This window comes from Ammospiza caudacuta, chromosome 2 (genome assembly GCF_027887145.1).
Source record: "Ammospiza caudacuta isolate bAmmCau1 chromosome 2, bAmmCau1.pri, whole genome shotgun sequence".
Lineage (NCBI taxonomy): Eukaryota > Metazoa > Chordata > Aves > Passeriformes > Passerellidae > Ammospiza > Ammospiza caudacuta.
In genome coordinates, this window is record NC_080594.1 from 15,040,700 (window position 1) to 15,301,779 (window position 261,080).

A 261,080-nucleotide genomic window follows, 5' to 3' on the forward strand; every position below is an offset into this window, starting at 1 on the left:
CACACTCATATGGCTTCTCCCCAGTGTGGGTCACCTGGTGCCTGATCAGATGGGTGCTCAACCTGAACCTCTTCCCACACTCCCCACACTCATAGGGCTTCTCCCCAGTGTGGATCATCTGATGCTTGATCAGGTCGGAGCTCCACCTGAAGCTCCTCCCACACTCCCCACACTCATAGGGCTTCTCCCCCGTGTGGACCAACTGATGCTGGATCAGGTGGCAGTTCCGGCTGAAGCTCTTCCCACACTTCCCACACATGTAGGGCCGTTCCCCCGTGTGGGTCCTCTGGTGCTTGATCAGGTCGCAGTTCCACCTGAAGCTCTTCCCACACTCCACGCACGTGTGGGGCTTCTCCCTATCATGGAGCTGCTCATGGAGCACCAGCTCCGAGCTCTGGCTCGATCTTTGGCTGCCTTCCCGGCCCAGGCTGGCTCTTTCCCCCTCACATCCCCGCGATCTGCGTTTGCAGCCCCTCCTCGTGTGGGATCCCCGGGGCTTTTCCTCCCCGTTGGCTTCCTGCGCCGTGGAGCCGCTCGAAACGGCCTCTTCCACCAGGTCCTGCCGCGGGCATTTGTCCTCCCTGCTCTCCATGCTCAGCTCCTGCTCTAGGGGAGGAAAGACAAGGACAGGATGGGATTTGCCTCCGTGCCACAGGCAAGGGCAAGGAGATCCCCTCAGGGCGTCCCCGCAGGACGGCACCGGCACCCCTCGATGTCCCCCCAAGGGGCCTTTTCCGCTCAGCCTTGGACTTCTTCATTCTTCCATCGCTCCCCCTCCCCACTCACCTGCGCGATGGGGGGAGCGATGACGATGATCCCACAGGTGGGGGCTTCGACCGCGCCGCCGCTGGAGCTCAGCGTCGATCCGCCTTTGTCCCTCCTTTTCCTCTTCCTCCCGCTCCTCCTCTTCCACCGCCCTTTCCGCTCCTCTGTGTTATCTCCACCTCCTTCTCCTCTTCCATCCCTCCCCTTTCATCCCTTCTCCTCCTCCCTAACCCCACCTCTTTCTCCTCCCATCGCTGCTCTCTCTCCGCCTTCATCCCTCCTCTTCCTTCTCCCCCTGCTCTTCCCCCCTAACCGGCTGGAATGGCGAGGGGAAAGGGGGCAGGGAAAGGGCGGAACCGTGAGGGGAAAGGGGGCAGGGAAAGGGCGGAACCGTGAGGGGAAAGGGGGCAGGGAAAGGGCGGAACCGTGAGGGGAAAGGGGGCAGGGAAAGGGCGGAACCGTGAGGGGACATTCTGGGAGGCGGCACTCTGCAAACAGAACTGCAACGGACTGAACATGAACGGGAAAGAAATCACTAAGTCTGAGAGTTTTATTTACTATCAAATACATCTCACACACCCAGCCCCACACAATCCCCATCCCACGGGTCGAAATTGGGATCCCACTTCTCCCAATCTCCTCCCAACCGCATCTCACTCCATTGGCTGTGGAATCGAGTGAGTTTGTCACAAGCTAGAGTTTTTTTTGAGTGGGGAAAAAGCCACTTTGATGTGGAGCTGAACTCTTTTCCTTTAAGACTGAGCTGTTTTCACTGGTGTTTGAGTGGTTTTGAGGTGACAGATCCATCCATCTAGGCTTCTGGAGTGCAGAGAGAGGGAGAAAATAAAAAAATTAGGGCCAAACCAAAAGGAGAAGCAGCCAGGTGTGTTTCCAACATGGATCACAAGGAATGTGGTTCCTCCAGTGGGGGATGGAGCTGGAGCAGCACACGAAGCTCTTCCCACACTTGGGGCACTCGCAGGGCTTCCCTTACCGATGGCTGCATTGGTGTCGGGTCAAGTGAGAGCTCTGTGAGAAGCTCTTCCCACATTCCCCACACTCGTAGGGCCTCTCTCCGGTGTGGATTCGCTGGTGGACAACGAGCTGGGAGTTGTACTTGAATCCCTTCCCACAGTCGGGGCAGAAGAAGGGCTTCTCCTCTGTGTGACTCAGATTGTGCAGGACGAGATGAGAGTTGAACCGAAAACTATTCCCACACTCGAAACACTTGTAAGGCCTCTCCTTAGTGTGGATCTTTCGGTGTCTGATCAAGGTGTCATGGTCCCTGAAGCTCTTCCCACACTCCCCACACTCATAGGGCCGTTCCCCAGTGTGGATTCTCTGGTGCTTGATCAGGTCAGAGCTTGACCTGAAGCTCTTCCCACACTCCCCACATTTGTAGGGCCGTTCCCCAGTGTGGATCCTCTGGTGCTTGATCAGGTCAGAGCTCTGGCTGAAGCTCTTCCCACACTCCCCACAGTCATAGGGCTGTTCCCCAGTGTGGGTCCTCTGGTGCTTTACCAGGCTGGAGCTGCAGCTGAATCTCTTCCTACATTCCCCACACTCATAGGGCCTTTCCCCAGTGTGGGTCCTCTGGTGGCTGGTCAGGTGGGAGCTGCAGCTGAAGCTCTTCCCACATTCCCCACACTCGTGGGGCCTCTCACCAGTGTGGATCATCTGGTGCTTGACTAGGTCGGAGCTCCACCTGAAGCTCTTCCCACACTCCCCACACTGGTAGGGCTTCTCCCCCGTGTGGATCACCTGGTGTCGCATCAGGTTGGACTTGCGGCTGAAGCTCTGTCCACACTCTCCACACTTGTAGGGTCTCTCACCAGTGTGGGTCATCCGGTGGCTGATCAGGTGAGTGCTCGTCCTGAAAGTCTTCCCACACTCCCCACACTCATGGGGCCGTTCCCCAGTGTGGATTTTCCGGTGCTTGATCAGGCTGGAACTGAAGCTGAAGCTCTTCCCACACTCCCCACACCCGTAGGGCCGTTCTTCAGTGTGAATCATCTTATGCTCGATGAGCTTGGAGTTCCACCTGAAGCTCTTCCCACACTCCACGCACGTGTGGGGCTTCTCCCTATCATGGAGCTGCTCATGGAGCACCAGCTCCGAGCTCTGGCTCGATCTTTGGCTGCCTTCCCGGCCCAGGCTGGCTCTTTCCCCCTCACATCCCCGCGATCTGCGTTTGCAGCCCCTCCTCGTGTGGGATCTCCGGGGCTTTTCCTCCCCGTTGGCTTCCTGCGCCGTGGAGCCGCTCGAAACGGCCTCTTCCACCAGGTCCTGCCGCGGGCATTTGTCCTCCCTGCTCTCCATGCTCAGCTCCTGCTCTGGGGGAGGAAGGACAAGGATAAAACGGGATTTGCCTCCGTGCCATAGGCAAGGGCAAGGAGATCCCCTCAGGGCGTCCCCGGGGACGCGCTCCCCCCTCTTCGCTCTCCCCATTTCGGGATGCCGGGGCTTTTTGGGCTCCCGGGCTCCTTCTCCCCTCATTCTCTGCTTTGGGCTGCAGGGGCTCCAAGGAGTCCCCCCTGCCCAGGTTCTCGAGGTCCCGCCAATGGCAGCGCTCCCCGGCACCCCCCGATGTCCACCCAAGGGGCCTTTTCCGCTCAACTTTAGACTTCTTCATTCTCCAAACATCCCCCTCCCCCAAAAAAACCCCAACCCAGACCCCCTCGGGGATATCTGGGCCGAGCTCCCTCCCCGCTCACCTGCGCGACGTGGGGGCGATGATCCCACAGGCAGGGCTCGAAAGCGTGGTTCCCTCAAGTCAGCCTCGATCCGCCTTTGTCCCTCCTTTTCCTCTTCCTCCCGCTCCTCCTCTTCCATCCCCCCTCGTCCTCCTCCTCCTACCCAACCACACCTCCTCCTCTTCCATCCCTTCCTTTCCCTCCCTCCTCCTCTCTTTCCCCACCTCCTTCTCTTCCCTCCCTCCTCCTCTTCAATCCCTCCCCAAGGAAAGGGATGGAACCCCGAAAACCCCCAGGACTCCCCCAAACCCCGAAGGACTCCCTCAAATTCCCCCCAGGACATCCCAACCTCCCCACAGGATGCCCCCAAGGCCCCCCAGGACTCCCCCAAATTCCCTCCAGGACATCCCAGCTCCCCCGCAGGATGCTCCAAACTCCCCCAGGACTGCCCAAATTCCCCCAAGACATCTCAAAACCCACCCAGGATGTCCCCAAGCCCCCCTAGGACTCCCCAAAATCTCCCCAGGACATCCCAGCTCCCCCCCAGGAAGCCCCAAACCCCTCCTGGTCTGCTCAAAACCTCCCCCAGGACTCCTCAAAATCCCCCAGGCCAGTTTTGGGGTACAGCGAGTGCTTTATTACATTTGTACAATGGCGGCACTGGCCCCCCCCCGGTTTTCTATGGTTTGTGCTGGGGGAAAGGGGGAAGCGGGACCTCAAAATTTGGGTTTTGGGGGAGCCAGGACCCCAAACTCAGATTCTGAGGGGACCAGGACCCCAAAATTAAGGTTTTGGGGGTGGCCAGGACTACAAAACCAAGGTTCAGAGGGTGCTGGGACCCCCAGATTAGAGTTTGGGGAGGCCTGGACCCCAAAATGGGGCTTGGGACCCCACCCAGGGCTCATGGTTTTGGGGGGTTCATTTCCATCGGGGTCACACCGGGGGAGGAGGTGGTGACAAGGCCCTGCTGCCACCGGACCAGCTCGGTGTGCTCCTGAGCGCTGGTGCCAGTGCCCGCAGCCAGCCCTATATGTCCTCCTGGAGGGCAGAAACGGGGTCAGGGACCCTGAAAATGGGGTTAGGGACACCAAAAATGGTGTTAGGGACACCGAAAATGGGGTCAGGAACACCAAAAATGGGGTCAGGGACAATGAAAATGGGGTTGGAGAAACCAAAAATGGTGTTGGGGACAACAAAAGTGGGGTTAGGGACAACAAAATGGGGTTAGGGACACCAAAAAATGGTGTTAGGAACACCAAAAATGGGGTCAGGGACAATGAAAATGGGGTTGGAGAAACCAAAAATGTTGTTAGGGACAACAAAAGTGGGGTTAGGGACAACGAAATGGGGTTAGGGACACCAAAAATGGGGTTAAGGAAGGTTATTGGAAGCTGCGAAATGCACCCAAGTATGACCTTCAAATGGAAAGTTTCAATGCTCTACATAGAGCCAATGATGTGAATTGAAATGGTGCTATACTGAACTTAGAACAGAGGTGAAGTGCTGTGCTCCTGTGCTAATGCAAAACTACCTTTGTGAAGTATCTGTTAAGCTGAACATCAAAACCAAAATAGAAATGTTTACCAAAACCAAAATAGAAATGTTTACCTGTGGTTGTTTCTTCATGCAGGAATACACTGAAGAGATTGAGCATCTGAAGTGAGACCTTGCTGCTGCTCGAGAGAAAAGTGGAGTCTGTCTTTCTGTTGAAACCTCTGAGTATGTCTGTAAAATTTCTATAAAATAATTAACAACAAATCTCAGGTACTGATACCTATACTTATACAGAAATACTTTCAGATATATTTTTAATCCAGGAAGTTCAAGATAGTTAGGAAAATTTAACCGTTTGCTCAACTTGTTCTTTCAAAATTAATGATTATACAGATAAAATCTAATAGGCTTGCACTGAGAAATTTTTGTATGTCTGGAACTTACCATAAGCATTAGCCAGCATGCAGATTCACACATGCAGCCTTTTTTTTTCTTTCAGTGGAAGCTAATACAGGAAAGTAAACTTGATATACTTAACTTCACTTTTAATAGGGCTGGTTTGCACAGAAAGTTTACAATGGAAAATGCTTTAAATCTTCTCTGCCTTAAGTGAAAATCCCTTGCTATTCATATAGAATCTTCCAAAATTACTGGGAATGTAGTGTAAATCTTAAAACTACCTCTTACTTGACTAATTTGTTCATTTATTTTAATCCTTGCTTGAGAGCCCTTAGCGGAAAGCTGACAGTCCAGGAAGAACAAATTACAGAGTATAGTCACAAAAATCGGTGTCATGGAGGAAGAAGTGAAAAGGGTAAGTGATGTTTTTCAACTGTGGCTTAAATCTGCCAAAAAATGGAAGAAATTCATTCCTCCTGTCAAAAGGAAGAAAAAAGTTTGAAGAAAGAACAGTCAGAAGATTGTTTTTGTTGGTGGTGGTTTTAAAGTTCCCCAATTAATCAAGAATGGAAACTTCCTAATCCTTGAAGTCAGGAATTTGAAATAATGTATGTGAAATTGCATGTTGCAGTACTTATTTTTAAAGCTGTTTTCATGTCTGCTATTATATTTTTTTGCTGATTTTTCAGCACAGAATCTGCTTGTAAAATGATATCATCTCAGCTGACAGGTATCTATCTGCTTAGGAACAAAGAATGAGAGAGGTGATGAGCTTCCTTTTAACAAATGACACAAAAATTGGAGCTCCTTGTTGAAGAGAAATGTAGATATTAATTTACTGGTACAGGTAACTCCTCTATTACTGGCTCTTCTCAGTCTATCTGGTTTTGTTTGTTCAGTGGGATTCTTTTCCTTGTGCTGTAATGGTGTTTGCTCTTATCTTTTGAGAGGAGAAGCAAGCAATTATTACAGTGAGAATGGTGTTGGCTTGATATTTGCAGTTGTTACAAAGACTATACAAACCTGTAGTTTAGGTTTAAGACCAGTAAAAATGAACAGTGTAAAACAGATTTGCAGATGAAGGAGAAAGAACTGGAAGAAACACAGAAAGATCTGCAGGAAACCAAGGTTCAGCTGGCTGAAGAAGAATATGTGGTTTCAGTTTTGGAAAATACTGAAGCAGAGCTTCATGGCACAGCTAAGCCAGGTTGTCACAGTTCTTGTACCTAATGTAAAGCATTCCTATTTTTGGGAATTTGATGGGCTATTGTTGCTAAAGCATGATGTGAGTGGGACTGGAGGGACGGGAACCGGAGAGGGGGCGGAGCCCCGGGATGTGACCGAGCCCCGAGCACGCCCCTTCCCTGCCCGTGCCGTCACAGGGGAGCGGACCCGCCTCCGACCGCGCTCAGCCGCTCGGGAACGCCTCCTGCCTCCCCTAGACTGACGTCACTGTCTCCTTCCCGTTCCGCCTCCGATGTTTCCCCCCCCGGTTTGATCCGTTCCTGAATCCCCTCCTCTTCCCCCGGCACTGTATCCGCATCCCCACCGGCGCGCGCAATTCCCGCTGGGCTTCTGCCCGCGCTGCGATTCGGGCAGATCTCCGCGTCCCGAATCCGGGTACGGCGTCATCACCGCGCGCCTGCCTACGGGTGCCGGCTGGGACTGTGCAGCTGTCCCGCCGGGCTCGTCCCTCGCGTCTGACGCTGTGGGCCCGGCCTGGGAGCCCCCCCGGGTGTCTCGCGAGTTCCGCGCCTCGCCCGCGCTTTTGGCACCGCGCCGCCTGAAATCGCCGCTGCTGTACCGGCGCCGCGCCCGCGCAAACCGCGGCAGCTCCCGAGTCTCCCACCGGGTCCTTCCCCCCCCCCCTCGCCGCTGCCCCGCCGCCGCCTGAGGCCGCCGCCCGCGGGACCGCGCCCGCCGCCAGAGAGCTTTGCCCCCTCTGGTCCCACTTCGGCCCCCCGGCCCGACTCTGCTGTTTTCCCTACCCTGTGTCCCTTTGGCTCCTGCGAATCGGGAGGACGCGCCCCGATAATGGCGCAGTCCCGATTCCTTGATTTCGCTTGGGGAAGTTTCAGCCCTGAGCTCTCCCGGGAGTGAGAGGGTGTCTGAGTCGGAGCCCGATAACCCTGAAATATCTGGGGATTCTGGGCGTTTTGGAGGGTCCCGTGGGCTTCCGGGGTAATGAGGGAATCGGAGGTGATGGAGTTCCCTCCTGCTCCCCTTCTATGGGAGCTGTTTCTGTTTCCTTGGGACAATTGGAACAAGAGACAACAACCTCCGTTTCAGTCTTTGCTCCCCTCCCTCTGCCCCTGTGGGAGTTTTAACAAGCTGCTGTTTGGCAACCCTTCTAGATTTTGCTGAGGGTACCTCCAACATCACCCGTGCAAGTGGTAAAAGTTTCGTGGCCGTTTCATCGTTTCTAGTAGCTGAATGATAAAGATGCCTGTTAATTTATTGCCAGAATCCTACTTCAAACAACAGTTCCGAGTACGGATAATTACAGCGTACCCATAACAAAAGATCTCTAAGTTCTTTCTTTGAAATTGCAATGGGATGTGCCTCTGCCACGCCCTGTAAGGCGGACAAAATCCTTAACTGTTCTTGGGAATATGTGCCCCCCATGTTCTTAATTTTGACCTTCTTACCAAATCTGAGTCGTCAGGGCAGTCCAAAGATTCCTGGTCACCGGCCAGCAGTTCTCAGGAGAGAGGATCCAGGGCACCTTCTGGCTCCGCTCCGGACTGTTCTGCTACGAGTCCCTTCGGCAGCAGCTCTCTGGATGGCCTTGAGAGTGGCTGCTGCTTCTTTGGGCTGTTCTGGCTGCTTCCCAAGGGGTTTATCAGTGCCCTCCTGGGAGCAATCCCAGCCTGGGAGCTGCCTGCCTGGAGCCCACCCAGGTCAGCTGTCTGTTCTCAGCCCCGAGATATGTGGGATGGTTCTGCAGCAGCCCGCACTCTGAAGAATGAGTCTGGACTCTTCGCTTTTTCGGTCTTCAGGTTGTTTATTATTTCTTATCTACAAAATTTTCTTTTTGCAAGGCAGCCACAGGCACTCTGACCACCCCCGAGGCAGTGTCGTCCTTTTATACTACAAATTACGTATATCATATTTACTTTTAATTTCCAATACCTATCACCTATGTTGGACAGTGCACTTCTATTCTAAACCAATCCCCAAGTGCCAACATCACAGCAGAAAATGGAGAACAAGAAGAAGAAAGAAGGACTGGACACGCCCTGATTCCTCCATCTTGTCCCCATAACCCCTATACCAAAAATCCTAAAATCTACATTTTCACCCTGTGAATACTTTATTAATGCACCATTCAAACCTGTGTGTCTTTCACATCCCCATGCCAGGCTGGCAATTCATTGGAAGGCTCAAATCAAATCCCCAGGTGTTCCGGGCAGAATGCCAGGGTCTCCAAGCCCCCCGACGGGGTTCTCAGCAACTCTGGACATCCAGAGGGATCTGAGTTCCCACAAAATCCCAGCACAAAAGAAGTCTTAAAAGGTGTAAAGAGAACACATCTGCAGCTCCAGTGGAGAAAAAATGGAGGATATGACAGAAGAGCTTCTTCAGAAATCTAAGCATCCTTTAAGATTGCTGAAATAAGATATATCCTCTGCAGATCCCTCTTTCTAGATATTTCCGTCTTACTGAGCCACAACTTTTTTTAGTATTCTCAGTGTCTCTATGTAGTGTTATAATGATGCAAAGTTGAATAAAAAGATTTACCTGATCAATCTCATGCCTTGGTTCCATTTTTATATGTTGCAGCTTGCAAAGTTTTGAAAAAAAAAAAAAAAGGCAGATTATGGTGCTGTTATTATATATATATATATATATATATATATATATATATATATATATATATATATATATATATATATATATGTGGTCAAGTAAGAAATTATCTGTTTCTCAGTAGATCTAAAATTCCAGAAAGGGATGTGGAAATATGCTTTGTCAGCATTATGAGTTAGCATTTTATGTATTAATTAGCTATAAATAAGTGTTCTGGTTTTACACCTTCATTTTATTGCAGTTCCTCTGTTTGTACTGTAATACTTCAGCTAAATTAATACGTGGAAAACAAATGTACAAGCGCCTTGCTCAGAGTAAAACTTACCTAATTTTCTTATGGTGCCAGGTCTAATTTAGCTAAAACATCAGCTATGTCATCAGTCTTGTGCTGTCAGAAGAGGAAGGTTCTCTCCCTTGTTTCACAAAAGACAATAGTTTTATTTCAGTGCCTCTTCATTCTGTGAAGTCTTACTGCTGGTCTTGGGCTTTTTGTTTGTTTGAACCCCACTGTTCTTCCTCTTAACTTGCAGATGCAAATTCTGGCACCCAAAACTTAATGGGCTTAATTCTCCAATCTCTAGGTTCCATTTTCTTGCACTCTATGCCTGTGAACACTGACTAGGTATTAGCATAATCTTCCACAGTGGTTCAATAAATCCTTGATTAACTAAAAGTCAACCCCAAAAGTTGATCCCGTCGCTGTATTGAGCAGCCTAAGCCAAGTGGGAGAGGTTTGCACAAGCCTTTCACCCTACTACATTTTCCTAGTGGAGTTGACAGGATTAGTATGAGCAAACAAACTGGAATAGCCTGTGACAGCAGGCTTGCATCCACAAAATCATGCCATATTTTGTGTTCCCTGTCTTGATCCTCTTTGAAACTCTCTGCCTTGACTGTTTGGTTCCTGCTGCATGGGGACAGCCTGCTTTCCTCAGCGGCTGCTTCACATTTTCTCTTTTTCTAAAGTAGCCCTCAGTCGTGTTGTCCTTTGTTTGCAATGCTGGCAGTGATCTGCTGCTCATTGTTCCATTGGCCCAGGTATCTGGCGGCCACACCAAAGCTGAATAGGATGAAAAATCCGGGTGCAGAGCGTGTCCTGGCCTCCCTGTCCGTGCCTCCTCTCCCACTAGATGGCCCCAGCACTAAGGGTTGCTCTGAGCTCAGGTGCTGGCTGCTAAACAGGACTTGGAAACACAGCTTTTGCCAACCTTTTCCTCAAGCATCTGGCAAAAAAAAAAAAAAAAGTCTCAAAATCTAATATTGAACTGATGCTTCCATATGGAGAATTCTATACTCAAGCTTCAGTAGGGGCTTGCTTTATGAGGAGCTCCATTTGTGTAAAAGATGATCTAGTGCATGTCTGCATTACTGCAGGGCCACTAGACTGTCCTGGTGACCAAATTCTTGTCCTGGCCTGCTCTCTGTTCCCCACCACATGGGCATTGCCCAGAGCAGAAAGCAGCAATAATTTGCTTTGGTGTATTGTATGGTGTATGACAAGGAGAAAAGAAGGGGAAGAAAAACAAAGCAACACTTGTTTTTGGTGTGCATTCATTGTAATCACAGATCTTACCCAAAGGGAAGAAATGGCACCGTCCAGACTAACTTACTGGTATTTTGATTTTATTCTGTGTAAGGCCTCCTTTACAAGAAGGGCACAAAGCCATTTCCACAGAACAATTTGCAGGTCACACCCACACTGACTCAAGCCAGCTGAGCACGAGGGAGAGTTGTAGTGACTGGGGCTCTGGCGGATGGCCACGTTCTAATTAATCTAATGAGTACTGTTTGCATTCTAGACTAATGGTTAAGTGAGACAGCTCTTGATTTAACAACAAACTTAGATGCAATGTGGGGAAGTGAAATAAGGAGAAATAAGTTTAAATGCATGTGAAATACAGGCACTGTCTGTGACTGATGCTGCTGTGTTTTGCCAGTTTATTCTGGGCTAAGCAGTTTCCCTTACAGGGAGACCTCAGGGGCAGCAGCAAGAAGGAGAGACATCTGACTTAGGGAAAAATTATTCTTCCTTTCCTTTCTGCTGTTTAATATTGTACTTGATGAGATATTTTCATGTGCAACCATCAAGGCAGATTTTCTCAGTCTGTTACGAAAAATTAATGATTTGCCTATGAAAATCATCAGCTTCAATGGACTCCAAATCCACTGCAGGAGTTCTGAATGTGTCTCTAAGGTAATTCCTCCAGCTTTCTAGAGCCAATTCCACCCAAGTATTTTGGCTTCTACCTGTGAAAATGAAACCTTTTGAAGAGTTTGTTCCCCTGAGAGTCTAACAATCCATTTTTCACATGAAGACAGATTTAAGATCCATCCTTCTAAGCCCACTGTTAAACAACCATTAATAGTTAGCTAGATAGTTATTGTAAGCTTCTGTATTTGACTGTTAACTGCAACTGCATGTGTGTGTCTGCTCCATATAGAACAAACCTATCTAGGGATTGAGTTGATGATGCCAAAATGATCAAGTTTGCTAAAAAATGTAGAGTGAATGTGTGAGGTCTGGAAAACATTAACAAAAATAACTAAGTAACACTCCCTATTCATACTTAATTCCTACTGACATCAAATTTAGCTCTGTGTGCTTTGGACTCATTGGAACTGTTAACGTGAAAAATCTTGCTGCACAAGTCCTCTTTGAAACATATATTATTTGTGTTCCGATTGTGCTATTGAAAAACAAAAATGGTCATCACTGCAGTTTAGGCAGATTCTCCATTGTCTGGTGTCTTGTTATAGTCATTTATATCAGCACAGAGTTGGTGTACAGTAGCCACAGTCTGTGTTAGCAGCATTTTAGATTCAGTTTGCACTTCCATAAATGATTGTGCAAGATGTGAGAGGCAGTGGAGCCCCTGGGAATGATAGATGGGTTTGGGTGTAATCTCTATGTGTGTAGCCAACACATAAAAATATAGAGAAGTTTTAACATGTTACTGTTGCCATCACCCCAAATCAATAGAATTAAACAAGCAGCTTTCAGTTGCACTTCTAGGCAGGATCCAGAATAGCTCATGTTGTTGGTGTCAGATCTACAGGAAATATGAGCCTACAAGGAACAATACATTGCTTTGTTTTCATGGCATTGTTCACCACATTCTCATAATGGTCAGATAAGAAAGTTTTCAGACCAAGGAAGGGTTAGAAAAGTGCATTTCAAAAAGTATTACAATTTATGTAGTTTAATAGGATGCCTCTTTGCAGTTCAGAAAAAAGGTTAAAATAAACTGCTGTCTTTTTTCCATAAAGCAGGTTGAGGGACAAGGCTGTTGAAAAGAAAAGAAACCCCACTTCCCCAGTATTTATTTGGTTTAGGTTTGTGAGAAACAAAGCCTACTAGTCTGTTAAAATTTAAAGAAAATTTAATAAGGGACAAGAGGGTACAAAGTCAATAAAGGAAAAAGAACAGTGCTGGGTGCTTAGCCACAGCCAGAGGCACTCCTATATACCCTGGGCATTGCATCAGCAACTACATATTCATAAAATGGTCACATATATTCAAACATTTTAACATGGTTCCTCCTCTGTCCTGCCTTTTTGGAGCATGTGCAGTGGCCTTAGTCAGGGTCATTTGTTATTTTTGATACATTCAACAGGTTTCGATTGCTTCCGTGGTTAAATGTTAACATTTCAACAACGCTTCACCAACATTGGTATTACAATACAACATTCACATTAAAAGAACTCTAAACTTTAGCAAAACTTCTCTTCCAAAAGTCAGCACTGTAAAACACATAGTATTCACTCTAACAATTGTGAAAGCCAACACTGTAAGATATTCATCACAGGTTTGGGTTTTTTTCTTCTCAAGGGACTCTAAAAGTCAAATGAAGACTCCAGTGCTCAGCTGCAGCTGCTTGAGTTTGCTCTCATCCCTGTGCAGGAGCTGGAGGGATGCAGACCTTCCTTCATAAAACCTTCTTAGAGGAACAACATTTGAGGTAAATAGCATTTTGCCTTTTTCTTCCAAGCCCTCTCACCCTAATGAAATGGAAAAAAGATCCTGTGCTTGAAACACACCCAGAGCTACAGTCTGAAGTAGTGTTTAGACACAGTTAGATGGACGTGGTGTGGGACTCAACCATAATTACCACAACCTGTTTTGGACCAGCTGCAATGTCACAGCTATTTCAAGTGTCTGCTTCCTGCAGGTGCTGGTCAGCCCCTGCTGAGGTGTGTCTGCCCTGTTCCAACTAGTTTTCTTCCTCTGTCTCTCTCTTTCATTTATTTATTAATTAGCAACATTTTAAAAGACCAATTGTCTTGGTTTTGGAGACAAGTTTCTGGAGAAAAGTCCCTGGAATGAGCATTGTCTCTGAAAAGAGCTTCAATAACTCCCTCTCTTTTCTTCTGCAAATGAGAGAAATTGATACCAGTGGGTATCAAAGTGAAAAACTCCCAAATAAGTTTATTAACCAAAAAAAAAAAGGGGGGGGGCAAGGGGCATGTGCACAGAAAAGGATGCACAGAATGCACAGAAAAGGATTGAATAAATGCTAGATATGAGCTCCCAGAACTTCTTACTCTCCACCCACCCACACATCTCCACATCAGAACAACAACAAAAAAACCTCAAAAAAACAAACAAAAAATGTTCAGGGAAGAAAATTACTTGGACTGACCATGTGGCCTGGAAAACAAAATGACGACTGGTCCTTTTTGTCTCCAGGAAGGGGAAGAGGAGTTCATGTAGCAGCCCAGAGCGAAGCAAATGGGAAATCTCTTGAATTTCTGGTGTGGGTCCCCTCCTCACAGCAGCCCAAGTTGGTGGATTTTAATGTTTTTCTCCTGTTGCTTCAGGTCCTCCTAGGTCTTGGGTTTGGGGCTGTCCTGCTGGCTCCCCAGGGAGGCCCAAAAGGAAAACAAGCCAAGCAAAAAAGAGTTCAAGGGAACAAAAAAACCCAGAATCTGCTGGGAGGATTCCCAGTACAGCCTCCAGGCTAGGGGAAGGGTAGGGGGAAAGCTTCTTGCTTTAAGCAAGCAAAAAGCCCAATCCAACAGAAGTAACAATGCAGCGTCCCTGGTCCGGAGAGATTGAACACAGCCAGGCTCCATCTTAAAGATACCCCAGCCATTTCTGGGCATAAAGCAGATGATTAGGGAATGAAGTACCATCATAAAATCACCCCAAGACACCAATCACCCTTTGACCTAGGTGGTATCCTATCTGAAACTGCTGTGGATGCTTTTCTTGAACAATCTTCCTTAGAGAAACTAGGTTACACAGAACCATGGAACTGTCAGGGTTGGAAGGGACCTCTGGAGATCATCCAGTCCAACCTCCCTGCTCAGGCAGGGTCACATGGAGCAGATGACAGAAATATGTCCAGGTGGGTTTGGAATGTTTCCAGAGAGGGAGAACCCAGGATCTCCCTGAGTAGCCTCTTCCAGTGCTCTGCCACATTCCATGGAAAGAAGTTCCTCCTCATGTTGTTGTGTTTTAGTTTATAACCATTACTCCTCATCCTGTCACGGAGTGCCACTGAAAAATCTGCCATGGTCTTCCTAAAAACCTACTTTGAGGTATTTTTATGTACTGGTGAGATCCCCTCTCATCTTCTCCAGACTAAACAAGCCCAGCTCCCATGTGGTCTCCTCACAACTGATGCTGAAGACTATACATGGGAGGCACTAGTTAGGGAGACTTGCTTTCTAATTCAGTGTCCAATTTCAGCTTTAACTAAGAATCCTATTAAAGTCAGAATATTTAATTACTTAAATATAAATCTCAATACTTCTATTTGGAACCTTGAAAGATTTTGCTGTATAGTCAGCCAAATAAATTTCCCAGGACTGTAGAAAGCTGTGGGGAATATTCAGTGCTTGCTTCTTGTAGGAAGGAGGAGGAATAGATAATTGCTGGAAAGCAATGAGAGAGAAGAGCCATTGTAGCCTGACTTAATTGAGCCACTCATTTTCAAGTGATGGAAAGAGTGCAGAGAAATAGAAGCAGTGTTGTTTGTAACCTGTTCTTATGTGTCATTAGGGTGTTTTCATGCACGCTGCCTGGAGGCACTTGAACAGCAGCTTGCCTGCTGCCCACAAAATCCATTCATTTAAACAATAAAAATGAGCCATCTGGGCACACAGTGAAGGCCCTCAAAAAGTGCAGACACAATGAAGATGGAGACTTTGGAGCTGTGCAAAGACCACAAGAGACCTAGAGGAAAATACAGCTGCTGTGAGGTGCTGTCTGCAAAGGCAACACAAAGCCTTGTTTGCCTTTCCTAGATAACCTTGTAGTCAGAGAAACCCAGCGTCATCAAGGTTGGAAAGACACCCTCAGGATCATTTGTACAACTGTGAACTCAGCACCACCACAGTCACTCCTAAACCCTGTCCCCAAGTGTTGGTTCTCCAGTCTGATTTGGAGGCAGACACTGAATGCAGAGCATGGCACATTTTATGGTGGCTCCACCACCATGTGCCTGAAAATGCCTGAAGCTTCACCTTGCACCTGGGACTCATTACCCTGAGCAAGCCAACACAAGCCAGCCAAAGCCAGACCTCCAGCACACCCCAGGGGCAGAGCAGGCTTGGGATGGCTCATCCCTGCTGGCACCACTCTGGCTTGACAGGGATCACCACCCTCACCAGCTCTGCTGATGAACCTGCAGTGCAAACACTCTCTAACCAAGTTCTGTTGGAATGGACAGCTAGAAAACTTCTGCCATGTAATAGATCAACTCAACAGACAGGGATATTTTTATTTATTTATTCCCCCACCCCTCCAAGAGTAATTTCCTCAGGGCTGGAGAATAGCATTTTGTTTCCAGCCCATGGCTGCATGCAGTGGCCCTGCCTGGTTTATTGCTGAGGAGGGTGATGCCAAATCAATTCCACACTTAGAAACAAGGCATTCAGCTACTGTCCTCGGTGAGCTTTTCTACTTTGTGTTCGTTCATACCTAATATAATCTTTCCACCATAAGGAGCTTGCATGGCTAGAGATAGGCAGGATGCTGCCACTTTCAGCTGGGAACATCAGCTTCCAGCGTTGGAGCAGTTGTGAGAGTGTTTCTCTTGAAATTTTGGGTACTTTGTTCACACCTTGTGCTTTCTGTGCATGGCCTGGTGTGCATTTATTGCCTTTCTTTCAGGAGAGAGTGTGTGGAGGGAATCATAAAACCTGATCACTTAATCAGTGCATAAAACAGCAATTTATTAACAGCTCATGCACAAGGAGCAAGAGCAGCACCAGCATCTCACTGGACACATAACTCCACACCAGGAGGCTTGATTGTCTGGGAATTGGTGTTCAAAGCAATTGCATTTTTCTATAACTGGGATTGCATGGGATTATGGTATTATAAATGAAATTTGCTCTAAAGGCCAGTGGTTCTCTGTATCTTATGGATTACTCCAGCTTCCTCTCAAAGGAATTTTGATAATCCCTCTTTAATGAGACTGGGCTAAATTGAATTACATCCTGCCTTCCCCCTGAAGTGGGATCATCTTCCATGACACTGGACATGTGCACAGAACAGTCTTATGTATTCCTCTCGAGGCGGTACATGTGACCTATATTACAAGACCTACACAAATAGACACAAGCTTAAACCTAAATAGTTGTAGAAGAATTATTTTCTTTTAAGCAGCTTGGGGCCTGAAAGCCTCTGCTTATCATCACACATTATTCTGGCCCAGCCAGTTCAGTTTTATAACTGGAGAAGGTAAATCCTCTGAGGGTATTTTGTAAGTTTTTTGTAACACACTGGCACTCCAAGGTCTGCAAATAACACCAACCACTTCCAGTGTTCTGATCCCTTGAGATTAATTCCCTTGACACAGTAGAGATGGAAAAGCAAAGGGAGTAAACACTTGCTTGGTAATAGGCAATGGGAAGCTCTGAAGTTTTTCCCACTGCTGGTTCAGAGTAGTAGGTGCCACCTCATCATCCTGAATCTCCACAGATGGCTTCTGAAACTCCCTGACCTGGCTGTTCCCTCACTGACTGAACATCCCTCCTGGCCAGTCTGACAGCATGGCCAGGTGAATTACCTGAACAGGTGAGGTTTTGTGTAAGACCATGGATGGGGAAGGACTAGTGAGCAATGGACTGGAAACTATTATCTTCTCCTAGTTGAAGTTGGGAGTGACTCAGCCATTTGCCTGAGCTGTGCAGCCCCACTGCAGCCAAGCCTCATCTTGCTTGCTGACACAAAAGCTGCCAGTGATGCTGAACAAGAGGCTGCCATGGCTTGCACACAAACTGAGTTACAAGAGGCTTTCCCTGAAGACATCATGCTGTCTTTATTCTGCTCCTAGTTCTTCCTTCAGTCCTGCTTTATCTAACCCACTCACTGTAGAGAAACAGTAATTCACTTTCTTTCTCACAAACACACTCCTCCAGTTTTATTCCAGAACCTATTTCCAAGTTTGAACAGAGAAGTCCTTATTTTGGACTGGGTATAAAAGCTCTCTTGAAGATCCCCAGGTTCACTCACCCACTGTGGTCTCATCTCTCTTGGCAGGAGAGATGAGTAACTCACTCACCCTGTGGTGCGTTACTGTGCTCTCCCTGTGCCACAGGAGTGCTCCTGGAGGGCCAGGAGCTGAAGGAAGCTCTCAGGCAATGGAGAGAACATGCTGGGCTGGGAGTTATGTATCCCAGCTCACCAATGGCTTTGCCTTCTTCCTGCAGAAAAAAATTCCTGGTGCTGCTGTTCCACCCTCCTGGGTATTTGCTGTGAGGCAGCAGAACCAAGCTGGGTGCAGTCTGGGAGGCTCCTCCTCACCTTCTCCAGTATATAGCACATTGCAAGGCACAGCTCTTTCCAGAAAGCCAGCAGAGGTGTGGGGAGGAGGGAAGAACTTGCTGGTAAATCACACCAGGGGATGGCCAGGAAAGTGGGAGCTGGGTTAGGCATCCATGCCATGCTCCTCTGCATGAGCAAGGGTGGCTGGTTGGCACACAAACGCACTACCACAACAGGACTCCTCCAGGAATGTATTTATTTACATTAAAACACTGTTATACAAACTGAAAGTAAAAGAAAAGGAAAAAAAGGAAAAGACATCTCAGAGGGTAGCTGTGCCAAAGATGGCACTTCCCACTTCCTGCCCTGTCTCACTGCTGCCTTCCTTCTGCTCCAGTCCAATGCCGGTGCCGCAATCTCTGTAGGATCCCAGCTCTCTCTCAAGGTGAACACCCTTGAATTCTGTTTAAATGGCTTTCAGAACACTTGTTTTCTGCGTCCAAAGAAAACTCTTGCCCACACATTCTTTTCTTAATTTATTTATGTAACACAGTGTAGAAAGCTATCAATTCATAAGCAATGGCTCTGTACAATCATCCTGCAGAGGACCCCTGTTAACTTTTGGCCAGCAGGCACTTCGTCCCCCAGAAGTGCTCACAATTAACAGGGACTCTTTTTAATAATTTTTTTAAGATCAAAAAGATACATGGAAAAGAAAATAAAGTTTACCTTTCAATGCCTAAAGTGTGCACATAAAACAGGCACAACAAAACAAATGTGTATTTTCATGATTTCTACATCACTAATACAGCAGGAGCAACAATCCGTACAATAAAATGCAGTTGCAGAGAAAAAGAATTTCAATAATTCGTCTGAAATACTTTTAAAAAATGTTGGTTTACTTTAAAATGCATAGTGATCAGAAAAAAATGCTCAGCAAAGAGAAGCAGCTAAACCCCACAGACACAGAAAGCATCCCCCATCAATTCTTAAAGCATGTTTCAACTAGGACCTAATTTTTGTCACAAATCACAAGAATAATATACAACTGGCTAAGGAGCTACATGATAAATAATTGGGAAAGAGAATCTATCCATGCACTAGTTAAATACAGCTAACCTCTTTACAGTACACAAAAAACATTCATTAATAATGTAGTGTAAAGACTGAAATGTAAAGAGAAAGAGAGAGAAAATACATTACCGATTTTATTAATTCAAGTTCAGGCATCTACTTGTGTTACAGCACAGCTGTCAAAAGGCGAGAATGAGTAAATAATAAAGCAGAGTGTTTTTCTTTCTTTCCACATTATAACTGAACACCAATGGGCAGTGAAGCAATTACTCTTCCATTCAACTCATGAGGCTGCTATGATGTCCTAGTTCTGCATCTGTTCAAAGAACTTGTATGTGGGATTTTCGTAGCCATTCTGCTGCATCTTGGAAAGGTGGCGCTCCTCTGGTGTCACTGCAGCATCAACCTGCCAGGAGAGGGGACAACCAGGGTCACAATCCTGCTCAATTCACAGCATACCCTGTGTCTTTTAATTTTCTATTAAGTTGTAGTTTGTTGTTGTTGATTTTTTAAAATTTATACATACTAACAAAGAACTGTTATTCCTATCCTCATATCTTTGCCTGAGAGCCCCTTAATTTCAAAATTATAGTAATTCAGAGGGAGTAGGTTTACATTTTCCTTTCTGTCTTCCTTAGCAGAAACCTGTCTTTCAAACCAAGACATCCTGCAATAATGGTATGTCTACATTCAACATCTGGGGTTTGGCCTAACAAGGCTCCTGTTTTTTCCATTATTACTAAATTCACTCAAAGCAGAGTCTCTGGTGGCACAGCTGTTGGCAGCAGATATCCAGATATCTACCAGCTTGGTGGATTAATACTAAAATCTGCTTCAATTTTTTACAAAATGGGTTGAAAGCTGTCACATCAAAAGCTGAAGTTGAGATTCCTGTTTGCTGTTTTCTGCCTCTTGGTCCAAAATTCTGCACAGGTTGCTATCTGTGCAAATCACCCCACACTGTTGGTGATCTCCTGACCAAGTCTCTTTGGAAAGTTTCAAACCATATGGATAACCAGTGTGGACTCAAGGATGCACAAGCATAGGCTTAAGACAAAGGTTTACACAAATAATTCTTAAGACCCTTTGTAATCCCAGAGAGTGGAATAAATCATGTTTGTCTCCAGCAAGAACAAAGCAAGGTTCATTTGACTCAAGATTAAACCAGCATAAACTATGGACTCGATCAAGACTTCGGTTTCAATCAAAAATGTAAAATACCAATTCTAAAAAGGCAAAAATAAACAAGTATCTCAAGTGCTTACTAACACAAGTACTGTCTGCAAACCAGACACTCACACAGCAAACTAAATAGGAAGGAAAAGTTACATGAACTTCTTCCAGTTCTCATAATGAAGCCTTTCTAGTTACAGAGATCTTATCTTAAAGCCATTAAATAGAGAAAATATTTTAAATTACTGTAACTTGACCACAAACCTCCTAGGCAGACTGAGACAAAGATTTTCATCTTGAAAGTTCTATATAAGAGTCTTACATACTATTTGTTTCTCAAAATGATGAGTTTCAGATTAGTCATAAATCCAAAGCAGTTTGTGGCAACAAAAAATCTTGTTTAGAGAAAAGAGAACAACAAAATCCTCAAGGGAAAATCCTTGCAGTGCACAGCACAAGCTATGGGAGGGCCAGTCTCAAACATTACAGCTAAATAAAAAAACTGGTGTATGATTCCCCAACATAAAACCAGATTTTTCCTCTTGTGCAGTATCTTCTCATTGGCTGCTGTCAAATTTCTTATAAAATGAACTTTCACATTATCAAGTGATTGGTCTGGAATAGTTGCAGAAGAAAGTTTTGTGGTTTGACACCCACTTTAACATGGTTTACATTGTGCTTGCATTTACTAAATAAAGCAAATTGATTCCACACTGCTGGATGTAACAATGCCAACATAGCCAAAACCACAGCTTCTTCCTTCATAAATGAATATTTATACAGCAGTGTGTTGACTGTGCTGCACAGGTAACACCAGTTGTGCTTGGAAGTCTTTTCTTACCTCCACAACCCCATGATGAATAGATGTGTACTGCTTCTTCTTCAGCATCACCAAAGTAATGACAATCACTGTTGCTATGACAACACCTCCCACCATTAGTCCAATGACAGCACCTTTATTTGAGCCCACATCTTCAGCAAAGAACACCTACAAAAGAAATATAAAGGAAGATGGCTAATAAAAAGCTCACTGAACATTTGACTAACCTGCCAAGCTGCCACAGCAGTATAAAGGCTGTTGAAGCATCAGTAATTAAATGGCACTGCATGTCTTGGGAATTACTGCAACCTGGATTGCTGTGCCACAAAGCTCTGAAAGCTGGGGAGGAGCAATGTGGGACATGTATGGCCCGTGGTGCAGCAGTGCTGTGCTAAAGGGGACTCAGCTCCATGTTCAGCTTCACACAGGTCTCAGACAGTAGCTCCCTTTTTTCCTTGAGTAAGCAAGTCAAGCTGATTGCACAGTGATAGGCTTGAGTGGAGTAACCCAGGAGCAGACACATTTCTTTATTTTCAGAATGCTTATCATGAGTGTGGTCATACATTTACATCTGTGTGGCCTGTCTGGACTATGATGCATTTTTTCTATGAAAGAGTCATGAAGGACCTGTGAACTACAGTGAAACCTGCACACACCCAGCTGGGAGAGAATTCTCACACCAAAGGAGGTGAGCCAACAAAAGCTATCACTGATTTAAGTGACCACAAAGGAGTGCTTCAAGATATTGCAGGGTAAAAAGAATAAGCTGTATCTGCATGATGTACTTCTGTGAGACCTAGGAGGTTATAGCTGTGTGAAAACCAGAGAAAATTCACTTGAATTTTATGCACTGATAAGGCAAAACAGAGGACAGCAAGATGCTTTACTATGCATATAAAAAATCTGGCTTTTATAAGCAGGAGCAGGTATGAAAAATGGGTGATTGCCTTCATTGCCTTGTTCCATATTCAAAGAATACACAGGATTACTTCACATCTGAGCATACATTACAATTCTTTTGTCTGCATGCCAATAGCAGGTAATTTATTATTATTATTTCTATTATTAATAATATTATTGTTGTTATTGTTTTAAAATATTATTGTTTAATAATATCGTTATTATTGTTATTATTATTTTAAACCAAAATGGGCAAAAAAAAAAAAGCAGAATAAATTACATTCACAGAATTGTATGACTATCTCAAGCTGACAAGTATTTAACAAAAAATGTAGAGGGAAGCAAGAAACCAGCTGAGAATTATACTGAGCTGTGTAACATTTGCACTCTTTAATAAACACAACCTTTGTCAGAAAGGTATTAAAGCATGCAGCATAAATATTTATGTTGTTCCTAGTCACAAGCAAGAAGCCTGTCATAGCAAAGTTAAAAATTTACAAGAAAGTACAAACAATAGTGTTGGCATGAACCAGTGCAAAGCAGTAATTTCGTCCATGAATTTTACCTGCCTAGGACTGAAATTCTGTTACTGTACTATTTCAGGAGCACTGAAAATGCCCCAGCTAATATATATGGGCAAGAGAGGAAGGCCTTAAGCACTCCAAGCCATGAAAATCAACCTAATGTACAGTTCAAACATGAACCTCCATAAAGGAGAAAATAAATGCAATTTCAACCCAATTCAGAGGTGTGCATGTAAAATACAATGTGCAGCTGAATTCAAAGGAATATTCTTAGGAGACTGTTTCAGGAAATTCTACCATGGCATAGAATGGATGCACAGATCCAAGTGTTTTCTGCTCCCTGCTTTTGAATTAATGCCAAATGTAGAGGGGCACTGGACAGGACATGGTGTGTGGCAGGGAAGCAAGGCCTGGTCAGCATCAGTCCAGTGTTTGCTCAGCAGTACCAGAATCCCTGCTCAGCCTCAACTGAAAAGATAACCTAGAAGACAGCTCACTAATTTTTTAACAGTGGTTGTACCTATCAGTAAAAAGTATGGCAAAAACCACTGTGAAAAGCTAGAAAGGTCCCATTTTAAGCATGACAGAGATTACCATGTGCAGGGACTGCAATGCCCATCAGCCACCATGCTATGGGGAGTTCCCAGCTAACCATATAACCAATTCTTTGGGGTGGTATCAAACCACTTCCACACTAAAGGGTACTGCTGAAAACTACGACAACCAGTAACTACTGTGCCCAGCACATGTTCCTGCAAATCCCTTCCCTCTACACCCTGCACAGGTTTGCTCTGTTGGCATGTTTAACCCATCTGAGCTAAGCACATCAGACTTTCCCAAATTAGTGCTAATGCATTTCGGATTAACTCATCAAATTGGCAATTCTCAGTTCCTGGCATCAAAGAGATGGCAGAATATCCTTTCACAGAGTGACTGTCTAGTTCAAATGCAAATTTGAGTCCCATGTTAATTTTGGTTTTCAGCACTACTTAGCTTTAAAAATATATTAAGGAAAAGAAGCTTTTAAGTATAATATCAGGATATTAAAAGCTATGGAACTGAAACCTCATCACATAATATACCCTTACAAAGAAGAAACTGAACAGGTTTATATTCAACATTGCTGTCTGGGTTCTTCATTGCTTATTAAGCAACCAAAAAAAGCTTTTAGAAGATGCTTTTCTTACCTACAGTGCTTTTGGTTGTCATTCTTATGCTCACAAGAAGCACAGTTCAAATGGGGAACAATATTTTGCTCCTACCTGCCTTTCCTCTGTTAATAATAATTTCATATACCTTAAGGAACAAAACACACAGATACAAGCCAAACACAAACTAAAATTAAGGCCAGTGGGGAATCTTCTTTCATCCCAAGCAGCCATTCCTATGAAAGGTTATGCTCCATGCACACACCACTGCCATCTGTTTTGATGGGAAAGGACTATACTCCTGAAATGGTGTCATTCTATTTCTTGCTGCACCGTGCTATGTGTCTCAAACTCTTTTTCTTTTTTTTAAACTCAGCATTTCCCATCCTCTGTATCCCTTGTATGATACAGAGAGTCTATGAGACAGATGGGCTGTGGGACAAGTATTCTCCATATAAGCACATCCAGTGACATGGCAGTGTGTCACTGTCATATCTTCTGGAAAAATCCCTTCACCAGGATTTCTTCTCCCAGGAAGCTGAGAAGCCTCAGAGAAAAATGAAAGCAATGATTATCTGATTGCTTCTCCTGTGTTTTGCTGCTTTGTAATGTGGTTGGAGATTGTTTATCCAACAGGTGCTTGTTTGATTGGTTTCATGTGAATTGTTTTCACTTAATCACCAATCACCATCAGGTTGTGCTGGACTCTAAGGAGTGAGTCATGAGTTTTTAGTTAGTATCTTGTTAAGCCTTCTGTCTGTATCCTTTCTCTATTTAGTATAGCTTTAGTATAGTATTCTTTAATATAATATAGTAACATAAAATAATAAATTAGCCTTCTAAGAACATGGAGTCAGATTCATCAATTCCTCCTTCGTCCTGGGGACCCCAAAAATACCATGGTAGTGCAAGGACAGGAACTGTGGGACTTTCCTCTCACGTGAGGCTCAATGACTTTCCATCCTCTCTGCTGACATTGTTCCAGGTTTACTCTCATTGGAGAGAGAACCAGAAAAATCATAATCTTTTCATGTGCTAACTTTCTGTTGTCCACATCAGTCGAGCAAAACATGGCCATAAGTGACTCAGTAGCTCAGGATTGAATCAGCATCTCAAAATGCAGGCATGGAAAGCACTGCCTGGTCACTCACCAGCTTTTGATGATGAACTTCGTATCCCGAGTCATGCCGGAACTCCGCATCCATCTTCACCTCAGAGATCTCTTCTGTCTTAACATTGGTCAACCCAGAACCTGCATTGCACCACAAAGACAATTCATTACATTCAGGATTCAGATTCAGGAAGATTCTGCTTAACCCCATTGCTGGAGAGCAGAAGGCAGCAGTGCCATTCACACGGAGGAGGTGTGATGCAATGTGAAAAGGAACAGGGAGGAAAGTGAGGTACATCTGGTGTTTCAGTTCCACTGAGGTGACACACAATGAGCTAGTGAAGTTTCTCCTCTGTTAAAGGATCCTTAGTCCTCAGCAGCTATATTAGTACAGGCATTAAAGGCTTCCAGCATGAAACATTGCAGGAACAAAGCTGTGAGGGACCAACAGAGGCGACCTGAATTGGCTCACAGGCTGCATACAGATCTGCTCTGACAGCCTCTTTAGCAATGTCAAGAAAATTTGTTGTTTGGGCCAAAATCCTCCTCCTCCCTCAGCTCAGGCTGCTGTGAGGAAAAAACAAAATACTCATGGTGTGAATAACAGAATGCCAGATATCTTATTTTCTTGCTTCCTGCGAGTCTGTACCTTTTCCACAAACATGCACAAGTTACTAAAATGTTTGTGGAGTTTCCAGAGTTTTCAGATTTTATACTGCTCAGAATTAATGACTGTTCTTGTCTTTTCTCTGAAAGATGATAACTGTCTCTCTGTTAGAAACATACAGAAAAGTAAGTGACTACACCTTGCAACATTTATTATCATACACAGTTTACAGTCCTGTTCTCTTAGGGGTGTGAAGGGGAGGTGCTGCACTCGTCTACCTGGAAAGAAGGGCAAAATTTCCTCCTGGAAAATAGCCTTAGGAGAATGAGAGGTGAATCCTGTATATGTCTATGACTCCTGAAGAGCTGGCTCTGGCTTAGAGAGACTGTATGGATATTCATGGAGCTGATTGTTTTCCTTCTCAGTACCAATGTACCCGACATTTGTATTTCCTGGAGATAAAACACTGCAGAAGAATGGTGTTTATAAGATGTAATTTCCTCCCTCTTCTGAATACGGTAAGAACAAACCAGTTCCTATTCCTTGTTTATTTCAGCATTTTCTCACTCCCAACTCCTCTCTCCAAGGCTAAATTCTTAGAATCTTGCACTGAACTTCAGTTTTGATTAAGACGAAGAACCTCTTAAAATTCTCTGACTGCTGACTGCTCCTGTGCTCCATTGTCTTGCTGGACTCTCAACAATAATTCCTTAAGAACTCCATGTGCCAGTGAGCTCCACAGCCTAAAATAGCACTCAATCCAATAATTTTTGTTATTGCCTTCGAATGTGCAATTTCTTTTTTCATTAAGTGGCGGTTTATTTTTGAATTATGAACCAGCAAGAATAGATCTTCCTTCTCTGGACTGTACAGATAACCCACTCTAAATTTCTCATCTTTATTTTCATAGGAAAACATGCAAAGGAGAGAACAAGAATCATCCTCATGCTATAAAGAATTTATGGTTATTTTTTTGAAGAGTCTGACTGCCCCATAAATTCTACCTTACTTTTTTTTTTTAAGGAATCAAGCACTTCAACCCCTCAAATCTATTAAGTTCCTGACTTTTGATGCTACATAACAGTACTGACACAAATATAATATGACATTTATGGGAGACCATTTTAAAATGCAAGAACTGTAAAGTACCTAAGGAATTACAGTCTGAAAACAAGCAATGATATTCCGTCAAAGAAATGCAGGAGGAAGTGGAGCTGCAGGAAATAAAGCCCACATGGTACCTGAAAACAGGTTTAACTTTCTATCCTTGAAGTAGCTGTGGCTAGTTTTCCAAATTAAGAGCACAATTTATTCTCTTTTGTGCATCATCTCAAAGTACCCCCTACACCTGCATCAATGGGAAATGAGGAAAAGTAGGTTGGAGACTGAAATGTTACAGTTTATGGCTTGAATATTTTTACAAAGGACTACTGCCTATCTTAGCAAAACCATATAACAAAAACTGCACCAAAGAGTTCTGACTGAGGCCCTGGGCTGTAAATTGCTTTGGGGTAAGAGAAAGTGACACTGTTCTCAGGTTTGGTTTGGGAAGAATACTTTCACAGGAAGATTAAGCCCAGCACCTTCAGGGGTGGAGGCTACAGCCCCAGGCTTTTCTGCTGCCAGGCTTGTGCAGACCCCTACACCAAAGGGAGGATGAGGAGGGGTTTCCTGTGTATGGTGAAAAAGCCTCTGCTCTGAGGCAGTGAACACCCACCCTCCACTGGGCAGAGTGGCCCACACTTCTTCCGTATTGGAAGTTCAACTATGACTTCCATTTATGGGGCCTCTCTCCCCTGGAAAGCCACATCCATGAGACATTCCCATGGGACACAGCTGAGGGGGTGTCATGGCCCATCAAAGGCCCCCAAAGGGGTCCCCAGACCCTGCACCAGAGCAATGCACAGGATCCTGCATGATGCAACAGATCCACAGTCCTACAAGTGTCAAATGGCCCCCCCCAGGGAGGTACCTGTGTGTTCCCACCTGCCCAAAAGTACACTAATTCACTGGATTCTATCCTTTTTGGCAGGGGACCCTCACCAGCAGGAAGACCAGATGGAGGGAAACAAGGAGACATCACTGGGACCCATGGAGGGGTGATCTGCCTCTACTTAATCTGTCTCTGCCATTCTCCCTGTCCTCCCTCCCCCCATGACCCATTTCTACTTCCTTCTCTCTTTTCCCACTCTTTCTCTTTGCCTCTCTTACTATTAAATAAAAGATATAATTTTTTTTTGTATCAACATCTAACCCCTTTTGGTTTTAATTGCATTTTGGGGATTATTCAAACATCCAGGTTGGTTCCACTTTATTCGGAGAGTTTGCTCTTTGCTCCTCTGTGATTAGAGCAGATCACAACAAAGGAGAACAAGGAAGATCAACCTGTCAACCCCTCATGCCTTTTTGGTTTTAGGATTAAAAGGGAAGGGAGAAAATTACAGTAGTGGAGTACCAGTGCAGCAGCTGGGGGGAAAGGGCTTTCCCAGGACTTGTTTTACTGTCCTTGGCTGCAGAGCTGAAGAGGTGGCTGCTCCCAGCTGCTCCCCACTGTCCATGGCCACACTCACTGCCCTTGCAGATACCCTGGCAAAAGCACCACATGGAAATTCCACCAAGGCAAAGGCCTGAGGAACTGTACAACCTGACTGCTGCAGCTGGCAAATCCCCTGAAGCCATAAAGATTGATTAGAACATATCCACACACATATAAGATAAATCAGTGAAGAATCTGCTTGTCTTTTGTTGAGGGAAGTCCTACCTCCCAAACTCTTAGAGGTCACTGGAAGATTTAGGAATCACATGGGAAACAGGGATTCTGCTTGGAGTGAATCTGGATTTCCAAAAAGCTTTTGAGAAGGTCCCTGATCAAAGCTCTGGCAGAAGCTAAGAGCCAAGGATTAGAAGGGAAAGTCCTACATTACTTTCTATAACTAAGAGAAAGGAAATGAAGTGCAAATACACATCTGTTTTTACAATGGAGGAATATTACCAGTGGGTCCCAAAAGGATCTGTGCTGTGCTGTTTGCAAAGTGATCTGGATAGGAGAGTGAATAGGGAAATGACAAAGTTTACTGACAAAAAATTCAAGGAAAAAAGAGGATAGTCAAAGTAAAATCAGGCGCAAAGAACTGCAGAAGGATCTTACAAATTCCAAGAGCACAATAAAAGGGAAATTATATTTAGTGTTGATATAATGCAAAGTGGTGCTTGTGGGGCTACACAGCCCTAACTACACATATAAAGACTCTAATTTAGCTTTGTTCCACCTGGGACAGAGACCTTGCAGTCACCGAGGGTAACTCTGTGGCACTTGGTTCAGTAGCAGTCAAAAAGGCAAAGAGAAAGGTAGGAGCAATTTAGAGAAAATAGAAAAAATTGTTACACCACTGTATATAGGATGCATCCTCATGTTAAATCTGTCTATTTGCTCTGGTCCCATTACCTCACACAAAGGCAGAAGAATTAAAAAGATATAATGCAGGGAGACACAGATGATCACAGGTATGGAATGGCTTTTGTACCTGAAGGACTGAAATTGTGAGTCTTCAGACTAGAGGAGGCAAATGAGGTGAAACACAACAGAATGTGAGACTGTGAATGACAAGGGGAAAGTCTACAGGAAATGGTCATTCATTATTTCTCCTAAGAAATACAGGACACTAACATGGCTATGATACAGCAGATTGAAAATTAACACAAGAAAAATGTGTGTGTGTGTATATATATATATATAAATTCAGTAAAATGCAAAATTGGACTCACTGGCACAAAACGTGAGGATATTCAAAATACAAATAAACAAATGCAAAGAAGAAAAGTTCCTTCAGAGTCATTAAACACAATGGTGAAAATACAGTTTTCAGTCCTGGAAGCTATCAAATGCTAGCTTGATAGGCCAAATGCTCAATGGATGTGCTGGGGTATAAGGCAGAGGTGAAATCTGTACATACTCTGTTTGTACCACTGCTAGAGGTAGCAAAATGGACATGAGCACTTCTGCTTTTGACAATTCCAATCAAACAGCAGCATGGGAGCCATGCTTTCAGCACAGAGCAGGTTAAACAATGGGGTTTTGCTGTGGGATTAGGCAGAAATCTTTTTGTTTGGGCCAAGTGACCAAGGGCCCACAAAAATGCCATGGAATCTGAACACAAGGTAGGATCTGATATTAGGAATTTAATGATGTTAAGACTTACTGAAACTTGTTTTTGGCAATTTGCAGCAGGAAAAGGACAGAAACGGAGAAATCTCTTTTTTTAAGCTGTTGTACTAACAAACCCGATAGCAAATTTTTCCTTCCCTCTACTTCCTTCCTTCTACCTCCCTTACAAATGAGGAAAAAGACTTCAACTAGGTTAAACTGCTCATCTTCTGCAAATAACTGATTATCTAGTAAGGAGAAGTATGACATTGCACTGGAATCAATTAAATACCTGGTATGAGATAAAAATATACATGGGGTTACACACACCTTTGCACAATGATAGAATTGGGAATTTTTGTTGAAGAGATTCTAATACCAGTTCATTCACTTTGCTGTCCTAGTGACCACACATTTAGACTGGCAAGCTAAAATCAAAGATATACTTTTCAAGGGTGGTAACTGCAGCAGGAAAAACTTCAGGGTCTTTCTAAAACTTTGATCAGAGGTGAGATGCAAGCAGACAAGGGATTCCTAACACCTCTTCACTCTTGCACTGAAGACAAGCACACAAAGAACAGTTCTCTCTCTGACAAGAACTTTAATCCTGATCTTGGACAAAATTATGTTTTTTCCATTACCAATTCTAAAACACACAACCCAAACACAAAAGCCAATATACAACATGAAAAGTGAGAGCAACAGCCTCATTGCAAATTCACAAATAATGATCAATGCTACCAGTTTTCTTTTGAATTACTTACCACCTTTAGGGAGCTGCAATCCTAATCACTTCAATTTAAAAATGTTTCAATACAGCTGAAAAATACATTAACTCACAGCTCCTTAAAAAAACTGACAAAATTCTTTTGTTATAAAAACCATGGGCTTTTTTAAAAGCTTCTAGTGAAATGCAACAAAATGAGCTAACTATGATGGGCTTTTTATTGATATTGCTTTTAATTAAATGCTTTTATATGAACATGTGTATACATGCATGTGTGAACGCATACATTTCCAAACATCAAAAAATTGAGAGTATGAAACCCCCAAGTTTTCCTTGCCCAAATGGGAAAAAAATCATATGGGGTGAAAAACTACTCATATGAAATAAAAACCAAGTAGCTGCTTTGGGGAACACTCGATACTAACACTGATGAGCTTCTGTGTTTGTGTAAATATATTTATGCTTTCAGAAGTCTAAAAAAAGAGGTTACAGTGAATGCCACCAAGGATAATTAGATGCACATTACCTATCAAACTGCTTGCAATTACTTTGTCTACTGGTTACATGAACAGCTACAAAGGTTTTGTGATATTGTTCTGCACAGATAGAAGAGTGCTAGCTGTGCCTGAGGTTACATCCAGAGTTAAAAATTAAATCTGCAAGTGAAGCACTGTTGAAACAACTAGACCTGGGTGTTCTCAACACAGAGAAAATCAAAGCAGCAGTTTGAGTGACTGCAGTACCGACTGCATTCAGGAAAACATTCAGCTCCATGTCCATGAACTGTGCTTCAGTCATGGCAAGAACAAGAAAACAGTTGTTGAATCAAAGCCTGTTACACATGTGGCAAACAGCTTTATCTGGGTTAATCTGCACCAAAGATAAAAAGGGTGGAAGGGAAGGAATGCAGTCTTGGAACAAACCCCTGGAGCAGAGAGCTGCCTGTTGTAATTAGAAGTTCAACTATTGCTTCCATATGACTGTTTGCAAACTCATTTTGATGAGTTTTCATATTGTAAACTCATAAAGATGAAAATGAAAACTATATACCCTTTTTTGTAAGGTTAACTCAAATATCTTTGAGGGATATGCACTTTTAAGACTGCATGGAGATAAAACTTTCTGGTCTCTCCTAAGATGTCAGTGAACTGCTGGTTGATAATGGGGCTCTCAAATTGAAAAAAACAGAAAATAAGTGCAATAAAAGTGTTAACTTTTTTACAAAAGAATCTTATTGGAATGAAGTATAAAATAATTATTTCTCAGAATGCATGTGTGTAGAAATGAATAATCAAAACAAGTAAAATCTGGTTTGATAATCTTTCTGGCATGTCAATCCAGATGCTGTGCCTGTGCACCTAAAATTGCATTCACAGTTAGCAACAATCTCATAAAACAAACCATAATAATCTAAGGGAAAAAAACCCCACTATTTTTACTTTGTTTAAAGCAATTGTATTGAACTACCATCACAAAAACAGGAAAAAAAAATGTTGGCAGTTTCTGACACGAAAATCATAAATAACTAAGCTGCTCTATGCCCTCACCTCATACAGACTGCAGCATAAAACCATCAAGTCCAAACTGTAATACATGGAAAAAAGTAACACACTTAATAGCAAAAATCCTTGCATTGTGAACTATGGGCATCCTGTAAGTGATGTACTTACATGTGAGTGTACAATTACAACTGTAACTGTGTAACAGATGAAAATATTATCTGCCCTGAACAGAGCATTTGTTGTTTATCACCTTGAATTACAGAAAATATGCTAATACTAAGCAACGTCCCTTCTGATGGCACATTTTCTAATCTTCACTCAATTTGCACCAATCAGAGCTGCTGAATTAATGTAAGTAAAAGGAGCTTGCTCATGAGCATCTAGAGATGCTTTTATATGTATTTTTATGTGTATATAAATATTTCTATATGTACATGTGCACACATACACAAAGGAAAAATTACTAATAAACAGATACCCAAAATTCAGTTGCAAGAAATTAAGTGCTCATCATGAAAAAGTGACTGCTGGAGCACAGGAGAGAAGGAAACACTACTGAATAAGTTGTTACAGTGAGGTTATCAAGAAAAGAGGTACTTATTCCATCTGAAGTTCTTCATATGGAAGTTCTCAGGCTGGACTGGAGCCTTCTAACATCTAACATCTCCTTCTATAAATCAATTTATAAATAGCAAGAAATATGTAATAAATATGTTATAAAATATATATATATTAAATATATATATATATTAAAAAATAGTGCATTGATGACTACTTAGTATATCTAGATAGTTTTCTTCCCTTTGACGTTTGACCATCTCATTTACTTCCTTTTTTAGGAAGAAGATGATGAGAAACAGCCTTAGGCATAATTTTTATGTTTGTTTGCCCATTTGTGAATTAGGAAGGGGAACAACAGTATGCTAATGCAGTAGAGTCCTTGTTTAATGCCCATGTGAATTACACAGATGTTTTATCCATACTAGAAAATGGGATTCATCCAGATAATATCATTTTCCTAGGACTGATGTAGATCAGATTCCAATTCAAGCTTTAATTGTAGACAATCAAGGTGGAGCACAACAGAGGTGGGGGTTTAGACAACTGGCAAAAATTTCAACAAATGCTTTAAACTTGGTCCTTACTCATAAACTTTTCTCCCCTATGAACTGAACAACTCCTGACTTTTTCTGGCTTGACTCGCAGACTTCATCTTTTGAAAGAGAATGATGTAGTGAAGGAAAAGGACCCCAGGTATCACAAATACTGCTACCATCTAAATACTTGTTTGACCAGATGGTTGTAGAGGTCCCCTTTCAACCCAGTATATTTTGTGAGTCTGTGACTCTGTTCTGTACTGTGACCAAACTATCTCTCTTGTAAGAAAGTGACAAAGATGATCTGCATTATTTTCATCTGCCTGTAAGAAAAACATACTGATCATTATAAGAATGATGTGTGAGCAAGAAGTAAGTAAAATGGAAAAGAGAAAAAAGGGCACATGAATAATAGATTTTAATATTATAAGAAAACCGCAAGACTGAAATTGCATTACAAAACTTGGATTAACCATATGCACGTTTCATCTGTGATATTTCTACTGCTCCTGGGGAAGAAGGTAGATAATGCAATACTGAAGGGATTTTTTCCTGATCCCGGGATTTTTGGCATTGTAGCTCTGTACCAGTTACCAGGATCTCTTTCATGGACTGAATTAAGTCTCTAAACATAAGTAAAGATGTCAGACTCCTGAAACAGTGCTAGAAGCACACTACCTTCTGACACATATCCCAGTTGCTGCAACATATGAGCTTATTTTAGCTCCCACTGTAGCAATTTGTGTAGTTGCTAAACATGGGTGAGTTAAGATTTAAAAACAATTAGGAAGATGATGTCCACAATGCTATCTAATGAACATTTGGTTGACAAGATAAAGGGGAAAAGGATACAGATCAATCAGTTTAATATGACCTGAGGAAGAAAACACAATTATGATGTGACACTGAAATAATCCGGACCCTAAAATATATTCTCACTACATCAAAGAGTCAGAGTAGCCTCTTCTGAAATAAAAGACTGTTTCCTCTCAATGGCTTTAATAGTTTCAGATAATTCTGAACAAAAACCAGGGGAAAATAACCCCAAAAGCAAAAAAAAAGTATGAAAAGCTAAAATGATTTTTTCCTTTTGGAAACTGGAATTGTCCCATTTCAATTTTTCCAAACATTTGCAGCCTGACTCAACCTAGTGATCTGTGATTGTTCTGAAATCAATACAAAGACAGAGGTACCTACAGAGTAGAAACAATCACCCTGCTCTGTCCTAGAATGGAATTAATAGTTGTGTCCTCAGGAATCCTCAGGGAATCCAGAGGGATAATACCAATTTTTAGGTATCCGGAGGTAAGTAAGATAAGCACCACAGCAAAAAATATCAGTGCCCCCTGCAGTTCTGAAACCGTACACATTAATTCTTCATTAGCCCTGCTCACTCTACATAAAGGATTTGACATTTCTATCATATGTTTCCAAAGTAGTGTCTGTACAGGGTACCAAGTTTACCGTGTCCTGCACCTGCCAAAGTGTTATTTCTGGAAAGGATGAGACCTTTGATACAAAACAATTCTGGATCTGGGACACAGTCCTGCTGCAAGCACACATCCCAAACACCCTCAATACGGACAACACTCATATGGGATTTAATGTGAGGGAATGATGCTTCCATCATTCAGGGAACAGAATTACATTTTGTGAGCAGGGTACAACAAAGCAAAGGTAAATCATTTCAGCACCAGCAGACCATATGCATGCCAGAAAAAAACACAGGTGAGGTAAAAGCCATGCAAGTCATATACCTGGTCGTGTGGTGAGTCCTCTGTCTGCAGCTGGGCGGGCATCAACGGGCTCAACTAGGCACGTGCAGAAAAGAAACAAAAAAGCAAACAAAAATAAACAAAATCCCCAGAAATCACAAAGTCAAGGGCTCTTCTGTTGGGACAGTGCAGGAGAGACATACTGCATTAATAGTTACCAAAGCATCAACTAGAAAATATCCGCCTTCAGTTAATCCTGAAAGTAAAAGGAAGGGATGGGTAAGACTTCACAAGGAAAGCTTCAGCCTTGAGGCAGCATCATTTTTACATCATATTACTGCTTCAAGTCAGAAACCAGTAAGACTAAATAATTTCTGTCAATAGAACAAAACCATAGTCATTACATGCAAACTTTTCCCCATTGTCTGATCAGAACTGGCAGCCGGAATGGACGTGATGAATTCTTCCTGCAGCTGCTCTTTATCAATATTGACTTAAAAGCCTCCTGAATCCCTCATTTTTCCTTTCCATAGGGATTCTTTACAGCACTATCTATAATGTTAAAAAAAATAAAGTGGATTTTGAAAATACAATCAATATTCCTGTACGTTCTGATTTGTGAACAGCATATTTATCTTCCAGTTTTTGGAAGGGAAAGGAAAAAGAAACACAAATTTCTGTCCAAATGTATGTCATATGCAATTCTACAAAACTCTTTTATTAGCCTACTAAGGTTTTATCAGCTGAAATCTAAGTTGAACTAGCTCACTTGCACTAACAGAAAAACAGCATTTGCAAAACTTAGAGCTATTTGAGTCACTGCCAACTGCCTCAGTAAGTTCAAACATACTGGAAATGTTTATTAAAAGATTCAGATTTTTTTTGGTTGCTTCTCTCTTCTGTTACAATTGTGTTGCTTTCCTTATCTACTCAGTCTTTGACAGTGTCAAAAGAACCTAAATTCAGAAATGAAGTGTTACATTGTTCCTTAGAATTCAGAATTTTGCACATATATTCTTATTCATTTGAATGTTTGCATTCAGCTATGAGCCTTTATCAGCAGTAAGTGAGATGCAGTAACACAGGAAATCTGACAGACCCACAGTTTTCAATCAAGAAGAACTGCTCATCAGAAAATCACACAAGTCTGATGATACTGTTGATATGAGCAATGGAACTGCCCATCTTCTCAGGACGCCTGTGTCACTGGCTTAGTGCTCCTGTGGGTAGGACAAACAACCATGCTTGTCAGTGAGAGCCCAAGTGGCTCCCATGTCCTTTGCCCATGAGATGACTGCATGAGCTCCTGCCTCTGAATAAAACCCAGTAACTCAGCTTCACACTAGCTGCAAACTAAAGGCACATCAGCACATCTGGCTCACTTGTGTCTCCAGAAAGGCAGACTTTCACAGACCTTGCAAGTCTGGTGCTGCAGAGGCACCTTCCTTCACAGCAGTTCAGAGAGGCACTAGCACAGCATTGTTTTCCTTACAAGGCACTTCCTGTGGGAAGGACTCCATAGCATAGCAGGGGAGACTCCCCTCCCACAATGAACTGAAGAAAGATTCTTTTTAGAAATGATAAAGTGACTGAGAATCCTAGGTTTTGTCTCTTTGCATTGTCAGTGGGAAGGAAAGAGGGGATGGGGGGAGGAAAGTGTTCTAAAGGTTTATTTTAGTTCTTACCATTCCTTTACTGGTTTTAATAAAGTTTTCTTTATACCTTTTGAAGTTTTAAGCCTGTCTTGCCCTAAATTCTCTTCTCCTAAAGCTTATCTCAACCCCACAAGCTTTATTTTACCTGATTTTTTTTCTCCTCCTCTGCTCAGTTATAGCAGAGGAAGATGAGTAAATGATTTTTGTGAGTGCACTGGTGTTTGGCCTGTGGTCAAACCACTACACCTCACCAGACCACATCACCACAACAGCTAATGAAGAGGGGAAAGATTTAAACCTACCACAGCATTTATCAATAATCAAAACTCAAATATGTATTGTATGTTATTATAATAAGTGCATTCATTTTGGAGCTCCAGAATTGTATTTCTCTTGAATACACTTCCATGTGCACAGAAGTAAGACTGAAAATGCATTGTCCAAATAGACTCATGAAACTAAACTGGTACATATTTATTTACACTGACTGCTCAGGCTTCATGGAGGCCACACATTCCCACCTTTATCTAACAGATCTCGGAAGAGCAAGAGAGAATGTGTTTACTTCTCTTTTCAAAAGTAAAAGTACATCAAAAGCTGGTACAGACCAGCAGGAGAGGAGTGCTACGTGATGCTCACCTATCAAGAATATTGTTGAAGGGAGTAACTGAACACATCATAAGGATAACACAGTACATTTACAGGAATTTCACTTTAGAGAAATACTAGGTACAGACATTAAGGCTCCCTGTAACCTGCAAGCTAAAACACAAAGAGTAAACCACAAACCCCAGTTAGTCACTGGCAAAACGCCCAGAGGGCTTGGCAGTGTCAGAGCTTCACAGCTGTCGGGGGTTTGTTTGGGGACACCTCTGAAGATGCATTTTGCACTGCTGAAGTGCAGTTTCCTGACATTTTTCATGGTCCCTCTGTACAGTTCTCAGAAAGTGTTTTCTTTGTTAACCTAATTTGTGTTGCATGCTGGACCTCTATACAGTATATTATGTGCTGCTTCAGATCAACTCCTGTCAACATTTCCAGGGAAACTGCTTCAGGGGAAAACAAGTGAGAACAGGGGAAAATACTGAGTAATGTTAGACTTTCAAGGTCTATTTATTTTTAGACTGTTTTTCACTTACCAGTCAGTAAAAGCAATTCTAGGAAAATAAACTATTTGTATAAAACCTGTTCTTAAAAACATGCAGTTTACATTGGGAAAATTTCATACGGAGTTATGAAACCTTAAGATTACATGGCAAGATATTAATCCAATACATTGTTAATATCTGTGGGTGAAACCTGGGATTAGATCATGGCCATGGAAGGAAACAGGCATGGGAACTAATAATAACAAGAAATGTTAGGGGGAAGGGTTGTGGTACTTTAACTTCATCAGTTCATCAGAGGGAGAAAAAAAGGAGGAGAAAAGTATGTAAATTGTTATCAACTTTTTGCTACTTCCAAACCATTTTATAAGAAGACAGAAACATATTTTTGGAAGCAAGGTAGACAAAGCCTGAAGTAACACCACCATCAAAGAAGAAAACGGGCATGGAAAGTGAAGACAAACGGCACAGTCAGTCCTGGGGTTCTGGAACAACAACATGGGAGACAAACACAAAGGAAATAAACAAAGCTGTGAAATTCCTCTTTGATGCTATGGGCAAAGGTACAGAAATGGTGTCTAAAGAAAGAAGGTATTCTTAGCATGTTCACATTAAGAACATTGTGGGTTGGGTAGAGGACAGAGAATTATAAGGGGAAACAGGAAGGACTTGAAGAGGTTTAAGTCACCAAATGATTTCCACTTCTAACTGTGCATACTTGAAGAATTATAATGGTTGGCCTAACTGAACAGACTGTTGCAGTAAGTTCATGACAAGTACACTATAACCCTGGTATAAAAAACCAGAACTAAACCCCAACAACTTGGAGGCATGAAAGAATAAGTGCTGCAACAAATCACATATGGCACTAAAACACACAGGCCTAGTAATTAAGAATGGTGTTCAAGGCAGGAGAGTTTTATTTCTTATTTGCTGCCATACATTTTAAAAGGAGAACAATGCTCAGTATAGTTGCCTGTGGGAATTCAGTGTCACTCTGAAGTACCTTTCATTATTAGATCCTGAGCCTAGACAGGTTTCTGAAGGAAAAATACACTTCTGTGAATAAACTATGGGTATGTCTGGGGGTACCTGTCTACCTAATAACTTCTAAACCTGGTGACTGAAATCAATATATTTTGGAAGCCAGGAGGAAAGACATAAAAAACAATTAATCCCCACCATGTTTTACGAAAGCAGGCAAAAGGTATAGAAATTGATGCCTGGATGCCTCAGCTATGGAAAAAACTGGAGCAAGAGCTGCAATTGAACATTCCTGCAGGACAGACGTGAGCTAGACTGTGACCTGCTCCTGGCAGACAGCCTTGATACGTGCACCAGGGTTAGAGCAAGCTGCAGCTCCTTCCCCAGGAAAATGAGGTTCAGCCTGGCAGCCTTTGAGCCATCTGTACCCCTTGCCAGTGCCTAACATGCTCCAGCCAGCTGCTCTCACTGCCTGGCATTGCCACTTGGCTGCAAGTGCCCTTCAGACACAGCTGGAGTCCTTGTCACAATCTCCTACCTTCTGGTTCTTCCTGCCAGCGGGTCTGTTGAGTTTGCTGTGGCTCTGCTCTTTACTTGGCACCTAACTTGCAGGGCTGACTCACTGGTACTCTGATTTTAGCCCTGTTCCTGACCAGCCTCTCCCCTTCCTCTCAGATCTGCTAAGTATCTGCCTCACTGACCTTTGTGCAGGTCTTTCTTTTGCCTGATGCTAGGCTTCTCTGACTCCTTGGGACAAACTCTGATTGCAAATCTATTTCTGATTCCACTCATTTCACCTGGCACCAACTCCAGACCTGGCAAATCCATGTCCCACACACCCAGTTGCTCAGTTACTCACATACCATGCTGGAATGAGACTAGCTGCATAAGGATGATCTCAGAACTCATTCTGAGGGCAGGAACAGCCTAAGCCAGTCGTTTCAAAAGACTTGAGGAGGATGTTAATGTCTGTGCAGTTCAGCTACAAATCACAGATTTGCCTGAGAAGACTTCTGCAGTTCCAGGCTCTGTATGTACTGTGGCTTGGCAGTATCAAACTTTTACTGATGTGATTAACTTAGCACTAGAAACAGTGCAGTTAGAGAAAGGACAAAAAAGGCAAGAGGAGGAACTTGAATCACATGACTGAAGTCCCTCAGGTTTCTGATTTATTGGCTCCAACACCTAAGTGAACCACCAATTCCAGATGCTACACGGATTATTTAAGTAGCATGCAGTCACTTCATTGAAGTAGTCCATGAACAACATATAATACTCCTTAGGAAAAACATTTTCACTAGCCATGTTGTACTGACGTGCATGTAGGAGCATTTCTGCAGTACATTCCAGACAACCAGTGTAGGGAGTGAAGTAACATTATCTGTCTGCTAGGATTATGCTGGAACTGTAATAATTTTCATGCCAGCAAATAAAAAGCTCTACCTTAAATAAAACATTCATTTCATCATGGCACAAATCTAACAGCTTATCTATCTCCCCACAGTCATTGTCATGTATCTTATAAGACTGTTACTCATAATCTCCTAGACTGTATTATGGTTTGTTTCTGAAGGCAAGTACACTCAACTCTGAAATTTATTGTGTCTAAATTACAGATTTTAGTCAGAACTTTCTATTCCATCAAAGAGACATAACTGACACAGCAGACCAGTTCCAAAGGTACATTTCAGAACCTCTATCCCACTTACTTATAAGAAAAATATTAATTATCAGGGAATAATGTGAACAGAAACCACAAAGCTCAGCTCAGAAAGTTCTGTGGTTTCTCCCCCTATTGTACTTACCTTCATTTTCAGTATTGGCTGGAACAGAATCAACTCCAAAGGGATGCCATGGCTGAAGGTCATCTAGGCTGAAGTCTCCATCCACTGGAAGCAGCTCAACTGTGGTCTTTGTTTCCGTCAATGAAGGCATCAGAGCATCATTTCCGTAGCTGATTCTGGGTTCGCTGATCATATTGGCCAAAACATCATCAGAGTAGTTTTGTTCTTTCTGAAGTAATTCATCTGCAAGGAAATTTCAATGCAGAAACCATATGAAAGAGGCAGCATATCTAAGGACCTATTTTCAATGCTACTCAAGTAAGAATTCACTGTTGTGAGATTCTGTTTTCCTACAATAAATAAAAATAGCAAGGCTTGGAATAGTCAAAACCCCATGATAAGCACTGCAGCTAAGGCAGTTTTTGAAACATCAACCACAATTGCTCAATACTGTTTCCTACCCACATTTCCACTACATAACAGATCACTGGTCTGTGCTATATACATTCCTTGGCTCTTCCCAACCACTTTGAAAGGAAGCACAAAACAATTCCCTTCATCTCAACATGCTTCTGTAAGTCAACTGGTGAGAGCTCCACAGGAAGGAATGTCTTTGTAATTTATCCTTCCTCTAAAATGCTCACTGCCAAAGCTCATCACAACTCTTAAATCCTAAATCTCCACAACAGTCACTGTATTAAATTGGGTTTACTATAATACATCAAATCTGAAGAAACATTTGATTTTTTAACATATATGACTTCATCATAACTGAAGTAGTTCTTTGTTAAAAGCAGTAGTAGACATCTGGTACTAGTAGTAGTAGTAGCAGGCAAATTATTTTACAAGCTACCAGCACCTAAAGCTCTGCTATCTAAGCTGTGGAGTTTTTTTTCTTGAAGCAAGGTGAGAAAAATCAAAGCACTTTTCAGTTCCATCAGGTGTATAGGACAGACTTCAACTCCGTGTTAAAAATAAGCTCAGACGTTGTGTGTGTTGCATTTTCCCTACTCCCTTCTCACATCAAAGTTCCTCTGCTCTCAGCACAGAAAGGACATGGACTGGTTGGGGTGAGTCCAGAGGGCCACAGAGATGATCAGAAGGCAGAAGTACCTCTGCTATGAAGACAGGCTGAGGCACCTGAGGCTGTTCAGCCTGAAGAAGAGAAAGATCCTAGAAGACCTTACTGTGGTCTTTCAGTACTTAGAGGGGGCCTATAAGAAAGAAGGGCCAAACTTGTTATCAGGGCCTTTAGCAATGAACATGGGGTTTTGACCTGAAGGAGAGCAAATGTATGTAAGATATAAGAAAGAAATTTTTTCCAAGGAGAATGGTGGTAGATGCCCTGTACCTGGCAGCATTCAAGGCCAGGCTGGACAGAGCCCTGACCAAGCTGATCTAGTTGAAGATGTCCTTGCTCATTGCAGAGAGGGCTGGACTAGATAATCTTTAAAGGTCCCTTCCAACCAAAACTATTGTGTAATTCCACTTTTGATCCACCCTGCTTCACTGACATCTGTTTTTGTAGGAAAAATATACTATTTGCAAGTATTTTGAGGGAACCTGCTGCAAAGAGCACATTCAAGTCAGAACTTGCAATGCAGACCAATAATTGCTAATAAGGCACCAATAGTGAGCAAGTGCCACAGAGTTAAATAGTTCATAAGAGGAGACTGTAGTAGTGAGCAAGTGACCACATGAGAACACACATGGCAGCTGGTGATACAACAGCTTCCATTAGGACTGCACTTCTCTGCACTTCATCAAGGACCCCCTGACTGTCACTACTTCACACCCACATCTCTACCACGTACCAAGTCAGGGACATGAATCACCAACCACTCTGCTGCTAAACTCTTTGTGCCACTCCATAGGGGCTCACCCATTTCCTAGTAACATCAGTGATGAAGGGCATCTAAGTTTCTATACACACCACAGCTTTAGAAAACCTCAGCAAAATGTTTCTCCCAGCTTTACACACAAAGCTTCATACCACGGAAGTACAATGGAACCATGCAGCACCCTCAGAAAGACCCTTCCCACCTCAGAGGTGCCACTGCTTCAGTGCCTCTGTCAGTGAAGATGCAGTAGGGCTCTGCTCTGTAATTCATCTCTCAAAGGCCACCTTGAGATAGCTGACAAAATTCTCTGCCACCCTATTCCCATAACATGGAATTCAGATCATCAAAAATAAAAACAATGCTGCAACCTCAGCTCTGGGGCAAACGTGGGTTCTGAATCTTACAGAACAACATTTTAAAATAAATTTTCCAGTTTAAACAGTAATTACTTGAGCAGATGGTAAGACTAATAGAAATACAAAATTTAATTCTGTGATTGAATTTGCCCATTAAAATGACTTACTAGGACAGTATAGAAAGCCTATGTCAATTACACTGAAATGTTTTTTGTTTCATGTTCATTTTATTGAAACCAGTACTATTTTATGACACCTACTAAATATTCAGCATAAAAGTTAAATCTGGTTTTGTCTCCAAACTGCACTTACACTACTCCTTTTTCAAATTAAACCACGTCCTTTCATCAGAAGAGACAGGTGAAGTACCTTGATATTCTGTGCAGACACTATCACATGACATGTTAATTTTCATTGGATATGGATGAAAAGACTTTACAAAAAAGAGCTGGATTTTAGTGGCCTGAGGGAGCAGTCTGGTGTCCATGTACCTTGCAGGGTGCCACAGATGAGAACACTACTACCATATCATCATGCACCACACAAGAGAGTGTTACAGCGCTGAGCATCTTTGTGACCACAGACCTTTCAAAACCTGGGCATTGGAATGGTATTGGGGCACAGCTCCCCTTGTTCCTGCTGTTCTCCCCATCCCCAGAGGATGGTGTGGGGCAGCTGTAGAGATCTGGAGCTCAGGCAGCAGAGGCAGGGGATGGTGGAGCTGTGCTGGAGGAGCAGGAGGAGCTGTGCTCCAGCCACTCCTTTGCCCTGGGCAGCGCCTGTCCTGTACAACTGTCCATGCTCTGCTGCCGACATACTCAGTGTCACCTGCAGACAGCTCCTGCCCTTGGAAAGGGACAAATGGTGCACGGAGGGGAAGGAAGGACCTGAGCTCTGGCAGTGCAGGAGCAGCACCAGGATGGGTACAGAACTCAGGAGAGGCCACAGTGCACACATGGCTGTGCAGAGAGGGATTCCAAACTCCCATCATGATACCATGATTACAGCAAAATTTCTGAGGGCTGGGAGTGATCGCACACAAAGTCTCTCTCAAGGCTACCCAAGAGGGAGCACATTGTTGCCAGCTCCATTGTTTTCCACCCAGCTGGGGCAGACAGCATGGAAAGGAACTGACCTGCACAATAGCTCAAGTGAGGCAGACAGATATTACAACCAGCAGATTATGATCACATTCATTTTACAAACAGGGAGACAATGGCTACATGAGTCAAGCCCATCTGACAGGATGAATCAGACACTGAATGACAGTGAGAAATTGGAAGTGCCTGGCATAGAAACTGCTGGAATCCATCACACTGAGGCAGCTGTGTCTGCACTGAGTAAATGATTCACAAACAATTACTTCAATCGTTAAACTGCTAAAAAAAGTTTGCCTTAGGATTTCCAGTTATTGATACTACTGGCAAAGTCCAAGATCAATTTTTCAGGGCTGATTTTGTTCCAAGTATCGATGGCCACTTGAACCATCAGTTACCCTAATGGAAAGCCATACATCTATTCATTGACACAGTATTTCCTCCATCTGCAACTGCCAACTCAACTCCCCCACTGTGCAAAAGACAAATCCCCAAATAAGCAGGGAGTACAGACACAGCTAGAGGCTAGGATGTGCATTCCAGACTGTTTCAGGGGATTTATTTGTACTATGAATATCTTATCATTAGGTGCTGAATATAGAGAGATCCTCTAGGTTGCTCATCAAAATTTCATCTCACATCAAACCAACAGGACAAAAACACTCTGAGGATCTTCCTATAATAAATGTTTTTTGCTTGGGTTATTATCTCCTTGTAGCATTCTGCTAAGCCTTGCCATTGAGGAAAAAAAAAGAGGATGGCGAATCTTTCTGTCCCTCTGAAAGCATGTGCTCAAAAGCAACCATGACCTTAGGAAGAGACTACACTCAGTTGGGACCCCAGACCTCTGAATTTGGTTTGAGGGCACACAACTGCTGCTTCTCCTCCACACACTCAACATTCTCCTTCAGGCACCTCAGGATGAGAGACAGGCTCACTTCTAGTATTTTAATAAGATGCTTCTTGGACTTCTCATAGCACCTAAGCAAGTTTCACTAATTTTTGGACTCACTGCAGGCATCCTCATGGTCAACAGTCCTCAACAACCGCAACTAGAAAAACTGAAGTGAAATGTGTTTGGGGAACTGGATAAGAGTGTAACACCAACCCAAATTACTTTCAAGACTATTCTCTTATCCCACAAAGAGGCAAACAGAGCCAAAAGCAAAGAAAGAACTGAAGAAAAGAAATAAAATTTACTACAAAATCTTCTGGTAGATACGGTATTGTTAGAAGCTATTTGTTTACAATGCCCCAAAACCACAGTTCTATTTGCAAATCTTTACAGATAGCACTGTGCTAGAAAAGATATCATGACAAATCCCAACAAAAGTTGGTGGAGTCTCTGAGTGGCAAACCCATGTTCTGTTAGAACTTTATCTAATTTTACTGTCACACAACACTGTTTCCAATGCTGAACTCTGGGACATACTTCCCCAGCCTTTAATTGGCACAGCTATAATGACAAGAATTTAATATGGAACAGCTTCTCTTGCTGTCCTGGAGTGCCAACAACCCATTAGCTATCTTTCAAACCATAACTTTTATTTAGTTCACAGTTGTTTAAAATTTCAAAAAATAATTATACCATTTGTTGTGTTTTCAAGGAGCCCACCTACTAGAGGAAAAGCTCTGCAATCACTATTATGTGCCAAAATTATTGAATTTAGTTGAAAAGCATCCTTAAAATCAGCAATTGTAATTGTGGAGTTCTAGGAAACAACTTCTTAAACCAGATTAGAAATGAAGTGTACACAAAACACCTCTAATTAGGACTAGTTAAAATATCACCAAATTATATGCCATAGTTTTGACCCAACATCTAACTTCCTTTGTAAAATGCCATTTACATGGTAGAACATGTATTTGATCCAACAGAGATGGGCTTGGAATCAGCTCAGATAAACTCATACATGTGCAGAGTCTTATTGCCTCACTTATCATCAGTGATATTTGAGTCTGAACGGAACATGTGTTTTCCCCAAAGTTACTTGCTTTTGAGCATGTGCTTTCAAAATGACAAAACTAAAAAGTGTCAGCAACCTCCCTTGTTCTTAACAGCAGAAATTGCAGAGCAATTGAGTCACAGCAACAGCTTCATTTGCACTGGCACACATAACTGCCTTAATCCAGTCTGAAGGCAATTTAAATCATGCACATGTTGGATGTCATAATTAGGATTCACTAAGAACACCAACACAATAATTTATTACAGCACATGTAGCAAGAGGTAACCATGTTTAGCTGCAGATTTCAATTGTATGCTTACTTTATGGGCTAATTCAACGTTATTTTCTAAAGCAGTTGCACTGATGTAATGCAGTCAGGTTTGAACTAACTTTGAGTGTCTGTATCTTGTCAGCTGCATGAATCAAAACTCTGCCAAACTGGTAAATATGAAAACAAGACCTCCTGTGCCTTACCAAAAAGAGTGAAGCTCTACTGAATTTCAAGTATTTTGTTATTTTTAGATGTTTTGCTGAATCAAACACTGCATGATCATGATGTTGCATACTGCCATGAGTCATAATTATAACATTATCAAGCTACAAAACACAATTCTGTGGTATTCAGTGCTGAACTAATTCATTTGTATAGTACAAATCAACTATAATGCAGAGAGACTGATGAGAATGTTACTGAAAGTGAGCTGCCTGCTGGAGGCTGGAGAAGTGCCTTTGTTGCCTGCATGCTTTGAGGATGATGGAAGAGGAGTGATGTGGTAGATCACTCCTGTGAAATACTGGGAATGAGCCCAACCTTCAGTGCTCACATCCACACTGACAGAGAAATGTGACCACACCAGCAGATCTAAGTTTTCTTCTCACCTCCTCGACAGCCTGTGAAATTATCCCACAGGTCTTTTTGTCTGGACTCTTTCAGTGCAATGTGTCTCTCCCACATGGCTGAAGGGAGACAGAAAGAGCAAGAACCATGGAAAAAAGCATTTCATAGTTCTAATTTTCTGTCCTTCAGAGATATCGCCACTAGGTAAGAGCAAATAGCAGCCAAAATCCTCCACTTTTCAGAAATTTCCTATGTGTATGAAAACCTTGTTCAATAAGTTGAAAAGTTTGCCCTTTTTAAATTCTCAGAAAATGAACATTTAAGGGATCATGAAACAGTTGACCTAAAATATTTTTTCTGTAAGTTAATAAGAGAATAAGCATCCCATAGCTTTAGACAACACCTTGATGGCTAAGAAAACCTAACTTTAGAAAAAAAGAAAACCTAACTTCAGAAAAATTACACATTTGAACTTGAGAATAGCTGCAATAATTAGATCCATGCTATAAAGAACATGCTTCTACTAAATTTTCAAAAAAATCACAACTGTAGCACTTCCATGTCTTTCCCATTTCTTGCTCCTTCTATTTCACCACATGTAGGTTTTGCTGTTTCCTGAATCACATCATAAAAACAACCCAAGTGAGTTTCCTCCTGTCAGCTGGCACATGGAATAATGTTTCAGTTAAATCTACCTTGCAGACATTTTGTCTTGTATCATTAAAACCTCCAAAGATATTTAACTAATACACAGAGACAGAGACACTGTCCTTGTGCAGGCACATCACAGGTTTTCTGGTATGGAAGAGTCTTTAAAGCTTGGGTAATCCAATTCAGGAAAATTCAGTCTTTAAAGCTTAGGATAGAAAGTTATCACCAAATAATTGATTGATGTCAAAATGACCTCAGTGTCTTTTCCTTAGGGATGGACTTCAATGAAAATTTAGTTTTGTGCGCAATTACTGAGCACTCTGAGCAAAAGTTCATGACAATTTTCACACCACTTAATGAGCCTGCTATGAAACTCATGGTCTGAAATTTTGTCTAATTTTCCTAGAAGCCTGGTATGACATTCTTTGCCTTCAGTGACAGAAGCTTTAATTACTACAGACCCATAATTATCTGACAACTACACAAACTATCTATTAACTAAAATTAAATCTCAACATATGGCTATAGCAAAGTGGACATCAATAATTTTTTTGGTATTTAACAGCCAGCCATCTGATTAATAACTGCATTTCCTCCTCGCTTCAAAGCAGAGAGTATTGAAGCTTGTGTCATCTCTGGGAGTTATTTAACAGAAATGAAAGACCCTGCTCTTCCCTTTCACAACATGCCTTTTTGTCAATTCCTGTTGTCTCTTTCCCTTCCTCTCATCCCCTCCTCATTCAATTTGGTTAAATTAGAGAGGTCCTCTCCAAGTAAGACATGGAAATAATCCAGTATGAAGGTAGACAAGATAATATTAAAAAGCACTTGTGGAAATAATTTAATTTATACCATAATCCAGAACATATATTGTATATCATCATCCTGATCCAGAGAACGCACTGTGACAAACTCTCCAAGTTTAAATTCAACTCCACATTTAATTCCAAATTAAGATATTATTAAGTGCTATAAAATAGGCTGAAGAGTCTAAATTAAAACAAATAAACAGCCTGACCAATTGTCACTGACATTACAGTCAGATGAATCAGCAATCATTATTCCTGCTCAGGCTTGTGTAAAGTAGAAAAAGTCAAGTCCCTTTCCCTCTTAAGTACCTGATAAGGCTTCTAAGTGAAACTACTCTGCAAAAAACATTTATATGAAATGTTACTACAGAATTTTATTGTCTACTTTTCTGAAAAAAATTATTTACTTTATTTATAAATTATTTTTTGGTCTTATTTACTGATAAAAATAATTATATTCACTTGCCAAACTTACAAAACCTTAAAACTGCAATAGGACCTAAAACTACCACTTTCTGACACCTGAAGTCAGTTAGCTATCATTTTCTACAAACACTTCTCAAGGTCAGATTGTGAATATCACAACAATTTTTGATGTGCCATCTTGGAAGCACTCAATAATCCATTAAAAATATAAAAATCTGAACATTAACTTGTTGCACTGATGCTTTAAGATTTTAGCTTTTGTATTTTCCATATCCTGTACTGCATTAGTGTATAACTCTGAACTCCATATAGAGTGTTAGTTAATTCTCTTCATGTTTTGGTCAGACCAAACAATCCTTCTAGGCTTGAGATCCAAGGACACTGTCTGCCTCAAGCCCCAAAAAGTATAAACAAAAGTGAATTGGGGGAGAGGGGAGCAAACTGGAGGAATATGACTTCATTACCTGAAGCTGTAATTGGAGGATTAACACCTGATATGCTAAAAGACCAAACTTGTATCCATCTGAAAAACTTGTGACTATTGTCCATTTTGGGTGCAGTCCCTTGGGGAGGCTGCATCTGTCCTTAATGTACCTGAAGGCCCTTCATTAAATATATGTTTTATTCCTTTTAACTTTGTCTGGCCTCTGTTTCTAGGTAAGCCCAAAATAGGCATCAGCAGTTGATACCCTTGGTCAAAAGGGAATACATTTAAATTTAAATCCAAACTTACAGAACTGAACTGTGCAGTGCTTGCTCCAGATAATAAGTATTTTGCCTATTTATTAACTGCAGTTTTAGTGTTTGATAGGTCAGATATATCCTAGGTTGCCAGAGTAATCTAAAGAGATGCATTTATTAAATTTACCAAATATATCTCTGAAGTGGGATGTGGCCAGTTCTGATGCCTTTTATGCTCTTTTTCATACACATGATCTAAAAGTAGGAAGCAGAACAGACCAAGAACTGGAACCCTGCCCAGGCACCACTATTCAGAAAAATGCATTTTTCAGTGAAGTTGGGTATATGAGAATCACAGGCAGGAGAAAGCTGCATTGATGACAGATCATTTGTAATCCCATGTGCATGGGAACTGACAGAACATTACTGCAACATCTCCATCAAGCCAGCAATTCTGTTAAATCACATATCCTCTGTAATTTTTTCCTTTTTTATCCCAACAGTAACAAAGAAGAACAGCACAGTACTCTTGACCATAATAAACAGCTGTGAATTTTCCCTCTGCACTTCTGGAAAGCAAGCTATGCTTCAAAACAAAATTTTGTACACCATTGGCATCAGAGGCTTCTTTTACATCCCCCTCAGGGTACTCTGCCCACAGTGATGCAGTTCAGACTTTAATGTTTAAATCCCTTTGGATAACAATTCCAGAGACTGACACACTAGCCCTGGAATATTATATATAAAACTTTATTACCTTGTGCTAATATAACCAGTCTGTAACTGGTTGTCAGTGGAGACTTGCAATTTTCCAGCAGGTAAGAATTAGGATGATTCCTTTGTTTCTTTCACAGTCCAAGACCTCCTACTAGGAATCTGATCTTAGAGTGAATCACACAGAATGACACAATTGTGTTTCCAAAACATGTTAACTGGGAAAAGAAAATCCATCATTCAACAGCACAAATAAAGCAGAAGAAGTTGGAGTGTTTGTGATCCCACAATTTTGGGCTGCTTCAGTAGTCGTGGACATTACGAACTTGATTTAGGATGACATATTTATGAAAAAAAATACACATCTATTCAGTGTATCAAAAAAATCTCCAATAGTTCAGTATAATGAGATTCCTGTAAGCAGGCAACATTTTATAAAGCCAGAGCCTCCCCTCTGACTGGAGCTATGCATTTGGAAAGTCACCTGCTCTCAGATCATATCTGAAAGTTGGACAACTGGAAGACATTTTCAGACTTTGGTTATTTATCAAAACCCCCCCCCCAAAAAACGACATCTTAAATTTGCCATGTAATGAACTAACATATGACCTCGTTAAAGCATAACCCTAGAAGCAATTATCAGGAAATACTAATGAGAAAGGCTGAGAAGCCACAGCTTCATAAGTCAAAGCAGACTTAAAAAAAGTCTTTAAAAAGAACATGTTGGTTCAGGCTTTAAAGAGAACATGTTGGTATCACCACATATTTTATCTGCATCATCTCAAAACTGAGTGCTTGGCTTTAGACTTTCACTGAAGACACAAAAGAACAGGAAATAATTCAACTGGATGTTTATGAGAAAATCTGTAGCTATAAGGTAATCCTGGCCTATAATGCTTTTTAAAATCAAATATATCCAGTATGCCAATTTAAAATATTATACACAGTCCTTTAAATGCAACATTTTCATAAAATTGTAACCCTACTCCTTGCAGAAACAAGGCTCTCCAAGACAGAATTTCCCAGTCTATTGTATTCATGACACCAGAAAATGTCTGGTGATTAAGAAGAAAATCCTGATCAAATCCACATGTATCCAATAAAATAAGAAAAAATAGGAAAGAATACAACCAACAACGGGACAGTTATTCAAAATCTAATGCATTTTTGCCATTGTGCACAAGGTGACTGTAGATTCTTCCAGAGGGGTATCAAAAGAACTTGTTAAGTGGACACTGTCTCAGCCTCAGCCTGCTGCCACTATGAGCCCAGAGTGGTCTCATGATCATGAACTCCCTGTGGGATCTGTAGTGGGGATGGCAACTTTCTATTAAAAGAGAAACGTCTTCAGGCTAAACTAATGGAAAGGTCACAGAACAAGGTAATCAAGAAGGATCTATCAATCTAGGGCAGAGTGCTCTCACCATCCTGAAAAAAGCCAAGGCAACACCTTTAAACTCTCCTGAAAACAGATGAATTATTTAGAGTGAAAGATTTAAATACTCACTGAAATATCAGATGCTCAGAAAATTTAAAAATTTGTTTATTATTTACAGGTCCACAATTATTATCAGTTTTCAGTTCTAACATGTGGATCATGAGACCAGATTTTGTAAAGGTGCAACTGAAACAGAACAGCATTATTCAAACCAAAGGAAAATATTCTCTCAATAAACTTAGTCACTTCTATTAACTTTTTATTCTGACTATATTTCTGAATTGGAAAACAAGATGTACCATATCTTTCCTTTAAGAAAAAGCCACCTTAACCCAAAGCCATCTGAAGTAATTTATCCTTTTCCTAGTTTCTGTGCACCCTGGAGGACACCGGCTCTTTTACTCACTGAAGTCATGCTCACAATATTTATGAGATGGAAAGAGGGCTTGTGCACACAAAAATCAGGATTCATGTCTTTTCTGCAGAACATCAGTGCCCATGAGAGCACACAATAGCCCATTTAGCTATAAAAAGATGGGGAGGAATAGTACACTGCTAATGAAAGCACTTCAGAACATCAGCGTCAGTGATGTGCATTTATATCTATTTGAATCATCTACAATTCTCCACCATTTCTTTGACAGTTAAATAAATTTGACAAAAAATAAGAGATGCTTAGAGAAAGAAAATGTTGGATTTATTTCCAGGACTTTTTTTCCTTCTCTCCTACGCTGAAGCAAAGGTCATATCTTACTAGCAAACAGAACTGAGCCTCTTAAAAATGCTTTTTCACTGTGAGGGTGACCAAATACTGGCAATTGGCTCTGGGTGGCATTGTTTTAGCAGAGGGAATGGAGCAGATGTCCTCCATCCTCCAGAGGTTCTGTCCAACCTCAGGCATTCTGTGCATCTGTGACATTGGCTGATTCCCTACATAAATGTCCTTGCTCCAAAAAATGGCATCTTATTATTTATGTTATTTAAATAATTGTAAGAATATTTTATAGAGATAACAAAGTGGCAAAATGGATAGCTTAGTCAAGGCCATAAGCTTGTGATGACTGAAGAAAAAAACACCACTTGGGAAAAAGAAAAACTTCAGTGTGTGTAAATATATGTATATGAATTAGTCAAATGCTTTAAAAACAAATGTCCTTGGGTGGAAAAGGTCTTAATTGCTCACCAGGCTCTCCACCTGAGCCATATGTCAATATCTAAGCATACAAAATCTATCTCAATGTTGCTGTGGAAAGTTTAACACAGAATGCATTTGCTTTTGTGGAAGGACTGCTATTTTGTGGAAGAACTAATGTATTTTTAACCACTGATGCAACAATATATATTTTGCTAGAATCCTAACAAACCATCTTTTTGACTGAATGCTATAGGCCTTCAAGGGAGAATATTAAAGGTAAATAACCACTTCATAGAAAATTCAAGTTTTTCTTTGAAAAGCTGAGGTTACTGGATACACAAAAATATGTCAAATCAATTATGGGGAGAAAACACAGGTGTAGCTAGTGCTGGAAGTCACTTCAGCATACCTGTGCAAATACACATTCTCCAAAGGCTGCTTTTGACTGCTTGTTCCAGTTGCATTACACTTATGGCACAAAGGGCAGAGCAGGAGGGCAGGAGCATGGGCTTGTATGATACAGCCCAGACACATCAAACAGGCTATTTAAAACTAGAAGGTAGGTTTTACAGAACCTTTGGTAAGACCTACATGCTATTGTCCTACTTCCACAAAGTGTTTAAACTTTGCTGAGAAGTTTCTCTGTGGTGTAGATATCAACAAATCTCAACGGAATACTTGCTGTCACAGAAAAATGTGCTGGTTTTCAAGAGATGAGGGTGGAAATTCAATACTTCTGCTTTGGCAAAGATCATGTTTTGTTGTACCCAATATTGAACACTCCCCTACACAGTTCTAGCCAAGTGCCTGGGGCAATTTAAAAATGACAATTCCACTGATCTCCAGAATGGCAGGAAGTATAAAACTGAAGAGAAATTGTCCAACTTTCCCCAGCTATGGGTTTTTGAAACTACTGCAAATGCTCACTCTATTTACAGCCTGGATGAAGCACATTAGTCAACTAATGCAAAACCCAACTGCCCTGATGATAAGCACCACTGGTGACTATTCTTTATTTTTCTCTATGCCAGTTCACTGAACATGTTATGTCTCAGTGCAGATAAATTGTGGAGTGCTAATGCATTTACCCATATCTCAACAACATTGTTTTACTTTACCAGAAAAAAAAATTAAGGCATTATAAGTACTCTAATGCATGACATTATAGCATCAATCAGATGCAACCAGTATTTTTGCCTCTAGTTTTAGAGGAAGACTGGAACTGGTTCCTATTAAGCAGCCTAGAGCTGCCACCTCTACAAACAAAAAGCAATTTCAAGAATTTTCTAGTCTAACACACTCAAATGGAATTACAAGGTAATTACTGATCTTACTTGATATGAACTGCACCATCCTGTATGATCCCCATTACAATACTCTGGTAAACCTTTAAACAAGCTTTTGACACAAGTCAGTGCAAGTCAACTACCATTTATTATTCTGATACCTTGAAAGCACAACCCAAGTTCAAATAAAGGTTCAGAAATCCTAAGTATTGCTTCAACATCTTTAACATTTTTGAAGGTGGAATTCTTCCCATCAGATAAATTTTAAGACAGAATGACAAGGAAGAGTTACAGAAAAAAAAGACACTGAGAAGTCCCATTGCAGTCTGGCAGACATTACTAATTCAAAACAGCATTTTAAGGGAGAAGAAGAAGAAAGCAATCACGAAAGCAACGCCACCAAACAAGACAAGACACAGAATTTGCTTGTGCAAAGCCTCCAAGAGCATGTTTTGGTTTTGCAGTATCAGTGCCCAGACCACTCTGGTTGTGGTTTTGAACTGTCAGCCTGTGGCAAGAAACTAATACCATCAAACCTCTTAAGAAGGATACCACAGAATGACTGGAAACAGCATCCTAATTCAACTCATGGCAAGAAATGCAAAAAGGCTGTGGACTAACTACAGGTCAGAATTACAAGCTAGAAACAGAGTCAAAAAATTAGTCTAATAAATGCTGAAAGACCAGGACCAGCTGAGGAAGTGCTAACTTTGCCCTCCACTCAGATAGGTATTGGGCATGATGATTAAAGAGGAAGTGTTAAAGGAAGTCTTCAGACATCTTGAGTCTGCAGCTGCTTCTAGAAACACAAAAACCTTCAAAGGAACTTGCAAGGCAAATGTCAAGGGGCAAATGTCTCTTGTTTCAAATTTTGTCATGCTAAGTTGGAGCACACAAGTGTTTAAAATAGCACCTGACCCCCAGTACACTATATATATCTGAAAGCAGGCACTGATTTGGGGTCAGCCTGGGTTTGCCTTCTCCTCTAGACAAGTAATGTGCGTGTGGCATCCAGAAAATGCAGCAGAACAACAGGACAGGCAGAGTGGAACAGAATAATAAAATAACAACAGTTTGATTTTATTTGTCAAGGGACAGTTGAAATAATATTCTTTTACTTATTACTCATAACTGAATGCTTCTGAGCTTAGGTACAATACTGCTGTGGTATTACTACAATGCTTAATATTTCCTCAGTGGTGGGCTAGAAAAGTTCAATCTGAGGACATCAATTTGGAAACAAGAATTAAAAATTCAGATCACTGCCTACCCACATGACTGATGCACAAAGCTCTGACGTAGTTTCTGATTCAGAAGCCATGCCTGTTGTGCCACTCTCTGCAATAAATTGCTTTTACATAGATGGATAAGCAATCTAATCAAATAAGGATTTAAAGCAGGACGTGCTCGAAGGAACTGCTGATTTTGCTTAAAGCCTACGATTGCTTTTTCTGGATTTCCATACATGTTAAATAGTATCTGAGATTTATCAGAGAGAAAAGGTGAGTATAAACACCTAGGCAGCCAAATAATGTGCTCAGATTTCTTTGTGTGCCATGCTCCTATTCATGGGGCATACTCCTGCTCATAAGAAACTCAATTTATCACCAAGAATTACATCAATTGCCAAGAGTGACCTCTTTTTTAACACATTTGCATCACTGTACCTTGTGAAATCATTTGCAGCCAGAATGCCAGTCTCCTACCCAAATGACCTGCTTATTCTTTCCAAGCTTTTCAGAGCCACCATGGTGACCTCTTGGTGCAACTCTCAGACTGGCTCCTTTTCCCTTTGCCCCAACATGAACAAGAGACCAGCAATATCCTTTCTCACACATTTGATGCTACATTACAGTGCCTGAAACCCTTATGGGACATTTGCACATCACACATTGGTCAAATGCTTAGGATGAAAGCCCTCACTTAAATTAAGTGCTGTTTTCTACCCTCTCGAGTGCTGTGAGTTTTCCAACTATCTATATGCTCCTATAACACCCACTGTTAAACCTACATCAGTTGGTGATGGACACCTGCAGGTAAGGACTAAAATTCTGTTGAATTTTACCCCAAATTCCTACCACCATCTTTCCTGGACTTACAAAAATAACAAGAAAAGGCTGCAGCTGGATTTTTTCATTTTGGATTTTGCACATTATAACAATGGCTGTAAGCCTGCCTTTTAAGGTAGGAACTTCAAACATGACCTGTATTTTAAGGAAACTCCAAATGTCCAAGAGCTAGACTGCGATTTATCAGATTAACTGTGCAAAAACAGGGCATAATATTTTTAGCAATAGGAAAAATAGAGTGAAAAACAGCACCACATTATCTTTAAGAAGAATTAAACCCATGGGACAAATTCATGGCAAACTGGATTGCATTTGTATTGTTGCTTATAGAGTTACTTGTTTGATTCAGGGAAGAACTACCTTTGTCAGAGCTCTGTTATCTAAAGCAAAGATTAGCCATTCCTCAAGGTAAAAACTTTTCATGAAGAACTCTACAGCAGAGTGGAACAAGAAACTAAAACTATAATCAAGTAAGAAAATTAACTAAAACTATTTTCAACTATGTCTCCTTAGATGGAATTTATTAGTTAGACACTCTGTGTGAGATGCTCTTACCTCGTTTATTTTTCAAATTTTCTTCTGACTCAGACTTTCTAAGTCAATGGTTCCAACAAAAGGTATTTAATCAAACATCTTTTTACTGAGAATTGTAGTATTTCTTGGGAATGCTACAAAGTTAAGCTTTATTAGAAGTTTACTTTCCCACAGATTTTGCAGCTGCAAAAGATGTCCTTTTCACATGGGTTTAGGAAGAGTACAGAGACTAAAAAATTCAGTAATTTCAGAAGAGAATTTGAAACAGGCTGATCAGAGTGAGAAGGCCCAAAGCTAGAAGGATACTGTCTTCTTCAACTCATGGGAATGAGCTCTCCAAACTTCATTAAAACCAACACGTAAAACAAAGTTTAGGGACAATATTATCAACAAGAAGAACATTGATACTGAAAGACATTGCATCTGGAATTCTTGTTCCACTTCAGTACATAGAAAGGAGAACAAAATTGACAAGAACATCCTCAGCAACAAGCATTAACATTACCAAGAACAGAAAGAAGAAATTGAAGTTTGAAGCAAAAACCCCAAGGGAATGATAGCAGTGCAAAAAGAAAACCAACTGAGCATCTCAAAGACCTCACAGTACTGACATCTTCTTTCTACAGAAATGACATGCTTTCAAATTATCAATAAGATGTTGTCCCTCCCTGAATCACTCTACATCCACAGACTGAGATTGCTGATTGTGCCTTATAATTGTGGAGCACAGAAACACACAGTTAAGGACAATTACTAACCAGATATCTTCTGGCTGCCTCCCAATTCCTTCCACTATTTCTTGATCTCATCTCCAGCCCTCTCAAGCAGAAGCATATCTCTGTCATAACTCATACTTTGGGCAAATGAATCCACCACTATTCCCTGTCCATCCCTCCCTGTCTTAAATGCATCCTAATCCTTACTGCAGTGCCACACCTCCCTCCCTCATGTTTTGAAGAAATCAATGACTTATTTATTCAGCTGAACCTGGTTACTAGTGAAATTAATATATTAACTGCCACTTACTGCCACAACTTGTGCAAAAATGACTGTCCCATCTCTGACCTTTACATTTAACCATGTGTTATTTTTCTTAAAGACAAACACTAGCAACATGATGTCCAAAACTGAGTGCAGTTGCCTTGCTGCAATAGCAGCAAATGGCAAAGTGTGAGTGCTGTACTGGAGATCTCTGTGCTGCAGCAAAGCCACAGCCAAGGGCAGGAATCTGGATGGAAGGAAAGGCCATTCTCCCTCACAGCTATCTGCCATTACAGCTCTCAGGAAAGAGGCAAACATAGGTCTGTTGCTGCCGGATTCATCCACAGTCCAGCCTGTATGCTGGAAAAAATGGGAGGAGCAGAGACATCAATTTGATAACTAACCAAGAACTAAAATGCATGACCACCAGGATACTGCCAAGTTGATACCTACACTTTTCTCAGATCCTTGGCTCTGCAATCAATATTTAGCTGTGGGATTTCCAAATGGTCTATATCATGTATAAATACTTACCAGGTAAACTAAATATCCAAAGGATAGGGTTTGCCTAAATCTCATTGTCAACTGCTGCATCTCTATAGCATGGAAGGCTCCAAATGTCAATTGACATATTTCAGGGAAGACATTTACAGCAGTATGATGTTGCCACTGCATAGGTTGTACAGGATTTGTCTTCCAAGGGTTAATTATAATTTAATTCAACATTTAAGAATGCTGCCAGGTTTACTCTTCTATTTTTCAGCTGAGGAGTATATCATTAGGAAAAGTGAGATAATGTGTTTTTGCTTTTGGTGGTAATTTCTCATCACAGAAATATATGTATTTTTCTACATGAGTAGTTTGCATACCAACTTCATCCTGGATCTCCTCTGCCACAGCAGGCACGTTGTAGAGGAAGGAGAGAGACTGGTTCATGCGTTCATATATCACACGTAGATGTGTCATGACCTATGGAGACAAAAGCATTTGAAGGAGGGGGATGCTATGGATAATCTGACATTACCACAAATTTCACAGATTATAGGAAGCAAGACCATTTTCACTTGTGCACGTATAAGATTTCAATATGCTCTATGTATCAAAACTGTCAAACCTACTACAAAACTCACCTCTCTCCTACAGCTGCTGAAAAATACCAATCTAGATGCTGCTCCATAGCCACCTGAGATCTCATGGAAATGCAGTAATTTAAAGTAGGAGTTTACATTTGCTGTGGGGCAGAACATGCACACAAGCAGCTATTGTGGCAGAAATCCACAGCTTCATTCTTCTTTCAGCAAACTTTACATTTGCCCCTACCCGTAAGTTTTCACATAACATGTAAACCAAGTGAAGCACAGTGATTGCTGCATCAAAATATTTCAGGTGTTTGGATTTATTTATTTATTTATTTACTTCCTAATCCAAATACTGTGAAAAGAAACAGCTCTCCAAAGAAAAAGAAAAAAGAAAGGCAGCATTTACAAATTGCAAATATTTCAGCTGCAAACAAAAATATTTTCCCCCAGAAGCATTACTGCATCCTCTCATTTGATTACAGCTCTATTGCCTCAAGTGCTCTCACATTGTTATGGGCTGAGTTATGACATCATATGATATGTGATGTGATCATATGATATGCTATGTGCTCCCCCAGACTGCTATCACCTTTCTTCAGTAGAAGGAGAAATTGAAGTGCATCTTAAAAGACTGACAAGATAATTAGGCCTAACAAGTAAAATGAGTTGCAGACAGCAATTTTAGTGAAATGACAGCATGATTTCTTCAAATCTAAATACTTAAGCTATTGAATAAAATATTTTGACTTTTTCACTGAAAAACATTTCACAAACAGAACTCCCAGGCCACACTTCTCCAACCATCTGACCAATTCTAGACACAAAGATGCTATATCAATACTCATTCCTACAATGACACGTTAGACAATACACTGCACTTCTTGTATTTGTACATCAGTTTCTATTCTTCACTAGTGCTGCCACACAACCTGCACTCTGCAAAATTTCATTGATTTTTGTCATTAAATAATCCAATGAGACTTGGAAAAAAAAAAGTTATAATAGCTGCTTAAGACAAGGCAAAGACACTAGTCATTGCAGAAGACTTTTAGAAGCACGCATTCCTCATTCCAGCAATTTCAAGACAGCACAATATCAATGTACACATCTGGCTGAAACAGATGTTTGAAAATCTAATCTGCCATCCAGGGAGGTACATGGTTTTGATTTTTCTTTTAGTGATGTCAGTCAATTTAAAAATTGTGGCTGGAATGGTGCCTGCTACTGAATCCTACAGAGGGAACAGCAGCAGATTCCACAGATTCCACCACACTGTTTTTACAGCTTATCCATTGTGACTCCAATTTTAATTGCTGTTTTGAAAGCCAAATACATCTTCAATCTTGGGTGTTTTCTTTCTGCTTTCTTGCCCTCTATGACTTATGAAGACAAGATAAAAGATGTTCCAAAACATACACATTGAGGACCATAGTAACATTCAGCAGTTAAATGCCATGAAGGACAAGGTCTGTTTTAAAAGAACACATTAAACTTGAGTGCATCACAGTAATCACATTTATAGACATTACAAGTGCCTCTGCAATGACTATAGAAAGGTTGGTCACAGTCAGATGGCTACACCACTTCTGATTCTGCCACTTCAGCTGAGAGAAGCACAACCATGTGCTGATGCTAAATCTAATATTGATGTTTTTCCAGAGGTATTATTTACCAAAGCACTAACAAAGGCTCTCAGCATTAATGCTCTGTAAGGGTCCTCAGAGCATGCCCATGACTGACTCATGGTCCAGATAAACAAAAAACCTGTACTCAGTTCTTCTCAGAAGAAAAATCATACTCACATTACTCTATCACTTTGCCTTAATCTTCTGGTGGAAAACAGATGAGTTCTGATTGCATTTAAAGCTGTCCATGGAAAGGAGCTGGGTGTTTTATAGGAAATAGGTTGACAGAAATTTCCCAATAGTTATGAACTAACACAACCTCACTAACCATCAGTGGGCATTACCTGAGATCTGATTTGGGCAGCTTTCTTTGGGTCCACCATGCGGACGTGTTCGAAGTGTTTGAGAGTGTGCTGTCTGTCCTTCTGCTCAGCACGCACATACTTCTTCAGCATGTTGAATACATGACGAGGCTGCAGGGAAAGGAAAAAGAACAAAAAAATCCATTTAGAATGACATATGTTTTCATTTCTTACACTGGAGATGTATCCCAAGCCAAAAGCCCTTGGTGCTATCTTCTGAAGGCAACTCTGACTGCTATAAGGAAGATCTTCTCAAATGAACACCATCAGGATGCACCATTAAATAGTAGATAATGTTCCTGAGAAGGGTGTTCATATTTCTATGTTTCTATGAATAATCAATCCCCAGACTTGACTGCAAAACTTAAGGAAAAAAAACCCAACACAATGTTCCTGCCCTGTCACTATTGCTATACCACCAGAGGAGAAAATAGAGGAAAAGAACTACAGAGCTGAGGTACAGAATATAGATATCCAGAACACACTGATCCAAAACACACAACTGACTGAAAACCCATAAGAAAAGAGACATCTTCCCAGTTTTCTGAAGTTTCTCAGCTTACATGCCAGATTTTGCAAAACTATGAAGTCTATTGCAAATAATATTAATTAGTAAAACCTAATCGACATATATGCATTCAGGCAGGTAATTGAATACAAAGAATGGAAAATAAGGAACAGGAAAGGGAAAAGGAAAGGAAAAAGGAAAGAAGGAGAAGGAGAAGGAAAAAAGGAAAAGGAAAAGGAAAAGGAAAAGGAAAAGGAAAAGGAAAAGGAAAAGGAAAAGGAAAAGGAAAAGGAAAAGGAAAAGGAAAAGGAAAAGGAAAAGGAAAAGGAAAAGGAAAAGGAAAAGGAAAAGGAAGCAGCTGAAGGGAACTTGAAAATATACACAGTGATGGCAGAGCACTGAAGGCTAAGACATGTATTCCTATGTACTTTCCTGCTCTGCACAATAACACAGTGCCAAAACAGGAAGTGATCTCCAGCATCCAGCTAGGACATCCATCTTTAACTCTGAGATTATATGGATTCTGGAAATGCAGTCCCCCTTCTCTCCATTCCCACTTGTGGTGCTGTGCTTGTGCATCCTACCTGAAGCTGCTGAGCAGTGGGAGGGAACAGAAAGATGACCTTACCGTGTGGCAGATTAAAGAATGAACAGAAGTGATAAAGAGCCTGTCTAGGCACTGACAGTGACAGAGTGAAGAAGGTATGGAAGTGATAAAAAAAGTGTGAGAAGCTCTGTGCACAGCTTTCCAAAGCAGGAAGAGCTGTGGGTGAAAGTGAAGTTTTAAGAAGATTTAGATTCATGGACAAATATAGAGCTTAAACTGATTTAACATTTACACAAGAGATGAATACTAAGATATGGAGTCCAAAGATTTCAGAATTTCTTCAGTTTAAGAGAAGCAACAGATTAAAAAATGTCTGAGGAAAGCAAACCAAAGGTTATTTGAGGAAGAGATGTCAGACAGAAATAGAGATAGGAAGCCATATCTTGCCAGAGAATTGAACTTAGTGTCTCCATTGCATGAGAGAAATAACTGAAAGTCCCCAAAGCCAAGGACTCTCAGATGAAGTTGCAAGAAACTGCGGACAAATGCTGGAAAGTGAGTAATCCTCACAACCTTGTGGGAATGGCCAGACAACTGAAATGTCAAGTGTAAAGCTCTATTGAAATGAAGGCTAAAATACCAGAAAGTTCAATAACAAGAAGAAAATTTTGAAGACAGAAAATTTAGCTACCTTTCCTCACAATTCAACTTTTCTTGTCCCCAAGACATGTCCAGGTAACAGGCCAGGGCATGCTGATTAGTTAGGAATAATATGGGTACTGTGTACTCCAGAACTCTGGACTGGCTGGCAAGAAGCTTAAATCCCCAGTGTCATGGCACACACTATTCAGGCAAATGCAGCAAAAAAGATACACCTAATAAGATGTGAACACACCAATTATTTTAAGCACATACTGTAACGTCATTTGCTCCCATCAAACTCATTCCAAAGCTCCCCCGTCTCAGGTTCAAACACCTGTTTTTATCTACAACTAAGAACAACTGAGATTGGTTGTAGTCCTTCTTACAAGCTATTGTAACTGTCCAGCAGATGTGCTCATGCCTTTGGGTATTTTTTAGTTGTCAGTTTAAAATCCCATTTATGCTGGAGAATGTTGTTGAAATACTATTTTATATAGCTTTCCTGAGTACTTGGGGACTTGCATGCATTCAATACCTGTGGACAGGTTCACAGACAATGTATCTGGGCTACACAGGCTACCTAGGGTGACAATGCACCTTTAAGAACTAATGTTCTACCTAGAACTGTAGAGAATATGCCTTGCCTCATATTTGAAAGATGAGTCATTCTGTGGTCTTGTATATGAGATCTAAAATGCCCATAATCCAGTTTCTAGCAAGTTATAAATAAACAGGCAGATGTCCCTATAATGATCCTAATTGGCTATTTCAGATTTTAAGTAATAATAATAAAATATAAGTATTAAGTAATAATAATAAAATATTAAGTAATAATAATAAAACAGTGCTGTTTCATTGAGCTCGGAAAATGGAAACATCACATGTAGTTTGAATGGCTAAAATCTCTCCTCATGGAAAAAAAAATCTCTTCTTGTGGAAATCCAAAATATTTACTACAAAGAAACCACACTAAAACCATTAGAAAGCAGGTCTGTGTATTGAAAATGCAAGTTCCTGGCTTTGTGCCACGGAACTTGCAAGGGAAATTCTAAGCTGGCTTGTCATTTTGATCAAATTTCACTCTAAATCACAGAGGAAACTTTCACAACCCTATTTAACCTTGTCTTTAGAGAAAAATCAATCATCACTCCCTTCCAATTACTGCTCTTGCAATGTGTAACAATTGCTTCTTTTCATCCACTATTCTGAATACCTTGTGTATCATATTCAGTACATATTTCACTTGCTACATTATTAACTTGCCGGTCATGTTTCATCAGGGAGAAGTAGCTCATTTTGGAAACATTCAAGAAAAGCTGAACTGGATGAGTGCAAACACTCATGGGCAAGACAAATAAATCCCCATCCAGATATCTATTCTTTGGAGTTAAAGATGCCTTCTCATAATTTCTACTAATTTGCAACAAAACATGTTATCTCACACATCAAAATCACATTGCTGTAATGGTGTCCAAAACTTACATTTGCCTCCCCTCTCAAGGACTCCTCTGGTGAACAAATAAAATGAAAACCATTTGATTCAATCTCATTATTTGTTTTTCACTATTTCAACTTACTGAACTTTGACAAATTAAGACAAATTTTGTTTCTGCTCACTATTTTAAAACTCTTAATTCTAGATACAACAAACCTGCCAGGGTTTAAAACGACACTCTGGAAAATGGCATTAGCTGTCCACCTTTCTTGAAACTGAAAAAACAGAGCTGAAATCCATGCTATTTCACAAAAAACCTACAGAATTAAGTATATGTGAAGAATTCCACGGCTGGAAATTAATAGGTTTGGAGAAGCAGAGCTGAAGGGTGGAGTATTAGAGCCGGACTGCTGTTTCCTGCTGCACAGGAGGATTTTTATCACCAATTCAGCAGCAACACTTTGGCCTGCCTCCAGCTGCATATTTCCACAGCAACCTCCTTCCACTCAGGAAATGCTTTGAGCTCCCCAAACTCTGAGACACTGAGCATGGGCCCCCCTGCACATTCCTCTTTCCTGCCCAAACAGCCAAACCACACTAGTTTCAAACTGCCCTGCACTCTCTCTGTGAACAGGCACTGCTCCCAAGAATAACAGGTACCAGAGTAAGTTCTGAAGAAAAGAAAACATGGAAAAAAATCAGATGGATTAATCTACATTACAGGGTTGATGTTAATGATCCTGCTCTTCTAAGCAAGAATTTCTATTTCAGTAAAATAGTGCTGAATTAGAGAAGAAGCATTTAAAACTGATTTTAAGGATTATATGCTCACTTTAATTTATGTGCAAAGTAAAGAGGTTAATTAATTACCTTTCAAAGTTTTCCTGTATGTTTCCCTCATCTGAAACCCTTTATTTCATCAATTTTCTTTTCTGCTTGTCTTTGTCACCCACCACCACCACCTTCCCACAGATAATGTGCCTCTCTTACCATCAAAGATTAGAAAGGAATACGGAAATCCACAAAAATTTGACATGCACATGAAAGAGGGAATAGAAGCAAATTAAAGAATCAATCTGCTCACAGAGAATGATGGATTTGAATTCACCTATTTAATGTACAAAATTAAGGGGAAAATTTTCAGAAGTTTTAAAAACTAGAGGCATATTGCTTCCAGCTGCCACTAATCCTCCTTTCCTGTAGTAAGCCCACCAAAGTTGATGAAACAATATACTATTTTGACACTGCATACTGAACAGCTGCACCCCATTTTCAAAGAAGAGCAAAGGACAGCAGCACAGCTAAGCTGCATCAGGAATCAAGAATGAGGATCAAATTTTGAGTTTCCAGGGAGCCTGCATTACATGCTTCTGAGTATAAATATTTGGTTTTGCTTAATTTTATTTTCTTGTATGCCTTGAAACTATCCAATTTCATCTCTGTGTGCTCCCTCTCTCCCTTGCTGCCCTGAGTGGTACTCAGAGGCACACCTCTGACACTGTACTGGGCAATCATCCATGTAACACATGAAAAAAACCTGCAGTTAGTTTTGGATCTGATACAGGAGCTATTCACAAAGGATTCATGGACTTTTTAACCCTCCTAACTGCATGCAGCACTTCCATAAAAATCTCTATTTCTTTTTAACATTTAAATCCAAATTCTTCCTCACAACTTTAGAGAAAGAGACTCCATCACTTAAAATATATAGAATCTATTTTTATAGTAAATATACCAATAGCAAACCATGTAACTTGAAGCAGGCAATGGAGAATTGAGGATGTTCTTACCCTTTCTTTTGCTGTTAATATATCTGTAAAAACATCTTTTATTATCTTTCACAAAGTTGCCAAATTAAGTTCTAACTGTGCCTTGGTCTAATTTTTTTTTTTCTACATGCCTGTCCTGGAGTGACTTTATGATGCTGAATTACAATTCATCCCCATTCATCTGTTTAGCTCAGAAATAAGTTTTGCACCTTTAAGACTGGTTCTGAGAGTGAAGAGACAAGGGGAGGGAAGAGATGCACAGTTTGTTTTCAGTACCTGCACTCACTCCTACACATTCCTGCTCCTGGACTGTGGTGTCTGCGGACAGACAGTGGGACAGAGCTTTCCTTTGCTTTTGGTTAGTTTTTAGCTAGCTGAGGCAGAGGAGTTCCCTGGATTGGGTTTTTTTCTTCTTCTTGGACCTGTTTAAACCTGCTCTGGATTGAACACCAGCAGAGCACCAGCAGCTCACACCTGTGGCCCACTGGGCTGGGCCTGGGCTGCAGCATTTCCAGCACCAGAGGGACTGATCAGAGACTGAGTGAGCTGAGCCACAGCCCACAAAGGGACTGCCTGAGTTTATAACCTCTTTTGGAGCAGCAATAGTTTTTATTGTTTAGTATTGTCCATTTTTTGTGTGAGTGAACGCTTTGCCTGTTGAATAAACAAATTTATTCTACTTTTCTCCAGGGAAATATTTTCCTGAACCAGTTGGGGAGGGGCTGCTTGAATCTGCTTTCTAGAGGAACCCCTTTGGAGGTTTTCTCCCAAATTTGTCCTAAACCAGGACAAATACAAATTTTAGTGCCCAACACGTGGCTTGATAAAGTGGAAAAAACTCTGTACTGATTGCATTTTGGTTCTACTTATTCTGAATTGGGATAAAGTAGTCAGTAGCCATGTTGCTTGAATTCACAATGTCTCTCTGGGTGGAGGCCTTCATGTGTTTCTGGTTTCTAGGCATTTTTGAGGTTTTTGTACCTTTCTGGTCCCGAGGCTTATTGTCTTATCCAGAGATAGCTCCGGTATTGTCCCTAAGATGTAGTTTTTGCAGAAGAGGGGCATGGATTACAATAGCTATTGTTCTGGGCTTGGTGATAATGATTTATAGGGAGTTTTCAAAGGTACTGGACTCTGTTCTAGATATATATGGTTTATGGTTTCTTCACCCTACCCTGTGTCCTACTTCCAGTTCCTAGTAGTTTTGGGGATTTATTAGTAATTGCACCCAGCTTGTTAGAGAAGGAACAGGGAATAAGGCTTTTCAGCCTTTCCTTTCCTTCTTCTCCTTTGAATCTCTAAAGTCAGTTTTTGAGAATGTTCAGTTTCCCCTGAATGTTAAAGATACCACTATCCTGGTACTTAATCTGGTAAGCTTTCTTTATATGGTCTGCAGTTTGTCTAGAATGAGGGCTGAGATGCCCAAAGGAGTGGATGAGACCCCTGACCCAGAAATAGACCCAGGTGTGGAAAATCCTGAGTGGTGCAGGAAATGGGAGGATATGGGCCAAAACCTGAAGGAATTTTTTGACCATATAGCCTGGCACTTGCCATGTGAAAAAATTCAGAACCCAGCTGAGGTGGGGAAATACTTGAAAGAGAAGTGCCATGATGACTCTAAGGAGAAAAGGATCACTGCAGTAAGCTGGGCACTGGCCTATGCTTATCACACACTGCTAGATACTGTAGGGTAGCAGATAGAGGCAGGGGCCAGGGAGACAAATCAGCAGCTGCCCCAGTCACTCAGACTGCACCTAACACCCCAGCTACTCAGGCTGTAGCTAAACCAGACAGTAAACCTAAGCCCATAGCTAAACCAGGCAGTGAGCCTCAAGCAATGGCTGTTGCTGCTAACACAAGAAGCAAGGAACATAAAACCAAAGCCAATTGGCCAGTGGGTGATGATGATCCAAGGGAAGGACTCTCAACACCAATTACTGACACAAAATCAGAAGTCACTATTGAGTCCTCTTCTCTTAAGGCCCTTTGTGGCCTGAAAAAATGCCCTAGGAACCTGTCGTGGACATATTTTATGAAAAATCCTTTTGCTAGGATTTTTTTCTCCTGAGAACCTGAGAGGCCTCAGAAATGAAACATAAACAATGGTTATCTGCTGCTGTGGAATGCAACAGGTGCATCTTTGATTGGTCTGATGTGGTTGTTTTTTAATTAATGGCCAATCACAGTCCAGCTGTCTCGGACTCTCTGGTCAGCCACAAGATTTTATTATCATTCTTTTCCATTCCTTTCTAATCCTTACAAGCCTTCTGATGAAATCCTTTCTTCTGTTCTTTTAGTATAGTTTTAATATATCATTTTCTTTTAATATAATATATACCCTAAAATAATAAATCAGCCTTCTGAAACATAAAGTCAAGATTCTCATCTCTTCCCTCGTCCTGGCACCCCTGCGAGCAACACCACAGGAACCCCCTTAAATATTTCCTGGGATACCCGACCCTCCTTCCAAAGATGATACATCCTCTTTTTATTCCTAAGTTCCTTCAAAACCTCCTCCTCTCTTTCAATACAACTAGACAATCATCCTGCTGAATTCAAGGTCAGTGTTTTCAAGTGCTTTGGCATGCACCTGATCAGCAGTTCAACACCTCAACTGTCATCAGCTACAGAGCACACAACCAAGAAATGCTGAGGCAAGGACAAGACCATCTACAAGAATGAACAAGGACTTAATTTAAGGACATTATTATTTAAACTGTTCACCCCTGTTATTTTTAAGATCAGTCCCTGTCTGGTAGCACTTTCAGCTAATGTTACCACCATGCTTGCTGCCTGCTCCTTTCAGAATTATTAGCTTTTGTAGGACATCTATAGGACATATACTCAATATAGGATGCACTTCTGTCTTTCAAACAGTACCTTCAAAACTTATTTTTACTGGACTAATGTCACCTTTCAGGCCTGGTTCTCTCCCCCTGACACAGGAAATGTATCAGTAATTTAAATGTCCTGGGAGATGACTACAAGCTACACAAGCACAAAATGCAAGTTTTTTCTGGTCCCAGAGTCACTTAACATTTTTTCCCCTTGCAGCTGAAGTTCACTTTGTGTCCTCTGCATTCCACATTTTGTCAGCTGTAGAGACCTTTCTGCTGTTATGTGTGGTCCCCATCATACCCTTCAACAACCACAGATACCTGAAGAACCAAGCTTCCAGCCTGACACACACAGAGCTTGAAATCAAATAATTTTACTGGAGGATTTTTCGGACAGGATTACATTGGTACAAGGCTGAACTTCAGAGCAGGAAAGCTTGGCTCCAAAGCCAAATGTGGAAGCCTACCTTTGGTGAACGACCCAAACCCACGGTGCAAGAAGGCAAACACGACCTGCAGCCAGTCCATGCACTTACCTCAGCTCTGAGCCAGACTCCAGCTACTTAAAAGAAGCCACATCCTAGCTTATAACTCACTAATCCATCTCCTAATGAGTTCAAGCCTTTCACTACTCTCACTGTGGTAAAAGGTTATAACATGCAACTCACACTCAGACCAAGTAACATCCTCTACCAATTTAACATCAACTAGGTTCATTTTCCACAAATTACTACTGCAAAATACATGGAAACTCTTCACACAACTATCCTGAAGTTACCCCTCAACACTTTTACCTAAGTGAAATATTTTAATTTTTTTAATTTAATTTTTACTTGGTGGACATGATAAAAGCATGAGAGTTTTGTACCACAGGATGGAGAACAAAAGTTCAATTATGATAACAATGATAAAGAACTAAGAGAATGATCACTTTTCCAAATAAACAGGTTTCTCCTCAGAAGGAAAGTTACTGAAAATATGTAATGTAATCATGTTAGTCATATTGGTATAACTCCCTTTAAGGTCAAATTCACTAAAAGATTCACAGTGTAACAATGTTTTTTCCATCCAGAAAGTGTTCAAGAGGCCAGAGATACATAAAACTGCTTTCCCCCAGTCTTTTTGCAAATTCTCTTCCTCTGGAGGTCACTGACCAGCTGTTGTGGTACTGAAACAAGTATCAGAGATATAAAGTCATTAAATTCCACTCAATCTGCATTCAGAATGTACATGTTTACACCCATCAAAAGCAGGCAACTTCGAATTGCTAGTGTGCTAACTTCATGCCATCCAACAATCCTCACAAGACCCTTCACCAAACACTTCAACAGTTCAACAAACAAAACAAAAACTCACAACCATCCTATCTTTATGCTCCTTGTTGTCATGGTGAAGTATCCTAATGTGCATCACTTGGAGGGACACCATCCTACTGCAGGATCTGTGAACTGCTACAATTTCTGACAACCAAATCACTTCCAGGTTATTTGCTGAAGTGTCTTTACTATGCATCTATCCATCAACAGGTATTCAGATGGGGAGCTTGTGTATGCACTTAGGCAAACCGTGTGACTGCTGTCACAGCCCTTGCACAGTGAGCTCCAGGCTCCAGAGCTGGACTGCCCCTGGGCACATCTACATTCCCCCCAGGACAACTGCAGTGGTTTAGACACAGCTGGCAGAGCCTGTGGTGTCCCACTCACCCTGGGTGGGACAGTCTGCAGGGCTGTGATGTAGTTCTCCAGAGCAATGCGCCGGCGGTCGTTCAGCATGGCTTCCACCCGTGCCATGTGAGTCTCCACAAGCTGCTGTCTTTCATTTGCTGCTTCCTGCTCCAGTGATTCCACTTTCTCCTGGAAATGCTGAAAAAAACATCAGTCCCAACAGAAACAGAGAAGACATCAGCATAGATGGGGAAAAAAAGGGCAGAGAATAACATGAAATCTCCATAAAGTAGATTATTAAATTTCATCACACCCAGCACCCCCTGTATCTTAACTGGGGCTCCAGATGGTAAGGTTGTGGTTGGATTTTCCTTTACCTGGATGACAGCTTTCTTGTCGGCCTTTGGCAAGCTCTTTGCTTGGCGTTCTGCCTCTTCCCACTCCCTCATGACCTAATGAAGAATATAAAAAGTGTGACTTTGCTATTTTCCTCCCTTGTCCCATAGCTTAGCAGCAGCCAAGCACTGCAGCTCCAAGAGTCGTATTTTTACATTCCTCTCCTCCTTTTATCCCTAAATAAAAAGGCAGTTACAACATTTTATGAAGGTAGGACCCTGTTATTAAATTAAAAAAAGACAGCACTTGTGTGTCTGAACACTGTGTCAAGCTATCACAGCTCCCTGTGAAGGAACACATTAACCAGCCCTCAAGGAAGGGAAGTGGAGATCTCCATGGTAAACACACCAACCTTTTTCACCTCAGCCAGAAAGAAAACTGATTCCACTCTTTTTGTCCAAGGGTGTAAATTTCACACCTTGAACTCATTCCAATTGAATCATGCCACCTTTATTGACACCGTGAAACTTTTAATTTATTCAGACTGCATCATTGGCCTGAGTAGGGCAGATCAAAAATTACACATAATTTGTGCTAGTCCAGCTATTTGTCCAGAAACAGAGGCTGTAGAAACACTTCCAAGAACCGAATATGTATCTAAAGTACAACACTGTCAGAAAAATAATGTAGGAGATCTTTCAGTGTCATTTCTTTCAGCATGTATGAAGCCTCCTCTTTCAGTAGTATTTCAATAGTCAGGGAGTGGGTTAACTTGTTGTCCATGAGATCTGAAACCCTTCTGTCCTCTGTAGGCATCACTCATTTCACACCTAGACAGCAATCTCCTCAGTAAATACATTTTATATAGGAACAATTGTTCCCACTGAATGAAGTGCACACAAATATGTGACTATTTATGTGCAGGATTAGCATAAGAAACCTATAAGCAATTACTCACAATGTGCATTTCCTTTCCTTCTCAATAAAACACACACTTTCACACCATTTAATAAAAATTGTCTAGATAATTTTGAAAAAAGCTCAGGGTCCACATGGACAACTGAAATTTTACCAAGACCAATAGCAAAGGCTTAAGAAGTAACACCTGCTGTGTCTCATGTTTGCAAATTGAGCCTCCAGCACTCACCTCCTATCTCAGGCTTCCCAGCTTTTCCACACACACCAGACACTGCTAATCAGGCTCTTTGATTAGCAGACTGGAAAGTGCTGGTGGTGCCTAAGGGTACCTGGCCGAACCTGTGCCTTTAAAAAGAACAACCCACAGAGACCTGAGCTCAAAGGAGACTTCTGCAAGTCCCAGGCCTTAAAATGTAATACCTCTCAGTTCTATACAGGGTTGTAGGATTACCCATGCCCAGCAGGCTGAAATCTGCACTCCAAAACAACTCACTGTATGGGATTTTGTTGCCAGTTTTAATCTTCCTTTTAACCCCAAACCCTAGAGTGTATCTCAAGACAGCAATATATCAGTTATGGTAAAACCAGATCATCTCATGGTCAGCAAAATGATTTATCTGTAAGAGATTCAGGCCTCAAGAACAGCCCAAAAGAATGGAGACTTATCTTTTGGGAAGCTAATGGGGTGCTATAAACTTTAAATTTTTTTTGGTGAAATCTGAGAAATTGTTTTGCCTGCTTTTTGGCTTCACCAGGGGCATGGTTAGGTAGCAGTTAAAAGCAGAAACCGGAAACTAAATAGTTAGAATCACGGGTCTTTATCTCACCCCTCTCTTTTACTGAAAACTAAGCTGAAATTTAAGTCCCAAGAACTGTACTCCAACTGCCTCTTCAGGTTATATTATCTTCTCATCAGACAATACCCATTGATGTTTAAATTGAAACCAAGCTCTAAGGCAGCAGGAAAACAAAATTTACAAGTAGCTGTAGCATGGAACATGGGAACATGATGGGCAGGGAACATGATGGGCAGAGCACTGAAGTTATAGGTCACCCCTCACCTGCTACTATTGCAATACTTTGGCACAGGAGATTTCACAGATTCTCTGACAAAACAGAACTAGATGACAATAACTGACATCACAATTTAGAGCACAGTGATGTGTTCTGGAAAAAAACATGTTAATTCTCAGAGTGCTGCTGTGTATTCAGTGTGCATTAAGCATTCAGCTCTTAATTGTGCTGAGGCCATATGACTGGGGGGGCTGAGAAAATAATTCATGCACATAGGCAGCATCTTTCCAGAGACCTGAGATGCCACTGATGGCAGGATGTGTCAGAGACTGAGATTTTATGCTTTTGTCTATTATAGCAAGAGCACATAACAAAAGCAGCACAGAAGACCATCCTGAATGGGCCTCCTGACTGAAACCCTGAACTGTGAGTTAAACCTCCTAAGGAACAGAGATAAGAAAAGTGACACTGTTGTTCAAAGCATCTGGAAGAGCATCCAGTGAGGGCCCAGCCCAGCACCTTCAGGGGTGCGGCCACAGCCCCAGGCTCATCTGCTGCCAGGCTTGCACAGACCTCCACCAAAGCGGGGAGGAGAAGGGGTTTGGGTGTATGTAGAAAAAGTCTCTGGTGAGAGGCAGTGAATGCCCATCCTCCACTGGGCAGAGGAGCCTGGGGTCCCTTCACTCCAGGAAAAGCCACATCCATGTGAAGGACAGCTGAGGGGGCGTCATGGCCCATCAATGGCACCCCAAAAGGGTCCCCAGAGCCTGCATCACAGCACTGCAACATGATGCAACAGGTCCACAGTGTTGCAAGGGACAGTGTCAAAGCTAGCACCCTCAGGGCAGGCACCTGGACGTTCCTACCTGGCCCAAATGTATATTAATCCATGGGATTCTATACTTTTTGTCACCGCCAGGGTGGGGGACCCTCACCACCAAAAAGATGTGATGGAGGAGAAGAATGAGATGTCATTGGGACCTTCAGAAGGGTGATATGTTTCTACCTAACCCCTGTCACTCTCTCCCAGTTCCCCACTCCCCATGCACAACTGTTCTTCTAGTTCTTTCTTTTGTCTTTCTCTTTGCCTCTTTTACTATTAAATAAAATATATCAAGTTTTTCTGGCAACAACATCTAACCTTGTTTGGTTTTAATCACATTTTTTGGGTATATTTAAAACTGTCTTGGGTCTGATCCATTTTATTCACAGAAGCTTAGTTTGCTTTGGTTTTCTGTGTTATGCCAGATCATGACAACCCCCAAAGGAGTCCCAAGACCCTGCACCAGAGCACTGCACGCGATCCTACATGATGCAACAGATCCACAGTCTTGCAAGGGACAGTGTCAAACTGGCCCCCCTCAGGGAGGTACCTGTGTGTTCCCCACTGCCCAAATGTGTATTAATCCATGGGATTCTATGCTTTTCAGCAGGGGACCATCACATCCAAGAAGATCAGATAGAGGGGACCAATGATATCATTGGGACCCATGGAGGGTGATATGCTTCTACTTCATTTCTGTCACTCTCCCTGTCCCCTTCTTTTCTTTTTCTTTTCCTTTTCCTTTCCTTTCCACCTCTTTCAAATAAAATACATCCAATTTTTGGTATCAACATATAACCACTTCTGGGTTTAATCCCATTCTGGGGAATATTTGAATGAATATTCAGGGTTCTTTCTGCTTTATTCACAGAGTTAGTTCTCTTTGCTCCTCTGTGATTAGAGAGGATAGCAGCAGGATGTGAACTTACAGAAGGCCCAGAAATTATGGCATTAAGCCAAGTCATTAACTACAATGATGTGCTCAAGCTTGAATATTGGCCTAGATTAGCAACTTCATGATTTTCTTCTTCATCTTCTTCCTTTCTGTCTTAAAATCACATCTCTGATATTTGCCTAATTTTTCTACTCTGAAAGAGCAGCTATGGATTTTCAGAAAAACAGTTGCCTTGCCATCTTTACCCCTCAAACTAATCCTCATGGCAAAAATAAGCACTGTGGATAATGTGATTAAGAGGACCTTTGGCTACACTAGGTCTGTGTCTGTCCATTTTATTTCATTAAATCTTTTAAGGCATGGAAGGCAGCGTGATAAACTGACAGCCTATACAGCTAGTTGGGAGGAATGTAAATTAGTTCCTCAGAGTTCAGCTCTGGTGCCACAAAACTGGAAGGTTTTGGAAAAAAACAGAATTACACGACTGTGTGCAGAACCAATATTCCTGTAAAGACTGCTGTGACCTGAGTGATGGATTTTTGTAACTGAGAAGACTTCAATACTTGAGAGCATCTGTGTGTGTGTGCTAACCAACTGAAAGTACAGCTATCCATGGGCCATGCTACCACCCACAAGGAACTGCTGCTCCCACCAAAGGTCATCACTTCAGGGATTTGTGAGTGAGAAATAAGCCACAGTGCTATAGAGGGCCCCAAAGAGCAAGGAGGAGAAAAAATTCTCCAGTTACACAGGTGCAAAAGAAAGCTGAACTTGGCCTCTGCACTTACAAACCTATTCTCCTCTGTTGATAGCACAGACCTATGAAAAATGTACAGATTTAAGGCTCTTCAAGGGTTGGAGGCTTTGTACAGGGAAAATAACAGCTTCTGTTTGAGATATAGGCAGCAAGCCATTTCAAAGTCAAACTTCTTCAAAACTCAGGCCTTAGAGCCTGGCAGATGCTTTTTGAAATTGGGCTTCAAGGGACAGTAAGAGGGAAAGAGGCGGTATGGAAATGTCATTCATTATTAAGAGATGCTAAGTACAAAAATTTAATTATGCATTGAAGCAGCAGAATTCATTCACTCCCATTTTTTACACTAGGGCACAAAAGCATATCTGCAAGAGAAGAATTTATGGCAGGCATTTGGGTTAGCACAATCAGGCCAGCAGAGGTACTTGCCTGAAGGTTGACTTCGTAAGAATGGTCACAGTTGTGCCAAAAGGGGGTCCTGTCTTTGTCAAGGGCTGTTTTTCCACACTTAAGTCTTGACCTTTTTTCTGGTAATATCATTAAACTTCTCCAAAGATTCCTCACTACAACTGAGGGGGGTAATCCTATTAACTGGACAGTTTTAAGGAAGGAAACAGGCTTCCCACACACTGCAGTAGAGATGGTGGAATCTAAGGAATACATGAACTGGTATTATTTAACATCTTTGTTGAGGACATGGACAGCAGGAATGAGAGCAATCTCAGTTAGGTGACACCAAGGTCAGTGGTGTGATTGATACTCTACAGGGCAGGGATGTCATCCAGAGGGACCTGGACAGGGTGAGAGGCAGGCTTGGTAAACCACAGGTTCAAGTTCAACAGGACTATGTGTGGGCTCCTGCACTGGGGCAATCCCAAAATCAGTAGAGGCTGAGAGTGGACTGAGAGAAGCCCTGGGAAAAGAACTTGAGTGTCCTTGTGGATGACAAACCAACTATGAGCTAGCCATGTGTGCTCAGAGCCCAGGAAGTTCAGTGTATCCTGTATCCAAAACACCATGGACATCAGGTTCAGCATTCTGTCCCCCTCTCTACTCTGGGGATGAGACCCCACCTGCAGTGCTGCATCCAGCTCTGGGGCCCAACACAAGATGCACATCAATCTGCTTGAGCAGGTCTAGAAGAGGACCATAAAGATGATAAAGGATTGGAGCACCTCCTCTGAGGCCAGGGTGAGAGATCTGGGGTTCTTGAGTCTGGAGACCTTCAGGGAGACCTTACAGCCCTCCCTTGTCTAAAGGGAGCCTTCATGAAGGCAGGAGAGGGGACTTCTCAAATCATGTAGTGATATGGAGAAATGGTTTTAAACTGAAAGAAAGTAAGTTTCAATTCAATATTAGAAAGAAATTCTTTACTGTGAGGGTGGTGAGGCCCTGGCACAGGTTACCCAGAGAAGCTGTGGATGCTCCATCCCTGGAAATGTTCAAGGGCAGGCTAGATGGGATTTTAAGCAACCTGATGTATTGCAAGATGCCCCTGCCCATGGCAGGGTGGCGGAACTAAATGATCTTTAAGGTCCCTCCAAGTCAAACCATTCTGTGATTTTACAGTGTCACTGGGACTAAAAATCATCTGAAGATGTATCCAGGATGTTAGGGCAACTAGCATTCAATGATCAAAAAAAACTCCCAAAAACCTTGAACGAACACCAGACCTGTTCAGGCTGGTTGAGAACTGCAGTATTTTTAGATGTTTGCTTTGGAAATAAACTTCCAAGAAGCAAAACTATTCTAGGACACAAGGTGTCATTAAGTTCCTACCATAAGTATTCTACATGCTACAATTCCAAAAATATCGTAGACAGCCAAAGGAAGAGCAAATTTAAGACATGAGGACGTCACAGGATGTCTTAGGAGAGAAGTGTATAAATATACTGCTCTCTTGAGTAAGGTTTGGTATCTGGTTCATCAGGCTATTTAGCAGCAACTAATTAAGTAAGGGAGCTGTAGAGCCATTAACAAAATGAAAAGAGAAAGAGAAAAAGGGGAATGGTTCCAAAACAAGAAACAAGAACCATGACATCTTGGAATCAGTTAACACAACCTTTCCCTGTTATCTTTTGGAGAACAGCAAACATTTAAAGGTTACACATGCATCAGTGATTGGCCACCCCTGTTTGCATGGGAATGCAGTTTTCCTGCTATTGAGGCTGCATTATTAATTCTTGGGAAAGGCTTAAAATTTGTATTAATATAATTCTCCTTACTATAAAATATGAACATTTATAAGCCTTGTTGCCACAGGTGTGGTGCAGAAACCTTCAGGATCTGTAGTCTAAAGAGATGGACACTTTAGAGCACAAGAGACTGAAAGAGTCTGAACAAGAGGTGCATCACAGAGTCAAACTTCCCTACTAAAAGTCATTCATGAGCTGTGAACTATGATGTGACATAAGCACTGACAGAATCTTGGTCTCTGCTTGTGTGAGCATCTTTATACAAGAGCAAAAAAACCACATGTTGTCAGAATTTCAGGATAAATTAAGGGAAATCTCAGAAAAAGGATATGCAGAATATTTACATTTTCCCTGATGACATGTTTTAAAATATTTCACTTCAAGTTTAGTGATAAACTTCCCTACTTCTTAGATAATTACATTTTTCATGTCAACTAGAATGCATCTGATTTTTTTCTTAGTTAACTGACTGTTGCAAAATAAGGTGTGCACCAAACCCATTACTATTTTAACACTAGACTTCTTATTAAATGAAATAAATTATCTGTGTTTTGTGAACAAACCAATCTATTTCAAATTATGACATTTACCAGGATTAAAGAATTACTCGATCAGTTTTTCTCTTTTTATTAGAAGAAAAATCGGCATTTCTGCTGCTTTCTAAGACTGCATCTTCCAGCTTTGAAAGAATGGGACTTTGAATAAAAAAAAAGTTTGGTGCAGCTGGAGGACTTGGCCAGTGACTCTCATTTGTTACCTTTTCTTTTTACCAGGAAAATCATTGACGGCAAAGGTATGAAAACAAAATTAACTCATTCAGCATTATTTTTAACATAACAAGTAAGAGTTCCCCATAAATTTTCAGCTACATATATATTTGAATTTTATATTAAGAACATACCTGATTTTAAATAAAATGCAAAAAGTAATTTTAAAATAAATTGCCAGAAAAGGAAACCAGTGGTATTGGACCTTGATGTTTATGTCAGGAAACACAGAATGGTGAACTCGCTGGCTTTTCTACTAGCATCTACAATCTTTTAAACATTTGACAAGTTAACATGGAGAGGATAGTTCAATACTTTACAAATCATAACTTAAGTTTCTAAAAATTACCTTTCCCTTCTAGATCTTCCATGAAGATCTTTCTGTAAAGCTCTGCAGGGGATCTGTGTACTTCAAAACGCATGTCCTTTAACATGTGGTTTCATAAGCAGCTTAGGCAACTTAAGCCTAAGTTATATTTTTGTATTTTTTTACAATTTTTTTAATGTATTGATCATGCTGTTTTTTACCAGGGCTGACTTAGGTTGCTGAACTGGTCAGAGCTGGTTATTTGACTTGTTTTTGGAGGACTGACATTGCAGGAGGGGGCAGCTGAATGGCCTCACCCCCTGTGTGCCCAGTGCTGACAGGAAGAATGGCTGGAAATGTGCTAATGAGGGCACCAGCTCCGGTTTCAGTCAAACCTCTGAATCACACCCTGCAGTTGACAGGGTCCTCCAGATGCTCAAATACACAGTTCACCCAAATACTGCCTCTAATTATGCAGCTTAACCTTTACATACTGGGATTTTGAAGAAAAATGTGGAAGCACATTTTCCTCCAGAATCTAAAGACTATGCCAAGGAAATCTGCACTGACTATCCTTTGCTTTCAAGAAACCCACCTCAACAGCATTTTTTACAAAAAGGTTGTTTCAAGGGGAAGGAAAGATGGGGTGGTGGCTGTATTATTCACCAACCCTCTGCAGACCTAGCCAAAGCAGGGTCTCTCCTCTGCTAGGCAGGCTATGCAACCTTTTTTGATTCTCCGGATTCCCTGTCCATTAAATTGGCTCTGTTTTCTCTTTTTAAACAGGAGACAGACTGTTTGTGCTTCAACACTTCCCAAGCAGATGAGGAGCACCTATCTTCCTACCTATGACATGTCATATTCCATATTTTCAGTATGTGGCTTGCACCAATTGGATGAGTGCTTCAGGTAAGATGAGCTGCCCAATTTATCAGAGAAGTGCCAGGCACAGCTACAGTACCAATAGGCATGGATGTACAATAAGAGCTTAATTTTCTTTTCATTCAAAACATTTTATTTTCATTTTTGGAATAATATTTTAGCACAGAACTAAAGGCTAGTAATGTATCAGTAACAGACAGACACACTGAAATCCCATCAAGGGAACAAGTTATAATGAAAAAATATAGTAAATTAGCTGCACAGGTATATAAAGTGCATCTGAATTATACTACATTCATTTGTTGTGCTTTTTCATTCTCAAAATATATGCTTTCCTTTAAACCTCTAATATTTTTCTTTTTTGCTGTTAAAAAATAGCTGTGACCATTTTTATTGGCATTGCTATTATAAGCCCTGTTTCTGAGAGAGTGGGTAGCTCATCTCTCACTGGATTAGAACATGGGTACAGTTTCACAGCAACACAAATATCTTTGGTTAAAGGGAAAGAAATGGGTTGACTCAGTTTGGATTTTTAGTTCAAAAGCACCAGTTTTTCCTCTTTTCTTTGACTTTGGATGTGTATCATGTTACTTTGAGGCTTAATACCACTAGATGAACAAATGTGATCTTACACTACCCCCAGGGCACACACAGAAAATGCCCAACACAAACTATCTTCCCTCAGCTGCTCCAAGGGAAGGACAATTAATAGAGAGGCCAAGTTCTTTACTTTAAAACATGAATAATCTCTGAAGACAAACATTCTCCCACAAAGATGAGAGACCTTTTTTACAGTTTTTTTTTTCTTTTAACCCTTCTAGTAACTGTAGCAACTTATGGTGACAGAACCATAAATGTGTCAGACAGCTGAATTCTTAGACAAGAGTCAGAAAGGCAGTAAATGATGTTTTTACAGCATTGCAAACTGGCAGGGCACCTGGATTAAGCCTTGGGAAATAGGAAGATGAAGGATCACTTATTACTTGACAGACAAACTCACACACTCAGGAATAAAGAAATCTCCCCCTTACCTGAGACATTCTTTCACGATGCTTAGCTTCAAGCCTCTCCTTGGCCTTCTGGAAATGGGCATGTTCATTCTCATCTCCAGGTGTCTCCAAGTATTTGTCAACAGCATCAGGAGTGCTAGCAGCTGTGGTAGGGACTAATGTAAAATTTGAAGGTGGAGAGAGGGAGGGGAGGGAGAAGAAAAGAAGAATTTCTACTTTAGTATGGGAAAAATTTAGATGGATTAATAAAGAAGCATCCATTCTAATTTCCACTGGAATACAGCCATCTATTTAGGCTCAGAGGAAGACACAGAAACAGGGTTTAGATAAACAGGTTACACAGAGCAAGTACATAAAAATACATCAGGATTTCTTCTCCCTTTCTTACCCCATTTTATAAACCAGAAGAAGTTCTGCAGAGTAAACAAAACAATGTTCTTGAAACAGGTTAGAAACTGCTGGCAAAAGAAAAATTCCAAGTATGAAAAAAAGCCTGGCAATGAATAAAGTCTGTTAGCCACCAAAATGCCCTTTGCAAAGTTACATGCTTTGTACATAAGTTTATTTTTAAAAGATAAATTGTAACATATAAATGTGAATGCAAAACCCTTTTAAAGCACTTATGGACCTCACAGTACCTAATGAAATACCTCAAATCCTTCCCTTAGCAACAGTGTGGCTTCACAGATAGTTACTTCATTTGCAGTAACTTTGATTTAAAAAAAAACTCACAAAGGCTGGAAATAATCAGCGAGCTTGCACTAACAGCCAGCCTTCCTGTTGGGTAACTAGGAGGCAGCTGTGACAGGCAGTGGAAAGGTTTGCATTTAGGGTAATTCAAGCAAAGTAAGCAATAGTCCCCTCACTATGCAGTATATCCAACCCCTACTTTGCAAAGACTGATTCTGTTTTCCTTTAATATGTTAGAATTTAAGTAGTTGGTATGGCATCAAACAACAGGCACCTTGAAAGAGTTTAGTGAAATTCCTCAGAGACTCCTTGGAGAGGAAAAAAATCCACCCAACAAAACATATCATACTCTTATTGTTCCCAATTCATTATTTTAATTAAAGGTGCTACTTGCCATCTAAACTATGTTTAAGTTGAATTTTCTCATATAAAAAGCCTCCTGAGTAAGAACTTCAAGATACATTTCCTACCCATGCCCAGCTAGAACTTGGCAATCAAACCTTCCATGAATAACCCCCTTTTCACCAACCCTGACAAATACAATTTTGCCTTGCTGATATCCATTCAACATTCATCCATTAATGGCTCAGATCACACCTCTCCAAGTTCTTTGATGCACTTCTTGACTGGGAGGAGGTCCCCAAAGCAAAAGTTCCTTAAGCATCTTTGTGATACTCCTACTGCAAAGACATTCTCTTTCAACTTATCATGAGTTTAAATATTTATGAGAGGAAAAAAAAACATTAAATTCTTCACATGTGGTTGAAATGAGAACAAATACAAGACAAAAGTATTTTCCTGTACATGACTTCTGCCAAGGTTGTAAACAAGAGCCATCAAGTTCCACAGAGGAAAAAGAACCAAAACAAAAAATGCTTTGACTAGACCCAGTAAAATAAGTTACAGTAAATATTGCCCACAGCAATACCTTATATTAATTACATTATTTGTGTTTGAAATTAATAGTAGTCTAACTTTTGGATATGAAAACATTTGCATTATTTCCTTTTTGAATCCTAAACTTCACCCACTTACTTATTAAAAGGTCTAGTACAACATGTGGTTCAAAGGTGAAATAAAAGTGAAAATTTATATAGAAGACACTGTGGAAACAGAAATGAATCACTTGCATCCACTAAAGGTTGTAGTCAAAATTTACAATTTACAATATTACAAGCCACAGTTTGTTAATGCCTTAGACACTAGAAGTTGGCATGCAACTTTAGCTGCCAAAACATTTCACTTCTTACTAACCAGGGAGATATCAACATCCCAAACAAACAAACAATGGATAAAGGAAAAGACTGATAACAGGAGTATTTTCTTGTAAGCTGCTGCTAGTAAAAGGTACAGATCTCTATTTGCAATGCACCTATGAAGAAAAATTAAAGAGGACAGCATCTGCCCCTTAAAAATCACTGAGAGATTTAGCAGTTTGGACTTCTCAGTATTTAGTCTAGAGAATAAATACTATTTTTACCTAAATTCACCCAAAAACCTTTGATACTGCTCTAAATGATCAAAAATAAAACCACACGTGTCATCATTTAAACTTCCTACTAAGTTTCAGGGTTTATGTAAGGAAGGAGGGAACTGACAACACTGAACCCTGTTGGCGCTCTCTGCTGTGAGCCACAGAAATCCAGTACTGTCATAAAATTTAAAAACCTCATTTATAAAAAGTCATTTTAATGATAAAAATTTTCAAAAACTGACTGTGCCACCAGAGTTCAACTGACTCCCACTTTGAATGAGGAAGAAATGAAAAAACAGTGAATTCACTGACATCAGGCTCTGACAGCTGCTGCAGCTGCTGGGAGAGCTGTCTGAGAAATGAAGTACATTTAAGAAAATGTATTTTCCCAGCTTTTAAGTTCCCAAGTTAAAAATTAAACATTAACATAATATCAAGATAGCACTCATTTAAAAAAATAGACTTCCTGTAACTTTAAGAATTTTTAATATGCAACAATTAACAGACAATTAAAAAAATCTGTACAATAGATTATTTTTTAGTAGAAGACTGAAATATTTCCTTTGGTAACAGCAATATGTTTGCTTATTCTTGTAATATATACTCATTCTAAGGCTATTAAATCCAAATTAAACACCTGACAGATTCTATGACTTCAAAGAAGCCACTGTGGACAGCCACACAGTAGAAGTTTGAATCATTATATTGAATGGAAACCACAGACAGTACTGAACATTCTTATTAAGAATCAGCAGAGACTGAGCAGGTAATCTGACAGGCTGAAGGAATTGATAACATCAGCCTCACAGCCTTCTATTTCTAAGGCAATTATGTATCAATTTCCATGGAGTTGAATGATAAATGAAAAAAAATATGACACCAGTAGCTCCTATCCTACAGATAAATCATTTCCATCAGACCTCAGAGCACCAGTCAAATTCACTCAACATGGAGGGAGTTTAGGGCTTTGCAGGACAGGACAGACCCACCTTTCCAGATCAAGGCAAAGAGACTTAGCAAGAAGGCAATAAAACATGCTCTTTTAAACCTTTTTTTTTAAAGAGAAAGTGTGCAGGATATTAGTATTGAGATTTCACAGTGTATGGGTATTTGTGACAACAGAACATCCTCACATTTTGGTTCAGTCCAATTCCAATTCATTACCAGAAAATCTGACTCACATTCCACACTTCCACCCTTTGCCCACTATACAAGAGAAACCCAATGTTATTCACTATTTCATATTACTCTGTAAAATCTAACTAGTTTATCCTGAAAAGCAAACTATAGCTAGACAAAGTTTAGCTTTAGCATCCATCTTTCCTCCTAAGAGAGGCTTGATTTTTCTTTTGTTTTAATAGGACACAAAGGAGCAAGAACAATCTGAACTTCGGAGAGAAAGGAATAAATAATTAATAATAATGAAGTGGCATAAAAATCAAATACAAAGACTAAATTAAGGGTGATGGTGGGAGGAAAAAAAAGACAGGAGAGAACAGGAGTGGCCTTGATGGAAACTATTCTCCACTGTTTTACTTTTCTTCTTTGAGATTTGGGTGAAAAATGGTGTCTGTTCTACCTCCTTCAGCAACATTAGAGTAGTACTAAACACAAGGCATCATTTCAGTGATGAAGCTTATTATATTCAGCATTTCTAATTATTTTCATTACAATTTCTATTCAGCAAAAACATGAAGAATAAGGAGAAACAGCATGGTGAGACAGAAACAGTACATGAAATGAAAATAAAAAGTTACTTCAGGAACAGAAAATACAGGTGTATAGATGAGGGTATAGAACACACCGATGTAACATTAAAAACGTGAATAAAAATATAACTGAAATAGCTTAGAAAGTGTATCCTCATAGACTCAACTGTTGTTTGAGAAACTACTGAAAGAAAAAAAAAGGCAGAAAAAACCCCTGTGTGGGAGATAAAAATTCAGTTTGAGTTGTGCAAATAAAGTCAAAGAAGCTCAAGTACTCAACCAAACTCCATTGTCCTTAAAGAGAAAATGACTTAGACCAAAAGTTTTAACTTCCAGAATAAACCAAGAAAATAATGGAAATGATAATAGTCTAGTCATTGTTTTATTGAAATGAATCTGAGGAAACAACCACTCAGCCAGACAACAACTTCCATGAGACAAAGCAGAATCTCCTGAGAAGACGACAAGATAATTTACCTTCCCAAAGAGAGGCTGCAATCAGAGATAAATCATGTTTTGCATCTCTGGAAACACCTTACCTAACACAGGAACTTAATGGTTCAAAATGTTCCTCTGTCAGTAAATGCATTAGACCTCACTCCAACCTCCTGCACAGATCTCTCCCTTCACTACATCTTCTGTCTGGTTGCAGGAGCTGATCACAGTTCATGAAGTATCCTCCTCACTCCCACCATGGCAGATTCCTCCACGGCCCTTCCCTGAAGCTTTGCCACGAACAGCTCTATAAGACCCTAAAATAAAATGCTGCTGGAGCACCAGTTCAGCAATCCTGGCTCCAGTACTGCTCTTGCTTCTGCTCCAATAAAATAGAGGTCAGCTCCTCTGCTCCATGACACACATAGTACCCCTTCATTCGTTTGTGTACATTTTTAACCCTTCTACTTACTGGAAATGCACCTGAAATGGCCAGGTTTGGAAAACCTTTTACTAAAAGGAGCCCTGAGATGTTGTTTGTGTTCTGCTCCTCCATGTCCTGTGAGCAGACAGGGCAGTGAGACATGTACTCACTCTTTAATGTCTCAGTGTAAATGTCAGGTGATGCTCTCCCAGGAATGCGTGCTTGCAAAGCAGATTGGGAGGAGAGTGTACAAGAGGCTCTCAGAACCCATCTGATAAAACTACACCGAATTTATCAGCTTTAATGGTGTGTACTGGAGAATGCCACCACTCTCAAACAGTGCAAACACCATTTTTTTCAGCAAAAACAGCCATTACAACATATGGTTGACTTAAAGTTTTAAGTGGGAGGTGACTCACATCCATGTGCACCACAGCCCTTAGGGAAACAAAAAAAAACCAAATACCACTTCTCCCCTTTTCATTGCAAACACACACAAAGAATTCAACCAAACAAATCTGGAAATACACATTTGGGGAAAAAAAAGGTAAGAAATACTTGAGAACACACGGTTAAAAATAGGAGCTACTTTTAGACTTACCTGATGCTGCCCTAAAGTTAGTGTTTTTTCCTGCACATGCATTGTAGGTGCAGACAGACACATGAAACATCAGTACATTCTGACAGAGAACAGAGAGAAGATAGGTGCAAAGACCTCACCCCAGGAGGTGTTAAAGCTCTCAGCCCCCAACTCAGAGCGCACCTACAGTGCCAAGAAGTCACCCACTACCACGCCAGGTTAGCGAGAGGCCGAGGAGGAGCGAGTGGTGAGCAGAGGTGTGGACAGAGCGCGGCCGGGGTTGGTTAGTGCGAGCCCAGCGCCGCGGAGGGCACTTACTGATGCTGCCACAGACCGCCATGCAGTATTCCTCCGAGTCAAAGTTGTTCCGGTTCCCGCCGCAGCCGCCGTAAAAGAAGGGCGCGCACTTTCCTTCGGCCAGGTCAAAGTACCAGCGGGAGATCATCGCGCGGCACGGCCCGGTCTCCGCTTGCTCAGAGCACACCTCTATTCACAGGAGACCCGGAGGAACCAAGTTTAGCATGGAAATGGTATTGTCTTGGCTTCTTCATTAGGTGTCTCTCTGTGTCCACGCACTCAAGGACACATGCACCAAGGAGACGCACCAAGGTGGTGTTGTGAGGGATAGGAAACCTTTCCCCAGAGATAATGAAGGTAAATTTTGAACTGACATGGATTCCTGCCACCAAGTTTCCTTATCCTGCCTATATCTTATGTTTCTAGCAAGTTTATCTGCATATTAAGAGATGCTGCCCTGAAAGAAATGTGGAATTTCATCTGCTTCCAGGCCAGAGGGTACAACCACCAGCTGACTGGGGGTTTTGCCAATAGCCCTGGGCAGATTCTTGCCCAAGCAGCTTACTTGGCACCTGAAAGGAAACATCTGAAAGAATTGTTGTTCTTGTTGTTCATCTTGTTCTTTTTTAGCTCCATATACCCTCCCTGACCAAATTATACAAAACAAACCAACCAACAAACAATTGTTAATACATTATAGTGGAAAACAAATTCACTTCAGCCACCTATTTAAATGTAGCCAGTGATGAAGAAACTCCCTTTTGCAAGCCACCCAGCACAGGATTTTTAATTCACAGTTCAAGGGCTAACATATCTAAAATTACTGCTGTAGCTTGAACCATCCATGGGAGGAAATCTCACCCCCAGTGAATATACCTACAGGAAAAAAATTAAAATAATTTGTGCTTGTGTTCACTGTGAGCTGCTATAGTCTCTGCCTACATTCTGCAACACAGAGAAATGTGAGGGAAGAACCAAACCACACAAATGAAAGGAAGACAAAGCAAATTCTGCCTGCAATTTGGAGTTCAGCCAATTACACATGTAAACATATAGCCTTTCAGCAATAATGTTCCAAACAGACAAAAACAGTTTTACTTTTCAATGTGCTGCACAAGTAATTTCAAATACACATTATATTAAACCAATAAACCCCTCATTTACTTTCATCCCACACATTACCTGGCAAACAAACTGCTACATTCAACTAGAGCCTTTTAAATTCTCTGCATAAATTTGAATTTTGTGGAAATCACACTCCTAAGGTAAGAAAAAAATATCACTGCTCTAGCACTGAAAATCCTCTGCATGTTCATCACCTCCCAAAATGTTGGCTGCAAAGAATCCTGCTTTTCAGTGTCTCTCCTAATCCATCAATTCACTATCCTCAGAAGCACCACTGTTTACAAACAGGTTTTTACTGTCCAATTGTCACTGGCAATACAACCTACATTTCTTTAAATATACAATACAGGTACAATTTTACATGCATTTAACTTATTCACGTATTCTAACTATAAATAATGTCAAGAATCAATTTCAGGAAACATACATTTAGTGTGAGAGAAACAGATCCAAGAGTGTGCAACCATCAGGGATGTACTAAAAATGCTGCACTTTTCAGTATGAAGAAATTAGGGGGAAAAGAATACTGAGTTTTTTACTTGAAGAAAAAAACAAAATAAGTATCATTAATTGCACAGCACATTAACTACAATTAATTGTATATTACCATATGACTAATTATAGATAATTTTTAGCATACAAGTAGTTCTCCGGATTTATTTTAAAACCAAATCCAGCCCCACCACCTAACTATACAGTCAAATCTTGACCAAAAGCTAGTTTTGCACAGTCTTGGAAAAGCTGGCACATGTAAACTACAAATTAATAGCGACTTTTGATATAAACCATAATGTATAATCAAAAGAATTTTTACTGACAGGAAATGTAATTTCCGAAAATACAAAGGGCTCAGAAATTTAGCCTTTCTTATTTAATGCTGACTGTGGGCTAGCCTGTAGCCACACAGTAAGCCCCTTCTAGGTTTCCCTCAAAATATTTGTTTTGCTATACAGACAGATTTATTTTGTGCTGTTTTCAGGTTGGAAACTGTTTACAGATTTAATCTGAAATTTCCTACAGGTACCTCTCCCACAGAAATAGCAACAGAGATTTGAATGTGCAAAAGCAAAGGTGTCCATCAGATCGGACATTGGAATCATCTCATTGGTGAACTAAGTCATTTATACACACGAAGATGCACTTGAACAAGTGTTCAGTAAACACTTGTTTATATAATATAAATACTGAGTATAAATAAATACTGAGTAACATATTATTTATAAATACTGAGTAACATATTAAAAAGAGCAAGCCAGAAGCTTTGCAGCCCACTGTTGTGGCTGTTGACAGGCCCCCTGCCTGACCTGTCACCTCCCATCAGGGGAGGGACATCCCTCCCTCCAGCCTGCACTGCCAACCCTACTGCCCTTGGTGAGACCTGCATGGTACTGAGGTCACCACAGAGAGAAATGTTCTATTGTCTTCTAATGTGTATGACCTAAATCGAGAATAAACAAGAGAGGGGGAAGTGCTCTGGTTTACTGTTTCATGACTGCTCTTTTTGAGGGAAGTGTGGTGCCAGTTCAGTCTAGGAAACGTGTCACTGCTGTCATTCATCCCTTTCCCAATGTTACCATACCTGTCTGCCATTTTCTGTAGAGAGCTCAAAGTAGCATTCCTTCACCTCTGCTTTGGGGCAAAGGTACATTTTTTAAAGCAGCTTCTATGACTGGGCAATGGTCCCATCACTCCTGTTTGTGGGCCAGATATCCTGTGCCTCTCTACATCCCCATCCATCATTTGTCCTTACATGAAAAAGCCACTGCATTTGGTTCTCAGCTGCAACACCTCAGCTGAGAAGATAGGGAAATGAAGATGAGAAATTTAACAGGTTTTCTTGGGCTATTAATCCAAACACCACTTCCCCTTCCTTCTGCTGTGGCCAAGTATAGCAATTAATGTCTACAGGGGGCGAACTACACTATTTTAGCAGATATTAGGAGCAGGTAGGCAGCAAGCACTGCTGTAGTGGGTGGGTTACACTAAATGATTTATCAAAAAATTAAAAGCTGTCTTTGCTTCATATTTTAATTCTGTTGCTGAAAACTGAGGCCAAGATGAGTTACTCTTTGCAAACATGCAATTCAGTTTTACTTGATACCACGAATAGTTTGTATGCAGTACAGCATCAACAATGAACTTTGCTTTCTTTAAGGAACTTACTCACTCTTCCTGTTACATACAGGTAGAGGTATAATAAAAGAAAGGCCTTATGAAATCAGGCCTTCCTCTGCTGAATTACCAGCTGGCCTGTTACTTCTTCTAAGTGCAGCTAGCTAAGTTCCCATGTGAAGAAATCTTAAGAATGCATTCACATAAAAACCTATACTTATAGAAAAAAAAATTGCACCTGCAATAAACAAGAAATCTGTCCCCTGAGAATCAGATAAGAAGATATGTAAACAATCCAAAATTAGGGAGATTTGACAGGCAGAATGCCAGTTACTAACCAATGAATTGAGTAGCAAGAAAACTACTAGCCAATTGGAGTAAAACATGAGGTCTGTAAAAAACTGTATGAAAATGAGTTATGTGAATAAAGAACAGACTTTTCTGCATAAAGAAACTGAGCCCCATCTGCTTACTAATGCAATGCCTCCCCCCTCCAAAGACAAACTTTTGCCTTTAGCTTCAAGAAATTGGATACAATTAAAGAGGACAAGCCTTTGCAACAACTCAGGTTCATGAATAGTTGCTTTTAGAGTTTTCAAACCATTCTACTCCAACAGTCAAATTTCTGTCATCCTGTGTCCTAAACCATAGATGTCAATATCTCCATTCTCTAAAACCTTAGACATGACAAATAACTTTTGAGATAATCAAGAAAACGTAAGGCAACTTTCCCCATTCCAAGCTTCTTGTATTTATTACAGCATGTCAGGGCAAACCCAGTTGTTTCTAACCATGCAAGCACCACTCCCTGAAGGACAGGGCTATGGCAAAGCTTGTTGATTTGCTTTTAAATTAAGTAGTTGAATACTGAAAATGAATCAGTTACATTAAACATTGGCACAGACTGTCTTATTTTTTCTTTGAAAAGCACAGACTTCAGCACCCTAGGAAATACAGTCTTTAAGTATGTGGACATTGATTTATACTGACTTTGTACAAAGTACTTCCATAAGCACTCATTTACCAAAATGCTGTAAGTAGAGCTCATTAGAATTTATGCGCAAACATTTTAGATATTTTTGATGAACACTTTTTACAGAGGGAAATATAAAATATGGTTCTGAATGTCAGTTTAAAATTTTCATTACCATTTATTTCTACTGCTACTTGAAGAAAACCAATTTGAAATCAAAGTGAAATTATAATTTCTGTATCTCAAAATCTCAACTCCATGCTTTTTTTTCCCTTATGGGACTTAAATTCTTAACAAAATTTTCAATTGAGAAATTGGAAATAAAACATGGGCTTCTAACAGGGAGAATAATTAAAGTTACATTTACATATTTCTATTACTGTAAATATCAAGTTTATTCAATATTTTTTCAGGATTTAAATTTATTTACATCATCATGAGAACTAAGTTCATTTAATACTGGCAGTCAGCCCCAAATCTTACATCAGAAATTAAATTTGAAGAGATCAAAGAAAAAAGGGACCAACAGGAAGAGTTAAATTACTAACTCTGACCTGTCTTGGAAGTTGGTTTCCCATGTATAGTTTACACCTCTGAGAAACCTATTTACCCTAATGCTACAGAAGAAAGGGACCATCATGCTGACTTATAAATACTGCAAGGTCTTGATAAATATAAATATAGCCATGGTAATGGAAAATATATTGTATTGATGAGCCTTTCTGTACTACAGTCCTGCAAGTTTGAAGCTGATATAATCAAGTACACACAACAAAATCATACTGAGGGTCTGAACAAGCCCATTAGCACTGGTGTGTGTTTGCTGTCCATTCAAACTGTGTCCTGTACACCCCTTAAATGAGGACCTCAAACAGCTGTTGAAGTATATAGGATCAAATCTTTAATTTTGCCATTTATATCTCTCTAAAGAACAGAGTAAGTAACCAATAAATGCAAGAGAGGCCAAAGAGTAACCTCTGAAATGTATATGATGAGGTATATGCTCCCTTCTTCAGGCATTAGAATATAAAACATCACAATTGGAGTAATTTTGGCTTTCATATCTTCAGGAATTGAGCTATAGTTTGAGGATATTAATATATATGCCCCTATATTAGTCTTTGTTTTTCAAACTAGCTGAGAAATATTAGGCAAGAGCACATGCACTGTTTTTCTTTCAGTTGTACTCTTTGTGTTCTAAATAGGCACAATTGTTTTTACTCAATGAATCAATCAAAAGGGAATATTTGAAGATAATTTCACTGAAACAAAACTTCCTCATTCTGAATATATGGTTGGAAGAGGCAACCAAATTTTAATTTGAGTATTCAAAGACAAGAGCTAATTTCAGAAGAGGCTTTTGGAATCAGGAGAAGACAGCTGTGAAGCTGGCACATGCACTGGGACTAAAGTTGGTGCACAAGCCACACAATTGCTAAAATGCTTTTTTACAGAGAGAAGTTTAAAAAGCCAAATTAGGACTTCTTAATGCAATACTGAGGACAGTTCCTCTAAAGCTCTTTAATACCCTTAATTGTAATTTCCATCCTGTGTAATCAAGATGAAATTCTCTCTATAATGTTTATTCTTAAGCTACTGCAAGGGCATATTTAGAATAGTAAAAAAAAATTAATGGTATACTTGGCTAGAATACAAAGCCTTATAGTTCTGAAGCGGAACAAATATGTGAAAATATATTTTTTATTTCTTGTGTACAACAGAACTATATTTGGAACTAAAGTGCCATAAAGCTAACACTGATGGCCAGAAAGCAAACAAAAAACCCAGCTTGATTTTAAATCCAGGGTAATACAGTTTAATGAATTCATGTGTTTTAGAAAAGGTAATCTTTCCACATAACATCACAATTCTGCTAACATGGCATGACAGTGAGTATGAGGATTAGCCTGGAAGTGCATTCCAGTCTTTTTACACAGCAAAATCTTCAGCAAAAAATTTGCAATTAATTACTGCTTCAGTATAATAACATGACATCTTCTCTAGGGAAACAGATTCTTGGTAATTTTTTTCTGGCAGGATGTATTTCAAATGAAACTACTCTCCACCTTCCAATTTACATAAAATAACACTATTAGTGTGTTTAGTATTTCAGTACTTTTGCTCTCGACCCAAAAAGGTAGTACTGTATTGCATCTCCATCAACAAGATCACCATATTACAAAAAATATTTCCTTCAATTACAACATATAATAAAGTATTATATTATGGGAGAATAGCTGTGCTTTAAATTAAAATGTCTAATTAAAAGCAATAAATGCAAATCCATTAGGTTGATTTTATCAGCTCTCATTCATAAATTACAGTAGATGATGATTCTGAATGAAGATCTCATAGCAAAAAACCCCAGTGGATTTATATGAATGTGTACTATTTATATAGCAACCAATCATGTTTTCTAGACATGAAATGCAATCAATCACACATAATCCCTCCCCAAATAAAGCACACTGCATAGCCCTGAAGGCAAGGAAGAAGAGCAGGGAACTACTACTGCAGTACAAAGATGGTAACTTTCCAAAGATGAAAAGTTGCCCTGGTAAGCTGTGGATGCCCCATCCCTCTAAGTGTTCAAGGGCAGGATGGGAAAGCCTTGGAGAAACCTGGTCTAGAGTGAGGCATCTCTGCCCACGGCAGGGAGTTGGAACTGGGTTCCAAATATTTAAGGTTCCTTCTAAACCAGGCCATTCTATGATTCTATGGAAGTGAGGCAAAGCTATGGAGTGCAGAAAAAACCCCCAATTAATGTAGCATACGCTACTAATATTGTCCCAAAATTCCCAGCTGACAAGTCTGGCAATCAGGGTTAATCTCTCTTGATTTACAATATATAGTAGGAGTCACTGAACAGATTTTAAGTCTTTCAGTTAAAAATCTCCAGCAGAAAACCACTCATGATGGATCAATGACACTAAGACCTACCATACCAACATCAGGCTAGTTTTCTCTTGCTAGGAAACCAGCATATGGTCTCTCACTTGTAACTCCAGACAGTAAACACAGTCAAAATGTCACATGAAGCAGCACTGCATAGGTTGTTTCCTAACTTCCTAAAGAAATCCAGCTGAATTAGAGAAAGCAAACCCAACTGATAAAGGGCAATATTACACTGCTGGAGGAGGCAGGTGAGGCTCATGCTGCTGATTCCCCCATGTCTGTTGGCAAGTTTGCAGAGAAGCTGCCACGTGTTTTGTTCCAGGCTGCTGGGCTGACCCCACTGCTCTCCTCTAATGGGATCTGATTGACTATGATGACAGGCCTTTAACACTGTGTCCCACAGCACAGCCCTGGAAAAGCTGCAGCCCAGGGCTTGGACAGGAGCACTCTGTGTTGGGTTCAGAACTGGCTGCATGGCCGGGCCCAGAGAGTGCTGGTGAGGGTGCTGCATCCAGCTGGGGGCAGCCACCAGGGGTGTCCTCAGGGCTCTGTGTGGGGCCTGCTCTGTTCAATATCTTTATTGATGACATGGATGAGAGGATTGTGTCTTCCATTGATAAATTTGCAGATGACACAAAGCTGGGAACATGTGTCAATCTGTTGGAAGGAAGGAGGGCTCTGCAGAGACCTGGAATGGTTGGATGGATGGGCAGAGTTCAATAAGATGAAGTTTAATAAGCCCAAGTGCTGAGTCCTGCATTTTGACCACAATAACCTCCTGCAACGTTACAGGCTGGGGACGGTGTGGCTGGACAGTGCCCAGGCAGAAAGGGCCCTGGGGGCACTGGCTGACATGAACATGAGCCAGCAGTGTGCCCAGGTGGCCAAGAAGGCCAAAGGCTCCTGGCCTGTGTCAGGAACAGTGTGGCCAGCAGGAGCAGGGAGGTCATTCTGCCCCTGCCCTGGGCACTGGTGAGGCCACACCTTGAGTGCTGTGTCCAGTTCTGGCCCCTCAGTTTGGGAAGGACCTTGAGATGCTTGAGCGCGTCCAGAGGAGGCAACGAAGCTGGAGAGGGGCTGGGAACACAAACCCTGTGAGGAACCACTGAGGGAGCTGGGGGTGTTTAGCCTGGAGAAAAGGAGACTCAGAGGTGACCTTATTGCTCTCTACAACTTACTGAAAGGTGTTTGTAGTCAGGTGGGGTTGGTCTCTTTCTCCAGGCAACAACTGACAAAATGAGAGGACACAGCCTCAAGCTGCATCAAGAGAAATATAGATTAGATATTAGGAAAAAGCTTTTCATAGAAAGACTGATAAAGTACTGGAATGGTCTGCCCAGGGAGATGGTGGAGTCACCATCCCTGGATGTGTTTTTCAACAAAGCTTGGATGGGGCATTGGGTGCCGTGGTTTAGTTGAGGTGTTGGGGCATGAGTTGGACTCGATGATCTTGAAGGTCTCTTCCAACCTCGTGATTCTATGACTCTGATGGGAAGCACTAAGCCAAAACTGCTTATTCTTTGTTGTATGCCAAGAGAGATTGTTGTATGCCAAGACTAATTTTTCTTGTTTCCTCCTGTGTCCTTCTGCTGTCCTGTGCAGAAGAAACAAAATCCCAAACAACTGCACATGATGGGGGAAGCAGTGCTCCTGCTTCCCTCCATCACATGCTGGAAAAATCACCAGGAGCCTGGATCCTTGGGAGCAGCTCTGCAACACCCATAACACCATGGCAATGACTGCAGAAATTAAACCACTCCCTTACCTAAATCCTGGCCATCAGAATCACTTCCCTTACTCCACATAGAGACAAAAATCAAGAGCAGGGCTTCATAAATGAGCCATATTTTCTTCAGCACAAATTCAGTGCTAACATCTCCCCATGACCAGAGGTGAAAAATGTGTATTGCACACTAATTTCACCAACTGAATCACTGTAATCTCAGACCCACAATCGTCTGGATTTAACATCTGAAACCCAGCAAGAGCATATCCAAAAGTTTAAACTGGGTCTGCTGCTATACACCATATGAATTCAGAGTAAAGATCATCTCTCACAAAAGGTAGGAAAGTGAATAGTGGCAAATACTGCCCTATGGAAAGTTTATTAACATTTTTAAAGAAACACATAGAAATGTGGTTGCTGCAGAATGAAAATACTATCCTCCTGCCAATGGACCTTTTCCATTCTCTAGGAAAGATTAATTTCCTTTTCACTGAAAATAAGTTTGTAAGTGGTTCTATTATTACTATTTTGGTCACAATTTATTAAAATATGCACAGAAAGAAAACTGCCTGAAAAATTTATTCTACAATAGCTCAAGTATCTTTAAAGTATAGCACTGCATTTATGCTTTTCACTTATTTTTGGCTGATGGCAGCCATTCCACTGATTTGGCAGAGAAAGGGCTCAATAACTTATGGCTTTGTCCATTTGAAAAGCAGCTCCTCTTAAACTGGATAAATCCACTCTCTCTGTTTTTTATTGCTGGAGACATAATATTAGTTACAGCTTCATAAAACCGGGTGTAAAGGGTTGTGAAGAGCATCCTAGGATGTTTTATAACTAGTGCTTGGGCATGGCAGCCTGGAACAGAGCTCAGTCCACACCAATGAAGCTCTGACACTTCAATCCTTTTAGAGAGGCTTTCAGGGTGTCTCCATAGTAAAGACCACTTTTTAATACATAAGTTCTCAACAAGGTCCCTCAGCCTCTTTCATTTACAATGACACTTGCATCAGCAAGATGCTCACCACACAAGTTCCTATGCTGGATCTGCTGCCTGCACCAGGAGGACAAGAACCCTGTAGGAATCTTTCTCTTGTGGGTAAGAAGGGAAGCAAAAGCAAGAATCAAGGCTATATCATTTGGACACTTCTACCTGAATAAATAAGCAAGCACTTTGCACAGTGCAGCTCTGTCAGACAGCACTCACTCTCTCCAGGACAGTCCCTACACCATGTGTGCCCCAGCAAGGCTGAAGGTCAGGAAACCCAAAGGCTTGTGGCAGAACTGTGCTGAAAACTTGTACTGGTAACAGATTGTCCTCATCACACTTGAACCAAAGCATATTTTCCTCACAGTCACCCAAGGTGGGAAATATTAGACTTGGGAAAAACAACATGCGGTCATTTCATGATCAGCCAACATATACATTTCTAAAGGGCTTCTGAAAGGTTGTGTCAATAGCTTCCCTCATCTTTTATATGTTATGTTTTATATTCAGGTGATTGTATGCTACTTTCCTGAAAGCTATAAATATTAACCTCTTTGACACATCACCCTCAGTAAAGAAACATTGCTACCAAATTTGTCCTCATTTCCACTCATCCAAAATCTCATTAAAGTCAAGTGTCTTTTTCTTTTTCTTTTTTTTCCCCTTTCAATATTCATTTGCCAGTGAAAACAGGGCATTTTATCCCCAGGGGGTAAAAGCTCACATATGGAAATATGTTTAATTGGTTTAAAGATATAAACTCCTTCTACCCCCTCCTCACTGAAAGGGCTCTCCAAAAACTGAGCAAAACACTCAACAGCTATATAAGACAGAAACACACAAGACTGAGTTGCCAGCCTTAGAAAGAAACATTTGCTGGTGATTTTAGCAAAGCTTTAGTGCTCCGTGTAGATTGAACAGAGAAATATAAGCAAGTAACTCTGCTTTTCCCAAAGCATCCTCTGGGCATGTTTCTGCATCCTGGTGTGATAAATTGCAGGCAGCACCCTCTCCTCTGACAAACACTGGAACCAAGGCTCAAGAGGAAGGGCCACTGCCACATGCAAAATGTGGGACTCCACTACCACTGGAGTCCCAAGAATACCCAGAGGCAGGAGATAGGGAAGCATGGGGAGACGGCAGATATTTTCTCCCTCATTTCACAATGGCCCCAATTTCCATCATTTTCCCTCTGCCTCCTCCATGTCACAACTCCTTTCTTTTCAAATGTAGTCTTTAATCCCATTTTTTAATACCATCTCCAACATTTATCAGCAAAGATATAAGCATTGTAGAAGAACTGGGATCTATTTTACTTAGATTTGCACCACACTGAACTATTAAAATAGAAAAATAAGGATAACTAATTCCAATATGCATTGTAGGAGAAATGAGGCATTTTAAAAAACTATGTTGCTATGCTGACCATGAACTAGTGTAAAATTCAAATTCTAAAATGCAGTTCTATTAAGAACTAAAACATATAACAAAAATTAAATTTTAGAAAAGAAGAGCTCTTTCTCACTCGACGTATTCTATTTTTTCATATTTCTTTCTTTCCCACACATTAAAACTCATTAGTTATTTTAAATTTGTCTAACTTTACTGACTTACTAATTCATGAAGAAACATAACAACTATCTAACAGAATCAAACAAAATGATCCATCACTACTGTTAATACGAGGGACCAAACCAGCTCACGATACCTCCTGCTTGGAACTGATACTTCATATCCTTCTGTAACTCATGTGTATGATAAATCATACACACTTTCCAATTTGCTACATAGGACAGTTGGATTTTATTTAATGCTACTTTAAAATAAAATCAACCCTTCTGTTTCTGAACAAGAAATGTTGTGAACAACACACACAACAAACACAGTTCAAGGACAGACAGTCCCTGCAGCATCTGTGGACCAGGAGGACTGGAGGTCAGAAAATCCCAAGGGTTGTGGCAGAACTAACCCCACAGAATATTTGTAATGGGAAAGGGAAAGGTGAGGGGATTAAACACGTAAATTACAGGAGCCAAAAAGCACAACAACACTGCAGCTTTGGGTATTTTGCTGTTTGGAACATTTCTTTCGTTGTAAAGTGCAAATATGCAAAGCAGCCCCAAGCCTGATGAACTTACCTCTGACAACCTCTTCCACAGACTCTGTAGTTGTGGTGGTAGTGGTTGCAATACTGGTGGTTCTTTCAGTTGCCTCCTCATACTCTTCTCCTGTGTCTTCAATTTCATCACCATCATCATCGTCGTCGTCAGCATCTTCATCTTCCACAACAGTTAGCTCCTCCTCTTCCTCTGCTTCTACCGCCTTATCATCGCTAAATGAAAAAAATTATGATGATGTGTCAGCAACAAAATTACTTCAAGGTAATAGGAGAGAACATTTTATTTGAAATCTCTGTAAGGAAAACAATTACCTGTTTCTTAATCTCCCTCTCTTCCCTTTAAATAGAAAAGAAAGAACCTGGGACTCTGGAATGTCCCAAATAGTAAAGAGAAAAAAAAGGTCAACATTAGAATCCCATATTTTGACAGCTGAACACTACTGTAAACATGTTTGCTTCATGATACCATTAACCAAATCTAATTTTGAAAAATCAACTTGGCACAAAATGCACTCAGTTTATATGAAAGAAGCAAGAAAGTTCCTCAGGAACTTTTCTGCTGCTCTCAGGAGACAGCTTATCTAGAGGTTCCCTGCATGCCTTCCATAGAGGACTACCAAGTGTTGAACTGACCTCAAATTACCAACTGCAGAGTTTCTCCTTCTGCTGTTACAAGTGCTATGTGAAAGGAAAGGACACTTCCACAGGACAACAGAAGGAAATACTGAAGTTGACTAGTCAATGCATTTGGTGGATTAAACGTCAAGAATCTTCTGGGATAATTTTTAGTTCTGTTCTGAGTGATACAGACAACAAGTCAAAAATATATGTTCAGCCACTGCTACTGTTGCCTTCAAAATATTTCTTGAACTTAATGCTCTGTTGTCACAAGATTTCAGGTTTGTTTCTGATCTTCTGCTTGAAATTTACTACTAATGAATAAACGATCTTTAAATATGTAAACACGTAGTGACTTTCTGTCAACTTTGAGCACAAGTGGGTGTGAATCTTTCTCATGGCATCACATATGGTTGAACAGCCTTCTAGGTGAAGTTAACAACTTCTCCAACTCATTTCAGGGACCAAGCCTTTAATATTTCATTTTATATTATGTTGCCTACTACAACTTTGAAAGCAACCTTGGCAAAACAGAAGACAGTATGATTCCTTTTTAACAGGGCATTACGAAGTTAAAACATGCTGATAAAATTTTCATATGCCACAAACCTGACTCTACTAGGAGTTAAGCCTCTATACAAACAAGAATGATTTCCCTGTTCCCTTCTCCCCAAAATACCTGGCCTCCAGAAACACAAGAAACACTTCAAATACTACATACTGCAGCTTTCCCCTGGGGGAAACCCAGCTATGTTTTATGAATAGATGTGGTTAAAGCCACCTTGCAGAAGAGTCTGCATGAAAGATGACTTGTTTCCATTTACACAGGAGAAAAGGTTAAAAAGGGGTACAAACCCACTTGGTCCCTCTTTAAATTTTTCTTGATTGCTAAAAACTGGCTCGGAAATTTCACCATCTCCACTGTACCATTCATCGGCAATGATATCATTGTGTGGAGGAACACAGCAATGGAAGTATTTGAGAAATGAGAGAGAATCATCCAGATTCTGCTGGAAGCTAGCTTTGCCATTGAGAAGAGCAAAGTCAGGGGACCTGCCTGAAAAATCCAGTTCCTGGGAGTAAAGTGGCAAGATGGATGGCGTCAGATTCCCAATGACATTATAAATAAGATCACCACAATGTCTCCACCAACCAGCAAGAACGAAACACAAGCTTTCCTAGGCACCATAGGTTTTTCGGGAATGCACATTCCTGAGTGTGGCCAAATCACGAGCCCTCTCAACCTGGTTACCCACAAGAGAAATGATTTCCACTGAACAGCAGGGGCCCTGAACAGCAACAAGCCTTCACCAAGATCAAGCAAGAGACTGTTCATGCGGCTGCCCTTGGCCCAGTTAGGATGACACCAGAAGTGAGGAATGTCCTTTACTCTGCAGACGAGATAATGGTTTGTCCTGGAGCCTTTGGCAGAAGGTGCCTAGGGAGACTCAAGGCTGACCACTGGGATTCTGAAGCCAAAGTTACAGAGGGTCTGAAGCCAACTCCAGTTCTACAGAGAAGAAAATCTTGGCTGCCTGTGAAGGAGTTCAAGCTGCCTCAGAGCTGACTGGCATGGAAGCACAACTCCTCCTGGCACCCCGACTACCGGTGCTGGGGTGGATGTTTATTAAAGGAAAAGGTGCCCTCTACCCACCACACCACCAATGCCACATGGAGCAAATGGATTGCTCTCATCACACAGCGTGCCCATACTAGAAACCCAAATTGCCCTGGGGTTTTGGAGATAATTACAAACTGGCCAGAAGGTGAAAACTTTGGTCTCACTCTATCAGTGAGAGAAGAGAGAGAAGAGGAGAAACGAGTGACATGTGCTGAAAATGCTCTACTGTACAACCAGCTACCAGGAGAGGAAACGCACTACGCTCTTTTCACTGACAGTTCCTGTTGCACCATAGGGATGAACCAGAAGTGAAGAGCAGCCATATGGAACCCCACAGGACAGGGTGCAGAAGCTACTGAAGGAGAAGATAGATAAAGTTAACTTGCTGAACTCAAAGCCGTTCAGTTGGCCCTGGACATTGCCTTAAAGAAAGCAGCCAAAGCTCTACCTTTATACCGATCCGTGGATGGTAGCCAATGCTCTGAGGAGTTGGCTGGAAAGGTGGAAAAAATCCACTACTGGCAGCATAGAAGAAAACCAGTCTGGGCTGCTGATGAGTAAAAAGACATTGCCACTTGGATAGACTTGCCACTTTCACTGGCCACCTGTGAAAGTCTATCATGTAGATGCCCATGTCCCCAGGAGCTGGGCTAATAAAGAATATTGAAACAACAAGCAGACAGACCAGGCTGTGAAAATAAAGGTGTCAAAGATAGATTTAGATTTGCAACACAAAGAAGAATTATTCCTAGCTCAATGGGCCCATGATGCCTCAGGTCATCAGGGCAGAAATGTAATAAAATAAGTAGGCATGAGACAAAAGACCTAACCATAGACAGTATTTCTTAGGTTATCCATGACTGTAAGACATGTGCTATGATCAAACAGGCCAAGTGGGTAAAGCCCCTATGGTATGGTGGGCAGTGGTGCAAATGTAAGTATAGGAAGGCCTTGCAGATTGACTGTATCACACTGCCTCAAACTTGCCAAAGCAAGCACTATGTGCTCACAACAGCAGAAACCACCACTGGAAGGTTGGAAACCTACCCTGTGCCTCACGCCACTGCCTGGAGCACCATCCTGGGCCCTAAAAAGCAAATCCTTTGGAAGCATGGTACCCTCAAGAGAATTGAGTCTGACAACAGGACTTATATCAAGAATAGCCCTATAAACACCTAGAGAACACAGCATTAAGTGGGCGTATTCTACTCCATATCATGCACCAGTGGCTGGGAAAGCTGAACAATGAAATGAACTTATTAAAACCACCTTGAAGGCACTGAGTAAGAGGAGTCTCAAGGACTGGGAGATTAATTTAGCAAAGGCCACATGGTTAGTGAACACCTGAAGTTCCAATAACCAAATAGGCCCTGCCCAATCTGAGCCCTTGCAAACAACAGATGGAGATAAAGTTCCAATGGCAGACAAGGAGTACACTGAAAACAACTGTTTGGGTTAATTCTGCCTCCAGCAAGGACAATCCCATCCATGGAGCTGTCTTCGCTCATGGACCAAGTTGCACCTGGTGGGTGATGCAGAAGAATGGAGAGACCCGATGCACACCTTAAGAGGACCTAATTTTAGGATGAACTAGCCATGACACTGTGCCTGTATCCATATCTATATATAGATACATATACAACTAAGGTAGTGCATGTATGTATATAATTTAAAGCTTAAATTTAATGTACCATGTTGGTATGGGAAAAAAATTTGGGGTGGATAATGTTGGGGGTTAGGTTTCTTTCCTTTTATAAGTATAGATTTTTTCCCTATAAATTGCTAAGAAACACTAACAACAGAATACTTAAAAAACCAAAAGAAGTGGCCAAACTCAGGAGAAGGTATCTGATTGCACTTCTCTTATCTGAGAGTTTCTCTCTGAGAGACAGAAGATGGGGCCAGGACAACTGCTAGTTTTCTCTCTTGGCTTTAGAGGAGGCCAGTTGTAGCTGCTGCTTGAAAAAGCAATTTGCTGCTGCCACCAGAGCCCAGCCTGGAGCTGCTTCTTCTGTTGTGGGGTGAGCTTCTGCTCCTGAGAGCAGCCACTGAACTGAGACCTTATTGTCACCTACCTCACTAAAAGAGGGATCTATCACCATCTGCTCAGGTGCCAGAGATCCTGAGCTCGCCTCTCCCTGCCCTGCTGGGAGCCCAGCTGCCACCACCACACCCCTGCTGCTTCTTCAGCACTGCTCTGACTTTTATGCTGGTCTGCAGCCCCCCACCCCCTGCCTGACATCCTGCCAGCCCTGCTTGGTGCTTCCAGGTGTCCTGCTGAGGCACCAGGATCAATGCCCCAGGGAGTTTGTGAGGCAAAAGCTTCTCTTCCACAGCAGCTGTGGGGGAATCATCCCACCCGCCCTGCCCACCAGGAGCCCCCAGCACCCCTGCCAGCTCTGACCATCACTGCACCAAAGAGCAAAGTGACTGCAGCTGAGAAGGCTGCTATTGGGTTTCTGGTTATGTTTCTTGTTAATGCTGGAGTTGGCATTGTTGTTTATTTGCTTTATTGTACATACAAATAAAAACTGTTATTCCTATTCTCATACCTTTGCTTGAGAGCCTCCTTTATTTCAAAAATTGTAATAATTTAGAGAGAAAAGGTTTATATTTTCCATTTCAAGAGAGGCTCCTGCCTTCCTTAGCAGGTACCTGCCTTTCAAACTAAGACAATAGAGAAAACCTGGAAGTTTCCAGCTTGGCCATCAGTCCTAAAGATGTTCAGCTTTGGACATCAAGGACATCAAAGCTCCCAGCTAGTTCCCACACACAGGCAGGAGGGCCACCAGGCTGTGCTGAGTTGCAAGAGCAGCCAGAGCTTGTAGGTCACTTGACTGAGCTGCAATTATACTGAAAGTCAGCACCTACATCTGACTGTCCCTCAGGCAGACTTCAAGGTAAATTTTAATTAAAGGTGATTATAGCAACAAGGAGCTCCACTGCTTAAGAATGCTTGTGACCTCTTTGTCAGAGTTAAAAACTATTTCAGGATGAGCATGACAAGACAATTTCGAAAGCACATGTGGATCCTGCCTCTTGGCCTCATGAATAAAACAGGTACATATATCACCAAAATACACCCTCCCACCTTCCTCCAAGTACTGTCAACAAGTCACAATAAGCAAGTCACATCCTTTTACATCCAGACCCAGGTGGTGGTCAGATATTGGGTGGAAAGGACACCCAACTGTGAGGCACTGCAGCCCAAGCTACCTCCACATCCCCTCTAATAGTGTGGCTACAACATGCAGCTGAGCTTTTCTTCCCCCTGTGGAGAAAACACCCTTGACAAAGCAAAAAAAATAAAATGCAGTGCCTAAGGGACAACTGTTGGAGGTGAAAACCCAACAGTCTGAAAAAGGGCATTTATTAACTGATTGGCTGCAATATGCTTTCCCCTACACATTGAGAACTACAAATGCAAGTATTTTAAAATTTAAATCTGATAACTTGAGATATAAAGTTATCTCAAAATAGATCACCCACATTTGATGGATTCTGCTCTGTCATAGTTTTAAGAAACAAGAATATAATAATCTCCTTTTCAGTTTGTCACCTCCACCTCAAACATGTCACCTTCACTTTGACTTGAGTACCCATGTGAGGTGACAAATGCAGACTTGAGTAAGCACTTTAAACAGATGTGCTTTAATAGCAGAGAACATTGGCAATTGAGCTTTAGCAAAGTGTTTTCCTACCTTACATTTCCCTTCTCCTTCACAATGAGTTTAGGACTAAGGCATATATGCATTGATAGCCACACAAACATAAGCTCAGATATTAATAAATATACACATACAAGATATTTGAATTACCACGTACTGCCATGTAAGAATTTTTTAAAATGTGTACATATATATAACTAAAATTCAAGAGTATTTCTAGCTGCAATACACACAGCTTAAATGTACTGGGCTTAAGAGGCAGCAAGAAATGGGTGAGTCATTCTAAAAGAACTACCAATTACTTGGCTCTTCATATGCAGATAAAGGACAAGTACCCCATAGAAAAGCACTTTCATTTTCCTTTTGCAAGCACTTCTGAGGGAGGGGAGGGTAAAAAAGTCAGTATTTGCTTGGAATTTCAGAAATGGATTGAAATGCAATTACAGCTCCCATTCCTAGAGAAGACAAAGTTCATGAAATTATTCTTGAACTCATCTCATCAGATATTAAACTGCCTGATGAGGAAGAAATTGACTACAATAGTAAATTAAATGTTCAGTGAAAAACAAAAAAGACAGAAATTCAGCAGATATTTGTCTTAGAACAAGTACTCTATAGCCCTGTAAGCTCTTTTATTTAAAATATTTTGGCATCTTTGATCTTGTATGTATAAGACATGTACTTTATATATAGGTGTATAAATATAATAAATATGTTACCTATATATTTAATAGATATTTAAGATAGATGGATAGATCTATCTTGTGTGAATATATTTTTATATAATGAAAAAACCAAACATTTCCATTAGAACATGGTCTGCGCTCATTTCTTAGAATGAGAGAACATTTAAACACCCAATCAAAATCTAAATTAAATATACAGAAATGACACAGCAAAAGCCCAAAAGTAGCTTTACAAATCTTACTGAAAAGGTTATAAATAGCGACACTGACAGTTGTTAGACGTACAAATCAGAAGAAAGTCCAAAGATATCAATATGGAATATGCAAAGTTCTTTGATGTAGGCTTTTGCATCAACAGTCTGACCATTCACTCCTGTTTATGACAGAAAACTGGAAATTACCATTGGGAAGTATTTATTTTAAACTTATTGCATTATTCACAAAGGACTCTACCTTGCAGCACTTACCAATGCTTTGTCAGGAAAGATTTAGTTGCCCACCATTATATATGTTCTCATTATTCTAGGTCTTAATGACACCTAGAATTGCATCAAATTACAGCAATTCAGTGTCTGTCCTTCATCTTTGCACTGTTCTTTGAATTGTTTCCATCTAGATTATTAGCAAGTCCAAACATAGCACAATTCAGACCTATTAGCTTTCTGCATTATTCACATAATTTGGTCCCCATTTTCTGGTTATTTCTTGAAACCACTTGCAATCAGCCCCAAGTTTAAGATTTTGTGCATTATTTGTACAAAAAAAAAAAAAAAGTAGAAACACTGCATTAGCACAGTATAAACTGATGAAAGCCTGGGGAGCACAAACAGAATTTGAACACTGATCTTAGTTTATGAAGAAAGCCATCTTTGCAACTTGCTGGCATCCCGTTGCAAGGACATGACATGGTACTCTGCTCTTCCAATTGCTCTCTGACATGCTCAGGAGAGTGATATGAAAAGGCTTTAACAGCACCAGACCACTCAGTTACCACAGGGTGTTACAACACAGTTATAACCCATATCTGGCTCAAAATTAACCTATGTGCACAGGGGATGGGAAGGGTAAGGACAGGGATGGTATCTTCTCACCCATCACTGCCTTGTAAAGGAAACCTCCAGGTTCCTTCCCAACAGCAGCAAATTAACAAATCTGTCAAAGGCTAGATAATAAAGCCCATTTTCTTTTAGATCATGTTTAGAAACTAATTGTCAGCAGAAAAATGTTCTTACATCAATAACAATAGAAATAATATAATAGAAATAATATAATAGAAATAATGTAATGTAATGTAATATAATATAATATAATAATTAGCACACAGCTAATGCCTGTTACAAATGATGCATTTCAAGAACTCCACTGGTTATGTTGGCTGATACCTGCTGCAATACCCCAGACTGCAGATGAAGCATCTTAGGAGTACACCATTTGTCATTTATTTGTCAAAAAACATGAATTTAGGCATTTTTGTTATAAATAGGCCAACAATTCTCACTGAAAAAATTATAAAGGCACTAAAAAGTGTGCCTTAAAAGTGTATTTTTTAACAATAAACTTTACTGTAAAAAGTTAAAAATAAAAGGAGTAGAACACTGATGTTTCAACAACTGTAAATGCAAGTTCATGTATAAGGTGCAATGACTCCTCTATGCCAAGGTCTTTTAGACAGATTTTTGGCATCTTAATAACAAGTTGAAGAGTACAAAGTCACTGTACCTTCCATCTGCATAGTCTGCATCTGCACCTCCCCACCAGACATCTGAATCATCATCTTCAGCATCAGCTGAATCAAGATTGTCGCTTTCCTCTGCTAAGGGGCAGCAGACAAACTCCACACCACGGAACTTGTCAATTCCACAGGGCAGCAGCATGCCATAGTCGTGCAGATTCATGCTCTTCTCACTACAGGACTGCAGAAAAGAGGGGGAAAAAAAGCAGCAACAATATTGGCACAGAGGAAGACTAAAAAAATCTCACAGACCCTTAGAAAATATGAAGGGACTACATACTGCCTTGAGAAGTTAAAGCTGGTGAACTGCATCATCTCTGAAATTTGAAGCACAATTTACAAAGATCACACTTGCGTTCACTACTTTACTGTAAGCAGCTCCCTACTGGTGTCCACTGCAAGCAACAAGCTCTCCTATCAGTCTTTCTCAGAACAAAGGATTGTCTTCTCCTACATACATGATAACTCCTAATCTTCCTGTCTAAAATCCTCACAGGCTTTGTCTCATAACAGAAAACATGATGACAGAATAATTATTTGATGTGTTAATCCCAATTCTGATGCATTATGCTATTGAAAACTTCGCCTCAAGAGAAAGCAACATTTGAAATACCTCTTACACTGGAAACACACTGTGTCTGGTCTGACATCACTGCCAGTACAGTACCTCCTAGCTTTGTTTGAAAAACAGTCAGTTGGGAATAATTATACCTTAAAGATACAGTGATGTGTGACAGATGAAAAAAGGAAAATGCACAGTGTTGCACAGTGATGATGTCCTTCCAGGCCATTGCCATTTCAAGTATGCAAGTAGTCAAAATGAACCACAATTCCTTTGTGTGAAGGTTGGTGCCTTACATGTTTCATTTAAGTATAAGACAAACAAGAACTAAAAATTTGAAAAGCTGCTGATCCCATTTCAAATTTCATCTCAAGAAGGTGGAACAATGTACAAGCTAAGAGGGTCCAAACAAACCAGCAACCAGAAATCCTGGAAACTCATCTTAGTTTTTATTCCTAAATCTCTCTGTGTAAGGAAAAAACTCCAGAACAGATTAGCAATTGTAACACTAAGTTTATTTCTATTTTCAGTAAAGCACTGTTAAATTGTAAAAACTCTGTGCCTGCAAAATGCCTTTGGCCAGTCCTTGTTTGATCAGCTCTCCTACCCTTTTCTGCTGAATTTCACATAGTGCACTCCTTGAGGCCTGTTTGATCTCTGAGGGTATGTGGCATACCAGTATCCATGACAATTACTGGATAATATCCACCCAGGATAATGATTCAAGGTAAATCCTAGGCATTTAGTTCCAGTGCTAACACAGGAAAGTGGAGGAAGCAGAAAACACAGTGAGTTTGTGAGTGATTGTGAAGAAAAAAATAATGCTATGAAAGAGGGTCAGTGTTCAAAGGTCAATGGTAAGTATTCAGTCATGGTCTCTATTGTCCTCTGACTCCCATTTCCTACCTTACAAAAAATCCCAAAATGTTTCTCACTCAAACATTTGAAAGTATTGCTATTTGTTTTCCATGTTGCTGCTATATTTTAAATAATCCTCAGAAGAGTGACACAGCTTTAAAGAAGGAAGGCAGGAAATTTTAAGACAGATGAATGTACCTCTTTAGCAACAGTATGCCAATGCAGGTGAGTTTCACACACATCCATTCTTTCCTGGTGAAGGAACTTGCACTTGTCTGGCACCAGAAGAGCGTCACTCACAAACTCGCCCACTGAAAGGGAAAAGAAAAGAAATTAACACCCAAGAAATATTACTTTTACTTCCAACATCTCATCCTGTTAAACCTCTAGCTACTCCTAGCAGCTTTTGTGAATGAGTGGCAGGTTTGCAGAGAATGGAACAGTTTCTAGATGGTGCTTCAAATCATGACCATCTTTCAACTTGTCATTGGAAAGGAGCTCCAGCCTTTGATTTCATATATATTTGTTTATGAAAACCTCAGCATAATAAAACTGCAGGACCCATTGCAGATATATGTGGTGCAACATGAAGTCAGGAGTTGGCAGGTCTAATTCCAGGAAGGGGACTACAGGGGCAGGGAGGGACAACTATGTTTTGTATCTTAATAGCAGTAGGGAAAGGGTATGAAGTGTTCTACATAAAACAAATGACACCATCACCTTGTTTCAAAGCATTTGAGAATATTTCCATTGATACAGTGCTAACAGCAACACAGTCAACTCAGTTATTTTTGCTGCTTCAGCCTCTTCATTGCACCCTCATTTCATCAGCCAGATGAATTCATGTTAGCCCAGAAGGTTGATAAGCAATAGAGCTTATCAGCCAGGAAACAAGATGATTCATGATCACCAGAATACCTGGTCAGATCAAACTGGGTGAAGAGTCTTTTTTTCCCAAGGACATAACTGACCAAAGAGATTGTGCCATCTTTAACAGAAGAACAGAAATTTACATGCTTACAAAATGAACACTGCTCACAGCATCAGTACTCAGAAACTCAGGTGCTAAGTAACATGATTTATTAGACTAAACTCATTGTAATTCTGTACAATTCCGATGTTGCAAATTAATAACCCCAAACCTTCTCAAAGATATTTTTTAAAGGGAAAATTACACTTCAGAGAAGTGTATATACTGAACATACACTGAATTGTGAAAGCACATGACTCAGCTGGTATAGATCAGCTCCCTAAAGCCCACTTGTCTGTAGCCTACAAAAAACTACAGTTTGTTACCTGAAAGAATCAAGATGGTCCAGTGGCTATTAGGATGCAGTAATAGGTTAATTGATCAAAATTAAATGCCTACAAGCTTACTGTTGAGTAGAGTCATCTCAGGAAGCTGATGAAGTGGCCCTTAAGACTTACAATTAAAAAGTCAGTTTTAAAAATAACCAACAACCAATGCATAGGAAAAAGGCAGAATTCAACAAACAAACCTTTGCTATATACCACACCAAGATGTGTATATCACACTAAATTCCTCACTGTATTTCAGTGCCTTTGATCTGAAGCCCTTAAATAGGAAATATTAACTAGTTGCTGTAACTTAGTTAACTAGGGGGGAAAAAAGTTATTTTTATGCTTCCCTAGCACACCCTAATGCCTGCAAATTAACAGAAGCATTTTCTAGAGGTGTCCAAAATTACCTTGCAAAAATGAGTTAGTACACTTTCTGGTTACCCTAAATACAAAATTTGCATTTTCATTTAACAAAGTCTCAGTTCCCAGTGGTGTCACACACCAATCCTGCAGTGAAAGTCACATAAATTTGCAGCTTTTTGCAGACCAGCCTGGCAGATACCTGAACTTTCTCAGGACATAAGTAATTGGCAACTATTAATGCTTTAATTTAGTCAAGTGCCTGAGCAGTGGACAAGCACACAGAGGCTTTGCTGAAGACTCAAGAGTATGAAGATTTCATGCAGAACTGCAGTGTCCTGCAACTGGGGAGGAATAACCCTGGCCACCATCACAGGCTGGGGGCCAACCTGCTGAAGAGCAGCTCTGCAGAGAAGCACCTGGAGTCCTGGTGGCCAACAAGCTGTCCCTGAGACAACAGTGCCCTGGGGACCAAGGAGGCCAGTGTGATCCTGGGGTGCAATGGGAAGAACATTGCCAGCAGGTGAAAGGAGCTGATCCTGCTCCTCTACTCAGCCCCGCTGAGGCACATGTGGAGTGCTGGGTCCAGTTTTGGGCTACTCAAGACAAGAGAGACAGGGAGCTCCTGCAGTGGGTCCTGTGGAGGTTACAGAGATGATGAAGGGATGGAGTTTCTCTCTTATGAGGAAAGGCTGAGGGAGCTGGGGCTGTTCAGCCTTGAGAAGAGACTGAGAGGGAACTTCATCAGTGTCTGTCAGTGCCTGCAGGGAGGGGTCAGAGCAGGGACCAGGCTCTGCTCAGTGGGGCCCAGCAATGGGACAAGAGGCCACAGGAAGAAACGGATGCACAGGAAGTTCCACCTGAACAGGAGGAAGAGCTTCTTTCCCAGGCACTGGAACAGATCACACAGAGAGGGTGTGCAGTCTCCCTCACTAGAGATATTCCAGAACCACATGGATGCAATCCTGTGCCATGTGCTCTGGGATGATTCTGCTTGAGCAGGGATGTTGAACCAGATGGCCCACTGTGGTCCATTCTAAACTGACCCAATCTATGATTTGGTGAAAAGTAACACAATTGGATGTACCACTGAGTTACATCCACCAAATGGAAGATGGAAAGCTGTCACAGACATGTTTTATGAAAAATCCTTTCCTTAGGATTTTTCCTCCTGAGAAGCTGAGAGGCCTCAGGAACAAAATACAAACAATGATAATCTGCTGCTGTGGAATGCAACAGGTGCATCTGTGATTGGTCTCATGTGGTTGTTTCTAATTAATGGCCAATCACAGTGAGCTCGGACTGTCTGGGTCAGTCACAGGATTTTGTTATCATTCTTGTCCTATTCCTAGCTAACCTTCTGATGAAATCCTTTCTTCTATTCTTTTAGTATAGTTTTAATATAATATATGTCATAAAATAATAAATCAGCCTTCTGAAACACGGAGTCAACATTCTCGTCTCTTCCCTCTTCCTGGGACCCCTGCGAACACCACCACAGAAAGCTGTATGTCCAAAGTTCTGGGTAAGGCAGTTTGGGCTTCAGTGTCATTAAAAGTATGCATGAGTATGCAATAATTTAAAATAAAGCACATTAATTTTTGAGCATCTAATTATATCAACCAACTCATAACAATACACTACAGAAATAGCAGATGTTCAGATGTCAGTGAAGATACTGTGTTAGATCTGATTAGCACACAGAAAATATGCGTTGCTTTATAGAATCACATCGCTTCAAAATAAGGCAACAGCATCTTCACAGTAACCCAAATTCTCGTTTCAGATGAGGCTCCATGTTGCAAACAATGGCTGAATTTCACAGCATTTATTGGAACAAGACCTCCTCTGTCTTTTGGAAGGAACAGAGGACCTGGGGAGAAGGATGGCTGCTCATGGTAATACTCCTTCAATATACAGAATTATAGCAAATTAGGTGTGCAAAAATCTAGGCAATAGCAATCACTTGCAACTTCACATGTGATTTCTATTGCCGTCAATTCTATTTTTATTAAAATTAAATTTAACTTTATCCATTATTTAGACATACACAGAGCTAATGTTCTAGAAACCTTTTTCATTCCTTTCACAATAATTACTACCAAAGTTTAAATGCAAAGCTTTAAACTTCTGTTCTATTTTTTTTGTTTCTTTTTAAAATAAATTTATGTTCAAGTGTGACAAACTCAATTGAAGTTATTTGACAACTGGATTGTTTAATTTGCTTACAATAATCTAACAGAAACACAAATCAATCAGAAAGAAGCACTTCTAGCACTTTAGGCTTGCAGGCAAGCTTCTGCCTGTATTGTTCCTGTACTTGTTTAACTTTCAATTATGCTGAGTCATAAGATTTCTAGGATTCTTTGCTTTTTTGAGTGAGTAACCCACAGATTGCTCTGGGAAAACAAGCACATATGAAGGGAGAGCATCCAATGAGAGGCTCTAAAAATAAGAAAAAACTGAAATACTACTTTTCTTTGCCAGTGCATACCATGACAGAGAGAGCTATGCATTACTACATTTCTTTGACTGATGGAGCAACCCAGAGCAGTGCTGGTTATAATTTCTACTGATGGGATTGCCAAGTTCAACTCCAATATTATTTTTAATTCCAACACAGCAATATACTGACTTTGCATCATATTGGGCTGGTCCTCAACACCCTGCCTGTGTTTTGCTTAAGCAGCATCAGCACTTCCCTAGGTGGCAGCACTGCCTTAAAAGCCTCCCTGGCCCCAAGCTGTCCCCTTGTCCTTACCAGCACCTTGTCCCTGATCTCCCAGCAAGTCAGGGTAAACCCTGGCCAGACCATGGATGGAGGGCTTGCAAAATTTGTACCAACCACAAAGCATTGGTATCATTACCACCAACAACACTACCTCTGTCTGCCTTATATTTATCACTATTTCACAGTGCTTTTCTGCCTTATTCAGCATCTCCAGTATTTTGATTACAGCTAGAAGTATGTCCTGTGCAGAGGTACTCTAATAATAAACCATGATGGCACCGTTTTTCTCTTGATGAGTTTATAAATCCATATATCTTCTCAGGTTATCCAACACACCAGTGTTACAGCTACTTCTGTTCTAGTAGCTCCTCACCCACTTTTGCAGGGAAGGGCTGGTTAAAACCAGACCCTGCTGGCTAACGGGTATCTGGCCATCTGGAGAAAATAGCTCTAAAGGGGAATTCTGAGTAGAGGTTGTGTGACCACATTAAAACTCACCATCATGTGCCCATCATTCATCTAGCTGAAGGCTGCCAACATTCTGCTCAACATCCTGCAAATTGCTTCTTGCTTAACTTTCCATTTTTAACTACACATCACCACAACATGTATTGTGTCAACATAGTAAGTCACATTTGAATTTAATTTTAGAAATATCATCTTTGCCCCCATAACGCCAGTAACCCCCCTCCTGATGTCCAGTTGTCCACTGTGTTTGTAGCAGACTTCTTTTATTGCCCCATCCTGGTATATCACAACAGGTTACTAGCTCACACTGTTCAAAAACAGTTTTGCTGGATGTTATAATGCTACATTTTAATATTAAGTAACTTCATTTCAGTCAAGGACTTTCTATAATTTGAAAAATTCTCTTGAAACAACAACGGATTTTTTTGCTTTAAGACCAGAAGTTCTGGTCCAGAAATTTCATTTTTCAACACAGCAAATACTAAGAATATCATTAAGAATCAATCTCTAACAAAAGAATTGGAATTATAGTAAAGGCTACCATTCACACAACCTTTAAAATCCTCTGTCTTGGTTTAAAAGACGGGTGTCTGCCAAGAAAGGCAGGAACCTTCCTGGGATGGAAAAGATGAACCCCTTCCCTCCAAATTATTATAACTTTGAAATTACAGGGCTATCAGGCAAAGATATGGGAAAAGGAATAACAGTTTGTTACTAGTGTATATAAGTATAACAAGACAAACAAACAGCAGCAATGGCAGGAACAAGAAACAAACCCAGAAACCCAATAAACAATAAAACAATAAACAATAAAACCCCTTCACTCAGCCATCGAGCGCTTCCCCTTGGGTGCAGTTCTGGTCACGGCCAGCAGGGGCGCTGCTGGCTCCCGGCCAGGCAGGGCAGGTGCGATGATTCCCCTGGGCCTGCAGGGGGCGCTGTGGGGCGCGCTCGGCCGTCCCTGTGCATGGCAATGTAAGCTCCAGCAGAGGGAGGGCAAGGAAAGGGCCTTCCTTTCCAGAGAAAGGGCCTTCCTTTCCAAGGAAAAGGGCTTCCTTTCCAAGGAAAGGCACTTCCTTCACAAACTCTCAGGCACCAGCCAGTCTCATGGCTACTCCAGGTGACAAATGGGCTATAGCAGAACCTCAGAGCAGCAGGCTGGAACAGCAGAGGGGAGCGCACCCAGGATGGCAAAACAAAGTGCAGCAAAGACTCCAAAGCTGTGACAGGAGCTGCAGGGCTCTGGGAGGACATGGAGGACATGGAGGTAAAGCGTAGCAAAAAGCCCAAAGCAGCAGCAGGAACAGCAGAGCTGGGCAATGGCAGACAGGCTTCTGCAAGCAGCTGGGAGACGCTCCCTCCACAGAGGGGGAAGGAGTCAGGGTCCTGTTCCCCGTGAGGCCAGGTGCTGAAAAGGTCCCAGTTCAGCCGCTGCTCCTGCAAGCAAAGGCTCACCCAGAAGAAGCAGTGAAGGACAAGAACTCTGCAGTGGCAGTGAATGCCCTGGGCAGCAGCAGTCTGTCACCAAAACCACAACAAGCTCCACTCCGATCCAGAGAGCCAAACAGGGAGAGGGGACTGAGCCCAACCCCTGACCAAAATCTCATGGTATCTCTGCACTTTCCCAAGGGAAAGTCCCCCAGCTACCAAGCTCACTCCTCAGCTAAGAGACTGCAACCAACTGCACCTTCTCCCGTGGCCACATCTTTTTTTCTCTTAAGTACTCATTGTTGCAACCTCTTAGGCAACAAATGGGAGAAAATTTCCGAGCGAAACAAAAGGAAAAAATCCTAACCTCCAACATCTTCTCTAGGAAGAAAAAGGCTCAGTAAGTCTGCATGCTCCTAACAAGATGATTGCCCTATCTGTGTAATGGAAGGTATCAAAGCAAAGTAGTACAAAATAAAAGCACTGTGTGAGATATGGTCCTGATCAGCAGACTTTCCAGCCACTCCATAAACTAGATGAAATGTGAAGATCCCACCAACACTGAAGAGAAAAAAAAGCAAGGATAAGATGATAAAGGTAATAAAAGAAAACCCATTACAAAACCAAACACCTTCTAGCAGATGGCTGGGCTCCAAACCAAAAAGTAATCATGTTCAGAGAAGTACTTTCAAACAAAGCCTGTGTTAAATTTTGTATGAAGAGGCAGTGCACATGCTGAGGGTCTGGGGCTCAAGGCTTCATTTTCATGTCACCAATGAGAACAAAGGCCTTGCTAAAACATATTTACAAGCTCAAGTGCCTGCACAGTATATATTTGGGAGCATTCAGAGAAATGTGTCACTTCCCTGTGACTTTGTATAGATTATTCAGAACCATCCCACACTCAGCAAGATGCCAACCAAGGAACAGAACAACCCCTTTCCTGTGCTGCTGTCCTTGCTCTGCCCTGCTCCCCAGCTCCAACACCTCTGTCACCTCTTGTGCTCACACAGCCACATTTCTTCAGTATGTACTATGTTATGCATACAGTATTACATCTATTTAAATAGACACATAGCTTTAGGATTTTTAATTAAATGTCATGTTTACCTAAATCTTTATGTTTTCTCATTTATAACATTGGTAATTAAAAGTAAGCTGCAATCTGCGTGAGAGAGCAAGCCAAATGCACTGGCCTGAAGTTCAAGGAAACAATGCTTTCTTGAAAATGTTTTTTCTTTTCTTCAGAAGTCCAGAAAAGAAGAGACGATGCAAAGCACCTAGATACTTGTAAAATTTTTCAGCAAAATGGTTTAGTAAGCACAATTATCTAGCAATAAAATGAACCAGCCATAGTGCTCTTCCCTGTATTATACTTGGTACCTACAGATGAAGAGAAGAGGCTGTGCCAGTGAAAATGTGATTTGAAGGAGTTTTCTGCTGTGCCCAGTCCCTGGCATGGCTGTCCTCTGAACTTGGGCATGACACATGTTAAGCCATATAGTTAAAGGTCTTCATTCTAGTTTGAAGGATTTAAACACCCTGTAGTAAACAAGGGATTTGTAGAGTTCTTCAATTTCAAATTTAATTTTAAATAGAAGTTACAGGCCTCTCCATAAACTCATCCATCAGCCAACATGAATGCAAGGTAGTGCTGATAAAGTGTGTCTGTGCCCCAGCAGCCTGAAACATTTTTCTGACAAGAAGAGGCTTAACTCCTGCCCATAACGCTGCCTCCAAAACCAGCTCTGTAGCAAAACTGTTCCCACTCCCTCATTTTATCTGTTGCCTGTGACATGAATTTCAGTTAGAGACCCACAGCAATGCAGACCTGCAGACAGAATTTGAAGGGCAGGAGTAGAAGTGACAGCGTGACCTGCACATCCACCTCTGGTGCACAGAGTGGGAATATCTGCAACTCTTCTGTCTTCCAGAGGCTTGGCCAAAACTGTGCTGGTGAAACAGCAAGACCAAAGGCCTACAAACTGAATCCTGACTTGAGCTGACAGAAGCCATGAGAAAGCTCTTTGTGAGAAGAGAGTTCTGCAGCAGTGAAAAACAACTTCTTTTCCTTGAGAAGAACTTTAAGACCATGAAAAACAACCTGCTTTCCCTGAGAAAGAACTCTAGGACTGTGATAAACACTAGCCACCTGTATAAACTGCTTCTACACCGTTAGATAGAAAATGAAAACTATCTCTCACAAACAACTTTTTTTGCACATAAACACTGAACAATTGAGTGAACAATTAATACAGGGTAACAATTTGTTACTGACTAGTTGGGGATAGACAGGGGATGTTCTTTAAAAACCTTATAAATAGACACGTGTGAAATAAATCAGGATCAATATTTTTCTTCTTTGCACCATAAAAGCGTGTCCTGCATCTTTCAGTATTGAGTGCCACAGTGACACAAAACCAACACTGATCTCAATATTTACCCTTCATCCTTAAAGTACAAGAATTTTTTTTCCCATAACTTATAGTTGGAGGGTGGAGGGGAGAGGACTGCTATTGTTCTGTTCCTTAGCAGGCATGGTACCAACCCATCACACATAGCAAAAAATACACTCTGATACAATGACTCTCAAGCAAAAAACCTCCACTGTTCTAGGCTACAAAAGGCAATTATTTGGGATTAGTAAAGCCCTCCTATTAGATTAAGAACTGACTGATAATTCTAGTTGTACTATTTGGTATCATCTTGATGCTCTTGCAATGGTGCTATGAAATCATGACATTTAAGGTACTTTCCACAAACACAGATGGCACGCAACATGCTTAGGACACAACATCAAGGTAAAGAGAACCCTTCTGGAATGGACTCATTGACATCTAAATATCTACATGTGCACCACAAGGAGCTTCAGTGTTGATGTATCACATGATCTACTGTGATTTCTGGCAGCTCCAAATACCTCACATAGAACTCTAGAGCCAAAGGGCAAAAATCCTTTAGGTACAATCCATCAAAGTACACTTGACTGGACCAAAACAATTAACTATATATGTAGAAATATACATATAATTAATTTGTGGGGCATACTATGTCTTCATTTCCATTGGGTACCATAGATTAAAAAGTTTATTTCTCAAACCTTCTTCCTCCTTCCTCTATAGTTCTTCCATCAGAGACATAAATAGAATTTCAGCTCACTTTGCTATTTTGTTGCCTGACTGAATTATCTGATATAATTGTCTTACTTCCCAGATAGAGCACAAGATCAGATTTGATGCATTATGCCACAAGCAGATAAATGTGTTTACATGCAAGAAGATTCAAATGCACATCACCACACACTGGCATCTTTAGAAACAAAGCAAATAAACATTCTTCAAAAGTCCACAGCACCTCAACAGTTTATTACAACTTTAAGTTCATTTACGTCTCTCATGTTTTTTACTTGTTTTCCAAATCTTCGAGGAAAAATTTTGCTGTGAGTTCAGTAAGATGCCTTTTCTGTCCCTTTCTTGCTCAGTAATGCAACATCAAAGAGCTGTGATAAAGCCCATTACCACAGCATCATGCCACATGGATTCCTGCTCCTGTCCCACCTTCCTTCTAGGCCTACAAAGTAAAAAACACCATCCCAGAAGTTATCAGTGTGATCAGCAGCAAAGGTCACCTCAAAAAAGGTTTCCTGAGGAATTTTCCCTTCAGTTTTCTTCCTCCAGGTGCCTACCACTCATGCTAGCAAACTTGCTTGCCCTGCACCACAAATCAAGAGTTTGCCTCTCAAACACAATTTACCAAGAAACAGGCTGCAGAATTCACCTTGGGAAGATGACAAATTTCTGGACTGAGTTGTTCTCCCTTCTAATTCCTTGGCACACGTTATATCTGCAATGCTTGGCCCACAAATGAGAATTTGTTGCAAGCACAACCCCTTCCCTCACAATTACATAATCCTGCCTAATTTATTGGAATTCTTGAGTTAAAAAACAGCAGGAGTAATGAAGTCTGGATAGCCTGACTCCATCCTGCCTCAGTGACAGAGCTTTTATGTGATTCTGCCCAAGTAAATTCTCCTCCCACACTGCACTTAATCACTTAATGCTTATTCCCCTCTCTTTCTACAGCCCCAGCAGACTCTTTAGTCCACTTTTTCCTTTCCACTCCATTCTGGCAGTAATTCTGCCTAACAAATCTGTAAGAGAACATGCTCAGCTGCTCTGGAAGGCTGCTAAACACATTGGTGACTGAAGCATTGCTGCTTACAGCGGTAAAAAAGATTATAAAGTGAAGGATGCTGTGAGTCAATGCTTGCTGCAGAGTAATAGGTGGCAAGTTTTGGTGTGTTTTCAAGTAGGGAGGTTGGTTTTTTGAGATTCCAGGTCCCACCCTAAACTGACAGCAGCATGTCTGGCTAAAACAGGTTTACTGCAGTGCTATAAATAAAGGCAGCCATAAGAAGTTGGAAGGTGCTGAAAGCCAAGCTAAGTTAGAAAAGACTGCTTGATCCAGAGTAAGAGGGAATTAACTGGGCTACTCAAATGGGAGGGCAGAATAACCAAATAACTACTGGAAATTATTTGATGTTCAGAAAAGTCAGTAAAATTTACATAAAGGAATAAGCCTGAAAAAAGAACAGAACCAGAAAACTCTAAGGAACAGATCTGAAACATTAAAGGCTTAATGAGACTATTTTGTGAAGATTTACTATGATTTTGCCAAGAACCTTGGGCAGAATTCTGGCCACAACTCAGCAGGAAAAAAAAAAAAATCCAGAAGGAATATAGGACAGTGGTAGCTTCAAAGATAACAGCACTTTTACTTGAAACAAACCATGTGCCCTCAGAGGCTGCTTACACAGTACTGCCTAAGAGATGCAGTTCTATCCCTACTGTTACATGTCACTGCCATTCTGTTTGCAAAACATCCTGTCTCTGTATAGCTTTGTACAGCAAGGTGCAGTTAAAGAAACACAGAAATGTTCCTTAAAACACTGACCACCTCAGCCTGGAAAAGGAAGGCCAAGGGACAAGAGATAAGAGTATCCTGACCTCCATGTCTCTGAAAATTGTCATGAAAAACAGAACCTGAAATGGTGATAAATATTTCTCCTCCTCCAAAACAGGTAGAACTCTTTTTCTTCCACAGTGAAGTGCACACATCCCACATCAAGCACTTAGGGAGACATGCAGGGTGCAAGACTGCAAGAAATACAAAACAAAAGGGAAAAGAACCAAACAATTTCTGAACCATATGTCATATCTTGAGGACTTCCTATATCCAAAATGGTGCAGAAGACTCCAGATATCTGGGCATGCTCCTTTCAGCAAGGTAAGATTTTTCTAGTCTTATCATCCTTTTTCTGACAATGCTTTAAAACAGACCAATTAGTGAGGTAATAAAGTCCCAGCCCAATGGCTGCTCTTATGAGCAAAGGCTCACCCACAGAAAGGAAGAAGCAGTACAGGACTGGATGCTGGCAGTGACAGTGAATTCTCCCTGCAGTAAGCAACAGCTTGATCATCCTCCTTCCAATGTCGAGAGCAGCTTGCCCCCAGGACCTCGTCCTTTAGCTGCCCCCAAATCTCACGGTATCTTCCTCCTCAGAGAGAAACTCCCAGAGAAAAAGAAGTGTAGCTAGATGCTACACTGCTCTCCCCACCTTGGTCACCTTTTTTAAGTACCCATAGGCACCCAGTAGTTAGTCTCCTAGAAACTTAAAGGAAAAAATTCTGTAAATAAAAAAGGAAGAAACCAAGCCCCCAACACAGGTTTTCTTCTAAAGAAGCACATTTCCCAAGTACCCCCACATCAGAGGCCAAAAGCACTATCTGGACTCACTAACCCAGGCAGGCTCAAGAAGAGAAAACAGGAATGTCATACATATGGGTGCTGCATGTAGTATTAGTAAAGGACCAGCAATTACCTCAAGAAAGGACCTACTTCATCCTCAGGGCAGAAAAATGACATCTATAATGTCACTGTTAGGTCAGACGTGACATACAGGTGTGATCAGGGTCCAAGAAGAAAAAAGTTTTTATTCTGCATGTTCTCCAGCTTATATACTCTTAACAAAGCATGATCTTATGTCATTAACTACATCACAATAACTTATTATATTCATTGGTCCAAAGCAATTAGCATCAATATAATTGGCAATAGTTTTACAGAAATTTAGTAAGGCACATATACACATCTACTTAGGCACGTAGTCTAGCTTACAAAAATGTTCATGTATCTTTTCTAATCTGTCTCCATGCTGATGGCCTTGTCTTCTTCCTTGCTATGGATACACTTGAAAATCACCAACTCTTATTTCTTCTAGTAACTCAGCTTTGCTTGCAGCCCAGCTGTCAAGCCCCTCCATACTATACACCACTGAAAGTCTTTATGCTAGCATCATCAGTCCAGTGTTGAGATACTGTTAATTAAAAAAAACCACGGATACCAAGAAAACCTCAGGTGGTGTATAAAATAAAAAAATATTTTGCATAAATGCATTCTCTTCATCATTTTCAGACTTTTTTTATATAAAGTACACTTTGATTTTTTGCTGATCTATTTTGCATCTCAAAATATTAATTGCCTCTTATGTTGTAGTCATCCAACTTTACTGAGATTCCCTTTATTCCTTGTACTCATGTGCTTTAGTTTTATTCCAATTACACCTTTTTTCATGACTGATGAGCTCCTGTACACACTGTCAGGCAGGACAATAAATAGACGAGCATGGCATGACTCAAGTTAGCGGAAAATAGAAGAGCCTACTTGCACATGCTAACTCTATAGTAGGAAAGGAATCGGATTATTCAAGGCACACTTCTCCATACTCAGTGAATTTTTAATGAAGTCAGTTTCCACAAATGTCAAGACTGAACTTCCACATATGAAAGACAGCAGCTTTTAAAAAGACAAAGGCATTTCTAAGAACCTTTAAGGAAATTAACAAAACTATATACCACGATTTAATAAAGATGACTGATATTGCATGACCCATGTTAGTGCTCTTCCTTATATTTAAATATAAACACTAAAAAAAACTTAGTGGTATTTCTAAAGAGCAGATACATTCCAAAACTTTGGGAATCTTGTATTTGTGAATGTTTCCCCTCCCCCCAGCTGTCTTCAGGTTTTCAAAAGATGAAATTGTGCCTGAATTTCAGAACATATCAGGCTTCACAAATGGTACCAAATGCACTAATTTTAGCACCCCAGCTACTGACATCACTTTCTGTTACTGCTAAGCTGCACAATGAGTTGCACACCAGCTGTCAGTGTTCCTGCTCCCCCTCTCACAGCAGGCAGCACACATGTTTTGCAGCAAGACCTGCAAATGCAAATCTCCAACCAGTTTAAAATTTCGTGCCCTCCCTCTGGCTGAAGGGATACTTAATGCACTTCACTATGTAAGATGTACTTGGCAAATGGGCTCTGAAATGGCAACACCAAGCAGTGAGAAGCAATTTGGATTAATGAATTCTTTAATACCTTAAATATTCATACCAGTGACTTGCTAAAGACACCAATCAAATGCAAAGATGGCATAAAGATTAAATGCTTAGGAATTATTCAGTACAACTGGGACCAGTAATCCTGCTGTGCTTTGCATTATTAAATGATGAGATGTTTCTCATGGACAATTCTTGGTAATTAGAGTAGAGCATCTGGTATTAGGAGTACAGCTAGAGAAGGGCCTGCTTGTCATTGATGTCTAGTGGAAATAATGACCACAGATAGGTGGAAAGAATGAAAATACTTCAGACATTGAAGGTTTGATCATTGAAAGGCATTTCAAATGATAACACTTCAATGAGGAATATAACACATTTTAAACAAGGACATGTTTACTTCAGCAAGATTTCAATTCTATTCCCCTGCTCCCCCTTCCCAAACACCTTGATATGGCTCATTTTTAAATAAAATTTTTGATTCCTTCTACTTCAGAAGTAAGTTAATCCAATTGTTCCTCTCCTTCTTTCTCTTCCAACAAAGAACAGAAATTACTACAAAATCCAGTTCAGGCAGTAAATGTTTCTCCAATACTATCTTGTGCAAAGGCTATAATGAGTGAACAAGTAATCTTAGAAGGAGCATTTGAAATAAATAACTCCATAAGCAGCAGCTGAAGATCAGCTTTGTAGAAATACTTTGTTGATTATTATCACCCTAAGCAACCACGTCCTGTAACATTGCTGAGTCCTGACCAAACTTTCACTGAAACTGTTACCACTCATGAGAGAAGGACTATGCCATTTAGCAGTGACATGGGAAAAAAAAAACTACTCTGAGGCTTTGCAAAGTTTACAAGCTATCTAACTGACAATTACCTGACAAAACAATACTTTGTTCTATACAAAGTAAAGCCTTTACCTATCTCTTAGAAAGAATGACAGTGTGGTCTGGCAGCTCAGAAAGAGAAGAGCCTATTGGCACATGTAACTCCAGGAAGATAAAAGCAGTAACCATGCAGGCTAAATGCAATATCACAATCAGCATTCAGCCAGCAACACTTTTTAGAAATAAAATACGAATTACTAGCAACAGACAACTAATAAACACTGCTATTTCTTCATGGTAAATTCTGAATGGTTAGTAAGCCAGGTTTTAAGTATTAGAGCAATAGACAACTTGAAACTTGTCTATGGCTACCAGTTTTCCAAAAAACACCTTCATGGTTAGCAGTTTTAAGTTCTCTGATTAATAAACCAGATTAAATTACAAGGTTTAAAGCCAAACCTGACTGATTTTACATATTCTAAGACACAGAATCTGAGGGAGCTTTTCCTGATGTGTGGAAAATGCAGAAGCTGCAACCACATTGCAAGAAAGACGCGTTGGGGAATTACAGGCTGCCTCACTTCAGTTTCTGGGAAAATCCTTAACCAAGTTCTACTGAAAGCCATTTCTGGGCACATGGGGATAATGATGATGATTAGCAACAGCCAAAACAGATCTAATAATGGTAAACTGTGCTTGATCAACCTAACTTGCCTTCTAGGATGAAACAGCAAAATTGGTGAGTTAAGAACAGAGCAGTAGATACCATCCAACTTAACTTTGGCAAGGTATGCAACACCATCTCCCTCTTGCAACATCTTTGTATCCAAGTTGGAATGTTATGGTTTTCATGGATGCAGTCCTAGTGGGGTAAATGTTGGGATTGGGTTTTTTTCTGTTCTTTCCTTATTACCACTGTGTTGCTAAGAAGCACTGATGGCTGGGTACTTGAGATGGGTGGGGAGGTGAAACTCTTGGTTTTTGGGAGTTTCTTTCAGGGGGGTAGACATACCTCAAAAATGGGGGCAGGTTAAAAGAGATGGGGTGGGGGGTGACCAGAACTGCAACAAAGGGGAACGTGCCACAGCTGAAAAAGGCCAGGACTGGGTTTGGGTTCTGTTTGTTGATAATGCCACAGTTATTGTTGTTTGTTTGCTTTATTATACATACTAGTAAAGAACTGTTATTCCTGTTCCCATATCTTTGCCTGAGAGCCCCTTAATTTCAAAATTCTAATCATTTGGAGGGAGGAGGTTTATATTCTCCATTCCAAGGGAGACTTTTCTGCCTTCCCTAGCAGACACCTGTCTTGTAAGCCAAGACAGTGAAAACCTGCGCTGTGGAGCTCAATGTGAAATGGCTCCTGGCTGTACTGTACTCACAGCCATACTCTGCCTGGAAGGAAGTAAAAATACCACACCTCAGGGCTTCTTTTTGGTACTAGTTTTGTTTAGTGAATTCTATCAGTGAGGAGAAGACAGGCTGCCTAATGAGGGGGACAGTACATTCGATTAGAGAAATGACCTGCCTCACTGGGTATGCAAATTTTTTGGACCCACTCCAGGTATTAAAAAACAGTTTCTAAAAGAAACTATTTTTTTTCTACAATGTAAATACAATTTATGGCTTCTATCATTAAACACACCAAGGGAGGAAAGGGGACTGGATTCTGTTCACCAGGACTCCAACTCTCCTATCTTCAAGGGCAGGATGTCAAAGTTATAACTGTTACTAATGATGGGGCTGAATTGCTCTGAATAACTAAGAAACAAAAGCTCTGTATTGTCACTAACCCTCCCATGAGTGCACTCAGTAATACAGAAGTCCCTGTAACATACTTTCTACATTCAATGAAAGTCAACAATTTCTGTGAATGTGCAATGCCACATAAATATTTTATATAAATGTTACTACCTACAAAAAAACTTCACCCTCTTTATAATAAAACTGTTTCTCTCCAGTTCACATTGTAAGAATTAACTCAGTGAACACAACAGTAGTTACCAAGAGAAAATGTTACCTGGTAGATGATGTTCAAATTCTATCAAGTTATTAATTCCAACCTGTTTCATTTTTTCCTCTTTGTTGTAAATGAGTCATTATGGACAGAAGCCATGTCAGAATTAACAGGTAAGATCATGTTCTGTTGAGAACCGAATCTTGACCTTAAGGAATAATATAAACAATATGTTCCTTGCAAATACTGAGCGACATATAATAATATTTACTACTTGCATGGACTTTATGCTCAGAAACACTGCATAGTGTCATAGTCTAATCCCCAGTATCAGAATCAGAAGATTTTTTAAAAATTCAATTATCTTGTATCACATCAAGAGATAAAAAATAATGGAGAGAGTAAATGTATTTTAGAGTAAGGTGAGCAACAGTAAGGAATACATCAAACTCTACAAGAACACTAAATATATCATGTTGTAGGCCTACAGAAAGGATGACCAAATAAGAATAAATCAAGATAAAGCACTGGAGTGTAACATTTTGTAATATATCTAAAAGGTCTATAAAAGCTTATTTTTATCATTAAATCCTTTGCAGATTTCTGCCCCTAGTCAAAAGGGTCTAGTTGAACCGTCACTGAAAAAAATGTAATGCCAAAGCATCCATTCCAAATGCATAATACAAAACAAGAATGATATTAAGGAAGATCAGTGCATTATATATTTTTACATACATATTTGACAATATGTATATGAGCTGAAATGTATCTTATGAGTTTCCACACAGAGAAAACATTAGGCTAACAAAAGTTAGCTGAAGTGGGCACTGCTCCAGAGAACCCAAATTCCATTTGGAGAGTTGCACACAACACAGGGAAACACAGAGCTTTAAGTAACAGGTTAGCGAATCAGGAGCAAAAACTTTTAAAAGAGCAGATGAAAACTGGCATTATGCTGTGCCATTCCTCTGACATCAGCAACAATGCAGCATTGCAGGTAAGCCTCCAGTGGCGTTAATAACTGAAAGTGGAGAACAGATATTGCTGGCTGGGGGTTATGTACAAATCACAAACAGGACAGGACTGCTAGGAACGTGCCTTGAGCTGTTTTATTTTCCAGCATCACTCTCATTACACGGTTATGACAATGGGAAGATGCCAGCAGCTCACATCCCAGGCAGCAGACCAAGAACTTAATGTTACAACTCACTTTATAAGTTTTTTGCCCAATCACACAAAGAAAAAGCATATTGACAGTAGTTCCATCCAACAACTATAAGCACATGTACCTTGGGTTAAAGCAATGCTTGCTTATTTCAAATACAATACCTGCTTGTAAGCCTTAAAACACAATGCCCAGAGCTCCATTATTAGGCTTAGAATATTTTAATCTCTTACTAGATAAACTTTTCTGTAGCTCAGGGAGTTATTCTAGACAAGCGTTAATACACAGACCATTGTTCTATTTGTCCTTACTTTTCTACATTTTACATAATTTTTCTGCTGACCGATCTCATGGCTACTGCTTAGCTCTAATCACTGTTCTGCTGTCTCTGAGGCCTGCCATTTGCAGCTTTCCCAAAACCCTCTGCTTCTATGAATTCCCACAATCAGACACAAAATGTGCTCCACTGCAACATCTGTTGGTGGTGCTGCCTCTTCCCCCATGTGCCTCTGCCCTAATTGCCCAGGAAGCTGAACTACTCTCTCAAGGCTCCTCTTTAAAGTCACACAGAGGAGACACCTTGCCAACAAACTCATGCTCAGGCCAAGACTGGTCCAACAGGACAGCAAGAAGCCTTGATTGCTTTTGAAGTCAAACTGCTACCATGAAAAACTTCACCAATTAAAGTTGATAAAGATGATGAAAGGACTGGAGCATCTTCCTTATGAGATCCCTCAGAAAGGCTGAGGGATCTGGGGCTGTTCAGCCTCATAAGGAGATGACTGAGAAGGGGCTCCATCAGTGTCTGTCAGGGCCTGCAGGGAGGGGTCAGAGCAGGGACCAGGCTCTGCTCAGTGGGGCCCAGCAATGGGACAAGAGGCCACAGGAAAAAACAGATGCACAGGAAGTTCTGTCTGAACATGAGGAAGAGCTTCTTTCCTGTGCAGTGACCAGGCACTGGAACAGATCACACAGAGAGGGTGTGCAGTCTCCCTCACTGGAGACATTCCAGACCCATCTGGATACAACCCTGTACAATGTGCTCTGGCAAAATCATGCCTGAGCTGGGAGGTTGGACCAGAGGATCCACTATAGTGCCTTTTAACCTCACCCAGTCTGAGATTCTGTACGTAGGACTTAATTATTCAAATAAGAAGTATGTTTGGACTGTCATGGCTAAAAAGTCTTTTTAAAACATGTTGCCTAACCAAAGCTTCAGATGACAGCTGCCAAAACAGATTTTCAGGTACTTTATTGCAGCATAGCCCTTCCTGCTCAGAAAGAAATCTGAACTTGCTGTGTCAGACAAGAGAGTCAAACAAGTTGATGTTCAAGTTCAGCAAAACAAACACTTCCCTTCTAGCAGTAGCTAAAAAAAAAAACCTCTTTGCCAAATGAAAGGCCACATCACCACATCAATGAGTTCTTCATCAAGTTTTCACCAAAGGTGCTATTGTGTCCCATTTCACCCTCAGCTAGTTGTCATGTGATAAATAGAGAATAAGGAAATTCTATGGCAGAGAGACAGATGGAAAAAAAGGGTAGTTCGAGACATCAGTACCATCTATTGAAATCCAAATTTTAAGAAGAATTTTTGGGCAATCCACATCTTCTAGTGTGGTACACAGGCCAAAACACAATTAAGACACTTCAGATTTTCTCTTGCTACATGCAGTTGAGAACAAAAGGATTTTTGGCCAATGAGCAGTACCACAGACACCTTCCTTACAAGCCATATTGCTGGAAGAAGGGAGAAGGACAAACAGGAAGAGGTGGCACCTCAAAGCACCTGGGATGACCTGAAAGGCATCCTCCCAGTTCTCCAGTGTGGAGACAGTACAGTGCAGGCTGTGTTAGTGAACATTTCACTTCAGAGCTGTATGTAGCTCATAACATGCAAAAACTTTCTGTAAACTAGTTCTGTTTTAACAGACCAGATAACAATAACTGTACACAAGCAATTGCTCATACATAACAAAACAGCATAAAAGCCTAACTTGAAATTACACCTTCCATTCTTATTAGAGTATAAAAGTTAATCTTGAAGTAGCTTGACACAAGAGACATTTTGAGGGCAGTTACATTTGTGAAAAATCGATATAAAATACTATAGCTGCCTATCACTTCAGAGAATTTCACAAGAAAGAAAGGTGCATGGGAATTCAGCATTACTCCTTTATGACATGTCAAATTAACTTGGGGTATCATTGTTACTTAATAAAGGAGAACAAATGAAGCAGTAAAAAGCTTCTGGATAGGCTACAGGAAAGTGTTAGATTAAGATTCAATTAGATATTAATTCTAAAACCCTTGTTTCCCAGACTAACTGAAATAAAGTAACATATAAAATGTTTCTGATTTACAGAATGGAGCACAAGGACATGTGGAGGGGAAGTTCACACTGTAACTAGAATGAAGTTTAACTTTTTTTTTTTTTTTTGCCAAAATCTGAAACATTCAGATTTAAAAGGAAAAGAAACATGAAAGATTTGTTACTTCAGTTGTGTACACTCACAGTACAACATTCATCATGATTTACACATGCTGTGTTTTCTATATTCAAAATCAACCCCAGATTTCAGAGATAAAATCCAAGAGAACTAGACAAACCCCACACTGGGTAGCCAAATATTTCATGGATCATTGATGAGCCTGGGAGCTTGCATTTTCAATGAACTGTGAAATAAATTTCAAAAGCTTCCTTTTCAGCCATAGGAAGCTGTGTCAGGGAAGGTTTAGGTTAGACACTGGGAAATGGTTTTCACCCAGAGGAGGGCTGGGCACTCGAATGGGCTCCCCAGGGCAGGTGTCACAGCACCAAGGTGAGAGCTCAAGTGTTTTGTTGGGCCCATGGTGGGATTGTTTGGGCTGTTTTGTGCAGGGTCAGGAATTGGCCTCAGTGATCCTGATGGGCCCTTTCCAACTCAGGATATTTATGATTATAAGGCAAGACATAAACACAGAAAATCTCTGTTGGGTGGATCCAGACAACTGTGGTTACAGGAGCTCATCATAAATAGTTAGTAATCTCCTAATGGATTAAGAGCATTCACATGCCAAAGATAATGACTTGACAAGGTAACATATTCAGAAATTATGCCCTAGGTTAAACTATAATAAAAAGGAATAAAAACATATCACATGTAAGACCAACTCAATCAGGAGCAGCTAAAACTAAATGAAAATCAGCCTCCTTCAAAGCATGGAGGCTCAAACTTCCTAAGACACTGTTTATGTATTCACCTGAGTACCTTCTAGAAAAAGAAGTAAAAGCCAGTATTACTACACAGCCAATATTGTTTTGCCAAAATTAACTTTGATATCAAGTAGTTAAGATTCAATTTTCTGTTGACCTAGTTGCAATGACCTAATAGAAAAACAGGGTAATTTAAAAATTTTATACACCAAGAACTCACTAACAAAGCCACTGGGAGTTAAAGATCAAATACCATAATGCATAAAGTAAATAATTTACATTAATCATGACCTTCATTCACTATTCTTAATACAGTTTTTTGATGTTCTTCAGTATTTTAAACTGAACAATTAGGAAACATTTTTAATGGCTGGGTTAAGTACATCAGCCTGGTTACAGAGCTAAAAACTCTTAAAACACAACTCTTATCTATGAATTCTGTGATTTTTAGGTACATTCAAATTTACTAGAAAACAACAACAGAAAGTCAGGAGGATAAGAAAAAAGATTACTACTAAAGTTGTTTTTCTTCTTTGAAGCACACTCATATGTTCTACTAAGACTGAAGGACTTTCTATTAGCTAAAGTTTCAGATATTTAACTGGAACAAATTCCCCTTTAAGTTCCCTAAGTGATAATTAAGAAAGTTTCCACGTGGTTCTGATTCTGAAACACCCTAATATTACTTTTTAACCTGAAGGTCAGTAAGAAACTTCAAAATGTCAGAATACAGCTTATATGGAAAAAAAATGCAGAACTGCTTATACATGCATTAATATAGATGCAATTGCTCATCAGGAAAGACTACACTGCAGACAGTAAAACAGCAATCCTTCAAGCTAACAGTATATTAAAGCTATTTGGTTTATTTTGTTAACAAGGAGGCTCTGGGTCTCATTAAAAGTATGACACCTCACATCATCCATTCCCAGCAGTATTCCTATGAGATGACAAGCTGTGGTTCCAGGGCTGGCATGATCCATGTATGAACAGATCAAATCTAGGAAGTTAAAAGCCAAGCTGGCTATGGACAACTGCTCTGCAGAACCAGATTTTTCCTTTCCATCATTTTGTGACTCCCTCCTACACAGGCATTTTTCCTCCCTTTTAGCCCAATGAAGGCAAAAGTAGAGAAGAGCAAAGTACAGTCCCTTTCAAATAAACCAATGCAAGTCTTCTCACGGAGAATAAATAAATAAATGCAAGCATAGGATTAAACAAAACCACCCAAACATTCCCATCAAATGCTTGCTTTAGTAAGTGACTGCACTCCCACGCCCGGGTGCCACACTGTTCTCTCTGTAGCTTCCTGTGACAGTAGGGATGAGTAACCTATGGAAGCTTGACACACAGCCCGTGCTAACAGGCAAAGACTGGCAGGCAGGTGATGGTGGTAGGAGGGAAATTAGAGCTCACCCTGGAGGGGACAGAACACCGACCCATCAGCAGTTCCCTGGCTGCCTGGGGCCAAGCTGGTGGCTCCTCAGAACGTGCACTTCCATCCCAACCACTTAGCACCTGCCTGAGCTTCACCAGGTTCCCAAGCACAAAAATTTCATATACAGTCAAAATGGTTCCTTAAAAAACACACACTACTGTTCCATTTGTTTTGGCAGAAGACCTGGACAGAGGGATGATAGCTGTAGTCTACTCAGCTATCAGTTTTCAGGGCTGTTGGCAAACCACATGGCCAACTTTAACGACCTGCAAGAGAAGTAAATCTAACAAAAAACCAAATAAAACAAACAATCAAAAACCCCTAACCCTGAAATGTTATTGAATGTATGAATTGATGGATAGAATTCTGTTAAAAAAAAAACCCAAAACACCAAATACACCTATTGTATTTGCTAGGAATGTCCTGATGAAGGCAGAAATGATGAATCTGACTCCATGTTCTCAGAAGGCTAATTCATTATTTTATAATACTATATTATATTAAAGAATACTATACTATACTAAAGAATACAGAAAGGATACTTACAGAAGGATAGAAAAAAATAATGAAAACTTGTGACTCTTTCCAGAGTCTTGACCCAGCTTGGCCCTGATTGGCCAAAGAGTCAAAACAACTTTGGGTAAATAATCTCCAAACACATTCCATAGGAGCAAAACACAGGAGAAGTAAATGAGGTAAGAATTGTTTTCCTTTTCTCTGAGGCCTCTCAGCTTCACAGGAGAAAAATCCTGGATGAAGGAATTTTCTCAGAGAATGTGAATGCCACATACGCCTGCCTGAGAAAATTCCTAAGTTACTGTTGCTACTCATCCCATGACAAGAATATTAAAAATAAAGACTGTGCATAACCATTCTCAACTTATATTTTCCATTGCATAAGGTTTTTGGAAGAAAGTGAGCGCCCACGTTTCAACACAAAATGCCTTCTTGCTACACAGCCATTCTTAGTATCAATCACAAGTGCAAGCTTTCATGTAAAAGACAGGAACCTAAAGGTTCCTGTGCTTGTGAGCAAGGAAGACTGGAAGAGTTGAAAGATGTTTGACCTTCAACTGCCAGTTCAACTTGCAAAGATTTTGGATGTTTACACAAGCATGAAGAATTCTTTCCCCAGGCACCACAATCTATCCAGCAGGAAGGCAGCTGATGTGGTCTCATCACAGCCCTGCAGCCCTTGAATCCCAGCTTGTCATTTCATGGTTACATTGCTGAATCTGCAGCTGGCCAAAGTGAGGCCATTCCTCTTCTTCATCCTGACTATGTCAGTGATAAATTCTGATGAATGAACGTGTTAGAACTAAGTGACTTCCAGTACTTGGAACACAGCCCCGTAATGCTGCCATTCTTCCCCTTGCCAGTATGCACAATTTATCCTTCGAGAGCAGATAAACATCGAGGCACTGCACTGCCACATCCCAAGTACCACCTTTATCTTTGCCTGAAGGGCAATGTGCCCTAAATGAGAAATCTTTGACTAAGAATTAACCAAGCTCTTTCCTACACTTACTGAAGGTTGAGGTTACAGGTGAGCTCTCTGACACAAACCTTCCCCAAAGCCCAGGTTATCCACTAAAGACGAGAACGTAAGAACATATTTATACAACAAACAGTATAAACCTATTTACAACAAGCATATTTAAACAACGAACAGTCTCTTCCAGCTCTTTAGCATTTCCCCTGGGGTGCAGTTCCGGTCCCAGCCGGCAGGGGCGCCGGCAGGCTCCGTGTGGGCAGGCAGGTGCAGTGATGCCCTGCGCCTGCAGGGGGCGCTGCGGTGCGAGCCTGGAGCACACGCAGTTCATGGCGGCTTGGCCGGGACAAGACGGGATGGGAAAAATATTTGCTTTGCAAACCCCTGGGTGAGATGTAAATTTTAAGGAATTTAGGGATTTTAGAGTAGCTGAGGTTTTAGTTAGAGATGAGCTTTATTAGAGTTAATCAGAATAAATGGGTAGGCCTTGATGAAGTTAAGAATTAGTAGTTAAGTAATAATTGATTGCTTGTCAACATAATGTTTGGTTAGCTGGGTTTACAATGAAGAATAAAGAAACTGATAAATAGCTTTTAGGAACATAAGACAATTGTAGACCTCCTCTGTTCTGAACGCAATTGAAGACGGGAATGGGAATTCTACCAAGGGTTCATTTGTCATATTTGCATTGAAAAAGTAGAAAGGTCAGAATAAGGAAGACATCATTTACTTCCTCATTTTGGGACTCCTCCCCATGAAAGAGACCACCAACTCATTTCGAGCAACAAACTACGCATACTTAATAGCTTTTGAACTAATTACCATACGAAGTGGGGAATGGGATGTACCAAAGTTATGAATATGCATTTGTATTTTGGGTATTCAATACTTGTATAGATTAAAGGACTCTGTAATCACCTGTAAATCACAGTGTGTATTTGGGAGCTATCCCACACACTGCCCACACTTTCTAACTATAAACTGTTAGAGAGTCTTTGTCTGTCACAGTTGGATATCGATACTATTGGATCAATATCCATATTTTTAATAAATCAGGGGCAGCCGATCAATGGCAGTACCCCAGCAGAACCCTCGGATCTAGCAAGCTGGAATGGCAGGAATGAGCAAAATCTGAGATGTAGCAGAAAGTCGTAGTGGTAGCTGGAATGACAGGGGCGTCCGGGCAGGCAGGGGGTGCGGGGGCTGCAGGGTAGCAGAAAAAACCCAGCAGGGCTGAAGGAACAGCGAGGGGCTGGGCAGGGACAGCCCTGCTCCCAAACACAACAAAGAGAGGCTCTCTTAAGGAAGGGAGGCTGGGGGGAGAAGGGGCTCGGGGTCCTGGGGTTTCCTCTGAGGCACCCCAGCAGATGGTGAAGGATCCCCTGTTTGGTGAGGTAGGGTGTTGTGGGAATTCATAAAATTAGAGTGTTTTGGGAAAGCTGCAGAAGGTCAGAGACCGTAGAACTGTGATTAGAGCTAAGTAGTAGGTCAGTAGAAAAATTATTTTAAAAGTAAAAAAGGACAAATAGAATAATGGTTTGTGTATTAACACTTGTCTAGCAAGCACTGGTCTGCTGCCTGGGATGTGAGCTGATGGCATCTTCCCACTGTCATAACCATGTAATGAGACAGATGCTGGAAAATAAAACAGCTCAAGGCACGTTCCTCAGCAGCAGTCCCATCCCATTTGTGATCTGTACATAGCCCTGGCCGGTGATAGGTGTTAATAAGGTCCCAGTTCAACAGCTGCTCTCATGAGCAGAGCTCCACTCACCATAGAAGAAACCACGCTGGAACAGACTGATCTCATCACTTCCAGGAGGGATCACAAGCCCTTATCTGCTTGCTCAGGTAGCATCAAGTGAGGTGTGAAATAAGATGACAACAGATGCATGGCAGAGCTGATGAAGAGCTGGGAAGTGGACACAAACCAAACTGGCTTGGATAGCAGATGCTGACAGGAAGAAGAGAATGTGCTGAGAGGAAAAGGCAGAAGTCAAGGTAAGAAGAGGATTACTCAGAAGGAAAGGAGAGGTGAAGAAACATCGCTGCCTAGGAGACTTGAGTGGAATAGTGATGGCCAAGACACTGGCATGTGGTAAGCCAAGACCAAGACTGGAAAATCTGGAGCAAGTGGCTCTGTAGGAAGAGCCAGACAGGGGCAGCACCCTCAGAGATACAGAAAGGCAGGAGAGCAGCAGTTTAGAAGGGAAAGGAGTAACTAGTCTGATGGCAAGCACTTTGATATGGCAGAGGAAGCCACATAAGCATGACAATGACTGTCTCAGTCCACAAAACATTTCAGCTCAAGTGGTCAAAAGCAGGTCAGCACTGCATCACAAAAGGGCACAAGGTTTATGCAGAAGAGCATGCAGCAGTACTTCCCCAAGACCCTTTTCACCATAAATTCTACAGACTCAAGACTAGGGTCCCTAACACTTTATGAGTCATCTTGCAATGAACTGTTGGGTTTTGACACTTTATAGGCTCTCAGCATCCAAGACACTGTGGCAGATGGATGAGGAGCTTACATACACATTATGCAACAAAATTTATAACCTTTCAATTACTTGTTTGCTTGAAACCTGAGGCCTACAAGTTTTACTTGACAATCTGAGGTCTTCTCATGAAATACAGCGTGAATGACCATTCTTCATCCATCCACTCCAAGCTATTCATGACTTTGGGAAGTGCTACCAGATCTTCCAGTCATCTTCTTTTCTATACAGGAAAAATCTCATCTTCTGTGTCATTTCTTTTATGGGAGCCATGTTGTACTTCAAGCACTCCCCATCACTCTTAACTCTTCAGCTTCCACTCTGCACTTCTGAAAACAACCACATCTGCACACAGCATTCACAAATACAACAAAGTCCACAGCTGACACAGTGGTGCAGTTATGTTCCATGCCTTGTTCCCCATTCCTTTCCTAATAATCCCTAAGACTGTTGGGTTTTGGTACTAATGAACATACATTTTCACAGAACTGTTAATCCCCAAGGTCTCAATCCTGGGAAGTCTGAAGTTACTCACAGCCGCACCATACATACTAACGTAAGATTATTGCATTTTGGGCTTCTCCAATGAACACTGCCTTTACTACATTAATTTTTGCTTCCATTTTACATCCAGTCACCTCGTATCAAAGACACTTCTGAAATTCCATGTAATTTGCCTTTATTAACTCTACCTTGAATAACTTAGTATCCTCATCAGATGGGTCACTGCACAACTTAGCCTTTTTTTACATATCACACATACTTTGAACATCACTGGCACAGAAACTGATCCCTTGAGATTCTGTTGGTGACCTTTCTCTAGTTTGAGGGTGGACCTTTAATTCCTACCTTTTCTTATCTTTATTTAGCCATATAAGTGTTTTCTCTTCGATTCCATGGTAGATTAAATTCTTTAATAGCTTTTGGTAGTGGACCTTGTTAAATATCTTCTGAAAAATCAAAGGAGGCACACTATCTATTTGTTTAGCTACTCTTTACAACAAAAAAAAAAAAACAACTCTTGCTCAGTTATCATATACTCACTGACAAGTCCAATATTCCTGGATGTTCAGCACACCAAAAAAGTATCCCCTCTCCCAGACAGGCTTACTGAACTGTATTTCCAGAATATTCCCTAGCACCTTTTAGAAACACCCAGTGAGTCCCATCACTGACCATCCCTCTGCAGTTAACTGTATCAAATCTGTTAGCAGCATTCAGTTCAACTCCAAAAGCAGAATGTACTTAGCATGTGAATTTACAGCTACTTTCAGTTAGCTGAGGATTTTTTTAAAGATGCTACACATGCAGACCAATTTCATGACCAAATGGTAAGGTGGATGCTTCCTTTCTGTTCCTCTCCATCCTTCCTTCCTAAGATGCTAAAACAAACAACACACTAATTAACAGGATGCTCCCACAACAAAATTAAGTTCTTTAGGTTGAAGGAAAGCGCAAACAAAAAAGATCAGTCAGGTGTGTAGCATTACAGAGATATTTGGATAAAAACTTCCCGCTCTGTGTGTTTCAAAAACTGGATGTGTACAATGAACAAGGGCATGGAACTTACACAGCAGGTTCATGCACGACTCACAGGCTCTGTGTGTATGAATGCATCCATCCATCAAAACCAAAGGTACATGTTTCATAAAGACCCCTTGGGTACATACACTCACATCCACATTGAGAATGTTTCAAGCATTTTACAATTTGGAGCCCAACTATCAACAGATACTTAGGGTTTTTAAGCTTCTCTCCAGCTTCCAAATACAAATTAAGGATGACACCCCTCTCCCTTATGACATTTATGAAATGAAATCTATGATCTCTGAAGTGTTTGGGTAATATTAGAGAAACTTCTGAGAGGAAAATTAGCTCTGTCTTTGGGCAGGATCTGAGTGGTGAACAGTAACTCGGGTGTGGGAGAGGCTGGACCAGGAAAGAAACACAGAATAGCTCATTCAAGCACCCACAGTGGAACAGGGCAGGCAGACAGAGCAGCCCCACAGTCACAGCCTCCCTGGAACCCTCTGCACAGGAAGGGTCAAACTATGATCAGAGAGGCACCTTAACTTCCCCTTTTTCCCATTTTTTGAGCTCTTTTTAACCTTACTAATAGTCTTTTAGCACTACTTTTTCAGGGTAATTCTTTTTATATAAAGCACTGCAGAAAAAGCAGGAACACCTGCTTTTAATCCCTGATACCTCATGCTGGGCACAGTTACAAGTGACAGAAAACAGTCCAACCAGCTTTAGTCATCATTCAAGAAGGAAAACTGATTTTCCTTCTTAAGCTCCTAAACATAGACTGGTTTACTACAATGTGTAATGGTGCCTATGAAGAAGGCTCACATACTTGTGATCACTTCCTGTGTGCTGTTGCTGAAGTGTGTACACTATTTGTCTTGGTTTCCTTGGTCCATTGTAAAGAGACAAATAAGCACATAGATTTCAATCCTTATAGATAAGAAGTTATTTTACTACTTTAGGAGTAGATCTGCAGAGCTGTGATGTTCGAGATCTCAAGAAGTTTTTGTGTTGTGACCTGTTCTTATTAAAACCTTACTGCAACCAGCAAACAAGTAAAACATATGTACACCCCAAGAATGTGTACAGAAATACACAAATTCAGAATTCTTTCTTCTTCTGGTCTTACTGTACAAAAATTAGATGTTTTACATTAGTCATATATAAAAGTACATTCTGACATTCAGCAGAACATTAGTTTTATCTCTGCACTTCAGAGTTTCTATGCCTTTCAGCTACAATCTGGCTAACCCAACAGCTGAACCAATGTTTGGCTCAAGTGAAGAGGTGGAAGCATCCAGAAACAGAGTTGTGACTGCCTGAGGAAGTTTTTGTGCTGCTGGTGGATGATCTTATTCAGGATTTCTCTGCCAGCTCTCTTCCTCTTTATTGACAAAATCATGGGATTTTGTCCCTGAAACATGTCAAAGGCTGCTTCAAATGGTTTATACAGTCCTGCTTTGAGAAGAAAATACTTGAAATGACAGTTATAAACCATGAGGCAGTAGATCTTCTTGGAATTATAATAAACCAATAAATTTGTTATTGTTTATGTGAGAAACAACTGCTCACTTTTAAAAATTTTAAAGATTTATTAAACCTTCACAAAAAAATATTACAAAAGATTGAATAAGGAAAAATTGTAGCTTTGGGAGCCCTGCCCCCCATGACTACCAGCCTCCTGCTCCCCTACAAAATGAATGCTCTGCCTTTTAAACTTCCCAAAGTTTTATCAGTCAACTCCTTCTCTGCCGTCTATTGGTGGAGAATTTCTCTAAATGCCCTGACTACTGAGGCTCTTACAAGAGGGAGGGGAAAGAGGACTATGGGGGACATATCATCACTATACACCTTAACATACACATAATATCTATCTCTCTAATTGTGAGAGCCAACCATTAAATTGCTCATCTATAACAGTTTATCTGAATGATCAGTGATTCCTCTGCTTCCTGTCAGCTAGTGTTGCCAGAAAAACTAGACATGTTGTAGTTGTGTAGGCTGAAACTAGGGGGATTTTTTTTATTTTAGGAACAGTGTGGTGTGAGGCTTGTCTGCACCACTCACATGGCTGACTGAAGACTGAGGCAAGCTGGAGGTGAAAAGCTAAACTAACAGGGACAGGAAAATTCCGGGACAATTATTTAATGTCTTTCTGTTATTTAGGCACTGCATGGAAAAGCCAGTGGAAAGTGTTTCCAGCTACTCAGAGGAGAATTTGTATTGCCAATGCAATACAAACAGGTGCAATGTGAGTTCAGAGGGGGTAAAACCAGCAAGTTTTGCCATGTACAGAAATACACAGGCACTTCACATTCTTGTGTGAAAAAATTCCACCATTAAAACAGCAAGTAATTTTAGAAGAACTACCACTAGGAGAACTGCCAATTACATATATCTCTATTTAAATTATTCATTCCAGGCATAACCTTGGTGTTTTCTTTGATATAATTGGCTAGGCATGCATATCAAAACTTGAGTGTACCTTTTCTTCTGACATCAGGTTGAAGGTTAGGAGTTTTCCCTTTTTTTTTTCCCTTTCTCTCAAGCAGTTTTGTCCCATTTGTTGCCTAAGAGACTATAAAGACCTTAAGAGGCAAAAGACGTGGTAGGGAAGGGGAGGAGGGGGAAGAGTGCAGCTGGCCTCTCAGCTGGAAGAGGTTTTCTCTTCAGAAGGGTAGACGTTATAGATAACTGGCTCTCACAATTAGAACATAACTATTGTGTGAATATTAAGAGAAGCTTTAGTGATGTACAGTTATGTTACTGTAGTTTAGATGCCCTCTGCTCTCCCCACAGTTCCCTTCTCCCTGTATTGCTGCCGTCACACAGCCGGGGCTGTCCAGGACAGGTACAAAGAAGCTGCACAGGTGTCCCTGGCATGGGGCAGTGGGGAATGGAAAAGCTCAGGGGTTGCTCAGGGGGTGCAGCATGGCAACACCTGACCTCCAATGGAGTCACAAGAGAGCAATCTCCACTGATAAATGGCAAAGAAGAGCTGAGTGACAGACTTTGGGAGGGCTGGGCTGGCTGATGCAGCCCCCAGGAGTATGAAAGGCTGAGCATCCATCTTGAAGAGGAACTGGCCATGTGGTATCCATGAGGGGCAGTTCCCAGCGCTGCAGCTTTTTCCTTAGGTAGTCCTTTGTTGTATTTTTGTTAAGGTTTAATAAACCTTTTTAAATTTTCAAAGTGAGCAGTTGTTTCTCACATAGAGATAACACAAGATTTTGGCTGGGGGTCAGGTACTGGGCTCAAGCTCCTTGCTGTCTCTCTCTCAGGATCAGAGGGAACAGTCAAGTTGCTGCTACCATGGGGAGAATTCGCTGCCACCGACCAGTCCAATCCTTTTGTGCTTCTTCCTTACCGTGGGTGAGCCTTTACTTGTAAGAGTGACTATTGAACTGGGACCTTTTTGGCACCCTTTTTCTCATGGGAAAGGCCCCTCATCATCTGCTCAGGTACCTCAGGGGAAAAACCGGGACCCCAAACTCCTTCCCCTTCCCAGAAGGCATCTCCCGGCTGCTTGCAGATACTCAGCTGCAGCTGTCCAGCCCCACTGTTTTCTGCTGCTGCCTCAAGCTTTTTTGCAACACTTGACCTCAACATCAGGTGCCCAAAAGGATACGCCAGGGCTCCTGACAGGGCTGAGAGTTTCTGCTGCATTTTGTTTGTCACCCAGTGTGTGCCCACCTCTGCCATTCCAGCTCCGAGGTTCCTGCTCCAGCCCATTTTGCCATCCAGAAGTGCACAGGTAATGGCTTCCTGTGAGTTTGTACAGGAATCCCCTTTCCTCTCTCTCCTGCCAGCCCGCCCGCCATTACCACAGGGAGGAATGGCCGAGCCCGCCCCACAGCGCCCCCTGCAGGTGCGGGGGAATCACCGCACCTGCCCTGCCGGGAGCCAGCAGCGCCCCTGCTGGCCATGACCGGAACTGCACCGCATGGGTAAAGCGCTCAACGGCCGAGAGACGGCTGGTACTGATTATCTGCGTTTTGTTTGTGGTTGCTGCTGTTTGTTTGCCTTGTTATACAGATCTATATATACACATCTATAGATCTATATATAAGAGCTATAGATCTATTTATAAGAAAAGAACTGCTATTCCTTTTCCAATATCTTTGTCTGAAAGCCCTGTAACTTCAAAGTTGTAATAATTTTGAGGGAAGTGGTTCATATTCAAAGGGAGGTTCCTGCCCTCATTGGCAGACACCTATCTTTCAAACCAAGACACTAACAAGATGACAACTTCACAAACTGCTAGAGTAATAAAGCCCTGAAAAGTTACAAAATATTTTCAAATACTTTTTTTTTTAAAAACCAGGCACAGAAGCCAGCTTTTCACTACATAACCAAGCAGCAAAATGCACTTTTCATATAACCTAATGTGCTGGGATGACTTGATGATGCTCATATCCCCATTCACCTGTTTAGTCCACAAATAAGTTTTGCACCTTTAAGATTGGTTCTGAGAGTGAAGAGGGGAGGGGGAAGAAGCGTGCACAGCTTGTTTTCAGAAATTGCACTCACTCCTCCACATCCTGCTCCTGGACTGTGTTGTCTGTGGACACACAGCAGGACAGAGCTCTCCTTTACCCTTAAGTTTTTAGCTAAGTGAGGCAGAGAAGTTCCCTGGACCGTGGTTTTTATTTTTATTTGGACCTGTTTAAACCTGCTCTGCACTGAACACCAGCAGAGCACCAGCAGCTCACACCTGTGGCCCACTGGGCTGGGCCTGGGCTGCAGCATTTCCAGCACCAGAGGGACTGATCAGAGACTGAGTGAGCTGAGCTGCAACCCACAAAAGGGACTTTCTGAGTCTGTCATCTCTTTTGGAGTGGCAAAAAGTTTTTTTGTTTAATATTGTTAATTTTTTTTGTGCTGGTGAATGCTTTGCCTGTTAAATAAACAGTTTTATTCCACTTTTCTCCAAGAAAATATTTTCCCAAACTGGTTGGGAGAGGGGCCGCTTGAATCTGTTTTCTATAGGAACCTCTTCAGAGGTTCTCTCCCAAATTTGCCCCAAACCAGGACACCTAATCTACTTGTTTATGAACAAATGACTGCAAGTAATCACATTCTGATTGACAGAGGCTGTATACATAACACATCTGGATCTTTCCAACACTGTGAATGCAGCGTTTAGCAGCATACATTAATGGGATAATGAGGCAGAGCCACTCCTGATCATGCACTTTACACAGCACAGTTAATCTGTAATTCCCCCATTTCACACCTTGCTATATCCTGTATGCCATGCCCACATAATGATCCACAAACACCCACGTAACTGAGCTTCTCATCTCTATCCAGGGTTCAGGATGTATTCCGCCAACACAAAATGAAATGTCATCTATTCAGAAACTCATAGCCACACATTTATCCAAGTATTAAAAGATTTAAATCTCTGGGATAAGGATGCCTACTCCCACAGTCAGCAAGGAACATGGAGTGAACCACTTCATTTCACGGCCACACTGCACAAATTCACCAACTGCTTTTCCTTGGCAAGCAGTGAAGAGAGGAGAAAGTGCAAACTAGAAATGGTTACTGCTGACACTGCCCCAACAGTGGCAGAAATCCTGCCCTCCTGCTGTGACCACCAGCAGAGCTCCCACCAACACTTATATGGCCAGGATGGCAGCCATGGTATTTTCCCAAAAACAGTTTCTGTAAAGCAAAGAAGAAATCACTGGTTTCTCGACACTGTCTGCAGCAACCCTGCAAGCTGTGCCACACAGTGAGTGGTGCAGGCACTAGGGTGGCACACACACCTGACACCAGGAGAAGGGAATTCTGCAGATCTTCACTCTTCCACCAGCACATCCCACAGCTCCTTATCTTTACTATGTACCCAAACACATTTGTGGCTCTATGCCAATCACCACAGTCCTCATGTAATTTAACTCTTTAAGATTAGATCAAATTAGAACATTTTTAGGGAATATTTTTGTGGTCAACGCAAAGACACGTGGCTGACTCAAATAAGGGGCTTTCATTTTGTCTTGTTTAAAACACTGTTGTTATGCTTTAGTTGCATTCTCTTAAGAAAATATGAAGCTGTGTAATCTAGTAAATCTGATGGATGTTACTGAAATACACAGCTACAAAGAACTGCTGTAATTACTGCCCTGCACAAGTCTCAAAGATAAAAAACTCCGGGAGCAGGCAAGGGCTGTAATGAAATGGGCTCTACATATTTGAAAGTCTTGGCTGAAGATTATGATGCAAGCAGACTGTACATCAAAGATGCTCTGGCCTGAAAGCAGCCAGATTTCTGTCTCTTGCTGCTTCTCAACTGTGAAAAATACTGTCAAAATGGAAGAAATTACTGGGCTAGTAAGTATCTTCAGAGCAATGCAAAATTAAACTCAACCCTGCAATCAGCTGCCCACTGACAAACTTGCTGCTGGTATCTTAATTCTGACCAGATGGATTTAACAGTGGTCTAGGGCAGGGGTCTATTTGCAGTAAAATTACAGAGGAATGGGCACAGGCAACGCCCAACTTCTGACAATGTCCACCAACAGCTACCACAGCTGAGGCACACACAGAGCTGACAGGCAAGATGCAACCTTTTAGAAAATTATCTTTTAATACTGAAGAAGTACTAGGAGGGGAGAAAAAAAAATTAAAAGCTCTCTGGACTCCATAGTTCTGTACAAAAACATGATTTAAGAGAAAGTATTCCAAGACAGACATAGGACACAACAAATAGAGGGCTGTTTGATGGAGAAATTGCAGATTATGGCTACTGCCACCATTTTTCCTCCAGAGGAAGTAATTATGTAGCCACCTATTCCCCCAGTAGACTCTTGGGAACATCAGTATCTAAGGTTTACTCTAGTCAGGGTAAAAAAGATCAATGTCAGCATGTGAAAATGGCAACAAACACAATGTGTCAGACACAACTAGATAAGCCTCAATTACAAGGAAATCAGAAAAAATAGCATATGTGGGGATTTTAAAATAAAAATAGAGGGCTAAGGGCTAATGGAAATGAAGTGCTTAAACATCTTTAAAATCTTTGCATCCAAACCCTGCTACCTAAGATAACAACCATACACCTTGCAATGATTTTTCTTTCTAAACTGCAACTCAGGGAAGGCACCTTAAAAGTCCAAGTCCAGTTCCTCACCCCTGCAAGGAACTGCATATAGTCCTGTCCACAAATTTATGAACTTCCTTCCATGTGATTAGACTTCTTACTCCTTAACCAGATGACTGTTGGAGGTCCTATTATGTTTCCAGATACTTCCTTATAATTGCAGACTAAATGTATTCATAGCCAATTTATATTCATTTGCTCTTAAGATGCCATTGTCATTTTGCTTAAATTAGGCTGTAAAACCTCCAGGGCTCTGACCAAATCTACAGAACGATAGAGAGTCCTGAGGCTAAGTCCTAAGCCTTAATTCAGAGCTTTGCTTGTGGTGACATTGAAATAAATAATAAAATTTAGTTTTTATAGTTCCACTAGTCTGATGTTCTTCTGCTATATCTCTAATTAGTGCAAGTGTACTCTCATGGAGTCTGATGAAACATATTGTGATGTGTTCTAGGTGAGACTGCAGCTCTGCCTCATCTCTTAAAAAGTTGCTCATCTGGCTTTAGACATACATTGAGACTACAAGCTGATGTCTCTATCCTGACTATAAAAAAACTAAAGAAAACACAGCAACAAATGGGTAACAAAGCATGTCCCTTTTAGCAGTAAAGCTTGTGGGGGAGCCAACCAACTCAGCTCATGCCTGGAAATAGACAAAGGTCAGCAGGTTCCTTCCCAGAATCAGAATCTGTAATTCCTAGAGGTAGGTTCTTCTCCTCACCAAAAGTCTTGAATTTGGGTTCTCCTGGAGGATTTTTGCTCAGAATAAACTAGTCCTGTAGAGCCTCAGTAGCACCAACAATGATATACTGCAGGTTTAGAAACACTGATTTTACATCTGTGCAAACATCAGATCTAGAAACTTTGCCAAGTAAAAAAATTTCCCTGATATGTAGCACAGATTTTATACACCTGCTGTTTTGGCACTTTTGAGCATTTCTGCTAAATCCTCTTCAGTCCCAGCTTTGCTAAGGGCAGATTGTGCCCTGTGTTTTACCTACTCTACGCAAATGAACAAAATTTCTAGAAACATTGCATATTTTTAAAAAATTTCTTTCATTATTTGTTTCATGGAATAACTGATCTGAGTTGGTTTCCATGCCTTTTAGCTGTCCTGGCTTACTAGAAAAGCAAGTTCCAACTCTGAACTCCAGCACTAATCACAGTTCAAATGGCAGTGGTAAAGCAACATACTTCAATATGGAATAATATCAAGAAAATGTCATGCCTAGAATGTTAATGAAAACAGCAAATCAACAATTCTGTTTTCTAATGCAGATGAAAGTAAAGGTTAGCAAAAAAAAGGGGGCTAAAAATCCCTTTTAATTGATTTAAAGCACCAAGGACACAGGAGAGAACAGCAAGCAACTACTACAAAAATAACACTGAAGGATAAAATGGGGAATGTATAAAGTATCTTTTCTTTTGTTTCAACAAATACAGATTCCTACAGTCTTTCATGGTAAGAGTCCAAGTACTAGATATTCAAAAATTAATGTGAAAAAAGAAGGGTTTAATTAGGGAAGAGCAGGAGTACTTTCTTTCTAGATAATGCAGTTCCAAAGGACTGAACAGCTAGACAAAACTCCCTTCAGAAAACACAACAATACTGAAGTATACAACACATTTATGTAGATTCTCTGTCTTTCTTATGAAGGGATTGAAAACAATAGAGCAGAAAAAACAGACTGAGTCACTCACCCAGACACCTGTAGGGAACCACGATATGTGGGTGACCATTGCACTGCTTCCATCCCCTGTTGCACCAGTTCTGTATTGTAGCTGGCTGGTTGGCTTCCACAACATTGGTGATTTGCAATTCAGGGTACACCTAGCATTAAAATGAGAGAAAAAGACAAATGTTATCCCAAGTATGTACTCTGGGTCACTGTAACACATTTGTAACAACGCAATATTAATCTTCTCTCTCTTCTGCTGTGTAAAATATTTATGTCATGGTGTGCATCTATCTGGAAAGCTGGTGTGTCTGTTCATCAGTAAAAACATGCAGCCAGTTCAGAAAAATTATGGTGGTAACAGCTAATTGTCAAAACTATAACTTGCCCAGTTATATTTGACTAAGTTAAAGATCAGTTAATCATAGGTTAAATACCTCCTCCATGTCTAGGCAAAACTCCATATACACAGCATATTCTCCATACAATTGAACTTAATAGCATGCACGCCTTTATGTTCATCTCAACGATTTTAAAAAACATCATAATTCCTGCCTGCTGCAGTCTGCCTAGTACTAAAATTCTGTTGAAAAAGTTATTCATATTTAGGTCTACATTACCAATTTGTAAATTGCTGAGATCAAAATTCTGTCTGCTTTAATACCACAATACACTCCTACACCCACAACCATCACACCAGCGAACTTGCTGATGAATTTATTGGCTTTTTATCACACTCAGTCCCTTTCTCTCAGCCCCCTTTTCTACTCTAACACAGCCTATAGCCCTCACTTTACATTTTTCAAATTGGCAATCTACCAGCCCTAACATGAAACTCAGAAGGTACTAATTTTCCTTTGCCTTTCCTCAATCAATCCTTATCAATTTCCAGCTGTGTGAGATCTGAGGATTTAAGTGCTCTGAAAAGTACTGTCTACTCATATCTACCAATGGAAAAGAAAAACAGAAATAGGAACAAGTCTGAAGTAACTGGAGATGGTCCAAAAACATCCTGCAGAGAAGTAACATAATTCCAAAAAAAGAAAACTAGGTTAAGTCCAAAACTGGTGCTTGGAAAAGTACTCTAAGAATCTTGACAGCTACACCTCAAGTAAAAAAGATTTGTCTCAATCATGGATCTCCACTGAGGTCATGGCATCTGAGAGGCAGTACCTCCTGGCACTCCCCTGACTGGAGGTTTAAAATATAATGATGGCAAAATGAAGAAAGCAGCTGGAGCTGAAGTCTTGAACTTTAAAAGATGATAACAAATGACAGTACAGCCTTCTCAAATTTGAGATCAGTGGTCTTTAAATGAATGTGGCCTGGTCCATACATCCATACACAAGGGAACAACCAGAAAGCAATCAAAGCATAACTGGAAATAATTTCTTACTTTAATTAAGAGACATGAAGGGGCTGTTACAATTTTAAAGTTGAACTGTATTAACAGCTTAATACACAAAACAAGGGCAGATACAGTAACAATGCCACAGAAATGACTACAGAAAGAAACACTGCCTACTAAACAATGCACTTTATGCTAACAAGCTTGAATATCAATCCTGCCTTCTATTCAAAAATACAATTTATTAATCAGATACTTCTTTCCTTGTGCATATTCTTCATAGAATACTGTCACTGAATGACATACACGTGATCAGGGTCCAAGAAGAAAAGTTTTTATTCTGCATGTTGTTCAGCTTATATAATCTTAACAAAGCATGATCTTAAGTCATTAACTACATCACAATAACTTATTATATGCATTGGTGCAAAGCAATTAGTGTCAATATAATTGGCAATAGTTTTACAGAAATTTAATAAGGCACATATACACATCTACTTAGGCACGTAGTCTAGCTTACAAAAATGTTCATGTATCTTTTCTAATCTGTTTCCATGCTGACGGCCTTGTCTTCTTCCTTGCTATGGATACACTTGAAAATCAGAAACTGTTATTTCTTCTGTTAACTCATCTTTGCTTGCAGGCCAGCTGTCAAGCCCCTCCATAGAACACATCTCTCAGATCTTTGCCAGTTTGAGCAGCACCCTCAGCTCACTCCAACTGATGGCTGAAGAAATACAGAGGCTGAAGGTGCAGCCTGGGATGTTAACCCAGCACACAAGATACAGGGACCTCAAGAAAGCCCACAGGCAGAACTACAAAGTGTGAAAGTTCCCAACACTTTGAAGACTGAACCTTCACTTTCTTTTGTCAGCAGGTGGCCAAGGCTGATGGTCATCATCCACATTACCTACACTGCCCATTTTCACACTGCTTGCAGAAAGTGGCTCCAGAGGAACTTGCTGCTCACCCTGCTCCATCAGTGCTTCAAATACTGAACAGATACAGCAAATTCAAAGGGAAAGCCTTTGCACATGCTCATAATCCCTGTAACAGCACTGCCAAAATGGATTAGCAGGAAAGTTCACACTTTAACTGCTGTGTAAATATTACCCTGCAAGGCTCCATAGCTGTCTCAAGAGCTAACATGCATAATGCAAGAGGAAGATTTGTTCTTCTTTGGGTACTTCCCTTAGCATTGCTATGCTGAACTCTTCCAGTTCACGCCTCTACAAACGTCACACTCATGTGATTAGAACCCCTGGTTAGATAATGCTCGATGCTGTCACAAGCCATGTGCTTGATACATCAGTGTCCACTGACATGTTCTTATCAGGTATCCAGGGTTCAGTGTCACTTGTCATTGGCAGCGGAAATAAATGCCTTAAATGAAGACAGCTAAGAAAACTTCAAAATGGATAGACTGGAATGTTTAAAAAAGGAAATTAAGACCAAAAATATCATTTATTTACCCACATGAATGCGTACATAGCTTTAAAGTGACAGAAGATAAAATTCTGAGCCACAAGAACAAAGATACACTTAGTTGCTTTCCTGAGATGAATTTCTAAAGAGTAAGGGTGCATTATTACTGCAGGGCCTCAATAAAAGAATAATATTAGTTGGAAAAATAAGTTCATATATAATTTTTTATTTTTACTATTACCCAAAACCACCATTTTAACTGCTGGTTAGTAAAGGGGACCAAATGCTAAGTAGTTAGCAGTATTTGTCAAAAGCGCACAAGGACAAAGAAATACAAACAAACCTCTTCTTTTGTTACTACATCAATTACCAAACTCCTAATTTCTACTGACAGCTCACACAAAGCACAGTCCACCCTTTAGGAGAGAAAACATGCTTTGAATTTCATTAACAATAGGTTAATGCCAGTTTATGTGCCAAGGAGAGCTCCCCTGACTAGACTTACATAATGTATTTGCTCTGAATTGAAGTGGGACCTACTTAGTGGCACAGAAAAATGAGCCTCATATTAATTTATAGTGTCCCTAATGAGCTCCTTCTACAGTGTCAGTGTAAAGCAGAGCTACAAAGTTGCCAGATAACCAAACTTTCAACATTATTGTAACTGGATGTAGAGAAGTTCCATTAATTCATCTTAAAAGAAACAGTGAAGAAAACAGAGATCAATGTAATCTAGAAAATTTAACTGGCAATCAAGAGTTACAGCTACGTTTTCATTTCCTTCCATTTCCATTAGCAAGTCTCCTTACATGCTAATTGCAGAAAAAAAAAATCTAAAAAGCCACTCAGACTACTCAGAATTTAATATAATCTTACTAAAACTCATGTTTACCACTACCAGCTGTGATGCCACATAGATTTAGGACTAAAATGTAGATGTCCTTAATAAAAGGAGATAAAATGGGCTGAGAAAGCTTTTGGGTTGAGATAGGAAAATATTTACCAATTGCTATCATAGGCAAGAGAGATTCAACTTGGGGAAAATATTTTTAATTCCCAATTAAAGGAATTAAAAAGGGGACATAGTGGGACAAACACTGACCACTTCTCTCTGACCAGTAGGAACAGCATGAAGTTGAGTCAAGGAAGGTTTAGATTGGGTATTGGGAAAAGATTCTTCACCCAGATGGTAGTTGGGCACTGAAACAGGCTATTTCTATTCCTTTCCAAAGTATATATAGAATCTATAAAGTTTCTGCTTCCCAGAATTTTGCATTGATGAGCTGAAGAGCAGCAACAAGCAGACACGCTACATTCATTTCCAACTGTTTGCACATCCATGAAGAGGAAACACAGCATAATTATTTCTGTATGTCCATGCACAGTGTCTCTGCAAGCTTTCCAACCTACAGCTTGGGAAGCAGCAGCAATGAGGAGTCCCAAATTAGCAGCAGCAGGAGTGCTGTCACATGAGTAGCCATGACACAAGCACCATCAACCCTAAAGGAAAAGTCCTGTTCTCAGTCTTGCAGTCTGTGCCCAGAAAATAGACACCTATATGCAGAATAAAGTTACTAAATGTCTCATGTAAAAGATCCTCATTTATTCCTGGTTTTAAAAACTATTCTACATTACAGTAGCTCCATGGCTTCCCCTGTGGCAGCCCCCTGCCCAGGAACCATCACCCCTCTGATCCAGAGTGCTCCCATCACCAGCAGAACACCTTTCCTTCTCTTCCACATCTCTGTGGCTTCAGCTGTGTCCTGTCACATCTGACCAGACTCAGCCACTTGCTCCAGGCTTCCTAAGCCATCAGCCCTTCTACACACAAAAGGAAGGCTACAGGGCTGGCTGAAGCTGGCACCCAAATTTCTCCTGTCACTCTCTGTAACCCAAGCAAAGCCTTCACTTGCTCAAAGAGAATTATGAGTCAAACCCAGCATTAGCAGCACTGGAGCAGTTTAGAAATTCTCTACCATGAGCCAACATGAGAAATAGCAAGGAAATCAAGAAGGAACAAGCTCTGCCCCTGCACCACAAGTTCCAGGCACCTACTGTTGCAGGTTAGTCAGTATAACATCTCAGGTATTTGCACTAATTTCCAGCAGCCACTTGGGAAGAGTGTATGAATACACCCTTTTAACTCCACAGTTTTAAAGAAAAAAGTTTAACAGTAATCAATTCCTAACCTAAAACCCACACCTTAATACTTAGGATAAATAAATAATCCCAGGTTGAACGTCTTCCAAACAAGCCAGGGAATTTTTCAATTATATCCCGAGGACAAATTTCCAGGGACACACTACTTTGTATCATCAGCACATCCTCTTGTATCCATCCATAGCATCATTTCAAGTTTAATAGCTCCAGTCTCACTAGCTATTGGAGTCAATCCTCAGCCTCACCTAGGAGTTTCACATATTACTCTTATAAATACTTCTTTAGGCACATCTCATAAATCACCCTTCTTTCCAACATCTTAGCTGCTTCACTGTTACACAGAGAGTCGCTCTTCAAGAGTTTCCTGCCACAAAACTCACCCAGATTTCAATTCCTTTCACCCCAACTCTTGCCTCTCCAGTCCACTCATCCTGGCATTTTTTCAGTTCTCATTTCCAATCTCTCCGCCCACTCAGACTCCTAAGTTCAACGCAAAGACACAAATGCTGTCCTCTTTTCTTTATTAGCCCTCCTCCTTTTTTTCTCTAGGCATGCAAAGTCAGCAAACATTTCAACACTTCCAACTAGTTTCCTTTTTTACTGATCTTATCCTATGGAAAGGAAAGAAAAGCAAAACTAAACACACAGGTGTGAGTGTATGGGTGAGAGTAAGATGGCAGATGATGAACCCTCTAGGCATTAGCCACAGATCAGGGGGAGATGGGGTCAGACATCAAATGTTGCTGCAATTTTTACTCCTGGTCATGACAACAAGCACTTAGAGCTTTTCCCTGTGAGCAGAGTACATACAACATCCTGATACATCATTCCAACTGCCTTGGGTATATTGAGAGTGCTAGAAACATGAGCTGGTTTTAGTGCAGTGACCAATTGCGTTGGTTCACCTGATGAAACCTCATACAAACATGATCTCTTCTCTTAAAATTCCCTAATGTGCATTCATCTGGAATTTCATGCAAGACTGCCCTTTCCTCTGCAATTCAAGTGCTCAGAAAGGCTGTCAGCCACGAGGCAGTCGGCTCAACCCTAATCCATGCACCGGATTCCATAAACTGAAAACTCTCAGTTGGCTTTCTCTCAACTTTTTTTCTGCACATGAGGAAGGCAGAAACCTATTAAAGCAGAAATAAGGGTGCATGGTCAAACATACCCACCTCACTGCCTTTCAAGAGCTTGATTTTATAGCACAAATATCTGTATGCAGTAAGAAAACCAAACCAAAACTTGAGCCTTGCCAAGAATTTTCTGTTTACCCCATCAGGTTTTCTAAAGCCTCTCTTGTGTAATTGTAGAGGATATCCAGCTTTTCATACTGTAAAACCTCAGAGTAAACAGGGCCAGACTTATAGTCTCTTCTAAGCTGCTTCCCTGTCCACTTTAAGCACAACAAACACTTCTACTTCTCCATAGGCAGAGTATTTTATTCACAGTCAATGAAGTCCACTTCTTCATGTCACCACTAGCCTGTTAACATATTCACACTCCTTGAGATGAAACCTCATCTGCCTCTTACTCTACAGCATCACCAGAAGCAATTAACAGTTTGGGATTTGGGGCGCCGGTTTTTTTTGCATTTTTTTTGCTTCTGTGCTTCCACTTTTGAATTAAATTTCTGCACGAATTAGGTTAAATATTCGAGCAGTGAGAGAGAATAATAGCTAATCAAGCTAACGGTATTTTTATTTCTAAGTAATAGATTACGTGCAAAGGACAAGGGCTATTGTCCTCGAAGAAAGGGGGTGGAAGGGAAAGGGGAAAAGCAGCCAGAAGGAATTTAAAAACAATAATAAAAATCAACAACAATAATAAAAATCTCCTCGTTTAGGCATGATACAATATTTTATCTGCCCACTTCCCTCTCTAAGGGTGTGATAGGTTAATCTGGCTTTCAGCAGGGGTGAAGAAAAAACCAGAGGCTGCTTCTGGAGAAGCTGCTCCTCAAAAAATTCTACTCTGTCCAGCAGAGCCAATCCCTAAAGGCTCTGATGATTGAGATATTGGCTGGCCCAATATAAGCCACGTGACCAGCAGTGAGAGTCATGCGGAACAACTCCCCAGTGCGGAGCCCAGACAGGATCAACTTTTCAGTTCTGCAGAACTCTATAAAATTTTTTCAATTGATAGAACTTGAGAACAAACGAACCTACAGACCCAATTCTCTCCCGAGTCAGAGAAAAGGGAAAAGGTGAAAACACGTGAAGAGAACAACACGGCGACGCTCGAGTGAGGAGATCAACATGGCGACGCTCACATGAGGAGATCAACACGGCGACGCTAAGGTCGGTGCAAAAGACAGAGGGGGAAGAGGAGGTGCTCTGAGCATTGGAGCTGAAATTCTGCTGCAAGCCATGTTGAGGACTATAATACAACAAACTGTTTCCCCGTAATTCAGGAAGTGCATGAGGAAATGCAGAATTCACTTACAGCCCATGAGAAAAAGGCGCTCACACTGGAACGGATGGATGTTACAAAGCGGTGATCTGGTGAGAGGCTTGAACAGAGACAGAGAAGGAATCCTTGCTTCCAGAGACAAAGGAAGAGGACCTTTGCTTTTATACTAGAACAGTTCATCCTTGAGAGACTCTACCCCATGAACAAAATGGCTCACGAGAAAACAGCTGTGGGAAGACTGCTTTGCCCATGGGAGGGACACACACTGCAGCTGGTTCAGGCAGGACTACTACTCATGAAAATTAGAGCTGGAAAACCACACTGGAAAAGTGTTGTCGTCTTATTGCAAAAGTTCCATACCTTCCTGGTGATTTCTCATGGGCAACTCCTCACAGCACTGACTCCTTCTCCACAGCACAGCCAACAAACTCCGACTCTCTCCTCACCCAGCTAACCCACTCTTTCATAGCACTCATCCTCATTAGACACAGCTGTGGCCTGTTAAGGGCAGGCCTGTTCCTAATCTTAGATAATTAGTACAGCTGTAGCTCCTCAAGTGTGAGACTACCTTCTGCACTACCTTTATTTTCTTACATTCTATCCCCCCACAGAAAAGTTCACAGAGAACTGTGTCCCATGGGAAGGACCCCATGGCATAGCAAAAGACACACCTTTCCCTAAATGAAGATTTATTTTTTTTTAAAAGTGACAAACTGACTAAAAACCCCATGGTTTGCCTCCCTCTGCTGAAAGTGAGAAGGAAAAAAGGGTTAGTGGAGGGAAAAGGTGTTCTAAAGGTGTACTTTAGTTTTCATTATTCTCTTTTAATTCCCTTTTTTTTTTTTCCTTTATACCTTTTAAAGTTTTGAGGCTGTTCTGTCCTAAAGTGTTTCTTCCCAATCCTTACCTCAACTCATGAGACCCTCTGATATTTTTCCCCCCCTCAAAAAAGGAATAATTTTTTTATTAAAATAAATGAAAAAAATAGTTTATTCATTCTTCTTTGCTGCTCAACTACAGCAAAGGAGAATGAATAAATAATTTTTTCATAAGCCCACTGGCAATTGGCCAGCATCAAGCCCATGACAAAGGGTTGCCTCAGGCACTGTGGCACCAAATCAAGGAATCATTGAGGACAGTGTAAGCAGCCAGAGAGCCTGGGTCTGGTTTTCTGGATCTCCTGCAGGCTGCCATCCCTCCACCAGCACACACAGTCTGTGGAAGGAAGGTGAGGCACTGTGCTCTCCTGGCAGGAGCTCCTCAATCACATCAGTATAGGGAATGCCAGTGATCCACATAAGACAACTAATACACAAGGAAGGTGCTTAAGCAAAATTATTTTGGTTACTGTACCAGCATCCTGGGGACTGCAATAATGGCTCAGCTCCCTGATGTGGATCTGCAGAAGCAATCCATACTATTATTTTAAAAAAGCAAATATCAGAAGAAAAAAAATAAAAGGAAGAGGGAAATAAACCCCAAAAAAACCCCACAACAAAGAGCTAAACAACATCTGACCTTTTTTTTTGTAGTATTATCATAATTTCATGTTAAGCATGACAAGTTTCAAAAAGGGCTGGCAGGGAAAGAAGCAGATCTTATGCCAGCAGTTTCTGCCCAAGGATGGGGTACCATTCTGAAAACACGAAATAAAGAATGTAACCGCTTTGTGAAAATCACTACATGCACAAAGTTATTATTTCCTTCTCACCAGAATTTCAAAGAAAACATTATTGAAAGTGGGCTATAATACGCATGTTTCAAATCATCAAATTACCTACCTAAATTACTTTCACAAACCTTACTGAAATAAACTTCCCACGTTTCTATAGAACAGAAAAATATGTGGCTGAGTTGTTGGTTATGTTTGTTGAGGAAATTACAGTACAAAATGAATCTAAGCTGTAGCAGAAAATCTGTGAAAATATACCAGAAAAAACCAAATTGCTCTGTTGAGCTATTTTCAAGTTCTATTGCTTACAAAATTACCTACTTGATGCCAAAGTTGACTTCGAGGCCATGCAAAAACTGTCACGAAGAGGCCCATTATGATTTTTCATATTCTAATTAATTTATGTTTTCTTGAGTTAACTGCAGATATAGCCAAAGGGTAATTTATTAATCTAAGAACCTAAATCCATTTGTATGCATGCCCCAAGAGACAAACAAGGCTGTGATTTCCTTTTTCATGAAATCAACTTGAGGCTCTAGTACCAAAAATGTGAAGTGGTATTACAAAGTCATTTTCTGAAACTGTGATTGTACCCCATCATCTAGGACAAAAGAAAACCATGCATGATTTAGTCCAGTAGTGAAAGCCATACAGAAAAAGTTGGGGAAATCTGCCAATTAAAATGGACTACCTGATATTCTAAAATGAAAGTTGATCTCAAAAGAAAAAAAAAAAAGAGGAAAACTAGAAATGGAATGCAAGAATGAAGAACAGAGCTATAGGGAGGGCATCTGCAGAAAACATTCCGAGCAGTAACATTTCCTGATTTCCTGTTTGTGAACTATATTCAGTGTCTTGTATTCCCATGTCCTTCAATCAAGATACCTACAAGTAATTACCTGAGCAGCTGTAAGATGACACTGCATTTTTCTTTCTTTCTAAATCAAACAGCAATGTTTATTCATGATTATTGTTCTTGTGAATGAGATACACATTATACAGACTATAGTTTTTACACTGAGAATATTTAGTGTCAGGAAAAAGATAAAAAATTTCATTTCTAAAGAAATAAAATCAATCCTTCCTTGACAAATATTTAGAAACATGTTTTTCTCCAATTCTTTCTCATAACTTTTTTTTTGTCCAGAATAATAAGAATTGCCTCACCATTGCCTTGCACAGGTAACAATTCAGCCTGAAAATTGCCCATTTTTTCCACTTACAGGTAAGAAACACTGCTGTGGAGCTGGCTACTGAACTTTGTACACATAAGGAAGGAGAAAGGTTCTGACAGAAGCTCTCAACAATCTCCATGTGCATGAAGTTGCCAGTCACCAGGCTGCCCATAGGCATCTTTGCACTTACCAGAAGCAGCTCAGAAGCCTGTAAATCTAAGAACATCCTCTCTTAGTGCGCCATTCCCCAACAAAAAAGAAGCTGAACATTTTCTTGCCAGCTCTCTTCCTCCAGCAGTATGTTCCCACACAGATGGCAAAACATTTTTTGAGACTTGGTACTGCAGGCTCCACTGAAGTCAGTAGAAACCCTGTGATGCCTTAGGATTCAGCTTTTGTATTTTTCAGATCCTGTACTGCTTTAGTGTGTAACTCTAAGACTCCATAGACTATCAGCTACTGTTCTCCCATTTTATTCTGACAAAGCATTTTCTCTCCAGGCCTGAAACTCAAGGATACCTTACAGTCTCAGGCCCCAAAAAATGTAACAACAGTGAATTTGGGGATGGGGTCACAAACTTGGAGTACATTACTTCATTACCCGAAGCTGTAATTGGAGGATTAACCCCTGATATATAAATGGACCAAACTTTTATCTGTATGAAAAACTTGTGAACAGCTTCCATCTTGGGTGTAGCTTCTCAGAGGCTTCTGACTGCCCAAGATGTACCTATTGAAGGCCTTTAATAAATACCCACTTTATTCTCTTTATCTTGTCTAGCCTCTGTTCTAGGTAGCCACTCTAAGGCATCACCTGGCACCAATTACTGTAACAGAAAGATTGAATCCAGCTCCAAGGAAACCTGAAATATGAAAAATTTAATTTGTTTCCTCCTTCCACAAAAGGCCAGTCCCAAAAGGATTAGGATGGCTGCCAAATGGAGAAACCACTTCAAATTGCTCCCAGTGACTCAACTGACCACAGTGATGTCAGTCCCTAGAGAACACTCTTGGGGTGCAACCAAGTCAAATCATATCCCACAAAACTTAAACACCAATATATTTAAGATCTTATTCTCAGAAATAGCATATTAATTTCCAACTGCTCAAAGGCACACTGAGCAAAGGAAACATCAGAATAAACTGAAATCCAAGTAAATTATGAATATTCTGAGTTGTGTTGATCATGAATTTCAAAGGACAGAGTAAGGACTGTAACCCTTCATCTACTTTCCAGTATAAACCATGCAAAGCTGCAACATGCCCATGAACATGTCCCTCTGCACCTTGCCAGCAGATATCCCAGCCTACTCACAGAATCATCAAAATAGCCAGTTCCTCAAAATTCAGAGTGAATTAAAAAATTATGATAATTTATTGCATGTGTCTTTTTTTTACTGGCAAGGCTGGCAAACAACACATTTAAGTTAATATGATCTTCGGCACCCTTTCTCCAACAACAATTAAGTTCACTGAATTGGACTGAAGTAAACATAAATAAATCAAATATGATCATCCAAATCAAGGACTTCTGGACTCAAAGGATTTAGAAATTGCTGAAAAAGCCAAACAAGAAATCTTTAACATTCCATACTGCTTTGGCTCAAGCTGGGAGAGAAATTACTGCTTGCCTCTGAGAACTGCACCTACACTTCTCTTGAAACTTTCAGAAACAATAAAAAAAAAAAAGCAGATCAAATTTTTAAATGCTCTTATCTGTAGGATTATGTTTTGATGCAATCTTTTACTGTGCTCAGTGGCTTAGCAGTTCCTGTTGTTTAGCAGGATAACTGAGATAAGCTTTACTTTAGCACTCATGAAAGTTAAACATTAACCTCGAATGAAATTCCTTCTCTAAAGATTAATCTAAGCAGCAAAGTCAATGTAAGGATTGCACAGATTTCTGTTTTTAATTTCCAGCACAGTGCAAGCACTTTGGCACCACTCTGTTGCTGAAGCCTCGTGAAAAACACCAGGCTGACCCTCTAACAGTCTGACACCCCAAAACCCAGAAATTCTATGACACAGCTACACAATGTGATAAATTATTTTGCAAATATCAAATCCATTTGTGTTATGAAAAAGGCAATATTCTAGTTTTCCAAACAGGAACAAAGAATCCTTATCTTAGAAACCAGCATGTGATACTGATGTTCCTCCTGTAAGTCCAGCTGCTAAACCCAGGCAGAAACCAAAGTTACAGCAAAATCAGCAGCAATTGGGATTCTGCATTTGAGATGGAGGGTCCATATGCTTTTCCTCCAAATCTTTATGGCAGGTCTGTGGAATCCGTGGAGCTGTTCAGCAACTGACCCAAAAAACCTAAATTTCAGATCAGATAATCACTACAGGGACACTGAATCACATCAAATTTCTCAGTCTTTCATTCACTTTTCAATTCTCCTCTGTCCTTCCTGCTGTCACCACTCTGCCTTTTCCACATTTCTTTATTTTCACCTGCCTTTCCTCTCATTTTCTGCACGGATTCTGGTATTTGTTAATACATTTGCTCTCTGCTTATATTTTCTGCTGCTAAAATGAAATTGTGGATCCACATTTTCGTCTCTGCTCAACATGTAGTCTACTCTTCATTACAGACTTAATTTGACATCTGTCTTTTTGACCTAATAATATTAGGCATTTTTTGTGCTTTCAAATTGCTCATGTTGTCTTTTTCTATTGCCCAAGAAAGCTTGCTGGCAAAATTCAGAGATAAACAGCATGTGTTCTTCTGAAAACACATAGAACCAAGTAGCAGGAAGATGTAAAGCCTTTAGAAATATCTAAAAAGCTTCTTTTCACAGGCTGTTCAAAGACCATAGCAAAGCCACCCTCTGGTCAGTTGCCATGAGAAGAAGTCCTGCCCTCACACCTCCTCCAACATTACCAATCCAGCTCATCTGAGGAGAGGATCAAAGAGGAAACTCACTCTTTTTCTGTTTGCTGGGGTTTGCTTTGTGCCATTTCAGCTCCCTAAATTTCCTTGCTGCAAGATCAGACATCTGCTAAAATTTAGCAGAAAAGAAATGAGGAGGAAGGAGAGGAGAAAACTGACTGTTTATTCAACAGCATGTATACTGCTTGAGCTCAATGCTTGTGCCAAACCACTCTGTAGCATCTCTCCTGCTAAGAAACCCTTAAAAAATCAGCTTGCAAAATCTGACCATCTCAGATCTGGCTACAGATCCTAAGCTACAACAGCTCAAAATGTATAAGCTGAAAGGCTGCAAAAGCAGGATCATTCTGGAATTTCAAGCCTGGCTGAAAATGGGAGACTCCTCAGTCCTCTATGTTGTTCCAAACTCCAAACCAAAGCAATGTCTCAGTAAAAGGAGCAAAATTGCTAGAACACATCATACTCAAGAGCGGCTCCAATCCAAGCAGCTCCAAAATATTAGAAGTCATCTTCCAGATTTAAGCAAGGAATTGTCTGTTAGCATATGCACAGATGTGCTGTCAGCAATAGCCTCAAATTAGTTTCTATGACAATCACCTCTGAAGTACTAAAAAATATACACATATTAACTTACATGGTATTACTAGTTCAGCTTTAATAAGACTAGTCTAATCAAATCCTCTTAGATTCCTTATTTAGAATCATAAATGTAATTCCTGCTTCTTAGATGAAACCTTTTCTTTTTATTTCTGTCCAATGGAGTGTACAGAGTGGTCAAATTGTGTGGGAACTTGGAATAGCAACATTGCCTAAAATCAATTTTTTTTAACGTTTGTTATTGGCTCAAACAAGGAAAGAAAAAAAAATGCTAGAGGATGTTTAGAGTACTTTAAAACCTCAGAACCTGAATTTACATGGAAGCCATTTATTGACCACAACTCTGGCAGAGATGTCTTCCCAGGCCAAGTGGAAACAAGAAATGAAGGGACAAATCATATGTTTTACAAATGCCTAAATATTACTGTTCTTCAGCAAAACCTGTGGCTCAGGATAAGAATTAAAAAAATATTTTAAAAATTGCACTGGCTTGGAAACATTGTGTGGTTTCTTCACACAGCTGGAATGGGACATCTTGAATATTATTACATTCCCATGGGATTAGTACTTTTCTAACCTACAATCATACTTATAGAAATAAACTATGCTGGTAAAACAAACATTACATTGGATAATATTGGATAATATTTCCTCACATCCAGCATTCATGTTTCAATATTCGTGTCTGGGTAGAAGAAAAAAAAATTAAACACAGTATTGTCATTACTGTACAAATAAGTGTTCTTATTTTCTGTTCATATATGCAACAGCTATTGGCACTTACAAAATACAAAACTGATGCTTAAGAGATACTGTGATGCATCTTCTAAACACTACAGTGTGTTTCTAGCAGAAGCTCCTGTCTCAGCTCAAGAGGGGGAGGAGTTTCCCTTTCAATACAAGGATTCAGAACAATTTGGAAAAATCTTAGGGACTTAAATCCAATGCTGGTTTTGGTTTCAACAGTAAGCCAGATGCCTGTTGTGGATCGATGTTAGCCAGATGCCAGGCACCCACAAGAGCCACTCATTCACTCCCCTTGGCTGCTGGACAGAGGGGAGAAAATTTAACAAAGGTCTGGGAGAGAGATCACTCATTAAATACCATCATGGGCAAAACAGGCTCAGCTTTGAGATAAAAGGTGGATTTATTACTAATGAAATCAGAGCAGGATAATGAGAGTAAAACAAGCCCTTAAAAACACGTTCCCTTCCCCTCTACTCCTCCCTCCTCCCACACGGAAGGCAGGGAATGGGCATTGTGGTCAATTCATCACCCATGGCTTTTCACACTGCTCTGGGAGAGGAGCTGTTCCCACACTGCACCATGGGGTCCCTCCCATGAGAGAGTTCTCCACTAACTTCTCCAATGTGAGCCCATCTCTCAAACAACAGCTCTCTGTGAACTGTTACAGTGTGAGTCCATCCCACAGAAACATTCCTCCCAAAACTGCTGAGGCGTGGGTCACTCTTCCATGGGGCACAGTCCTTCAAGGACAGGCTGTTCTGGCATGGAAACAGGACTCCTCTCTCCAAGGGTCTCCCATGGGTTCACAGCCTCCTCCCAGGCATCCACCTGCTCCAGTGGGGGCTTCTCCATAGGAGCTCTACATCAGTCCTCACCCCATGCAAAGGAATTGCAGCTCCAGCACCTGGAGCACCTCCTCCCCATCCTTCTCCACTGACCTTGGTGTCTGCAGAGCCGTTTGTCTCACATATTCTCATTCTGCTCTTCTCTGACTGGAATTAAAACTGTAGCACAAACTTTGTTTTACTTTCTCCTTAAATAAGTTATAACAGAAGCATTCTCATCACTGCTAATTGGCCCAGCAGCATGTCCATCTTTGGAGCCATCGGGGATTGGCCCTGCCAGACATGGTGGAAGCTCCTAGAAGTTTCTCAGGGAAGCCACGTCTGTGTCCCCACTCACTACCAAAAACCAGGCCATGCAAAACCAATACAATGCCTTAAGAACTCTAAAAAATAATCTAAAAATCAAAAATCCTCCCCTTTCAAACTTTTCTGTTAGTAATTTGAAGTAACATCCCTCCAGGGAAAATCTTGTCCCTCTCAAGTTAAAAAAAAAAAATTAACAGCTATAATTCTGTTTAAACCATTAAAAACATCCTGTGTACTTATAAGGAGAAAAGGTGGATAAAACCATTAATAATTGGACAGATATTCTCAAACCTTTCCATAACTATAATTAATCCACAACTATCCAGAAAAAATTTTTGTAAGGAACACACATCTATAAAAAAAGATTATCAGTGGGATTTTTTATTAGCCAGAGGCATACAGTACTTGGAAGATTAAAGCAGGCACTCAGTACAGTGCTACATAATCATTTTAATTGGATAAAGGCTAACTGGATGATAATGCTGATGTATGAATTAGGAATTAGAAAGCAGCAGTTTTAAACTGCTTGGGAAAAAAGGAATGCCCGAGAAATCAAGAAATACTTGCCCCATCCAACATGGGGCCATTGCCCTGCTATGAATTCAAGCAAACATAATTCCTGACAGCTTCAAAGCTATGGAAGGAGAGAAATTGTCTTTCCTTTTTTTTTTTGTTCGCCTGCAGAACCAGCAACAAACTCTGAGTTTTTTCTTGCCAAGAGACCTCTGAACATGAACACATTTAACAATCCAACCACTGCTCCTACTACAAGCTTCATACACTGGTATCAGGAGGCAATCACCACTGAAGCCAGCATTTTCTGATTTCCATATCTTCCAAAGTAGATGGACAACAGTGAAATGGGAAAGGAAAAAGAAAAAAAAGAAACTTGCTTCCACAAAAAACCCCAAAACCAAACCAGAAGCCAGTAATATGAAAAACTGCCACCACAAGAACTTCCAGCACTTCCACCACAAGAAAAAGCAAAGTAAGACGATAATAACAAGGTAAGATTAAAACAATAACGAGCTGTAGCACAGGAAAGCTATAAAGCCATCCAAAAGGGATGGGGACAATCAAAAAAATATGGAACATGACACAAAGCTTGCCACCTATTCATACCAATAAAATCATGCAGAGAGACTTGTGGAACACCAGAAGTAGATAAAGCCCCTAAACACTCAAAGCCACTCAGCCACCCAAACCCTGCAGGCAGCATTCCAGGTCCCAGGAGCACCATTCCCAGGAGGCATCACTCATCCATCTGCAGAGCTACACCTGCAGATGCTGGGGCTGTGCTTTCAGTGCCTTGAACTGGACACAAGTCTCTCATTGCCAGGGCACAATTCCTGCATTATTCCATCTCTTGCCCATTTATTGCTAAAATCTCTCCAAGAGCCACTTCTAGTGCAGAAGCTGGAACAAGGAACTGACCTATCTCTGAAAACATTCCCCTAAGAATAAAAAGTGCATCACAGTGGAAAGTGCCAGAAGTTCAAGAGGACAGAGACTGATCTCAAAGAAAAGTGGGATAAATCTGTGCCAGAATGAAGCAAACATGTAAACATGGTCTCAAAAGGTGGATGAAAAAAATCATAGAATTGCCTGGGTTGGAAGGTACCTTAAAGATCATCTTGTTCCAACCTCACTGGCCTTGAACACATCCAGGGATGGGACAGTCACAGTTTCTCTGGGCAACCTGTGCCAGTGCCTCACCACCCTCACATGTCTAATATAAATTTACTCTGTCAGTTTGGAGCCACTCCCTCTTATCCTGTTATTACATGCTCTTGCAAATAGTTTTTCTACCCTCTTCAAAATGGCTGAAAAATAACAACTGTATATTTATAATAGATTTTTCTTTACTTAGGGTAACCATCACACTTTATGCCTCTTATGTCTTAGGCTTATTATTTATTAAAGGAACAGCTGCTACCAGTCCACACTACACAGCCCTCTCAGGAGCATCTTGGGCCAGGAGTTGGGCTTGTTTTTCCCTCCCTCAGCCTCAAAGCAGAAGCACTCTCTGAAATAGTATTTGTTTTTCATTTCATTTCATTTCTTTTTAAGACATGCAAAAAAAATCAGCGCAGGGAAAAACAAGGGGGAAGATTTTTTTATTATCAGCAAAAGAAAGACAGGAATCATCTTGCAACATATGCTCCAAGTCTTATTAGTCACTTGATTTGAAATATATTTCCATGGTAGACTACAGTCAGGGCTAAAAATCCCAGCCTTCTTTCTCAAGTAGGTGAGTATACTAAGGTTTAACTGCAGGATAAATATACCATCAGTAGTAATCCTCTATTTCCAAGCAAATCAAATTTAAGTACTGGCAGATAGAGTGCACTAGTTCAACCTTTGCTGTGGATGAAAAGCTAAATAAAACCTAAGAGCTCAATAATCAATGCAAAGAGTGCCAAGATAACATTCAGTCAAACTTTTAAGTGTGACTGTACACATCTCAGAATATAACAACACCCATTTCTGTTGAAAATGTCATTTGTTGTTAAGGACATTCTGTGCTGCCAAAAATCTGTATGTTTCCCCTTTCATTAAATGGATCATTTTCTTCAGAGCAAAATCTATGGCATTTTAGACTGCTAAATTTCAAGTAGTGCAGGTTTAAAATTAATTTTCACCTTCAATACTGTGGCTATTAGCTTTGAGAAACTAGAAAGGGCACATTATGCAGCCTAGATAAAAACAACAATTTCTATTGCAGTGAAAATGGTAAGGTGGAGAGAAACCATTATCAAAGCACTAAGACCACTGTCATTGTGTCTCAAATTTTCAATAAAAAACGGGCCAAACAATTTTTTTCTTTTCAAAAACCTTGTCATCCCTGGCAGTTTAACAAACTCTTTAGCAGGAAGACAAAGACCAGAGGGAAGGAACTGCTGCCACCAGTAGTCCCCAGGACAACAAAGTAGGATTATCAGATATGGTGACAAGAGGAAGCTAAGCAAGTAAATAAAAAAGAGATGGGGCAGTCATTTGGTGGCCCATGTACAAAACAGGGGACATCTGGGGATTTTGGGGTGAGATAATGTCAAAGCTTTAGTATGGTCATACCCCAGCTTGTACTGGGCCTGGCTAAAAGTGGTTTTCGGGTTTCACAAGCAACATACCTAAATGCATGGCACAAAATGCCATGTATTTAGGTATGTTACTTGGGAAACCCAGGGGATTTGAGAAAACGACAAGATAATTTCTGGAAGCATTATGGTTAGAGATCAGAAATGTCAACAGTGTTCTGTCAACAGTTACAATGAGTTGCCTATTACAGGAATTTACCCTACTATTTCCTGCTCCATGTAACACTAAGATAACAGTTAAGAATGTAGCAACATGCAGTTATAATTTTGTTATTTCTGGGGAGGATTTTTGTAAGAAATACACACTGGGCACAAAATGGTCATGCATCCCAGTGATGTTTAAAAAGAAAGTGGACACATGTCATGACTTTACAAAAGAAACCAAGCAGTCATGAGATGCCAAGTGTAACACCTCCCAAAGCCAACATTCACTTTACATCTGAAAGCTACTCTGGGCATCTAGCTAAAGATTGCAAAGCAAGCCAGCTGCTGATTACAAAGTGCACTAGATCTCCAAACTCCCAGGTTTAATTCATCCTCACAATATCCAGACCCAAACTTACTTTATTATAGTAGTGGTTTGGTCTTCCAGGAATGGAAAAAAACAAACAGCTACATGCATACTTAAAATGGAATTAGGCATCTCCAAATGAAACTAAGTGGGGGAAAAAAACATGCATTAGACAAAATAATTTTTTGCCAGCTGTGACTGTTTTATAATTCATTTTGGACAGGGAGTTCAACACAGATGGTAAAATAATTTCAGTCCTTCAAGGAACTCATGTATGCTAACTACTAGACAAAATTCTGCACATAGTAGCTGCTCAAAATTGCTAATATAATAAACATACACCAATAGCTTCCATCTGAACACTCTCCCTTCAAACAGGGAATGAAGCACACCTAAATTAACTTCCTACTCTGCATATTCAGTAACTATGAAAGCAGACTTTGACAGAGGGCAGGCTCCAGATGGGTTTTATGAACAGTCTGGAAGACATGAGTTGCAGATTAACCTGCAAAAGCACCTTCCTATGACAATAATGTGTAGGTGGGGGCTACTTCTCCCATAACAAAACAAAAGGCAAATCCAGGAACAGTGGTATCCACCTGCTTTGGAACACCAGCTAACAACCCATAAGGGGCTATTAGGAAGAAACTTTTGCCAGGGATAGTTATGGAGTAATTGTGTGGTATGACAGGCTTTTCCCAAAATTCCTCAGAAACAGCTGGTGCTGCAGTGTCAGCAGCAGGACTCACTGACCAGTGGCTTGATCTGAAGTGTCATCTAGATCACTCAACATCTGAAGAATTCTGGCACACAGAGCTGCAAACCATCCATATTTACATCAGTGCCCTGTTGTTCTAGCATCTGCAGCACTTGCCCTTGACAGCTCTCTGCAGATCAGGCCCATGCAGTTTTACTTCCAGTAATGGGTACAATCCATACAGCAGCATGCTAACTGGCTTGACATTAAAAGAAGCCACTAATAAATTGTACTTATCTATACAGCATTTCATTCCACTCAAAAAGTTTCATTTTATGATATTTAACAAACAAACAAACAGGAAGTCACCAGCTTACACTGAACACAAGAAATGTGGAGATATGCTTCCAGTACCACTTCCTGGGAGTTCAGTGTTAAACTGAAGTCAAGGAAGCTGGAAGGCAGCATTCAAGTATCTTCCATGTCCTTTCAAAAAAAACAATCTACTGAGCTTTGCCATATTTAAACTGTGTGATGCATTGTCCAAATACGAACTCTGATAGATGCACTGAACTCCCACTCAAAAAAAGTAAAGCAAAACCAAGCAACATTAATCTTTAAAACATGTGGGTGGTTCTGCTTATTCCCTCTTCCTCCCTTTCTGCTCTGCAATGCTCCTCTACTGCTAATTCCTGCATCAAGACTTCAAAGTCCACCTAACCTGGCAGAGGACCACAAGAGGAAAGAATGAGAATCTCAAGGTTCACAGTACATCTCTGCAGGAGAAACACAAGTCCCTCTATAGTCTGTGTGCTCTGCCCACTACTCAGGCCTCTAGCCTTGCATTGTCAAAAGCAGCTCTTTTAAAAGAGTTAACAAGGAGGCAGAGGAACAGATATTTTTGTATTTTTTATTTTTTGAAAAATACCTTCAAGAAAGAAATCAGAGCCAGAAAATACATTACCTTTTTTTTTTTTAATTAACAGTGAGCAGAGTTTCCTTATATACTAATTTTGTATTATTTTAGAGCCAAGGAGCCACAGAGCAAGATCACTGCACTTGCGCATGGGGTTTCCACCCAAACAGCTCCTTTTGGTGTGTCCCTTCTGGTCCTCCCCAAGCTGGAGGAAGAACTGGGTGCATGGGCTAACTCCACAGGTTTTACCACAGGAGTGCATCCCTCCTTACAATGCAGTCATTATCACAATGCCTGGAACAATGCTCACAAGGGATCTGCAACAAAAACCAGATGGACAGATTTCTCAATGGAAGTACAAGTGGAACATCCAAGCCTTCTCTTGCTTGCTGTAACTTCAAAGCTCTGTTTGGATCTGAGTACAAAAACCCAGTTCCTCAGCAGATGGTACAAAGAGCTGCTGCTACAGCAAGAGTGAAGAACCAAGAAAGCTGCCACAGAGCCAGGGAACATGAAGGCAGACACAGGAAGAGTACCTGCCTGCTGGATTAGCAGAGCATTAAACTCAGCCTCTGCCTAGAGCAAGAAGTAAAGCACACAGCAAGAAGCAATCCTTCTTTTGGGGGAAATAAACAGCATTAAAGGAGAGAAAAGAAAGGAAGGAAAAGATCATATTTGGCAAAAGCAATCAAAAACGAGATTTTTACTTGGTACTATTCCAAGACAAGAGGTACCACATCTCAGCCTTGCTGCTTATTGCTTCCTGCTAATGGGAAAATGCAATTTGTCCCAGTCCCTGATAGCAAGTACCAGCTTGCAGCCAAGCTAAGCAGCCAAGCTCAGTGTTTTCCTAAGCAAGGAAAACACTAGGCATATTTGGAATATCAACCACAATAACAAGGAGTTCCCCAAAGCTAAGAAGCCAGTTTGAGTTGTATTTACTAGCAATCCTCTACAAATTAATTTCTTTGGTAGAAGCGGGTGCTGTTACCCAACTCTTCCGTTTCTCTTGTTGGAGTCATAGGCAAGTTCAATAGCAAGTACTAAATAATATTTGCTATAAAATATTATTTAATATTTAATAGAAAAAATTAAATAATATTAAATAATATTAAATAATAGCAAAGCATCAGTGTCATTCCCTAGCCAAAGCCCAACATGCCACAGACATGGTCAAAGGGGTGTGAGGAAGGAGGGAGGACCATGGGCAAGACTTGTACAGATCAGGGAGCTTCTTCCATGCTGCTGAGTTGGATCAGCTTCCATGTGGCTTTTTGTTTTAAATTGCTGTCAGCAGATCTGAACTTCCTAATATTTGCTACCCATTTCTGAATATTTTACCAGCATTCAAAAACCTGGGGCTCACATGATTCCACCCCATCCCAAAACACGTGCTGGCAGTGACCCCATTGCTGCCACATGATCTTGCACCCCAGACCACATAGTCCCTTCTCCATCAGCCGCCTGTAGCGGCTGCACTGTGCATCTCAAGGGAGTTTTTATGTGATTTTTAACCCAATCATTGTAGTAAAACATTACTAGCCCTCCTAAAATACTATATAAGCAGTTGTACTTCACAATAAATTCGGATTCTTTGACCATCACACCGAATCCCCATGTCTCTCTCTCATCGCCGATACTTGGCAAATGACTTTTTTCCTTAGGGAGTCAATTTTTCTTATTAGTCTCTTAATCATTTAACAATCTATGTCTATTACCTTCTGACTGCTTTTGCTTACCTCTTCCCTTTACTTTTGAGAGGGCTTTTTTTCAAATGCCACCCCAAATTACAAAATCACCCAACATTCAATTGACAGTCACACTCTGAGACCTTGCTCCAGAATCCTTCTCTGCCTGCAGAATTTGTGGTTGAATCCCCAACCATCTGAGATACTCATGCCTTAAAAGCTCCCAAACATTTCAGTCTTACTTCCACAATTCACATATTTATTTCTGTAACTTCAGATAGACTTACTACCTTTAGTCACAGATGCATTTTTACTTAGTGATGCTCTTTTCTAATTCCTTTCCTCCCCCTCAATAATTTCATTACGCATAAATCAACTTTCTATAGATAACCCAAGAAGACAACAGAAAACCAGAGGAAATCTTTGGAACAGTAATAGTAGGACAGGTTAGGGTAGGCTAGGTATTTTTGTTAGTGATAAACAAAAATATGAATTTCACAAAGCAATTTCCTTAGTAAAGAGTCAAAGCTACTGAAGAATTGATTTCAATTGCCGTTACAATATCACCCTTAATATTCTGCTCAAATGCAATAAAAACTGAATAAAACACTGCAAAACCTAGAAAGAACAATCAGTGGGTGAAAGGACAGGGATGAAGATGTCAAGAGAACAAAGATCTGAAAAATAAATGATCTTGCTTTCTAAAAAAATAGTTTCGCAGCAACTGGTTCGACATTTAGGAAATAAAGGAGTCATTGCTATGGAAATATGCACTAGTCCTTAAAAAAAAAAATGTGGCATAGTAAATGTAAGAATTAAGACAACTTAAAGCATGTCCTTTTGTTCTACTGCATGAAATAACACATTTTCTTTTCAAATTGTCACACACTGCTACAAGGTTATTGTACTACTACATCAGGAGACAAAACAAAATTAGATCCACATGTTCTTAGGATAAGCAAGTGGGTAAGAAGTTTCTGCTCTCAAATATGAAATCAGTGATTGTGACTTCATCTATAGGGGAAGCTTTTCTATTAAGAAACTTTGAATAGTTCTGTGTGCAGCAGAGGCCATTAACTCTGGACTGCAAAAGTGCATTTCAGTATCATGGCAGAATAACAGATGCCACGTTACAGCTAACCTTTCCAAATCAGCCCAAAAAGCCCAAGGGCATTTTAAATAATAAATTGCCACCTCAGCTTTATTCAAAACACTAAGAAAGAAGTCCATTGCACACATACTATACAAAAACTATACCCCAAGGGTAGAAGAGAGAGAAAATTTTCCAACAGTCCCAGTGACTCTCTCAGCAACCAATTCCTGAAACTGTTTAAACAGGTGCTGAAGAAAACCTCTTAAGAAAGGACAAGAAGGCAATGGAGCAAAAGAGGGAAGATTCCCTACAGACTGAGCTCTCCAGCACATGGATGCGCTTATGCTTTTGAAAGAGCAAAAAAAAAAAAATAACTACAGTAATTCCTGAGACAGCACTTACCTCCTGGCAGTACTGAAGAATTCCTTCTTTTGTCCCAATGCAGGTCTTGGTGCCAGAGGGGTCTGATTCCCACTTTCCATTCTGCACATTCATATGCATGTTGAGTTTGCCACAGAACATGGCAATCTGAGGTTCTGCCAGCAGCCCTGCATTTCCATCAGCAGGCACCTGCAAGGAGAAGAAAAGTTTTAATCTCATGTTTGACATTTCAGCCCAGCCAAAGCAGCAACAGGTCAAGCAAGTCTCAGACAAACTCCAGACTCATCCACCTATTGCAGCAAAGACCAAATTTTTTTATTCAGGGAGATGTGAGAAATATAAATGGGGTGTTCATACAAATCCAGATTACAATAGTGTAATTTTAAAGCTTAACTGTCACAGCAAGCCCCCAGCCCAGTAATAATTAGCATTGACGCCATTATTCACAGAAGGCTGATCAATTTCTTTATTTTATCATTATTATTATTATTAAGAAATTGCTTTTATAGACAGTTACAATACACCTGGACCTAACTAGTCCACTAATCCAAACACCACCACCATTGGGTAATTAAGAAACCATTCTTTGGCAAACAAATCTCCATAACACATTCCACATTTTCACAATAACAGGTGCAGCAAGTGAAGATAAGAATTGTTCCTCATTCTTTTCTCTGATCTTCCCACAGCCTCTCCCAGAAACACCTGGGAAAGTTATGTGTTGCTCTGTGTGACCAGAGAGGTGCTGCCACACTTAACCAAACTGTTTTGTGGCCCAAAACTGTCTTCTTGCCAACTTGGCTAAACATGGGACAATGAGCACAGTTGGAGCACAGTTATAGAAGTTTTATTTTCCAAATATAGCTGTTGTAACGTGGGGGAGGAGTTTACTAACAAGTAAATGGAAAAGTAAAAAGTAAACAAGTTTTTAGCACGAGTTTCTAAAAACCTCACAGCGTATCCTTTTCCAGGCACCTCAGTAGCACACTGCCTCTATTTTATCATGTCTTATGAAGATGGTAGGTTAAAAGCAGCTTCCATCAAAGCTTTTCTTGGATTGAACCTCAAAATGGAGAGGGGCTGGGGAGGTATCAGAATGGCTCTGCTGAAGGTTTAGCTGACAACCAAGAATTACAGAACACCACCTCCCCAACAAGCATTAAAATACCAGGCTCAAGATGCGCTCCTCCTCTTGAGGCACAGACACTGCCCATGACCCCAAACCAAGCAGTGCTGGGGCACAGAGCCACACATCAGAGGCACCCTCAGCACAGGTTTAAATCTCTGCCATGGTACCACAGCACTGAGGACAAATCAAGAGACAACCCCTGAAGGTATAAGGTGAAAGGACTGGCTTTTTGTTTGACATCTGAGGAACATGACACACAGAGAAACCTCCTCTCTGGGTTAGGTACCTCAAGAGACAAGTCTACAGCTCCCCACTGCCCCTCACACTCCAAAGGCCAGTTGGTCATATTCAAGGTGCAGCAGAGTATTCGTGTCAGTTTAAATATTTATTTTTAACCTTTCATCTCTTAGCTTGAAGGCTTCTCAAGAGGAAAATTAAAAGCATTTTAAAAATTCACAAAAAAGAGAAGAAACAGAATTATGGCATCATAGGAGATATGCAAACCAAGGATATTAGTTTGACTTTTTGTTCAAGCACAAAAAAGATTTCGTGAATTTTATATGCCTACAGTACTAAAAAAACCCCTAAAGTCCACACTAAGAAACACTGTGAGAGTGATAATCTAACTATCCATTGGATCCACATTGAAAGTGAACACGTCAAAATTAAACCAAGGCTTTGTTTGGGGTTTTTTTAAGAGACAAGAGAGAACATTTCTTGTCCTGTTTTCATAAGATGTTAACTTGTTACTGCAGTTCAGCTCAATTTTTCTTCTCCTGTGCAACAAGTACATTCTGTACAATTTAAGAGCCAACTATCACTGTTGTTCCACTGGGTAATTAGAGAATTTTCCAGTAACTGGGATGACACCTTGTCTTGGCTTGCCTTGATCAAGAAAACTATTTTGCATACTCTCACAGGTGGGGATATTAGAGAAAAGCAAATCTAACCAACACTAAAGACTGAAATCAGAAAACAACTCTGTACAATGAAGGCCACTAGTTATATAACTGCTTTGGATATGGAAAGAAAAGGGACATAATTCAAGTGTTTTCTCCTCAGACTGGTGAATTTAGGACAAAATAAGGTCAGTCTTAGCAAGGCCACCTGAATGGCATCATTTAATTGCTGGAGCCTATCTTTATAAAGTAGGTGTTTCATAGTATTTTTCTGTTTGTTCTTAGAGAAAATAGTCATTACAAGTATTTATTTCATGTCAAAATGTTGAATTACATACAATTCAGAAAAAAGAAATCATGTAAGCATTAGGAGACTAAGATGTAGGGAATCTGTTTCTTTTCTATGCTAAGAGGTAGTAGAGATGCCTTTGCTTTCTGTCTTTCAGGTCTGGCAATTTAACACAATTATTTGAGGAGAGATGCACATGGCATGCTGGATGCCATTTATACTATTTCTGAGACACTCAAAAAGGATTTTGATAGCAGAGTACAGAGGACTGAAAGAAGTTTATCCAGTTGCAGAACTATAAGGAATACCTTGTAGTGTGTGGAGTTTTTTAGCTCACTGCCATTCCATCACAATATCAAAAGGCCTCTTCCTGTCAAACACTATCATTATTTAAGACAGAAAGCATAGCCCTCTCCCTGCTTCCACTCTCTCTGTCATTGCTTTCTGCAGTTACAAAGACAATTATTATATCTGCTAATTCCACTTCATAATCCCTATTTAACCAACAAGTGTCAGCTTCTTTCACAATTCAGATTATATTCAGAAAACAGAGGCTGCAAGGTTTTACCTTCAAAAGGTTTTCCATCAAGGAACCAAAGTAACACCACTTCAGAGAGCTCTGCTATTAACTTACAATTAAGAACTACAACATAATATGGAAATAAGCCTCAGATCTTCTATGTGCTGTTATTAACTATTGAAACATCTAAAGCCATTCCCCAGAAGTCCTCAGACAGCTTCTGTGATTTATATTGCTTTATTCTGCAAATACTAACCTGAAGCCACTTTTATAAACATTCAAAGTGTACTTAATTTGCAATAAATACTTAATTTGCAATAACTTTCAAGGAGAGGACGTTCAGTAACGTAGCTGAACGATAAGCACAACTTGCTCAAGAACAGCAACTGTCCTCCTTAGTTTAGGAGATGACTAAAATTAAAATCAGGGAGGGATTATTTTTAATGCTAGCAGTTCAAACTGCTTTATTAAGCATATCCAATCATAACATATCACCCTTCCAACCCCTGGCTGTGCTTCCTCCAAACTTTTATACCATATTTGGGTTGAAATCTGAGGTTTCTCATTAACTAAAGCAGCACCAATTTGCATACATAGCAGTTTACTTCCTCTATGGCAATTAACAAAAAAAAAATTCTGTCTTTGAAGTTGGGCCACTCATAACTCTTTTTCCTATAAAGAACAGAGGCAAAAATAGAATGAAAGGATAAAAATAGAATAAAAGGATTCTCTGCTTGCCTTACACATTCAGTGAGCAAAACATAATACATAGACTTGTTATTCCCAGTGGAAAGACCAGGGTTTTTTTTTTCACTGAACTGTCTGGTCTGCTGTACCCTACAAGTGAAGAATGTTGCTCAGTTATAGAAGCCTGTAGTTCAAACTGGGCAAATGCCATGCAAATACAGGCTTATATCACTGGACACAAATCCATGGCTTCTAGCCCATCAGTTAGCCATCAACTCTGGGAGACTGTAATCTGCTACACTCTGCTTTAGACCTCTTATTTAAGCCATAAAGTATTTATTCTCCTAGCTTTGTTAAGGATCTTCTCAGAACACAAATACTTTAAAGACTATTTGTATTTAAAAACCTGTACACGTAGATTCACAATGAAAAAATCTCCTTTCTTAAAAATACAATCAGGACAAAAAAAAAATTTAAAAAATAAGCCACCTAAATTAGAAAAGGAGGAAATATTAAATTACTGTCTTGTCACAATTTTAGGATGTCTGTTTGTCAAAAGCAAGGAAAATTTTCCATCTCTTCACTCTTCTTTAGAGATAAAAAAGACTAAGAGGTTGTCAAAATCAACATGAATAACTCAGAAACATGTTTTATTGTATAATATTCACACAGAAACAGCAGCAGCAATTACTGTTGTCAACAGCGTACAGAAATAGGTCAGAAAAACATTCTATTCATTACGCAGTTAAATTGCTCAGTACAGTTGCTCCTCCTGGAAGATAAACATTTATCACAAACAGTCACAGAAAGAACCACCTTCCTAACCTGCAAAAACCCTGTGAACATCCATATCTAATTTACAAAAAAAATTGGTTGAGAAACAGACTCCATCAAAAAGCAGCTGGAAAAGAAGTTTATCTGGCCTGACTATAACCTGTGTAACCCAACTGCAAATATCTGTGCACTGTCTCCCTGGCCCGCTTCATAAATAGCGATGCCAAAACGCATCACAACAGTGCAATACCCACATCTCCACAGCAGTTCAAGGATAACTAACTGCTCCACAAATCAATTAAAAGGAAGTTTTCCCTCATGCCTGCAGAGGAAAATATAATATTCTCAAAACTTTCTCCTCACCCATACCCTTCACAAGGTCCTGAGAAATTGGTTGTATTTATTCTATACATCTCAGTTTTAGTGCTTCCCTCAGGTCACATTCCATCCAAGTACTTGCAGAACAACACCCCAACCCAGCCCCAGGCATTTGTTTACCCTGAAATCAAGTTTAAAATCAAACCAAAAAACATACCAGGACTAAGCCCTAAGTTCACAAGGCTATCTTGTGGAGCAACAAGGAAGTGAGTGCTCCCCTCCCCAAAGACCTGAGTGAACCAGCAACCAACTGCACACAAGAGAGATTCCCAAGTGCATACAAGAGACATTCATAAGATTGAGCAGAAGGGTCTGTATAAAGAGCTAACCTCCATGTGCAGGTGTGAACACACACAAGAGCAAAGCTATTTCCCTCCCTGGAATCACTAGGAAGCAATGAGGCAAATCCAAAGAGCAGCAGAAGCCTAGCACCTGTGCAGAATCTGTCTAGCACATCCTGCACACACTTCCATGCTCCTGTGAGAGTGACTAAAAATTAAAATTTAGCTACAAAAATCAACATCTCTGAATGTAATCATAAACATGAGGAATTATCACAGGGGAGTATCCTACCAAGTCAGAGAAGGCAGATCTTTGCATCAGCTACGTGAACATAACAAAAACACATTGCTCTGCAAGTGCAGTGTCAAGAGCTACTTACCTACCATCACCACTACCACCACCATGTCTGCTTCCAAAATAAATCCCTAAAAGCCACAATCCTACAACCTCCAATTTGAGTGTCTTAATTTAAGATGGATGGAAGGAGGCTGAGGGGTAACCTCCTTGCTCCCCACAGCTGCTGAGGAGGGAAGTGCTAAGCTCTTCTCTGTGGAATCCAGTGATAGCATGCATGAGAATGGTTCAGCCCTGTGCCAGGCTCAGACTGGACATTAGGAAGCATTTTTTAACCAATAAGATTGTCAAACATTGGAACAGGCTTCCTGGAGAGGTTGGCAATGCCACGAGCCTCTCAAGCAGCAACTGGGCAATGCCCTGAGTAACAGGTTGTAACTTGGTCAGGCAGCTGGACTAATGACCACCATAGCTCCCTTCCAACTGAAATACAGCATTCCATTCTAGCCTCTACATCACCATGGTCACAACCAGACCAGGAGTGCCAGCAGTTTGCTATGGGTGATGATGTGCACCACCATGGGCAGGAGGATAATGGGAGGAGCAGGGACAACCTTCCCCCGAAGCAGGTCTTCTCTGGAGTTACCTTAAGAGTCCATACCAAAATTTACGGACCTTGAAGTTAGCCATCAATAGAACAGGAACTGAAAACCCTCACAGCTAACAGGTATCCCCAGCCTGCAGGTACCAACACACAGTTTAGTCACAATCTTTTGTAAAAACTGCCATTTTGGCAGGAAGAAAAATTATAACATGTAGGCACACAGTTTGTGGAAATTGGGAGTGGGGCTGCAGCTGAGCCTCATCCTTAATGGGCTACAGGTGTGCAGGACAGGTGAACAGTATTGAAGGTAATGAGCCATGGAGTGCCAAGGTGCACTGACCAACCACCAAAGGGTACAGGGGGCACACAGGTGTCGTGCTCTGTAAGATGAAGGGTATAAAAGGTTGTACTGAAGACCAATAAAGTGCTGATGCTTGAAGCCTTCTTTGGTACCAGTCATACTTCCACTTTCAATAACAAACAGCACGACCAAAATTACCCAAGACTGGAAAGAATTTCAGGAAGCATTAAATCTAGTGTAGCACCAACTAAACATTAACATAGGGGATGACGAGGTAGAGAGAGTGGAATAACATCAAGATTTTATGAGCTGAAGAAAAAGTGCATTGAGAAAAGCTTTAAAAAACAAACAACCTAATCTTGGCCCCGAGCTATTCATTTAGATTTTGAAACAGTCTTTGGTTATTTACATGGCTATATGTGCTGACTAACAGCAGTAGGGTAAACAAGAAAAAGACAAATCCTGTCAGAATTAATGATCTTTTATTCATCTAGAAAAATAGGAGATAAAAAAAGATGAAATTCAGCAAGTGTGCAAGTTTGACAAAAGAAGTGTCTAATGATACCAGTAAATATGACAAGTGTTATGGTTTATTTTGGTTCATCTACACATACAGGAATGCTAATGATACTGCATTTAAATTTCATAATCTGCAGGGTTCCACTACTCCAAAACAAACATAAGACTCTGTTTTACAGGGCAAATCAAAGTTTTGCATTGAAATAAATCACTATAAACCATCTAATTCCAGCATTGTGTTTTCTATTTCAATGCTCAAAGCCATTATCAAATAAATACAGGAAGTAAAAGAAAAATAAGAGTGCATTTCACAGCAATGCAATAGACCACAGAAGTACTCCAAGCTCAGTAATAACTTCTGGGGTCCTATCATATCCATGAAACTCACTGCTGTAAAACTAAAACTACAAGGTGAGAGCAAATACTTTAAAAATACCTAAATTCTAGTTTGCATTTACATTAAAGCACTTTTTTTTTTGGTGGTGCAAATTTTATATTTTAAGCCTATTTCATTGCATGTGTACCTGGGAAGGTGTGAAAAGGAAAATTACTATATGCAGTGTAGCAATGAGGGATAAAGACAGACGGCCTCCCTTTTAGCAGTCATAAAGAGAAATTGTTTATTGCAAAAAACCAAGCCTTTTAATGCTCTAAACTTCAGCAGAACAAGCATGCACTAGCTGCCTGCTACTGCAGGTGCTGCTGCTCACATTTTTTACCCAACCACCTTTCTGACCACCCAGTGTCCATGTGTGTCCCCAAGCAATCACTGCCCTTCGCATGAGGTGGCCATACACTAGTTATACAATTTGTTCTCTGGTAGTATAACCTGGTTGAACCTTTCCCAGCGTGCTTTCTGCTGAGCAAGAGTGAACAGAAGTGAACAGGATTTAACAATGGTGAAAAGGGCCCATATTCTGTTAGGCTTTTCTTATCTCCCACAATGCAGAACCAAACTCAATAATAGGGAACAAATTTAAATTCTGTCTGTTCAGTAAAAAATTGAAGATCAATCCTAGTTCAATTAACTTGATAGCGAGTTTAACATTTGAGCAATGTCAGCTTCTCAAACAAACTTTATCCCTCAAATGCCAATGCTCAGTAATTTATTGACTTGTTTTCATCTGAAGTAGCTGATAACTGTAAGATGGCCTCACATCTCATTCATCACACTTCCACTACTGTGCTGGTTTTGCATTGGAGCCATTCATGGAAGTGATGTTCTAAGAGAAGTTCCTGGCAGTTTCCTCAGTGTCTGACAAGAAGACCAATCTGTAATTAGCTCTGAGAATTGACAATCTGTTTGATCACTGGGAAAGCTGAACACACCTCTATGCATCTATATGTAAAAGACAAAAAACCCCAGGGGGGTATCTTTTCCTTCTGGCCTGGAAGCCAGGGTAACAAGGCCTGTCTGGGCCAGGCTCTGCCATGGGGCCAGGCCCCGTCAGCTGCCGGGCAGGGGCAGGGGAGGTGATCGGCCCCCAGAGAGCTGCAGCTGAGCCCCAGCCAGCCCCCAGAACAGCTGCTGAAGAAACCTCCGTTGTAAAACTGTTCTGGCCTCAAGCCACCCAGCCCAGCTGGTCACACGGCCATCTGCAGGTCCTGGGCGAGATATTAATTCTTTCAGTGCACACATGAGACTTGTAGACCTTCAATCATACCTCAGGTGAGAGAAAAGGACAGAGTGAAGACACAGAGGAACAACATGAAGACACCAAAGTCAGTGAAGAAAGACTTAAGTCCCAGATGGGAGAGATGAGGAGATGCCTTTTGTTTTGGGCTGAAATCCTCTTGTAAAGCTATGGAGATGGAGAAGAATCATTTTACTACTGTAGAAAGACAACACTAGATGACTGAACTAATTAAATCTACAGAATTATTACTGCAGTGCAGCAACTATACAATGCATTTGTGAGCTTCTCCAAGAAAGAATGGAAGCTAAAACCAATCTGCTCAGAGAATTTTTTCCTGTGTTCCAATCTGGAAAAAAGCTTTCTCTACCTGGGCAAAATTCACCATAGCCAAAAGAGCTGTAATTTTCCTTGTGAAACAGAACATCCACCCTGCATCAACTGGATTTCAAAGGAAGCTCATGGCTATTTTATTTTCAGTATTACTTGCATGCAGTTCTTTATCTGCCCTTGATACAGAGGCACCATCTAGATTGCTAGAACAACTCTTCCACAGACTGCATCACTCATGTTATTCTCCAAATTATGCAGGCTAGAATCATTCTCTGCTGCCATTGGTCTGAGCCACAAACATCTGAACAAAGCCATGTGAGAAGTCTGATGTAATTCACCAGTTTTAACATGAGGTGTTTCAGCTATTTTGCACTATGACTGCACTCCACGTGTTTGCCAAAGGTCCCTCTCATCTTCCTTTTGATGTAGAACTATTCTTTGCTCAAGGGGCAAGTCTGTGACTCAGTCTGCTCTGCAAGCCGTCTGACTAGTTGGGTCACTAGAATTAATATTATATTTAGAAAAAAAATCATTTCCCAATTTCATTCCACAAACAGTGTGAAGATGAATTAAGAAAATATTTCCGGCATTTGCTGACTTTAACCACCAAGTGTTTGGCACGATGAGGACTTGATGACTGCTACAAGGAGGAACATGCCCAGAAGATCCTTCCTGAAATATTTATGCTACTCAAGATGCCAAGACATCGCTAATTAGACACACCTTTTTTTGGCACACAAAAACACCACTATAAGCAAGCCAGAAGGAACTAATCTGTCAACACCAGGATTAAATAACATAACACATTACCTGGATCACTTTCAAGGCATATAAAAAAGCTGGACAGAGCCAAATAGATGGTTGACAGACTTCATTCATTTTGAGTTGAAGTTGAGTCAATCCTTCCTCCATAAAAATCTATGAATTTTATCTCTCCACAACATGAGATGAGGGAATTAGTACAGCATTACCATGGTGAAACAGATCCTGCCTTGTATCTGTTTCTAGGGTACTTAAATTACCCATTACTAAAAAAAAACCAAACAAAAAACAAAACAAAAACACCCCACCCAAACTTCACTGTCCCACTAGATGCAAGCTCTTTTCATATCACTGTACACCCAGTTGCTGGTTTTTAAGCAGCTACTCCATGTCCATGGGGTTTTTCATAATAATAACTTGAAAAGAAAGTCTGGCCTTCAACCTCTAATGCTGTGCACTCCATCATGGACTCCACTCCCATGGTCTCCAACATAAAGCCATTTCTCCATCTCTCTGCCTTCTTACACAGCTTATTTATTTCATCCACCAAACCAAAGACAAGACCATCATGATTGCATACATAAAATATTAATAAAAATTTAATTAATAAAAATAATTAATAAAGAAAAATACCTTCAGAAGTACTCAGCATAAAAAGGCAGAAGTTTGGGGAAGAATAAAAATATTCCTTCCATCTTTCAATTGGGCATATTTCAGGTTTCAACTCTACAGTTTGAATTCTGCATCCTCTTTTACTGATTAAATGCTACTGTACATGACTTTCATACAATTGTGCTAATGCTCAAAAACAAGAACCTTTTCCTTTTCAAGATCTATGAACAAGAAACAAGAATAAGGAAAAAACCCAAGCAAATGAAGACACAGTGAAACCCTCAGAAACAACCCAGCAGCTTCCTTCAGCAGAATGGGCAACAGTAACACAGGATGAGCCCCAGCACCGATTCTCCCTTCAGCAGGGACCACACACCAGGTACATTACAAACATACATACACAGCTCTCTGCACAATCATGATCAAGAAACAAAACCATTATTACTGGAAATAATGAGCCAAAGAGGTACAGGTTTGACCATGCAAACCAGTTATTCTATAGAACACAACTCTTCAGCTTAAAAGGCTAAGCAAAAGCACTGAAAATTGGATGTGAAGGAATTCAGTCAGCCTCAAATAAAATAAACCTCTAATGACACAACAATCAGAAAGTTAGTTATGTTAAGCCTGTCTTTCCAAAATCCATTATTCAAGAGATTCAAGAAAACAACAGGGGAAAAAAAGCAAATAAGTAGGAAGCAGTATGGGATGAGACCAAAAAAAATGTTCAGACCTCTCTTGCCAATACATGAAGGCTACCCTACAGAAGTACACTAATTTTGCCAATACATATATTTGAATTTTCAAACCCTACCTCTGGTATCTTACAGCAATTGCTCTCTTTAAAGACACAGCCTACATCTGAATTCTTCTGCAGATGGTCTTTAGCAGAAGCTTTACTGATTTCAGTATTTGGAATGTTAACCAAATAGACAGTAGAGTACCCTGTATATGTTCTCACTCTTTCCTGTTTAGAAGGTATACTCCCACCATGAGTTCTGGATTTCTGATCTTATTGAATGCTACAGAATACTTCAACTGTTGGTTAGGTCTGGAAGCAGGGAAACTAGAATTTGTCAATCCAAAAACTTTCTTCCACTGTCATAGTCCTACAGTAATTTTCTAATAATACAGAAATAGGTACCACAGGCAAGTTTAGTTATGCAAAACATTGAAACACAAGAAAAACTGTGCTTGAAAACTCTTGCTCATCTATGGGAACACATTGTTATTATGGTTGCCAGAACCTTACACAAACATCTCTCATTCAGACAAGGATAGAGAAAGCAATTGATTGAAGAGGTGAACCAGAGGCCAAAAATTTAGAGTATGAGTTTCTGGCTTTTTCAACTATACCAAGGCCTCAGAGTCCTCTTCCAGGTCCACCCACTAACAGCAGCTGCTCTCTGTCTCAACAACAGTGATAGCAGAATAGACAGGTTCACACACATTTGATTTAAAAGCTCATGAGAAGTACTGCATTCAAATGCAGCATCCTTAAAGACTATATTTCAAATTCACATTAATTGAATTTAACAGATTTTCATGAAAGAGACTAAGATGAGCTTGGAGGCAACTTTCAGATCCTCAAATGATGAAGATAAATTAGATTATCCATTGTTAACTATTACAGCCAGATCCAAATAAGATGAAGTGCTGCTTCCTTACCAGTAAGTACACAGAGATCATTAAGCATAAAAAAACACCAAAGCATTATCTCTCTGCAAAGGAGGGTAAGAAACCCTCCAGGTTTTTTAATTAATGTTGGAACCACATACTTGAAAAGTGAGCACTTTTTGTCTTAAATAGCTCCATTGTATTTGGAACATGTAAATCCTTCAAACAGTGAGTTACTTTTGGGGATTTTTTCATTTGTCTTTTAATTGAATAATCTGGAAGATTAAAACATCATCTTGCTTTTGACAGTTGTCAGCTAGAGCATCCTGATAAACCATCACGAAAGAGAAAACAGTACTATGCTTTTCCACCTCCCACTTTGTTGCTTTATTGAGCTGTAATAAGAATGAATTATACCATGAAAGATGTCACACACGCTGCAACAATGGAAAGAAAAAGATTTTATTTGGCTACTGAGCCTGGTGTTCTACTACAGAAAATCCCACTGAACACTAATGATGCCTTGTGCAGGGAGTACAAGGAAGCTGTATTTCCATACACTAATAGAGAAAAAATGGCTGTCAACTTTTATTTAAGGTCAGCTAAGTAACAGTGTGCAGTGAAAGCAAAAATAATGTGTATTTTATTTCACTTGATACAACATCCAAGGACTATAAGCAGGGATGCTGACCCTGACAGGGAATTGGACCAGAGTACTAAATGTAGAGCACAAAGTCTATACAAGCTCCCCACAATCCAAACACAACAGAGCAGCAACACAACAGTTTATTTCTCCTCCAGTTCTCCACACAGGTATATCTGCAGATATTAAGAAGTACGTACAAACCACGTTGGCAAAAGTTGCCCCAAGCTGCAACAAAGCCTCTTCTATGGATGTTTCTTCCTCTTCTGGAAGAATATGCTCTCTGAAAGTTGCACAATTTCATTTTCACACACAGGGCAAGAAACCTTTAAACCCAAGATGTCTTACACAGCTAGGTTCCATTTCACCTGTTGTGCTGAGAGATTGAAAGAAATGGTACCACTGAAAATGTAGTACCAAATACAGGTGACATCAGTAATTACCTCAATATCTGCTCTTATTCCACAGATTAGCTAAGGTAATCTAAGGCAACCAACACCTGCCTTCCATTCCCCCCATCACAAGACTCCCTTCACATTCCACTTCCATTTACAACCCTGTTCTGCTGCTGAAAGCAGCAGCAGCCACGCTCAGCAGCCACAATAACTTTGACATGATTCCTTGAGGCACAGCAAAAGTAAGAAAATAGTAAAAAGATGGCCTGAAAATATAACACAAAGGTGAAAAGTCAAAGCAGGGACGACTCCATCTTCATATGAGCCTTGAGACCATCTCAAGCACAACCTTCAAAACAGAAAGATACCAGAAATTACTTAGTGCTTTCAACCCAAGACAGGTGAAAAGGTCAGATCTGCACTGGGGCTTACAGTTCTTCTCCTGCGAGCTGGCAGCAACAGCCTTCCAGCAGGAGACAGATTCTCAGTGAGCTATAAGCAGGCAGCTCCTCCCTTCCTGTCCTCAAGCTCATGAACATGGTCACAGTTCCCAGCATTTGCCAAGATGTCAAGAGGGCTCAGCTTAAAACAGCACAGCAGCAGTGCTGGGCTCCAGAGGCTCTGGAAACCCTCAAAAGAAGACAGCAATTCCCTAGCTTGTGCCCAGCCTAGGCTTAGCCAAGATAAGTGTTCTTCATCACACTCAGTCTGGAGTGGTGAGGCACTTCCACACAATGCAGGACCCCAAACTGAGATTTATTCAAAATAAGGCAATTCTTCGTATTACATTCACAGTATGTACACACATACCAAGGGGACTTCACTAATGGTGTACTTCCATATCAGCAAATCACCCACAACCACAATATCTTGAAAACTGAGTATTATTAAGATTTCCTCAACTCATTCCAACTGGTAACAGAGTTCTTCCTTTTGATGACAGGACCACATGTCATCCTCACCCTCTGCAGTCAGCCAGTGTAAATTATGTGGTTCTTCCTTTTGTTAACATAACATGGAATATCATCCATTAACACCAGCACTGTTTTTACTAGCATTGTAAAACCATGAGGATGGCTGAAGTTGTTTCAAGGTAACAAAGAGTATCATCAAAAGCATATGTACTTAGTTTCAGATATTCCTTAATTTTCTGTTGCTACGTAAAGGTAGAAAATAAGCATTAAATGTATACTAACAATGAGTGTATCCCAGGCTCCCAAAGAGTAAATTGGCACAAAGGCATTTTTCTTCCTCTAACCATCCCTTACTTTGGCAAACATCTGTCCACCTTATTGATTTACAAATGCAAACATCTGAGAGAATTTTAGTACTTCTGCAAGAATTCCTCAGCTTTTAACAGGGAAAACACAGTTACTGTTTTTCTTCCACATTCACAGTGAATTAAATCCATACCCGTGTTTTTCACCATCCTGGAAAATCTTCAGAATATGTTTGCCTGACAAGTTTAGAGTCTACAACATACATCTCTGACAACATTACAGAGAATAAATTAAATGCAGATTTGTTTTAAGTGTCAAGCCATCAGTTTGTAGCCTTTTCAAACAAATGAGGGAGTGAAAGTATTTTTTCTAGTGCTTGCAAGGTTTCAAGGTGGTCATGTCATCAGACATTTCAGCCTGTTCTCACAGGACTTGCAAAACTCTCCTCCTCACACAGATACTACATTCTGTCTCTGGCTCAGAGAACCTTCTGAAATATTAGCTATCTACCCACTGTGATTCAAAACATTTTATTAGAATCCTTCAAATGCAATTAGCCTGATGTTGGGGGTTGGGTTTATACATTTTTTCTTTCTTCTGATTTATAGAATTTTTTCCTGTAAGTTGCTAGGAAACTAACTACTGGGTACTTAAGAAAGGGAAAAGAAAGTGACTGAAGTCCAGAGAGGAAAGTAAGCTTGTTAAAAATAATCAGAGCTTTTAGCCAATATTGGCTTCACTTCATTCCAAACACACCATTGAGGAAGCTAGGAACATTAAGGACTGAAAAAACTGAAAAAAAACTTCTGTAAATCCATATTTGGGGATATGGAGGTGTTATTATTCTGCTATCTGTATATTAAGCTGCTTACAAAGTCTGTCAGGAAAAAAATTCAAAGTTACTATGCAATTTACTATTGCTAAAATTTGATGAGAAACTCACTTGAGAGTTAACAACAAATTATTAGAAAAGCAAACACTCCAAATCAACTCTGTTGACCAAACACCTTCTTCAGACCACTATTTGAGCAGTCCTCTCATTCTTTATTCTACTGAAAACAGCACATGGCTACAAAACCTGCACTGTCCCAGCTGCCATTCAGTCTTCCATGAATCACAGATCTCCAGCACAACACAAAAACACTCAAGCATTTCTTCTTGGAAGGGATCAGTGTTACATGCACAATGTTTTCATTCTGAGCCTGCACAGGCAATCTGTTTAGTACATTATAATGTAAAAAAATGCACACGGGCAAATGCAAGGTAACAAATTCTTCCTCTTCCTTTGCCTGAGACAGCTCATAAGGGATGGAAACCAGAGCCTTTAACACAACAGGACATCTCTTTCCTTCACATTAGTAAAATGGGACAGGCTGTAACTGAAATACACCCTACAACAATAGGTCCCTTCAGAAGAAGCTAATTCTGGTTTTTCTCAGAGAACAAATGCAGTAAAGAAGAGGGTGACAAGAATAAGGGGATGCAAAGGAGGGGAAGGACTCCCACTTCTTTCACCTGTATTAGCCCACACCACCTGCAAACCTTGCCCAGACAGCTCTGCTGACACTTAAAAAATGAAAATATAAGATTAAAGCATCACAGAAAACATCTGTTTCTTCTACATTCAGTGAAAGCAGAAATAACATACATTTTATTTCACTTGATGCGACATCCAAGGACTATAAGCAGGGATGCTGACTCCTGACAGGGAATTTGACCAGAGTACTAAATGTAGAGCACAAACTCTACACAAGCTGCCCACAATCCAAACACCACAGAGCAGCCACATTCAGTTTTGGAAACTGAATACTACATTCAGTTTTGGGAAATATTTGCAAAGACAGTTCCAAAGTAAACGCCTACCAAGTTTCAAGGAACACAAAAACAAATTAAAGAATGCAAAGCAGTACTACTCCAATAAAAATCAGTACTTAGGCTGTCTACAAAATCTATCTCTGAATTCTGAGCAAATGAGAAGTAAACAAAAGGAACCTTTTATTTTTCCTGCACAAGAAAGACTGCAATACTGTATATTTGGTATACACTGGTACAGCAATGACAACTACATCTCATATTCCAATTAAATCCTCTGGGGAATACAAACCTCTAAACCAGTTTGCCAAGGACACAATTTAAATAGTAAAATAGAGATTTATTTTCTCACAAACAAAACACACAGTAAATTCAAGATAGTGTCCCACAAAGACCCACCGGTGAAACACGAAATGCTCCTCACCCAATTAGATCAATGCACTGGTGAGGAACATCCTCACTTCCCCTGAGCAGAATGATGCTTCCCTGTGAAACCCATTACCACTGAAGCTACAGATACTGCTTATAAACCAAAATACTCATAGACAGACCAACACCAGGAGGATGTTCTGTTGATTTCTTGTTTTGAAAAATAATGTAAATTACTAGAGAATCCCAGGGACTGCTAGCTTCTGAAAGTCAATACAGTGAAGAACTGAGCCACCAACCCAGGCTCAGAGCCTGGCTTCCTCCCACCAGCACAGTGAAGGGCCAAGATAACTCTTGATAATTCAAGACAACCCAAGGTAATTCTGAACTACCACATAAACCTAAATGAAACATAACTGAAGTGCACATGCATAAGGATAAAATAAGGTTTAATTATTTAACAGAAATGTTAACCCTTTTTCTAATTCGCCATTCAGTTTATCACAAACAAATTGCAAAAAATCAGATAATAAACTTGTGTATGGTCAGGCAAGCATCAAAACACTCAAGATAAGCTACAGAATGTAACAAGATCACAGAGTGCAACATTTGATCTGGGTCACACTGAGGCCAAATGGATTCAGAGGAATTCACAGGCACCCAAGCTGGCAGCACATGACATTGAACAGCCCCAGCACAGGAACACACTGCAGGAGCCTATGCAAAACCTGTTTGTCAGCAACAATGACAAACAGCCATGGTCTGATTATCACCAACTGGCAATGAGGACAGTATGCAGAAGAAAAAGTATGCACATTCCAAGTTTATTTTGCTACAGAAGAGGGGATGTGTGGAAAATCAATTAAATCCACCCAATTAATCTAAGGATAGGCTTCCAGACAGTAATAGAACTAACTGGCTGCAGCATCATCCCTTAACACGCTGGCATAAGATGGAAGTGCTTACAGAACCTCAAAATCATTTAAGTTGGAAAAGTCCCTCAAAAGCATGAAGTCCAACCACACCCCCAGAACTGCCAAGTTTACCACTGAATGATGCCCCCAAGTGCTGCATCTACCTACACATGTTCTAGTTTCAGTCAGGTCAGGGTTTATTTTTTGCAGCAGCCAGGAAGAGGGGATGGCCAGACTACCGTTATTTGATATCAGCTCATATCCTGGAATAGTCTGGTACTGTTTCACTTTCCATGTAAATCATTTATCTTATACCTGTTATTACTAATGTTGTTGCTGTTACGGTTTATTTTTCTTATCTCATCGTTCTTTCCAGTAAATTGTTCTTCTCTCAACCAGTGATTTTCATTTTTTTTGTACCTCCACCTCTCAACTGCACCCCACAACAAGAAGGCAGGGGAAGGTGGAGGTGGGGAGCCAGTGAGCTGTGTCTGGTTTGGGAGAGTCTTGATGGGAGCACTAAACTGGGGAATATAATTCCTAAAGCACAACAAAAGATCTCTTAAATCCTTCCAGGGATGGTGCCTCCACCACTGCCCTGAACAGTCTGTTCCAGTGCTTGGCAGCCCCTTCAGTGAAGAAATTTCCCTAGATCCAATCTAAACATCCCCTGGTGCAACTTGAGGCCATTTTCTCAGCCACCTTCATACATTTCCCCCCTGCTGAAGGTCCATTATCCATTAAGGTTTATTATCCTTCTGAAAACATAGCTTTCTCTCTGCAAAAGCAAAGCCTGCTGTTCACATGTGAGCTGCCATATCCAGCTGTTCCTCTTCATATCCTTAACTGCTGAAACCTTTCCTTGCTTCTAAGGCCCTGACACACAGCAGAGCCCTGTCTTGTCACATCTCTGTCAGCCTGACTTATCTGCAGTCACAGGTAAGACAGAGTATCTCTTCCAGCTATAAAAATGACTGAGGAAGATGTGCTGGCAACCAGTGCTGCAGTGGCTGGAGAAGTGCATGTACTGTACACAGTCACTGCTTGTCTAAGTGTATCCAGCTTCAAGATATGCAAAATGCATAGTCAGCATAGTATTTGCTTCAATTATACATTCTTACTTATTTCATCTACAGGACCAGATTTGTAACTGGCATTCATTTAATTTCACTGTTTCAAAATATACACCATTGGTTAACCCAGCAGATAATCAGCAGAGAAATACTCTGCACTGAGAGAACAGTATCCCACATAATGCACATTTATTCCTTATTCCCAGCAGACTAAAAAGTGAAGCTCTCCAGGTAACCAAGAAAAAATGAGCACACCAGTGAAACATCAAACCAGGACTATCACCTATGTGACAATAACTGACCACAGTTTTCTCTTTATGCATTGCATACTTTGATTATTTTTGCACTTCCAAGAATCATACTGGGAAATACCTACAGTAGTAGCTTAAAGAAGACATTGCAGTTCTGTCCAAACCTCTCCTTCCAAGACTAAGTTTTTTTACGTAACGCTAAAGAACACTTGTAACACAGGGCTATAAGTGAGCTGCTCACTAAAAGCTTTTGAAATTACTGAAACTACAATATTTCTTAATTCTTATTTTAATTAAACAAATCTAAGAAAAGAAATAGGTAGGAACTCTTAACAGATTGTTAGTTTAAGAAAAACATAAGAATGGATGAGTAGCATTTAAATTAGTCAGATAAAAATTCTGAAAAATACATGATGCTAGATCATTAGCCTTTCTTCAAGTCATCTGAGTATTTGACCATAAATTAATTATAAATATGTGTTTCTTATAAAAAATTACTAAGAATATCTCAATTCAATCATAACATCTGAACTTTGTTGCTATATCTAACTGTATTATTCTTAGGAAGAAATAGAAGATGGAAGCTGAAAAATAATTCAGGTGATCAGTGAAGAATGAACAGCATAATAATTTATCAGCATCACAACTTTCAGCAAAAGAGCATGAAAATACATACTTTGAACTCTTTACTGACCTATATAAAAGTGTCAGAGTGTGTCCTATTTCTTTTCTAATTGTGTAACATTGTAATTTTCTAGAGATGGTTTTGTTTGGTTGGTTTAATCACCAGGAGCTGGAGTGTTCAACCCTACACATGCACTGTCACTGCTGTGATTTTGCCTGATGCCAGGGTGCTGACATCACATTTGCTTGTGCACAATCAAAGGAAATAAAGTCAGAACTCAGTATTGCCCAACCTGCTACACTCCATCTTTAATTCTGTTACTCTAAACTTCAGCATATTATTAGTGGGATGAACTTAATATACTATTTATTAAAAGGGAAGACAACCCCAAACTTACATTTCCTACTCGAGCAAATACAAATTCAGAGGTACTAATGAACCCTGTCCATCTGACTCTCTCCTCAGACAGGCACTAAACAGCTAATTATAAGTAGCAGTAGTTATCTTTAACACACAAAGTCTGCTACCTCAACAGCCTGCAATGCCAGTTCAGACTTCTATTTCACCCATTTCATATTTACACTATGATCATTACCCCTCTTAGCAAGGCCCATTTTATTTTGGCATCTATAAAGCTGTTCAGTATCTTCACCAAAAATAAATCACACAAGAAAATTTGACCTACTCTCCATGTCTGAAGTAATAATTTCTCTGAATTTCATTAGATTCTAAGTACTCAGCACCTAGGAATAAAAAAAACCCAAAAACAAAACACAAAATCCAGAAACAAAAACCCAACCAAAATCACACACACAGCTTAGGCATCAATCTTTGCCAGTTATAGCCTATATTCAACCATTATACGCAAACCACATCCTTAAAACACCACTTGAAAGCCAGAAGAGAATGCAAGAGCTATCCCAAAACAGGGAACTCTTTGCTCTTGCTCCTTTAAGCACCAGACAGTCTCAAAGGCCCTGAGGCTCAGCAGGGATGCCTGGGGAGCCTTGGTTCCAGACACACACACCGCCCAGCTTAGCACATTTTTGTTCACAACAGCGGATGTGACCATCCCAAATTACACAAAGGAGTCACCAAGTGCTTTGTAAGGAATATGGATTGCTTTAGTCAGTCTTCCCCAAATGGCTGTACACCATTCTGCCCTATAAAAAGGGGAGCGATGAAAAAAAAAACCTGAAAATCAACACTCTCCTCAAGCTGAACGTCTCTCATCACAAACACTATTTATTTCCCCACCCCTTTATTTGGAGCCTTAGCACAAGGCCAGAGATGTCTAACCACAGGTTCTGACCATGGTGACAGCATACCCAGTGCCTTTATTGGACAGGTAACACTGAGACACAGGAGAGCCAGCACCTCCTTACAACAACCAACCCATCAAAAACAAATTTCCAAAGGAGTTTGATACTCACATTTTTCTTTCAGCACTCACTGTTACATTTTTGACTACAGCATTGCAGGTACACCACCTTAGACAAACAGAGAATCCCTACAAGCTGTCAGGCATTGGCCCTCCCACCACCTCTGTAGTTACAACTGCATTAGAAATAGAGAGGACATGCAAAGCAGAACTATTTCCACCAGTCCTCACTGAGCTTCACTTCCAATCAGGATTAGTCCACTTATGTGCTGCTGGCACCTGTGAGAGGCCAGCATGTTTGGGATGCATTCCTAGAGAACATTATCTGGTTGAGCTCCACTGTGGAAGATGTCATTCCAAGCACTGTGCAGTACAGCTAAAGCCCAGTGCACTAGCACAACAGCACCTTCTCCTCACAAGTCCTTGTGATTTGAATATAAATGCCAGTATAGGCACAGCATAAAGCAACCAACTTTAATCAAAAGGAAACACCAAATCATTGAATCAAAGTCCAATGTCGCAGACATTTCTCCACAGAAATCCTTTCTTTCACATTTCTGCGTCTTTGGGAGGCCAGAGGCCTCTGAAGACAAGGTAAACAATTGTTATCAGCTGCTGTGGAATGCAATAGGATTCACTTTGATTGGCTCATTTTCTATGTTTATAATTAAGAGCCAATCATCAGTTCAAGCCAGGGGACTGAGTCCTTGGCCACAACTTTGTTGTGGGTCCTTTCTATCTCTTCTTAGCTTAGCTAGCAGCTCTGCAAAACCTCTCTCTATATTCTATTTTAGTATAACTATAATGTATTATATCATATATTAATAAATTCAGCCTTCTGATTCAAGAAACAAGATTCACCGTCTCTCTCTCGCCAACTGCGCCCACGCAGGACGCTGTAATAGTCCAACTACTGTCCCTACATAGAACAGCCCAAATAAGACCACTGTGTGCACAAGAGCATTGTGCAAATGCTTCTTGAACTCTGGCAGCCTTGGGGCAATGACCACTTTCTTGGTGAGTGTGTTCCAACGACCAACCACCTCTGGGTGAAAAAACTTTTCTTAATATCCAAGTAAAACTTCCCTTGAAACTCCAGCCATTTCCTCAGGCCCTGTCACTGGTCACTGTAGAGAAGTGATTTTCCCCTCCTGAGGAAGCTGTTGACTGCAGTGAGGCCTCTGCTCAGTCTCTTCTTCTCCAGGCTGGACAGATCAAGTGCCCTCAGCTGTTTCTCAAATGGTTTCCTCTCCAGGCCCTTCACAGCCCTCCTTTGGACTCCCTCAAACAGCTTTAGATCTTTCTTATATCAGGGTGCCCAAAGCTGAACACAGGACTCAAGGCAAGGCTGCAACAGTTTCTTGAAACCAAAGCACTGTACCAGTCCTCCCCGTACCACAACATCAACCTGTTCTATCCTCAATGCTCACTGTGCTGTCTTCACCTTCAAGGCTTCATTGTGATATTTTCCCCTTCAAAGCTTAACTGGGTTAAGCTTTTTCACCGATAGCAGCACATGCCACATAACCAAACAAGGCTGAGCATGACTGCTTCCAGTTCAGGTTTCAAGAGGTTCTAAAATCAGGTATACAAAACATACATCCTAGCCCAGAAAGGCTGGGCTTTTTTAAGTTGGTCTTTTATCCTCATTTACTTTGGCAGTTATTAGAACCACTGACCTACTGAACCTGCTGGGAGACTGACCATCGCTGACTTTAGGCATAAGCTCATTCAGAAAGGGTAGCAGTTCCAGGACAGAGGAGGAGTATATCTCTCAAAGCCATAACTGTTCAAAACAAGTGCCTCACTTTATAAAAGTATAGGCAAAGCTGACAAAAAGATGTGGCTCATGGGAGAACTGTAGTAACTTCCTGTCACCACAGGCCCCATCTGGGTAATAATTAGCATTGACTCCATGATTGCAGAAGGCTGATCAGTTCTTTATTCTATTATACTATATTATACTTATTAAGAGACTTGTATAACCCTTACAGACAGTCCAATACAGCTTTGACCTAATTGGTCAATCCATCCAAACACCATCCAGTGTCCAACTAAGAAATCACCCTTTGGTAAACAAATCTCCACAACACATTCCACCTGTGCACAACAACAGGCACAGCAAGTGGAGGTAAGAATTGTTTCTCATTCTTTTCCCTGATCTTCTCACAGCCTTCCCTAGGAAAATGTCTGGGAAAGTTATGTGTTGCTCTCTGTGGCCAGAGCTGCTGCCACAACTTCCCAGAGCCTATGGTCTTTGGTCTGCCATGACCTCCCCAGGAGACAAGGGCATCAACACACACTTGCTCCCCCCATTCCAAAAGATCATCTCAAGAGCTAAATTTCATTCAGAGAAAATTGTTTCCTTCTGACATCTCAGGAAAATCATCTGTGTAGGACCTGTATGTGTATGCACGCAAAGAAGGGAAAACAACAACCCAGGTCAAACACACCCACATGCAATTATAAACCAAAACTTAAAGCAGGATGGCAAACACCATCCAAGCAGAGGACTCGGAAGAGGTGCTTCTGGAAGAGAACCATCAGATACAGCTGAACCCTGTGTCTGGCACTACAGCTTCAAGCATGAGTGAAGGAGGGTGGCAGAGACCAACAAGCAGAGGTGGGGGGCACAGCAGTGATGGTGTAGGGGACACACTAAGCACAAGACCAAATGTGAGTCTGTAAGACTTTCCACCATCAAAGCCAACAGGGACACTTAGGAAGCATCACCTTACCTAGGGATAATCACTGCAAGCAAAGCATGTAATTTTAATCCACCTCACCATCAAAGCCAACAGGGACACTTAGGAAGCATCACCTTACCTAGGGATAATCACTGCAAGCAAAGCATGTAATTTTAATCCACCTTTTTTATTGCCTCCCATCATTAACTGGGAAGAGAGAGAAATCCACACAGAGACATGGGTGTGTCTGCTAAGCCAGCATTAATAAAGTATTTGCTGTATGTGTACCTTCAAGTACATCTGGGCTACATATTTTGAACAGTTTCAGGCACCCAAACCCATTTTCTAACTCACAATTAGTTCTGCAGATAACTCCAACTATTAAATATGTCAGTGGCAGGAAGGTGTTAGGGATTTATGTAGTATATGGATCTAACAACCTACATGCAGAAAAACAAAATCCCCCAGTAACTACCACCATTACACAAAAGCATATTTTTATTAAAAGAAATAAACCTGTATGTATAGTAAATGTTTCTTCACACAAGTCATAACATGCCTTGCATTAACAAGGAAACCAACTACAAAACAAAAAGGTTTACCGAAAATTGAGGGGACATTGAGAGGAAGCACTCTAATTCTAAATCACAATCTCCCTTTCATTAACACTGCATTTTTTGCTATGTCAAAAAAAAAATATCAAACATTCCTGTGGTATGCTCTAAGTGAGCACTCTCCTAAAAACCACAGCTGTGTTTTGTGAGTGCCAGTGATATAGCAATTATGATAAGCATTTCTGAGTATCTAATCAAAACAACACAAGCTGCAGGACTACATTATTGACTTCAAGCACAAATTTATAACCATATTGCACATAAACCTGCTAATACCTAAAGCAAAAAGACCAACAGTTACTATTCTGGGCACCAAAAAATGAGAGACTCAGTATGGGATGTCATCATCTTATCACAAGAGCTCCATACTGTTGTTCCCTTACCACAAAAGCTCCATATCTTCTTGGTGTTTCTCACAGGCAGCTCCTCGGAGCACTGACTCTTTCCTCTTCACAAAGCAGGCACTGACTCCAGTTCCCTTCTCTCCCAGCCACCCCACTCTATTATAGCACTCGTCTTCTCATTGCTTCAGCTGTGGCCTGTTAAACTCAGGCCTGTTCCCAATCTTTGATAATTGGCCCAGCTGCAACTCCTTAGGGGTGAGATTACTTTCTACACTATCTATATTTTCTTATATTCTATCCCCCCCTACATGGGAAGTTTCAGGAATACTTTTCAAGTATATTGAAGAGGGAGCTACCAAGGGTTCTGTAAAAGTAAAAATAAAAACAGAAACTAACACACACAAAACCACTCCAAAAAAAAAACCAAAATCACACCCACCCAAAAAAGAAGCCCACTGAAATATCATGGTTGGTGGTTTTTTTAATCAAGAAACTAAGCATCATTTGAGGTCTGAGACAATAAATAACAGAGGAAAGAGAAAGTTTCTAAGCAGACTAAAACAAACCACCAGCACAAATCTGAACAATTATATTTAAAAAGACATGTATAATTTTAGTTTAACTCTGCTTAGTTTAACTCCCATTTCACTTCTACATTCTTTTTATCTTCTGGCCTTGATACTCCCTTAATGACTAAAATGAAACCTTCTCTGAAAGACACACCTATGTAGTCAGAATTCCCCATATGGAGTTAGTGACACCCACCTCGACCCTACCTACAATTTAAATAAAGTCTCCAAAGTAACACAGAAACAATAAACATTATTTTAAAGGAATATCTCCAGAAAGCTGTGACCTGCCCAGTTCCATAAAGAAAAGATAAAATTCATACATAGCAGAGCAACTCCTACAGACTTCAAGAGCCACATCCCAAGAAGGCAGGCAGGGCACTACTGCCTGCATGCTCTTCTTACCCCAGGAGCACCTTCTCCTTTCAAAGCACAAGCAGAACAACAAGGGGGATGTGGCCCACTAAATTCAAAGCCTTCTATATTTTTGACACCATATCAATTTAGATGCCATTAAGTGATCTGGCTGCAGAGGTCTGAAAACATTGAGACACTTTCCAATGGAATTTTTACATGCTTTTTTATGATATGTTGTTAGGTTGCAGGTGGGGGGTGAGGGGCAAGGAGACAAAGACACAACTCGCCCCCAGATGTTGGTGTGGCAACAGAGAGATTTATTTTCCATGCACCCCTCCCTTATAAAGAGCATTTTGAAAGACGCAGTCTGGATATTCTCATTGGTCTGAACTCCACTCCTGCCCCCTCAGGACCTGGCCAGTGAAATCTCGCAGCTCCATAAGAGATCTGACTGGGAGAAGCCCCTGCCAGTCAAACCCAGGGCTTGGTATTTGATATCCACTAACAATATGTAATTGCAGTCATGGGAACAGTTGACTAACTGTATTCTTTTCTGAATACTTTGACTCAAAAAAAACCACATCAGTTTCTAGATTTCTGTACCACCTGACTTAGGAAGAAAACTTGGTATCCTATGACATAGGCTGTTCATCAAAATAAAGCCAAAGAATGAATCTGCAGGTACACACACCCAAAATCTATAGGGTTTTTAATTAGGAAATGCTAAACCACATAAAGATTTATTTGTAATTATAAGGCTTTTTCTCTATTCTTCCCCTTGATTCCTACAAGAGAATCACGAGCTTTCCAAAGACACTCAGTAAGTTGTTTATTCCCTCTTCCCATCAACTTGGGAAAACTATTCAAATCTGGTTCTTATAACACCTGCCACAGAGTAGAAAGTAAAATCTTCCATTTTCCTACCCTCCAAGATCACTTTCAGACAGATCAGCAATTTGACTTCTGACGTGACCAAAAGCAGTCTCTGAGCAACAGAAAACAGAGTCAAGAGTCAAAAGTCACAAAAACCAGCGACACAACGTTTCTCAAAGATGGCTAGAGAGAGAAGTGGGGGTGGGAGGGGTGTTGATGGGTGTTGGGGTTTTTTTTTCCTAAATGAACCTTTTATTGCATTGCTGCTCCTTAAATAAGAATTAAAACTCTTAGAGCAAGATAAAAGAAGCTGAACACCAAAAAAGACAACACTGAAATGAAAACAAATCTCACAAGACTTATGAGTTTATTGACTGCACAATAAGTGAGAACAGGATTTTTTATTGGTGTAGAAGACACTCACAAGCCCGTCTGGACCTGGTGTGATGGATCCTGGCAACCCACCAGCCCAGAGAGGCAGGAGAATCTCAGGGGAGCAGCACCAGAACCACACAGCTTGGCAACGGGACAGAGATCCTGGGAGGTCTCCCCACCCACACTTCTGCAAAAGGCAAAATAAAGGCAATAATTCAAAGCAAATCTTAAGGCTCTGGACAGCACAGTACAAACAAAACAAATTATACTCTGATGGAGTGGTGCCGACACCCAATAAGTTCCGTTTTCTTTCAGCCCCCTGGACAAGCTTATACCTTGCCAGAAGCCTAATTCCAGGGAAAGAGTAGGGACATCTGATGGCAGCCAAGGCAACAGTATCACACCAAAATTTAACTTGCAGATTTATCTGGAACTATTCTCTGGAATTAAAAAGCTTCCTCACAAGGGAGGAAGATCACTTTTCTCTGCAGACTCAGTCATCTAAAAATGAGAAGATGCAAAAATGCATTAAATACTCCTCATCTGTCAATGTGAACCAATTTCTTAAAAACTGTTTCTCTCCTTCTTGAAAATTTCTGTTTTGAAGAGCCAAGGAGCAGGGCTGAATGCATGGAGCAAAGACAACCATAAGCAGATACAGCACAAACTTGCTCAGCACTACACAACAGCATCCAGGATCTTTAGTTTTTTACCAGTCTTGCTGAAACAAAATCTTTCAAAGGGTTCAAAAAACTTATCTCTCACTTTTTATCACAATTCAGCACCAAGAAGAAACACTTTCCAACTGTCTCCTTTATTAGTTCTGCAAATGTTATTGCATTTTTATCTGTGAAATCCCAAACTATAATTACCAGTTTTTCAAAGAAAACACTTGCTCACAACAGGCTTAAAAATAAAACCATCAAGTTTAAGGCTTAATTATGTTTTGATAGCAGCAAATCTCATATCCTGAAATCAATAACAAAATCATTTGTATTTTATTTGCAACCAGTCTTATTGTCTACAAAATATGGTATGACTAGACACGTGTATTCCCCTCAGGGTGTGTGGTTTTTGGGAGTAGCCGGTGCAAAGAGAATTCAAATTCCATAATTAGAACAGAGAAATTTGATCTAACCTCTTCCAAATTACATTTCTCCTGTTTACAATGATGAAGCCATCTCGTATTAACCTCCCTGGAAAATGTGTTCTGCAGTCCTCACATCTGAAAACAAAACTATCTATTTATCTTTTCAGCTTGTCCCAAGCCTCTGCTCCCAAAAACATGGCCCCAGTTTCCACCTGCAAAGCCTTTCAGATAGGATACTTGGCATGTCTTTCCTTGCCTGGTATTTCTTCTTTGAGGAGGCAAATAAGGCACTTTTCAGAGTTTTCATTTTGATAAATTAGATTGTTCTTCTCACCTGGTTTAACCTCCACAGTTGGAATTATTTTTTTTGGTTTTAAATGACTTCTATCCATCAGAGAACCAACTGCTGCACCAGCTCTCCCTTCCCTATACCCTTCTCAGAGAGGATGGCATATTCCCAACATAGACTCCAGGCCCCAACATCCCCTCTTAAAAAGGAGGCAGTCACTTGACTGATTATCAGACCCAGTGTCAAACACCAGTTTTACACCAACAACAGAAAACTCAAGGCTTCCATCCACTACTGCTGAGCCTCACAGGTCAACAGCACTTTATTAGGCACATTTTCTCTCACTGCTCATAAAAGGAGCACATAACAGCTTTTTGTTACTTCAAAGTTTTCTTTCAAGTGACAGATTAACTAAAACTTCATTCATCTTATCAGTTAAGAGATACAACTTCCTTAAAGCACATTACAAACACTTCTGCATGCACTGATATTCAAGCATGTCCAGATTCACTCAAATAAAAGTGGATGCTTCAGATGAGACAAGCAACCTATGCCAGTCCCAATTTTTACAGCCTGAGCCTTGACATCCAGTATTTTTGCCAATACCCACGGCAGTTCTGTACACAGTTTAGCATTTATGTTATAGCTACTGCCTCAGTTTTGGAGACAAATTTCAGGAGAAGATGCCCTGGAATGAGCATTTCCTCTAAGGAGAAAGGGCATCAATAACTCCCTTTTCTTCTGACAAAGAGAGAAACGGATATCAGGGGATGAAAGTGGAAAAAAAAAGTAGAACTGTTTATTAACAAAGCAAGATACCTGCAAAGCACAGGGGAAAAAAAATAATTGAACAATACACTCCACCCACACTTCCCTGCATGGGCCAGAAGGCAAAGATGGCAGCTGCCCTTCTTCGCCTCTGGGAAGGGAGGAGAAAAAAAGAGTTCACACAGCAGCTGGGAACCTGTCAGATTTCTGGTGTGGGTCTTCTCCTCACAGCAGGTGAAGTTGGTGGAGTTTAATGTCCTTCATTGTGTTGGTTCAGCTCCTCAGAGATCCTGGGTTCAGGGTGGTCCCCCCACTGGCTCCCCAGAGAGGCCAGAAAGAAAAGCCAAGCCAAAACCAGCTCAACAGAGAAAAAAACCCAAAAAGCCCCAAAATAAAAAATAAAACAAACAAACAAACAAACCAAAAATAACAAAACCAAACCAAAACAAAACAAAAACCACACTGAGGGAACTTCCTGGTAGGTGCTCCAGACTGTCTGGAGCACACCAGAGAGACATTCCCAGGCTCCAGCCCTGCTCTCGGTCCATCTTAGATATCGCAGCCATTTCTGGGCATAAAGCAGATTGATTAGGGAATAAAGTACCATCATAAAATAACCCCAAGAAAGTTATGAATTAATCAAAAGCTGTTTGACTGTGGTGGTTTCCATTGGAAACCAGGCAGAAACACCAATTTTGTGTAGTGGTTTTGGTTTGCCAGTTTGAGATTTCCCAGCCAACGCACCAATTAATGCGGTGCTGGCCAAATGCCGGTGCACCCACCAGCATATACTTACTCATTTCCTGGGGTGAGATAGGAAGGAGAAAGGAAAAGCAGGGTCAAAACTTAAAAGGATATAAAGAAAGCTTTATTAACAGTTACTAAAAAAAAAAAGGAGAATCAGGAAAGAATTTTTAAGAAGACTTCTCCTCCCACTACAACCTTTTCTTTCCCACTCACAGTATCACTTCTAGAATCATCTTTCTGCAGTTCACTTATGGGAGAGGAGTCTCCTCCTCATCCCTCCCATCTGGGACTTGAGTTCTTCTTCACCGACCTCGGTGTCTTTATGTTGCTTCTCTACAAGCCTGCACTTTGTCCTTTTTTCTCACCAGAGGAAGGATTGAAGCACTGAAAGAGTTAGTATCTCTCCCAAGGCCTGCAGATGCTCAGGAGGGAGGACTGAAGCACTGAAAGAACTGGTATCTTGCCCAGGGCCTGCAGATGCTCAGGTGGCCCTGCCTGGGCTCAGCAGCTTGTGGGGGGGAGCTGTGCAGGCTGGGCTGGGCTGGGGTAATGCCCAGGATCTCAGCAGCCGGGCCAGAGCTCAGCACCAGCCCAGAGCTCAGCACCAGCCCAGAGCTCAGCACAGCCCAGAGCTCAGCAGCCGTGCCAGAGCTCAGCACCAGCCCAGAGCTCAGCACAGCCCAGAGCTCAGCAGCCGTGCCAGAGCTCAGCACCAGCCCAGAGCTCAGCAGCCGGGCCAGAGCTCAGCAGCCGTGCCAGAGCTCAGCACAGCCCAGAGCTCAGCACCAGCCCAGAGCTCAGCAGCCGGGCCAGAGCTCAGCAGCCGTGCCAGAGCTCAGCACAGCCCAGAGCTCAGCACCAGCCCAGAGCTCAGCAGCCGGGCCAGAGCTCAGCAGCCAGGCCAGAGCTCAGCAGCCAGGTCAGAGCTCAGCAGCCAGGCCAGAGCTCAGCACCAGCCCACAGCTCAGCACCAGCCCACAGCTCAGCAGCCAGGCCAGAGCTCAGCAGCCAGGCCAGAGCTCAGCAGCTGGGCCAGGGCTCAGCAGCCAGCCCAGAGCTCAGCACAGCCCAGAGCTCAGCAGCCGGGCCAGAGCTCAGCACCAGCCCAGGGCTCAGCACCAGCCCAGGGCTCAGTAGCCAGGCTAGGGCTCAATAGCTGGGCCAGAGCTCAGCACAGCCCAGAGCTCAGCACCAGCCCAGAGCTCAGCAGCCGGGCCAGAGCTCAGCAGCCAGGCCAGAGCTCAGCACCAGCCCAGGGCTCAGCACCAGCCCAGGGCTCAGCACCAGCCCAGGGCTCAGCACCAGCCCAGGGCTCAGCAGCTGGGCCAGAGCTCAGCAGCTGGGCCAGAGCTCAGCACAGCCCAGAGCTCAGCACCAGCCCAGAGCTCAGCAGCTGGGCCAGAGCTCAGCACCAGCCCACAGCTCAGCAGCCAGGCCAGAGCTCAGCAGAGCTCCCCTGGGGAGGGGGACAACGGCTTCTCCTCCCCTTCCTGGAGTCTCTGGGTGAACCCCAATGGCAGCAGAATCTTGGCTGTGCCGACCGGGTCCCGTCTGCTCCTGGGGCCCGTTGGAGCCCGGCTCGGCAGCGGGCAGGGCTCAGCAGCAGCAGCAGCAGCAGCAGCCCGGGGTCAGCAGCCATGGCACAGCCTGGCCTTGGCCCTGTGGCCTCCCCTCCCCTGCCCACGGGCCCGGACCGCGGCACAGCCGAGACAGGGGGCCAGGCCGGCTGAGTCACCTGCTGGAAAAGACAAGGCTGAATTCCCAGGATTTTTCATTCTTAACATGGGAGTTCACAGAGGTGTATCAGCTTTCTCAGTGGTTTAACAGATTGTCAATTCTCAAAGCTAATTACTGATTTTATTTTTTTGTAAGACATGGAGAAAACTGCCAGCAGCTTCTCTATGCATCACTTCTGTGAGTGCCTCCCATGCAAAACCACCACACGGACAAAGCCTAAGTCTCATTTAACCATGTTTTTAGAAATAGTTTAGACTGATTTCAAAGTAAAATGCTCTGATTAAATTTTACCCTGCTATTCATCAGCAATTACACTTTTCTGTCCAGGCTCAGCTGTCCACTGGATTTTCTTGCAAACACATTCAGAAAAGCATCAGTTCCTCTGACCAAATGAACACGTCCTGAACTGGATCAGGGATGTTATAACGACAGCCAGGGCAAGCCAGCAATCCTCCTTCCCTCATGGCACAATAGGAACAGCATCTGCCCCTCTCCCACTCACCTATCTAATCTTGGCCATTCACCAAATAAAACCCATGCAGGCAAGTGCTGACTTTTGTCAGATATATTGCTTCAGCCTGGATTCCAAGGAGGTTGGCAGGGAAAGGTGAGTCACTCCACCTACACTGCTCAGAGATGTGACCACGACTAGGAAGAACACATGGAAAAGGAGAAAGTGGCTTTTCAGATGCTATGGCTGGCTGGAAAAAGGAAAAAAAATTCCTGGCAACTTATATTACCACTATGAGAATAAAAGAAGACTATGCCAAAGTAGAAACTAATCTGAACAAAAGTGAAAGAAAGTGCCAGTGTTTAGGTCCCCTCAGAAGACTTCACAATTCTCTCATTCATGTTTGTATTTCTGGGCCTCTTACTTGGTCTTTTAGGCTTTGTAATTCCCCTTCCAATCCTTCTGCATAAAATTTAAATATTAAATTTTAATTTTTTTTTTTTGTTGTTGTTGTTTCATTTTGTTTTGTCTTTTGTTAAAATGAAGTAAAGCTGACATCCTCATGATAAATCTGCATGTTGGGATTACAAATTGTCCTCTGCAAATTGCTGGCAATCAAGCACTAGGAGAAAAGTAACACTGAAAGAAAGATAATTTGGAGTTCCAAAATTCTCGGTTTAAAAAGTTTATTTTTTAAGCACTTCAGCATCATCATCTTTTTAAGACGTAATAGAACTCAAGAGAGAATTGGCAAAGAAAACAATGAAATCATGATGCTGCAAGATGAGTCATTACAAGCAATTTTATTCCACTTCATAATTAGGAGGACTGGGCAGAGGACAGACAAGGCACACATAGCAGAGCTGCAAAAAAGAATCAAACAAACTTCAAAACAACCCAACAGCTTAATGCATGGGACAGATCTAGATGCTCACTCATACTATGCACACAGAAACCCCACACATTTCCATACTGGAAGCATTCAACAATTAGACAACAATCCATCAACATTTAGTACATTTAAGTTTACAACACCTTTAAAAAAAACCAAAAGAAATAATGAATGCTTTTTTAAAGCCAAACCATTTTATTGCATTTTCTTTACTTTCTCAGTTTACCTTCCCCTAATAATGTTGTATTTTCCATTGTTTATATAAACAAATGTGTACACATTATATGGGATGTATACTAAAGAGAGGTTTTTCCAAGGAAAAAACACAAAACAACTAGAAGCCATGACTGAGTTCATGAGGAGCTTTAAAAAATAACAACTATGAAATCAAACCTTTAACAACAATACTTCAAAAAAATCTACCTCCCCTTGTTTCCAGATAAAGCATAGAGATCAAATAGCTTGTAGTTACAACTGAATGATGAGAAAGCAGAATGCAATAATTCTATCAGTTCAGGATTCTGTATTTCAGATCCAAAACTGCAGCTACAAGTAAATTTACAAAACTAAGCATAGACAAGAGAACAACTTAGTCATTAGCTGTTTGACACAAAACTATGTTATGGTATCTGACCAGGGGAAAAAACTCTCCCCTTTCCAGAGACTGTAACTTAGAGAAAAATCAATTTTACAGGGTTAAATCTTCAGAATGAGTAATCTCTACTTTAAAGTTGTGCTGATAAGGGAAGAGAAAGTTTGCTGCAGGCACAAAGACTATGCAATAGTATGACAAGTAGATTGGAAACAACTCCAGAATCCTGCCCCATCTCTATGTTTTTTAATGTGTGTGTCCATTCTAACTGTTGGAGGTGGATGAGGTGGCAATTTTCACTTTCACCACCAGCTAACGGTATACTTCAACTCTACTGGAATCAATTAAATGGATTACCTAAATTTAAGCTGTATTCCTGTTTCATAGTTTCAGAAATCTTCAAGTCCAGTGTTAACACAGTTCCAAAAAAATATAAGAAATTTCCCAACCTCCCCCCATCTTGAACACCTATTAAACATGTGCTTTCTTTCATTAATTGCAATCCAAACAGATTTTGTAAATCACATAAACTGTCATACCGGATGATTGTGGTATGAAAAGGTATGACTCCTCTGAAAAGGAACCACTTCTAAATGTTTTTATGAACAGGCAAAACCAGTTTTGCCCCATTCCTGTCATTTGTTACCTGCTGTGCTTGAATAGGTAAACTCTGCTCTGGGGAATTATGAGACCAGATGAAGAACAGAATGTTCCTATCTGGATTAACTCCAAATGGGTCAGTGGGAACTGAGTGGAGTCAACCATCCCTGAATGTACTTCCTTGGAGATTTCTGCCTTTTTGCAGTGACTTGACACTAAGCTTTAACAACCAGACACTCAAGAAGGGTGATACATGAAAAAAATTTCATGCCCAGCTGCAAGTCACCAGAGGGAGGCAAAGGAGCCAACACCTTAATTAAATGTTATTGCACAAACTTCCACAATGTGGTTTTGGAGGTTGCTCTCTTCTCCAAAGAAGCTGCCTGCTCTTTTAGATGAACCAGCCTGACTGCCTGTGGCCAGTTTCCAACTCAGGTCTCTGAAATGCCACAAGATTACCACCTACCAAAGAATGTCCAGCTCATTCCTTCCAGCACAGCACAAATTGTAAAACCAGCCTAGAGAGGGGTCACAGAGCACCTACAGAGTGGTGGCCACTGGAGAAGCAGCTCTTTGCAGCCAGGTCCTGAGTGAGCTCAGTTGCTAACCAGAGGTGAATTTCTGTCTGGAAAGAACAGCTAGACTGCAAAACCACAAAGCACCCTGGCCCATGTGCTCCTCTGTTTAAAGCTTGGCTCGGCAGTTACAATTGAACAAGCTTGGCCCATGGTAGTTACATCTGAATGACATACAGATGTATACATATAGTAATGTCAAACATGACACATTATATATGCAAATATGTTCAGGGGTTAAATATATTTGCATACATTATCTTGCTACATAAGGTGTTTTAATTCATGGAATGCTATCACTTGGACAGAAGCTTTACTTATTTTGGAAAGCATCAATCTGTTCTTACTTAGCATTTAATATTCCATCCCCAAGAGAGGATGAAGTTCTCCTGAATGTGCTGGGAGGACTATCACAAAAACAAAGCTACAAGTCCTGCTTCCCAGATGTACCAGTCAGAGCACTCACAAAGTTGTTACTGGGAGCTCCAGTAAAGAAACCAGCAACATCCAGACCTACTGCTCAGCCCTGTTTCTCTTAATCAATGCAGGGCAAGAAACCTGCAGCACACAACCACATAACAGTGGAGTCCTTACTGTCAGTAGCTGGTGTAAGGTTTTCCACCCTTCCAAAAAACATGACTTGTTTGACTATCTTTACTTTCACACTCCAAGATGTGCTTGTCACCTGCAAATCATGTCTTGCAAGCTTCTGCACTGATTACAACCTTAGAGTGTACTAGCCCTTACACTAATTTCCATCACATGAAATTTTTGATTTGTAATTACTTGAATCATTGTTTTGGTAGAAAGGGCAGAATCATAACAATCCTGTATCCTCCAGACAGCAAGGAGCTTGAGGTGTGGCATTCATATATACAGATACAGATATATGCAAACATACTAATTTGCTGTAATTCAAATTGATATCTTTTAAGAGAGACCATTATCCACATCTATTTTGTTTCTCTTTTGTTCTATGAGTAAATTCTCACGTGGAAAGATAAATATTTTTGGTGACTGGAGGCATCTGGAGAGCTTTTGAATCTATATCAAGATTTAATAATCAGGTAGCTCTCTAACACTTCTCTGGTCCAAATCAAGAAAAAATCCCTAGGCTTCAGAACCAATATTACATTAAAATAAAGGGCAGGAAAGTGACTTATTTAGGTCTTAAGACGCAAAGACACACAGCCATTTCTGGCTGATACTCTCAGCTAGCTCATATCTCCTAAGAGGGCAGAAAATGTGTTTTTAAAACCTCTGCTATAGGTTGAAGGAGAGTAAGGGAAGGCAGGCAGACCCCAGATCAGGTTGGGAGAATGAGGACTCATCAGACTGCATTCAGCTCTAAGCAAAAAACAGGTCTGAGTGAAAGTTTAACTTTTCTTATGAGTCCTTTGATTCCAATTATTCCAGGCTCAAGTCTGCTATCAACATTGCTCCTGGCATTCCTCAGCCTGGCAGCAATTGTTGTAAAGTCTCATCACAAGAGCAGGTTCTAAGAGCTAGCCAAGCTTACATAAGTCCTCGTTCGGTATTTTTCAATTTGCTTTACGTTTAATCTTCTTATACCACAGGAATTTTTTCAAAGTCTCTGGAATTTAAATCCAATAAAACACAGCTCTAGACTTACTTGTTAAAACCACACCAGACACCTCACCTAATAACTTCAATAAACCTATTATGATATATAAACCAAATTACATTTTTATCAGCAGCAGTCTTAATCTCTTAATTGCCTCAATGTAAGGAGGTATGTAAATGTCTGCTGGCTAATACACTCTACGCACTAATAAAATACAGATGTATAATATATTAATGTTAAATGTAACACATTATAGATGCAAATATGTTCAGGGGTTAAATATATTTGCATACATTATCGTGATACATAAGATGTTTTAATGCATTATGTGTATGTGTTGGCGATGGATAGAGATGGGGAAGACTGATTCAGTGATCGGAATCCGATTTATTGTGGGATACAAACATGTATATACCATTTCAGGGAGCATAGTAATGTGTACTGCAGTGATTAGGTTAAAATCACATACATAAACTTATGCATATCACAACATCTCTTGCTTGCAGAGTTTAATGAGATTTGCTTTTTCTGGTAAACCAGTCTGATTGAATCTTCTTGCAATCTAGGTCTAAAAGTCCTGTTTGCTTTTGCCAAGGCATCTTGTTATCAAATCTCTTATGTTAACTGGACCCAAAGACCATCATCTGTCTTGTGTCCCCTAATATCCCAACATCTCCTCCTTTCCTTTCAACCAAAAATACTCTTTCAACAGCCTTATTAATTAATCTCTGCATACATTGGAAGGTATCAAGATTAATACAGTTATTATCAAAATTACCACATACATACCTATCCTAAAAACAATCTTTTAGTTAAAAACTCCAGCCACTAAAAGGCTCAGGCTTGATCTTTATAAACTAAAAACATTCCCAATGGCAGTTACACTACTGGATTTAGAAAGTCTGCCAGAAGTGTAGTTGTACCAAAAGGTTTGATTCTCATACACAGGATAAATAGGGAGAAACATTTTTAGACTGATTCCTTCCCATGAATTCAAAATTAACACAAAAATCCAATTCCACAGAACCCAAGAATTCTAATTTTGGAGTTCCACCAAGGGTGCTTCAGGAGAGCAAGGGATACAATTTGTTATGAAGTGGTTTGCTTTCAAAAATGTTTAGTGTAAATATTAGTGTAAAATTCTGAAGAAGATATATTCCCCCTAATTTTTTGTGTAAATATCAGTGTAAAGTTCTGGAAGAGCTATATTCTGCCCTAATTTTTTGTTTTTTAATAACAAGAGTATTTCTCATTATGAACATGAAGGTAACATAAAGGCATAACAATATATAATAAAACAATAAACTTATCCTAAGCAAAAATAAATCAGATAATATATACAATTAGTAGCATGTGAAAAATAAAATGGTGATTTTTAAACAATTTAAATCAATTTCTTAAATATTGTACTATTATTTAGAGTCTGTAGTAATTGGCAAGCTTTATTTTTTAACGTGAGGGCTTGGAAAATCATTCTTGGGTAAAATTTTCAAATTCACCTTAATAGGAGGTTTAGCTATTACAGGTCCAAATTTGACAAGTCAAAATTACTTGAATATAATTTTGGTGCAAAAAATTTTATCTACTAGTTAAGGCCAGGACTTGGCCAGGGTCCAGGCTTTTAACTGGAAGAGTTTTTTTAATATATTTCAGAAACCTCTCAGTAATAGTAGTTAGAAAACTAGCATATGTCTTATAAAGAGCTATACAACAATAAGTGCAGGTTCGTAAAGTAACTGGCTTTCTCGTTTATCATTAGTTAGTCTATGGTACCATAGACAAATAGCAAATTAATGAAGTAATGCTTGTTATAAAAAGTCAGTGAATTCACATAATGAGATTAACAACATAATCAGGGTTACTAATATATCAGTAGAAACTGTATTAAGAAATTGAGGTTATATTTTCCTAGACATTTATGCATATATGACATTAAAGTAAAAAAATAAAAAAGAAAGCATTCAATAACTCATAACTATCACATTGATAATGGTCATAATATCGAATTGTTTCTCATTCTTCAGTACTACTTATAAAAAATAATATAGCAAAAATTGTTCTTATTTCTATAACAAAATAATGTTATCTTGTAATTTAAATGAGCCTGTTTTGACAAAAATTCATTCAGACTTTATATCTTATAATTCAACAGGTATACTTCAACAAAACTTAAAAGCAGCTTCACTAAAACTTAACCTTAATCAACTATCTCTAAAAGAACTTTAAGTTAACATCACTGAGACTAAGCAAAAATCATTCTTAACAAGAATTAACTTATTTAAACTCTACTATTACAAAAAGGTTACTGAAAATTTGTCATATAACAGTTAAACATAAAAATAAACAACATGCAAGTAAACAACTGTACTGGAATCTTTACAATAAAATTACCTTGCTAGAACTATGGAGTAAAAAGCAACCACTTAATAAAGCTGACAGTGGAGTTAAGTCTCAAAAAATCACTACAGATAAAGGTCAAGGTTTGTCTTGGATGCAAGCTAAAGATTCTTGAATTTAAAATTTATCTAATTCCTCCTAGTGAACTATGTAGTTATGCTATCTTACTAATATGTAAAAAGACACCACCTCTATACCAACACCTTTGAATTTTTCTAGTAACAATCCTGTTCAAAATCACAAGTTACTAAAATTAGAAGGTAAATCTCAACACTGGCTGGTGCCAGGCAGGGGGGCTGTACCCCCTGCAGCAGCTTTAAAGATTTCTTGTAGGATAGATTTAAGTTTGGCTTAGTAAGAGTGATGGGATATAAACATTGAAGGCTAAAACAAAAAAAGATTTAGTTTTATAGTACTAAATAGCTGTACTGAAAAATTCACAACAAAATATATTGTTAATATAAGGCAAGTTAACTGATAAGTATAACCTGTTTGACCAGGGCTAGGTGTCCCTCAGGGCTTTAGATCTGTATCAAGCGACCCTTTGGTAGCTGCTGCTCCTTCCAGTGCTTGAAAGCACCTGGGGCACTTCAGCCAGGGACCATTGTGGGAGCATCCCAACTGACTCTTGTACAAAATCTGAATGCATAAAACTTCCCCACTGTGTTAACACATCCCCCCCCCACAAAACTAGGGGAACAGACAGCACCAAAAGTTTAACTGTGGAGGATCAGCCCATCAGGCCCCTTTATTTGCACCAAGTGTTGGTTTTGCAGGCTTTAGCTCTTTCCAACCATGCCAGAGAGTCCCCAAGTCGATGATGGTCAATCTATTGGCTCCTTGAGATAACAGTCACATCGGCTCCCTTATCAATGACTCCTGTTAGGAGCGTAGTCCTTTCAGAGTCACTTTGCATTGGCATGTTCGACGCTCAGATGTAATACAGTTGTGTCCATAAAATCTGTGGGATTCCTGTGGAACCAAAACCCCCATCCCTCTGTTCAGCTGTCGGGGGTGCAGACAGGGGTGCTGCAGCAATGGGTATAAGTCGAGCTATATTGTTCCTGGCTGGGACTACACGGGGTGGCTAGGGAGTCCGTGCCATGAATCAGAGTCAACAGCTCCAGGGAGAACAAACAAACACGGTATGTGTGCGCTGTCCAGGTGGTCCGAAAATTCCTGTGGGAATCAAATGAACCAATGAACCAAGCAACATTACTGTGTTGGAGGTTGCCAGGTCCATTCCTGCGCTGGGGTGGCTGGTCGGTGACGGTCCTGCCAGGGCTGCCTGCGGTCTGGTGAAGGCTGCTTGTGGTGGCTGGGCTGGGCTGAGGTTTGCTGGGCTGAGGTTTGTGGTGGTCCACTCTGAGGCACTGGCTGGGAAATCTGTGTCTTCACGCAGTGCAGCTCCGTGCTTTGGCTCTGGTTTCCCAATATTGGACAACCTTCAAAGTCATACTTGGACCGACACTGATTACTGCACGAGGGCAAATACTGGGAGTTTTGGAGCTGGCCTCTCCCTTTTCAAAACAGCCCTTTTTCAAATGCCAAGATTTCCTGCAGGTTTGAGGGTCCCCCTCCTTATGGGCCTTTTTTAGTTGCATCCATTTTTCATGAGGGTCAGGAGGGAATCGATCAGTCTCATAATCTGAATCTATCAGCCTTGGATCGAAGGGCTTCCCCTCCTCACTGTTAGAGCTGCAGTTAGCGATATAAACTGCTATACACCATGAGAAAGGATGCCTCCCCATCTTCCCCTCCTTTCTCTGGGCAAGGGTGAGGTTGATTGCTGTGGCCACTCTTCAGTACAAGAGGTGCCAGTTTCAAGCGGGCAGGGAGAGCCAGAGTGAGGAGAGATAGAGCGGGGTAGGGGGCCGGCAGCATCCGGCCGCTCTCACTTTTTCAATGTCTTAAAAAGTATTCTCCAGGACAGGAGTAAAAGTGATTTAAGGTCCTGCTTTAGGATGGGAGAGTCATGCTTGTCCAAAAGGGCGAGCATGGTTTCATGTGGATGCAAGAGCCTGGTCAGAGAGTGAGAAATCCAGGTAAGTTTTCTCACGGTGAACTTGTGAGACTTTAGGAAGTTGCAGAGAAAGGATGATAGCTTGCTATTATTAACAACCTGCAGATGGTGTTTTCCTAATCTCTGTTTTCCTGTTCTTTCTCAAAGATTGTTTATAAGAAAGCTGTTTTTGTTAATTAACCAATCAGGTGAAATGCATTGATTGATTGACAAATCTGGTCTGTCTGTATCAGAACAGTCTATAAATAGAGAGAATTTTTATAGTAAAGCTGCTGCTGTGCAAACCAGCCTTCCGGTGAGTCTGTGCCGTCTCTTACTCAACAGCGACAGTTTCATGGATGTCTCTCTCTTTGGGCATTTCCTTTCCCACTTTCTGTTCCTTTTCAGTTCCTCTGGCTCACCTGTCACTCACAGCAGACAGGCGATTTTTGGCCCAGATGTGATTCTCTCAGTTTCACCATCGGTTCCAGGGGCTCGCCGACTGCCGCCAGTCAGGCCGGTTCACTGCCTCACATGGAGGCACCAATTGTTGGCGATGGACAGAGACAGGGAAGACTGACTCGGTGATCAGAATCCAATTTTATTGTGGGATGCAAATGCTTATATACTATTTCAGGGAGACTAGTAATGTGTACTACAGTGATTAGGTTAAAATCACATACACAAAATTATGCATATCACATCATCTCTTGCTTGCAGAGTTTAATGGGATTTTCTTTTTCCAGTAAACCTGTCTGAAAATTAGACCTAGATTGCAAGAAGATTCAAAGTCCCACTGGCTTTTGCCAAGGCATCCTCTTATCAAATCTCTTATGTTAACCAGGTCCAAAGTCCATTGTCTGTCTTATGTCCCCTAATATTCCAACAAGTATGCATACATGTACATATATATATACATGGACATTTGTCAAATATAATTTTTATTTATTAAACCAAAAAACAAATTTTTCTGTTTTTGGTTATTGCATACAGAATCACAGAAGTTCAAGACTGGAAGAGACCTATAAGATCATCAAGTCCAGTCAATGTTCTAACTGTTCACTAGATCATGGCAGCAAGTGCCACATCCAGTCTTTTTTTGAATTCTTCAAGGGATGATGACTCCACCACCTCACTGGGTAAATGATTCCAGTATCTGACCACTCTTACTGTGAAATATTTGCTTCTTAATTCTAACTTACATCTCGCTTGACGCAACTTGAGACTGTGTCCTCTTGTTCTATCTGTTGTCGGCCGGAGAAAGAGACCGACCCCCAGCTCACTACAGCCACCCTTCAGGAAGTTGTAGAGAGTGATGAGGTCGCCCCTTAGTCTCCTTTTCTCCAGGCTGAACAACCCCAGCTCCCTCAGTCGCTCTTCGTATGGCTTGTGTTCCAAGCCCCTTATTAGTCTCGTTGCCCTCCTCTGGACATGCTCAAGTAACTCGATGTCCCTCCTAAAACCTTTTTTGGAAGCTGTCAAAATTACATCATTCAGAGTATTCAGGACTAAGGATGCCAGTTAAGCCTAGAGAATTCCAACACATGTGAACCAACCAACAGTGGATGGGGCAGGCTACCCAGAGAGGTGGCACAGGCTCTGTCCTTAGAGCTCCATTTTCAAGACTCAACTGCACAAAGCCCCATGCAGCCTGGTCTGCTTTGGGCACGGGGTCAGACCAGAGACCTCCTTCAGGTGATGCTATCTACCAACTTCTTGGCCAAGCCTCCACACCCAACAGCTTGTGTTAATTATTTTACTGAGTCACTAAAAATAATTATTCTACTCAAATAATTATTCTACTCAGAGAAACAGCTGTCAATTTGTCAAGGAATTAGAGAAGTTACTATACTCTTCAGCTATTTTGCTAAGCTTTGTTTTGGAAAAGAACTACTAATTAAAAGAAATTGTCATACCTTTTCTTCACAAAACTTATAAATCAAACTGCTTATTATTCTTCACAGTTTATTAAATTCATGCAAATCACAAATCATGAAGAACCAAAAGAGATCTGTGCTTCTTGTGGGTTTGCCCTAAAATTCAGCACTGATCAATTAAAAATGAGTAAGGGAGATGGCTTACATCTGTCACACAAACAGCTCATGGGGGAAAAATTAAAATTGAAAAGCATGAAGATCTTGTCAGCTTCCTCAGGTTTTCATACACGATTCGTGAAGAAGCACAGCAGTTGATCGTGTTTTTTCCACAGAAAAGGCATCTGAAGATCATGCAAGTCCCAAAATTATCTGTTAATCATTAATCAAACAAAAGACAAATGAGAAAGCAAGGGGGAAGCTTCCTTTCTTTACTCACTCATTTGTTCACATGACTGCCAAGGATCCTGATGATCCCAGAGAGCCTGCCCTATGTACCCACTCAGACACCCACCCCCTGTCAGCATCTTAAATAAAAGTGCAAAAGGGTTCCTGCAACAAATGCAAACCTTTGCCAGGGAAATCTGGGAACAGAACTGACAGAAAGAGGAACTGAAAGTCTGTAATAGAAGCAAAGTAAAGGCATTGTTCCCCCTCCCACATTTAAATGTCACTTCTTGAAAGATCTACTAGGAAACTAAACAATGAAGAAACAAGTATTTGGGGTCTTTTCCTAAAAAAAACAAACAAAAAATGCCAAAAATAACAAAAATAAGAACCTATATACATCACCCAGGTTAGAGAAAAACACTGTCAAGAAACATCCTTTTTGTCTTTTTTCTGAGGACCAGCTTATGAGATATTGATATCTTAACAATTTCATTTCAGTCAGCTGGTAAAGGAGTCTTGCTTAGAAACAGGCAGCTAGAGCAGGGAGCAAAATAGGCAGAAGCCTCAGTGTGCTAATGAGAGGACATTATTTATAAACTGAGATCACTGACACAAATTCATGAGGATAGTTACTGTCTGTTGCATTTATCTACTAAAACCAGACAATTACTGAAAAAGATTAAATGCAAGAATAGCTACTGCAGAATATGGCAGTGTCACAAACCATGACAACTCTCAGCCAATGAGAATGATTCACATGAGGGTCAGAAAGTTACATGCTAAGCAACCATGGCAGCACCAGGACATCACTACAGAGTATTTCCTTTCAAGATGCTAAATCATTATTAATCTACTTGTAATTTTAGAAAGGAATTCTTCATGTGTAAAATAGAGAGAATTTGTTTTGGTCCTGTTTTTCTCTTGCTCATACCATTTCCCAAAGCAAAAGTACACTACAAAGCAAAGTACAGATTCTTTGCTGCATTCCAGAAAATACTTGTAAAAATAGTAGGAAAAACATTTCATTTCAGAAAAGAGATCAACAGAAAATGTAATTCAAACATAAAAATTTAACCCTTTAGCATAAGAAGATAGTTCAAGAGCAGAACATGCACGCACACCGTTTCTATTATATGAAATATTTAGTGCTATAAAAACAAGTGGCTTGCTCAAAACATCAACCTTAAAGAATCAAGACTGACAAACACCTTACCACAAGATTGCCAGATGTTAAAACCTACTTCCCCATGAAACATAAAGAAAAGGAATAAATGTCAAGCCTCAAACATTCACATGGAACGACAGAAGACAGAAAGCTTCTGCAGAAACATCAGCGCCCATTTCAGTAAATGTTTCCAGACAGAGGATGTCTCTCAAATTTCTGGCCATCACTAAGGCAGACACCATCACAGAAGCCTCTGAGCATACACATTCAGTCCTCCTGAACAGTTCTGGTACAAAATTCAAGCTTCCTTTCTTCCAGCACCTTCACAGTGGCAACACCTACACACCTATCATTAAGGTCAGGGCTACAAAGAGCCAACAGAAAAGTGCATCCTTCCACGGTCTATCTTGACGCATGGCATCAATCATAAAATCTCATTTTTTACTTAAGCTACACACCCAAAGCAGACATTTCCTTCTGTTACATTCAGACAAGAAATGGTTGAAAGAAGCTACTAAACTCCAACGAGTGTTATAACTGGAAGCTTTAAACATCTGAGCATCTGCAGAACTGCTCAAATTGATACATCCTGCCCAACGTTGGCAAGATCACGCCTCAAAGCCGGAGCCTGTGGCAGGCAGCCCTGGCTGCAGGGACGGAGGGCTGGAGTGAAGGTGTCTGTCTCCTCTTATTCATGGCGTACTGGGGTCCCTCCCGGGAAGAGCACCACAGACCCGCATCCCCATGCCCTGGGGAAGCGGGGCGGGCACCGCGAGCATCCCTCTCTGCTGTCAGGCTAAATACTGTGCACCACGTCACCCCACCCAGTTCTTGACTCCCCGCAGGAGAAGGGGAATTGACACAGGAGGAGGACAGAAGCCGAAGCCTTCAGGCCGAAGCATGGCAAGCAGGGAGCGAAGGAGACCTCGAGGTGACTCACCCCTCCCACACCTTCTTTTTTGAGATCTGCCGGGGGGAAGGGGGGGCGGGGGAAGAACGGCACCCAGCCGCGCTAACTCCTCCTCTGGGATCCAAGCGTTCAGCCAGCCCACCCCGCAGCCACTGCGGTGCGGCACACCCCCGGACGGGCGGGCCCGGGGGACCCCCAGCCCCCGCCCGCCCCCGAGGGAGTGACCCGCGGAGGTGCGGCCCGGCCGGGGCGGGCGGAGCCACCCCGGGGAAGGGAGGAAAGAGGGCGGGCAGGGGCGGAGGGGCGCGGGCTGTCGGCGCCTCCTCTCTGCTGCACTGCAGAGGCGCCATCTTCCCGCGCCTCCGGCCCGCGGGGGGGCTCGGGCCGGCCCCGACCACCGCCCCCCCGGGCACCGCCTTCCCGCGGGGCCTCTGCACCAGCCGCCGGGGAGCTCTGGCCGCCGTCCCGCACACCTGCGCCGCCCAAGGCCCGCTCCCCCCCATGGGAGGATACCACCGGCTCCGCAGCCCGGTTTCGCTTCCCTGCCGGGGAGACGCCCTCGCGTCCCGGCTCACAGCCTGGCTGCTCGCCCCGGCCCCCGCCCCATCGGGGTACGCCGCGGGGCCATCCGCCTGCGGAGTGCCTGCTCCTGGGGAAAGTTCCCCTCCCCGAGCCCCCGGCGGAGCCAACCCCAAGGCAGAACTGGTGCCCCTGGCGTAGGGGGCAGCGCCCCGGCAGCCGGACACGCTCAGCGGGGCTGGGGGCGTCAGCACCGGGAGCTCCCAGCCCCGCTCCCTCCCCGATGCCTCCGCCGCCCCCGGCTCGCCGCTCCTATTGTTCGGCGGCAGCTAGGGATGGAACACCCCTAGGAAAGCAACGCTCGCCTGCCCCGCCGCGGCCAAGCCCACGCCGCGGGGGCGGCTGCGGACAGACAAAGCTTCGGAGAAGCGGTGGAGGGTGGTAGGGAAGCCCCCGCCCGCTGCTTCCCGCCCCACTTACCTCTAGAGCCCGGGCGGCGCCGGCGGCCAGCAGCAGGACGGCTAAGTGGGGCAGCATCGCCGCGGCTGGGAGCGGGGAGGAAGGAGGGGAAGGAGGGATGCCGTCCGGCGAGACGCGACGGGATCCGACTGTAAATCCTCGAGGCCGTGCCGCTGCCGAGGAAAACGACTGATGTGCGGCGGCTCCGGCAGCGGCGCGGCGGGGCCGGTCAGCTGATGGCCCGGCCCGCCCCCGAGCGGGCGGTGCGGCCGCCCGGCCTGCGGGGACCCCTGGCGGCGGCGCCCGGGCGGTGCGGCCTGCCTCGGGGCGGGCGGACCGGCTCTACCTGCCCTCGGTGGGTCTGAGGGAGCTCCCGTGCTCTCCTCGGCCGCTCGGTACCACCCATCACCTTCCCCGCACTGCCTGTCCGCCGCCCGCATCTCCAGGGACCGGGGCGCCTCCATGCGCGGTCCCCTCTCGCTGAGGCACTGCGTTCAGAAAGGGAACCCCCATTTTTGCAAGGTGCTCACAAAACCACTCAAATCTAAACGTGTTGTGTGGTTTAAAGGCTATTTAACACATTCTGCCTTTGCTAGCAAGGTTGCACACCGGGCCGGGATCTCCTGTTCCTGTCGAGGTGCAGGTGATGAGTCAGCACAGCCGTTTCACATATGGCACACCACACACACCATTGATAACAATGATATGCAGGAACATCAGAGGAGCTGGGACTTATGGCAGATGAACAAGGAAGAAATCAAATTAAAATGTAGGACTTCATCAAATACCATCAAATCAGGAGGCCAACATAATCTCACCCTCTGAACAGCACTGTTATAATTGGTAGAATAAACCTGTAAGAAGAACTTGAAAGTGACAATTAGGAGCTTCATGTTGAAACAGCTGCTATTGTAGCCAAAATTCAGTGTGACTGATGTGCACACTCCATGGCAGGATTTCTGCTCCCACTAAGGCTCCCAAGACAGCAGCTGATAGATCCACCCTGTAACGGGGACCTGCAGCCAGGCCATGTGAGGGGCAGGTGATGGAAATCTGGAGCATGAGTCTGATGAGGAGCAGCTGGAGGAACCTGAGGTGTTCAGCCTTTAAAAAAAGGAGTCTCAGAAGAGATTTTCTCACTTTCTATAACTATCTAACAGGAGGTTGCAGAGAGATAGGAGTCACTCTCTTCCCCTCATCATAAGTGATAGGATAAGTGGAAATGGCCTCAAATTGCAACAGAGGAGATCTAGGCTGGATCAAGGTGCCCAGGGAACTGATTGACTCATGAACCCTGGAGATTTTTAAAAGGTGTATGGGACCTTGTGACACTTTAGGGACATGGTTCATTGATGGACTTGATGATCTTAGGGTTCTTTTCCAACCTAACTGATCCTGTGATCTGATTCTATGACATGCCCTTGGTGTATGGCTCAGTACAGAAGCCCAGTGTTGTGCTCACTGCCACTCACACTCATCTTCCCTTGAAGTCACAACTGCAATCCACTAAAATTCTTGGACAGTTATGTCCAGATGTGGAAGGATGCTTTGCAGGTGAGAGGAACCCAGGTTGCCTGCCAGGTGAGCTGCAACATGCAGTGAGAGACCACCAGTGCATTGCACCCCTACAGCCAGGCCTTAGAGTTAGAAAACTGTTCTTATACAAACATGACTCTTCTCATACAAGCCTATGAATTGGCAATGTATGGAAGCTTTTGGGAAATTTCTTGAGTCACACTTGATGAATTTAACAGATCTCTGACAGGCAGATAACAGCTGAGCTTCTGAAACACACCAGTGACACAACTGTACATTGAAATTAGTTAAATGGCAGGCTTAGCTGTAATGATTTAACACTGTTTTCTGCATTTTAGGATAATGATCACATGACTTTGAGGGGTTACAAAGGAATTGCTGTGCAAATTTTCTAACTAGTTGGCTTCTAAGCTCAGACATTGGAAAGGCAACTCCATGGCTGCAAATAAGCAACATCCTGTTAAAACTTATTGAGGTTATTCAAAAACAATTCTTCCCTGAAACAATGGAGGCAGTCAGAAGGAAATTTTTTGCACGTTTCTGAGGGGAAAAAAGGGACAGATAGAAAACTAAAATAGATTCATGTAGCTCTTTATTATAGGTTGGCTTGGTACATCTGTAATCATGTCTTCCTAGTTCTAAAATCAAATACTATTTCAACTGCTGCTTCTTTGGATCAGCCAAGCCTGCTTTTTTTGTCACAATGGGAGTGCAGGAAGGCTGGAGGTTCCTTTTGCCTATGGTTAGGAGTGGGGCAGACCCATGGGATTGCACACCTTCAAGGAGTGCAGGAAAGACTCAAGTGACAAGATGGGGAAAAGTCAAAGGGATCAGGAGACCCCTATGAAATAGGTATTTCCATTTACAGCAACTAAACACCAGTGGAAATATCCAAAGTACAGTGACAATGTTTGCTTAATATTTCCTTAAGTTACCCACTGAAAGGTCAGAGGTAAAGATATTTTGAAAGCTGTTCATAAGGTCTACAGAATTTGGTGATGACCTGCTGATAGAGAAAAGAACAAGGACTGTGTCCTATTTTCTACTCTTTGTCATTTTCAGGATCTGTACAGAAGGTCCAATACACTTTTTTCCATTCTTTCTATACTTGTCATTTTAGTATAGAAATATATTCTTACCAGACCTCAGAAGCTGTCATAGCTGGAGTGCAACAAATCCCACTACTGCCTCACAGCAGGGCCAACAATGGAAATCATCTTCCTGGAGAAGAAGGAAGCACAGGTTGGGTCACAAAATGATAGGGCTTACATTCAAATTTAATACAATGCAAACAATTCCAAACTATACCCAGATGTGATTTTGCCTTAAACTCCTGAGCTTTTTAATTCAGTGATGAGCAAAAATGCATGTCATGGTTTTTTGGGGGGTTTTTTGGCCACTTCTATGCTCTGCCTGTGTATTTATTTTTTTTTTTTTTTTCACAAATCATGTCTAATATTATTTTACAGCCTTGTCTTTTCAATATATTATGTATATGCAAACATTGTTCAGCCATTCCCTTTCTCATTAAATACTCATGAAGCAAGTGGACCTTAACCACAGATGCTGATACTACTCTACAGTAGGTAATAAACCACCTCAGCCTGCTTCATAACCTAATGAATTAGAGAACAGAACTTGTCTGTGATTTCTGAAGAGGGACAGGCAGTCTGTGGCTGGGACACAATTACAATTGCCAGATATTGCCAAATATCTCTGAATATTAAAAAGTAGTTCTACATAATGCCTGCCATTTACCTGCCATTCATTGAATTTCTGATGCCCAAGGCTTGTTTCATTCACAACAACAAAATAGAAGTTATTACTGCATTTGTCAGCTATATTTTATTTGTATGAGAGATACTTCCTCAGATTATTTCAGAACAATGCTGCAGCTAGTGCTTTCATGGAGACAATTTCTTCATTTGTTCTCATCTCTGAGAAGAGGGCTCAGAGTTGGCAAATGATTTTTTTGGTTCAGTCTTCAATGCTGACTCACTGTCTCCTTCTGAAGCTGCTCCACTTCAGCACTCTCCATTTTCTTTGCAGGGGATAATACTGTTTGCCTGGTTCTTTGATTCACATATGGAACAGATGAAAGCACTGGGGTTAGTATTTCTCAATGAACCTATGGAAGCTAAGGACTCAGATCCTACTGAGCTGACACTTTCTGTAATAGTCCCAGATAAGGAGTACTTCTGTATTAGTCCCAGTTAAGGAGTTTTTCTGTACTCTGAAAACTAGTACAGCATAAATTACTCTGCTGGTTTGAAAGTAAAGCAGAGGGAGAAATGAACCCAACGCAATTATCTTGAGAGAGATTTCAGGTTGGAGTTACAATTTAATAGAGAGATTATAATAAATGAAATGATACACAGAAACTGGCTTAAACCCACAAAGTCAGAGTAAGCCTGGCACCCTGTTGATCAGGGTGGTGGTCACAGTCCTATCAAGTGGTGGATGCAGTCCTGTGGAAGTGATGGTTGCAGTTGAAAGCAGCCATCCCGTGGAAGTCCTGGTCTTTCTCTGGATCCATCCAGTGGTGGTGCTGATAGCATCCCAAATCCCCAATTATATATGATGAGGCTCAGGTGGGAATGTTCAGTACCTCCCCCAGGGTGGGGAACTTTACAATGGAATGATGTAATCATGTGAGTCATAGGATATTTTTGTGAGTTCTTGATGGTTTAAGTCTTTGGAGTGCTGCCCTTTATGATGGTGCAGTTGAACCATTGTGGCTCATTAGCTGAGATGACCCCCTCAGGATGGATGTAACTATGCTGGTGCTTCCCTGGAGGGAGTTATCATGGCTGAGTCATTGAAGACAAAGAAACATTTCTCTGCCTCGAAGGGTTTGCCTCTTATTTAACACCCAGCTTGTGGCTTGAGGGGTTGGAAATGCAACCTGGGCAGGTACTGCAAACCAGCCATGATAAACAGTTTATCAGAAATGATGTAGTAATAAAGAGTTTGGTTACACCCCACATTGATACTCTCCTGTAATGCAGGACAATAACCAAATTTATTTCAGACAGCTTCAGGAGGAATTTGTGTTTTCAGAAGCACAACATAAATTTTAATGGAAAACCATGTGAATTTATGCTACAACTTGAACTGCTGCAGGTGTAATTAATCTGTTCACTATCATCAAGTGTCCTCTAGAGACACTTTTTTTTCCTTCTAGAGTCAGTCTGCAGCCCTCAGCAAAAGACTAAATATTAATCCAAAATAGGAAAAGAAAGATTGTCTAAATATTAACCCAAAATAAGAAAAGAGAGATTGTACATAATCAACCCTACACGAGTACATGCTGATAGCCACAGCAATAGGTGCAGATGTGATTTAAAATAGTGAACAGTTGGTCATTGAATTCTGCAAAGCATCTTTAACTTTGGCTTTTACAGATGTAGTACACAGTTAAGTAGCCAGTAGCCACAGAGACCTTCTCAAATGCAGATGATTTGTTCTGTATAGCACAGTGGTATTAGGCATTGATGATATCTGCTGGAGCAGCTACACAATACAAATGGCAGAGGAAAGTGAATCGTGAAATCACAGTCCAAAATCCCAGCATGTTCAGCCAAGGAAATGAAATGGACATGAGAACAACAGTAATTACTCCAGTGATTAGGATGTGGATATACATGGGCATCACTCCATATCAAAAAAATATGGTGCTATACTGGCTTCTCCTTTTGACAAAAGCTTTTGTGTTTGCTGATTGTGTCAATATAGGGGAAATCTTTAGGGTATCTGCTTCTTCATTTGATTTTGAACACCTGATTTTATTTACCTAATTACTACATTATGCAAATATTATAGCATAATCAAGAGTTTAATATCTATTCCTTTTTTTTCCACACTGCATGCACAGAATCTTCCCAGATATTTTTGGCCTCGTGCTTGTGTGGTTTATTTACTAGTAAAGTACGGCAGGTGCAGGCTTTCTGCAGCTGTTTTAACTCACCATCCTATATACAAACCACTCAATACTAACATGCTTCTCCCAGAAAATAAAAAGCCACCCTACAGTAAACCAAGCCAATTTCTTTTCAAGCAAGTCACATCAGGCATTGCTTACAGAACAATGACCATTTCTGAATGATTAAAACAAATCCTTGAGAGCATTTAACTCCAAGGGAACCCTTTTGTGGAGGCTGGAAAACTGGCCGAGGAAAGGCTTGCTGCACTCCCTTGGAGGGCCAACCCTTGAACTATAACCACTGTGGTTGTGGTGAGCTAAAAGATTCCCCCCCAATGCTTTGCTTCCCTGTGTTGAGTCTTTGTACCCCTTGGGTCCTTCCCCTTTGCTCTGCCCCCGTGCCCTCACCCTATTCCTTCCAGGGTTCTGCCCTGTCCCTCGCTATTCCTGTATAAACCCCTGTTTTCCCTCTGACTCTTGGAGCTCTTTTCCCTGGCACCCTTCACAGAGTGCCCCTGTCCACAATAAAGGCTTGTTCTCTGTGGATCACCATACAAGGCTCTTGTCTCTTGCCTATACATCTCCTGAGAGTGCATCTGCATTCATCACATGTGGGTTGTGCCTGTGCACCTGACAGTGTGTTCTTTTCAGGACACTTCTCTCAAGGAAGGTTGGGGCACCCCCAAAGACTCTGCCTACCATGACACCCTCTAATTAAAAGTCACGGTGTGCTTTTTGCATTTACAGTTATGGAAGCCACGAGATGAGATGGTTATGGTCCTCTCAGCATCTCTTCAGCAGCCTGTTTTACTGTGATGTGTCTTCCCAGATAAAATAATAGAGCAGTTTGTGGTGTGAATATCCTAAATCAGTAACACTTAGCAAAAATAGGGGCAACCTACATTGTCTTTGATTTCTCTCAATATCTGAGTGCACTAGTGTTGTCATTGTAGCGCAAGAGTTCTATTATCATTACATTGCAAGGGTTCCATATTGCTAGTTTCATACCTCCTTGATGTTTTCTTGTAGGCAGCTCCTCTAGATGACTGACTCTTCCTTGTCCTCACAGCATCCAAATGAATCCAGTTACCCTCAACCAACCAGTCCACTCTTTTTTAACACTCTTATTGGCTACAGGTATGGCCTGTTAAAATCAGGCCTGTTCCTAATCCTTAATAATTGGCTCAGCTGCAACTCTTTAAGGAGGTAAGATTACTTTCTATACTACCTTTATTTACTTATGTTCTATCCCCCTACACACTAGTAAGCTTTTAAATACTCTTTAAAAGTTATTAAATTTTTTTTTTTACTATCACTTTGTTGTTTTATCCCCTCTTGTGATTCCCAATGTTATAGATGAATAATGTGATGGTTGACTCTCACAATTAAGGAGTGAATATTATGTATATGTTAAGAGAAATTTTGCAGATGTATAGTTATGTTTCCCCTCCCGCTCACACTCTTATCAGGGGATGGCCTTAGTACTCAGGGCATTTGGGAGGGTCAGTGTGGTGGTTTGACCAGGAAGAAGTGGGAATTCTGGGATGTTGTGGTCAAACCAATGGGTGCTTGGATTTTGATATTGGCACCTGGGGTAGCCATTGGGTTTTAGGACACACCTCCGAGAACACCCAGGGGTTAAAAGCAGAGCTTCGGCCCTGGGAGGCTCTCTTGGGACTTCGAGGGACGGAGGTTGGAGCTCTCCCCCGTCCAGCCGCTGCTGCTGGGCGGGGGAGGGGCAGCCATGCGGTAGGCCTGGGCCTGGACAGACATGGGAGTGAGGAGGCCCTGGAGGATGGAAGGGTGGAGGAAGAGCCCTAAGAGACATCGGACAGCCTTCCCCCCCCCCCCTCCCCCCCCGAGACAGATAGAGAGAGAGAGAGAGTGCAGCCTGTGTCGTTACCTTGAAATTCAGTAAATATGTGCTGGCAGCAGGCAGCCCAGCTGAGGAGATGGGGGGGGGGATGCAGCCAGGAGTCCAGCTGCCTGGAGGAGTTTTTTTAACCCCTTTTGGACAATGAAAACCTTACAGAACATTAACCCTTCCTAGACGAGTGATAAGAGTGAAGAAGGACAAAGGAAATGAGTGAGTGATGAAGGCCTGGACCAGAGAGAGTGAGAGTGAGAGATGTTGGAAAGATGGAGAAGATGGAGTGGCATTTTATGCTGGACTCTTTTGTGTAGCCATGGACAGAGCTATGTTTCCGTGAGATACAGAGACTGAGTCCAGGGGGAGAAATGTCCCAGTGCCAAAGAAGATTCAGTGTGGGTACCCCTCAGCCCCAGGGGGTATATAAAATATGGGGGGGATAGATGTCCCAAAGGTGAGAAGGTGAGATACTGTGTTTTTCTGGAACTGGACAAAGCATCCTTAAAAAAAGACAACCCTGGAAGCAGCCCTGATCCCTGTTCGGTGGTGAGAGCACCGGAACAAGGACGGAAAAGGCCACCACGACACATGGAAGGACTCCCTCTCCTCTTGAGGAATTGAAAGTTTGAGCATTCTAAAGGGTAGTGCTGGACCCAGAACTGGTGATTTTGGAAGATGTATTGTATTGGGAATTTAGGGGGGAGGAGGAGGAGAGTGTTTTTGTGAGGTTTTCATTTTCCTTGTGTTTTTTTTTTTCTTTTGTGTGTAGTTTAGTAATTGTTTGTGTGTAGCTTAGTTAATAAAATTTTCTTTATGTTTAAGTTTGGAGCCTGCTTTGCTTATTCCTGGTCACATCTCACAGCAGACACCGGGGAGAAGGTGTACTCATGGGGGCTCTGGCTTTGCCAGGCCCAAACCATAACAGTCAGTTTGTCATTATGGCAACACCTGACCCCCAATCAAGATGGAAGAAAGTGATCTCCAGCACTGGACAGCAAGGAAGGAGTCGATTAACAAGACTTTAGGAGGGGTTAGAGGTATAGAAGGTGGAGCATCCATTTTGTGGATGAGCACATGGTGGTTGAATCCTTTGCTCCTGGCACTGTATCTTTCCTTATTCATTCTTTTGTTGTATTCTGATAAGGTCTTAATAAACCTTTTAAAATTTTAAAAGTGAGTATCATTTCTCACACCACAATACCTTATTCAGCTCTCCACAGACACAGCTCTCAAGGTTTGCCCAGGCTGCCTCCAGGAGATGTAGCTTTGCTCAGAGCTGTCCTGCTGTCATCTGTATTGCCCAGCCCCCCAAACCAGGAATCCACAAACATTCCTCTCAGCTTTTAGATCCTGTCTTTAGATACTTTCATAGTCTGAGATAGAACCTGTTAATACACACCTAATTTTTCTTATAGACTTTGTACTAGATTGCTGCCAATAAAATAACCAACTCTACTTGGAAGCTGTAAAGTTATTAAAGGAAAATCTTGTTACTTTTGAATCAGCTTCCACCTCTTCCAGGCCACACAAGCTTTCCATGGATGCCTGAATGCACCTCAAAATAAAAAAGAAGTTTCTGTCTGGCCAAAGGAATCTGTCTGTCCAAAGTCAAACACCATACTTTGTTTCCACACTATCTTGGAACAAAAATAAAAATAAAGAAATTTATCAGATGGATATGTATGCTTACATATGTACACAGAAAATATTTCTTAGATTCTGAGTTCAGTTTACTAAAGACATTTGTACAGAAGAAGAGAATATACTGCTATTTTGATTCTTTCAGCATCATGTCTCAGACCATAAAACGCTTGCTTAACTGCTACCACAGCAGGTTGGGATACTCAAAGACCAATCCTCTCACCTGTTCCTAGGAATACAATGCTTGACTCAATTTTGAAAGACCCAGCTAGATTGCAACAGACATTAAATAAATTCAAAAACAGTAGCACACCCTACATAATACAGAGAATCTGTTTGTCAAGGAACTTCAAGAAAGGCATTCCCATTCTTCAACTCCCCTACAGGAGACTTATCACATGATTTAGCCTTTCCTCAAATGTCTGTGAGGAAAAAAACATAGTAGTTTTCTGAAGGCTGTGAAAATCTGAAGTGGTCAACAGAGACTCTTCTGAGGAAGTGAAGTCTGAAACCTTTACATTATGAAATGACAAATTCATCTGGAACACAGCTCCACCAAAATTCAGCAGGTGACAAGAAGGTCTCTTGAGCCATAAGCCTGCACTTCAAATGTGGACAAAAACCACCCAACTCAATAAATTGTTGCATGGGTTCAATTACTTCAGCAGCAGTGAGGTATTAGGTGCCACAACTTTCTGTCTCTTCACTCCCAATACAGCTGCTTGAAAGACTACAGGCATTGCCCCAAAGTCTCTGGTTCCAGTACAGTGGCAGCTATAAATGGTGATGCTGCTGCAGTCCCATGTGCTCACTCTGTACAAAACTGAGGCTTTCACTCTGACAATTGCCATCACCCTCCACAGCAATGGTATGTCTGCATTCCCAGTGCTGAGCTGCAGCAGCATTTGAGGTGGGAGGAGCAGGAGGCAGAGGCTAAAGTGTGCATCTGTAACTCCCTTAGCATGCTGTTTGTAAAGTCACCTTAGGAGACTGAAAGAGTGTCATCGGGCAGCCTGTGCAGTGTTTGTATATGTGAGGTTGTTATTAAAAGGGAAACAAAATGGAAAGAAAAATAATTTTCCCTTCATTTGTACTGCAAAATTCTGGTAGGTTTTTTTCCTACCTGAAGATCTACAGTTCAAGCCAAGTGGTAGACCTGAAAATAAAAGAAACATGCTTGTTTTAAATTAAAAGTACTGATTCTTGTTGGCTTTCTATATTTCAACATGCTATAGAGATTGCAAATGCCTCCCATCGTTATCAACCTGAAGCAGATTTATATTGCAAAACAAAATGTAAGAAGGCAGAAGGAAGAGGAGGAGAAGGAAGCCTCAGAATATCCCAGCATTTGCTGAGTCCTTCTGTGGACCCTCCCCGCAGCCATCATTAACACTTGCCAGGCGAGCTGACTCAGTGTACTCAGAAATTCACATGCAAATATGGAACATGAGGCATTTTCTCAGCTTTAAGCTGGTGCTCAAAGAATGAGCCCAAATTAATGTGCCTGGCCTTATACGCATACATCAGAAAGTGCAGATCAGATCACTTGGTGAGACAGTTGATATTGTTCTTGGACAAGGACTCATATAATCTCATGGGACCCTCAAAAATGGGCTGTAGGGTAGCAATCAGGATTTTGGAATCATGGACTGTTACCCCAAAGAATAGTGAATGGTGCAGTAATGCAGATTAGGCGATCATCAAAATGTAAATGAACTCTTCTAAGAGAAAAATTTCTGTAGAGTCTCATAGTAAGACTAAAATCATTGATGAGGCCAGGAGCATAGTAAAGAAGCTTTACAACAGCACAGGAACAGACATCTAGAAATCACAACCATCTTTTATAAAATACTCACAGTATTAGAAGCAGGAACGTTTGATCACAAGCACATAAATCAGTGACTGCAGGAGCTTTGTAATGGATGGTTTTGGGTGGAAAAAGGGGGAAGGGAAGTAGCAATGAAGAATCACAGCCTGTTCTGTACACAAAAACAGTGCCATCCTTAGAGCCTCCGTGTTTTGTAATCACCCTGCAATCTCTCTCAGCACAAGGGTTTCAAAATATTTGTTCAAGTTGATTTGGCATACATCTGCCTCATTCTTTTACACAGAAAATAATTGGGCATACTGTTTTCTGACTTATAGCAGAGACACAAAAACCTGCTGAAAGCAGGAGAGTAGGTGAAATTTCCTTCTTGCTTGGCAGGATTTGTGAGACAAATGGTAGGCACAAGGTTGGTTCCACCAAAAAGGCTCTGAAACTAAACTCTGCATACTAGTAAGCTAAGGTCAGGCTCCTGTCATCAGATCCTGTGTCATAACCTGCTCTTACAGGCTGCAGAGGGCTTGCACATGCTCTACGTTCAGCCTCAGTGGCCAACAGGGCAGGAGGGCTGCAAGCTGGGACACCAGCACCCAGCACCTGTGAATGCCTGAACTCGAGGTGTGCTCCTTCAGACACCCAGCAGTGTGAATGCCAAGGTATTCATTGTAACAGAGATGCTGACATTATTCTTTGCATTTTTAACAAGCTACTAGTGAAGTATTATACAGTGCGGAGGCCTACTGGGGAGAGGGGAATGGTGATGCCCTCGAGAGATGCAACTCGGGCTCTGGGCACTCCTCACAGCTCAGGGTGAGGAAAGAAGCTTTCCCCCATGGTGCTCTGCAGCACTGTGTTAATTTGTCCCAGTTCTATCCTCCCCATTGGCCTTCCTACCCCTTTTGCCCTTATATGTTCACACCCTAGTGAGTTTTCCTTTCCCAGTCTTGCCATTTGTTTGTGTAACCCTGCCCATCCACCCTGGCATTCCCTATTGGTCCCTTCCCTGTGTACCGCCCATGAGCCCTCAGACCACTGGATCCCTGATGCTCTTCTCTGCCCCCTCTTTTCCTGTACTTATACCCTGGACCTCGTTTGTCTTTGATGCCAGGACTCCTTCAACCTCATCTGGAATAAAGCAGGTTGGAATTCCGTGCCTGGACCCTCCCGTGTCTTCACTGCCGAGCTGCATGTCTCTGTGTGTGTGTGCTGCTGTTCTCCTGGCTCCTCCCTGTTGGGACGAGACACTCTCAGGGAGGGTTGTGCCTACACCACCACGGAGCACAACAATGCAGCTGCTTTTATATCAGCACAGAATTATGCAGAGTTAATGAGGATCAGTGTCATGTCAGACATTTCAAGAATCATCCACTTTTTCCAAAATATCAACATGGTACTGTAGAGGGAACACATTCCGACACTTGCTTATGAAAGCCTCTTGCTGTACAAAACAGATTTCCCTGGCTCTAGGTGTAGTTTATTGTGAACTACTGCACTACAGAATCACAGAGCAAGCCAGATCAAGCTGTAAAAGCCAACTTCCACTTAAATCTCGCTAAGTTCTATTTTGAAAAGCAATTTGTTTGAAGTTGACTTCATTTCATTTGAAATTAAGCCAACAGATTCTGAAATCAGCAAGGTTATTTCAGATACATCACCTGATATATTTTGCATGTGCACTTGTTGCCCCATATTGAGTTTTTAACATTTTTTAAATTAAAAAAATCCAAACCACCACATTTTTGAAAATTGTCAGAAGGTTATATAGCACAACTGAGGTCACAAATATAGCTGTCATTTTCTCAGAGTTTGGAACACAGGAAATTCAAGAAAACTCATTCAAATTCAGTTTTTGGAGAAAAATGGAACAAAGGCATTCTTATGGCTGAGAAAACTAATGAAAAATTAGCAGCATCTTTAAGTATAATGTACAAATATTTCTAACATAATAGCTGTACATTATGCCTACTAAATTATGGCTATAAACCTAAATATATTGAAAACAATAGAAAGATATAAATACTGGTGTTCAGCCTCTAAAGTCTCAAAGGAAAAAAAAAGACAGAAATTAAGCAGATAAATCCAGTATTAGTAGGTACAATACCAAAGTTGTTCTATTTGACTTCTTATGCTTTTTACACCAAATGTAGTACAGCTGTTACTGTCACTCTGTTAAATTATTCCTTCCCCCTCCTCCTGGCACTTAAATATCATATTTATATCCAGAAATTCTTTCTATACCTAACAATACTAAATATATATATTAGTGTATCATATAATATAATATATTATACCCTCACTGTGGTGTATTTTATAGCCATGTAGCTCTGTGAAGGCAGTTATTGATGTCACTATATGTCTAGATGAGAAAAACCACCTGGACTCCCATTAATCATTTGAGATGCTGGAAGCAAGCTACTAGCATTGCAGCAGCACTGGTGAGATTCAAAACTGACTGAACCATCAGTGACCTTATGAAAAAAATTTAAGAAAGCAAGTAATTTGTTGCTCTTTTTACATGAACCCACGATGATCCGTGTCTCATTGTGATCAACAGAAGCAGATACCACACAGGATTTGAAAGCAACAATTCCACAATCTCCAGTTCACATCAAGAAATACTGAAGATATTCTGATGCAATTCCATAGCCATTTAAACCATCCAACATCTGCTTTGGTGAACCTTGTTTGTGCAGTCATCTCAAACTATGCTTCAATTGCTCATTGTAGGCTCAACCTAGGTTAAATTATCATGGAACTCACTATTCACACCAGCATCTGGTAGGAAAGAGATGTTAAAAGCCAGTGTCCTTGAATTACAGAAATACACATCTATGTACCTATAGATAATGACATAGAATATAGATATATAGATATAAATAAGAATTACCATCATCTTAAGGATGATTTTTCTGTTCTTGCATAACTGCAGCACACACTGTTTCAGTCAGATGTTAAAAGCACCCTGCTCGAACAAAAATTATCTACATTCCTTCAGATTCCTGCTCTCAAAAAAAGAAAAGAGAAAAATTAAAAAAAAAAAAAGAAAGGAGTTATGTATAGCAGCAAGGGTGTGAAAAGCTGGTATGTTTCCAGTGCATTTCAGGTAAACATGCCACAGCAACAGCTTGAATTAAGCAGTGGCATCCATAGGAAGTATTTGACTTATTCTCTGTCTTTGTGCAAACATTAAGTAGAAAACAAAGACTGAAAATATGGTGACATTTAAAAATAAATGGTTTGAATTAATTTCTTCAGGATTGTATCTGGGTAGCATTTAGTTAAAATGATGCTTAAATTGTGCTTTTCAAAACTGTTCAGGGTTGACATAGTTCTACTCCCAAGTAAAAATCAGTAGGAGTTATACTGCTCACTTCTACAGAATATGAGCCAATGCTGAGCATTCTGAAAATAGCTTTCCATCTGTATATCTATGTAAATGAATAGGCACTGTTAGTAGAAATAGGAATAGAAAAGATCAGGTTTTTAATTTTAAAAGTTGGAGTTAAATATAGTGACTATACTAGAAAACAAAAACCTAAGAAAATCTCAGGCAAACTTTAATACTTTTTCCTTTCATTTATGGCAGGAATGGATGGAAAACAGCTCCATTGCCTCAGGTGACACAGCTCCAGGTTTTCTAAGGTCATTAGACACCACCAACTCCTTATTAATGGAATTTCACACTTCTCGTGTTCAGATGAGGACTTAGCCATCTCTGAGTTAGTCCCAGGCAGTCCACCACCACTAAAAGAAATAAATTTATCAGCCAAAACCATAAAAACTAAGATGTCCTAAATTTAGTAGAAGTAGAAATCTACTTCCCATTTTCCCTAAGACAACCTCTTCTTCTCCCATTAAATGTGGTCCTTTCTTTGAAGGAACAACCCTTTGTGACAAGCAAACATCTGTTAGCTCTGAAGCAGCAGAACATTTACAGTAATCAATATTTAACACATGAATAATCCTACTGACTACAGGGAGGCTGCTGGTGTGCCTCAAACAGCCTTACTTTAGTACTTTGTACACTCACAGCCTGACCACTGCAGAAGTTAGCAAGGTTCATGGCAAGATCTGGCAATACTGCTTTTTGGTATTTTAAACCTGCTCAGTTTTGGTTCCTTCAGGTCTTTCTGATCTCACTGCACTTCCAGAGGCCTTTAATTACTGAAGGATCATCTTGCATTCTTGCTCCGTTGTGCACCCCTATGACAAGAGATCTAGTGGGCCAGAAGACAAGCTGATATAAAAGGCCAGGAGCCTTATCAGCTGCAAACTTAGCTCTTGAAGTCTTGAAGGCTCAGTTTTGAGCAGCAGTGCAGTGTGGGGAGAAGGACTTATGTGACACTGCTCTTGGGAAGCAGGTAGAGGTTTATTCAAACTTTCAAACTCAATAAAGTCTAGGATGTGTTAAGACTTTTTTTTTACTTAGAGGTTTGAAATCTTTGATCTGTTTTGTTATGTTATCCAATTCAGATTTAAGTACATCCTTTATTAACCAAAGTGCCAACCAAAGTGGCACCTCCAGTGTTACTTGATTTTGCTTCTTTTCTTTAAATTGTTTTTTTTAAAAAAATCAGGAACTCAAGAAAAGAGGAACTAGAACTAATGACGTGATAAGCTTATCTTCCTATGGCAGTCAGAACTTGATGACTGCACCTTCTGAGCATCTTGGGCTATACTTATATTCTCAGAAAATCAGTAAAGCTTGTTCAAAAACCCAGGTCTTCAGAATGGAGCTCGTTTTGTAATGGGTGGGGATTTTTTTGCTTTGTTTTTTACATGTTGTAAAAAAAATGAAAAAAAAAAAAAAAAGAGCCAATAATGCTGTCAGCTTCTTGCTAGTAATTCATGTCTAATACCAAAGTACAGAAAGCCTCACATCTAGTACTTCATGTGGAATATTTCTCCCCTGTGATCAGCCTAAAGTTGACTTAAGTCACATTGAAACTATCCTAGTTGAAACCCCAGAACAGACAACTTCTTCCAATGGTAAGGAAATATGAGAGTGAGATACGAATACTGATGCAGTTTTGAGGCTGACTTTCCATAGAATATTTTGTCCAGTTCAAGAACTTGTCCTTTAACCCAGAATATCTTTAAAGTTACCTCAGTGCTCCTCAAGGTTGGAGTAGAACTCTGTGGTCCTGCTTCATTCTCAGAGCATTCTGCTGCATGAGTACCCCTGTGTTTAGGCAGGAGACACAGATCTGAATTTGTTAATGGAGGTTTTTCAGAGAATAGTAAGACTTTAATCCAAGTGCAAGGGGAATTTATTTTACCCTGATTTCATTACTGTATAGCAACCAGTAGCTCATTCACACACAAAAATCATTCCTAAAATCCCCACAGTGCTTGCACGGTTTGCAGCTTGCAGAAATGATGACATTTTTGTTTGTTGTTTGCCTAAAGGAAAATAGTATAAAAGCACAGCAGATAAGAAGAAAAAGGCATCTTTCAGTAAAGGTTGTTTGTTTCCTCTCACAAGTGTCACTGGATGTGTTTCCTGACCTCTGATGACTAGGAAGTAGTGCTGTGTAAACCTCTCCGTCACAGATCAAATCGTTTATTGATCCTGTCATTTCTGGCCATACCATCAAGGGCTTTTCAGTCTTTTTCTGGGCATTCTTTCCTAATGTCTCCTATAATGTGCAGTAAGTTATGCAGTAGTTCCTATCTCTGCTCATAACTAGATCTACAATACAATCTGTTATTGAGTCAGGATGAAATTTAATAGAAGCTCTGCACTTTTCATCTCTTGCCAAAAACTACAATTTAAGTAAATTGTGTTAGGAATAAAGCCATCATGTCATATAATTATTGAAAGTGGCTGATTATGTTTTGTACTATAAAGAGCTGTGTGTCATTATAGCAGGAGATTCAAGATCTTTTTTAGAAATAGAAAAAAAAACCCAACCCAATCCTGTCTGAAATATTGACATCTAAACACAGCTTTTCAAGTAAGAAAATGTTGGGGTGTATCTTTATAGGCTCAAGTCCACATGAATCTCAATATTCAAAAAGAAAAGGAGTTTACGAACCTGATTAAACATTTCCTTTTCCAGAACACCATATTTGAAGACCATCTTGTACCAAAATTTCCTAAAATAAAAAAAAAAAAAACACCAAACCCCACATAAGACAACATAAATACAACAAGTGAAATATCCACTACCAAAAGTTACCCAAGCACATACAGAGAGTTAAAATCAAAGACAGGTAATGTTGGCATGGCCAGTAGATATCACACAACGATATGACAGATTCATGCCAATAAATTGGTAGCAAGAAATGAGTTTTATGGGCCCTGGCATTTCTGTTGACCCAGACATTGTCACAGGCATAACAAACTGAAGATATCATCTCTCATTGTTATTGAGATAGCATGATTTAGCATGATTCTGGTTTTTTCTTTAGGACAGACTGAGTTCACAGTGAAGCAAGTGCTGTGCTGAGCTAAGTTAAAGAACAGAAGTGAACAGAGGAACAGAAGTGAACAGAGAAACAGAAGTAAAAAGAGAAACACAAGCCACGAAGAGTGAATATAGTTCAAAACTAATGAATCTTTTGAAATCATTGCTTTGAACAGCTACTCACCTTCAGTCAGTTGGATGAAACTTTGGAAATAATATTTTGCTGGAATGATAAAAGTTGGACATATAAAAATAAATAAAAAACAAACAGTTCACAAAAAGAATGAGGTTTTGTTAATACATGTGAAAATGCCAACATAAAGCACTGTGGAATAATTTTGTTTTGCCACTTTTGGCATTTGTAGCAGCATCCAAAGATATGCTGCAATGTTTCTGGTTGTTCAGTTACTACAGAGTAAATCATCACCAGTAATTTTGGTGTGGAAGACTGAAGAAAAATAGGAAATTGCCAAATCAATCAAAAGAATATAATCTCAGGGTTTTGATCCAGGAAAGCATATAAGAAAGTGCATAACTCCGTGCACTTGAATAAATCCACTGAAAAGAACAGCATCTGCTCACAGTCTGTGAGGAACCAGTTTAATTTTGAAATAATAATGCTCAACATTGTTTATTTTTATTTCTCGAACTGTCGGTTGTGAATCTGGTGTTTGATTTTGAATGGAAAAGTACCAGACGGGCTGCACATGCCTTGGCAGCAGCAGCACATGGCAGCACCTGCACGAGAAGGGCTCTGTTGCTGGGCAACCCCTGCAGGAAATAGAGAAGGATTCCATCATTGGGGCGATTTTACTGGCAGCCTGTCAGCAAAGGGGAGATTTCCTCCTCCAACACACTCTAAAGTGCTTCCCTTAGAGGCGTGGTAACTCCTGCTGCTAGGGGAAGACCCTCCAGATTATCTAATAATCCTCCTCTCTTCCTCTGGGGTGCAAACTAAACGGAGAAAAATGAATTTCAGATACAAATTTGCCAAATAAACGTGCATGCTATGCATTATTACAGGTATATGTTACAGTCTCAAATTCAAACCCAGGGTGCTACTACAGAGAGAAGAAAGAACACTATCATTGCTCGAAGGGAATTTCCAGTCAAGGACCAAGCCTTGAATGACTCATGACTTCCTTTCACCAGTATAATGCTATTTCTCTTGGGAATGATTGTGCAAGGTATTGCTTGCTAATAAAATATAGCTGTTTAAAAGTCACTTTTTGGTTTTGCTTAGCTGAGGCTAATAACCTTAGAAGAAAAAGGTACATTTCCACTCAATATCACAATCAAAGGTGAAGTGTTACATGTTTGTTAGGCAACAGAAACTTGTACTTTAGAGACTTCAGGCTTATATTTCAGCTAGAGATAGATGCTTGTCCAAGCTTTCCAAAACAATCCTCAGCAATCTTTCATACCTACAAGCAGTATTTTAAAGAACAGATTGTTTACCTGTATGATGGATGTGTTCTGCCCTTTGATGAGCACAAATCAATACCATTGCTAATCAATGATGATCTCCAGGGTACAGGTACTGATTTCTTTCTGCAGAGGTTTTTCTTGGCTCCATTGGCTTCTAGGGAACAGAGCAGCTACACGAGTTCTGCAAATCCATTCCGTTGGAAGATTCATTATAAGATAGCCATAGAAACAAAGAAATTTATTTCCTTCTTCTCTCCCAGCTCAATCAAAGAACAGCCAAAATACAGCAAACACTTTTGAGAAAATTAGATGATATCATTTCAGATCACTTTCCTCTATAAATCATCTTGGACCTCAACAGACATGGACATGAAAATCTTTCTGAATTTTCATGAACAATAATGTACTGCAAAGAAATTTTGTGCCCAATTTCAGCAGATTTGTTTCAGTTTTGTCTAGATCATTCCTTATACACACAACTTTGGCTAAGTCACCATGTATGAGTCTATCTTAAAAGTTTAATAGAGTTCCTATTGCCAGAGCTTGGGAGATGCATCACAGTAATTTGCCAGGATGGATGGACAGCAAGCTGAATCTGCTCAGAAGCACTGATTCATTTTTGCACAAGCAAAACAAGGTCAAACTCCAGCCTCTTCTAAACATTGAGATGTCCTGGTGCATCCCAGCTCTCTGCCATGCAGCGTGGAGAGGCACAGCACTGGCATCCCTGTAAAATAACTACCACCCAGAGGATTCCTTGGTTTTAAACCTTTCTCTCTGCCTGAGCTTCAGCAAGGACAGGTAGACATGGTCTGGCAGATGTCTGCCAGCTCAGGCTCCTCCAGTGTACAGGACAAGCACAACAGTGATACTGCACAAACTTCCCAGTCTCCCCTTTAACACAGCAATGCCACTGGAATGCTTGCAGAGCTGAATCCAGATGTTTTGGCAAAATCCCCAAATGGAGATAAACCCCTCCAGCAGGTTGGCTAATGAGGTTCTGCAGTGGTTTGAGTGGGAACTAGACTGAAGCCTTTTTAGTTTTCAAAAAGAATAAGGTTCAAGTGCAGTGATATGGTAAGGGAGAAGTGATCAATTAGTCCATCAGTTTTACTTACAAAGTTCTGGACATTCAGCTTGTAAAATCATAGTCTAAAAGGACATATCAAGCAAATTCAGTTCCTCTGTAGACAAAGCTGAAGCAGTAGGACATACAGTTCATACTGAATCAGGCCTTGTCTGGGGTTATACCTGAAATCAAACACCCACTAGTCTGTTGTAGTAGGGAGAAATACAAAAGATTTTTCACTGTCAACAAAGACTGGAAGCAACCACTGTAAGAACAGTGCAGGTGGTTTGTAAGGGTTTATCAAGTAATGCTGCCTTATGTAAAAGTGTCCTCCAGCATCAACAGGAAGCTGTGGGATGTCTTTCTGCCTGGCTTGAAGGACTAGTTTTGTAGTATTATCCTGTGCTGGTGCTTTTAAATTTAAATCACATGCAAAGCTGAGTGCTCTTTGATGATTAAGAGAATTTCCTTTTGAGTTCATAAGTTCATTTCATTCCAGAACAGGAAGCTGTTCCATTTACTTGTTTAATACAGCACCAGCATGATGAGCAGAACAGCTTTCTGACTAAAAATGGAAAGGTTCAGAGAATAGCACTTTTCCTGAATGGCTGTTATGGCTCATACACCAAACAGCCCTGCACAGAGATGCTGGAGATGGTTCAGACATTCAAACTGTAAAACTCTGTTAACTCAGATGAGTGTCATATTTTATTACTACAGATCAAACATACAATTTAATTAAACATGCACCTATAAAATGTTAGCTTCAGTTAACCCTCAGCTTTATTTTAATACAACCTACCCAGGTAACTATTACAAAAAACATCATGTAAAGAATTAATAGCTTTCAAGTCTTAAAACACCTTGGATCTGTGTAGTTTTCTCAATTTATAACAGCTCCAATTTTGAGCTCAGTTTCTGCTCATATCATCACTTAATCCTTCATCTTCTGTGCTCTTTGTCACTCGTCTATGCAATGTATGTTTAGACCCCTGAATAGATCTATTACCAGAGATGTTTTCTGTAAAATGAATGGAAGTGAATTTCAACCTGCATGCCTCCAAACCCAAGGCTGGATTTTAAACAAGGGAGATAAAATATTTAAAGAACCCACATCAAGTGTTACAGTCAGAACATTAAGAGCAATGAAGCCAATGAAAGTAAATATTAGTCTGGTTTTTGCACAGGTGCATATTTGAAAATCAAAGGAATTGAGTCACAAAGGAATTGAGGACATTATTTTCCTATGTGCAACTAGATGCCTCAAGGATTCATCTTTTACCTTGGAACCCAGTGATTTTTTCTTTATTAATCAATGAAGTTGGAGTAGTGTGCTTTTCATCCTGATGCTGACATGACTTACAGCTTCTGTCATCAAAATCTAAAGCATTGCTGTTTTGCAAACATATATTTGCATCCATTTAACAAGGTCAAGAGACTTGATCTTCACCTGGGATAAAAAAAGAAGAAAATGAAAATGCTGTTGTTTTGACTTAAATTAAGTAAGTGATCTGTCCAAGATACTATTTCAAGTACCTGCACTATTACCCATCAACCATACATTGAAAGTACTCTTCCTGAAAACAAGAAGCATAGACTTCCTTTCTACAAGACACTGCTTTTTTTGGATAAGGCAGCCTTAGACTATCCTCTTTCTTCAGCTTTTTCTCCTCAAAAAAGCCAATATTTAAATTACAATAAATAATATTGAAAGGTGGGGTTTTTTTTCAAGTAAACAAGTTAGTCCAAATTAGCAGTTTATGGCTTTTTTGCCAATGGAATAACACTGATTGACTCAAAGGATACCTCATCAAATATTTTTCTCATCAGCAGTCCCTCAGACTTCCAGTTAATGAAGATGTTTAATCAAGTTTATCAGAATCAGACAATACAGTTTATATGATAAGAGAGATTACTGCATTAATGAAAACATTTTAATTGGCATTTGACAGATATTAAAGGAAACTCATTCCAAAGCTGTCTTTCTATGCCGTATAAGGACCAGTCATTAAATTATCTGACATCAATATGACAGCAAGAAAAATCTATATGTTTACAACACAGGAACTCATCATTCCTTAACCATTACCTTGAAGACACATAAGAGTTTTTTTCCCAATCAAAATAAATGGCCAATTTTGAAAGTCATGTCCAGAACTATTTAAAAAAAATTTAAACCCACAATTTTTTTCACAAGCAAAAAAACCCCCAAAACAACAAAAAAGAGGGTTTCCACTGAATTTTGGTTGGTGAAAAAATTTTTAGACAAAACCTGATTTCTTTCAGCATTTTATCAGTGTTTAATTTCAAACTTGTGAAAACAGCTTTTATTGATTTACCTTCCCTCTGGTGTGCCTTACAAACCAATCATCCACATCCAAGCACAGGGACACAATCATAGTATTGGATAAAATCTATGTTTTTCTTGCCCTCTGCTGCCATTTCACACCAGGCCCTCCTGATCCACCACTTTCCTAGGTGATGTGGGAATTACAACTGGCTGGGATGAAGGGCAGTTATAGATTTCTCCACCCAAACAGAAAACAAATTGTTAGAATGATCCCAAAGGAGAAAAGAAATCCGTAAGAGAAGCAATTTTTTCTGCCTCAGTGTTTCACATAGGCAAACAACATTTTCAGCCAGTTCAGTCCTAGCTTGTGTATACTTAGAAATAAACTCAGTTCCTAGAGGCAACCTACCCTCAAGAGCTTCAGTTTTAGGTTCAAGAGGTAGTAAGACACAATACCTAGGGACAGGTAGAACCTGCAATGATCACAACCACTTTAATGAAAACAAATGTTTTATACTGCATTTAAATGGGCTGAAAGACTTTTTACTCCTAAATTTGGCTTAGGCTTTTGTTTGAATATCAATAATATTCTAAAGTTATTTAATTTTAACACAACTTAGCAATTTTGTTTTTTATAAATGCAGTTCAAAAATGAAAGACACACTTATGCTTGATGTGTTTAGAGAAGGACTAACATTGAAGTCTTCTCCAAATCTTCCTTCTAGAAAAGGGCCACACTTATTTTGGGTTCTCATGTAAATGGCCTGTGTCCATCCTTATTTGTGCAACACCTGATTGACATTTTTAGTTTGTTTTGAGAAGAACAGACTAAATCCTATTTCTTTTTGGACAGAACAGAATCAGCAAGAGAGGGACTGTATTTTCTGAAACCTATAGCATAAAATTCACAAAGTACTCCATAAAAAAATTTATTGTGATCTCAACAGCTCTGTATTTGCTGTAGAATTGTTTTCGCATTTTCCTATTTTCATCTCCCTGCTTTCTCTTAGAAGAGTAACTAGGATACTGCTTGAAGGCAACCATTTTTATCAAGATTTCCTAGAAGTCTGGCATTCAGAGAAGCCCTAACAAGGTCATATTCAAAGAACCTTACCTCTCTCTGCTATCCCTTTTACATACATATTTGGCATTTCATAGCATGAACAGACAGATAATCAGCAAGATATTTTAAAACTTATTCTAAGAAAATGCAAGACCTTTCTAGCAACATCTCTCTTTTCTCTTTGGCTGTGCAAAACTAGTTTTATTTTCAGTTGTACAGTGGGAGCAGCAAAAAGTTGCATGCACACATAAAGAAGATAAAATTTAAGAACTTGAAGTATTTTCTTTTTGGGAATGAAAGTCTTCCACGGTACATTTAGTTTCATTCAAAATATTCCACTTGACTCTGTTGGAATCCCTAGACATCCTGGCTTGTTACCACTGACTCTGTATTACCCAGAAGCACGGGGTTAGATCATTCAGAGGGAAATTTGTTGCACTGGAGGGAAAGGCAACACTACTATTCCCTTGAGGTCTGATTTAGATACTTTTTCTATTTCTACCCTTCCCTCCTCCTACCCACCCTGAGCAAACTATTTTGATTTAACCATAATGCACAGCTCATTTGGAGTAACAAAAGACCAGGATTTCACCAAATATATTCCTCTCTGGAAAATATTCAGCATCTCCTGAACAGAGTGCCCAAGAGGAGCCTCCAAAGATGTGATGGCTTAACAGCTCAAAAATGTGAAGGCCTCACAGACGTGAGCAACCCTGACCTTAACTTGATCAGCCTATACATACCCATGAAAGAAAAGAAGTGACATCTTTGGGGAGAAGGGCACTGAAGGGCAGAGGGACTGAGCCTTTTTTAAATATTATGTTGTTTGGGAAAAAAATCCACTGTAAGAAGGGTTAACATAATGATAAAATAATTCTTTTAGGTGTTGTTTTACAGAATTCTTCTTCTCTTCAGCCTTATGAGCACTGCTAGAAAAGCTGAATTATGATTTTGTTATTTTCCAGTTCCTCAGTGTTTTCCCTTCTCCCCAGAGTCATATAATTTGCAATCAATATCCATGAGAGAAATCCCTCCGTATAGCTTACACTGAGAGCATGCAGGTTTGACTCCTGCAAGGCTTTCCACAGGTATCACTCCCTCCTGCTGAGCTCGGGAGGGAGACATCGTGTGGAAAGAATAATGTTCCAAGAGATTCTTTTTTTAAAAAGGAATAAGGTAAGGTATTGGCACGCATTTTATATCTGTCTTAGTTTAACAATTAAGGTAAACCAAACAACAGCTTATGGCACCATATGCTAAAATAAAGAAGTTAGCATTAACAAAACAATACAATTTCTACTGGGAAAGCATATCCATTGCTATCACTGCATTTTATGCATGCAGATACAGACAGATCTCATCAGTGGCTGAAGCCATGCTGCGTCAAAGACTAAAATATTTCTTTTGTTAGATTCCAGGGATGTAGCAAAGGCAAGTTTTTCTGGGAAGTTATTTTACAACATCTTATAATGAAGGTAAGAGGTTCCCTTTTCTGTGCTCCTACTAATAATGCTTTAGAAAGATTAAATCCTCGGTAACTCAAACACTGAACTATGCTGTGAGTATGATGGCAAACCTGGCCCCAAATGTGGTGGATTTGTATCTCAATATGACAGGGTTATATTTGTAACTCTAGCTTTAGGATTTCACAGCATTGTCTTTGTTCTGCCATTAAAGAGAAGCTGTGGGTTTCCAGATGTCTGACAGCCATTTGAAAGTCAATTTACCATTGTTAATGCCTATTCCACTAGAGTTGCTCCTCACAGTATTAGCAAAAGGGACAGCAACAAATGTGAGACACAGCATTCTCAGTGGCCCATGAAAGGGAAGCGAAGGGGAGCTTCACAGGTTGTTACCATCATCCTGCATTTCCACTTGGCAGGATGTGGACACACACAGATGAATTCATTTTTAGGCAGGGCAAAAACCACTGAGAGCTGGACCGGCTTAAAAAAGATTCTCTGGAAGAACATAAAAATAAATTGGTGCCTTTGATTTATCCCTAAGACTTATTTAGTTGTTTTAGTTACTGTATTTCAACACTTCCACATTATTCTCCATACTGTTGTTCAGCCACTCCCATCTACTGCACTTTGTCTTTTAGGAATGAATTGAAACCAACATCTCTGCCTCTTCCCCTGCCTGTAAAATAAAACCACAAAGTTAAAAAAAAAAAAAAGCAGTTATAACTGAGCTTTACCTATCACATCCTTTTTGTTCTGCAAAAAGACACTGCCATTGCCAAGGCTGGAGTAACACTGTATTCAGTTTCTTTTATGATAAGAATTCATATTGTAAAATTCACCACAAGATCCATTTTGCTTCTTGCCAAAGGAATACACTCTATGATACAAGCTGGCTTTTATTTTAAGCTGTATTTCTTGTTTACACAGTATGAAGTAAACTTAAAGTGGAAGAGTATAACTGGATGTAATGATTCTGCTGAGCTTGGTAGAGAGGCCAAAATAGGCCTACAGTAAGAAGCAAGGATTGACCAGGTCACTTCAGAAATTCAAAGAGATGATTATGAACAAGTTATTCTAGTTTTAAATTATCCTTCAGTCTCTTTTCAGGCCATGTTTGGCTATTCAGTGTTTGATTTTCACACACAACCAAGTGCATTATCTATATTTTGTGCCTTTTAACATCACCCACACAGCCCATGTAGGACACCACGTAACACCAACGCAGAAGAGAAGATAATTCTGCAGCTCAAGAGAAGAATGTGGGAGACAAGAAATCCTGTTCACTCCTGCTCACCAGAAAGCATCTGGGAAAGGTTCAGCTGACAGAGAGGTAAATCCAGGTAATGTAAGCAGAGAACAGGTTGTATGGCTGGCAGTGCTTGCCTTGTGGATGAGCCAGGGACTGGCTGAGGAGACGCATGGACGTGGCGTGATCAGAGAGCTGATCGGGTCAAGGGATGCATGAACAGGGCGCTGCAGCGGCAGGCAGCCAATGAGGGCTTCCTTGGGTTACCTTTAGAACATAAAAGGGCCCAGTTTGCTGCAACAAATGATCTTCAGAGCAAGGAAAGAGGTCCATGTGGTTTTGTTCCCCGTTTCTACAAAGACTGTCTCAAAGCGGTTCCACATCTGCAACAGGAGCAAGGAAGCTCTGGCAGGAACATCTGGAAACTGAGCAGTGAGATTTCTCCTGAGAAAAATGAGGATCTAGTTGTGCAAATGGTAGAGAGCTGTATCCTGGGGAAACAGGAGGTTCTGCACAACCTGAGACTCAGGCTGGCACTTCCCAAAACCTGCATCACTGTTCCAACATCCACAACTGATGGGAAGCCAGCAAAAAACCACCACAGATACTGTCTGTAGTCAGAGATGACAAATTGAATCATGATTATAAAGGGTTAAGATTTTAGCTGAGGGTTAGAACCAATTCATATTGAAGTTAGGTATACTGATGATAGGTTAATAATTATTAGATGCTTAAGCTAATTGTTAGATTATGAGCTCATTTGTAGAAAGAAGTGGAGCAAGTGAACCATTATAGGAACATGCTGAAACAAATAGAACAATACTCAACATCTGGATTCTATGTTAATCCATCACAAAGCAGGGGGCCTTGGATTGTGCCAGAGGGTCACAAAGACGCGATGAAGACCTTCCTGACTTCATCCCTGGGACCACTGACCCAATTCAAGACCACCGACCCAACTCAAGAGAAGAACTGCACAAACATGAAGGACTAATAACCTCATTTTAATACAAAGTGGGGATGGGAGGTGCTGGGGTTATACATATGTGTTATTTTGGGAAATAAATAGAAGGCAAAGAACCTTGTGTGGTGTGGTCACACATTTTGGGGATGACTTCCCCCCACCATACTGCCTGCTGGCGTAGTAAACATAACTATTTTCTAACTTTAACTAGTTAGAGAGTCTTTGTCAACGATCCTTGGTTTTAGTGATTCAAAATAAGATTTAAAAAATTAAATTTTGACTTAATCCTGTGGCTAGTTTAAAGAAAGATTCACATTTGCCTTCAATATTTTATAGAAGCGCTCATATCTCAAGAGGCCTTTGGGTTGTTTGAAGACTTTTCATTAATCTTTCTATAGCTTCTCCTGTTAAACATTAATAATCCCAGCTCTGGCTACGTGTGAGCACAAGAATACCAACCTAGCCAACAAAAGATTTTCATGGGTGGGAGCTGTACTGACTGATTTTTTCTTACTGAAATTGGGTTTTGGGGGCAAATGCTGGCTATTAGGCTAAAAAAAATGCTGGATGTGTTTAGGAAATATGGTGCTTCATTTAACCATGAAACAGCCAAGAAAGAGCCAGTGTTATTTTATAGTATTTTATCCAAGAATTCACAGAAATGCAATGTTTAAGACTGATGCCTTCTGCTATAAATGTGAAACATTTTCAGAAGAGAGGCCCAGTTGTTTTAAAGAGACTGTTCAAAGCAAAGGCTGGCCATAAGAGCTCTTGGTTCCATGGGCTGTTTGTTTAAAACAAGGTTTACAGTATAAAGCAAAAATACAAAAATGCCTATGTTTGGAGAACAACTTCAGGATGACAGAGAACAGCAGGATTCCTTCTAATATTGTTCCTTCTTTATATGGCTCTTCAAAAATGTAGTAAAGAAAATCTCTAGTAAAGATATCCTATATAATTTCTCTTTCTTAAGCAGCCAAAGGAACCATTTTGTGTCATCACTTCCCAGATTTACAACATTCCTTAGCGAGTAAGGTGAGACAAGGAGAGATACTTACCATGATCCTACTCTCTTGGGTTCCAAATAATTTGTCACATAATCATTTCTGGCTGAAAAAAAAATAGATGTTGAAATTAAATAATTTTGAATATAGCATGGTAAATATAAATACACACTTTGATCACTAGCTGACACAATGGATTGTCTCTCTGAGTATAATTTGGATATTAGATTTATATATGCTTGCTCACCCTCGGGCCTATAAGATGTTAAGCTACTTAATATAATTAGCTTCTAAAATGGAATTTCCTGAATCCGACAAGACAGGAAAAAATGAGGAAACAAAGTTTTCTTTACTACTGAATACTACAAATCCTGTGTGTCATTTTGGCCATGAGACTCTGAGTTTTGTCTTGTTTTAATTTATGGCACAAAACAGAAGTCACATAGACACTGTCTTTCTCTTCAGGTTACAGTTCAAGTGACAGAGTTTGAGCAGCTCAGGTTTAGATCTGGTTTATTGGAAAATATTTCACACAGTACATCAGCTCTACCACAGGCAGTGTACTGAGACTGAAGGCTGTCAGAATCCAGGTTCCTGAGCTGCTCTAACCAGGTCCATGCCCTCTGGATCCACAGAGATAAATCTGAGACCTGGCTTTTAGACCTGGTTTAGTGTGAACCAGGATCTTGTCTGCTTGCCTTTCCGTAGAGGGGTCAGGAGCCTGGCTGTCCCTGTGTTCCAGGAAAGCAATTTTCTCTTCACAAAAAGACTGAAAAACTATAGTGTAAGGTTCATCTTGATGAAATTTCAGAGAGTCCAGACATGAAATTCTTTAATGTAAAGAAACTAAAAGTCTTTTAGGACTGATAATCAGAAGAAGAAAAAAAAAAAAAAGAAAGAAACAAGAGGAACATTATTAACTCTGGCCACTTCCACTGGCAGCACAGCTATTAATTAATGTTGCCAAAACGTGAAACTGCAGTCATTAAAAAGTTGCAAACACAGCTTCAGTGCAGGCAGGCAATGCCCTGTTCAGTGGAGCTTTTAGTGGTTTAACCTTCATGCAGCATAAACATACAACTGAACCATTAAGTGATGCTCAGGTTAATAAGGATCTAAAAGAGAAGGAAGAATTTGGCTTCTTTCCTAGTTTTACAGGGAAGATGGTCTTTGGCATGGAAAGGATGGGGCAGACCTGCATTGGGAAGGAATTTAGCTGTGGGAACATCAGCTGAGCCACACAGGTCAGGGATGAGGAAGGACATTTTGTCTTCTTTTGAAGACAACAGATAAAACTAGCAGGAACACAAACTTGTGGAATCCTAGGAAAGAAAGATTTATGCAAATATAAGCCATGTTTTACTTAGAATCAAGCTTCTGCAATTATTTACTCCCTGCTTAAAATGTACAAAGAATTATGCCAATTAAGTAAAATCCACTGTAATGCAAAAATTTCCTGTCACAGTATTTTCTCTGGGGGCTGCTTGTGGCAGGAGCATTTCAGGGACTTGCACACTTTAAAAAAAATCATTTATTCTTTATTCCATCTCACCAGTCTTCAGTTGTGGGCAAATGGGAGGTCAAGAATACATGGATACATAATGATCACAAACTTCCAGGAAGGCTTTTTCTGGGGAAGGCAGAAAACAACTCTTCATTTTTACCAAGCCAGATATAATTACTGCAGTTCTGTTTGTACAGTTTTATTGGAAATTCTTTTGAAAATCCCAGTAGGAAGGAGAAGAAAAGATGGCCTTTCACCAAAAGCTAGGAGAACCTGAAAAACCTGCATAAAAAGGAACGCACTGTTCGAGAAGTCTGCAAGCTCGCCTCCCACCTCTTTGAGCTTAATTTGGTAGCAGAGAAACAGAAAAATAGTGGTCCTTGAAAACTCACAAGAGTTCAGATGATTACACCAGCTCTGCCTACCTTCCACAATTTCACACTTCTTGGTAAGAACATCCTCCTTGGAAATGATCTCCCATGGAATTTATGTCAACCTACGTGGCCAAGCGACCTGCCTGTGGGTGGGACACATCTCAGCAGCATTACCTCCCTCCAGCCAAAAACAAGGCCGTGCAAAACCAACACACAATCTCATGGAGAAATGCCACCCCTGCCAGGGAACTGAAGCATGGCAAAGATTAGTTGTTGAAAATCACAGCTGTAGCAGAGTTATGAGCAAAGGCAAATCACATCTCAGGTGATTGTCCTATTCATTCAACTATCCTATTAACAATCACATATTTGGTGAGGAAAATGAGGGTAAAATATTGAGGGGAGGAGATAGCAATAGAAAGAAAGGGACCATGGAAAAGAAAGAGTTATCATCAATTTTACTGTGTAAAATTTTACTGATTTTACTGTGTAACCAGGCAATTGCTTTCCATTTTACCTGCTTGAAAGTGTCCCCTGATGCACAGCTAAATTGCCATTTGGGGCACGTTTTCATGATTTATTACTGCTGTAGTAAATGGGAGTTATTTGGGCATGGGAAGTGCTACTTGATGAGGGAGAAACACCTGGCAGAAAGGACACTGAGATAAAAACCTCTGGTTACTGGTTTGAGAGCACGTCCTGTAAATAGGTTAAACACTGATCCCTGGGCAGCTGCTTCTGAACAGTGTGAGCATAGGTAGCTCCAGGCACTGCTTAACTCAAATTGAGGCTCTGGGACTCAGATTTTTGTTCTGGGGAAACAGCTCACAGTTTCAGGCACTTAGGTCTCAAAAACTCAGGCCAACTCAAATAGAATGCACACACACACAAAAAAAACCCAAAACAGAAAAGAGGAAAAGGAGAACTGGCCATGCTGCAAAGTGAACTAGAGCCACAGTCCCTTGGGTATCTCATAAATAGGGTTATCAACAGACACCTTTGAAACTAAAAGAAAAAAAGCTGTGTTTAAAAAGCTATATTAATTATAATTTTTAATATATATAATAATAATTAATTAGACTGTTCCTGCTCCCATTTTAACCAAGTTTCCTTTTGCAATAAACCCCAAAAATCTAGACATTTAACTACCATCTTCCAAGACAACACTATTATTATAATATTGAAAAAGCAGATTTAGAGAGCTAATAATAACGTATAACCTATGTTTTCTTGAGCAAAAATAATAACTTCATAATATATTGCTCACAATAAAGAGTAAGTTTCCAATTTTGGGCTGCAGTATTAATCACTGAGGTGAGAGGATTAAAGCAATCATGTGAGATTAAGATTCTTCTGAATCACAGAAAAAACCCATCTCCTGAATAAACAAATTAATTTACAGGGAGTGAAATGAGCAGGAAATCTTCAGTGATGCCTGCCTCTAACAGCTCTCCATATGACTCCTTGTGTGCAGGCCCAGGGGAGAACAACTGATGGCAGAGTGATTATTTCAACTTCCCATTTTATTATTCTGCAGCTTTTCCTGGAGCAAGGGGATATTAACTATTCCATCTCTCCTCTGTGCTGCAGAGTAATTAGGCTTCATATCACCATGTGATACATATGTAATTAATAATTTTTATTGCAAAAGCATATTTGATCTGAAATGCTGAAAAATAGCATGCTGAAGAGAAAGGACTAGCGTATTACTGCTGGGGGAATTATACATTTCAAATAATTGATGTAAAATAAAATTGCCATCAAGAAAGCAATGCAATAGCCATGGGCTCTCACAGATGAAAGACCAAGGTGAAAGCTCTGCCTCTTTCAGTGAGAGTATTTCCACCAATTTTGGTGGATTCTGCCATTTTCCTGTGCAGATCAGGAAAGAGCCCTCAGCAGGGTAGCACAAGCCAGTGTTACCAGAGCTGGGCCATTCTGCTCTTTGGCTAATTCTGCCTGTTAGGAGCCAGTTCTTTAACACAGAAACATTTTGCCCATAGTGGAAACAGTTTGTGAAGGCCCTAGGTTCTGGGGGAATTTGCTGCAGGCTGCCTCAAGAAAGCTGTTGTTTCTGGGGTGGCAAAAAAATTCACGTCCATAGTGCTGACAGTCTTCATGTGCCTTCCCAAGCCCCTCCTGAAGCCACCAACAGCCCAGAAGTGACTCCACCTTCATGCCTTTGAACACCTCAACCTTCACTTCATACTCTAGTCTGCTGAGGAGAGCAAGGAATGGATCAGAAATCCTCAGAGGGGTCATGTTGCTGAAACATGACCTATGTAGGATGGGTAACCAGGAGGATTACTGGTCTTGGAGCAATGGCCCAGCACCAGGGTAAGAGCAGGTGGGAGAAATGAAGGAGCTCTCTGAGGATGGGGTGTGGGAGCAGAGACACCATCAGGAGTAGAAGCAGGCAGGCAGCCCCAGCTCTAATGCCAGAGAGAAATGTTGACCCCAGAGCTATTATGGATCAGGGCTAAGGAGATGAGCACCACACTATCAGCCAACTCTCACACCAAAAACTTTTGTCCTTGTGGGTGCAGTCAAGGAAAGCTTCATTAGCAGTTTTTTTCTAAGAATCCCTGCTAACCTAGAAACATTACAAGGAGTCAATATTTTTAAAAAAATGAAAAAGAAGGTTCTGAAATATTAACTTCTCTCCAAAATGCAGAGAGAGGATAAAGCTTCATGTTTACGTAGCATTTCAGAAATATCTCTCCTTTTCATTAGCTGAAAAACTCTTTGTTTTGCCAGGCTCTGCAGAGATCCTGAAATGCACCATTATTATTAGATGACAAGAATACGGTCAAGCATGAGAGAAACTCTTCATCCTCTGAATTTTGGAAGTGCTTTTTTTCAAGTCATGGAGCTAAATGTTCCTCCTAGAAAGATTAGTAAAATAAACATACTGGGTTTTTATTCAGACCTGGGAGGTAGACTGTGCTGTACAGCATCTGTTCCTTGCCCTGCAAAGGCACTCCTTCCATTCCCCTGTGGTGAGCAAGCCTTGCCCGTGCCCACTTAAAACACAGAACTTCTATTTAGCCCTGGTGTTTCTCCAAAGTTTCATACAACAGAGAAACAGCTGCTACCTAGAAGTAACAACACAACATTTTGCTCTTTAGAGAATACCAGCTAATAAGAATGTAGGTACTCCTTGAAAATTTGTTTGTTGTATTCATATTTCTGGAGTCCCATACTATCACAACCATATTTCTAAAGTCCCTTACCTTCTTGGTGATATTTCTTGGGGGCAGTTCTTCACAGCACAGACTACTGCTTCTGCTTGTTGCCACTTCTTAGTCAGGGCTCCTTCCAGGCTCTCCCTGACTGGCCAAGCCCAGCCCCTTTTATCCCAGTTATCTTCACTGGCTACAGCTGCAGCCCAATTAAGGACATCACAGCTGCAGCCCATCAAGAACAACTGGGGCTTATCAGGGCAAGGCCTATATACAGATATTCAAATACAATACAATATAGATATTTTACTAGGACTTCTACTATATTTGTTAAGAGAACATTCTTGTTATTAAGAAAAAATAGACATAAATTATATTATAATTATGTTTAAATCCTTATATTATGCTTGCTGTGGTGCCTTAACTTGTGTTTGGGGACAAATATTATGCTTGCTGTGGTGCCTTAACTTGTGTTTGGGGACAAGATCTCCTCTGTCATATCAAATCAAAGCCACTGGAGGCTGAGCTGGCTCTGGAAGAAGAGATCACAGAATCAGAGAATAGCCTGGGTTGGAATGGACCTTAAAGATCATCCAGTTCCAATAACCATGTGAATTTGAGCTGCAAACAAGACACGTACCTCTCCAGAGGAACAGAGGGATTCTACCTACTCTGGTACTTGCCTTTTGCCCTGGCACCACTGACCTCAGCAAACTCCTCACAGCACTAGGAATGGGGAGCTTACACAAAAAAAAAGCAGCAACAAATTGCTGTTAGTGACAACAAATACAGTCCTTTGTTTCTGAAATTCTGTGAGAGTTCCTAGTTATTTTTTCACTGTTTTCACCAGAAGAGCTAAACAATGTTTAAGGCAATGAATCATAGAATAACCTGGGTTGGAAGTGACATTAAAGCTCATCTTTTTTCAATCCCCCTGCCATGGGCAGGAACACTTTCCATCAGACTAGGTTGCTCCCAATATCTGATCTAAACCTACTGTTTGTCAGTTTGAAGCCGTTCCCCCTTGCCTTGTCACCCCCAGCCCTAGTAAATAATAGTGTCTCTCCATCTTTCTTTTCAGCTCCCTTCAGGTACTGGAAGGCCACAATCAGGTCACCCCAAAGCCTTCTCTTCTCCAGGCTGAATGACCCAAATCCTCCCAGCCATTCCTCATACAGAGGTGTTCCATCCTTCTGATCTACCTGGTGGCCTCCTCTGGACTGGCTCCAACAGATCCATATCCTTCCTACGCTGGGACCTCAGAGCTCTCCTTTGATTTATAACTGCTAATGAATTAACCCCCTATGATATGAAGCAATATGCTCCATATACTCCAGTGCAATATATGATGTTTGAATCAGCCTGGAGGTCTTAGCAGGAGACCAGGGACTGCAAAATTCAAGAGTTTTGCAGCAGGACCCATGTTTTGAGGCATGGATTTGCATAATGTTTCAACAGACACTGGAAAGCATGAGGTACCTGCCAGATGTGTATTATGGACAACTTAGGCAAATTAATTATACTGTCTCAAAAGTTTACTATCTAGAGATTGTAGAGCTGACCATTTTGCTGTCCTAAGAGTTCCCAAAGCTGGATGCAGATGCTCAGAGCTGTGTCCATTCCTTTCAGGCTCCACCTATGCTGTCACCTGACTGCAGAACAGCAAGGACAGGCAGAGCTGCTGCTAAAGGTTGGCCTGCACTCCCCTTTCTTACTTGTGGGACATTGAAGAAGCAAATGGCAGAGACTTAATTGCTCTTTTAAGTTGCAAAGGTTGAAAATACCAGCTCATCAAATTGATATAGAATGAGTAGGCATATTTCTGGAGATTTTTTCATTCAGTAGATCCCACTTTGTTTAACCCAACTTCATCATGCTTGATTCTAGGCCAGAATTATTCTTCGGCTGCAGACACAACCAATCACAGTTGTCCTATTTAATTTATGAAAACTCTCACCAAGTATCATAACATATCACTCACCATAACTCTTGTTTGAACTATCAAGATCAAAAATACTCTTTATTACCCATGGATAGAGAAGTGCTCTAAAACATCAGTGAATCTTGAGCTCCAACTAGTGGGATGCTTTGTTTTCTCTCATTTCCCATAAAGCCAAGATCTAAGCTCTCAATCAACCTCTTTTATTTTCCTTATTTGTGTCAGAAGGAACCCTATCCCAGCTTACCACTTTTGAAGATCAGGCTTCAAAAGGATCTGTCTGTAGCAGCTACAGACAGAACAAACATAGGTTGGGCTCCTGATCTCTTTTAAAATATCCATGACAGGTGTGGAAGGTATGGGAACATCAGGATGCACTCTTCTGGCTTCAAAGATAAGCATCAATAAACTTCCATGTGTATGTTGTGACTTTTCCCAGGATTCCTGATCAATGGGTCAATATTATGTTTCTGAAAGATTCCAGTCCTTGGGACTTAGCATTCCCTCTCTGCACCACATCACTAGTCAGTTTGTCTGCAAGTTCACTCACAGAAGCTAACCAGAAATTAGGCTCAACTATGAACACCAGCAACCAAAGAGGAATGTGGATTTTAACTTTAGATTTTTCAGTGGCAGTCAGTATTGACTCTTGCCAACCTGTCTCACTGCCATGTCCCCCATTCATTTTGCCATCCTATGGGTGCCACACACCAACCTAGCAAAACCAGGGAGCAGCCACTGGTACAGTGGGGAAGACTCATGGCTGGGGAGAGGGAAACCACTCCAGTAGGGAAGGCTTCCTCAACTGCCCTAGTTTGATTCTATCACTAGCAAGACATGCTGAAAATTTGTTTTATTCTCACAGTCTCCCAGATACACCAGGAACCATTTATAACTCACTACAGCCTTTTGAAGATGAAGGTGAATATACTGCAATAGCATAGCTGTGTATCTTACACAAAGGTACAGAGTCTGGTGTTAAGAAGCCTCTTATGGTTTATCTCAAGGTTCATTATGTGCACACACCTATCAGCTGATTTCCCAAGCCTGAATCAGTGCATGCTCTGCCAGGACTCTGCTCCAGTGTGGGGTTCCTCTCATAGGAGGAACTTCTCCAACTTGAGTTTTACCATGGGACACAGTTCTTAATCCACTGCTCCAGTGTGGGTCCCTGCTTAAGTATGAACACCCCATGGAGTCACAGCTACCTTCAGGAATCCCCCTGCACAGGCATGGGATCCTCCAGGGGCTACAGGTGGATCTCTGCTCCATCATGGACTTCAGTGGGCTACAAAGGCACAGCTGCCTAACCATGGGCTCCAGGGGGATCTCAGCTCTGGGGCCTCGACTTGAAAACCGGCCCTTTTCCCTGGCAAACAAAACTCGCCATCTCAGGTTCCCAATGGCAGATTGCAGGAGGCACTTGGCACTGTCAAACCAGCTGAAGTTGGCACTGCTGTCAGCTTGGTTCTGGGAGGCATCCTGCACAATGCGGAATTCCAGCAGGCAGCCGGCCCTTTTGGGCCTCAGGCCCCTGAACAACTGTTCAGGCCTTTTCCCCAGGAAACAAAACTCACCAATCCAGGTTCCTGGTGTCAGTTTGCAGGAGGCACTTGGCACTGCAAAACCAGCTTGAGTTGGCACAGGTGCCAGCAGGGGTCTGGGAGGCATCCTGCACAATGCAGAATTCCAGCACACAGCCGGCCATTTTTGGCCACAGGCCCCTGAACACCACCGCCAGCCCTTTCCCCAGGGAAACAAAACAAGGCAGTAAACCCAGGTCTGGGCTATGGCTCATTCCAAGGAAAAAGCTGTGGAGGGAGCCATGTTGTGGCAGTTTTGTGTTCCCCTTGGGATGCCTTTTGCAGCTGCAGTGTGCCTGGAGCTCTGGGCTTTGTGGTTTTCAGTACCCTAGCAGACCATCGGCCACTCAGGGCCACAGACCCCCGAACAACACCCTTTTCCATGGGAAACAAAACTCAGCAGCCCCGGTTCCTGGTGTCACTTTACATGTGGCAAACTGGTGGGGTGGTGAGTTTTACTGTCCTGGATTTCTCTGTTATAAAGCTGCCAGCATCTGACCCTAGCCACAAAAAATGACTCCTCTGCTCCTAGAACTCACAGCCTTCAGACCAGCAATGTCTTACCCAACCCACTCTGTCACTGCTGGCCCTTTTCAAATGCATTCCACTGCAGTCCTAAAACTCCGCATTTTCATCGAGCATCCCCTCTGATCCTGACCATAACAACACTCCAAAATATCCTGAAATAGCCCTTAAAAACCCCTTACAACACACTGAAAAGCCAAAAATGTCCTAAGAAACCTTCAAGAATCCCCTATATATCCTTAGAAGTTGTGGCAAAATCCTGAAAAAATCTGCTCGACCTCCAAGCTCCACCTGTTGCTCTCTAACTCTCAGATGCCTTCCCTACCTTTTTGCAGTGGATCTTGGCCTCTGAGAGTTCTGTAGTTGTCCTGGCATGAGGGTTGCTGTCTTGTCCCACCAGGAGGGTTCCTGTCTGGTCTCACTGTTAGGGTTGCTGTGTTGTGCTGCTGTTGGGGGCAAAGGCTGTTGTTAGGGGGGCTGGTTAGGGTGAGGTTAGGGCTGGGCTAAAGGGTGGTTCAGCTGTACCCTAACTTGCCTCCTAAGCTGAACCCTGTAGCCCTGCTCTCCACAGGACTGCCCAGCCCTCAAGCCCTCTCCCTTTACCCCTCAAGCCCTATCTGTCACCCTCAAGCCCCCTCTCAGCTCCTGTGTGTCACCCTTAATCCCTCTCCTTTGCCCCTCAGCCCCCAGCTTCTCTGTGTCACCCTCCAGCTGCCCCTGCCACCCTCAGCATCTCTGTGTGCCACCCACTGTCCCTTCTCCCTGTTCCTCCCTCAGTTCCCAGCCTCTGCCACCCTCAAGCCCCTCAAGCTCCACCTCAGCCTCTGTCATGCCCTGGAAGGACCCTAAAAAAACCCCTATCAATTCCCCAAAAAAAGCCCTAGTTTTCAAAGTGCCCTAAACACCCCACAAACACCTAAAAATAGCCTCAGAATACACTAAAAATACCCTGCTTTTAAAAAGCCCCTGAAACACCCCTAAAAATCCCCAAAGAACCTTTTAAAAAATCTCTGAATAGTCCCAAAAGAGCTCTAAGAATACCCCAAAAATCTTTAAAATGCCCTAAGACCCTAAAAGAAACCCTAAAAAATTCCCTCAAAAACCTTAGAAACACCCTAGTCCTAAAAAAGTCCTCCATATACCCTCAATTCTCCTCAAAAATCCCTAAAAATTTTTAAGTAGTCCTAAAAAGGCCCCAAGGATACCCAAAAGCACCCCAAACAATTCTAATTAGTAGTAAGACAGCCCTTAAAACACCCTAAAAAAATTATTTTAAAGCCCTGAAAAAACCATATAGGTATCTTAAACGTTCCCAGAGAATTCCTAAAAAACTCCTGCAAAAAAAACCAAAAAACCAAAAAAACAAAAACAAAAAAAAACCCACCCAAAATACCCTTTTAAAGCTCTGAAAAAAAAAAACCTAAAAGACTCCTAAAAACGTGCTCAGACCCTACCTGTAACTCTCTAGCTGACAAACATCATCCCTACCTTTTAATTGGAATAATTGCCTGCAGCTGCTGGGAGGGTTCTGGGGCTGTCCCACCATTAGGGCTGCACCTGCACTCTGACCCTACCTGGTACCCTGTGTCCTTTGTACCCCTAACCATCAGAAATAAAGAACTGTTATTCCTTTTCTCTTATGTTTACCTGAAGGCCCTGTACTTCCAAAATTATAATAATTCGGAGGGGAGAGGGGTCATATTTTCCATTCCAAGGGAGGCTCCTACCTTCCTTTGCAGACACCTGTCTTTCAAACCAAGATGGCATGTAAGAACTGTGACATGCTTTTGTACACAGAAATAATGATGAAAATAATGAGGGCAATGAGATGAGGCACTGGTAAATGTGCTGTAATATAATAAAGATGGGACAATTTGAATAAATTGGGGAAAGGTGGTAGCCAGATTAGTTCCTGTAATGGAGAACTTCTTGTTGCATGTAGGTAAAGCCTTATAAAATAAGGGCCTTGCTACCCATGTAAAATCATGGCTCAGGCCTGTCACTGTTTGTCTTGACTTTGTTAAGGCTTTCTGTTCTGTTGGGAAAGGTGCATACCAGAGGAATGACTACAGCCATAAACGCCATGTGTGAATGTTTTCCCTTTACTTCCCAGGACGCTGGGAGGCAGCATGTTTAAGTAAATGGCCAATAAGGACAGAAATGTCTGCTCTAATGCGTGCTTGGTGGTATGGTTGTTTTCTCTTTCCTCCTTGTTCCCAAGACTTTAAACTTTCCCATAATAGAAACATATAAATACAGGAGTGTGTGTAATAAAAGTGGATCCTGCTGGAAGAAACAATGGTCTCTTTTTAAACAAGCTCCTGCATTATGGTGCCCAAACAGGGACGTGATCACTGAATCTTTCACAGCAGCTGCCATATTCAAACAGAGCTGTGCACAAAGGGGATCCCCAGCCTTTTGTTTTCACTTGCTGGACAGGTAAGACACAAATGCAGAACTATGGGACAAGCTAGGTCCCACAAGCAGAAGCTTTATTTAGAGATTTTTCAAAGAACAGGGATTTAACACCCTGCCAGCTAAGTTAGCTGTTTTATTAGTATGGTTGAATTACAGTTGCAATGCATTCCCCCCACCATGGTTCCAACAACACTAAAGCGTGGGAAGCAGTAGGAGGCACAGAAAAGACAAGGGCAACTAATCGCTGATGTCATGTTAATTACATGGAAAACTGTATACTGCTTTAAAAACTTTGCAGCCTGCTGAGCAAGTTTGTGAGTGCCCTGTCTGTAGAGTTTTCAGTTTCCAAATTGTTTGATTTCCTGGACAACGCACTAATTATGTAGTGGCTCTAGTGCTGGCTAGGCACCAGTGCACTTACTAGAACATATTTACTCATTTTCTTTCTGTGAGATGAGCATTAGGAGAAGGAAGGCAAAACAGGCACAAAATTTAAAGGGTATAAAGCAAAGTTTATTAACAGAAATTAAAGAATAATAAGAATCAGAATAAAACCTTTTCCTTTTCAGAATAAAACCTTTCCTCAGAATAGAACACTTTTCCTTCCCCCACACTCTTGTTCTTCCTTTCCCATTGACAATGTAAGAAACTTGGGACTTTCAGTCAGGTTATCACCTCCAGAATAGTTTTTTTCAGTCTGCTTAGGGAGAGGAGTCTCTCTTGTTATGCTATGAAGACTTCCCAAGAAACAGTTCTCTTGTGGCTTTAATTGCACAGCAAATCAGCCACCCAGGAAAGGAAGAAATAGTTCTTTTAATCCATCTCTGGGAACAGAGGTTTCCTATTACTATTTCTGGGACAAAGTTTCTCATCTCCCTCATCTGTCTCTGTTCAAATTTCTTATTGGATTACAGTAACATCTACTTGCTTCAGTGCTGGTGCTTTGGCTTACATTTGTGTTAGAACACTAATGCATTTCTATGAGTTGCAGGGCAAAAAAAAAGAAGAGTCTGGTGTATCAATTATATCTTCTCTATAGCCGTAAAAGAGGATTTCAGTGTAAGAATAAGGCATCTCCTTAATTGCCTTCCATTTAGAATTTGACTCTTCACTGACCTCAGAGTCCTATGTTGTTGTCTCTATGTGTCATCACTCTTTCGTTATTTGGGAGAGAATTCGTGTTCTTATGTTCAATTGTTTTCAGGTTTTATTGGAACAGTTTTAATTAAACTTAACTGAAACAGTTTTTATAGAGTTCTGTATTGTTGAAAGGTTGATTTTGTCTAAGCTTTATAATCAAGGAATTTCTGTGTCTCTCCCTGATGATCACGTGGTCCCTGCTGACACTGTGCAACCTTTGCTGACTGTTGGCACCACCCTGTCACAGACATCTTTCTATGAAAATCCTTTCCTTAGGATTTTTTCCTCCTGAGAAGCTGCGAGGCCTCAGGAACAAATGGAAACAATGATTATCTGCTACTGTGGAATGCAACAGGTGTATCTGTGATTGGTCTCATGGGCTTGTTTGTAATTAATGGCCAATCACAGCACAGCTGGCTCGGACAGAGAGTCTGGGACAACTGCCTTTGTTATCATTCTTGTCCTTTCTATTCTTAGCTTAGCCAGCCTTCTGAGATGAAACCTTTTCTTCTATTGTTTTAGTATAGTTTTAATGTAATATATATCATAAAATAATAAATCAAGCCTTCTGAAATATGGAGTCAGATCCTCGTCTCTTCCTTCAATATAAGACCCCTGTGAACACCGTCACACCCCCCCTGTGCCTTTCCTTCATGTGGAGCACTGAAAAAAAGAAACAAATCTGCTGTCACTGCTTTTGTCTGTCTGCAACATAGCTCACTAAAAATGTCTAAGCAAACAAAGTCCATTGCGAGTCATGCCAACATAGCTGTGGCTACATGGTGCGGCCCTGGCTGCTCAGTCTTGGCTATGTGGCCCTCCTGGCCCGGGCTGGCAGCGCTCACTCCCAGCCCTGGCTGCTCCTGGCCTCAGGGCTGTCCCTGTACTGGGTGTTGGGGCCATTTTCAGCACTGGTCCTGGCTGCATGATTTCTCCCAGCACCAACATATCCCCCTGGCCAGCATGGAACCGGCATCCTCTCCCAGCTCCACCAAAATGGGGCCCTGAGGGTGGCCCAGGAAGGGGCCAGCACTGCAGCAGAGCCTGGCACAGCCCGGCCTGGGCCCAGGCTCAGCCTGTTTAAAGGCCAGAAGCCAAGACAGCCTTTTCCCAGGCTTCCTTTGTTTTGAAATGTGCTTTTCCACAGGGGTGTGTTTAACTCTTTCAAGTGGTCTAACTGGGTCAATCTTCAAGCTTAGCCAGCTGATTGGTGTCCCCACCTCTCACTTCACAGAGAAAAGTAAGGCACAGTTCTTCCCAAGAATATTTGTGAGATTCACATTCTCTGAACCTCAGAGAAAGGAAAAACAATTCTTATTTGCTGTGCCTGTGTTGTGCCAAAGTAGAATGCAATATGGAGGTTGTTTACCCAAAGTGATGGTGTTTTGTTTCCTTGGCCTATCAGGGCCAAGCGTGTGTTTGTCGGGACTGACGGCTGACAGTCACGAGATTCTGTGCAGGGGTGCAGGGTGGAGTGCTTGGCAGATTCAGTTTAGATGTAATGTAATATAATATAATAATATAGTATAATAAGGTAATTAATTAGCCTTCTGAAAAGATGGAATCGGATGCATCATTCCTCCCTGCCACGGGGGTCCCTGCAAATACTATACAATTGGTCTTTCACAGCTAGCCAGTTCACTGGCTCCAACAGGTCCCCACAGGGAACCACCCTCCCCCCAAATGAAAACTTTCATTAAACCATGACACTGTCACAGATATTTTAAATTTGGAGACTGTTTGGAGTGTTAGCAATAGTTATGCAGAAGTGCCCACTAAACTGGGAGACGATTACTCTCAGGGGCTTGGCAATCCTTGTAATCCTGGCTCTACCAATCCTGAGGAAAAAAGCCTGATTTTTATCTTCCTTTAACTCCTGTAAAAGATTCAGCTGCTGCATTTCCCAACACTGCTCAAGTGTTAGCTAATTTTTATCCTCCTCACCCTATGATTCCTTTACCTGATTTACCACTGCAAATCATTAACCTCCAACACTATTAAAGAAATGTAGACAAGAAACCCTAAAAAGGGGAGATATTCCCATGTTATTGGCCATGCCTGTTAATTATCAGCCTAAGAAACCCCCTCAGTATGTACAATCTCTGATGCTCGACCTCAGGTATTTAGCAATGAAATGTCTGCACCCCATGTACCCTCATCAGAAGCCTTGTCCTGGGGCTGTCTGATGGGTCAGGGCAGCTCCAGCAGCACTTCCCTGCTCCTCAGCCCTCTGTGAGCCTGCCCACTTCTCCAGAAGCTGGAACAGCTCTGTCCAGGGTCCTGGCAGCGAGCCTGCAGACAGCAGCAGCCATGGAGTTTTCACAGATTGAATCCAGTTAATGAGTTGATGTTAATATAATAGTAATGCCCCTGCCTTTAATTTAGAAACCTGTATATACATTCTGTAAAAAAATTTGGCAAATTTAGGTACTGTTAAGCTCTCTGAAAACTGTTAACTTGTGGTGCTGGTCATGAAGGTCTGAATGGCATAATATTCAAATTTACAGAAGCAGCTTTTGTGTAAAAGACAGGTGAAAAAGTTTTCAGCATGTGACATTTTGTAAGTGACAGGAATAACCGACAATGAATCAGTATGTTTGCATGCCATTTCATAGCTAGCAAACTTTGTCTCATTTTGAGCCTCTAGGGAATACTTAATTTGTCCCAACCTCAGTGTCTTTATGAACTATTAATATTAGGTAACAGATTTTACTGAATCACGTAAATTTTTTGCTTTTGTTATAACTAGCTTTGTATTTTCAGTAAACTGTAGATTTTTACATGACTGCTTATTAGAGAAATATAAGTTTAGCTATGTGGATGTAGTACATTTCTGACTGCAGATAGTATTACATAATTGCTTCCTTTTACACTATGTAGCAAGATTTAAACTTTTCAAAAGAAGTGCTGATGGCATGATTAGTAAAACTTGTCATATAAAATGTACACTGCCTTTTCAAGAATTTTGATTTGAAAGTCTGATTGGACTGAATTAATACCAATTCTTTACTCAGTTATAATGATGTTAGTTCTTACCACACAAATTAAAAACTTGTATAGCTGGAAAAAGATTTGCCCCTCAGAGCATTACTTATCGTAATGTGGCCCCTTAAAAAATTCAGTAGATCCCTCCTTGAAAATATTTCAGGTAGATATTAACGAAACAAACTGTTACACCACAGCAACTAACTTTCAAGCCCAATGTCAAAACATTGCATGATTTACCTGCAGAGAGCAATTAACTAAGGGAGACCTATGCCATTCATAAATCAGGCATTCCTTTGCTCACTTGAAGGAAAACCCTGAGCTTTATCTGCAGCAGCTATTCGAAAATTAGACATAATTAACTCATGAATCTCCACTGCAAAAACAGACAAAATTGTGCCAACTTCACCAGTTTACTTGCTTTTTACTGAACAGCTTTAGTAAGATAATTCAAATGTGAATATTTTACCATAAAAACACATGTGACAGCATTTCAAACGGGTATAGCTGTTCAGTGATTCAAGTCTAACTGTTCTTCGTTACCACTTATAAATTAAAATTGGACTCGATATCAAAACAATTTAAGTACAGTGATGGACTACAAATGGAGTAAATAGTAACACATTCCTTTAAAAGCCACTGAAACCATGACTTTGTAGCTGTTTATATAAATAGGTCAGTCTTACACACACGCTGACCTAATGGAGTTACACGAGCAAAACTCATAGTAATATTACATAAATATGTCCCTGATGTTTTATCCCTAAATATTTATATCCCATTACATTTCATAGTCCAAGCTCAAATCTATTGTACAAGCAATCTCAAAAAGCTGTCTTACCATCTGCAAACTGAGCAGGTTTGAAGTGCAATTTGCCAAGATATACAGTTGTCATTTTTCAGAGTAAAGCTGCACTTTAAAATACCCTGGCAAAGTTATGCTTACACCAGAAAAGTACTGTTTGCAGTTTGAGATGGACAAGACACCTTTTTCTTTGTGTCCTAATAGCTGAAACCTTACTGTTCACAGCTCATATTTATATGGCATTCTGAAAGCATAGTTAATGTAACCAATTAATTTAAAATGGTTAGTAGCTTGTTGCTACTCAATTCATTGGTTAGTAATTGTTAGTATACGTGCTTGCCAAAGACTTTCTTCTCTAAAGATGTTTACATTCTTTTCTCCTGGGTAGAAGACAGGTACCAGTCCCTCTTTTTGCAGATGTGAGTTGGTTCCCAGGGGACAGGCTGATGGCCATGCTGATTCTCACGGATATAAGCTGATCAAGTCAAAGTCACTTGTGTCTGTGAAGCTTTCAGATCAGCTGTTAGCTGTCACAAAGCACTTCAATAATATTTGCACTTACCATGAGCTATTCTCAAAACTAAATTAAATAAAATCACATTTTCCACACCTTTATCTCTCCAGTAAATCCATTTTGCTGCTACGTCAGTTACAATTCAGTTATTTGCTTGCATATGGTTCACTGATGTTTAACTGCTGCATGACAAATTTTCAGTAGCTTTTTATAACAGTAGAGTCAAAATAAATTCTGTTGTATCTGAAACTTTTAAAGGAACACTCCCAACTCTGACTTTAGTTTTGTTAAATTTAAATTATGTCAATTTTCAGTGCTGTTCTGTAAGTTCTGTAAACTTTAAGTAATGTTAAGTGTTGTTAATTTCAAGTGATGTTAGGTGTAAGCTCTGTTAATTTGAGTTTCTGTTACATTTAAATTCTGTTAAGTTTAGGTTCTGTCAAGTTCTGTTAAGTTTAGGTTCTGTCAAGTTTCAGTGTTGTTAAGTTTAAGCAATGTTAATTCCTGTTCAGTTTCAGTAATACTAACTTTAAGTTCTCTTAGGTGTCCTTTCTGTTGTTTCAGTGATGTTCAAGAAGGGCCAAGATGGCTCTGCCCAGAGAGTTGGATAGGGTGCAGCAGGAGAACTCAGGAGCTTCTGTGGCAACACAGACAATTCATTTAGAAGCCTTGAAGCCTGTCTCATTCACTGCTAGGGGGGAGAAAAGCATGCTGAGATGGCAGCTTGGAGCTGAGAGTTTTCCAGCTGAGTCCCCACAGGCAGGGGCACGGTGAGGAACCTCTAACAGTCCATTGGAAAGTGCCACAGATTCGGGATTTGTGGTGCACGGGCAGCCCGAACTGGGCAGATTGTGAGGGGGAAAAGTTGATCCCAAAAAGGTCCAGTGTAGCAAACTGAGACACAAATTAGCAAGTTCTGGCTTTCTCCCTGTTTCCAAGGCAACACATCCCTCAGGTGCTCCCTCCAGCAAGGGGGGCTATGAGGAATGTGGAGCTCTGCTTTCCCACCCTTCTCGGCAGGGCTCCCGGGTTGCTGCGACCTCACTCCTTTTTCCTCTGGGTCAGATGCAGCAGTGGTGAGAGAGAAAAGCAAAACACAGTCTAAAGCAGAGGTAAATCCTCCGTTTCCACTAACTAATTGCTCTAATATTGATCAAGATTTAGAAAAAAATTTGGATTCAAATGAACAATTCCTTGCCTTACCTGTATGATATGGTCATGATGATGTAAATCCACGATATGAAACTCTTTCTCATCACCATGATACACCCAAGCAAAACAACTTTCCAGCTAATTCAATTAAGTCTGTGCCATTTGGAACCTCAGGTCCTGAGGTCTTTTGGGTGCAATTTTTAGACCGCAACCAACCAAAATTGACCTGCAGCCTGACTCATCGTGGTAAAACAATTTACATTACAGGCATGCCGGACACTGGTGTAGATGTCACACTAATTTCTTACATGTTTTGGCCCAGTGATTGGGATTTAGTAGCTCCTGCAGGTTCACTCATAAGGATTGGAGGTGCTACTGTGTGTTTGCAAAGTGCATCCATGATTAACATTACAGGTCCTGAAGGAAGGACAGCAATGGTACATCCTTTTGTTGTTCAGAAGCCTCTCACCGTCTGGGGGAGAGACATCCTGTCCCAATGGGGAGCAAAACTGGAAGTGGGCCTGTGATGGAAACCACATCAAAAACCTACCACTTTAAAGCTGAACTGCAAAACTGATCATTCTGTATGGATTGATCCATGGGCTTCAACAGTGAATAAATGAAATATCCTTAAAAGATTGGTAAAGGGGCAATTACAGCAAGGTCACATCACACCCACAAACAGTCCCTGGAATTCAGCAGTGTTCATCATCCACAGCCATAGCTGTCCAAAACTAGCTGCCTTTTCTGGCAGCAGGCCAACTCACCTCTCTGAAGGAGCAAGTTTGACAAAAAAAGACACTTTCTTCAGAATTTCTTGTCTTTGGCTTTCCTTTTGTTTCTGTTGGCTTCATTGGGTCAATGGTGACCCTCTTAGTCATCATTGTGGTAGCAATGGCATCCAAAGCCTGCTCTCTTCTACTCTTCACTAAGGATGTAAATACTAATGATGCATAGTATGGCAACAAAAATAATTAATGTTTTCCATTTCCAGAGCTGTGTGAATATTGACTGTCTAATCTTCACAGCAGACCAGACAGATAAATGTTTCTGCTTTAGTTATTGCCTCCAGAACCTTAAGTGACATGGTCCCAAAGCTGGAGCTCCCCAGATCCTTCTCTTGGCTATTTCCTAACAGTGAGCTGTCTTATTAAGTCCATACAGAACAAAAAGTCTTGACCATTTTATTTTTCTGCATCTCTTTTTCTCTTTTTGAAGTGATGGACCATCACATCTCTTTTTTTCAGTCCTCTGCTTGCTGTACACCAATGTCTCAACAGGGTGGGAACAGGATTTACAATGGGTGTAGCACAAGTCAGGCTTGGGCAGGGGCTCTGCTTTTTGGATCTCATACATTGCTGCAATATAAAAGCTACAACCACTTTTCTGGGTGTAATCACAGAAGCCACTTGATATGAAGTCCTGCTCATTATTTTGTCAAGGTTTTTTGTCCAAACATTGATGTCTTAGGGAAGCACAAGAAATAAATTAAACTTCCATTAATTCTTTGGTGCAATTTTTGCCTCAGGGTGTTAGATGCTACTACTGCGTGCTGTTAAGAACCTGTTGTGTTTTATTCTATGGTGTCTAAAAAATTATTTTTAGAGTTACTAAAACATTTGGAGAATTCCCACGTGTCAGAGACTGAAATGTTTTAATTTATGGCTTAAACATCTCCATGAAAGATTTCTGTGTATTATAGCAAAACTTCCCCACTTTCCCCTACATGCTCTTGAAAATACAAGTGCCACTCCAGCCTTCTTGCAGCACCTTTCAGGCACTGGAACACTTCAATTTTTTCAACTAAACCCAAATAATAGAACTTTACTATTGTCAAAGGCTTCCAGTTGTTACACAGCAACGTTTTTGCTCTATTCCTTCAGTTTTATAAATCTGTTAGGCTCCATCCTGCTCTCAATTTCTCTCAGTTTTACTTATTTTCAATGCAATCATCACATCTTTTAGGCCACTCTATGCTAACTTTGTCTGGTTTGCTGAAAGGGCAATACCTTTATGTTTTATGCCATTAGCAAGGAAAAGAGATGTGTTGTCCTTTGAGATTAAAATCACTCTGGTATGCCCCAGTATATGTGGAACTGCACAGCATTAACTAACATACAAAAACGAACATTCCCACTGCTGTTTTAACCACAAACAAATAGCTCTTAATTACTACTAAATTCTCAACTTCCAATTTCCATAATATTCCGTGGAATAAGTCATGTAAACCTTGTAGATACTTTGGTCACTATGTCCTTCATGCAACATCATCAGAGGAAACATGCAATCACAAAGCTGAAAAACAGAAAACTCTGTGATTGAAGACTTTTCGTCTTATGACTAAAAGATTTTTAGTCTTATGACTTTCTTTAAGCCTTTTAGTCTGAAAAATTCCTTGTTATGCAAGAAATCTGTTTCCTAACTTGTTCTGACAAATGTCACGGGTGGAAAAACTCTCTAAGGGAAGATTTATGATCTATAGGATAGTTTTCTTTCTCTGTATTTTCCAGGAGACTGAATTACTCAAATACAAACCGCTCTTTGATTTGTGTGTCTCCATGTTCAGCACAAAGAAATGAAATACAGGAAAGGGAAAGCGACAACACTCATTATCTGTGGGTAACTTTTTGGCACCAAAATATTATTAAAAACTAGAAAGTGCTGAGGCACTAGCATAGAATGATGCAGCAGAAACAGGGTTCTCTGCAGGAAAAGCTATTTTTGTTCTGTTCTTCATGCTGGTCACCATGTTGGCAGGCACATCAACACCCCAGCATATGGTTTTGAGTAGAGACTGCCAGAACACCACACACAGAGGGTTGCTCTTCATGGGAGGAGTTCAATTGGGATCTCTTAGGAGGTCAGGGTAACAGCTGAAATGCCACAGGACATACCCAGAGCAGAAGTAATCGTAAGGATAAGCCAGTTCAGGACTTGTCACCTCTGAACAGCAAAATAGAAGTGAGAATGCAACTCTCCTTTCTCGGAGAAGACTCCAAGGAGTAACCAAATACCTGAGACACAGCTCAGTTTTCCTCTAGCTAGGTCACAATTGCTTTGGTACCTTGGGGACTCAGTGTGGCCA

The 261,080-nt window shown here is 41.0% G+C and overlaps 1 protein-coding gene and 1 pseudogene across 3 annotated transcripts; both read right to left on the bottom strand.

Annotated features, from left to right (window-relative positions):
• LOC131554971 (zinc finger protein 271-like) overlaps window positions 1-8,057 on the bottom strand; it is a 9,274-nt pseudogene extending 1,217 nt beyond the window's left edge.
• Window positions 8,058-18,116: 10,059 nt separating this feature from the next.
• Window positions 18,117-212,386, bottom strand: APP (amyloid beta precursor protein). 3 transcript variants are annotated; one of them, XM_058800410.1, is made up of 17 exons: window positions 212,162-212,386; window positions 166,984-167,151; window positions 143,021-143,150; window positions 106,616-106,728; window positions 104,985-105,178; window positions 96,692-96,885; window positions 84,753-84,920; window positions 79,144-79,277; window positions 69,599-69,673; window positions 69,261-69,419; window positions 59,802-59,930; window positions 57,623-57,722; window positions 39,970-40,191; window positions 34,462-34,515; window positions 24,668-24,768; window positions 20,966-21,112; window positions 18,117-19,357 (listed from the first exon to the last, which is right to left on the bottom strand). In XM_058800410.1, exons 1-17 carry the CDS (start codon window positions 212,216-212,218, stop codon window positions 19,256-19,258), a joined length of 2,247 nt encoding a protein of 748 aa, XP_058656393.1. In that variant the 5' UTR covers window positions 212,219-212,386; the 3' UTR covers window positions 18,117-19,255. The 3 variants fall into 3 exon arrangements, with proteins under 3 accessions (XP_058656393.1, XP_058656394.1, XP_058656395.1); XM_058800411.1 differs by lacking the exon at window positions 212,162-212,386 and adding an exon at window positions 190,964-190,983; XM_058800412.1 differs by lacking the exon at window positions 84,753-84,920.
• Window positions 212,387-261,080: the final 48,694 nt, after the last annotated feature.

Bases quoted from the DNA above. Each gene is read 5' to 3' on its own strand.
- APP (XM_058800410.1), bottom strand. From the start codon at position 212,218: ATGCTGCCCCACTTAGCCGTCCTGCTGCTGGCCGCCGGCGCCGCCCGG. The intron at 105,179-106,615 runs GTACATTCATCT...TCTTTTCTGCAG, and splicing joins GGCATACTGTTGCTAAAGAG to TCCTGTAGTGAGAAGAGCAT. The intron at 84,921-96,691 runs GTAAGTTCATCA...TCCTGTGAATAG, and splicing joins TGTGGAAGAGGTTGTCAGAG to AGGTGTGCTCTGAGCAAGCG.